At 40.8% G+C, this 208,327-nt stretch overlaps 5 protein-coding genes and 2 long non-coding RNA genes across 21 annotated transcripts; 3 read left to right on the top strand and 4 right to left on the bottom strand.

Annotated features, from left to right (window-relative positions):
* Nucleotides 1–18,244: 18,244 nt before the first annotated feature.
* LOC126051242 (serine/threonine-protein phosphatase 4 regulatory subunit 1-like) lies at nt 18,245–53,050 on the top strand. 10 transcript variants are annotated; one of them, XR_007509755.1, is made up of 5 exons: nt 18,245–18,339; nt 19,304–19,348; nt 31,515–31,599; nt 41,333–41,508; nt 52,359–53,050. XR_007509755.1 is itself a non-coding variant. In XM_049830266.1 (4 exons), exons 1-4 carry the CDS (start codon nt 19,065–19,067, stop codon nt 52,380–52,382), a joined length of 252 nt encoding a protein of 83 aa, XP_049686223.1. In that variant the 5' UTR covers nt 18,262–19,064; the 3' UTR covers nt 52,383–53,050. The 10 variants fall into 10 exon arrangements, 4 of the variants coding, with proteins under 4 accessions (XP_049686223.1, XP_049686224.1, XP_049686225.1 ...); XR_007509752.1 differs by having other exon boundaries at nt 31,464–31,599; XR_007509754.1 differs by having other exon boundaries at nt 18,264–19,071.
* LOC126051249 (uncharacterized) lies at nt 32,908–36,615 on the bottom strand. Its single transcript, XR_007509761.1, has 3 exons — nt 36,338–36,615; nt 33,824–36,101; nt 32,908–33,408 (listed from the first exon to the last, which is right to left on the bottom strand). It is a non-coding gene; the product is annotated as an uncharacterized LOC126051249 (long non-coding RNA).
* Nucleotides 53,051–82,678: 29,628 nt separating the features above from the next.
* On the bottom strand, nt 82,679–113,061 carry TWSG1 (twisted gastrulation BMP signaling modulator 1). Of its 3 annotated transcripts, none has more exons than XM_049830264.1 (5): nt 112,955–113,061; nt 109,223–109,347; nt 101,733–101,832; nt 96,321–96,587; nt 82,679–86,138 (listed from the first exon to the last, which is right to left on the bottom strand). In XM_049830264.1, the coding sequence occupies exons 2-5, from the start codon at nt 109,340–109,342 to the stop codon at nt 85,957–85,959; spliced, it is 669 nt and encodes a 222-aa protein (XP_049686221.1). In that variant the 5' UTR covers nt 109,343–109,347; nt 112,955–113,061; the 3' UTR covers nt 82,679–85,956. The 3 variants fall into 3 exon arrangements, with proteins under 3 accessions (XP_049686221.1, XP_049686220.1, XP_049686218.1); XM_049830263.1 differs by lacking the exon at nt 112,955–113,061 and adding an exon at nt 110,671–110,935; XM_049830261.1 differs by lacking the exon at nt 112,955–113,061 and adding an exon at nt 111,019–111,343 and having other exon boundaries at nt 82,680–86,138.
* A 607-nt stretch (nt 113,062–113,668) lies between these two features.
* On the bottom strand, nt 113,669–182,342 carry ANKRD12 (ankyrin repeat domain 12). Of its 4 annotated transcripts, XM_049830219.1 has the most exons (14): nt 182,152–182,342; nt 181,230–181,400; nt 176,596–176,715; nt 162,770–162,907; nt 154,535–154,682; nt 144,692–144,838; nt 142,743–142,943; nt 138,368–138,510; nt 136,606–136,753; nt 128,250–132,943; nt 120,106–120,204; nt 118,331–118,474; nt 115,359–115,454; nt 113,669–115,031 (listed from the first exon to the last, which is right to left on the bottom strand). In XM_049830219.1, the coding sequence occupies exons 4-14, from the start codon at nt 162,854–162,856 to the stop codon at nt 114,846–114,848; spliced, it is 6,093 nt and encodes a 2,030-aa protein (XP_049686176.1). In that variant the 5' UTR covers nt 162,857–162,907; nt 176,596–176,715; nt 181,230–181,400; nt 182,152–182,342; the 3' UTR covers nt 113,669–114,845. The 4 variants fall into 4 exon arrangements, with proteins under 4 accessions (XP_049686176.1, XP_049686174.1, XP_049686175.1 ...); XM_049830217.1 differs by lacking the exon at nt 176,596–176,715; XM_049830218.1 differs by lacking the exons at nt 176,596–176,715; nt 181,230–181,400.
* On the top strand, nt 181,616–204,672 carry LOC126051201 (proline-rich protein 2-like). Its single transcript, XM_049830135.1, has 3 exons — nt 181,616–181,815; nt 182,043–183,246; nt 204,185–204,672. The coding sequence occupies exons 1-3, from the start codon at nt 181,616–181,618 to the stop codon at nt 204,212–204,214; spliced, it is 1,434 nt and encodes a 477-aa protein (XP_049686092.1). The 3' UTR covers nt 204,215–204,672.
* Nucleotides 186,460–202,727, bottom strand: NDUFV2 (NADH:ubiquinone oxidoreductase core subunit V2). The gene is made up of 8 exons (XM_049830260.1): nt 202,589–202,727; nt 200,838–200,903; nt 194,300–194,362; nt 194,092–194,208; nt 192,368–192,536; nt 190,827–190,936; nt 189,909–189,985; nt 186,460–188,434 (listed from the first exon to the last, which is right to left on the bottom strand). The coding sequence occupies exons 1-8, from the start codon at nt 202,628–202,630 to the stop codon at nt 188,341–188,343; spliced, it is 738 nt and encodes a 245-aa protein (XP_049686217.1). The 5' UTR covers nt 202,631–202,727; the 3' UTR covers nt 186,460–188,340.
* Nucleotides 194,312–196,200, top strand: LOC126051248 (uncharacterized). Its single transcript, XR_007509760.1, has 2 exons — nt 194,312–194,387; nt 194,910–196,200. It is a non-coding gene; the product is annotated as an uncharacterized LOC126051248 (long non-coding RNA).
* Nucleotides 204,673–208,327: the final 3,655 nt, after the last annotated feature.

Genomic DNA, 208,327 nt, shown 5'->3' with positions numbered 1-208,327 from the left:
AGGAGCGGCCCGCCGAAATCGGGGCGGGTCTCGTAACCGCTCCTCTCTGCCCTCGGCAGGCAAAGTCTGACGGAGAAGAGCCGCACGCTGTAGCCCCGGGAAAGCAGGCGAGCGTCCTCTCTCAGGTATTTTACGTCATAGCCCCCGTCCTGCTTACAGTTTTATTTTCATCTTTTTTCACTAATTTATGAGGTAGAATTGCTAAAGGGAAGTGAAGAAAATCTTGATTAGTCATTGTGAGGTTACTGCCACGTCATTAGGAGCCTCCTGGCAGTAATCGGTTGCGGCGCTCATTACGTCAGTGATGAGTTCCAGATGGGGTCCCACACGCGCACCGATAGGCTGGAAGGAGATGCTTGCACTCTTCCAGAGCTCCCGAATCCTAGGCCAAGGAGATGCTTGGAGCAGAGCTGTTGTCATCGTGGAGTATCACAGCCTGTCAGGAAGAGAGGGTAATCGAAAGAGAGAGATCCATGGAGAGGCTCATCAGAGAGGTGCTTGTGACTTAATTAAGCTTTTCTTTTTTTAGGAGAATTTAGCGAAGAGGAAAAAAAACACAGCAGGTTTTCAGACAACCAGTACAGAATATTGCTAGGGTTCTGTCAGCTCATTGCTTTTCCACAAGAATGCATTATACAATAAAGTCTTTCAGTAAGCAAGTAGGATACACACACTAACATAGAACAATTACGGTTTACACTTGCAGCACAACTAATTTAAAGCAGGTCGACATTTCAGCCGGTAATTCATTCTACAAATTGACAGGAGATAATGAATTTTTAAGGTTTTGCACCATCCCACTCCATCCTTTCTTTCAGTTTTACGTCTGAGTTAAATGTTGCTCCTCCAACTTTGATTCAGACTTTTCCGCTGTTGAGGGACTGAAATTCACGGTGTTATGGCTCAGGGTCACCTTTCCATAAATTCTTCTCTTTTTTTGCCATGTCTTTAAACATTTCCATGTCTTTCATGTATCCCATTAGTCATCTATCCCTTGTCTTTGATCCAGATTTTGTAATCCTTGAAGTTTGGGAACTTTTGCTTATTGCACAGGTAAAACATAATACCAGATGAATTAATATCAGCAAGAAACACTTGAATTACATTCGATTCTAATCTACTCTACATTAGATTGTGGATTACAGAAAGAGAATGATAAGTGGCGCGCTATGTTCAAAGCTGTTTGGTGTCAGAAGCAGAGCTTGAGGGCTTGTCCATAGGTGTGCTCGGATTAAGCTACAACGATGTAATGGTAATGAGAGCATTCATAGAACAGATTAATGCACTTTACAGTACGTGCATTGACTCTGCAGCTTTAACCGAGGTGCCTTAACTTTCTAAAGCCTCTCAATGCAGGCATGCACTGGAGTACAATTAATAAAGTTCCAGTTTGGGAGAGCACTTGCTTAAGCCTGTCCATTTTTGGGACAGTAATACATCCCACCGACTGCAAAGGCATGTAAGTACATGCTGAATTGCTGCCTTGGCTCGGTACCACTGTAATACAAAACAGTGCCTGAGAAATTTGCCCAGGAAAGCAAGTCAGATTCCCATCTTTCTTCTTATCTGGGGAAACTTTCTCTCAAATACGTATTGGTGAAACACAAGCCCTCCCTAAGAAAGGTTAAAGCCCAGACCTCAAAAGCTTACTTCTAAAGATAGCAAATAACTAATTAGCTACTTATGAACAAGCAAATTGTTTAAAACACTAGCACCAAGATGACCCAGTGGAAGCTGTTTAGGCTGAAACAGCAGCAGAGAGGGTGTTAAGGAAGGGCAGTTTTACTTGCACAGGCAAAAAGTCTGAAGAGCCAAAAAAAAAAGAACGATGAGAGGAAAAAAATAACGTATTGTACTCATTTAAACAAAAGAGTCTAGGAACCAAAGGAAAAAAAAAAGGAAAAAACATCCCCCCAAATTAGGGAGATAAGAAGAGAGAAAAACAATACAGACATGTGCTTCAGTATGAAAAAAAGCTAATGACGTTCGTTCTTCCAGGAACTGGCATAATCTTTGTGTTTGTCTGCATGCAAGATGCTGTGGTCAGGAAAGCATTTTTGAGGAATTGGTCATGTTGCAGTGTTTTCAAATGGCTGGTTAAAAGCAAAGGAAAACAAGTCTTTGCATCCTAAAGGTTTTCTTTTTTTTCCCTTCTGTAGCATCTTATTCAATGAATGATTTTAAGTTTTGAAGCAATGATTTACCTCACTTCTTCCTACCCAACTGTGTTTTGCTTTTGGGAAATAGAAGCAAAGAGGTTTTGTTTTTCAGCAGCCTTCCCTTAGAGTTTCAAGTAATCTGTTCTCTCCTCAGAAATAATTTCCTTCAGTTTCCAGAAACTGGAGGAGCCAGACCATCCTTTAGCTTATTCCAATTTTGTAACAGTGCAATTGCACTGATCTCAAATTAATTACTCCTTAGTGTGAGAGATTTAGGTCGTCAGAGCTGGGCTTAAGCCAGCAAGATGTGATCTGGCTGAAGGTGTTTCTGAGTGTGACAATTAGAAAGTTTGTTCAGGCCTGTCTCCATCTGGAAATTCAAGGTAGTACTAGTTGCCTTGGGAGGGTAGGCTTGATTCATCCTTCACTTTGGCTTTTTTTTTGCTTAGACAGCTAAAGCAGGACTATCCTGTCACTCACCCTAGTTTTTTCAGTGTAACACCACTGCTTTCATGTAATAGAGGAAGGAAGACAGCCTCCTGCTTAGAGGCATAAGACCAGGAGTACAGAAGACTGGGTTATTCTCCTGCCTGCAGCATTGCCTTGCTGTGAGACCTGGGGCTGGCTACCTAACAGCGCTCTGTCCCACAGTGTGGTCCTCCAGCCGCCTGGGGCATCGGTAGCTGGGGCTGCTGCTGCCCTCCTTTTTGCCCTTACTCGCGTGTTCCTGCCCCTCTGTGGCTCATGCTGGTAGAAGACTAGACCTATGTTTAAAAGTTCTCCACAACCTCAGTCTCTTCCTCTCTAGAGACAGTGTAGTGGTATTCATCTAGCCTGTGTTGGTAGGAAACTGGATGCTTGTGAGGTGCTGGCAAAGTTCCCAGGCTTATGAAGGCATCTACCTTCCTCCTCCGGCTTTCTGTCTTGTAGAAAAAGATCCATCCAAGACCCTGATGTGCACCCAGCTCCTGAAACTGCTGTTGTCTGTCCTGAGCACCTGATGAGTTACTTCCTTTCTCCCACTGTTGCTTTCCCTCTTGATTTCTTGGCAAGCATCTTCCTTGCACAAAAATGTTATTCCTCCTCTTCACTGGCGAGTTCAATCCAAGCCCTCCTACTATGGGCTGCCATCCCAGCTCTTATTCCCAAGGCACAGAGCAGGAGGCAAATTAACTCCATGCTGCCCGGGGAGAAATGCTTCTGCATCCTGTGGATGACACAAATGTGCAGTATGGTAATGACTGTCACCACAGAAATTTCACCAGCGCCTGCCCAAGGAACTGCCAAAAATCTCTTAAAAGGAAAGCAGCTGCTGCTGAGCAAGCAATTCTTCAAGCAGGAGGAGCAGCTTGCAGCTCAGACCCTAGATCCCATGCAAAATCCAGTGGTTATGAAATGGCTACAGTTCTGGAGGATGCTACTTTTTGTTCATTTGTTTACTTAATCACCATGAAGGTTAGAAAACAGCTGCTCTGGAAAGGCATCATGAGACTCCTGAGACATGAAAACCAGAGAAGTACAGGAATGACCTGGTGGAAATTGAGGGCCTGATTCCGATTTCAGTCACATAGGTCTTAAGCCACTGCAAATTTTTTTAACTTGAGTAGGGTTATTCCACTTCATTTCACATGCAAAAAGTGAATTAGATCCTTCTTGGCCACTGGTTCCAGCATTAATGCCAGGAGAATCTGCAGCTGCCTGTTACTTCATTTTATTGTAGTATTGCTTCATGTTTTAACTTCTCTTGTTTGTGGCATTTATATGGTCCAGTCACTCCCTCTTAAAGAGAAAATCTGCTGGAAAAGGTTAGAGGGGAGTAAACCTCTACGGGATTCTACTTGCAGCTTCACTGCCAAGTACTTTGAAAAGCAGCATTATTGCTGTTGAAAAAAACCTGGGGGTTGTTTGTATAAAGCTTACCGGCATGCTTCTTGATAGACCTTGTAACAGATGCACTGTTCCTAAAGTGCTTGGGAAAGATTTTTGGCAGGATAGATGTATGGTTATCAAGAGGGTCAAATTTATTCTAATGGTTCGCTGTTAATCCCCAGGGCAATCTCCTATCACAGGAGAATGGTAGTGAAAAGTAATGCAAGTTTTCCCATTATTTGCAAGTGATGTGCCATAGCCCCAAGCTGGTGATAGCGCTACATTTATCCACTGAGACTGTTAGATGGGGAAAGAATCAAAAAAAGCTTTTTTCTTAGACCTGAAAAACAGAAGCCGAGGTACAACTTGAGAACACTATGAATACTATTGGCAATTAAGCACCAGGAAAGGACAAGAACTAGCTAAAGCAAAATATCGGCTCAGTTAAAAAATAGACACAAATTGGCTTTAGATGGATTTAGTCTGGAATTTAGGAGCAGAGCTTTCCAAGGCTTTGGAAAATTTTTCTAATAATAGCTGTCAGAGCAACAAAGGAGAAGCAAACTAATTTAAAGGTAGAGCTTTATATATGTAAAAAGAAATTTCTGAGATTACCTGAAATAACACAAGTCAAGATGCAGTGATCCAGTAGATTATTTGTCCATATCGCTAAGTAAATTTGCCAGTCAACACCAGCTGTTGAGGTTGGACATCAGGCATGATGTGTCACAAATGAATCAAGTTAGAGCCCTTTCTGCTGAGGTTGAAATCACTGATGTATTTCATTTAGTCCAGCAAAAGCGATCTAGCTGCTTCAGCCTGTATATTACTGTCAGCCTGTATATCACTTATACAGGATGAATTCATACAGTCAGTTCCTGATGAAAGCTCCATATCTTATTATCAATCTCCTTTTCCATATGAACCTTATGAAAATACTAATGTGGGCCCACGATGCTGGATGAGTCCTTTCTCATGTTACATTTCATACAAAAATATGCCTGAGCATGCATGTGTGTGCAATGTAAACACCGATCCAAACAAAAGGTTGTTGTGATTTCACGTACCAAGGCGCAGTTCAAAACAGGGGGCTCACTGACTGTGGGCATTCAAGGTTGCAATTCAGTAGTGTCTGTAGCTATTGTAACATGTTTTGTTTTGCAGGTCCTCTCCTTGGGCTGCCAATTGTGAGCACAGTTTGAAAAGACAGCGTGATGATTATTACAAGTGAGTCCATGGAGGTGACGTGAACTGTCTCCGTTTCTTTTCAGTGGTGCTGACACTGGTTTACTCTATTCTTTTTGTTCTTCTGGTATAGCTGATACCTGTTAGTTGCTGCTTGAAGAGGGAATGTAAAGATCAGCTTCACCCAACTAAATGTTGTCTGATTAGAACGATAATTGGAGAGAGTTCTGTTCTTCAGCATTCAGGGAGACTTTGCAGCAGGACAGCAATACCTTCCTGCCTTCCAGCTCACTGTAGGAGCAGCCCAGTGAGGGTCTCATTATAAATTACAACTGGACTTACTGAATAGTAATGCTGTTTCCTTCTAGCAGTACATTCCACAGTACACTATTCTCCTACAGAATAGCATAGTATCTAGTGGTTAACTTTGCCCAGTTTACCACCATGTATGGGGTGAAGGAGCCAGTGTTTACTACCAAATGAAAGGAGGGCATCCACAATTCTCCCTTTAATTAAGCTTAGCCTTGTAAACTATGAAGAGAGTATTATATTAAGGCCAATGCTTTATTTTAAAGCAAGCAGGTCCTCTTGTGCATATTGCCAAGGAGAGATAACAGGGCTCTTATCCTGTCAGAAATTTGTCCTGCCAAGTGGGCATCAGGTTTGTCTAAAACATGCCCAGTGTGTGTGTGCTGCCAGCCAGAGAAGGTTTGAACTGCACATTGATTTTCCTCATTAAATCCTCAGGCAGTGAATGCACGTTGATAGGTGCTTCCTCTGGTTACAGAAGACCCAAACAGGGATCTTCCAATCCAGTTTCAAATTAAAATTTTCAAATGAAAATGCATCTATCCATCCTGGCCTTACCCTTACAGTAACTGAGGTGGTAGGTAGGGTGTCTGTAGCCAGCCTGTGGTGTCATTCCCATCTTTTTGTCTGCATCATTGGAACTGGGTGTTCATTATAAGCAATCATGAGGCAACTGAAAAGGAGAAATTAAAATTCAATTGTAAGCCAGGTGGTGACTGAGGAGACTTATCTTATGGACTAAAGTTGATTCTTTTGTTTAGACTTAGCAGTGGGAGGGTTCTTTGCAGTCCAAACAGTAAATAGGAAAACTATCTGGGAAAGAAATCTCAGAGGGAGAAAAATCCTATCAAGAAATTTGCATCAATCCAAAAAATCTCCTACAGCATGAAAGATAGAGTTCTAACTTTTTTTGTTTTGTTTTATTTCTGTTATGAATAAAATTTTAGTGTGTTTGAATGAGTTTAAGTCTGACTTTGGGAGTGCGACCTCTCCTCTTCCCACAGCCAGTCTAAACAGTCCTGAAATGCAGAGGATGTTTGATGTAAACGCCAAATCCCCTTTTGGGTCTATGTCCTTTACGAGGAAAATTTAACCCTTAAAGAAACCTGCAGTTTTGCAAAGTTTTGACCACACAAATTATAATTATTGCTGTTATGATGTCTGTATTTTTCTTTTCAGGACAAGTCTTTGTTTAACATTTATTCTAATTTCCGTGTACATCAGTGGTAGTACTGCCTGTCCATGGACTAAATAATTTGCCTACAACACAAATAATCTGAGTTCATTCAAACCTAAAAATAAAGGAGAAGTCTGTATGTTTTGTTTTGTAAGCTTTTGAATATTTAGTATATAAACTATTTTACAAGGGGGAAAAGAATGCACTACTCGATCAAAAGCTTTGTTTTTCTAGTGAGGAGTAATAATATAGTAATGTCTTCAAATAAGCAACAACTTGTCAGGGCCTTGAGTGCACCAACAGATGCTGATTACCCTGACATAACTGATAGCTAAGAGACTATCTTGAAGAGCAGAAATTGGAAATATGCACAATGCAGCGTATTTTATCAGTCCAGACTTTTTACTCTCCCCTTCAATCATCTGTTGTAGTTTCTTTAAAGATGATTGAACAGTGATGGGTGCATAAGGTCCAAAGATCCTGCAGTACACAAAGAAGCTCTAAGTGTTATTATTTAGGGCAGTTAAATGCCAAGCAAAGTTCTATACTAAGCCTGCATTCTAAGGGTACGCAGACATACCTTCACCAAGTAGCAGGTAGATCAGGAAATCACAGCTCTCACCTTGACAGTTAGAAAAGTTTTAAGAAGTGATGAAAATAAAAATAATAGAGCAATAATTGGAAAGGTCAGTTGTGAAGGTATAATTTAAAGAGAACTGGCACTAGTTATGTGCAGTAATGGAGCCAGCAAAGTGAAGATCTATCTGCAGGACAACCTTAGAGAGAAGGTACCACAATCATTAATCTTTCTAATGATATCAGGAGGGATAAAATGGATTAGAAAATAATTAAACCTGACACTGACAGAGACAAAATATCATTCAGTCCAAACCCAAAAAGAGTCAAAAGTCTCATTTTGGTGTTAGGACATATTAAAATAAAATCTCTTAGTTGACCTCTTCAGCTCTTGGTTGAAGTCTGAGTTCGAGATGGTCCTGCTGAAGCCAAATAAATCCTTTCAGTAAGGCAGGTGACTGGAATGGAGATGTGGTCCCCAGCCCCCTGGTCCAGGTGTTCATGCATCAGCATGAACAAGTCATCAGCAAGGGAGGAGCTTAGCCCGTGAAGAATTTGGACTTTATTTGAGCTACTTTCATTCACTGAACTTCTGGGCACGTGTCTTGACTGTAATCCCTCTTCCAAAAAAACTCTGAACTGCACCCTGATGGGAATATCCCCTTTGGCTCCTACACAGAGAATAGGAGCACTCAGGCATCACGGTGACCTGGGTTGTAGCACTTGCTTGTGGCTGCCGAACAAACAGCAACCTGGAAAGGAAGGAAATCAGACCTCTGGAAATAACAGAGGATTTGGGGAGCTGGGTCCCAAATGATTTGCACAGAGAATGGGGAAAAATGGAACTCCCGGCAGGCTTTATCCTGCAGGCAGTGTAGGTAAACAACGCTGTGTGAGTTCAAAGACTTCTACCCAAATGCAGAGCCGCTGGGGTGTGTTACCCCATAGCAATAGCAAGTTCCTAACACCTTATTTGTTCCAACACAGGACTGAGGACATAAGCATCCCTTTGAGGGGACACCTATTCTTGGACCAGTCACCCAAAACATAAGATCAAACTGAGGGCTGGTTGGTTTGCTTATCTAGCCCAAGGGAAGAAGTAAAATAGATAAGTAATCAGGCTCGATGTACGTATCCTATGTTCATGGCATCTAAGGAGCCAAAAGTGGAAGAAAAAAGGATGCAGAGATTTTTGAGGATAAGAACACATAAAGCCTATCTTAAAGCAAGACATACTGCTCCCAGCTCTATCTTCATGAAAGCTCGATCTCTGGATTGACGAAACAGAATCGCTTAGTTTTTTTCAAGAAAAGCCAAATTTTCACTGTCTCTCCTCTAACTTGCACTGGCATGCTGTACACTGGATGCTTTTCTGTTTGCTTACCAAAAGGTATCATGAGGTTATCAATGCATATAAACTAGAGCTTTTTAAGAGAAAGAACTTCTCCTTTATTCTCAAGTTCCTGATCTGCTGAAGTTTTATTCCCTGACAATTTTGAGAACTGTACAGATTAACTTTTAATGGGTTGCTGTAGGACACCACAGCAAGCACAGCCTTCTATTTCATCCATTTCTCGCTGAGGAAAATTACAAATTAAAATCTTCCCTGTATATTTAATCTAATTTAAATCTTAAAGTACATTTGAGTGAAAGGATGTACTGTATTATTGAAAGCTGATCCATTAACTTGTGGGTTAATAGCATTCATACCCTTAAAAAAACCACAGCTGATGGGAAATTTTGAGAACTAAATAGCATTTGTGGAATATTAATTCTGTATGCATAGCAGACTGCCTTTCACATGTACAATCATGACAAACCCAGCTCAGCATGGGCTTATGAATGCTCAATTAATAGCAAAATTGTATTTAAGTAAAAATTTTGCAGCCACCCTATTAAAGAACAGACAGAATTTTCTTCACTATTGGAGCTGCAGACAGTGTCCCTTTAAAGCAATGTTATTTTTATGAATTTTATTCGTTTTCCTACCCTTTACTCCCAACAAGTCTGACCGTAGTCTCACTGCTAATGGAATATCTGAGGGTGAATGATGCAGCTTTCTCGTTTTACTTTGATATTTTCACTGGGGTTCATTGGAATAACTGACATTTGGAAATATACTGAAGTTCTCATGGGCTAAATCCATCTTTATTCAGAAAGAAGATTTCCTGTATGTGGTACTTGACAAACATATTCCACTAAATCATTACTTTGATCCCACCCACATTCCAATACCACTGTGCATACTTTGTCTGACTTTCTTTATGAATCACCCAATAAAACACACCCAGTTCAAGATATTATTGGCAATGCTATAGTCTACGTACATTAAATCTCATTTTAAACAAAAGCCTTTGAACCTGAAATGTTGCCAGTGCTCCAATCCAAGAAGTCAAAATGCAGTAACGTAAATCTTCTTAATATACCTGACACCCTTGAACTGTTACCACAGTTAAAAAATATTACAGTTTACATTTGTACCACAACTAGGCACCCAGTGCTTCGAGCCCTATATGATGGTAAAAAAAAAAAAAAAAAAAAAAAGGAAATGGTCATTTATATACCAAGTGCACAAAGCTGATTTGGAAATTATTGAGACAATGAGCCTAGCCAGGAGTCGCTTTAGGACTGTAATTGCCCTTTCACATCTTAGGTAATTTAATTAAGCAAAGGAACTATTTTTGGACCAGACAGCTCTTTAAACTTTTGAATACTTGCTATTACAAACCACCTGGCCCTGTATATTGTCAGACTTCATAACTCGTACTGTAACACCACCTTCCTCAGAGATTATACATAGGTTTTTGTGTTTATTTGTATACTGTCTAGTTTTGTGTACATTTATTTCAGATAAAACACTTCGTTCTTTGGATTTCTTCGCAGTTCAATAGCTGAAAAGTTCTGTGTAGAAACTGGCACATGTCAAGAACCATCATTCAGTTGTCCTCCTTAATTTTGGTAGCTTTTGGGGATTGTTTTCTCTGTTATACAATCCTTCCTCATAGTCTGTAGATTCTACACATTTTCTAACACTAAATAATGTGTGTCTAAATAATACACACATTGAGTCTTTTAGAATATTCTCTGCCTCCACTTCTAGGGGAACAACAATTTCGATTTCAATTATTTCTTCAGTGAATTGACCTCTGCTATACTTTGCTTATATTTGACTGGTTTCCAAATGTCATGCCACTGTCTGTCCATATGTCTGTCTGGGCTCAGTGCTACATGAACTGTAATTATACAGTTGCTGATTGAGTTGGAGCACAAGCACAATGACTTCACATCTGCCCTCGAAAGGCTGTACAAGTACACACATCTAAAGACTGACTCCTCCGAAGGTCTAAAGTACACATGTGTAACTGACCCTGAAATTCAGTGTGCTTCCTAGGAGAGCCAGGGTTATCTAAACAAAGAGTTCTTAGGATGTAACCCCCATAATTTCTCCACCCCTTGCATTTTTTTAGGATTGACAGGTGCTAGCAATCACACAGACTGGGATAACAAGCCATGTCCCAAAGCAATCATTCTCCTGACATGCATCCCACTGGCACCTACTACTCTTCAGATCAGCAAAAAAAAGTTCTTAGCTGCCTGCATAGGCATGTACCCAATTCTCCCTGGCTAAATGGATTACACTGTTGTTGGCTGAATAGGGTAGCCAAGAAGACTTCCAGCCAGTTAGTATTCACGTGGATTGTGAAACAGTGTTACTCTTGAATCTGACCTGAGCCCAACTCAAATCTGCAAAAGGTCTGCAGACAGGTTGCCAGACTCCACTTCTGCCAGAATTTGGGGTTTGTTTCTATTTTACTTTGGAAAAATGCAATGTGAGCATAAGAAAACAGTAAGGAGGTTCAAAAACTGTCAACGAAAACAGAAAAGTGCTGTACGCAGCAGCTTGCTGAGAGGAGTTTGGGATGGAGGAGCAAGAGGGTGGGGAGAGCTGGTGCTGTAGTAAGAAGAGAAAGGATCATAGGAACGGAGTAGTTGGAAGGATGTGAAACCTATGTTGGAGGACAGCTGCCGAAAGAAAAAGAATGTTGTGATGGGTTAACCCTGGCTGAACACCAGGTGCCCACCAAAGCCGTTCTATCACTCCCCCATCCTCAGCTGGACAGGGGAGAGAAAATATAACAAAAGGCTTGCGGGTCGAGATAAGGATAGGAGAGATCATTCACTATTACCGTCACGGGCAAAACAGACTCAGTTTGGGCAAATTAACTCAATTTATTACAAATCAACCAGAGCAAGGTAATGAGAAATAAAATGAAATCTCAGAACACCTTCCTACCACCCCTCCCTTCTTCCCGGGCACAACATCACTCCCGGATTTCACCACCAAGCCCCCCCAGCGGCACAGGGGGACAGGGATGGGGTTTATGGTCATCACACGTTATTTTCTGCCGCTTCACCTCCTCAGGACGAGGGCTGATCACACTCTTCCCCTGCTCCAGCGTGGGGTCCCATGCACGGGAGACAGTCCTCCACGAACTCCTCCAACGTGGGCCATTCCCACGGGCTGCAGTTCTTCACGAACTGCTCCAGCATGGGTCCATTCCACGGTGTGCAGTCCTTCAGGAGCACACTGCTCCAGCGTGGGTCCCCCACGGGGTCACAAGTCCTGCCAGAAAACCTGCTCTGTGGGCTCCTCTCTCCACAGATCTGCAGGTCCTGCCAGGAACCTGCTCCAGCGCAGGGTTCCCACGGGGTCACAGCCTCCTTCGGGAACCCACCTGCTCCGGCGTGGGGTCCTCCACGGGCTACAGGTGGATATCTGCTCCACAGTGGACCTCCCTGGACTGCAGGGGGACAGCCTGCCTCACCAGGGTCTTCACCACGGGCTGCAGGGGAATCTTCGCTCTGGCACCTGGAGCATCTCCTCCCCCTCCTTCTTCACTGACCTTGGTGTCCGCAGGCTTGTTTCTCTTACATGTTCTCACTCCTCACTCCGGCGGCAGTTTCTCCCCCGTCCCAACTTTTTTTTCCTTCTTGAGTATGTTATCACAGAGGCGTTACCACTATCACTGATGGGCTCGGCCTTGGCCAGCGGCGGGTCCGTCTTAGAGCCGGCTGGTATGGGCTCGCTCTCTCTCGAACACAGGGGAAGCTTCCAGCAGCTTCTTACAGAAGCCAGCCCTGTAACCGACCCCCCCGCTACCAAAACCTTGCCAGACAAAACCAATACAAATGTTTGGTGGTAGTGGTAGTTCAGTCCCATTTGTCCCTCTGAGATGTGTTCTGGGATCTGAATATCTCTGATTCAGAAGAAGACGAGTGTGAGCTGATTGTATGTGCAGACCTAGAGGGATACAAATTTAAACTCAGTAGACCAGGAAATGAAGGAGTGAATAAATGCAAATATATTAATCTCAAAATCAGGTTAGGTATTGCCAGGTAGGGAGGGACTGGTTGGGCAGGGAAGGGAGACTGCGTGGGCTGAGGAAAGGCTGGGAGGCCTGGCTGACTCAAGGGCAAGTCTAACAGGGAGGCAGGGTCTGGCCTGGCATACAACTCGGAGCTGGCACATTGGGAACCATGCATTAGATTGCTACCTGTCATGTATGTAATGGCATCAAATAGCCAAAAATAGCACAGAAGATTTTTTGGGGGTGTGTTTTATTTTATTCACTACTTTCCATCTCCGGTCTCAAGCAGTATAAGCCACATCACTTTGCTTCTTTTGTTCTCTGTTTCTTTACTTGTAAGATGAGAATAATGGCATTTATTTCCTTTCAAAATGATTTGGAGATCTAGGATGAAGGGTTAGGGGATATCGGTATCTACTACAATAGTACCCCAGCTGCACATCAAGGTGGTTGCTGTAATTTCTTGAAATAGCCAAAATACAGATTTTTTTTCTCTCTGAAAAAAAAAAAAAAACCACCAAAATTCAACAGGCAATTCAGTGAGGAAAAGATTCCGTTTCTGGTTGCCCAGTCTTGTTTTCTTCCAGTATGTCAGTGTGACACAAACCTCTGAGAACCAGGAAATCCAGAGCTAAGGTACATTGGTACAACATGAACTCTGCCTTGTTTGATCAGTGATTCAGTCTTCCTGTAGCATACATATGCATGACACATGATTCCTGAAGCAGAGCATCTCAGAGCTGTAGCACATTTCTCTTAAAGGAAAACCTGTGTCCTGGTGCTACTAAAAGAGGAATCCTGTACATACGCTGCACTCAAGCACTGAGACCCAGCTCCATGAAACAGCCTCTGATATATTAATTCTTTGTCCTCTTTCACAATGAGGCATCAAGACTTGTCTCCTGATTTACATGCCTCTCTTCCTTTTGCCCACACAACTACCATCTTCATGCCATCGGTGCAGTAGATTTGCTTGGGAATTAATGCCAGGAGTCACTGCATGCTCCAGGTGCAGCCTTAATGTTGCACCAGGATGTACCTCAGGTGGGTATTTCCTAGTTTTCAGAGATTTGAGCATCACTTGGACTTGCCACTGAATTTGTTGCTGTCCCGGAATGACAGCAGGAACCCAAGGCAAACTTAACTTTGTATTAACCAAGCACTTTGTCAGCAAATTTAGGTGCTAATGGTTGGCATACTAATGTGTTTATAGTCCTTCTGTGAGGCCTTCACTGGGAGCAGTGGCAGCTGGACTCTGATGTTAAGGTTCACGGGTAGGCACCAGCTCAAGCTGTTGCCCAGGAACCAGGGAAAATTAAATAAAACTGAGTGGTGCACAGTCAAAAACTTTCACAACCACAAGGGATGTATCAAAAAACCCCTTTAATTGGAGGGAGATAATAAGAACAGGAATAGGGAAGGGAGGGAGAGGAAGGAAGGAAAAGGGGAAGGAGAAGAAAGGAGAAGCTTCATGATGAACACCTCTTTTTAGCAGAAATGCTTCAATACGAGATACATTTTCAAATGCAAATCAGCTGTGTCCCAGGCTTCAGCCATCAGGTTTTCATGCGTATCCATTTGTATTACATGTGCTTCCGTGTGTATATGTATCTTAATCTGTGTGCTTAGTCATGGGCCAGTATTGGTAAAGAACAAAAAGATGGTCTATAAAGTAAAGGGGGTGTGTTTTAACCATAAAGACAGAATCCTGCAGGTGGACAAGAAAACTATGAGTCATTATTACTCAAGAGGATAAGCAGTTGCCTTGGTGCACCAGCAATCTAACCCAAATGCATTTTTTTGTAGGCTTTACAGGAAAAGAGAATTTTGGGGAGGAATCCGAAGGAGGATAGCGAGATGGCTATGCAGGTGCTTATGGGAAGCTCTTCCCACACACAAAGGGTAGCCTGGGAGAAATGCAAAACTAGTTAATACACGGACATTGAAAGCTGGCATTGTTGTCTGATCAGACTTGCTTTTTAGATCAAATGAGAGAAAATAGATAAAAATATGCTAGCTAATAATATAATGAGATGAGTAAGTCCTTGGGGCTGCAGGGTTTTTGAGCCTGAGGTCCTTATACCTGGAGCGGTTTTGACTAAAGAAATGTTGCTAATACAACTACAGAATAACATGCTGCAAATACATCTAGATGGACGTTGGGTATCTTGTGCTTAACTTGGTCACTTGTGTAGGTTTGAAAGGATTTATGTAGTACTTTACGTAAATGCTATAATGTCTTGCTGATTGCTGTGGACTTTTTTGAGATACGTCATGTAGATAGCAATACGGGTGTCTTTTATGACATGCAACTAATCTTGCCAAAGAGTCTTCTATTTGTATCGTTCCATCCATAGCCTTGGCTTCCACCCTTTGTAGTATGTTTTTCCATGAGATAGAGTGTGTGAAGGCGGGTTTATCTCTTAAGTTTTTTGCTTCCCAGCACCTGTAAGGGTACTCAAACTGACGATGAGAACTCCAGCACAAAATCTGCTAGAACATTTTGGCAGGTGCTATGTTACTTGCTCCTTAACACGTCTCATCTAATAAAACAAGTCTGTTATGAAAATTTTCTTTCATAATTAGGTATGTTATTTTAGAATGGCAATTCATCATGCTGTCTGAAAGAGCCAGCGTCTGTCCTACACTTACAGGGTCTCTGTCTGCCTTGCTTGTGACCAGGGAATCTTACCATCAACTTGAACTTTGGATCAGGCCCTTAAGGAGTACCTGGGGATTTATTGAGGCCAAGAAATTTAGAAATTTCTGGTTACTTATTCATTAAGTGGGATTTTGCACTGTGTGTTTGGCATGAAGCCAAATAACTTTTTTTTATTTTTTTTTTTCCCTCCGTGTGTGTGTCACTGTACGAGTCAAAGGTCTTGCCACAGAGTTTCTACTCACAAGAGGAAGTGACCTTTCCTGATGGCTGCTAGTGATGGCGTTGGGACCAGCTGTTGCTGAGGAACACAGTCTGATGCTGTACAGGTAACACGTAGCAAACCCCCCTGCAATTCCTGAACAATTATAATTTGTCTTGCAAGGCGAAATCACACTGATCCTTGTTGTCTGTGCTATTTAAATACCACACAGTCCTGCCTACAGAGAAAGAACTAACCACTGCTTCAGAAGATCATATGCACATAGAAAGGTCCAAAATTCATTTATATTAATTTGTTAAGTATGATCTTGTGGTGGGTTAACCCTGGCTGGAGGCCAGGTGCCCACCAAAGCTGTTCTATCACTCCCCCCCACCCCCCGGCTGGACAGGGGAGAGAAAAATATATCAAAGGACTTGTGGGTCAAGATAAGGACAAGGAGAGATCACTCAACCAATTACTGTCACGGGCAGAACAGAATCAACTTGGGGAAAATTAACTTAATTTATTGCCAGTCAACCAGAGTAGGGTAATAAGAAATAACACCAAATCTCAGAACACCTTCCCTCCACCCCTCCCTTCTTCCCAGGCACAACTTCACTCCCAGATTCTCTACCTACCCCCACCAGCGGTGCAGGGTGATGAGGAATGGGGGTTGGGGTCAGTTCATCACATGTTGTCTCTGCTGCTTCACCCTCTTCAGGGGCAGGACTCATCACACTTCTCCTGCTCCATCATGGGGTCCCTCCCACAGGAGACAGTCCTCCACAAACTTCTCCAACGTGGGTCCTTCCCACGGGCTGCAGTTCTTCATGAACTGCTGCAGTGTGGGTCCCTTCCATGGGGTGCAGTCCTTCAGGAGCACACTGCTCCAGCACGAGTCCCCCAGGGGGTCACAAGTCCTGCCAGAAAACCTGCTCCAGTGTGGGGTCCTCTCTCCACGGGACCACCGGCCCTGCCAGAAGCCTGCTCCAGTGCGGGCTTCCCACAGTGTCACAGCCTCCTTTGGGCATCCACCTGCTCCAGTGTGGGGTCCTCCCCAGGCTGCAGGTGGAGATCTGCTCCACAGTGGACCTCCCTGGGCTGCAGGGGGACAGCCTGCCTCACCAGGGTTTTCACCACGGGCTGCAGGGGAATCTTCGCTCCGGCGCCTGGAGCATCTCCTCCCCCTCCTTCTTCACCGACCTTGGTGTCCGCAGGCTTGTTTCTTTTACATGTTCTCACTCCTCTCTACTGCTGCAGTTGCTGTGCCCCCTGCAACTTTTTTTCCTTCTTGAGTATGTTATCACAGAGGTGCTACCACTATTGCTGATGGGCTTGGCCTTGGCTGGCTGTGGGTCCATCTGAGAGGCGGCTGGTATTGGCTCTGTTGGACATAGGGGAAGCTTCCAGCAGCTTCTCACAGAAGCCACACCTCTAACCCCCCCCCCCCCCCCGCTACCAAAACCTTGCCACACAAACCCAGTACAGATCTCTTGCAATTATCATTTTACCTTGATTTATTGCATAAATTGTTCTTCTTCTCTTTAAACAAGTATCCACATAGAAATAAAAAAATCCTAAATATGCTAGAGACCATTACATATGGGGCAATAATCAATTGACAACAATTAACACTATTAATACACTTTTAAGAACAATAATTCTGTTGCATTCCAAATTATAAACCTAGTTGGCGTAGATGTATCTCATTAAGTTTCATTTCTCATTCTGGTGATAATAATAATAATGGTCAAGGTAGCTTTGATGCCCTCAGACCACAGTAATCTATGGTTAATGTGTGTTAGTCCCTCTTTGTAAAGAGTTGGAAAAAGGAAACAAACCCACACATCACATTTTAGGCTGTTGCTACTAAATTCAGAGGAAGCAAAACTGAGCCTTGACTGTAGTGAAGGATGCAGAGTGGAGAGGAGAGAAAACTTCCTGGAAATAACTTGTGGTAATAGAGATAATAAAAACATGCCCTTCAAGTAAGCTTGGTTTTTCTGCTCTAGGTCTATTGGTATTACACCCAGCATTGCCAGCTATTTGTGATGTCAAGTATTTCCCCTGAATCTCCTCTTAAATTACACTGGCAGAGAATAGCATGGTTCATATAACCTAGTCACAGTCAATTTCCTTGATTTACTCAGATTTGGGGGTTATGTATCTGAATAAAAGCAAGTGTTGGATAATCAGTATCCAGTAGGCCCTAGTGACTCAACTGAAGATTAAGCGGGTGTGAAACAGGGCAGAGCTCGCTCTGTAGGATTGTAAGGGAAGGTATGTATGCATTTTAAAAGAAGATTACACATTTTCAGCCACTATGGCCAAGAGAATGAAAGACTGTAAGAGGTTTAATCCTTGACCAACTTACCAAATAAACACAGCCACGTGAGGTTAAAAAGCAGCTTACAAGTCACGCTGTCAAACGTACAATTAAAAACAGGGCTACTGAAACTGCATCCGTTGTAGAAAAACTGGGCAAAAAGAACTTATTTCGCTTTTCTGTGTGTTAATAACTTCCCTCAGTTATTGCCGAGACAAAACTAAGACTGTGGAAGGGTCAGATAAGACGCCCAGGTAGCATCGGTGACGGTCCTATGCTTTACCAAGTGCTCCGGCTATCAACTGATCAGAGCACTCGTTTTATCCAACATCTTTCATCTTCCAGTTTACAGCGGAAGATCCATCGAAACAGTTAAAATGGCAACAACCACCAGCACTGTCGACGAGGCACAGCCGACAACCGCGGAAAACGAAGGGTACCTTGGCGGATGCGTACAACGAAACCCTTTATTTTCACGCCCCAAGTTAAAAGGCAGAGCAGCGATGCGGTGAGCACCCCGCATTGTTAAGCCGCGGGTTCCCAGGGACCGACCCTCGGCAGCGCACAGGCGGAGGGTGCTGGTGGGCGCCGTGGCGGTACCACCACAGCCGCCGCCTTCCCCCGCTCGGGTGCCCTGCAGCGCCCAGGGCCGCTCCTGCCGACCCGTCGAGACCCCTTTCCCGGGGAAGCGGCCCCGTGCAGCCCGAGGCGAAGAGGGCCTCCGTGGCGGGGCCGCCCCGCCGGGTGACCCCACAACGCCCAAAACGCGGCCTCCCAGGGCGGGAGCGGGAGCGCGGTGGGGCCTTGCCTCAGCCCCCCGGCGGGCGGCGGGAGGAGCCCCCGCCCCGACATGGCGGCGGGGCGAGGAGCAGCGAGGCCAGGTGAGCGGGCCGGGCTGAGCGGCCGCGTCCCGGCGGTCGCCCACCTCGCCGCCCGCGGGCCGGGCGTGAGTCAGAGCGAGGGGCGGGGAGGCGCGGCCGCCTCAGCGAGCGAGCGAGCGAGCGCGGCTCCGCCGGGCGGAGGCGGGGGCAGCGTGTCCGGCCCAGACCCCTCCTCCCGCCTTCCTCTGCCCGCCCTCCCTGCGCGACTCTCCCGGGGACGCGGGGAGACGCCGCCGGGCCCGGGGCCTGGACCGCGCGGGGCCTGCCCCCTCCCGCCTCCCGCACCGCCGCCCCCTTCGTCGCCCAGCCGCGGGTTAAATGTAGCCCGGCGCCCCGCGGGGGCTGCAGCAAGATGGCGGGTAGGTAGCGCCCCCCTCCCCGGTGAGGCGCCAGCCCTCCTCTTCCCCCCCTCCCCCCCGGCTTCGGAAGCGCTTCCCGCCGCTGCCCGGCCCGGAGCGCGGCGGGCTGCGGGGTGGGGCGGGGGTGGTGGGGCGGCGGGCGGCGGCCCGGCGGGCCGAGCCGGGTCACGCTTGGCGGGGGCTGGCGGGGGCGGCGGGCCGGGCGCGTTGGCAGACGGTGTGTCTCCCGCAGATCTGTCGCTGCTCCAGGAGGACCTGCAGGAGGAGATCGACGGATGTGAGTGGAGCCGGGGGGCGGCGGCGCGGGGCGGCTTTCGGGCGAGGAAGTGGCTTCAGAGGGGAGCGCCCACGGTGCATTGTGGGAGGCGGGGCGGCGGGGGAAGGAGGAGGAGGAGGAGGAAGAGGAGGAGGCGGCCGCCGCCGCCGCCGTGCTCCGCGCTTCCCTGTGTGCATGACCCGCACGCGGGCGTGCGTGGGGCAGGCCGGGCTCCGCCGGGCTTTCCGGCGGGGGAGCGGCGGCGGCGCGCAGCGGGGTGCGTTGGCCGGCGGGAAGCGCGCGCGGGGCGGGGGCTCCGTTAACGGCCGCCGAGGGCGGGAGGGAGGCCGCCCCGCCGGGAGGTGTGGCAGCCCGCGGGCCGCCGAGGGGCGTCGTCCCCTCATGGCCTGGGCGCGGGGGGATGCCTCCGGGGAGGAGAAACCTGCCTGGTCGGAGGCCGCAGCGTGTGGGTTGCTCGTTCCTTTTATGTTTCTTTTGTCGCCCCCCCCCCCCCGCCTCAGGCCCCCTGTTCCTGACCCCGCTGGAGAGGTGTGTGGAAAAGAGTTAATGTCAGGGTGCAAATTGCAGAGTGTGGCTCTGGTGCAAAACTATTAACTGAGCGGTGTGAAGCCTGGCTGGGCAGACCGTAAAATGTTACTCAGGTGAGAAGGCGTCTGTTGGTAATGTCAATGCCGAGGGCGCTTTTTGGAAGCGGAGGAGGCTCAATTTGGGGCAGAAAGTGAAAATGGAGGCGGCGGCTCTTTTCAAGGCGGCTGGTAACGCAAGCGTCTGCCTCTCAGCCTGTCGTGGGCGCATGGACCCTTGTCGTTCTCTGAAGGTATTTTGTCTGCTGCGCAGTCGGTCCGCTCAGTGATCCGGGTGGATTGCAGGAGAAAAACCTTTCGGGTTACAGCTTACGTTTTTAGAGGAGAGTTATTTTAACTTGTCAGAATTTAACTGTTACATTTTCGGTTTTGTCATCTGACATTTAAAAGGCTCTTATTGTGCGTCGCCTTGCAGAAAGAGGGAGCCTTTCTGTAAGGCTTTTTTTAATTTATTTTAGTTTTTCAATTCTGATGGCTTGAAATCGCATTGATAGTGTAGCTGTTTGAAAACTGTGCGATTACAGGACTTTTTCAGAAGAGACACACTTAAAAAAAACAACCCCACCAGAAACCAGCCCAAAACAAAGCACGTTCTTAACTTTCCGCTTAGATGATGATTTTTGTTGACTGTAGGACAGGAGTTGAAGTAAGAACTCCGTGTAATCATTGGAGAGGTGATTCTGAACCTGTGGGTTCCTGGTGGTGGTTTGAATGTTATGGTCTTGTCGTTAAACATGAAAAAGTAATATACATGTGGAGATATGACTCAGTCTAGATGAGAGCATCCTGAAAGCAGGAGCCATAGAAATCTAAAAATGTGAAACCTCATTAAAGCTTACTGAGGTTTTGATGGAAGTAGATAAAAGTGAATAGCTCAATGCTTACGCGTATCATTTTTAAGAGAAAAAAACCAGGAATCCGTACGAATCAATGTGTGCTGTCTGGACATAGTTCAGTCACACGATGTCTTTTACGGTTGTAAATTTAATGTGGTTTTGTTCTTGTGAGGTGGGTTTGAGCTAAAGAAAGACAATACAGACCAGGGAGACTGCACATATTTAGTCAAAATCACTGTTTCTTGTGCAGTGGTATTTCTTTGCAATAACCATGTTTTGTACCCACATACAACAGGTCTTACGCAGTTTATGAAAGTGTTCCCAGTTGATGCGTTATTTGGGATTACATTTTATGGTTGCATGTGTGAAATGGACAATTTTAAAAAAAAAAAGAAAAAGACAAAACCCAGCAATTTTTGCCTGCCTATGCCAAGCCCCCACCCTGTGGTACCTCTCTATTGTAAATATTTCAGATATTTACAGCTCTTTCGAGCAGTAGAGTGAGATGCTGGTTTAGAGTTGTATTCGTGAAGTAGTAGAACACAATTGTGAGAAAACTGGAAGTGCCGGCAGCTTTGGTCTTGCTATTAAATGTGCTAAGCTATAGTTAAGGACAAACAAGGAGAAAGTCGTGCAGGCATACCTGTAGCCCTGGTGGTGTAATTTAGGAGGAGAAATTAGGTAAATGTAAAATAATATGAATTGTAGGAGAAGACTGAGATGGGATGAATTGAAAAGTGAACTATGTAGTTTTCAATAAATCTTCAAGATTTTAACTGATCTGGTATCAAGCAATAGCAAAGCATCTATGAGGTATGCTGGAAAAACCAGGAGTGATTAAGACTAGATGCATGGGTAAAGATCTGGATTGGACATCTGAAGTTGGATCTGTGGTTAGGCATATGGCTTAAAATATTTTACTAGATTAGGCGTCCCTTGTAGCTCATCACTGAGTCTAGGTTTGATTCTGAATCACAAAGTTGGGTTTTGGGGGGGGTTTGGTTTTTTGCTAATGAGAATCTACAGTGTGATTCACCGTTTTCTAATACAGTAAAAGTACAAAAGAAAATGAAAGAATCATCAAAGTGACTAATACATAGTTTTTTATTGGTCATGTTCTAAAGTGGTAAGAGGAAGTCCTGGAGTCGAGCAAACAGCAATGCACAGTTGCTGCTAAAAGTAACGAACCAAGCATCTGTGTATCTTTTTAGATATGCGGAGTTAAGAACAGCTGTTTTATGATAGTCATCTTTAAGGTCTCTGGAATTAAGTGTCTTACTGGCAAGTTGAAGTTTAGTCAACAACTTGTACAACTGTACAATTTGTGCCTCCCCTGATTTATTGTGCTGACTCATTGGATGCTAATTAGCCTGAAATATAAAATAGTAAATTATTATATCTTTGGAGTACTGTTTTAATAGTTGCTTGTAAAAGAAAGTTTACCTTTTTCCAAAGAGAACTTGATAAATGTTTACGTTAAATGAAACATTCTTAGATTTCAACAGAGGGTAGTAAATCTGCTTATGGAGTAGTGGGAGACCTTCAGAATATATGCTGTTCTGGAAGGCATCTGTTTAAAAATTGCCTTTTGTTTATTTGTTTAAGAGGGCAGAGATTAGACAGGAGCTTGTATAAGAAAGGCCTTTAAAGAGTGTTTGATACACCAGCTGGATTGACTTTTAAATAATTAATTTCAGCTTTGGTTTGCACTTCTATTTTGAAGGCTTCATATTATATTCTGTTCTTGGTTGCTTGGTAACAACTCGAAAGCTTGATTTTTATTTTTTTTTTTACAGGTGAATGCATACTTTACACCTGATGGTACATTACACAGATGATTGCTTTATGTAGTTACATAGCTTGGCATGTGGTATTTCAGTACTTTAATTTTAGGTAATATTTTGCTTCTGTAGAGGTAGCTCCTGATGTCAAAGGCTATGAAAATAATTAAAGAAAATCTGGTTCTCCCATATTCAGCCAGTGTTTTTTCCTTGTTTGGTAGTTTGAAGCAAATAAATAAAAATTCAGTTAATACATCCTGGCTGAACGTACAGAAGGTTATAAAAGAAATTCAATTCCTAAATGTAAGTTCTTTTTGGGAAAGGCAACTTTGTTATTGACTCTATCCCTCCAAATAAGTAATATATCATTGCATTTCATTTGTATGAAGGTGAACCTAACAAGAATCCTTGCATGATATCCATTAAGGCAAAAACCCACCCACCCTAAAGGCACTAGGGTGAAAATTCAAAGTGGAAGCCTGCAGAAGACACCTCATCCCATCTGGCCTCTATAAGGTGTCAAAATTAAGGTAGCAGTTCAGTGTCAGCTGGACAGTTGCCTGTAACACTACTTGGACTGTTGGCTTGCTTGATCTTTTGTCTAAAATCTTGCACAGTATAGGAAAAGAAGTCAGTGAAAATTTGGCTTTTTTTCAGATCTTTGTTTTGTGCATACAAAATCAAAATAGAATAACATAACTGTATAAGCTAAGCATGGAATAGAAAAGAAAATAAGCAACAAAAATGGTTGAAAAGCAAACATGGGGATTGTAGAATTATATATTTCTGATGATAAATAAAATGTTCTTTATGACTCTTCGTAGGTGATTTGTGTTCCACACCCCCTTTCCCCCGTATGTTTCTGAAGATTGAACTGATCAGTACAGATAGATGCAATCAAACCTACCATGATGCTGACTTCTTTCAGTCTGTCCGCTGATGTGTGCAGGATGTGTATTCTGAAGAATAGGCCCATCTGTAATTAGAATTCAGATTGTGAAGGAGGATAGCTTTATTTAACTCAGGTTTTTAATGGTGATTTAAATCAGGAGAGAAAATAAATTTTGATCTAATAACTGGTTTTAATGCTGTTTTGCATTTGTGTTTTTTGAAAAAATGTTTATCATTGGTAACTGGCAGCTGCATTTACATAAAACTTTTGGACTTTTGATGGTTGCAAGTGATATATATATATATATGCTTTGGGGGTTATATAGCTTAACATTCAGATTCTGAAGCTTTACCTTTTATCATGTTGAAAAATGGTGAGTGATAGTTGCCTTTTTCTGTACACTTAGTGTTCAGATATTTTAACTAAAAAGGCAGAAAATTATATTAAAATATCTAAGCATAGGTTAGACAGTTCTAGTTTAGAACTGTTAAATGAGTTTTTATATATATACACCTGTGTGTAAACTTGTTTTCCTTAGCATGAGAGTTTAACAGCAAGGTAGATTTAAAATTTAACAACAAGATAGTTTTTACAATTAGAAGATCTAGTGTTACTGGTTGGATTTTACTCAGGGATTAAACAGTTCTCAAGAATAATAATAAAAATACAGTAGCTATAATCTGCTACATCTCTGGTTTTAGTATTGAGTTCTCTTTCACTGATTGGAAAGGGAGGACAGGTCTTCCTAGCCTCTCCTCCCAGCAGGCTTCTCAGCTGTGAGTGAACCAGTTATTTAGCTGAGCTGAAGAAAATACTCTGTGCATTTGCAGGTGTCAAAAGCTGGTTTATGTCTGATGATATGTTCTTGTTCCAGGTGATCAGCAAATCATCTGACATTAGCAGTGAGCTTGTATTGGTTGAATGCTTTTAATTAAATTATTCTATTAGACTTTGTGTAGCACACAAGTCTTTTCCCAAATAGAAGCTAATTTCAATTTAATTTTTTTAAAGTTTTTTTTTCTTTTTTCATAAGACTTAAAGTCAAAAGGGGTTTTGGTTGGGGGGGAGTGTTTTGTTGTTGGTTGGGGTTTTTTTTGGTAAATAAAATCAGTCTGTATTTCCACGTGCTGTCAAATCACAATCACAACCCGATGCTGTGTTGCAGCTCGTATTCCCTTGCAGTGAATTATGCTGGGATAAATGCATTCAGTATGTTAAAATTCACCTTTCTTTTCCAACAGCTGTACATAGCAATATCAGAAGCTTTTGTATTGTGGCTCCTTTGTTCCTTTACCACAGAACAAGAATTAGCAAATTTTGTTATGCTGTTAGTTGTTATGTATAGACTGCAAGTCAGGTCACTTCTTAGACTTAATTCCAGCTTTGAGTATAGCTAAATTTCCAACATAACGTTCAAATGCCATGTCACAGTACTGACCTTTTGGTCCCATCAGAGACTTAGCTCTGGTAAAAGAGATAGTTTGAGTTACTGGGTTGGCATTTCGGTAGTCTGCAGTCTTTAATGTCCGTGTTGCAAAAAAACAATAGCAGAAAGTAATGGCAGACTTTTTGTTTCGGTTCTCTGGTGTGACTGAGATTCTGTTCTGTTGGGAATCTAATAACTGTTTTTTAATGTTAATGAAGCATACTTGTTAAGTCTTTTTTTTCCCCTGGAGATCAAGCTTTAATTCTCCTGACTCTTCAGTTCATTTCTTTGTCTTTTAATGTGGTGATTGACCCTCATAGAAACTGGGAGACTCAGGTGGATGGATGTGTCTCCACGGAATTCTGGTGTTAGCAGTCTCAGGTTAGTAGTGGGTTAGTCTCTTTTTCTTGAGCAACCTCTTAGGATCTGAGAGAGATGATGATGATGTGAGGAAGGGGTTGTGCTTGATTTGATATAGGCTAACGAACCTTTCTCATGCAGCTGCACATATTTTCTCTATTACAGCTAGTGGACGGTTGAAGAAGAGGTAATTTTCTAGGCTTTCAGCTTCCCAAGGCCAGTAGCATCACTTCTGACGTGGAAATGTGCTTTTCGCCAGCCACTTTTTATGTTCCTGTCTCTGGCAGGAATCGTCAATTAAGGTTGTCAGCTCCTCTATTTTTTTTTTTTATTATTTTTTTTTTTTTTTTTGTAAAGTTTGTCTTTGTCCTGATTTATCTCCTAGGCCTTTCAGGTATTCTCCTCCTTCTCCCTTTCTCTCCCACTTGGGGGGGGGGGGGGGGGGAGGGGGAAGCAAAAAGGGGAAAGAGTCAATGAGTCAGGGAAGAGATGGACATTTTCAAAATCTTAAGCTTGAGTGAAACCTTGGTGTTTGTGCAGTTGTTTCTGACTGCTGACCTATTGTGGAGGTGGCAGACCGCAGCATGTTGAAGATAAAAAATGCCTCTCTTTCCTGCGTGTGTCTTTTGCTGCTAAGGCTTTCCCTCTGTGTGGGCAGGAAGTTTTCATTGTAAGAAGAGTAGCTGCAAGAGATGACTTGTAACAGTAGCAGAATGGGATGAAAGGATAGCTTCTTCTTTGAGAGCTGGAGTAACAATTCCATCTTTGGAAGAGCTAGGCAGGAACAGCTGCCCCTGAAGGAACTCTGATCATCAGGGCTTCTCTGTCTGCTTTAGAAGGTATAGCATAAGAAAAATTAATGTAGCTTTTTCTTGGTTTGGGTGGGATGTATAGGTTGAATGAAGTGTCAGAATATGTTTGGGAAGGGTGTTCATTCACAACCGCAGAACAACTGCACTGAGAGTTGAGAGTGCTGGTTTGGTTTTTTGGGGTTTTGGGGGGGGGGGGGGGGTTTAACTATTTTTAAGGGAAAGAAAAATGAAAGGCAAATAGTGCATAAATATGCATTCTGAAATACAATTTGCGTAAAAGCTAAATATATTGGTGTACAAAAGTGACATTCTATATGATCACTAATGCAGACTGTTAGAGCGTTTTTCTCTGATAAACAGGTCTGCCTAGGTATTTTTTTTGTCTTGTTTCCATAGTGCCTGAACAGTTCCCAAATATCTGAATGGAGGAAAGGCCACCTTTTCCTTCCTTTCTAGCCTGCAGGAAGAATAGTTTGATTAGTCTGTAGGGATACTTGCTTGTGGAAGTTTGCTTGTATGTATGTTTTATCAGAGGAAACTCTGTTTTAAATAATATTGAAATCAACACCCATGGCTGCTCGTAGTTTTTCTAAGAGTGAATCTGCTGCATTCTGTGCTGCTCAATCTTCTCCCGTAGACCAGTTTCCTACTTTATACTGAGCACAGAGAGGAAAAGTATGAAGAGTTGCAGAAAGAATTTTGGCCCCTGAATGCTGAGAAAACATGAAGGCTTATCCCACCAAGAGTTTTGAATGCTGTCAAACAACATCTCAAGCATTGTCTGGGGTTTAAGTGGACAGAGGAGAAGTACAGTTGGGAAGCTCAAAGTGATTTGTGTTGCAAAACCATGTTTTATAGATTGTGGTTGTGCTAGTCATGGAACTTCCCTTCTCTGCAACGTTTAGCCCACGTAAGTGTATTTCAGTTACTGCGACTGAACCAGTCAAAGTAACTGCAGAGCAGAGCAACGCTTGTTTCAAATGCAGTGGTTGGGTTAGTAGCTGATGTGTTAACTTCTGGTGTCACATCAGCATCGCAAAGCTAGCACGAGCCTTTGGAGCATTTGAGCTTCAACTGCTTGCTTCATAATGCTCTCCCTTCCAGTTAGTCCAAGGTTAAAGCATATGCCATTTGAACTCAATATTTCTGTGTTTACCAGATACCCAGTTAGGGGCAGAACTTGAACATGGCCCCAGGCACAGTGAATGCATGTGTCCTGTCGTGGTAGGACCAGGGAGAACATCTTGATTGAAGACAGGCGTGGGATTCTCTTTGTAGTGCTACAAAGTTCTCAGTCATGGAGGCAATCAAAAACCCTGCAAGCAGCAGTGCTCTACAGAGAGACGGTGGACACCTTTCTTTGACTGCAAGGAACTTGTAGAGGATAAAAAAGTACCTTAGAGGAACTTTGCACTCACGCTAGCTGACTTGCACTTCATTCCAGCCTCATTCCATGATTCTTAATTGTATGCAGTTGTTTGGAAGGGGTAAAAGATAGGGACTTAAATAGCAGGGGACTTGAGTACCATGGTGATGGGCATGACACGCTCCCAACAGGAAATTGGTGGCCAAAATATAAACTGTTGATTGTTTTAACTTGTAGCTTGGATATCCTTTATATTTCAGTTTCCCCTGGCCCAGCTTTTATTGCAGGTCAAACTGTTAACCAGTAGAAGATGCATTCTGCTGTTGTGCAAATAAATGACAAGTGAGCAATATGAGATAGAACTATGCCTTTGTTTCACCGCAGATCAGGATTTTCAGTGCTGCTTGTGTATGCCTTGAAGAGACAAACTTGTCTTTAGCTGCGCTTCGCCTCCTTGCTTAAAGAATTTTGTATCGCCTCTTGTTTCGTCTGATGCTTGGTGAGAAATACAACTCCTTTGGCATGCTTGATAACTATCTTTTTTTGAAAGCCTTTGCTAAATGAAAATACCCTTTTAGTCTGATATGTTTTAGTCTAGTGGGTCTTTTAAATTTGCTGTGCCGTCCTTGCACAAGTTCTGTGTGTAAACAAATGCTGATTTTGATTTCTGCATCTTTCTTTCATCTGCTAAATGCTACCCCCACCAAGCCTGTACCAAAGCTTTATTTTAAAGGGTTTGCTCTGTCTGTGCTTCAAGCTGTTAGCAAGCTCTGCTATGAAAGTACTACATAGGGGCTAAGGCGGTACGCCTTGCTGTTAGCACAGCAGCTTTGCATTTCCCCCTTCTTATCTTCTTCCTCCCCCACCCACAAACCCAATCCCAACAAATTTGGGAGTGCAGACAGCAGTCTCTGCATTCAGGTGTGGTGACCTCACCACATTCATAAGAGGCTCAAGGCAGATAGTGCTGCATATTTGAAGGGGAAATTTAGGGGAGAGATGGAGAAAAGGAGGTGTGCTTCTTTTGCTAATATGGTGGATGGACTGGAATCTAAGATTATTACTTGCAGATCCCTCTTACACTTTTGTTCACTTTTCTTGTAATTTTGACGAGTAAAATCACACACTGTTCAAAGTTATGTTTTTCTCTGAAAACCCTTGCAACATCAGGGTAAACTTGTGGCATCTCATTTGTGTTTTCAGTCTTAGACTACAGCAGGAAAACGGAGATGATGTATTTTAAGCGTCTCTTGGAAAAAACAGCTCCCACTTTCTGACAGTGGCATCTATGATCACCCGTGAGTGCTACCTGGATCAGGCAGGCAGGGTGGTGTGACTCAGCATGACAAACACATTTTGTAATATTTGTGTAACTGTCATCGCAGTAGCTCTTGGTTAACGTTACTGAAGCAGTGCAGTAAATTTGTGGTAGCAAATGAAACTGAAATAGCACAACTGACACTTTGGTCTGTGATGTCACTGGAGCTGGAATACAGTGCAGTGTGAAAGGGTAAGAGCGAGTTCCTAAGCATGGACAAATACAGATGTTTAGCTTCCATGCTTACGTTGAGTCGGATTTCTCTTTGCAGAATGTCAAGATGCAAAACAATATTTCTTACAGAAAATGAGATGGAAGGGAATGAATTTACAACATTGAAGGGCTGAGAATACTACTTGTGTTCTGCTGAAATCTGAAAGTGAGGTGCATTTATTCTGTCATAGCATAGAGAACAGTGACTTGGAACAAAACTTGCTGTTCTTATTTTGTGATTATGATATCAAAGGTTTGGGCTTGTAGGACTACTATTTTTGCTTTACAATTAAACAGAAAAATTACTTGCTTGAACAGCAGAACAGAACTAAGTCCTTTCTGCATATAAGTGCTGTATTAACCTGAACACCCTTATGGTAATACTTGATGCAGAGCATAGCAAATAGCCTGTACTACAGTTGAATAAAAATTAATCCATTTTACTAGATAGATCCATACCAACTGCCATAGAGACTTCTTAATAGATCTTTGGAACGCTTTGGGAATGCAGAAGATAAAATGAGGGAACTGTCACATTAGTTGGAAATCTTGAATCTTTAAAATTGTTTGTTGCTCAGCTTTGGGAAGTGAAAATTGCTCATTGTTACTGAGTTTCCATGCCAAAATGAGGCAGGATATGGTTCTGTCATGGAGCCCATAGCAGATACAGAAGAACAAAAAGAATACATGTAGACCTTGCTACTGAGCAGTCTATGGCAAAGAGTCATTAATGCATTATTAAATAAAAGAAAATAGTAATTATTTTTCCAAACATTATCTTGTGCACCTGTCTGTAAAAGACACAGCGTGATCAAGATCTTTGTGGAAGATATGCACTTTTACCTTCCCCTACCTTTCCTCTGAAAATGAAACTGGTTCTTGAAAAAAAACCCAGAACAAACCAAAAAAACCCCTCAATCAAACCCACAAACCCAAACCAAACACTGGTTCAAACAGTTGTGTAAACCTGGGATCGCTAAGTGCTTTCCCTTTGTGCTGCAATAGCTTTCTGCAGCTGAGCTTTCTTTGAGCCTTCCCCTCCTCCCCCTGTGGTTTGTTATCCTCTACCTTAGGCATATCCAAGAACACTAGTTCCCCATCTACTTTGTCTAGCAGCTCCTAGCGCACTTTCTTCCTTGCCCCTATCTCCCAGATTCTGGTTATGCCCTTGCTCTTTTCCTGTCCCTTCATTTGATTTCTGGCAAGGATTTCATGTCCCATCAGGAACTGCAGAATTTGGACCCTCATCCAGGGATGGGATTTATTGATGGCCAATTAAACCATGTCCATTGATTCTCTACCTAGAAAATGGAAGAAGTAGTTTGTTGGTAAAGGAGTGCTATTAACTCAGTTTAGGTCTAAAAATATTACTCTTATGGAGAGCTTGGTGTTAAATCTTTTTGACATTTGAAGTATGTTAAGGAAGACATTCAGAAAATGGTTGCTGCTTACGTATTCTGAATGTTGAAGGTAACGTCTGAAAACCAATTTATGTAGTGTAGTATAATTGCATAGAAGGTAAGAGGACAATAACTTTTTTCTTTCCTCTATAGAGTTCACTTTTTAAAAAATCACTGTTGGACTTCCAGGTCTGTCTTTGTCTTCTAACCATCCCTATTTGCCAGTTTTCAAGAGGCTTCTCAGAGAAACTTGGCTAGACTGAAGAATAGTTGTAGTGTCCTGTTGTGTTGTATTTTGAGGAACAAAGCAGGTGACCTGGGATAGTTCTCGCAAATGGGTGAATGCATTTGCAATGCTAGCAAATAAGTGGTTGCATTTGCAGGCTAAGGTGTTTGTTATGGAACTGAGTTTTTGAGCATATCGAGGGCATATGGAAGGCAGAAAAGGTGGTAGTTCAAATCCTAATTCTTCAAGCAGCTCTGCAGAGCAGGGATGGACCCCTTTTCCATTTAATTGTGGTTCCATGTTGATAAAGATGTCTCTTTATATAAAGTTCCCTCTTGCTGCGCTGGTTAATAATTATGTAATAGGTCGGTTGTGTCTATTGTAATTGGTAGTTGGATATAGCAACACACATCGAACTTTTTAACATGCTTAATTTAGTTTTTTTCTTCTTTTTTAAAAAAGTTTTTTGTTCTGTTGGATGATGTTGTATTAACTCTATCTCCGGGCTAATTGCCACTATGATTTTAGTCTATGCATCTTCAAAAAGCTGACTTCAGAATTAGCTAAAAGTCATTTGCCTAATAAAAATATAAGGTATAAAAATACTGTTTGTCAGCTAAAAATATCATGAAGTTTAGATGTTTAGTGAAACTTCATACTTAGGAATTTAGAGAAAATTAATCAAAATCCATTTAGTCCAGTTTATACGTAATCAATCAGTCTGGTATAGAAAAGCCTTTGTGGGGGTTGGGGAAAGCTAGGGAGAACGATGTAGTGCAGTTAGTAAATATGTTGCCAGTGGAGCCTTGCCTAGACCTCTGTATTTCAGACCAACAACAGGCATATCATTTTAGTGTTAAACTACTGTGATTATAAGGAATATTTCTGATGTCTCTGATAGTTGGTGTGGATGACTACAGCTCAGAGTCTGATGTGATTATTATACCTTCAGCCCTGGACTTTGTCTCACAAGATGAGATGTTGACGCCTTTGGGAAGACTGGACAAGTACGCTGCAAGTGAGAACATATTTAACAGGTACGCTTTATAAATGCCCTGTCTGGCTAATGGTATGCAAAGTATTAATCTGATTCAAATCTGACTGAAGTTAATTTGCATGAAGTACAAATAATGAAAAAAAACCCCCAAGCTTTACAAAATTCTTCAGTTTCCATTCCTCCTCTTGTTTGCTGACACTCCTTCTGCTTGCAGAGAGCAAAATATTAATGATAAGAGAAAAACGTTTGCTTACCTTTTAAGCAACTGTAGTTCAGGACTTCTTGAACTTTGTCATTAATTGGACCACATCCCTTTAGGGTTTTTTGTGGATGCTAACATTCCTGTTGACACAGGACTAGAATATAATAGTAAACTGTATCCGTAACTCTGTGGAAAGTGGCTTTAAGCAAGTACTTCATGAAAGGTGAGGAGCAGATAATGAACAGCACTGTAGATTGATGGAGGAACCCAAAAAGTGTTCTGCAGGATCATCCTCATCCTTAGTTTACAGTTTGGGTATTGTTGCTTCCGGTTATTGCAAATGAAAAACTGCTGCAAAAAGCCTTACCTTGCCCAGTTCATACTGTGGTCTACATTTTGCCATTTTCCTTTCTGTAATACCCCTGAGCTAGTTGTTTCATTTAAAAGCACAGGTATTGTACCATACTTCAGACAGACACACACCCTCCCTCCCATCCCCTGCGGACAGACACTTTGCAATGGAATGGAGAAATTCCAAAGCAGCATTTATTTTAATTCGAACTGTAAACAGTTAGAAGATCACAGAAATGTATAAAATATGTTAGGGATGAGGGTTTTTTAATGTAGTTTAGTTTGAGCTCCAAGTAAATCTTTTTATTATTTGCTTTTGTGTTGAAATCTTAACTCAGTAGTATGCAGAAGTATGATAATCCACCCTGTAGGTTAGCCCCTATTCGGTTGGTTGTGGCCCGAGTTCTGTAAGGGGTTAGCCTTGTGCTTAACTTTAGTTATGTGAAGTGTACTTAAAATTCCATAGTCCATTGTGTGAACATACCTCCATTTTGAAGGTTTTCATTCTGATTGAACTGAAGCTAACAATTACAGAATGGTTTCTCTTATTATAACCTGCATAAACCTGTATGAATGTATGAATAAATCAGTTCTGAAATACCCGATTTTAAAATTTTCTGTTTTCCTGAAATCTGAAGTTTGTGGTGTATTTACAGTTTGAGATGAAATCATCAATCTACCAACCGGGAGAGAGTTTTTGTGTGTTTGACTTTTCATGGGGAGGGAGGGAAGAGGAGCCTTTAGGGCTATCGGTGACACTTACGTAATAAAAGCCAGTAGGGAGGAGAACAAATCCCGAAACTCAAGTTGTGACTTGAATTTTCAACAAGAAGAGTGGTCCCAATATTTTACTTGCCTGTTGAAGAAAGAACTGTCTCTCTGAGTCTCTCAGCCTGGATTGCATGGGGTGTGGGGCGTGCATGGGCTTGAAATCTTTTTGATGACTCTGTCCAGCTGTGTGCATCCTGTGCTTGCCTGTGCTTTTCTGCAGGGGAAGGTGGGTGGAGTAGCTATAATTTTCCCTGGGAGTTTTGTGGTTGCTTGTTTGGGTTTTTTTTTTTGCTGTATAAACATGTTGTTTAATCCTAGCTTCCTTTGTAGACCTAGTATGTTATATAGCATAAGAAAATATAGGAAGTAGCATCTTATAGCCATTAGTGATATAACTGTGAATAGCAGCTATATCACCAGAAGTGATAGCGAGTAACTATTGCGGGCAGTTTATGATGACTCGGCATTAGTCAGTCTCAGGAATAATTGGAGAATTGTTGCTGGACAGATGAACTGGAGCATTTCCTAGGGAAAAGATAAGAATAAAGAACTTAAATGTAATTTAATTTATGTCTCTCAGTAGGGTATAATCACATCCAGTTACTTATGTGTAGTTTAACATTTTATATTATGATGGAGTTAATAATGTTTCGATTGTTTCTGTGACCTTGAACCTGCTATTGTGTGAAAGCTTCAAATTATAGATGCCCAAACACTTGAAACATAATCATTGAGCCTGGGTAAATTAGGGTAAGATTCTTTCTTTCCTGTTTCTTTCTTTCTTTCCTGTTTCTTTCTTTCTTTCCTGTTTCTTTCTTTCTTTCCTGTTTCTTTCTTTCTTTCCTGTGTTTCCAGTTTGTTTTTCGTTTCTGGGTTTAATTCTGGAAAATTAAATTAATTAAATTAATTATTCCGGCAATATGGTTTAATTCCTGCTTACTTTGGGGTTGTTTCCTGTTTTACTTAGGGGTTGTTTCCTATCTGCTTCCGGGTTGCTTCCTGTTTACTTCTGGTTGCTGACAGGTTCCTGTTTCTTTCCTGTGTTTCCGGTGTCTCCGGTTTGTTTCCGGTTTCCGGGTTGTTTCCTGTATACTTCCGGGTACTTCCTTGTTGTTTCGTGGTTACTTCCGGGTAATTTCCTGGTTACTTCCCAGTTACCTCCCGGTTGGTTCAGTTTTCGGGGTGTTTCCTGCTCACTTCCGGGTTTTCGGTTTGCTTCCGGCTTACTTCCGCATCACTTCCGGGTTGTTTCTGATTTACTTCCGTGTTAAATAGTTAGTTCCGGGTTACTACCGTGTTTTTCTCTTTACTTCCGGGTTCTATCATTTTGTTTTAGGATGTTTTTCTGACTACTTCCGGGTTGTTTCTGGTTACTTCCGGGTACTTCCGTGTTATTTCCTGTTTACTTCTGGGCTGTTTACTTTCACATTCTTTGCTGTTTAGTTCTTGGGTGTTTTTTTTTTCTTTTCGTGTTTCTGGGTTACAGGTTGTATCATTTTTCTTTGTGGGATGCTTACTGCTTCTTTCCGCGTTACTTCCAGGTTGTTTTGTTTCTCTTCTGTTTAGTTCTTTTTTTCTTTTCATGTTGTTTCCTCTTTACTTTTGGGTTGTTGCCCGTTTAATTCGGGATACTTCCGGGTTGCACCCCCTCTTTTCGGGGTGTTTCCGGGTTACTTCCGGGTTATTTCCGGTTCGCACCCGTTTTCTTTTCACACTTTTGTGTTACTTCCGGGTTGCACCCTTGTGTTTTCTGGCTGCTTTCGTGTTACTTCCGGGTTATTTCCGGGTCGCACATTTCCTGGCTGTTTTTGGGTTACTTCCGGGTTGGACCCTTTTTTCTTTTCAGGGTGTTTTCGTGTTACTTCCGTGTTACTTCCGGCTTGCACCTTTTTTCTTTTAGGGCTCTTTTTGGGTTACTTCCGGGTTGCACCTTTTTTCTTTTTTGGACTGTTTTCACGTTACTTCCGGGTTGCACCCTTTTTTCCTTTTGGGCTGTTTTCGGGTTACTTCTGGGTTACTTCTGGATTGCACCCTTTTATCAGGCTGTTTTCTTCTTTCTTCCTGTTTACTTCCGGGTTGCATTTTTCTTTTCGGGCTGTTTCCATCTTCTGGGTTACTTCCGGTTACTTCCAAGTCACATACTTTTCCTTTTCACGCTACTTCCGGGTTACTTCCGGGTCGTTTCCTGTTTACTTCCGGTTTACTTTGTTTTCTGTTTCTTTTCAGGTTATTTCCGTGTTTTTGGATTCTTTTCGGGTTGTTTCTTGTTGCTGTGTTGTCTTGTGATGTTTCCTTGTTATTTCCGGTTGTTCCCTCTTGTTTCCTCTGTTTTCTTCTTTGTTTCTTGTCATTTCCTTTTTGTTTAATATCGTTTCTTTCTTCTTTCCCCTCTTTTCCTCTTTGTTTCCTCTCATTTCCTTTTTCTTTAGTATTGTTCCTTTCTTGTTTCCGCTCATTTCCTCTTTGTTTCCGCTCGTTTCCTCTCGTTTTCTTTTTTTTTTTTACAAGTGGTAGATATCCAGACTTTACACTCTGAGTAGCTGACGTAATGCCTGTGTTTTGGACCTTACATTCCATAAATTGTGACGAGGGAGGTAGACTCCCTTTGGGGGTGGTCCAGAAGATCGGAGCCCTGACTGCCTCTTTGCTCATGGCAATACCAGGAATAATGCTTCCATCTTTACCATCTAAAACTGTTGTTGCAAACTCATGGTATAAATATTCAGTCCAAAGGTTGTCTTAATTTGTTATTTTCATAGGAATTTTATGAAACTTCTTAATTTCACAGATAATTTTGTCTGCAGTATATGTGGCTTACTAGTGTGTGCCAAACAGCCCTGGTCCCAGGCGGTGCTTAGGGTCTTTCCCTTGCAAGACTAGCCATTTTGGTTTTGAGTCTTGTACTGTGAGTGGGCTGGTTCTTGACAGCAAAGACTGAGCAAGCTAGGCATTTTTTTTCTCTCTCTCTTTCTCTCTCTCTTTCTTTTTAAATCCCTGTGACCTTTTTCTTGCATGTGTTTTCTTCACTGGTTTGCTGTCACCCAAGTCCTGGATTCCTTCTTCCATGCTGTGCTCCTGTCTTTATTGCTGCATTCCCAGCGAAGGGGTGGGAGCAGAAGATGCTGTGTTCTTTGTGGTGGGTAAGCAGAGGCCTGTCATACTGGAGAGCTCCCATAGGTACACATCTTCTGGTTTCTATAGCAAATGGGACAAGCATCCTAGAGACATCACAAGATGAAGTGGGGATGAGTTAGCAAAAGTGTAGTTTGGGAATGAGACTGTAGTGTATGATGTTAGGTGTGTGTCAATAAGGTTAAGTTGTTCAGATGACCTTAACTCTGGCTGTACCTAGCCTCTCACTGCTTGACTGTGCAACTTCAGCATCCTTTACTTAATATGGGGGGGGGGGGGTGTGAGAATATTTTCTAAACTTAAAAAAAAAGAAAATTAATACCTGTTGCGTGGAATCATGTTGGCCAAGGTCATTGGCACAGGGTTTTTGAAGGTTCTTAAGATGACACTGAATTTTTATCATTTGATTCTGCAGAATAACTGATGATGGTCATAAGGCGATGTCCTTCATGGTACGATCAGCAGAGGTTGACTATTTCCATTTTGCTAGTTGGTTTCAGAGCCAGTCCCTGACAGCTGAGGCAAGTGTGAAGATTTTGTACTGGAGTTCAACCAGCAGTGATTCTTTCTGAGTCGGAGTACAGTTTTTTCCTTCCTGTGCCCCCCTTCCTACCCCCCCCCCTCCCCCCGCTTTGCTTGTACCCCTATCCTTTCCCTCTGTATGTATTTACCCTCTTATTTCCTGTTTTTGTTTTCATTTTTCTTCCTTTCTGGATTCTACATACCTCTACTTCATGTGTCTCGCCTCACCCTTCTGTGTTGTGCGAGGTGCTTCTTCCCTCACCTGCTTGTATCCTTATACCAGAAATATTGAGAACAGAATAACTCAATTTTTATCTAAGGGGTTCCTCAGCATACCACAACAAGGGGAAGAATCACTTGAAAGGAGAGGCATTGCCAGGTTGTGCAGCCCAGAGTACAGTATGTTCAGTGCATACCCCAATCTTCCAGATGTCTTGGCTGCCGAGCACTAGTGGGTTGCTGTTTACATACACAGAATGAACTGTGGTGGCTTTGTTGGGGGTGGGGTGGGGGTGGGGGTGTTAGGTTTGTAACTTGTCTGTGTTTTCTGTGTTTCTGTAGTGCACCTCCCTATCATCAGGGCATTTTGCGTTTCAAACTTCAAATCCTTTCTCCAAGGCATGGAGACTGATGAGGTCTCTAGCAAATACAATTTTTTTAAGTGACCATCAGCTGCCATAGAACATATTTTTTTTTTCTGTAATCTCGTTCTCAGAAACAGGTGAACTGCTTTATCTGACTCTCACTCTCAAAAATCTTTACCTTGAGGCTTTCTTTCCAGAACTAGCTTGTTGCCAAAGTGAGAAATCTGAGTAATAGATTGAAAGTTGAGCAGTCAGCAACCAAGATAAAGACAGCCTGTCTTCTCACAGACAAACTCTACTGGCTAGCAGAGCTATGCAAAAGTTAAGCAGTGGTATGTAATCCCTGTTAATAGGACCTTTCCAATCCACTGGCCAGGCATCCTGAGGGTCTCAAACTGGGAGATGGAAACCTATACATTCTTCTGAAGTATGCCATCTTTTAAGATTATCACAGAGTCTTTATTCACGTCACCTTTCTCCAGCTTCCTGAGGCTGCTGCTGTCTTCACTTACTTCAGAGGTTGCTTTTCTTTCTCCAGATGTTTTTATTTCTTCATTTTTCTTTCCAGGGACACTTTTTTCAACTTTATTTATCTCCTTATGTTCTGCATAGAAAGTGCTAAATCATGTAATCTCAGCTTTGCTTAATATTATTTGGGGGAAGAGAGAAAACCTGACTTGCAGGTTACTGGGGCTAACTGTGGATTATGCCAGTTACAGGCTGCTTTGCCAAATGGAGACCTAATAGGGATAAACCAGCACAAATGTGGGGTCAATTGATCCCATTCGCTTATAAAAACTATGTTTGTAAGTTAGGCTACTAGCACTGCCTGCAGTAAAAGTCTAAAATATGTTGTGTGAGGAGGAAGTGGAAAAGAAACTCCTCTTATTTTTTTGTTTTAATTACTTCCATCTCTGTACCCATTAATGCAGCCCATAGCTTTTACCTCTGAGAAGAGGTAAAGAAGTGAGGCTTAAGGAAGGCAGATTCTTCAGAAAAAAGAAAGGAGTGTGCCACTTAGAAATATCAGTGTCCTCTAGTGAAACATCAGGAGAAACAGAAAACAACAATAAAGCATGTTGAAGGGACAGAAATTCCTGAGGACCGGGAAATTTAATAAGGCTAGGTGAAATGTCATTTTGAATTTAAAGGTTGTGCCAGTTATTTTAGGGTGTGGGTACAGTAGCCAAGAGTAAATAATTCCTTTCTGAAAAATACTTCTCACCTGAAGCAAAAGTCAAAGGACGAAAGGGTTAATTAGAAGGTGGTTTACGATCCAGTGAACATGGACTTTATCTTACCAATGCAATATGTGAGTTCTGTGTTATGTACAAAACTGACCTTTACATTACAATTTTTACTGCAGGTCGTTGTGAAAGCTAGTTAGCCAGCAGATTTCCTTCCAGTGTTCCTCCCCAAACCTTGCTTCCCAAGAGCTCTGAGGCATTTTTCTGTCATGTGTGAGAGGGGAGCCTTATCCTTTGGTTGTACTTACAATGCTTTTCTGGAAAATATTGCCTGTCCTATGGCTGTAGGAAAGATCTTTGTGGGAGGTGGGAGGAGCAGCAGCCATCTGAGTCACAGGAGGGTGTCAGCACAGATCTTGGACTGTGTCACTGTGTAATGGCATTATGAGGGGATGTGCCCTGGCACCTGAGCCTGGGGTGGTGAAGACAGCTCATTAGGATGCTGTCTCAAGTTTTGATATTTTCAAGGCAGCCACCTAGAGCTGTGCACACATACGCACCTACTCGCATATGCACTCTTTTTCTCTTCTTTCTATACTTGGCACTCTGCCATTCTGGAGCCTTCTGTAGTGACTGTGCTTGGCTCTTGTTTTGGCTAGGACCTTAAGATGATTACGGACTTCAGGTCACTCACCTTTCAGTGAATGACAGTATTGGAGACACCCTTGGTGACAGGACCTATGGATAAGCACTTGAAGAAAGAAGGCACTTGCCAGTCAATGAAATCCTTGGGAGTTTGGCCTCTCCTGTCCTTCATCCCCACATTTTGGGATTGTAGCATTGACAAGAAGCTGAGGAGATGCATGTTTGTGTCATATCTCCTCTAGGGCAGGCAGAGGAAATCAGGATATGTGTGGTCTCCACCCCATTAAGCCCCTAAGTGAGGGTGGTCTAGGCGTGCAGGCTGACAGTGTGGCATGGGTGGGGAATAGGTCTTGGAAAATTCCCAGTTACTGCTGTAGATGCCTTCACTCTTGTTACTAGAAGTAGTCTTTGAAGCTCTGTGTGGATTTTTCAGTAAACACGTATTCAGTGTTGAAGCAGTATGTGTTACATAGTCAGGGTAAGCTTTCTTGACTTTTAAGCAAAAATGAGAGGAGTGTATGTTTTTCATGAAGTTCTCCTTCATGAAAGAAGTCTTCATGAAAAACGTCTCCTTGGTGTGCAGCAGAATATAGTTCTTTTTAATGTTCTTGTTTGATTTCTCTAAATGAGAATGAACTGGAAATCAGACAGGCATTTCTTGCCCTAACAAGTGCTCTGAAATGACCACCTATTTTTGCTTGATTTTGGGGTGATTTATTTAACTGTTAAGTTTTGGAGGAATTTGCTAACTTTGATGTTGTTTATTCTCATGGGCCTTAAAGTACAGAAGGTTATTGTCAGTGAAGTAACACTTGAAGAGTGAAGTCATAGCAAGCTTTTTACAATTACCAATTTTAATATATTTATATATAAATTATATATATTCAAACTATATTTTCTAACATAATGTGTCTTATAGTGGAAGTATTAGTATAATGTTGGTTTTGTTTTTAAGTTTCTAACTTGCTGTGATTTTTCCTGTTGAGGTGAATTGCAGTAATACAGCAAGAATATCTTTTGGTTATTCTGTCAGAAATTTGATGCAGTTACGGAGCTAGCATTGCATACTGTAAAGAATTATCTTTACTCCTGCTCATCAGACTCCACCTAGAAACCAGTGAACCCATAGTGTTTTCCAATTTTTGCTAGCTAAGATTGTGCTAAGTTACAATTTTGCTTCTTATAACAGATGTATTGCATATCTCTTTCTTCTGTCTACAAATGAGTCCAACTTTCTTTGTTTAATTGTTGTTAATAACTCTATCAAAAAGAGCTAGAGGGAGAAATTTAGATTCTGTAACTTAGTATGGCAAAATGAGATTAAAAACAAGCATATGGTTTGTCATTTAATTTCACAATGAGCATTTAAGAAAGCTTGGAAGGTATAAGTCTATGAGGAACAGAGCTTCTGGATGGCTGGGTGAATTTAATGGGTCAGGAGATTGTTCCTCCTTACCTTCTTGGAAAGAAGGGGGAAGGAGAGAAGCAGGGTAGATCAGTCTGCAGTGAACTCTGTGTTGCTTGCAGCTAAGATTGCCTCTGATACCTGATCTGCTTAGGTCAGGCTTTATCCAAGGAACATTGCTCAACAAAGCTTTTTTTTAATTAGCAGTAAGCAGAGGGATGGAAAGCAGAGCAGTCTCAGAACTGCTGGATCTTTTTCAAAAGAGTGGATAGCAGAGTGTGAAGTCCTAGTGCTTTCTTTTGATGAATAAGAGGACATCAAACAATGCAATCTTCATTATTTGTTTGGAGGATGCAAGGAGGCTGAAGTATCCTGTCGAGAAAAGAATTACTGGGGTCTAGCATCTTCCTAGATCTTGCTTTAAAGTTGCTATAAAAACATAAGAATTTAATGACTGTATATAGCAAGGGACACAGCCTCTCAGAAATGAAATCCTTTCTGTATGAATAAACCTGTTCTCAAACCTTTCTTTGAATTACTTTTCCCTTCTCTCTCTTATTCCCACCTCCCACAAAAGACCCAGTCAGTAAGTTAGTATTCATGTGCTGTTCTGCCCCAATGACTCTTTGCACCATTAGTATGTACCAAGATTCTTAAAGAACTGATCATGCCATAACAGCAGTCTCTTACTCCTGGGGTTTGTTGGTTTGTTTGTTTTGCTTTAAAGATAAATTTCAGTGAGCTGTGGTGTGGTTGAGCACCCTAGGAAAAGTGGCTTGTTAACCTGCCTTGCATTTTACGCTAATTGTCCCCAGTTTGGGATTTACTAACAGTCAATAATCTTAAATTTATACCTCCCCCATAGCAGTTGTGCCATCTTTCAGTTAATTAGTCAGTATGTAAAAGTTGATCTGTGGACTTGCTAAAAGTTTATTGCAGTTCAGTCTCATGTATTTCTCTTTCATATGCTGCAGCACAAGTGGAGGTGTTGTCTGCTGCACTCAGAGCATCCAGTTTGGATCCTCAAGAAGAGACAATGGCCAGTGTCAGGAAGGGAACAGAGTCACAGACGGAACTAACTATCAGTGACCAACAAAATTTTAAACCTATACTGGGCGATATTGTGCCTTTAATTGGTGACACTGTTGAGGTAAGAAATTAGTTTTATACTCTATTATTTTTTTCCCATTAGGATTTCCAGGGCTCCAGTAATAGAGCTGTATTTTGCATTTGTTTGGTAATTGCAGCCAAATGGTTCCTACTTTCGGCTAGAGTGGCGTTTGGTTTTGTTGGCTGGTATTGAAGCGCTAGCTAATAGAGGGTAACATGGTCAGTGATTATGAGAAATAGTGCCAGTCCCTTCCCAAAGGAAGATAATCAGTTCTTATTGCTTCCATTCATTCCTTCCTTACATTATCTCCTACAGTTGTAGAGAAGGCAGAATCAAATCAACTTGAAACAGGTGAGCTTGTCCTCTTTTGCATCTATTCACATTGGTCTTAAAAGCAGCTGTCCCTCTGATATCCAGCAAAACATCTGTGAAAAGTTCTACAAAACCTAAGAGATGCCAAAAATGCATACAAACAGCAGCTTGTTCCTGTGTGTTTGCATCATCTCATTTTTAAATTCTCTGTGCCCAAAGGCATGTGTGTATTCTACCCATTGGAAACAATCTGATAAATTGGTGACACATTTCACCTGAAATCATCTTTACTGAAGTAAAATTGAAGACACAAAGCAGCCAGAGAATGCATACAGCTGCATGTATTACATAAACAATCAGATTTCTGGAAGAACTGTGAAAACATATCACATGCAAGATAGTCTGCTCTCTATTTTTCCACCAAAATCTCTTTAGCTGGACATCACTGGACGACTTCAAAACCAAAAAAAGCTGGGGGATGCAGAAAGAATAATGGCATGAAAAAAATAATTCTCAAAACTATTCATAATTATGGGGAGAAAAAAGTCATTGTGTCCCTCCCACCCCCCCCCCCCCCCCAAAAAAACCCAAACAAAAAAACCCCAAGAGACATTATCTAATGGACAATAAGGACCATGCAAACACCAGAACATTTTGTGTACAGAAGAGTTGTACTGGCTGAACAGGAGCAAGAAACAGATAATCAGCAATCTGTAAACAACAGGTAGTGTTTGAGAATAACATGGTGGGAAGATCACAGTTGCTCTGTGAGGAACCTCAGTATTCTCACAACATTTTTGGGGTGCAGGTTTTTCTTCGTGTCCCCAAGTTAACCTGCCTCTAGTGGAATAGCATTTAAAAGCTTGCTGCCATGGCAAATACTACCAAAAGCAGGAGGAAGGTTGGTTATGGATTCATTTGTAATTGGTGCCATTTGTCACAATCTCCAACTTAGTACCCTTGATTTAATCAGGCAGTTGTATTGCTGGGAACACTTAAGCAATAAATTTAAAGTGACTCTCAGAGCAACTGAAAACTCCAGTTTGTGCTAAGTGGGTTTTTTGTTTTACTTTTATAATCATCCTTTCTTCTTTTTTTTCTACTTCATATTTGGAAACATTTAGTTTTGTCTTATAGGACTTAGTTTCACCATGTTGACAAGGTATATCACATCATCACATAGGACATGCCAATATACTGTCTGTGTCCCTGATTCTTAGCCCAACAGAAACCAGGAGTCTTCTAGCATCAGGGCTTGTTCAGGTCTTACAGGAAGCAGTGACTCACAGTTTTGTGTTGGTTCGTGGCTGACTCACACACACACACAAAAAAAACCCCCAAAACCACACAGGTCCAATCCTTGTATATGCCTTGATGCAATAAAGCACTGCATCACTTACTTGAAGTTACGCATGTGCTTCAGGGCTCTGGTGAACCTGGGCCAAAGTAATGATTATAAAACAACAGGGGCATATCTTTAAACAACCATGAGAGCCTATGAGGTTCTAAGAGGAAAGCATCAAATACAGCCATTGAGTCTGTACTCCTAGTTGAAGAAATAACAGTCATGGACTGACACAAAGGATCGCTACTGTACAGCAAAATGCGCTTCCAGTTGCAGAACAGATAAGTGCAAAGCCAAAAGAGAGCTAACAAGCAGAAAAGTGACTCTAGCTTCACTCTCATCTCAAATAGCATCATCTTGGCTCTTCTGCAGGAGGGCAGATTCAACCCTCTCTTCCTATACCCAGGAGGTTCTTTGCTTCATGCAGGTGATGCAAGTTTTAATTGAGGTTATGCTCTTAAAACACCAAATATACACTTTCTACACCCAGTATTACGGAACAGTTTCAGTTGTTGCAAAGCACAAGTTCTCAAAGCTTCTCTACGAATAACATTATTCTACCTCGGGCCCATCCTTCTAGCTTTCCATTGCTGGTCTTGCTCATCGGTTTAATACATTCTGCACCTTTTAACATGAATGGAAGGAAAACAAAGAGTATACTTTTCCATTCCCAATGATTCAGCAGCTAAAGGGTGTAGATTGTACAAATACACAGGAAGGGCAGTACAAGAGAGGTTAAAAAAAAGTACATAATTCAAGTTGTGCTGCTCCTGGTGAGGTTGTACATTGGTAGAACCACTGGTGTTAGGAAAGACTCAATACAGCTGACCAAAACTAAATACTATTATAACAACCAAACAAATCGGTTACCTGAAAGAAGGAAACACTATAGTTAGTGCAATCAAAGCAACAATGAAAATGGACATACTACCTGATATCAGAAAGATCACATTTGTTTCCAGCAATGGCCATCACAATGTTTTCAGGACCATGTTCTTTTAGTTCTTTCACCCATTTCTTCAAAGTATGAAATGAATCCTAAGTCAGAGAAATAACAAATATACTAACACCCTAGCCTCTGTTGATGTATTTGCTTATTTTTTGCAGTTAGAGGAACACAGCTTTGACAGTATTAATGCAATAATAATTTTATAGATCATAAGACCAAAAGAAGATTACTGTATCTGTGTAATCTGCTTTTCAAACTTCAGGTCAGAAGACTTCCTCAGATTAATTCTTGAACTTGGACACTTCCCCTTTGGCCTTCCTCCAAAGCAGCACTGAATGTTTTTTTTAAATTCTCAGAGATGAAGAAACAACCACAGCTCTTTTAAGCTTGGCTAGTAGCTAAGTTCCTTCACTTTCAATGTGAGCTTCATTTGTCCAATTTCAACTTCTGCCCAGTGGATTACCATCTCAACCACTGTCATATTTTTGGTAACATCCAGGGCAGCTTTCACTGTGACCCCCTCCCACCAGCATTTCTGAATCTGTGATCTGGTAAACTGCGATTTAGTCATTATGAAACCAGAGACAGGTGACAATTCACTTGGCTTTTTCCTTCCAAATACAAAATTCAAACCCTTTTTGATGCTACTTACCTTTTAATAGTAAATTTTTTATTTCTTTACATTAATGAACTAATAGCATTAGAATCACTTTTGTTCCATTATAATGTATGATTGAAATCATTACTGAAACTCAAAGTGAGCTCCCAAATACATTATAAATCATTTTTTCCCCCCTTCAGAAATGCACGTAGGAGTTGTGTCTAAATCAGCAATGGCTGTATCAGTATCACTGAAGGGAGAGCACTATCTGTCATTTGGGAAAAAAACATCCATTCTGCTTTAATGATCAACACTGAATATTAAGCATCAGAAAGTGAAATACACATTCCTCTGCTATTTTCCCCTCTTTATTCTGAGAGGTGTTCCACATAAGCTTGAAGAAAGGTTGGCAAAACAAAATTCTACTCTTACAACGCATTACAAGATCAACCGTAAGATACTTAAATTAAAAATAAGTATCAACCCACTCTTTCTCATCTTTTTTTGGCAAACTAGCAAAGGAGAACAGTACCACTGTGCAACAGTGGCCACCATCACCAGCCACAGATCATTACACTAATGCACTGGAGAACCAACCCAGCGCTCTCAACCTAGTAGTAAATAATTCAGTTGGCAGGAAAGGAATAAAATGCTAGTGAACTGTCATGACCGTCCATCCATTAACACCTCTTCTAACTCAGCTTTATCAGCAGGGATTTCTTTCAAAAGCAGTGGAAGAGGCATTCAGCTAGAACGTCCTAGCCACCTCTGCCTGAGCAATGAGCAAGAGCAGTTTAGGATCTGAACAAACAATTTTGATTCCAAATGAAGAATGTTGAGGCAAAGGTCAGAGACTTATTATTTCATCACTGGTTTCAAAGTTAAGACGTGAGTCCTGCAATGCAAACATGAGATGATATGCTTCGTTAAAAATAATAAGTTTTAAAATCAGTAATATGCGAACAACTGCATTTCTGTTCAGTTGATAAAGCAGCCAGCTGCTTTTTGCAGTAACAGTTCAATTATGTACAGAGAACATAGGTGGTAGTGGTGGTGGGAGAGGATACTGCAGGATATTATCCCATCTACTTAGCCAGAGGAAATGCAAAGAAACTTTGGCAAAATGTAGCCTCCAACCTTTTGTCTAGATGACACTGAAATAACACAGAAGCAGGACTTTAATTTTTTAAGGCAGTTGGATGCCTCCATCCAAATCTACACAAACTACTGAAGCATATAAACCCCACTGATGTGAACAGGGACTAACATACAAATACTCCTGGGGTTTTAACTCCACCTCTGGCCCCAGCAGAGGATTTAACACAGACAAAAAGGGTACAGAAGGTCTTACCTGTTTGGTGATATCATAAACTATCACGGCTGCTGCTGAACCTCGGTAGTACATTGGAGCCAAGGAATGAAACTGTTAAAACATAATCCCCACAACAAAAAATATCATTAATAAATCAGAATTATCACACACTTTGTCAGGTCACAAAGACTTGCCATGGCAGGACCTCTGACTTTCTTTCATGCCATACAGAACAGACCTCTTCAGTGGTCACCCACCTCATATTTTCCTTAAATGACAAGGAGGCAGAGCTCCCTTATCTCCTGCTGTTCTTCATCCCACTGGATTTACATAATCAGCACTTACTGGTTCAATGTGTCTTTTCCATTGCAGGACATGGACTCTTAGGACAAGTTTGGACATGAAGATGCCCGACACTTGGAGGCCTAACCTGATAGCATATAGACCCCTTCCCCTGGCAAACTGCAACATTTTGCTTTGTAGTTTTAAAAGACTGGATTCAGCTTGAGTTTTAGAAAACATTGCAAATTACTTGGATAAAATTAACTTGTCAGAAAACTCTAAACACCCATCATGTTTACTTATCCTATACTATGACAGAAATTTTGAAAAACATGGGTTCTTGCAGTTTAAGTTACTCTGCAGCTTTTTGTTTCAAAGGAAACATCCTTTAAGAAAAAAAACCCCAAGCAATAAATACGTTTATTATAACAACAGCTTGCCAATGAACAGCATAATTTTCATAATTTACCATCACTAAGCAGCCGATTTAGAATTTCAGCTTATAATTACACAGAGAAAGGAAGTCAAAAAGCCCTTCTGCTGATTCAACTAAACCTAGTCTTAAGCAAACAAAATAATAATCTTTCTTGGAAAATACATTTAGTCTCACTGCACTTGTGCAGCCATTTTACAAATTTGCATTTGCAAAGTGATCTGCAAAAGCTTCATCTAAAGCTGCAGCTAATAACTGAGGTCAGCTCGTAAATCAAATGCATTATTAGGGCAGGGTATGAATCCCACCGCCCAGTGAACATGCACGGATCCATGTGTTATGTTGCAAACCTCTGCAGATTTACTGGACACATCTTTTTCTCAGAACTGTACTTACTGACTGAGCATTTAGACCTAGCAGCCTCCACATTTCTTGCTGTTTCACATACAATGTATAAATCAAGTTATTTTTAATATTGGTTCATTTGCCAGTTTGTAAGCTATTTATCACAGATCACACACTCCAGCTCAAGGTCAATACTTTCTCTTATGACAGTAAGGATGCACAGCAGCAGTGACAGATGGTCAAGTGCTGAAGTGTTTTGGAGAGCAAGGCAGGTGGGAGAGCTCATTAATAGGAGAAAACAGCAGGAAGGAGGATGAGAAAAGAAAGAAGATTCAGTCAAGAAGCATGGTCTGAAGAAAAGGGATCAGCTAACATCCTCAGGGAGTTGGGTAGAAGAGTTCTTTCCAGGCTTTTAGCGTGTGGCTTTATTACTTGCAATAAATGCTTTCCAGAATTTGTAAGGCTTCCAGATCATGAAATTTCCAGTGTTTTAGAATAGAATAGACTATTTCAGTTGGAAGGGACCTACGACAATCATCTAGTCCAATTGCCTGACCATTTCGGGGGTGACCAAAAGTTAAAGCATGTTGTTAAGGTATCCTGGTTTCAGCTGGGATAGAGTTAATTGCCTTCCTAGTAGCTGGTACAGTGCTATGTTTTGGGTTCAGCATGAGAAGAATGTTGATAACACACTGATGTTTTCAGTTGCTGCTAAGTAGTGTTTATACTAAGTCAAGAATTTTTCAGCTTCTCACACCCAAGCCAGCAAGAGGGCTGGCGGGGCATAAGAAGTTGGGAAGGGACACAGCCAGGGCAGCTGACCCAAACTGGCCAAAGGGGTATGCCATACCCTGTGACATCATGCCCAGTATACAAACTAGGGGGAGTTGGCCTGGGGGGATCGCCGCTCAGGAACTAACTGGGCATCAGTTGGCAAGTGGTGAGCAATTGCATTGTGCATCACTTGTTTTGTATATTCCAATTATTTTTATTCTTATTGTCATTTTAATATTGTTATTATTATCATTATTATTTTCTTCCTTTCTGTTCTATTAAACTGTTCTTATCTCAACCCATGAGTTTTACTTCTCCCCCTCCCCCACCTCACCCCCCTAATTCTCTCCCCCATCCCACTGCAGGGGCAGGCAAGGAGTAAGCAGCTGCAGAGTGCTTAGTTACTGGCTGGGGTTAAACTACGACATAAGGGTATTGTCCAAATGGCTCTTAAACACTGACAGGCTTGGGGCATCAACCACCTCTCTAGGAAGCCCGTTCCAGGGTTTGACCACCCTCTCGTAAAGAAATGCTTCCAGACATCCAATCTCAACCTCTCCTGGTGCAGCACTGAACCATTCCCACGCATCCTGTCCCTGGATCCCAGGGACAAGAGCTCAGCACCTCCCTCCCCACATCCCCTCCTCAGGAAGCTGCAGAGAGCAATGAAGTCTCCCCTCAGCCTCCTTCTCTCCAGATGAGACGAACCCAAAGTCCTCAGCTGCTCCTCGGAGGACATGCCTTCCAGCCCGCTCACCGGCTTGGTTGTCCTCCTCTGGACGTGCTCAAGGACCTTCACATCCTTCTTAAATGGTGGGGCCCAGCACTGCACACAGTGCTCAAGATGAGGCCGCACCAATGCTGAATACAGCAGGATGATCCCCTCTTTTGACCGGCTGGTCATGCTGTGTTTGATGCACCCCAGGGTGCAGTTTGCCCTCTTGGCTGTCAGGGCTCACTGCTCCCAACCAGCACCCCCAGATCCCTTTCTGCAGGGCTGTTCTCCACCCACTGCTCTCTCAGTTTATACTTGCGCCTGGCATTAATCCATCCTAGTTGCAGAATCCAGCACTTCCTCGTTAAATTTCATCCCATTAATCACTGCCCAATGCTCCAATCTATCTAGATCCCTCTGCAAGGCATCTTGTCCCTCAAGAGAGTCAACAGCACCTCCCAGTTTGGTATCACCAGCAAACTTGCTAATGGTCCGTTCAACTCCTGCATCCAGATCATTGATAAATATCCTGAACAAGACTGGCCCTAGAATTGAGCCCTGAGGCGCGCTGCTGGTGACAGTCACCAGCCAGATGCAGCCCCATTCACTACAAACAACCCTTTGAGCTCTGCCCTTCAGCCAGCTCTTCACCCAGCGCACCGTAAACCCACTCATCCCACAGTTGGTCAACTTCTCCAGAAGGATGCTGTGACGGACAGTTATCAAAAGCCTTACTAACATCCAGAAAAACTACATCCACCTCCTCCCTTTCATCCACTAGGCAGGCGACCTTATCATAGAAGGGTATCAAATTAGTTAAACAGGGCTTTCCCCTTGCAAACCCACATTGACTGTGCCTGATGATTGCATAAATGCCTTTCAACAGTACCCAGTATAATCTTTATAATTTTTCCAGAAACTGAGGTTAGACTCACAGGTCTATAGTTCCCTGGGTCTTCCCTCACACCCTTCTTGTAAATTGGAATAACACTGGCCAGCTTCCAGTCAGCAGGGACCTCCCCAGACTCCCAAGACCTCTGCTAGATGACAAAGAGGGGTCCTGCCATAACATCTGCTAGCTCCCTCAGAAGTCTGGGATGAAACCCATCAGGCCCCATGGGCTCGCAAACATTCAACTGATACAGCTGGTCCCTTATAATTTCGGTGTCCACAAATGGAAAGTCACTGTTCCCACACTCATGGTCCTCCAACTCAGGGGACTGGGCAGCCCAAGGTCTATCAGTATCACTAAAGACTAAGGCAAAAACCGCACTGAATACCTCCACTTTTTCTTCATCCCTATTAGTCAGATGACTATCTTCAACAAGTATCAGACCAATGGTTTTTTTAGACCTCCTCTTGCTATTAACATACTTTAAAAAGTCCTTCTTGTTACCTGAAACAACACTGTCCAGTTTCAACCCTAATTGAGCTTTGGCCTTTTGTGCCTTCTCCCTGCATAAACAAACCACAGCTTTGTACTCTTCCTGCAAAGCCTGACCTCACTTCCAGAGATCATACAGTTCCTTTTTCCTCTTGAGGTCCACGAGGAGTTCCCTGTTCAGCCAAGGTGGTCTTCTGCCCTTCTTGCTTGACTTAGACACAGTGGAATTGCCTGCTCCTGTGCTTAAAAGGTGGTTCTTAAAGACTGACCAGCACTTGTGGACTTCTAAGCCCTCAAAAACAGATTCCCAAGGCACTCTGCTAAATAGCTCCCTGAATAGGTTCAAGTTTGCTCTCCTGAAGTCCAGGGTAGCAACTCTGCTGTCCTTTTTTCTCATTACTCTCAACTATTTCATGATCGCTGTGGCCAAGGCAGCCACTTACCATCACATCCCCCACGAGTCCTTCTCTATTCACAAATCGCAAGTCTAGGAGGGCATCTTTCCTAGTTGGCTCACTGAGTACCTGTGACAAGAAGTTCTCTCCTACAAACTTCAAGAATTTCCAAGACCTGCTCATCAACACGTGTGTTGTGTTAGAGTAGCCTGAAAATCAGGGATCTTAATTGTGGAGGGCAGATCTGACCCTTCATGGTGTACGCACACTCCCCCCAGTCTGTAAACTCCTGGAAAAAAACCCACAACGTACCCTACACACACACGACGGTTTGGTTTTAATCTAGATTACATGGTATTCATGAATTTACAAAGAGCTCTCAAATAACAGTAATCACACTTCACAGGAGCCATGCAGTTAAACTCCCATGCTTCAAATTCCTTCAATACTGGCCCAGAAAGCACACTGAGAACCTGTACATCATCTTGGGAATTTCTCTCCCTTTTCTTTTGACCAGGTGACAAGAACACTTTCCATAATAGCTGTTTCCTGAAGAGTATTGCCAGTGTTAGGGCATGAACGTAAAAATAAAAATATTAATAATTTAAAACAAACAAAAAAGCAGACCTCTCTCACTGGATCCTGGACAAGTAGAACCAGATGCAAACTAGAACCAGGATGCAAACTACCATTTTTGGGGTAGGATTAATTTTTAGCTGGATTCCCAAACCAGCTTGTTGTGCATCAGAGAAGCCCCAGGTTCAGCTGAAAGGAAGGGGTGGGAAAGCATGGCTGAGAGGAAGGAAGGACAGGACCACTAGAAGCCAGATTCACATCAATTTAGACCACATTCAAATAGCTCTGCACTTGCAGAACTACTTTGTGCACATCTCTGCTGGTACGGTCTACTGCCACTGGCAGGTTTACTTTTTTTTTTTCCCTATAATGGAAGCAACAATCATTTAAAATCAGTGCAGGTAATATGCAGAAACAAAGAAAACTTCTTTTGAAACATTTTTGGAGATTAATTAATCACTTCAACAGCATGTTGCCTTTCAGTAACAGAAATGCCAAATGACGTCAAACTATGACTTGCTCCTTGTGTCAAGAAACATAAAAAGTGGCGATCAGAGGCGCAGCATGTGGGAGGAATGCAGTTCCTCTGCTATGTAAAACAAAATAATCTACTTAAATATTCCAACTCCTCACAAGCTTGGAAAGAGGGAGGGCAAGAACACAGCAAGCTAGGCTCAGAAAGGCAACTGCCTTTGAAAGGCACTCGGGTTTAGTAGTTGTTGTTAACAAGTAAGTATGACCTCCCTACTCTACTATACTGAAAATCTATTTACTTGCTCAGCTGACAGGACAGTTATTTCTTCTTTCATGATTCTATAGTAATATTTTAGCTCTAAGGCCTTTTAAGAGGAGAGGACGTTTTGTCCATGTTTGGGCATGGAGCTTCAGGATTTGGGTTTTTTTAATATCAAGTGATAGATTTCATCTGGCATGTAAGTTTCTATTCCTATTTCAATAAACCTGACACTCGAAATTTCATATTTCACATTGGACAAGGTGAAGGACAAGGGATTACAATGCATCTCAATGCAATTTCCTGCAGTCTGTGAGGGAAAAGAAGTACCCTGAAATTGTTTAATAACACTGAAAGCACAGTAGTAACAACTATTATCAGTTATCGCAGTACAAAATACCAAATAAAACCAAAATTAAATCCCCATTGTCAATTTTTTTTACAGTCTAATAAACAAACATGATGACACACTACGTCCTAGTCATAAGAAAAGACTGTTGTCCACAAGAAAACAGGAAAAGACTCTTTGCAACACTGAATGAATCAAGAGGGGTTGAAAAAACTGTAACTCTGAGGAAGTTTAATGATCCAATAATAGAATATTAACAAATGTGTTTTATGAGCATGGATTTTTCCAATATCACAAGCATACTGTAAAAATATTATGCAAATAATTATGTTTATTTGATCCTTTTTTTTTTTCTTCTTCTTTTTTTTTTTTCTTTTAAATCAGTGCCCAAAAGCAAAGTCTTCTTGAACCTTTTCCTGGCCTAATTACCTGGAAAAAGAGTCACGCAAAATTAATTAAATGGATACGAAATACCAAGGCGCACATTTTTCACCTGCCAAGGACCAAATGTGGGACAGATGCCCAAAACAAGTGACACACAAAAAAAATCAGCTCGCAAAATTACATCTCACGGGAGTACGTTCTGTATTATAAATTGCAGTGTCTATAAACTTGATTTTATAGCTCAGTATTTCTGTATCCAGTAATTTCCAAGAAAATTAGGAGAACCAGGAACAGTTTGGGATCTGGCAGGAGAACAACTCTGCTTCTTGAGAAGGGTCACCTAAAACGCTCAGGCAGGCACCCCCAGCTCCTCTACACAGACACCCAGGTCGCAATCCCAACTTGCTGGGGAGTCAGCCCCTCTGTAACCTGCAGCTGAGAGCAGCGCTCTGGCAGACATCACCCCTACCTGCAGCCAGCAGCAGCTCACATCCCGTTGGGCTAACAGGGAAACACAAACCTGAAACAGTTCCTCTGTCAACTCCCACCATCACAAATAACCACACTCCTAACCCGTTTCAAAAGCCGATCAAGGTCCAGCCTAAAATCATTCGGGTTTTTTTTCCATGATACTTCTACAGGCATCATATTGTTTTGATGATGAATAAAATTCTGAATTCCCGATTATTAAATTACTTGTAATTTAGTTGCACCTTGACTTACTAAAATTCAAGCATGAATATAGAGCAGTCTGCAGTCTTAACTGTGCCAGTCTGCTAAACCAGGCTCTTCCAGTCTGAAGGTAAGGTAATGGGGAGAAAGCAGGGTCTAAGCACATTTGTCTGCACCTTGTACAGCTTCAGTTCATCTGTCCGGGCTGCTGGTGACTAGGTTTGTATGCAGCACTCTAGACAAAACAGCCTTAACTCCACTTCCCCTAACATGTGACACCTTTTTCACGGCTGCATCATACACACATGATCATCCTTTAACCAGTAAATACACTCACAGGTGGCTTTCTTCCTCTGTTTCCAAATAAATCACCTACAACTTTACAGCATACATTTTTGTTGGGAGTCAAAAGGTACAGGGACTTGCTATTTATACTACTGAATTTCATCCCCACCGTTTCCCTCCATTTTCCACCATGTCCTTCTAGGCACTGAGAATACCTCCCATCTTTGTATAATGATTAAACCATCCTTAGCAGCTTACCTACTGTGGAAGTTTACAAGTTCTGTGCATCATATTCAGCATCCCCAAAAAGTTTGCCTGTTTGCAAATACTGACCCACGTCATCACTCATTAGGCCTGTTCTGCTTTTGTAGGGATTGATAACAACTTGTAAGGCTGCGGTCACTAAACCATGCAATGCAACAGTTAAGTTGTAAGGGTACATTCTCCAACTCAACAGCTACATCCAGGCCGAAAGGGCCATTCGAAACACAAGTAAGAAACTTATCTTACCAAAGACATGCCAAAAACCAAAATGACTTGTGTAGCTTCATGCAGACTTTTAAGACTCTCTTCCTTAGAACACACCACACAGCATGCTACATACCTACAGAGTCGCCTAAGTACTGGTGCAATGCTACGTGGGTTCAGAGCACCTTCGTACTCGTGCTCCTTCACCAACACACCCACTTCGTACTTGCAGTTCATCATCTCCGCCATTAAGGAAGAAGTGAGGCCACAAGTGAATTATGAAATTTCCTCTGAAAGCAGGTCCCCTTTTTCTCTCAGGATCCGACTAGAAGCTGCCCAACCTTTACAGCTGTACAGCCCTGCAGCACGGAGGAGAAATTCAGTCTTAGGTGGTGCAAATGCAAGTTCAGCCTAACTAGAGTTGCTCTTGCTGATTCCAGAAGTATTTTGAGACTCTGCAACCCCTCATCTGGCCATCTCTCTGAAGTCAACAGAAGCTTTGCCCTTGCAAAGGGCAGAAGAATGGAACCAACCAGCCATTAAGGAATTTACCACCTATTTAGCAGCTCTGTAGTATTTGGCTTTCTGCTTCCTGTGAACGTCATCATGGAGGGGTATATTTGGTCGTAGGTGATGCTTTTCATATCTCCTCTGTACTAACAGTACAGAATGAGGAAGAAGAAAAACCCACAGAGTAGCCATATCGCAACACTTAGAATAGAAAAACAAATTCAAGGGAACACAAGACAAATCACACCCGAGCTGTGGTAGTGAAAGTCTCATAACCATGTCTTACATAATGTTGGTGTAGAAAGCAAAAGAGAGGCCAATTAAATACAGAAATAAAAAACTACCACTCCTGCCTATTTATATAGAGGCTGACAAATGCTACTGAAGACAGTCTGGATTCATTCAATCTGCCAGGCACACCAGGGAACACTAGTTCATGTCAGCAGCTCTTTGCACCATCCTGTAGTGCTACACCCCAGCACTGGCTTATTGCCACAGCCGGGCCGTCTCTTCCAAACTCCACAGGCAAGTGGAAAAAAAACCCCAAAACCAACAACAAAAAAACCCCCACAACTCCTCTATTGGGTTGCTTTTACTATCCTAGACTGTAAAGAACATCACTTGTTCTTGCAGCAGCAGGATTATAATTCTGCCTATAAGCGTGGCTGGAAAGGGTAAGGATGCACAGAGTAAGCAGAATCAGACCAGTGCTCAGCAAGTGTTGCGCGCCTTCTCGCATTAAGGGCTGAATTCAGCCAAGATTTTTCCACGTGGTGCCTTTTCAAGCACCTTCAGGTGCATGGCAGCACAAGATTTGCTTCCCGACAGCTGTAATCATTTGACTAGATTTCATTCCCCTTCTTGAGAAGCTGCTCTCTGCCTACGTACGTTGCATCTGAGTGGCCAAGACCAAACCACTTGGCTCCTCTCAAGGTCAGAGATCCCTACCCCTGTCCTTATCTGGGTGCCATTAATGGTAAGGACAGCCACAGCTTCTGGCTCTCTGCTGACTGCTTACATGTGTGGGCAGTGACGGAGCTCTGCAACTTCCTCCCCCTTCCTATTACACACGCTCACCTTTCTAGACTAGGACCTTCCTGCACCTCGGTCCCCTCACTCAGCAGTCCACGCCCAGCCCTTCTGCAGGTGATTCTGGGTGTCCTGGTTCTCCTGTCCTTGGCCCTTCCTGCCACACCTGATAGTTGGTGTTAACTCCTCTCAGAACAGTCTGGTTTCAGAGGAAGCACGCCACAAGCAAACCCCCTCAGTCCTGTTCCCAAACCCACCTGAAGCACATTCCTCCTCATGCTTTGGCCCCCATACCTACAACCTGAACCACTGAGGTGTTCGTGGTGAAGAGCATGGTAGACCAGTGCCAGAAACATGTTACTACCAGCCTGTTGCGGAGAGCTGCCTTAACTGCTTCCGTGGATCAGGTAAGCACCCACAGGGGAAGAACCAGAGGTTGCCACCGCTGCATCTGCACTGCAGGAGCTCATTGAAGCGGTCTGTGCACCACGAACAGTACCTATTCCACAGCTTGGGAGCCTCTGCTTGCCCAAATCTGGGCATTTACATGCCCCATTGCTGTCACCTTTGAGGCAGCAGCTGCCAACAAACAGAAAATTGGGGTGCAGAAAGAAGCAAAGGCAAAAACCAGAAGCATCAAACAGATTATCCTGACACATAAGCTTCTCGTACAAGCAGCAGCACAGGGAGGGATACAAAATACCTGACATTCTCAGCTGGCAAAGAGCAAATGGAAAAACATTATCCACAAAAGCCACTATCAGATACCATTTAGCATTTTATAACCTCGAGTAGTTTTCCCTATATGATTGAAGGCTGAGATTCCAGTTCTCAGGATTTGCAAGCTGAATAAATCAGGAAAGATCTGTCTGTCTCCGAACCACAAGTATTATTTTGCAAGTTAAATTGAAGAAGATCGATATCCAAGAATGAGCATTTTTCTCAAATATCTAAGAATTCTTAAAGAGGGAAAAATTCCAACATTTTAGGATAATCTTTTGAAGTTATTTTAAATAAGCAGAAAACAAACTTTTGCAACATCACATAAGTGACCTGTGCTTAGCGCTTCTAAAGTTGACAGTCATTAAACAAAGGATGCAGAAGACCCTACACCTAAACCGTGGCCCACTGTCAAGCTACACATGCTGCAAGGTTTGGTTTTTTTAAGCTTCCGCACACATCCACGTGCATCTCTTAAATGACTTACCACGCTTTACACTCACTAAAAAGAACATATTCACTTACTAGCTCTAATGGCACTTGTGCTCTCACAAACACACATACTACCAAATCACTTGCAGACCATTGCAGCATGCAAGCAGCAGCTCACTGCAGGGACGTCCTTACACCACATACAAGGAACCACCTCCACACTGACTGAGCTGTGGGCTACCATCACAGTCACCTATATAAAACTGTAGAGCAAAATTCAGGCCACGTCTTGACTACAGAAGTAATTCAAGTCACTGATAGTTGGTGTTAACTCCTCTCAGAATAGTCTGGTTTCAGAGGAAGCACCCATAAGCTCCGTGATTAAGTTGCTCAGCTTAGGGGGAAACGTCCCAGTTAAGACTGCAGCAAGGACAAGTCCTCCTCTCAAGGAGCATTTTCACCCCCTACCTTGTGACACTGTCTCTGAATCACCAGGACAACAGTGTCACTCAGAAAAGAGGGGGCTATAAAGCACTGCAGATATCTCATCAGTCAGCCTTTTCCTGGAAATGGAGCAGTTGTTAGAAAAAAAAAAAAAGCCCACAGCTCAGGGTAATTCCTATCAAGGTTTAAATTGGGCTCAAGTAATTGAGGGTCCTTCTATTAAACAAAATTTAAAATCCCAGAGTTCAACACAGTAAATTTTAAAAGGACAGATAAATTTTCCTGGCCTAGAAACATGGCCCTCAGGCTTCTTAACTATGTGCTACAATACTCCCCAGCTAGCGAAATGGAAAGCTGGCAGACACCCAAGGTATTCACACAAAGCATTGTAATTAGAAGCTACTTAGGGCACCATGAACAAAAATATATGCTAATAAAAACATCATTAACTAACTTGTGAAGAGACTCTTCTTAGGGGAGGGAATCCTTGCTAGCAATAACATAATTGTCATGCATTTAAGTCCTGAAGTCCACAGCAACAATTTAAAGCTGATGGGCAAAACCTGAGATAGGGAAAAAAAAGCACCATTTGGAAAATAGTGGGGTGGAGGGAAAGTGACTCTGAGAAACAGAATGAAGCGAGGTTGTCTGATAGCACACCAACACAAAGCAACTGGGTCTGCAGAGACCAGTACTTAGGCACAGAAAAGTCAGGGGAGTTTGTTAAGTCTGCTGCCAGTTTAAGGTTCTCCCTACTCCAAAAAAAGGGAAAAGAAAAAACAAGGAGAAGGATGAAGAAGCTCTCTCCTTTTGTAATCAAGTACAGTGCAAATTTTCCACAGTGAGAGCTGCTGGAGAGCCACGTACCCGTCTCCAGTGTCACCTCCAGGAAGCATGCTGAGCATTCGCTCCCACCAAGGCTACGATAGAAATGCTTTTGATTTCCATTTTCTGCTGCATTATGGTCATTCTGCAGAAGTGATCTTTGCTCAGTATTTCCCACAAAATGGCAATTCTGGTCCCTTCTCTACTCTGCCTATAATTCCAAGTTTCCTGGCACAAAAGAAATAAAATATCTATTATCCATCTGAATCAGAAGAACTCAGGTGTTCCTACAAGCTTTTAAACCCAACAACAACTAGCATTTCAGAAGGCTTACACTGTTACAAGTGGCTATCTGAAAGCTGATTTAAGGCCTCAAGGGGGTGCTGAGTGCTTCCAGCTGGCTTCTCACAGCACCCAGGACACAGCTCCTTTTCAGGAGCAGCCACCTGACTTTCCAGTTTCTCCCAGCTGACTGAAGGCAGCCAGGAGGCATGCTGGTTCTCACGGAGCATTGATTAAATAGGGGCTTGGGACTAAGATATTTAAGAGTGGTTTCTCTACACTCTCCATGCTGGCAGTTTCCCAGTTTGTTGCCCAGAGAAACTCATGAACACAGAGCACAGAAGTGCTGCTGCTGTTGTTTCTGCCTGCCTGCTCTACCATGGTTAAGGTTTGAGCTTAACTTTCATGGCATAAGTAAGGCTTCAGTTAAATCTCACCTGGGGCTCTTCTGCTGTGAAGGCTCCACATCAGCACGCAGACACAGCAACAGCTGGCACACCTGGGGAAGCACTGAGTGCCCCCACTCCAGAATAAGCATATGCAAGTCCTACACTTTGCCTTGTGTTTAGGAGAACGAAGCCAAACGAAGGCAATGTTGAAAGAGCAGGAAGTCCTAAACACTGTTATCAGCAGTATAGACAGTAGGGGCATTGATGAATCCTCCAGATTTCAGCAGTGGAACATAGAGCCCCAACAAAAAAACAAAACAAAAAAAAAAATCACAAAGAACAAGGGAAGGACAACAGCTCTCAAAGCAGAAACACCACTCGGAAGACATTTACTAGTACACTATGAAAAACGGCAATAGACCCAGAGGCTGAGGTAGGCTGGAAGCTTTGGGTCATCACTGTTGTTCAGCGGATAACAAGAAAGAAATTAACAGGGGGAGACATTTGTTCTTGAATAGCAGATCAGAAGGAGCAACACAAGACAAAGTAACCAAAATCCTAGATAGAAATTAAAGGGAATAAGCTATTGAGAAGCATCAGGTGTTTAGCTGTAAAATGGGGATGTTCTAGCACAGAGAACAACCTGGAACACTATGGACCTCACCTTGGGAAACTTGCATGCCTCTGTAGCTAGCACTCAACACCCATCAACTTTGGTTACTGTATCACCCCAGTTTCCTAGAGTCCTAGTGAAGGATCAGGAATACATTGTGCAAACACAGAAGAAGAAAAAGATGGTCCCTGGCCTAAAGAGGTTATAATTCATGATTACACATGAAAAACTGTAACATACTTACGCGTCATAGATTCTGAGCAATTTAACAAGGTTTGTGGCAGTCACTGCTCATCATTGTTGGACACAAGAAAAAGGAAAGCAGATGTTTGAAAAATGACAAGCTTAAAAAAAATGAGAGGAAACATAAGGCACTAGATGGGAAGGATGGATTTTGTGTCCAAGAGTCAGAGCTCAGTCACAGACTTCCTGCCTCAAATGAGGCATCATTTAGTTCAGTAAATATGACATTATTAATATTCACCTACTTTAAAAAAAAAAAAAAAAAAAAGCTTTGCAAGTCTTAAGACTATGTGGGAAAATAGATTAATACTTACATCTAAATGTCAAGAACTGAGTTTTGTGTGCTAAAAAGCTAAAAGAAAAAAACCAAACAACAAAACAGAGCAGGGCAGCGGAGGGTAGAGAGAGAGAATAAGCAAGGAAACTCAAACCATGGGAAAGAACATGGAACCTTTGCTACCTCTTGCAATAATAGCCAGTTATCAGCTCCAGACCATGCAGAAACGGAACAAACAAGATTCAAGGGAAGGAATTATGCTACATTTCAAATATGTTTTTTAAGATCCATTTTCCCATCATAAATAACATGCTGAATTGCTAAGAGTCAACAGATTTCATCAGGGCCACTTTACATCATGCTGTGCATTGTAAATAAAAGCACAAGCATTTCCTGCACTTAAGAGCAAAAATATTCATTGTCTGCAATTCACATAAAAGGTATGGAGAATACAGTGGGATGTATCAGGATTGATGTTACAGCCTATATGAGCATCTCATTTTACCCCAACCTAACGTGAGCATAGCTACATTTTTCTATGAACAGGAACAGTGACATTTCACAAGAAAGACTGAAGATATTTTAAAATAATGTGTGCATGGGCTTTTCAATTTCTTTCAAACTTCAAGATAAATGTGGGCATATATTAAGAGAACTCTACCGTTCTACAGCCTATTACTGCATACCACTGCCATTGAGGCTTTTAAAAGAAACAAGTGACCAACCAGGCTTACATACAGTCAACGTGAACTAATGCCCACAAACTCCATCATGGCTTTACTGAAAAGCCAAAGGAAAAGCTACTTAACTTGAACAATTCACTTCACACACTTGAAAAATCAAGACGAAAACCCTAAGTGGTTCAGGTTGCCAGTGCTAATTTTCAAAATAATAGCAGACACAACCCATGCCCATATACAATGTCCCAACGCAGAACAATCCCAGAGTCACCACCTAAGCTCAGACCACTCACCAGCCCACACACTGGAAGTCAAGTGCTTTCCAACGCTGTCACATGTAAATCTGATGAAACCAGAGGGGAGCTGGAGACTGCTTGGGCACTACTCGAGGAAAGTGGCTGCCAATCCACACTAGGCTTTTTTTTTTTTTTTTTTTTTTTTTTTGGTAAGTGGCATGGTCAGCCTGCCTGTGTATTTTCCCCACCTGTGAAATTGGAACCTATATAGTTGGTGACTGTTGACCATCTGCTTCGCAGAGCCTTGCAAAGATTCAGTAGGTTTATACCTACAAAGTCTTCTGAAGATGAAAGGTTTAGAAAAATATGCATTAAGACACAACACATTAAAAGAGACTGGGATAACAAAGACATATTGCAAAGTAATACTCACTCGCTCCTGACCAGCTGTGTCCCAGATCAGAAATTTGTGAAGCTCATTCCCACAAGGCACGGTTTTAGTCATGAAGGATGCTCTGAAAAGAAGGAAGCCACAGAAATTTGTGACATGACCGACACTCTGAATACACAACCTATAGAGCTTAGCCAATTCTGCTGGGCTAGGCTGCATGTGGGGAAACTCCAAAACCTTGATAAAATGCCTAGAGAAGTGAAAGTCTCCCTTTTCTCAGATAAAATATATGATGCCTATATATGTATTCTAAAAGAAGGGAAAAGCCTCTGATGTTCAGGAACACAGATGCTTCTGCTGCTAGCATCAGAAGAAACTTTTCTTTTTTTTTTTTTGTGAATAGTCCTTGCTCAAGACTGGGCAGGAATTAAAAAAAAACGTGAGATATTGTTCTAAGTTACTTGATCCAGTAAGTAGAGAATGGCCTACGTGTCTCCAAGCTTTGGTCACTACAGCGTTATTAATGGAGAAAGTGAGAAAGATTACCTTTAGTACCCCTTTAAAGGTGTATACTCCACATAATGTCAGAAGTGCTAACAACAGAAAGTGGAAAAATGGCTAACAGATAGCTGGATCCTAAAATATGAAGCAATATTGATTGACTCCCCTAATTTAGAACTGAGGCTAACCTCTGCTCAGAGTCCAACACATTTTGTTTGGAAAACCATCAGAGAAATTGCAACATAACTGCTTAGAGGTAACTGAGACCCAAACTAAAGTGAGACAATAATTAATAAAGACCTAAAACCTGTGGAATCAGGACCTCTATGCCCATCATAGTCAGCTCAGGCTTGTGAGCTGTATGCCCTATAAAGGGCCCTATAATTAATTAAAAAAAAAAAAAGGGACTATATTTACAAATTACAAAAATACATATAGAGTAGTTCACACTTTCGGAAAAATTTGGAAAGAAAAAGGTTTAATTAATACTCAAGGGAGGAATCTTATACATCAGGAATTAATAGCAAAAATGTTACGAGCATTAAGAAAACCAAAGGAGATAACAATAGTACACGAGAGGACATCAAAAGAAATTAGATTACCGAATCAGAGGGAATAATTTGTCAGATAAAGAGGCCCAGGAAGCAGCCCTGAGGACTCAGATCACCAAAAGTAACATAGTAATTTTCTTTGTGTTCCTGTATAATGGTTCTAAGGGTAAAATATGTTGCTCTGTTGTAAAGCCTCTGTGCCAAGGAATTGTGTTTTGCCTCTGAATATTTAAGGTTGCCAATAAACTATTCTTGTTGGCAGGTTAATAAGAATATAAACACTATACAGTCCTGTGTTAATACCTAATTGTGTTTATAGGCAAAATTAAAATACTTTACTAGCTATCTGAAAAGTAATACTCATTTCAAGTTGTTAAAAATGTTAACTATTTCAAACTAGTTACTTGCTTCTTACTTGATTTGGAAAAGGACTGTAAGCAATTAGAGTAAAAACCAATTCGTATAGCTGTTATATGTTGTCTCACAGGTATTTATAACAGCATCTTTTTCAAATACTTTGGTAGTTGTTGTAATACATATTTTAAAAATATTTCATTAAATTTATTAACTTAAGAAAGACAAACTAAAACTTATATATACACAAGGCTGCTTAACTTGTCAATAATGAATGTGAAACAGTGTCTATTGAAGAGTTACTTATGGAATATGACATATAGACTGCTAATATGCAGAGATATACTGAACCCTAGTAACATTCATAACATTTTGAAAATCAATTGACAAGCAGCCACAGGAAAGAGAAGAACGACTTATAGACCTTTTGAGAAAATACAAGTTGATTTCACTGAATTACCCAAGTGTCCTGGTTTCAGCTGGGGTAGAGTTAACTGTCTTCCTAGGAGCTGATACAGTGCTATGTTTTGAGTTCAGTATGCGAAGAATGTTGATGGCGCTGATGTTTTCAGTTGTTGCTCGGTGGTGTTTGGACTGTAGTCGGGGATTTTTCAGCTTCTCATGCCTGGCCAGCAAGAGGGCTGGAGGGGTGCGGGGGGTTGGTGTGGGACGTGGCCGGGCGGGTGGCCCGGACTGGCTGACGAGGACGTCCCACCTAGTATAGGAACTGGGAAGTGGGGGGGGGAATCGCCGCTCGGGGACTGGCTGGGTGTCGGTTGGTGGGTGGTGAGCAATTGCCCTGCGCATCATTTGTGCGTGCCAATCCTTTCATTACTACTGTTGTAATTTTATTAGTGTTATCATCATCATTATTAGTTTCTTCTTTTCTAGTCTATTAAACCGTTCTTATCTCAACCCATGAGTTTTACTTCTTTTTCCCGATTTTCTCCCCCCTTCCACTGGATGGGGGGGGAGTGAGTGAGCAGCTGCGTAGTGCTTACTTACTGGCTGGGGTTAAACCACAACAGTCCATTTTGACACACAACGTGAGGCACGAAGGGTTGAGATAACAACAAACCTGACCAAAACTTGTTAAAACAAATTTGTTACCAATCCAACACCCCAAGGTTGAAGATGCATCTATCCATGCCTACATAACTACCTTAGCAAAGGTCATGAGAAACAACTACCAAAAAGGAATAATAGAGCAAACACTCCCCTTGGGATTTCCTGTTCATAAAATTAAGCCTAAGGACCACGTGCTGATAAAAACATTAAAAAAAAAAAACCCAAAAACAAAAACCCACAAACCCACCAAACCAAAAAAAAAAACAACAAACCAAAACAAAAAACCACCATCTCTAAGCCCCCGCTGGGAAGGTCCGTTTCTTGTTCTTTTGAGTACAGATACAGCCATCCGGACGATGGAAAAGGGGATAGACCCATGCTACTCAAGTTAAGAGACTAATCCACACTTCTCATTGGGAAATAGCTAATAACTCGGAAGACTTGAAGGTTACTTTAAAGAGAAAGAACCAATAAGTAAACCTGTGATCATCAACTGTGTAAATCTAGATTGTAATTGCTATCCATTTGTATGTTGTAAGTGTATAGTGTGTCAGGGAAAGTGGTGGAGCCATTGCCGTTACAGGTATTGCCCCAGAGAGGCTTGTCAGGAGTGTCACGATGGGAAAGACAATTGACTGACAAGGCCTTACGCCTAGGGGTTTTAATAGGAAAAATTGAGAAGGATTCCACTGAATGGTGGGAAATATTTGTAAAAGGAATAAATCCCGAATCTTATTGTTATCATTCAACGAACCTTGCCCTAACGTAACAATAATAACTGACATAAATTGTAGAAAAACGGTCGTGAGAGTGAGTTGCTACTTGTGGGAGGTGAAAAGATAAAAATTAGAGCGCTTACAAAATAAAACAGGCCAAACAGCCTAACAAGTGCTCCCCTGAAGAATACATTTGCTGCCGAGAAGATGGTAGACCCCACTGCTCGAAGCAACCGAGTAGATGGAGAGGCAGAAATGTGCTGCTGTGGGGACTGTTGATGACGAGCTGCCTTAAATATAAAGCTACAGACCCATATAGTAAGCGCTACCAAGTTAAAAACACCCTAACGTTTCCCACTGACCCAACCTCACTCCACAATAACCTAAAGGATTTAAAAATTAAAGACATAAAAAGACAAGGATCTTGGGGTATAAAGGAGACACCTTACAATGATATATTAAGTTGAGAAAATAATACCCACAATGGTCCATGGATACCACCACTGTTCTCTAGATGTTGGGATCAAGCTCTAATGTCTTTGCTTTATGTAATTATAGGCCTTAGAAATGTAAAATTATTAGTTTTGGTATGGATGGGCTCAGTACAGGGGAAAAATCTCCATCAGCCATACGAATGGACTCTGTCAAGATGGGAAGATTCCACAATCACCCCTAATAGTCTTACTGCTAACCTTAACTTTTGGTCCATGTATTTAAATAAAGTTATAGCCCTTGTTCAAAACAGGATAAAATCAATCCAGTTAATAGTATTGAGGCAACAATATAATAACTTAGATGAAGTAAAAAAAAAATTGAATCAGAAATTACTCCAATTAAAAAGACTCTTATTAGATTGGAAACACGAATTAATGCTGGTACCTAAAAGAAAAACAGGGGACTGTAATCGACAGGGGACCAAATTGTTCCCTGACATTGTGTAATTCGTGTTGAATTAAAAGAAGACAATAAGGCTTACATACCAATTGGGAAAAGGAAAGGGTATAAGAAATGTCCCAAAAGACAAACGACACCTATATAGCACAACTTGCAAATCAGGAGAAATAACAGCTGAGTGGTTAATTCCTGCAGATAATACTAAGCGGATTTGTTCCCAAACTGGGGTTACACCTTGTATATCCCTAAAGGTCTTTGACTGGACAACTGAATATTGTATACAAGTAGCTGTGATACCTAGGCTTATTTACCATCCTGAAGATTTCGTTTATGACTATCAAACTACTCAGGCCCATCACATACAAAAACGTGAGCCCTTTACAGCCCTCACGGTGGCAACCCTCATGGCAGTTGGAGCTGCTGGAGCTGGTACAGGAATAACCTCCCTCGTACAACAAAATCAAAAATTTCAATCCTTAAGGGTAGCGATCGACGAGGATATGGCTAGGATAGAAGAGGCTATGACAGCACTAGAACAGTCTGTTAAGTCTTTATCAGAAGTAGTATTACAAAACAGATGGGACTTAGACTTAATGTCCATGCAGCGGGGGGGGTTATGTACAGCCCTATGGGAGGAGTGTTGTGTATATGTTGACCATACTGGAGTAGTTAGAGATACAATGGCCAAGCTACAGGAGGGGTTAGAAAAACGAAAAAAAGACTGGGAAGTACAACAGAGCTGGTATGAGTCCATGTTTAATTATTCACCCTGGTTAACCACCCTATTATCAACTATTGCAGGACCTCTTATTTTGTTGATCTTATTTTTGACTTTTGGGCCATGCAGTTTTAATAAGTTGACACTATTGTTAAAGAACGCTTGGAAGCTGCACATTTAATGCTGCTACAAAAGCAATATGAACAAATAGGGGATGGAAGAATTACGCCTATCCTTGGGCGGGCAAAAGAAGCATTGGATTGATTTAATGAACAAAATCAGGATCAAATAGAAAAGGGGGGATTGTAATGAACGGGTTAACTTTGTTCATGAAATCAGGAAGGGGGAAGAGACATATTGAGAGGTAGCAGATGCCTTGTGTAAATAACAAGGCTTGCTTAAATGGTGCGTAAAAGTCAGGGGAAGAGGGCAACGGCTATAACTTACTAGCTAAGGAGGGAAAACAACAACAGCTATAACTTACTAGCTAAGGAGGGAAAAGAACAACAGCTATAATTTACCAGATAAAGGGATTAACTCTGCCAAAACTGCACTTCTCCACGTCAAAAGACATTCTACATCAAAAGACACTCATCCTTGAGAAGATTGACCGAATCCACCTAGTAACAGACCTGCACGAATGAAGAAAGAAGCAGCAGGACAAGGCGGAGACTTGCAAGAAAGGGGTACATGAAACACGTGTAAGGAATGTACCTATAACCTAAAGTTGCGAGCTTTTGGCGGACCACTGTCTCCCCGGCCGCCCAGCGCTGTTTTGCTCTCTTATCGCTTGCTAATAAATTCGACCTTTTTTTATTCACTACAAATTGGCTCCTCCAATTTGTCACGAGCGTCTATAACACCCTCCCCGGCCAACTCCCCCCAGTTTATATACTAGGTATGATGTCACATGGTATGGAACACCCCATCGGCCAGTTTGGGCCAGCTGTCCCAGCTGTGTCCCCTCCCAACTTCTTGTGCCCCTCCAGCTTTCTTCCTGGTGAGGCATGAGAAACTGAAAGATCCTTGACTTAGTCTAAACATTACTTAGCAACAACTGAAAACATCAGCGTGTTATCAACATTCTTCTCATACTAAACCCAAAACATAACAGTATACCAGCTACTAGAAAGAAAACTAACTCTACCCCAGCCCAAACCAGGACAGACGCCCACCTAAAATTTAATTAGGAAGATACCAAACCAGCCAAGAGTTTTGTACAGACACATCAAGAGACGTATACTTTAGTTGATGTCATTGTATTAATGCTGTGAAATTGAAACCAGCAGGCCTTTTGAGAGGCCCCCTGTCAGGTTGGATTCACAAAATAAATTTCACTGATAAGAAGGAGACACAGGAAAAAAATAACATCAAGATTGTTCATCAAATCATTGCAGAATGTTTACAGTTTGTGTACCTATCAATCTCATAAGAAAATAATATCTTGAGATGGTACCAAGAAACCATTGCTCATAGTTTAATGGGTAAATGACCATTCCACAAAGATCCTTCCCTATTTTAAAAAGTATTTTGATTATAACAATTGTATTTATAAATAATAAATATTATAAAATTGTAGCTTTGGTTAAAGCAAAAATAAAAAAGCTTAACTTATGAGCAACTAGTAAGGCACAAACATGTCTACACTACCACTTTGGAGTGGATGAGAAGATGCAGAAATGGTGTATTGAAATGACAGAAGCAGACAAGCCTTTACATGAGGGACTAGAAGAGCTTAACTCACAGAGCTTAGAAAAACTGGGAAAATAGGAACCTGTTGCTGTTCTCCCTCCTCCAGTGTCTTTTTCCCTGTCAGAGAAGGGAGAGAACACCCACACAAAACACAGGGCATCAACTGAGCATCAGTACAGTTAGTGCTGGAGGGCAGGAGGCAATTCCTGACCTCAGAACAGACATGACCTGAAAGACATGACAACCTACCTTCCTTTACATTAGACATGATCATCTTATAAAGAGACTGAAGTATCACCTCAAGTATCCACAAAGAACTGTCTCCAATAAGCTGGGTATGGCATGCACTCCTGTTTCCTCATTTGAATAAGGCTATGGCAAGGACGACCCTACACTGAAGAGAATAGGACCATACCACAGAACCAAGATGATCTGAGGCACCCGCAGAACCATCAAGAGATGTTTTAGTTTACTCAGTACTAGAAAACTGAACCTGAAGCCTCATCAACTTCAGCATAACAGTGAGCAATCTGCAGATTTAGAAAAAAACCTGTGTGGGGGCTTTGCTTTTTTCCTCACAATCCCAAAAGGTAGGTTCTTCCTCTCACTAGAGGAGATAGGCACACTATGCCTTGCTTTCTACAGCAGATAATGGTTCTGAACTAGGGAAGTAACCTACTATATTATTCCTCACCCCTATGACTGAATATGACAACAGTGCAGTTTAGTATTACATTACAAAAAACACCGCAAGGACAAAAGGGATGGGGAAAAAAGGAGAGAGGTTTTGGGTTTGGAGGGGGTTTTTTCCACTTTTCAAGGATCCCAAGATCAAATAGAAAAAACAAACTCTAGGGCCTCTTTCTAAATGTATACCCTCCACAACTGCAGGGGCTGAGAATACTTTATGCCATTGGCAAGAATCACACACGCGCAAGACCACGCCACTCCACTGCTCACTGAAAGACAGTAAAGCAAAGATAAGCTAGCCAGAACCAAGCAAAAAGCAGGATAACAGAAAGCATATTCACATCATGACGGAACAGAAGAAGCAATGGACTGCACTGAAAAGGAGCATTTTGACACTAATCATCTTCATGATTTCAGAGAAGACCCAGCCAGCCAGAGAAGCTGAGAGCTGGTACAACGCTCAAGATGCATTCCTTTCATGGAAGCTAGAAGGATTTTAAATGGCAGCAGAGGGAGACTTCCAGCAACCCCAGAGGATGAAACTTTCAATACATTTAAAACAAGAGACAGAACTAGAACACATCCTCCTTAAGCAGAGGCAGCACTCACTTGCAAATATCTGGGCACTCTGAATACTACCTTTTAGTAGTAATGCTGTTGTTAAGACTATCATCTAATCCTGCAGTAAGAGCTTGTGTGCCTCTTTCTTACCCTCCACAAAGAGCTCTTTTTGCAAATAAGAGAGTGATAAAAACACTGGGCCATGCATGTTTACTACTGATCCCAAGGGAACTCAAACCTAAAATTGTCCCTGTGCAGTACCTGTCAATATACTTTACAGTTAGAAACCTCCATACAGCATCCAACCCCATCAAGCAGGTGCTGCATCGTTTCCTCAAGATGACAATTCAAAAAGGAGTTTATGTTTTAGAGACAAAATTAATACTCAGTTATGATGACATTAACCAAGCAAAAATGTGGATTACCGCCACTTCCCTCTCCACAGAGCAGATACAGCCTTCAAATGTTTGGTTCTCCACAATTAATTTATTCAGTACCCAAAGAACGAGCTGTAAGAGGTTTAAAGCACAGATTCTGGCCTGATATTTTACTTCTATTCTAAGAATGTGAGCTCAGCATGTGGCAGGAGGAAGCAATTTAAAAAAAGAAGAAAACCCCAAAGAAATGCAAACTTACCAACACAGTCACAGCACTCATCCCAAAGTGTGCCCAGGCAGAGCATGCACTCCTTACAGCAGGAACAGTTCCCTTCCCCAGGGCGGCACTGACACAGCTCCTGAAAACAACAGAAACTCATTACACTGCAGCAATCCCAGATGTAAAACGCTAACAGAGCAGAACAATTCTTCCTCAAGCTGCAACTCAAGTTATGACATTAAAAAAAGCTTAGTACACTCATATAGCAAGTAAACAGTAAAATAGTTCCAGCCAAAGAACCAATCTTAGTTTACAGAAGGATCTTTTGCAAGGGTTTTTTTTTTCTAAAGGTGAAATTCTAAAGACAAATCTGAAGTCAAGAAGCATTTAAAAAGAGAAAAAATGTTATTTATGGGAAAGGTGTGTGCTTTTCTATGTATGCCTGAATCTACAAGTTCTTTGAATGTTTTTCCCATCACAACAGGACGTTTCTTTATATATAAATAGTGCACATATGTTGTAATTTAGCTAAAAAAAGGAAGTTACTATAAGCAGCATATGCATACTCAAGAAGATACACATCATCTATAATCACACCTATTCGGGGATTCTAAAAGGAACTTATTTGGTTAAGTCATCTGACCACAGAACTTTGTGCATCTCTGAATGCTTGTTACACATTGCGCTCCACCTGCAGTATTAGTGAGCAGATTATGCCCCCCCGCCCCCCCAGGTCCAGCTGATTCATTTTTGCTACTACGAAAACAACTCTCCACCTTCTTCCCCCCCCAAATCAGCACGTTGGGATACTTTCAAGATTTCTGGAGCCTCTAGAAAGTGAAATGGTATACACATGCATTTTTCTTTAACCATTATTAAGCTAAAAAGATGGAAAAGGCATGGAAGCAAGAAGACAAACCTCTCTCTTCGTATTACCTAAACCTGAAGGCGCTGGTTTAGCAGTCCAGCTGGAGACATACGCTTGTGGACCTCGCAGCACAGAAACAGACTACATGGATGAAGGAAATCTAAAGACCAGGCGGTCTCTTTCCCTCTAGCTCAAATCCATACTATTAATTCCAGTTTGACTGAAAGACTGTGGCTACATGACAATAATATATGGGCTTGAATCATGCTGTACCGTAAAACGTGGACAGTCATGAAGTCGCATGGGTTGTCCTGTCTAAGAATTTGGTTTTGATGATGTCTGTCTAACTATCACGTTATGCTCAACTGGTGAGAAAACAAAATCCTGTTACTGGAGACACTGACCACGGGATCCTACCCGCCCCCAGCTTTACTGGAAGAACCATCGGCAAATCTCTGCTATGCCCCAGACCAGGAAGAGGACACCCATCCCCGCTCCTTGATCCCATTCTCCACGGACAGGGGAGAGACATACTGCAGCGGGGGCAGGAGACACACACAGACAGGAGAGAAGGGCAGGAAGATGGTTTGGCATGAAATTCTCCTAACCTGGAGTCACTACCTGAGGCTCCAACTCAGCTAACCACAGCTGGGTCAGGGACACCACACCTCACAGGCACACACAAACATCACCCAAAGAGTCTTTCTGTAGCGCCTTAGCAAAAAGCCAAGGGGGCAAACCTCTACTTTTTAAGTAAATCTTTGCCTGATTTCGTTAAACATCAGGTAGAGAAGAAAGGAGGTGTTTTTACAGCAAACATCAGGAGCGTACTTGCTAGGCAAGGCAAGGCACAGAGATGCACCTGATGGTGTATGACCCCCCATTCTATCTTTATTTTGCAATACTGGCAACTGCAAATGCCTGCAGCCTGTTGAGTTGCACAGGGATCACCTCTCTCTTGCACCAACTCACGCGGGCCCACGGAAGACTGAAGAGTGCATTTCAGAGCGTGAGGCCAAGGTGAGGTCTGGCTGGGAACAGGGCTGAAGAATACAGCAAATGAAGCTTCAGGGCTTCCAGTTCTGGACTAAAACTGAACCAACCCCCAAACCTGCTGCGGACATGCTACAATGTATTAATGAAGTGTAAATTAATTAATCTGTTATTTTTCCATTCACTTCATCCCAGATCACAAATCTTCTTGAAGCCAGCAAAGAAACCAAATTCACAAACTATTGCATGTTCTACCTAATACTGAGAAATGCCCCTGCTGAGTGAGTGATCAAGTGAGAACTCCTGCTCCACATGCATTTCTGCAGTATGCAGTCTTAGTAAGTCTTGATTTTTTTATTTACGGAGTGGAAAATTACCAAGATCTTTGACTTTTTCATCCTCAGAGTTTAATAACGTCACCTATTATTATGCTGTTTCCAAGTGAAAGATGAAAAACAGGCTCATTAATGAAATATACAATTTTTTCCGCAAGAGGAGACACCACAAACTTAGGAAGATTACTTATGTGAATGAATGACGCATTTCTAAAATATTTAGCTCAGCATTTGATAAACAGATTGTGTCAGCCTTGAGAATAAAAAGCCCGAATAAAACAACTTTAAAACCAACCATAAGTACTGCTACCTTGGCCAGAGAATAGTAGTAATACATACTAGCATTAAAATAATAATAATAGTAATACATACTAGCTTCAACAGCAAAACTGGGCAAATAACTTCATACTTATTAAAGACATTGCAACAGCAACAAGCCAGTATATGGGAGGAGGCGATTCTCCATAAACTATGAAATGTAATGTATGACTCAAAGCCAGAAAATTCAAGAAATTTAAGTTGTTTCAGTTTTATAGATTGCACTGTGTGAATCTAAGAGAAGAGTATTCTCACCGAATTAAATGTAAATTATACATTTGCAACATAATAAAATAAATGCTGCTTAGCACCGATAGATGTGAGCATTAGCTTGGGATAGCATTGCTATACCTACCACTCTTTCAACAAGGGCTTATGAGCAGTGTAATTTTTTATTTTATTATCTAGTTTTATTTTTTACTTACTTTTTTTGGTTTGTTTTACTTGGAGGGGGACGAGGGAAGAAAGAGCAACCTAATTAGTCTTCTGCACAGTTCTCCAGCTCTCTCCTTCTCACAGTTCGACTGTCTCTTCAGGGCAATAACTGTATGTTTTTCCATATGCGTGTTTGCACGTACATGGTTTCCTTAACTACTCTTGAGTCCATCTGCCCGACTCATCCACACTGGATACTTGCACAGGATACATCTTTTTAAAAGAATGCTTACATGAGACATGGGTGAAGCAAGGCAGAATGAGAAATGTTCCTTGTTGATAGCTGGGGGTGGTGAGGCGTCAGTGGAAGAAAATATTACTCATAAGTCAAGTTGGCAGCTTCCCAAGCTGAACTACTGAAGGTGCATCGGAGAATGTATTTTGCTAGGCAAGAAATAAGCCTCGCAGTCTAAAAATACAGCATTAAATAGGAAGCAGGCATGTTTGTACAATAAAGATACTTCTGCTCCAGAAAGCAAATAAAGATTTTTACAAGGTATTTAACATCTGCATTTTTTCAACGCTTTCTTGAAATGACAGAGACTATTTTCTCAGTGCAGCAAGAAACAGGACCTGAAGGCATTGGCAACATCTTTGTGAACCGGAAGGGGGAGTGAAAGAAAAAGAGCTAACGTTTTTTTCCTAGAACAGTTTAATAACAGAAAATCTCCTGGAAGCAAACCAGCCAGAACGGTTTTGTTAACCCAGCTGCGTTATGTACTACAGCTAAAACATACACACTAAAAGTAATTTTTGAATGCCTAAGCCCTGAAGTTAAGGAGTGGTGCTCATTTCATACGACAGGGCTAAAAAGTCTTGGAAATCCTTTCAAGCTGACCAGTTTATACACAAGATTAACGGGAGGCAAAGGCAAAGATGAAGAGAGATTTTACTTGGAACAATACTGCACCAGCTGAGGTAACTGCAGGCATGCAGCGTTCTGGACAGAAAACACTGTATTCTCTGCAAAACAGCCCCTCTTTAGAAGGGTCTGAAACCCATGCCTGAACTATAGCACCATTTGTTTCCTACACACAGCAGCAGTTTAAAGAGCTGTTGCAGATGAGACAGCAAAGCTCGGCTTCAGCACAGCACAGACATACCACTGAAGCCTGACTACTGCAGGTAGCTCTGCACCACAGGAGCCAGCCTGGGACTCACCTCAAACCTCTTTGCTATCAACAACTGTGGGAACGTCCTATCCTAGAAGTTTCTGCCTTTAAGGATTTCCTCCATGTTGCAAGGACACAACATAGTCCTCCACTCTGCCCAGCAGGCCTAACTGGCCTTCTTTCTCATCTCCTCCACACACGGAAACATCACAACAGCCCACGCGCCCAAGTCAACAACAGATGTGCTAGAATACACACATCACGTGCAACCAGGGCTCAGTGGCCTAACTGAAAAGCAAAGTAACAGTCAGTTACTGACTTCAGCGCCCCAGTCCCAGAGACATGGGAAGGAGCTACATCCAAAGCCTTCGAGGAAGCTAATTTTGTGGTCCCAGTCTGCCTACATTCCCAAGTCTTATCCACAACTCCTTCAACAACTATAGGAAGCCACAAAGTTTTTTTGTGAAGGCTAAGCTTATGCAGAGAGATGCCTCAAGCTATTTTCTTACAGGTCTCTGCTTACAGAAAGACAAGAAGTAGACTACAAGAGCACCAATGAAGAAGCTAGAGCCTCAAGATGTGCAAGGAAAGCTGAATGCATGCGAGTTGTTGATATCATGCTCTGTTCTGGATCTAACAAAATAAATATTTATGTAGGGACCACCCTCAAGCAAAGCAGCTCCTAAGGAGTGGCAGTAATGACTGTACTGACTTCTAGCCACACTTGGCAAAAATATTTATGTTAACCGTATGCTTTTTGAGAGAGCAGGTCTTTTGTCTCATTATGTCTCTAAGACAGGCAGCCTCACTTTCTGCACGCAAATGCAGGTGACAAACATTCCCATTCTGTTTGCTCCCCCAGTTGGCTCCAGGTGACATGATCTTGGTTTCAAGCCATGGGTTTTGCTGAACTAGAACAGTTTTAAAAATAGGTTAGGGAAAAAAATACCAGTCATGCGATAGTCAAGCAAACTCACTCACCACAGTATTTTATTTTTAAGTTCAGATTTCTCCAGAAGAGTTTAGAGGGGAAAAAAACCCCATGGATATATTCTACTTGTATACCTACCCAAGAAATAACATGCACTTCACATACCAGTGCAGCGCTTCTGCCACAACAGTCCTCAAGTTGTTTGGGTTTTGTTTTGTTGGTTGGGTTTTTTTTTATTATTATTTTAAAAAAAAAGCCAAGAAGAAAGATGACAATTGCTTCAAGGCAAAGCTTTAGGAGTCTTCATATCCACAGTCAGAGTAGGCTGACCTGATCTGTTCTTCTACAAAGAATGAATACTGACTGGTATGTCAGGCCTGTTTGCAGGAACAGAGCAGCCAGACGGTGAAAAGGAACAACGGCATTCCCCTGTAACTGTACACAATTCACGTGGCCTGGGTTACTTTAGGGTCTTGGAGAATTGCATACAATTCTGATTTTAGGGAAAAGGGATTCCACGTCACCTGTACAAAGTAAGAGAGAACACACCTACAACAAGTAAAGCACTACAGGGGTCTGTGCATGCACAGGGCTGTGTCGCTACAGAGATGCCAACATTATCCAAGTAAAGCACAGTTGTGCGAGGCACCTCCATGCAGTGATGAACCTCAGCCATCTTATTCCCAGCCGAGGAAGGACTCCAGTAGCATTAGCTCCACTTCTCCTGGGCTGTACTCTACTCATACTAGCTCATAAAAATAAAGTTTAAATACTAGGCGTCTCAAGCTTGACTCAATAAAAGGTAGGTGATTACTTGAGAAGGAGATGTCTGTGCTTTCACGGATGGTGGACTCCATCAGTGACACAGGAAAAGGAGACAATACATCTTCCCTGTTTTCCCCTTCCTCTGGACCAACCGCTTTCCCCTGAATTAACAAATTAGTACCATTGCACTCGCTAATTAAGTGCCTCGTACATCCAATGCCACAATAGCATCTTACTTTTTAAAGGTGTCAAGCCTAGAGAGGTGATTTGAAAAAATGCAACAGAAAGAACTCATAAGTGCATCAGTTTGTCACAGTGCACAACGCCCAACGTACCAGCAAAAACACTGGCATTGTCGTTGAAAAGGTAAAAGTCAAAAGCCTCTTTTTCTTGCTCCCATATTTAACAACTCCACAGACCATGGTGGGGCTAGGAGAACCAGCAATTGTTGGGTTTTTTTAAAGCAATGGCAATGCAGAAACCAGAAAGAAGACAGTTCAGCCTACAGTCAGTCTTCCTTCCACAGGATGGATTTGTGAATCTGACAAGTATTTTTATTTGTAAACCAGACAAATTTTATACGGAAACAAATGAAATGAGGTAAGTGTGGAAATGCTTCATGCCACTTCTGTATCACTTTTTAGACTGTGATCATACATTTATAGTAAGCATACTAGCACATTACCAGCATATGATGTTACTGCTCTTTACTACTGCATTTCCAATCTACAAAGAGGCAGCAAGAAACAGTTTCTTTTAAAGAAGCTGCAACTGACCACATGAAAGCTCCTTTTTTCAATATGGAGTCAAGAAGCATGTTCAATACACCATTAGTAAATCAATACTTGGTAGTTACCAGACTGCTTGCAGTTTTGCTAGAAAAGGCACTTGCGTTCTGCTGCACACCGTACCTCCTGCTATAAGACAAGCAACCTGGTCTCAGTCCGATTCTTTCGCTACAGACAAGACGTACAGTGGGTCAAAAGCAGCATCTGGATTTGAGTTTAACACCCATTTCCTGCCAATTCAACTTATAACTATTTGGTTTGGGGTTTTTTTTAGGTAGGCCCGCATGCTTTCAGAGCTTGCTCATTACCATTAGTAGCCATAGGTCCCTCCTGATCACAAAACTTTTCCAAACGCACCTCATGACTCTAAGAGAAGTTAGGTCCCTACTCATGTTAGTTCTCTCACATGGGTTTTTAGGCATCTTTTAATCGACTGTACAAACTTGATATTATGGAGAGCTTCAGGCATCAACTACTGACCCTCTGCCTGGGCCAGGGGATTTAAGAAAGTGGACAGATTGCAAGTTAAGGGGAACAGATAAGGGGAACATCTCAGGCAGATATGGAAACATTGTAAGCACATTTGAACTTCTGGTATTGCAGATGTCTTCAAAAAAAACCAATCGTTGCCCACAGAAACCTTTCTAATAAAATGTCTGTGTTAAATTGCTGCTTGTTCACAATATCACCAATAAAGAAGAGACTGAAAATTAACAGTGTGACTGGTAGTGGCTTCTAACAATAACCCAGCAATCAGAATCCTCGACTTGAAAATGCTTCCATCAAAAAAAGAAACATGCCCACATACGCATGCACTTAATATTATCTATAAAATGGTTGTTAATCTGCATTTATACCTGCCGGAGACCAAATTAACTTCTTTAAAAAGATACTATTTAACATAAAATAACAGCTGTTTGTATCCATGGATCCTTCCAAGACACAGCTTCAGAACTGTTTCTTAAACTCTTAAAAGCAAATAAAGGAAACACAACTCATACCTGTATCAGGCATTTACTGACATCACTAGCACAGAGAGCCTTATTGCAGCCTGTTGACGACTGGATCCACAGCAGGAACAGAAGGACAGTGACTGTGGGCGCTGTGATGTACTGCCTCATGTTTCCTGCAGGTGAGCAATTTTCACAAGTACTTAGATGTTACACAGTCTTTCAATTCAATCACAAAGTTGTTGGCTTCTTTTTTAAAAAAACACAGTGACCAACATTAAAAAAAAAAAAAAAAAAAGTACCGGAGACTTTGAACGACATGACTTTCAAGAGCCATGCAAGTGACTGAAGTCAACCAGAGATGAGCATCTGCTACTTCAGACAGACAGAAGAACTGAGTTTGTTCAAAGCATTCCACCTTTCTCCCTTTGTGAAAACAGAGCTTCTCTGCAGGTGGTATTTGTTACAAATATAGCATGATGAGCAGCGTGCCAGTGAGTTCTTACTTGTGCTTAGCATGCAAACCCAGTCAAAAGAGGACCCTCTTGCCCTAGGCACTGTACCAATATATAATAAAAGGCAGCCCATGTTTGGGCAAGCTCGCAGTGAGCCTGTATTATTCTCATAAGAGAAAAAAAAATGCTAATGGGGTGCTGGGTTTCTTTCTTTCTGTATCTAAAAGTGTTCTTCTGCTTTATGAACTCAACCCCCCCCTCAATTAGCAGTACCTTAACATAAAAAAGTAGAAAATCAAGCCAACATGTAAACAAGGCATGACCTGGACGTCTAAAGTTTATGTGTCTCAAAGGGATGGAAAAGGTGATGATGATTGGCCAGGATGTAACTGAAGGTATGGGAGCTGAGCATGACGTCAATGGTATAGACTAAGGGGTGGATAGTGTCCTGGTTTCAGCTGGAATAGAGTCAATTGTCTTCCTAGCAGCGGGTGCAGTGTTACGTTCCGAGTTCAGTACGAGAAGAACGCTGGTAACACACTGATGTTTTCAGGTGTTGCTAAGCAGGGTTTAGACTAAAGTCAAGGATTTTTCAGCTTCTCATGCCCAGCCAGCGAGAAAGCTGGAGGGGCACGAGAAGCTGGCACAGGACGCAGCCAGGGCACCTGACCCAAAGTGGCCAGCGGGGTATTCCATACATGGGATGTCACATCTAGTATAGGAACTGGGGGGAGTGGGGGCAGAGGATCACCGCTGGGGGACTAACTGGGTGTCGGTCAGCGGGTGGTGAGCGATTGCCCTGCGCATCATTCGTACATTCCAATCCTTTTACTATTACTGTTGTCGTTTTATTAGCGTTACCGTTATTAGTTCCTTCTTTTCCGTTCTGTTAAACCGTTCCTATCCCAGCCCACGAGTTTTACCTCTTTTCCCGATTTTCTCCCCCATCCCACCGGGTGGGAAGGGAGGGGAGGGGAGGGGAGGGGAGGGGAGGGGAGGGGAGCGAGCGAGCGGCTGCGTGGTGCTTAGTTGCTGGCTGGGGTTAAACCACGACAGCTGCCTACTTACCGTTGCTGCTGCGGGTCTCGTTGACGGTTACGCCGCATTTAAATCTCCCGCGGTTGCCCCGGTAATGCCCACGCCGCGTCGTACGCTCTCGCGAGAGCTGCCAGCTCTGGGCGGGTCTCTCTGCCGCTCCTCCGAGTTCCGGGGCTTCGGGAACCTCCTTGTCCGCCTCCATCTGGCGCTTCGCTGCCGAATTACCGTTGTCGCTGCGGGTCTCGATGCCGACTGATGGCTGCTGACGGTTACGTTGCCTTTAAATCTCCCGCGGTTGCCCCTGGTAATGCCGAAGCCGCGTCAGGCTCTCTCGCGAGAGCTGTCGGCTCCGGATGGTCGGTCGGCTCTTCCTCTCCCAGGCTTCCCAGGCTTCGGGAAACTCCTTGTCCGCCTCAGCCTGGCGCTTAGCCGCCGACGTGGTGTTGCTGCAGCGGGCCTCGCAGCCGACTGCTCGCTGGTGGCGGTTAAGCTGCGTTGAAATCTTCAGCGGTTGCCCCTGGTAAGGCCCGTGACGCGTCAGCCTCGAGAGAGCGAGAGCTGCCGGCTCCGGACGGAGCAATCTGCTCGCTCTCGGGGCTCCTGGGACTCGGGAACCTCCCTCTCTGACTGAACCTAGCGCTAAGCTGGCCTCACCCCCGACTGACGGCTGCCGACAGTTACACCGCCGCTAAATCTCCCGCCGTTGCCCCTGGTACCGCACACGCCGCGTCAGCCTCTCTCGCGAGAGCTGACGGCTCTCGCTGCTCTTCCTCGGGGCTCCTGCGCCTCGGGAACCTCCCTGCCCGCCTCGGTCTGGCGCTTCGCCGCCGACCTACCGTCGCCGCTGCGGGGCTCATCGCCATCTGATGGCTGCTGACGGCTACGCCGCACTTGAATGTCCCGCGGTTGCCCCTGGTGACGCCCACGCCGCGCCAGCCTCTCCCGCGAGAGCTGCCGGCTCCGGACGGGTCTCTCTGCTCTTCCCCGGGGCTCCGGGGCCTCGGGAACGCCCCTGTCCGCCTCAGCCCAGCGCTTCGCCGCCGACTCGCCCTTGCTGCCGACTGGCTGCTGCTGACCGTTACGCTGTGTTTCAATCTCCCGCGGCTGCGCCAGGTAACGCACGTGCCGCATCAGCCTCTCTCGCGAGAGTTGCAGGCTCTGGGCCGCTCCCGCGTCTTTCTCGGGGATCCCGACCTTCGGGAACCTCCTTTTCCGACTCGGCCTAGCACTTAGCCGCCGACTTGCCATTGTAGCTGTGGGGCTCGTCACCGCCGGCTGGCTGCTGGCAGTTACGCCGGATTTGAATGTCCCGCCGTTGCCCCTGTGACCGCCCGCGCCGCGTCAGCCTCTCTCGCGAGAGCTGCCGCCGGCCGCGGGTGGGTCTCTCTGCTCTTTCTTGGGGTTCGTGGGCTTCAGGGGCATCCTCGTCCACCGGAATCTTGCGTTTAGCTGCTGACGGGTCTCTCTGCTCTTCTTCAGGGTTCCTGGGATTCCTGAACCTCCCTGTCCGCCTCAGTCTAGCGCCTAGCTGCCGACTTACCCTCCCGCTGCTGGCCTCAGCACCGACGGATTCGTGCTGACGGCTGTGCCACAGTTAGATCTCCCGCGGTTGACACTAGCAACGGCCACGCCGCGTCGGCCTCTCCCGCGAGAGCGGCCGGCTCTGGACGGGTCTCTCTGCTCTTCCTCAGGGCTCCTGGGCCTTGGGAACCCCTCGCTGTCCACCTCGGTCTAGTGCTTAGCTGCTGACTTACCATTGCTGCCGCTGTTGGCCTCGCCAGGGACTGATTGCTGCTGACGGTTACACCTCTGTTCAATATCCCACCCTTGCCCCTGATAACGCCCATGCCATGTCAGCCTCTCTCAGGAGACCGGCCGGCTATGGATGGGCCTCTGCTCTTCCTCAAGGGTCCTGGGCCTCGGGAACCTCCCTGTCCGCCTCAGTCTAGTGCCTAGCTGCCGACTTACCCTCCCGCTGCTGGCCTCAACCCCGACGGATTCGTGCTGATGGTTATGCCGCAGTTAGATCTCCCACAGTTGCCCCTACCAATGCCCACGCCACTACAGCCTCTCTCACGATAGCTGCCGGCTCTGGATGGGTCTTTCTCCTCTTCCTCGGGGTTCCTGGGCCTCGGGAGCTTCCCTGTCCAACTCAGCCTAACGCTTAGCCACCAACTTGCCCTTCCACTGCTGCCTCGACACTGATGGATTGCAGCTGACGGTTATGCCGCCGTTAAATCTCCTGCGGTTGGACCTGGTAACGCCCACGTCGCGTCAGCCTCTCTCGTGAGAGCTGCTGGCTCTGGGCCCCTCCTGCTCCTCTTCCTCAGGGATCCTGGGCCTTCGGGAACCTCCTTGTCCACCTCAGCCTAGCGCTTAGCGGCTGACTTACCCTTGCCGCTGCTGTCCTCGCTGCCAACTAATTGCTGCTGGTGGTTACGCTGCGTTTAAATCTCCCATCGTTGCCTCTGGTATGCCCACAACGTGTCAGCCTCTTCTGCGAGAGCAGCCGGCTCTGGACGGGTCTCTCTGCTCTTCCTCGGGCCTCGTGCGCCTCGGGAATCTCCCTGTCCAACTCAATCTAGCGCTTAGCCGCTGACTTACCCTTGCTGCTGCTGGCCTTGCACTGGCTGATAACTTAATAGAGAAATTAGGATAACTTAATAGAGAAATTAATGAACTCTGGGTCTGTGTTCTGTGAAGAATACACCCTCTGATTCTCATGGAATGGTAGACAACTTAAAATCGAAAACTTTTTGGATGTAGGTCTAAAAACACTAAGCCTACATCTGACAGCCATAGTTCTATCGCTGATCGGTTTGAATTCCTTTCTGGACATGAATGCCTCTCACTGTGAGTTTGAGTTAAACTAGCCCAGTGACCCAAGCAGTTAATGTAATACATTTATTTAAACCAAGTTTATAGTATTTGATCTAATACAGATGGGGTTTTATTTCTTGAAAAGTTATTTTTCTCTTTGTTTACTAGCATGTGTTTAAACACAGATCACATGTTCATAAAGAAAGTTAACATTCTTTTAAGCTCGTGTGTTCCCTGGCATTTCTGTATTACATTTCTAAGTGACATCTTACCGTAAGTTAATATAGATGGCTCAAAAAATAAAATAAAATACCCCCCCCACCACCCCCAACCCTGGAGTGGGAGGGAAGATGGGAAGACTTAATGTTAGTCAGAACTACTTAAAGTAAATGAAAGATGAAGCAAAACATTCCCTTCCTGTTTGCTCTGACTGTACCCGATTTGGGTTGTGGGTAGCCATATGGAGGGTGGAAGCCTTGCATCTCTCTCTACAAGTCCTCTCTCTTTCACTGTTAAAAGCACTGCAGCCTCAGCTGCTTCTAGTGTTGGAGACACAATTAGCTTTATTCTTAAAGCTAACTCAGGTCTTGGTCTAAAGTGTGGGGTTTCCGTTTTGTTTTGTTTTTTTAAATACACATACTTCTGTATGTATTTCAAAGCAGAACTTGGATCTTAGTGTGGTAGGAATAAATCACTGGAAAGCTTGCCAATTATTGTTGAACAGTAAAGCAGCAAAATTAAAATTCGTTAAGATTTTTTTTAAAAGGATACACAAAAGCTTATACTTTGAATATTTCTTCATTGTCTTGCTCTTATGTTAGCTGTCATTCTACACTTCCAAATTTGTGCTGCTGTCCTACTGCTACTACAGCCAAAGCAAGAACATGGATCATTTTTAGTACTACTATATCAGCAACTGCAAGGATCTCTAGTTGGTATTTGTCCTTGGAGGCTGCAGAAATGCAGAGACCCATGCCCATTGTTTTAGTGCCATCAAGCACAACTGTGATCCTTCCTGGGTGACTTTTTAGTTTAGCCAAGCAATCAGGTTTTAAGAAACCACTGTAATTTAAATGTAGCACTCTGGCAGTGAGATTAGCCTTTTCCTCCTGTTTTCTGTCCCCCTTCCCACTTGCTTTGTGTTGGTTTCTGTTGAGTCTTCTGTTTAAATGGGAGTTAATACATTGACTGTTGAGTCTGTTGTTTGTTGATTTTTTTTCCCCAGATCTTCTGCAGTATTATCTTAGGATTGTATACAAGTTTCATGGAGATGTTTCTACTTGACTGATTGGAGGGACTGGCAGGAAATACTTCAGTAGAAATTGAAAGGAAAAAAGAAAGACACAAGAATATAGGATCATTGGAAGATGGACATTGGACAAAGGTACTAAACAGTACATTAATTATCTATTTGCTGATTTTGGTAACTGGTAGAAAGGAGTGCTATCACCTCCTTTAAGAAACTAGACTGCTGCCTACAGAACATATAATACCTGCTTCCTAAGGGGGGGGGGGGGGGGGGGGGAGAGAGAACTAATTAATAGTTTATTAACTGTTATGTTTCAGTTACTGGTCAATACTACACTGTTTAATGCTAGACTTTCCTAATTTCTTGTTTCCTTCTGAAAACCCACAAAATGGTAGTGGTGTGCCTGCCATGAGAGAACATGTGTGTGTGCGTGTTGTGTGGCTCTGGGTGTCAATGTGCAATCACCAGCAAACATCAACCCAGACCAGCCAACCACCAGGATGGGAGTCTTGGGAGCCAGGTATCAAAAGCAGCCATAATTTTGGAATGAATACCAGAAAGAACATAGATATTTTATTAGAGATACAAGCAGGTGTTCTTATATTTATTTTTTAAGTACTAGATGTGAAATCCATTAAAAGTACTAAAAGCAAGCCAGGAACCCTAAGAAATGACAGGAAAGCAATGTTACATTATGGCCATTGTACTCACACTCTCTGCACAGCACCAGTGCTTCTGAAATTTAGGAGCAATAAGTGCCTGTAGGGAAAAACAAGCAAAAAACCAAAACCCAAACAAAACAAAACCCAAAGCAACTAAACAAGAACTTTCTCTGCTTTTAGAGAAATAATAACAAAAGGCCTTCAACCCCTTCTCTGTCAGAACATCAACAGACTAGGGATTTGTATAATTTCTTATTAGACAAATTCCCTTTTTTGCTTCTCTTCAAGTTCAGTGATTTACAGTTCTGTCGCAAAGGACAGCGATAAAACTGGCTGATGCTTTACTTGGAGAATATCCCTAACAGACAAGTTTTAAAAACATGTTTGGAAGTATTTTAGAGCACTTATGTGGGTGATGGTTTGCTGGTATCCAGACGTAGGCGAAATAAGAGCCCCCCAGATAAATGATGAGTTTTCTTGCAAAATGAGTAAGACTGAATAAACAACTTGCCAAAATGGCTATATTTGTCAGAAAGAACATTTTGATTATTAATAAAACCCTATTTATTCATTCATGTAAAGAAACCCCCCCTCAAAACTACCATTTTAATTTTGGAAAAAAACCTGCTGAAGAGTTAATTCTCTGTATTATTCCATTCATCCAGATCAGTAACTTTTATAATACAGTTCCTGGTAACATTTGCCCTGAGAAAATCTTGAGAAAGAAAACACATGAACCAGTAATGTCTTTTTATTAAATACCTCTTAAAACACTCATTGTAATAAAATACACTGGATGTGAGTATGATATTTGCATACACGCAATGCTTACAGCAAACTCTAGACAGCATCAGGAATTACAAAAAATAAGGCAAGCCCCAGAAAGTGTGCATCCTCACTACCTACTCTCAGGCCATTACAGCGACAACTGTGTTTACATTTTTAGGCTATTCCCCACAGTGTTGCCTGGACACCTGTTAGGCCAGTCCCCCGTCTCTCCCACTCCCCACCCTTGCTGTTCCCTTGACTTGACCTCACAGTGAAATTCTGATGATGTAAATGGAGACAGTGTCACAGATCCATGGGGCAGCGGTTTTCCCCCCAAGAAGATTCTGAGCTACTATAACGTTTCCAATAATTTAACGTTGCAAGAATCCAAAGCATGCTAATGACCTGTAGCAATGCTTACCATGTCTTCTATCTTGGTCAAGAACGATGACGCATCACCCTCCAGCTAAAAAGTCACAGCTACTTAACATATTCTTTCTCCCCATTCATTTTAAGAAACTCAGGCAAAAGAAAAGATAACATGAATTGTCAAACACAGGAAGAACAACTCCATCATGATAAGCTAAGTTTTTCTATTCATGTCTATGATTCTTTTTATCACTTAAATGCAAGTTTAAAGTGTGAAGGTATTCCATCATTCACTAGTTCAAAACAGTAAACCTTCATCTTTCAAGTACTTCTTTATAGCTGAAAAAGAGACTGAAGAAAGCAATGTTATTTCACAAAAGCAGATTTTTTATTATTATTATTTCATCTTACTGAAAGAACTGTATCATGAGAAAAAAAATGAAAAAAAACATTCAGGCAAACTTTTCAACAAAATAAGATTTTAAATGACTGTTTTCATTTGTACATGGTACAGATAGACAGGTGTGACTACACAATAGTTTAATCTCTCTAGACTGAGGTTAGTGAGAGAAATATGAATAGTCAAATTCTTTTTTGTGTGTGCATATGCATATACGCATTAAAAAATATATTCAAAGAGTTAAAACCCACATCGTTATAAATACCAAAAGCTGATCATTAACTACTCTTACTCATACACTTTATTCTTGTACTTAGTACCGTTACCAATGGAGCCCTAACTGGGTCATAGTAACTGCTACGTAACTGTCAACACATTAGAACTCTTACTTAGAAAAATGGACCATGTTCTGAATTCAGAACATCCTAGTTTTGCCTTTGTGGTCACATCTTCCCTTCTTCAGTGACATTTCATGGTGGGGGTGGGAATAGAAGTTCTAAGAATTATGTTTTGGAATAAATATTCGCAGCAAACTGCTAAATGGGAACATGGCTGCTGCCAACTGCTCAACTGGTAGCCCTGTTCCACTTGCTAGTTCGTGTCATTTCATTCTTCTTTATTCATTTAGACATTAAATCCATAATAACCTTTCATGTTTCCTTTACTGGACTGAACGTTCAGGAAGTAAGTAACCCTAGAGAACAGTGCAAAAGGAGGGACATACAACTGCATTTAACAGCTTTATTTTGGTATCTAAGAGAAGACTGAAGAGATTATATTTTTTTTAATATATAAATTATGCAACATAGGCCCCAATGTACTTACAAGAGCAGGGCAATGAAACTTAGAAGAGAAGTGTCCCATACATACTGTTTTGTTGGGCAGCCCTTCTAAGAAGTTAGGATTTCATCCATGGCAGCCCATGCACTGAAGAGAGAGCATGAGGGGGGGGTGTTTTCCCCAAATACCATTTTTACAATAGAAGGCTAAGCTCAAAAACTAGAAGGTAATAAAGTTAAAAAACAAAACCAGAAACTAAACCAAAAAACCCAGCACCTAAAGAACAACTACGCCCCTGCAACCTAGCAGCCATTTAATTATTTGTTGAACTTAGATGAAGAAAATCCCATTACCATATCCTTAAGGTTTCCCTAGTCTAAACTACAAGATACAGTACTACATTCTGAAAACCAGTATAGTCAATACTTTCAAATCAAAGGAAAACAGTCAGAACAGCAACGATGAGCATGGCTGTACCATTCAAGCAGAAATAAAGAAAAATAAACTTAAAACATAGTGTTGAAACGTCTACTAGTTAGCCTTGCTTACATGAATTTAAAAAAAAAAAAGAAAAGGTTTCAGATTTTATACATCTTTTTTCAGCCAGGTACATTTACTTGCAACCAGTAGGCACTCCACCAAAACGCAGTATTTGCAATCCCAATCTCTTCAACTGAGAGAGATTACTTTGGCCTCAGTATTGCTATATTACAATTTTCCTGCTTCAAAACATGCAGTTCATACATTTTACAGTTTTACTGCCATAGTCGATGCATTCTGGCCCAATACACTCACAGCAGGCGTTGTGAAACCATCGGTATTTGGAAGCTCCCATGGACTCGCAAGAGATCTTGCACTGATGTATTGACATGCAGTCATCAAAATACACCACAGTACACATGTGTTCTAAACCAAGAGGGGGGAAAAAATTTGGTTTAAAAGGTCTTAAAATATTTTTAAAGGTTAGTTAAAAATCAATTAAATGTGCAGTTTTTGAAGTAGGATTGCAAATCATCATGACTATGAGGCATAAGGAGAAAAAAAAGGTGATAGTGAAAGTAGAGAGAAGAGGCAGAGAGCCAAGGTACAATCTATCAACTTCAAGTTTTCAGTGTCTACAACTCAACCCGTTGTCTGCTCTCCTTCTGGATTAATTTATTTCTATATTCATGGGCAAGAATGTTTTTGGGTTTTGTCCCCCAGTTATGAAGGATACCTTCTAAAGTGTAAGGATGGGCTATGCCAAAATAACAAGCGGGCATGTGGCCGCTGAAGGTAATATCAAGATACCACTTTCACAGTTGCCAGCAGTTACTACACGCTATCATGAAAAACTTCAGGTTTAGAGAAGTTTTTTAACTAACACCAAACCCCACTTATTTAAGCGTAAATATTTCCACCTTCGCCCCTGTTATAGGTTTGTGTGGCGCGTTTTGTTTTGGTAGCAGGGGAGGGGGCCACAGGGGTGCCTCCTGTGAGAAGCTGCTCGAAGCTTCCCCGGCTCCAAGTCAGACCCGCCGCTGGCCAAGGCCGAACCCGTCAGTGACGGTGGTAGCGCCTCTGGGAGAACAGATTTCAGAAGGGGAACCCGCAGTGAGTGGGGGAGTGGGATGTGAGAGGAACCCCTCTGCAGACACCGAGGTCAGTGAGGAGGAAGGAGGGGAGGAGGGGTGCCTGAGGCGGTGGATGCCCCTGCAGCCCCGATGGTGAACGGTGGAGCAGATGTCCACCTGCAGCCCATGGAGGAGCCCGCGCTGGACCAGGTGGGTGCCCCCAAAGATGGCCGTGACTCCATGGGAAAGCCCGCGGTGGAGCGGTCTGTGACTGAAGGGCTGCAGCCCGTGGAAAGGACCCACGCCAGGGAAGTTCGTGGAGGACCGTCTCCCATGGGAGGGAGCCCCCGGTGGAGCAGGGGATGAGTGCGGAGTCCTCCTCCCCCTGAGGAGGAAGGAGCGGCAGAGACCAGGTGTGGGGAGCTGACCCCAACCCCCATCCCCTGTTCCCCTGCGCCGCCGGGGGGAGGAGGTGGAGAGAACCGGGAGTGGGGTTGAGGGCTGGGGGGAAGGTGTTCTAAGGTTTGGGTTTACTTCTCAGTGTCCTTGTTTTGTTTTGATTGGTAGTCAATGAAATTGATTTTGTTTCTTCCCCAAGTTGTTCCTGTCTTTTGCCCGTGACCATCAGTGGTGAGTGATCCCTCCCTGTTCTTATTGCGACCCACGAGCCTGCCTTTGTATTTTCTTCTCATCCCACCGTGGCCGGGGTGAGCGAGCGAGTGGCTGCATGATGCTCTGTTACCGGCTGGGCTTAAACCATGACAGTCCTTTGTGGCACCAAACATGGGGCAAGAAGGGGGTTGAGGTAACTACAGTCATTTTTGGCAAGCCAGACAGGAGACAGAGATATAAGGATAATAATTGGGAGAGGTAACAGGCAAAACACGGACTGAGCAATGTTAGTGAAATACCCCTGGGAATTTTGGTTTTTGCAATTGTGGTGGAGGAGCGATTGTGTGTATATTGTCCACTTTTGTCTGGTATTGTGATGGTGATTATGTTAATTTTGTTATGGGGAAGGTTTTTTTTGTGATGTGAGTGAATTTTGTGATTTTAGTGATAATTCTTAAATACGTGATCTGCAGAGGTGAGGAGTGGAAACAAAGGACTGGTTTCAGCCCATCCAGTAACAAAGCACCACACAGCTGCTTGCTCACTTCCCCCGCCCCCAGCGGGATGAGGAGAAAATATAAAGGCAGGCTGCTGGGTTGAGATAAGGGCTGGGAGGGATCACTCACCACTGATGGTCACGGGCAGAAGACAGGCTCAACTTGGGGAAGAAACAAAATCAATTTCATTGACTACCAATCAAAACAAAACAAGGACACTGAGAAGTAAACCCAAACCTTAGAACACCTTCCCCCCAGCCCTCAACCCCACTCCTGGTTCTCTCCACCTCCTCCCCCCGGCGGCGCAGGGGAACAGGGGATGGGGGTTGGAGTCAGCTCCCCACACTTGGTCTCTGCCGCTCCTTCCTCCTCAGGGGGAGGAGGACTCCGCACTCAGCCCCTGCTCCACCAGGGGGTCCCTCCCACAGGAGACAGTCCTCCACAAACCTCTCCAACATGAGTCATTTCCACCGGCTTCAGCTCTTCCCGAACTTTCCTGGCGTGGGTCCTTTCCGCGGGCTGCAGCCCTTCAGTCACAGACTGCTCCAGCACGGGCTTTCCCATGAAGTCATGGCCATCTTGGGGGGCCTCCACTCCCCTGCTCCCCTCCATGGGCTGGGGGGACGACGACAGCCTGCCGCCTCACCATGGGCTGCAGGGGCATCCCCTCCTCCCCACTGACCTTGGTGTCTGCAGAGGAGTTCCTCTCACATCCCACTCCCCCCACTCACTGCAGGGTCCCCTTCTTAAATCTGTTCTCCCAGAGGCGCTACCACCGTCGCTGATGGGCTTGGCCTGGGCCAGCGGCAGGTCCGACTTGGAGCTGGGAAAGCTTCGAGCAGCTTCTCACAGGAGCCACCCCTGCAGCCCCCTCCCCCCCTACCAAAAAAAACCACGCCACACAAACCCATAACACGCCCCCAACCCCACAATATTCTTCAGCCACATTAAATGACAGAGCTAGAGTATCACATTTTCCTCAACTTGAAACTGCACAGGTTTTTTCTTCTTTTTTTAGCAATACGACCAGCTTTACTATTGATTAAGAAACCCCTTCTGCCTAAGTGTTGACTTTATTCTTCTAACATCCATGCAATTATGTGGAATGCCATGAAGTTTGGCATTGCAGCCTCAAACTGGAGCCGAGGCATTCACCACAACTATAAAACAAAAACATCCCTCCCTAATCTACTTCCAGTTCTCTAAGCTGACAGATTCTACCAATTTTTTTCTGCGTTGACTGGGTGATTACGCTGTAACTTCATTCATCCTCCAAAGGACCTCGATCGCATCACATTTACCCCCAGTGTAGCTTGGCACACTTTGGCGTAAAGCACAACTAAAAGCTGTCTGCAAACATGAATGTCTCACACACATCAGACAGATTTGTGAGCGGGAGATGTCAAAGGGCTTTCTAGCCTATTACTACTTACGGTGCATGGCTACCAGAGAAACATACTGACCTACATTCCAACACAGATTACAAAAATGTAATCCAAACATAAATGGTAAATCAAGACAGTGGGGGGCTTTTTAATTGGAGATAGGGAGAAGGGCAAGTAACCAGAGGACTCTCAGAGCAGTGTAGTTGTTAACCATAGCATTTATTCAGTCTCTTAACTGCGAGCAAGTCTTGAGAGGCTGAAGTGCACCAGAACCTCCTGTTCAAAATACTGGTGCCCCATAGTTTAGCAGCCTCAGTAGTATGCAGATCTCATGGCAAGCTCTTAAGGTGAGGTCCAAAGGTGAGCTGAGGCCAGCAAGGGTCTCTATCACCTTACAAGTCATCAGATCTATGCAGTCAGTTTCCCCAGTAGATGACTTCTGTGGTGCCCGTGCTTTTGGGCACGTGCCAAGGGACAACAGAACATACAGGAGAGCACAATGTACCCAACAGCTTTTCTGTGGACCCCTCCTCCTCCTCCTCCTTGACATCTGGAAACCCTGCCTACCCTTTTAAGAATTATCATTTGTTAAAACATGTTTGAGGGAACCCTGACCACTGTCAAACTATTTTACTACTACCTAAACAGCTGCAAGAGGGTGACAAGACATGCTGCCAGCCCACTGAAAGCAAGTGAGTATTTATTCACTGCCTTGTTTAGGCTCTGAACTGATGTACACATCTTGCAGACATCACATACAGTGCAACAGGCAATAAGGATCTTGGGGAGGAAGTGCAGACCCATAGCTGAAGCAGTTTTCTGCTCCCAGAAAAGCTGTGCTGCGTTTAATAAAGCTGTAGTTGTCCAAGAAATTGGAGTACCTGAAGTACTGCTGGGAATGTCAACAAAGTACACTGAGGCTGTGTAAGTCCTGTCCCATTCTTGGCACCTCTATTTCTATGACCCCTTATAATAAAGCCTGAGGCACGGCAACCAGAGGAAGAGAGTTCTCAGAGAACAAAACCTCTGCCTAAAACCAACCAACATATCTACAGCTTCAGTAAGGGCACTTTATTCACAGAAGGGAGGAGGAAAGAGCAAAACAGAAGTGTATGCTATGGTGCCATGTGCAAAGAGTGACTGGCCAGGTATACACCTGAAGTGCTCAGCCAAAGGTGAAAAGTGGTAGGGAGATGCAGCCACCACATCCTCAAAGGCAAGAATCCACCCGTCTGCTTATGGAGAATGTAGGAGGACTTGGCAACATTACATCACCAGCCACAAAATTGACAGGGTCCCAAGAAGGAGCACACACCATCCATTCCCAGCAGGCCCAGACATTCCCAGGTATCTGTCCCCCTCACAGGAAGTTTTCAGTGGAAGGGCAGGGTGTGAGAAAGTAGAGGTTAGTGTCCAGGCAGCATTCCTCATGAAATCTAAGCACCAGTGAGTGTCTAGTCAGTCATCCAGTTCAGTGCTGGCAGGCAAGCACAGGAACCTTACAGAAGCCTCTCTAAGACATTCATACTTTTTGTACCCTCTTGCTTAATCCTAGTTCACTCCTTTGACACCTTTTGAGTAGTTTTCTTCTCAAGTCTGACCTTAAATGCAATAGGTAGGGTCAGTCTTCGAAGGTGTCAGCTGGAGGCACAGAGCCTCTGCCTCAAAACAGGCAATCCTGGCTAATCCAGAAAGATTTATTTCTTGCTGCAAAATTGGCTTTTGAGATGTCATCTCCACCTGACTGACCTAGTCTCTGGATCAGCTTGAGAAATCAAAATGACTCATGGCTCTCTCTAGATAGTAGTGGAACAACTCTGTAAAGAAACTAGAGTCCTCTCCAAAGGGTTGCCAGAAGTGCTCACTGCTATCATGTTGATCACTTGTAACACGCAAAGGAAAGCCTACAGTAGGTCAGGAAAGCTTGTCAGAGAAGTTGTGCGCACTCTTGAGGTGGGCTAGCTGCTCCCAGCAGTTGCACGCTGTCTTCATGCCAGAGGATGACCAGTCCCCTCTGTGTGAGGAGACATGTGTGCTCACCTTCATGCTAACCTCATCTGTGACAGCCTCATCTGTGTTAGTACAAGGTCAGAAGTCCTGGAGAAGCCCAGTTCATCAGCTAATGCCTGCTGAAACTGGAAATAAACCTCTTGTGGAAGAAGAGCCTGTGATTTCTAGAACATAAAGATCAACAACACTGAACTGAGAGACTAAAGACATCTCTTGTGGGGAAGGAGGCCAGAAGATGAGCAGCACCAGGCCCATAACCCTGGCAAAACCAGATGACAGCAGCCAGGTCCTGTGAGACTGGAGTGACTGGTCTCCTCAACCACTCTCCCAGGACTAAAATGGGAACCAAAGCCAGACCTCAACCTTATTAAGGTGGCAGTAACAACAACCAAGGACATTAATCTTGATTGACTGGAGAGTGGAGAAGAAAGTTTATTTCCACCTGCACACAAGCCAAAAGGATTAGGTCCTAGAGGACAAGTCCAGAAATGCTGGTCTGGGGAGAGGACAGACTGTACACGGCAGGCCAGCGCCAGCAGTAGATCTGGCTGATTTCCAGTAGCTCTTGTAAGCAGCTGGAGGACATGCTCCATGTATGTGCTACCGAACTGTTTCTGAAGTCTTGCTCACTCAGAGACTTGCCAGATCTGAATGAGTCAGATTGGCCAGGGTGTACTTTGTTCATCACAGGACACTCCTGGTCGCCGCCTCAGCAGTGTCTGCATGCCCATGTAGAGGCTGAATTACTGAAAGCAGCAGAGTTCCTCGCCTCAAGCATTAAATCCCTCTTTATAGGCTGCAAAACCAAGAGTTACGCGGGGGAAAAAAATACATACCTACAGACTCAGTTGGGATCCAGGGATCCGGGAGAGCACTTAAATTGTTTCACATACCTGATTATATAGTCATCACTTGGCTCCCTCAGTATAGATAAAAAGGATGTTACTTAGTGCAGTAACAGCTCTTTCATTTGCATTTTGCCAATTTTCACACAGTAAGGACTACAGACTACAGGTGCGGGGAGGGAGAAGGATGCAGCAGCGTTCTTTTTTTTGCAGAACATGAGTTTCTCACCTTTCCCCCCCTCCAATTCATCTCCACAAAGGTTGTGTAGGAGAAACAACAATCAAGTCTAAATTCAAAATGACCAGAAGAAATGGACTCATGTTTCTATCAGGCCTTGCTATGATACTGTCTGTGCTGCAAGTCAGATCTGTATTGGTGCACTACGAAGGAATTTAGCGACTTCGAGATGATAGAACAATTCAGTTCTTGTAAGTTAAGGAAAAATACCTATCTACAAGATGAACAAACTTTGCCAGTTGATGACAATTCTCTGTATGCCACCTTTGAAGTCAAACGTGCTATTTAAGTTCAGTTGTTTGCTGGTCTGTTTATCGATAGCTCTAAAATACTTTAAAAAAGGTAACTGTCCATCCAGCAGCCATACCATTTTATGCCAATCAGAACTTATAAAAAGAAACATTTTTTTAAAAAAATATATTCCTAGAGAACCTACACAGGTAGATGCCACTTTACTAGATTTCTAGCTGTCCTCTACCTGGCTGACACTGGAGGGGAGTGGAAATGCAGAGTGGATGCCATCCCCTGTGTCACCTAGCAGTTTAAGTCAGAAACCCTTAACTACAAAACAGATTTTGTTCCATTGGTTGCCAGAAGATTATCTAGTTCCCCTCTCTCTCTCTCTCACACCAAGGTCCTGTCATCATCTGAAACAACTAAGCTTAAACATCTGAACTAGCAGTTCAGAGCTCTGAGGGTATCAGCTAAAAGTAAAGCAAAAAGAATAAAGTATAAACGCAGCTCTAGATTAATAATCATCGCAATTCCCTCCGAAGTAGCTGCTCAAATGCCAGAAACTCATGACACAAAGAACTACAGCAGCTCCAGCAGCGCACACATACTTTGGCAGCTAAAACGTTAAAAAGTCAATTCACAGGAGGAAAGGGAAGACACTCATTAAGATAATAACTGGGAAGTTCAAGGTCTGGCGCCTGGGGTCCCAGTAGGCTGGGGCAAGAAAGGAATGCTTTATATCCCACCGAACCACACCTCCTCCCAGATCTACAGCCACCCTCCCCCAGCTGATGGCTTCACGCCACTCAAGCACAAATCTTGTGGATTCCCGTGGCTGGTGCTGCTTTACCTGGCACTCACCCAGAACTGCACTGAGCAAGCCTGGCACCCTGGACCAGCTTAATGGCGATCCCTGCATGAACATGCATTGAAATGAAAATCAGAACTGTGTTACATGACGTGACAAGGGGTACTTGTAGGCAGAGCCTTTCCAAATTTTGGGAGGTAGTCCAGAAGACAGCACAGAGACTACTGTGCCCTTACCAAAATCTACCTCTCATTAGCCCCTCTCCTTTTACAGGCAACACAATAGGCTGCTCCCAGCATACCGTGTTGGAGTGAAGCATGCAAGAAGCCACAGAAAAACCACAAATTGGATGAGGCACAGCACTGTAAAGAAAACATAAAGCATCTGTGTTCCTGCTCACAGGAATATTCTTTCAAATCCCTGAATGTCATGCCCTTGAAGACAACTGCTTAGCAAGTCACCTTAAGGATGTCTCCATTTGCAATATCTGCCCTAGTAGCACATCTGGGGAGAAGGAAAGGGTAAAGAGATGGTCTTCAGTTTCTTCCACTGCAGGCTGTGCTTGCATTTACCGCAACTGAGCACACGCACATACACACACAGACCCACCTTCTCCTTCAGTGGTTCTTCCAACACATGCCAGCTTGTTAAACCACACCAACTTGATTGTGTGGCTGAACTCTGAATGGGCAGAAGCCATCAGACTCCAGCTACTTCCTGGGCTCCCTCTCTGTGCCCATGCTCACAAGGCTCTTTAGCCCTTGATCTACTACCCCTCCACCTTTTGGTTACTGCTTCCCCAATGAACTCATAAAAAACACCATTAAAAACAATGCCACCCCATGGCTCACACACCATCCAACACAAGAGGTACAATTCCCCAGTTGTCCTTGCTTCCACCATAATAAACATCAACTGACCAAGGCCAGCAGCCAACTTTTCTTTCCACCTTTTTCTCTTCTCAATTCTTGAATCATCCCCGTTTTTTGTAAGCAAACTTTAATATCACTTCTGAAAAAGCAGAAGACTACAAAGTTATCTACATTGTGACCAAGAAAAGAGAGACTCCTCAACAGGCTTACATATTCAGATACTTAAAGGATAGGATGTTGAAAGTCATTTTCTACGTTTTCCAATTCTTCACTGATCACTAAGATGGAAGAGGCATAGCCAATGATTATGAGACCAGCTCTGACATTTATTTCTGTTCTGTCTACTGAAGCCTGAAAACCAGTGGCATTTGGTAACTACTTCCAAATACAACTGTTGGTTTTGTATTGTCATCATTCCAGTGAAAGCTCTCTCAACCTAATCTCTAATACATTCTTAGTAAATGAAATCAAGGAGACTTTTGACTAAGAAAAAATTGCAGTGTTATGTACTTGTCTGTGTTGTTAAACTCAAAACTCCTCCACACCCTTGAGATGCAATTCAAATTCCAAGTTTAATCCAAAACTATCATTAGCCCATCCTGTTGGTATGGTAGTAAAGGACTGTAGTAAAGGGCTGCAGTACCTAAGTACAATGGGATATATTCAACATTGTTCTAAGCATAATTTTTTTTTTTTCCAAGTATAATTTACATCTTTAAATATTGTAGCATTTGCATACAGGGCTTTTTGTGGCTTGCCATGTAACATGGCTTTCTGCATAATTCTCATAATGGTGAGCAAGCGTTTTAATAATGTCAAAGACATATGAATGAGATGCTTTCTGACCATCTGGTTTCCCAGTTCTGGAATTAATTTATTTTTGTCACGTGAAAAGGAAATTACAAAAGTTGCCATTACGGTCCCATTTAATCAACAGCTGTCCTACTCAGAAACGTAACTAGGTCAAAGGCTCACAACAGCATGGAAAAGCAGCATGTCCATCAATTAGGGTATCTTTCAATGATAAGATAAAAGAGCTATCACAACAGCAACATATGGGGTTACGAATAGTTCAAGTGTGTGTTGGGAAGGAAGTAAAGCATTAATTACACTAATAAAACAAATCAGATGCTCTTTTCTCCCTGTTCAGCAGCAATTTCACTATGAACTTTTTATGAGATTCTTTTAAGTCTGATGTAATGATTTACAGGGAAAAGTATTTCAGAGTTAGTATGGAAACCAAGAAGCAGAGAGTATTTTTCTTATGCCACTAATGTCACTACCTCAAACTTCTCAACTCCCTGCCCATGCCCAGCAAACAATATTCTGAAGTCTGTCCTCTAAACTGAAGGTAAGAATATAAAAACTTGATATAAATTAAGAGGAACAAGTCCATAAGTTGAACCTCTGCCCACAAATTGCTTATTTTTAAGATTGTCCGTCACATATCCCTCCTCAACATAAAGAACGGTCTTGCTAATCTTACTCAGGTTTACTATTATTTGTGAATTTCCTACAAACCATCCTTCTAAAGAGTTCAAGTTATGCCAGCTCAGATGGAAGAAACAAACATCTACTCCACATAAAAAACGGTTTACGGCATGTGGCTTTCTCAAACCTCTGAAGCCATGCGTTTCAGTTGCCTACCTCTGCACTGATACATGATTTGGATTCAGTTTTTTGGTCTGTCCTGTCTCCTAAGCTACAGGTAACCGCTTCAAAGTCAAAGAAAATACCGTGCCAGTGTGCATGAAATAATGTGAGCAAACTGCCTCATGCCACAGAAGGAATTAGAGATAACAAACGTATGTGGTTCAGCATCTGCTAAGATCATCAGACACTTTAACACCATATTTCATGTTCCTCAATATTTTTGCCTCACTCTTTTTGTGTAATGCTCAAAATTAGACTGAACTTTTCACACTTTTTTATGGGAAAAGCAGCAGCGAGCACAGACAACACTGAAGGTGCACCAAGGAGGCTCCTGGAAGAGACAAGAGGAAACACTAGGAATTTAGACACTATACTCATTACCTTTGTCACTAGAGTAAGGTGCGTGGACATTGTTGCTTGGAACAGAGACGTTCTGATGCTGTGGCTGGTTCACGGTTTCTAAAAAGGAAACAAGGTTCTCATGGTGCGACAGTTCTTCTGCCACAGGGAAAGAAACGATATTCCAGTTCAGCTGAGTATCCCCTTCTGTCAGTGCCCGGAAAAGGGAAGGAATTGGTTCATGCAACTCCTCGACAGTACTCTTGGATGTTGGAGGTGTGTCACTGTAATTGCGAGGATTGCACATACCTGCAGAGGAATGAAACAGTAAGTTACACAAAACTCTCTAAACTCTTCCCCTTGAAACAGGCAGGAATATTTAGAAAATTAAAATTGCCTTTTTTTTTTTTTTTTTTGCTAAGCAGAACAGAGCCCTTTTATGTATATATCTCACTCTTTGCTCAATAGCAGAAGTGCTACCAAATACAGCAGGATAAGCTTTCCATAACAGCAGCTTTCAGATCACTGCAGACTTCCACAAAACACACCTGCAACTTTTGAGAACCAAGTGAAAAGAAAAGCCTCATCTACATGGCACTTTCCTTCCCTTTTTATGCTACCATTACAGTTGAGAATATGAAGAGTTCAACAAAAGGTTTGTTTTCCCTGGGAAAAAGAGACAAAGCACAGCATAACCGATACTAGCATAAATCTGGAATGAAAGCTTATGACTGAAGGAAGACGGTATCTTGACAAGTCCTAAGGTACATGAAACTTTTGATCACAATTCAAGTATTCGATCTCACCCGATGCAGCAGTGGACTAGATCTTTTGTCATCTGCCAGGGGTGCAAAGATCAGTATCAGGAGGGAGAAAGAGTCTGAATTACTTTACCTGCTTACAGGCAGCTCAGATGAACCTCATTTTGCTACTTAGTTGGAGGGGTCACTACAGGCAAAATGCTCATTTCCAGGTTACCTCTTCTTTATTTTTCAATGTCTTTTGTGGTATCTTTTTTGAAGCCTTGTAATCCTCTTGGCCACTTCCTACAAAATGCTTTTGTGATGTGCAATGCAGGTGCCAGTTTGTCATTAACCACTAACATTTATTACCAGCAATGAAACTGAAGGGTACCTTGATTTAATCCAAACATTGAAACAACCAAGATTAAAAAGAAAAGTTGTACCTGCATAGGTATTTAAACTCCAGAGGCCATAAAACACTATTATTAATCACCTGGCAAGAGACAGACAAATCCGTTTTCCTCATGTATATCTGGATATCATTTTGGGTAGTTTCACAGATACAGTTTGAGACAGCTACAGCTGCAAAGCACACCAGTCCTTAAAGTCTCTTGTATCAAAGCAGTACCAAACATAAATGTTCGAAGTCTACCTGCCCTACACAACTAGAGAAGCATCTCCTGCCCTGCAGATACATTAGGACGCCAGCATCAGAAACTGTGTTTAACTAGAACCCTATACAAAATGACAATCTTTTCAATCTAGGTAGATGGATTTCCACAATGAACAAACCAGAGCAAAGTTCGCCCATGATGATCAGCATGTGATCTGGCAGATCTTAAGCAAGTGGTTAGCATTACCAGCATTTAATAATAAAAATAATACAAGATAGTCTGCTCCTATAAAAAGGTGAGCCAAATGTTGAATAGAAAAAAAAATAAGCCACTCCTCCAAACATCAGGTCATGCTAAAAAGTAATGCCATTTATGCAAACTTTCTACTGTAAACAATTGTTTTCCTACTCCTCTCAGCTAGGTTTGTTCTTCACAGATGTCCCTGGACTCCTTTAATCAAAAAATTCTGTCCTTGCATTATCACCTTTTAGTAAGCACTTTGAATATTCACTCTACAATTGTAATACAAGATGCTGACGTGGTTTAAACACAGCCAGCAACTAAGCACCACACAGTTGTTCACTCACTTTCCCCCCACCCAGTGGGGTGGGGGAGAAAATTGGGGAAAAAAAAGTAAAACTTGTGGGTTGAGATAAGAAGAGTGTAGGAGAACAGAAAGGAAGAAAATAATAACAACAAAATTACAATAATAATAATAAAAATATTGGAATATACAAAACAAGTGATGCACGATGCAATTGCTCACCGCTCGCTGACCGATGCCCAGTTAGTTCCCGAGCAGCGATCCACCTCCCCACCCTTGTAATGAACGGGTTAACTTTGTTCATGAAATCAGGAAGGGGGAAGAGACATATTGAGAGGTAGCAGATGCCTTGTGTAAAATAACAAGGCTTGCTTAAATGGTGCGTAAAAGTCAGGGGAAGAGGGCAACGGCTATAACTTACTAGCTAAGGAGGGAAAACAACAACAGCTATAACTTACTAGCTAAGGAGGGAAAAGAACAACAGCTATAATTTACCAGATAAGGGGATTAACTCTGCCAAAACTGCACTTCTCCACATCAAAGACATTCTACATCAAAAGACACTCATCCTTGAGAAGATTGACCGAATCCACCTAGTAACAGACCTGCACGAATGAAGAAAGAAGCAGCAGGACAAGGCGGAGACTTGCAAGAAAGGGGTACATGAAACACGTGTAAGGAATGTACCTATAACCTAAAGTTGCGAGCTTTTGGCGGACCACTGTCTCCCCGGCCGCCCAGCGCTGTTTTGCTCTCTTATCGCTTGCTAATAAATTCGACCTTTTTTTATTCACTACAAATTGGCTCCTCCAATTTGTCACGAGCGTCTATAACACCCTCCCCGGCCAACTCCCCCCAGTTTATATACTAGGTATGATGTCACATGGTATGGAACACCCCATCGGCCAGTTTGGGCCAGCTGTCCCAGCTGTGTCCCCTCCCAACTTCTTGTGCCCCTCCAGCTTTCTTCCTGGTGAGGCATGAGAAACTGAAAGATCCTTGACTTAGTCTAAACATTACTTAGCAACAACTGAAAACATCAGCGTGTTATCAACATTCTTCTCATACTAAACCCAAAACATAACAGTATACCAGCTACTAGAAAGAAAACTAACTCTACCCCAGCCAAAAAGCAGGACAGACGCCCACCTAAAATTTAATTAGGAAGATACCAAACCAGCCAAGAGTTTTGTACAGACACATCAAGAGACGTATTCTTTAGTTGATGTCATTGTATTAATGCTGTGAAATTGAAACCAGCAGGCCTTTTGAGAGGCCCCCTGTCAGGTTGGATTCACAAAATAAATTTCACTGATAAGAAGGACACACAGGAAAAAAATAACATCAAGATTGTTCATCAAATCATTGCAGAATGTTTACAGTTTGTGTACCTATCAATCTCATAAGAAAATAATATCTTGAGATGGTACCAAGAAACCATTGCTCATAGTTTAATGGGTAAATGACCATTCCACAAAGATCCTTCCCTATTTTAAAAAGTATTTTGATTATAACAATTGTATTTATAAATAATAAATATTATAAAATTGTAGCTTTGGTTAAAGCAAAAATAAAAAAGCTTAACTTATGAGCAACTAGTAAGGCACAAACATGTCTACACTACCACTTTGGAGTGGATGAGAAGATGCAGAAATGGTGTATTGAAATGACAGAAGCAGACAAGCCTTTACATGAGGGACTAGAAGAGCTTAACTCACAGAGCTTAGAAAAACTGGGAAAATAGGAACCTGTTGCTGTTCTCCCTCCTCCAGTGTCTTTTTCCCTGTCAGAGAAGGGAGAGAACACCCACACAAAACACAGGGCATCAACTGAGCATCAGTACAGTTAGTGCTGGAGGGCAGGAGGCAATTCCTGACCTCAGAACAGACATGACCTGAAAGACATGACAACCTACCTTCCTTTACATTAGACATGAGCATCTTATAAAGAGACTGAAGTATCACCTCAAGTATCCACAAAGAACTGTCTCCAATAAGCTGGGTATGGCATGCACTCCTGTTTCCTCATTTGAATAAGGCTATGGCAAGGACGACCCTACACTGAAGAGAATAGGACCATACCACAGAACCAAGATGATCTGAGGCACCCGCAGAACCATCAAGAGATGTTTTAGTTTACTCAGTACTAGAAAACTGAACCTGAAGCCTCATCAACTTCAGCATAACAGTGAGCAATCTGCAGATTTAGAAAAAAACCTGTGTGGGGGCTTTGCTTTTTTCCTCACAATCCCAAAAGGTAGGTTCTTCCTCTCACTAGAGGAGATAGGTACACTATGCCTTGCTTTCTACAGCAGATAATGGTTCTGAACTAGGGAAGTAACCTACTATATTATTCCTCACCCCTATGACTGAATATGACAACAGTGCAGTTTAGTATTACATTACAAAAAACACCGCAAGGACAAAAGGGATGGGGAAAAAAGGAGAGAGGTTTTGGGTTTGGAGGGGTTTTTTTCCACTTTTCAAGGATCCCAAGATCAAATAGAAAAAACAAACTCTAGGGCCTCTTTCTAAATGTATACCCTCCACAACTGCAGGGGCTGAGAATACTTTATGCCATTGGCAAGAATCACACACGCGCAAGACCACGCCACTCCACTGCTCACTGAAAGACAGTAAAGCAAAGATAAGCTAGCCAGAACCAAGCAAAAAGCAGGATAACAGAAAGCATATTCACATCATGACGGAACAGAAGAAGCAATGGACTGCACTGAAAAGGAGCATTTTGACACTAATCATCTTCATGATTTCAGAGAAGACCCAGCCAGCCAGAGAAGCTGAGAGCTGGTACAACGCTCAAGATGCATTCCTTTCATGGAAGCTAGAAGGATTTTAAATGGCAGCAGAGGGAGACTTCCAGCAACCCCAGAGGATGAAACTTTCAATACATTTAAAACAAGAGACAGAACTAGAACACATCCTCCTTAAGCAGAGGCAGCACTCACTTGCAAATATCTGGGCACTCTGAATACTACCTTTTAGTAGTAATGCTGTTGTTAAGACTATCATCTAATCCTGCAGTAAGAGCTTGTGTGCCTCTTTCTTACCCTCCACAAAGAGCTCTTTTTGCAAATAAGAGAGTGATAAAAACACTGGGCCATGCATGTTTACTACTGATCCCAAGGGAACTCAAACCTAAAATTGTCCCTGTGCAGTACCTGTCAATATACTTTACAGTTAGAAACCTCCATACAGCATCCAACCCCATCAAGCAGGTGCTGCATCGTTTCCTCAAGATGACAATTCAAAAAGGAGTTTATGTTTTAGAGACAAAATTAATACTCAGTTATGATGACATTAACCAAGCAAAAATGTGGATTACCGCCACTTCCCTCTCCACAGAGCAGATACAGCCTTCAAATGTTTGGTTCTCCACAATTAATTTATTCAGTACCCAAAGAACGAGCTGTAAGAGGTTTAAAGCACAGATTCTGGCCTGATATTTTACTTCTATTCTAAGAATGTGAGCTCAGCATGTGGCAGGAGGAAGCAATTTAAAAAAAGAAGAAAACCCCAAAGAAATGCAAACTTACCAACACAGTCACAGCACTCATCCCAAAGTGTGCCCAGGCAGAGCATGCACTCCTTACAGCAGGAACAGTTCCCTTCCCCAGGGCGGCACTGACACAGCTCCTGAAAACAACAGAAACTCATTACACTGCAGCAATCCCAGATGTAAAACGCTAACAGAGCAGAACAATTCTTCCTCAAGCTGCAACTCAAGTTATGACATTAAAAAAAGCTTAGTACACTCATATAGCAAGTAAACAGTAAAATAGTTCCAGCCAAAGAACCAATCTTAGTTTACAGAAGGATCTTTTGCAAGGGTTTTTTTTTTCTAAAGGTGAAATTCTAAAGACAAATCTGAAGTCAAGAAGCATTTAAAAAGAGAAAAAATGTTATTTATGGGAAAGGTGTGTGCTTTTCTATGTATGCCTGAATCTACAAGTTCTTTGAATGTTTTTCCCATCACAACAGGACGTTTCTTTATATATAAATAGTGCACATATGTTGTAATTTAGCTAAAAAAAGGAAGTTACTATAAGCAGCATATGCATACTCAAGAAGATACACATCATCTATAATCACACCTATTCGGGGATTCTAAAAGGAACTTATTTGGTTAAGTCATCTGACCACAGAACTTTGTGCATCTCTGAATGCTTGTTACACATTGCGCTCCACCTGCAGTATTAGTGAGCAGATTATGCCCCCCCGCCCCCCCAGGTCCAGCTGATTCATTTTTGCTACTACGAAAACAACTCTCCACCTTCTTCCCCCCCCCCAAATCAGCACGTTGGGATACTTTCAAGATTTCTGGAGCCTCTAGAAAGTGAAATGGTATACACATGCCTTTTTCTTTAACCATTATTAAGCTAAAAAGATGGAAAAGGCATGGAAGCAAGAAGACAAACCTCTCTCTTCGTATTACCTAAACCTGAAGGCGCTGGTTTAGCAGTCCAGCTGGAGACATACGCTTGTGGACCTCGCAGCACAGAAACAGACTACATGGATGAAGGAAATCTAAAGACCAGGCGGTCTCTTTCCCTCTAGCTCAAATCCATACTATTAATTCCAGTTTGACTGAAAGACTGTGGCTACATGACAATAATATATGGGCTTGAATCATGCTGTACCGTAAAACGTGGACAGTCATGAAGTCGCATGGGTTGTCCTGTCTAAGAATTTGGTTTTGATGATGTCTGTCTAACTATCACGTTATGCTCAACTGGTGAGAAAACAAAATCCTGTTACTGGAGACACTGACCACGGGATCCTACCCGCCCCCAGCTTTACTGGAAGAACCATCGGCAAATCTCTGCTATGCCCCAGACCAGGAAGAGGACACCCATCCCCGCTCCTTGATCCCATTCTCCACGGACAGGGGAGAGACATACTGCAGCGGGGGCAGGAGACACACACAGACAGGAGAGAAGGGCAGGAAGATGGTTTGGCATGAAATTCTCCTAACCTGGAGTCACTACCTGAGGCTCCAACTCAGCTAACCACAGCTGGGTCAGGGACACCACACCTCACAGGCACACACAAACATCACCCAAAGAGTCTTTCTGTAGCGCCTTAGCAAAAAGCCAAGGGGGCAAACCTCTACTTTTTAAGTAAATCTTTGCCTGATTTCGTTAAACATCAGGTAGAGAAGAAAGGAGGTGTTTTTACAGCAAACATCAGGAGCGTACTTGCTAGGCAAGGCAAGGCACAGAGATGCACCTGATGGCGTATGACCCCCCATTCTATCTTTATTTTGCAATACTGGCAACTGCAAATGCCTGCAGCCTGTTGAGTTGCACAGGGATCACCTCTCTCTTGCACCAACTCACGCGGGCCCACGGAAGACTGAAGAGTGCATTTCAGAGCGTGAGGCCAAGGTGAGGTCTGGCTGGGAACAGGGCTGAAGAATACAGCAAATGAAGCTTCAGGGCTTCCAGTTCTGGACTAAAACTGAACCAACCCCCAAACCTGCTGCGGACATGCTACAATGTATTAATGAAGTGTAAATTAATTAATCTGTTATTTTTCCATTCACTTCATCCCAGATCACAAATCTTCTTGAAGCCAGCAAAGAAACCAAATTCACAAACTATTGCATGTTCTACCTAATACTGAGAAATGCCCCTGCTGAGTGAGTGATCAAGTGAGAACTCCTGCTCCACATGCATTTCTGCAGTATGCAGTCTTAGTAAGTCTTGATTTTTTTATTTACGGAGTGGAAAATTACCAAGATCTTTGACTTTTTCATCCTCAGAGTTTAATAACGTCACCTATTATTATGCTGTTTCCAAGTGAAAGATGAAAAACAGGCTCATTAATGAAATATACAATTTTTTCCACAAGAGGAGACACCACAAACTTAGGAAGATTACTTATGTGAATGAATGACGCATTTCTAAAATATTTAGCTCAGCATTTGATAAACAGATTGTGTCAGCCTTGAGAATAAAAAGCCCGAATAAAACAACTTTAAAACCAACCATAAGTACTGTTACCTTGGCCAGAGAATAGTAGTAATACATACTAGCATTAAAAATATCCTATATATTTTTTCTTCAACAGCAAAACTGGGCAAATAACTTCATACTTATTAAAGACATTGCAACAGCAACAAGCCAGTATATGGGAGGAGGCGATTCTCCATAAACTATGAAATGTAATGTATGACTCAAAGCCAGAAAATTCAAGAAATTTAAGTTGTTTCAGTTTTATAGATTGCACTGTGTGAATCTAAGAGAAGAGTATTCTCACCGAATTAAATGTAAATTATACATTTGCAACATAATAAAATAAATGCTGCTTAGCGCTGATAGATGTGAGCACAAGCTTGGGATAGCATCGCTATACCTACCACTCTTTCAACCAGGGCTTATGAGCAGTGTAATTTTTTATTTTATTATCTAGTTTTATTTTTTACTTACTTTTTTTGGTTTGTTTTACTTGGAGGGGGACGAGGGAAGAAAGAGCAACCTAATTAGTCTTCTGCACAGTTCTCCAGCTCTCTCCTTCTCACAGTTCGACTGTCTCTTCAGGGCAATAACTGTATGTTTTTCCATATGCGTGTTTGCACGTACATGGTTTCCTTAACTACTCTTGAGTCCTTCCGCCCGACTCATCCACACTGGATACTTGCACAGGATACATCTTTTTAAAAGAGTGCTTACATGAGACATGGGTGAAGCAAGGCAGAATGAGAAATGTTCCTTGTTGATAGCTGGGGGTGGTGAGGCGTCAGTGGAAGAAAATATTACTCATAAGTCAAGTTGGCAGCTTCCCAAGCTGAACTACTGAAGGTGCATCGGAGAATGTATTTTGCTAGGCAAGAAATAAGCCTCGCAGTCTAAAAATACAGCATTAAATAGGAAGCAGGCATGTTTGTACAATAAAGATACTTCTGCTCCAGAAAGCAAATAAAGATTTTTACAAGGTATTTAACATCTGCATTTTTTCAACGCTTTCTTGAAATGACAGAGACTATTTTCTCAGTGCAGCAAGAAACAGGACCTGAAGGCATTGGCAACATCTTTGTGAACCGGAAGGGGGAGTGAAAGAAAAAGAGCTAACGTTTTTTTCCTAGAACAGTTTAATAACAGAAAATCTCCTGGAAGCAAACCAGCCAGAACGGTTTTGTTAACCCAGCTGCGTTATGTACTACAGCTAAAACATACACACTAAAAGTAATTTTTGAATGCCTAAGCCCTGAAGTTAAGGAGTGGTGCTCATTTCATACAACAGGGCTAAAAAGTCTTGGAAATCCTTTCAAGCTGACCAGTTTATACACAAGATTAACGGGAGGCAAAGGCAAAGATGAAGAGAGATTTTACTTGGAACAATACTGCACCAGCTGAGGTAACTGCAGGCATGCAGCGTTCTGGACAGAAAACACTGTATTCTCTGCAAAACAGCCCCTCTTTAGAAGGGTCTGAAACCCATGCCTGAACTATAGCACCATTTGTTTCCTACACACAGCAGCAGTTTAAAGAGCTGTTGCAGATGAGACAGCAAAGCTCGGCTTCAGCACAACACAGACATACCACTGAAGCCTGACTACTGCAGGTAGCTCTGCACCACAGGAGCCAGCCTGGGACTCACCTCAAACCTCTTTGCTATCAACAACTGTGGGAACGTCCTATCCTAGAAGTTTCTGCCTTTAAGGATTTCCTCCATGTTGCAAGGACACAACATAGTCCTCCACTCTGCCCAGCAGGCCTAACTGGCCTTCTTTCTCATCTCCTCCACACACGGAAACATCACAACAGCCCACGCGCCCAAGTCAACAACAGATGTGCTAGAATACACTCATCACGTGCAACCAGGGCTCAGTGGCCTAACTGAAAAGCAAAGTAACAGTCAGTTACTGACTTCAGCGCCCCAGTCCCAGAGACATGGGAAGGAGCTACATCCAAAGCCTTCGAGGAAGCTAATTTTGTGGTCCCAGTCTGCCTACATTCCCAAGTCTTATCCACAGCTCCTTCAACAACTATAGGAAGCCACAAAGTTTTTTTGTGAAGGCTAAGCTTATGCAGAGAGATGCCTCAAGCTATTTTCTTACAGGTCTCTGCTTACAGAAAGACAAGAAGTAGACTACAAGAGCACCAATGAAGAAGCTAGAGCCTCAAGATGTGCAAGGAAAGCTGAACGCATGCGAGTTGTTGATATCATGCTCTGTTCTGGATCTAACAAAATAAATATTTATGTAGGGACCACCCTCAAGCAAAGCAGCTCCTAAGGAGTGGCAGTAATGACTGTACTGACTTCTAGCCACACTTGGCAAAAATATTTATGTTAACCGTATGCTTTTTGAGAGAGCAGGTCTTTTGTCTCATTATGTCTCTAAGACAGGCAGCCTCACTTTCTGCACGCAAATGCAGATGACAAACATTCCCATTCTGTTTGCTCCCCCAGTTGGCTCCAGGTGACATTATCTTGGTTTCAAGCCATGGGTTTTGCTGAACTAGAACAGTTTTAAAAATAGGTTAGGGAAAAAAATACCAGTCATGCGATAGTCAAGCAAACTCACTCACCACAGTATTTTATTTTTAAGTTCAGATTTCTCCAGAAGAGTTTAGAGGGGAAAAAAACCCCATGGATATATTCTACTTGTATACCTACCCAAGAAATAACATGCACTTCACATACCAGTGCAGCGCTTCTGCCACAACAGTCCTCAAGTTGTTTGGGTTTTGTTTTGTAGGGGTTTTTTTTAATTATTATTTTTAAAAAAAAGCCAAGAAGAAAGATGACAATTGCTTCAAGGCAAAGCTTTAGGAGTCTTCATATCCACAGTCAGAGTAGGCTGACCTGATCTGTTCTTCTACAAAGAATGAATACTGACTGGTATGTCAGGCCTGTTTGCAGGAACAGAGCAGCCAGACGGTGAAAAGGAACAACGGCATTCCCCTGTAACTGTACGCAATTCACGTGGCCTGGGTTACTTTAGGGTCTCGGAGAATTGCATACAATTCTGATTTTAGGGAAAAGGGATTCCACGTCACCTGTACAAAGTAAGAGAGAACACACCTACAACAAGTAAAGCACTACAGGGGTCTGTGCATGCACAGGGCTGTGTCGCTACAGAGATGCCAACATTATCCAAGTAAAGCACAGTTGTGCGAGGCACCTCCATGCAGTGATGAACCTCAGCCATCTTATTCCCAGCCGAGGAAGGACTCCAGTAGCATTAGCTCCACTTCTCCTGGGCTGTACTCTACTCATACTAGCTCATAAAAATAAAGTTTAAATACTAGGCGTCTCAAGCTTGACTCAATAAAAGGTAGGTGATTACTTGAGAAGGAGATGTCTGGGCTTTCACGGATGGTGGACTCCATCAGTGACACAGGAAAAGGAGACAATACATCTTCCCTGTTTTCCCCTTCCTCTGGACCAACCGCTTTCCCCTGAATTAACAAATTAGTACCATTGCACTCGCTAATTAAGTGCCTCGTACATCCAATGCCACAATAGCATCTTACTTTTTAAAGGTGTCAAGCCTAGAGAGGTGATTTGAAAAAATGCAACAGAAAGAACTCATAAGTGCATCAGTTTGTCACAGTGCACAACGCCAGCAAAAACACTGGCATTGTCGTTGAAAAGGTAAAAGTCAAAAGCCTCTTTTTCTTGCTCCCATATTTAACAACTCCACAGACCATGGTGGGGCTAGGAGAACCAGCAATTGTTGGGTTTTTTTAAAGCAATGGCAATGCAGAAACCAGAAAGAAGACAGTTCAGCCTACAGTCAGTCTTCCTTCCACAGGATGGATTTGTGAATCTGACAAGTATTTTTATTTGTAAACCAGACAAATTTTATACGGAAACAAATGAAATGAGGTAAGTGTGGAAATGCTTCATGCCACTTCTGTATCACTTTTTAGACTGTGATCATACATTTATAGTAAGCATACTAGCACATTACCAGCATATGATGTTACTGCTCTTTACTACTGCATTTCCAATCTACAAAGAGGCAGCAAGAAACAGTTTCTTTTAAAGAAGCTGCAACTGACCACATGAAAGCTCCTTTTTTCAATATGGAGTCAAGAAGCATGTTCAATACACCATTAGTAAATCAATACTTGGTAGTTACCAGACTGCTTGCAGTTTTGCTAGAAAAGGCACTTGCGTTCTGCTGCACACCGTACCTCCTGCTATAAGACAAGCAACCTGGTCTCAGTCCGATTCTTTCGCTACAGACAAGACGTACAGTGGGTCAAAAGCAGCATCTGGATTTGAGTTTAACACCCATTTCCTGCCAATTCAACTTATAACTATTTGGTTTGGGGTTTTTTTTAGGTAGGCCCGCATGCTTTCAGAGCTTGCTCATTACCATTAGTAGCCATAGGTCCCTCCTGATCACAAAACTTTTCCAAACGCACCTCATGACTCTAAGAGAAGTTAGGTCCCTACTCATGTTAGTTCTCTCACATGGGTTTTTAGGCATCTTTTAATCGACTGTACAAACTTGATATTATGGAGAGCTTCAGGCATCAACTACTGACCCTCTGCCTGGGCCAGGGGATTTAAGAAAGTGGACAGATTGCAAGTTAAGGGGAACAGATAAGGGGAACATCTCAGGCAGATATGGAAACATTGTAAGCACATTTGAACTTCTGGTATTGCAGATGTCTTCAAAAAAAACCAATCGTTGCCCACAGAAACCTTTCTAATAAAATGTCTGTGTTAAATTGCTGCTTGTTCACAATATCACCAATAAAGAAGAGACTGAAAATTAACAGTGTGACTGGTAGTGGCTTCTAACAATAACCCAGCAATCAGAATCCTCGACTTGAAAATGCTTCCATCAAAAAAAGAAACATGCCCACATACACATGCACTTAATATTATCTATAAAATGGTTGTTAATCTGCATTTATACCTGCCGGAGACCAAATTAACTTCTTTAAAAAGATACTATTTAACATAAAATAACAGCTGTTTGTATCCATGGATCTTTCCAAGACACAGCTTCAGAACTGTTTCTTAAACTCTTAAAAGCAAATAAAGGAAACCCAACTCATACCTGTATCAGGCATTTACTGACATCACTAGCACAGAGAGCCTTATTGCAGCCTGTTGACGACTGGATCCACAGCAGGAACAGAAGGACAGTGACTGTGGGCGCTGTGATGTACTGCCTCATGTTTCCTGCAGGTGAGCAATTTTCACAAGTACTTAGATGTTACACAGTCTTTCAATTCAATCACAAAGTTGTTGGCTTCTTTTTTAAAAAAACACAGTGACCAACATTAAAAAAAAAAAAAAAAGTACCGGAGACTTTGAACGACATGACTTTCAAGAGCCATGCAAGTGACTGAAGTCAACCAGAGATGAGCATCTGCTACTTCAGACAGACAGAAGAACTGAGTTTGTTCAAAGCATTCCACCTTTCTCCCTTTGTGAAAACAGAGCTTCTCTGCAGGTGGTATTTGTTACAAATATAGCATGATGAGCAGCGTGCCAGTGAGTTCTTACTTGTGCTTAGCATGCAAACCCAGTCAAAAGAGGACCCTCTTGCCCTAGGCACTGTACCAATATATAATAAAAGGCAGCCCATGTTTGGGCAAGCTCGCAGTGAGCCTGTATTGTTCTCATAAGAGAAAAAAAAAATGCTAATGGGGTGCTGGGTTTCTTTCTTTCTGTATCTAAAAGTGTTCTTCTGCTTTACGAACTGAACCCCCCCCCCCCCCTCAATTAGCAGTATCTCAACATAAAAAAGTAGAAAAACAAGCCAACATGTAAACAAGGCATGACCTGGACGTCTAAAGCCCGTGTCAGATAACCCTTTCTTACTACGGTTATTAAATGCTTCTTGCTGCCTTGGGCACAGCACCATCTGTACTTACGGAGGATTGGGAGGGACGACTCCCCCCCCCCAGCAAGACCCGGGGGCACGCATGGAGAACACGGGATCTTTCCCCTCAGGAAAGGGTCACCGCTTACTCCCCTCGCTGCACAGAGCAAAGAAAGTTTCCCTTCAACTAGAGACGGTCCAAACCCACCGGGTGTTGCATTCCGGTAGGCCAGGCGCAGAAGCCAAGGCAAGCAAGATGCTCGTTTGGATGAGCGATCCAGGCGCCTTTTAGCACCGCGCCGTTTCGACAGCGGGCCGTGCTCGTCTCTTACATAAAAGGCTCCTGAGTAGCCGAGCCGGAGCGATGCCATTTCCACCAGCACCCCGCTCAGATGCGCTGGCGCCCGGGCTGACCGCGCACGTCCCCCTTCCCCCGGTTCTTTCCCCCCCCCCCCCCACCACCGCCGTACTTTCGTTTCACCGACCGCCGCTTTCCCAGACTTTTTATTCGGCGTCCCCAGGACCACGACCCCTGCCCGCCGCCCCTCCGCTCCCGCAGCCCGCCCCGGCGGCACCGGCTCCCACCAACCCCGCCTCGGCACCGCTCTCCCTCCCCGCCGAGCTCGCAGCCCGGGGCGGAAGAGACCCAAGAACCCCCTCCGGCCGATCGAACTCACGCTCGGGTGCCCCTCCCCGCCGAGGCTCCCCGCCGCCTCCCAGGAGGCCCCAGCCCCAAAGATGGCACTGCCAGGGGCCCGGGAGGCCGGTGACAAGGGAGCGCACCCCCCCTCCCGAAGCGGCCCGGGGCAGGCGGGGCGCCGCCGAAAGCCGCCCCTCCTGGCAGCGGCGGGCCCGGCCTTCACCTCCTCCGGGCCGGCAGGCAGGCAAGCGGGGCGGCTGCGCCGAGCCGCACCGAAACTTTCCTTCCACAAAGAAGCAGCCGCCTCCCCCCCGGCCGCTGGCTCCATCCCGCCGGCGCCGCCGCCCACGCCTCTCCCTCCGCGCCCCGCCGGCGGCTGGCTCACCGGACGGCGCCGCGGCCGGGCAACCCCCCCCCCCGCTCCGCCGGCGGCTCTCGGTGCTCCGGAGGCGGCGGAGAAGGCGGCAGCAGCAGCAACCGCGCGCCTCGGCCCGCTGCTCCCCCCTCGGCCGCAGGCAGCGCGGAGGCGGCGGCGGCGGCGCGGCCTCGCATCGCCCCGCCTCGGGGCACCGTCAGGCACCAGGACCCTCCCCTCGCCGCCGGCAGCGCGCCCCGGGACCCTCCGCCCCGGCGGGCGGCGGCTGCGCGGAGCGGGGCGGGGGGCAGGGGCCGCCGGCCGGGTGCTTCGCGCTCGACGCTGACTAGCGGGACGGCAGCGGAGGGGCGAGGCGGCGGAGCCTGCTTCTGGAGGGGCTTGCGCGCCGGGGGAAGGGCGCTTCCTGCGGCGTGCGGGGCTGAGCATCCCCTCTCCAACGCGAGTGCGAGCAGGGGAAAGCGCGGAGGTCTTGTGGGGCGGAATGCCAGCCCAGGGGAAGCTGGGGAGGGAGGAGTAGGGCGCAGGGGTTTCGCCGAGTGGCTGCTGAGGGAAGGGCAGGACGCCTGGGGAAGCACCCCCGCACGTAGAGGGCTACGGGCAAGGCCTGTGAAAGGAGAAAGAGAACTGGGAGGGAACCGCCGCCAGAAGCAAGCGGGCTCTGCCGCTAGAGGCAGCCTGCTGAAGCGCTGAAGGGGAGCTCGAGCTGTGCGATAAATGGGCAGAAGCTGTCCTGACAAAGAGCCGGCGGGGGCGGAGGGGCTGCGTCCCGCAGCCGCTGCTGGCTGGGGGAGGGCAGGGGCAGCCTTTGGTGAAGAAAGGACCCTGGGGCTCTCGGACAGCCTCGTTCAGGATCTCAGAAACACCGCTGCGTGGGTAGTTTATCCTCTTACGTGTTAGTCCCCAAGGGACAAAGGTAACAAGTTGGTCCCTAGAAGAAAAACGCCGTAGGAACCTGACTGGGTACCCAGAAACCCGCAGAGCCCTCGGGCTTCCCAGAAGACGGCTAGACTCCCGCGAGGGAAATACAGCCTTCTCCCCAACAAGTTATTAGTGTATTTCATCTCCTCCCTCCTTCTCTCCTCCCAACTCACACCGCTTTGTTAAGGGAAATCCACAGCAGGGTGTCCTTTAACAATACACTAGGTGTCATCTCAGAGAGTAAACTTTAAAAAAAAAAAACAAAAAAAAAAAACCACACACGACTGCAACAAACCCTGACTTCAAATCGGACAAGCCAGGAGATCATTGTCTAACGGCCCAAAATATTTGGACGGTCCCCTTTCTTTGAGCAACTCAATTTTTACTAAGCAGTTGCAATTGAAAACAACAGAAATCTGTTTCACAGACCCTGGTAATAGGAAATCGTCTCTCCTTGTAAAAAAGACACAGGCTAACCCTAAGAAACATCTGTCTTCAGCCCTCCTTGTAAGATAGAATACTGCCAAAGTATTTTTAAATTGTCACAAAAAAATGTTTCTGCTGATAATTCCAGAGGATGAACTTTTTCAGTAAACACACTTCAACCCCCACCCTCTTCCCACCCCTGCGAGACTCATGGGGCTGTTCCTGCTGCCATGCAGGGCGCAGAACTGCCATGGCACCCCACCGCCATCCTGCTCCCTGGTTGGTGTTACTGCTGTTGCCCCAGTAGACTGGGATGCCCTTGCCCTTTCTGAGCATGCACTGAGGTACCACTGTACAACTGCACCAAGTAACAGCTATAAATCCACTCCGTTGTCTCCTCCATCCCAAGTATTTTTGTCACCTGCTTCTTTTCTAACACACCCAACACTCCTGCAACCCAGTTTATATTTTCTGTTCTTTATGAAATACTCTTTAATTATTCCTATCTCCTACTTCAAAAAGTCCGTATTAGGTTCTCCCACTTCCAAATACGTATGCTACTTTTTACCACTCTAAGTATCTGATGGAAGTAAACTCATACCCACTTACTAGTTGTTAACATCTTGCAGCTTTATCCATTTTTAACTCGTCTTTTCAGGCAGACAACACATATTTCTGTATTATTTTAAAATTTTACAGCTACTTTCAGAAGAATATTTTACTTTCAGAAGAATATCACATTTGCATTTTCCTCAGTACATCTTCAATTCTGAGTAATGTCAAGAAGATATTCCTATATAAGAGCAGGAACAACTTCTCCTTCCACAGGTACCTAACAAATTAAGAGTGGAAAAAAAGTTACAGGGCAGGAATACATACTAATTGGTTTACTATGCTTGAGTTTCTGTTACTTTATTCTTGACTGGAACTAGAAGTGATGCACACATGGGAAGGAGCCTGCTGGCCATACAGTCTCTTGTTCAATGCCTGTTCGCTCTTTATCACAAGGCACGCTGAGCATTCATACAAGCACAAGGAGTAAGTACTCTGCAAAAGTTCACCTAGTAATTAAAAATCAGTTCAAAACATGTACTTTAAATCTCTTTTCCAGGTAACCAGGTCTCTTGCCTAAGCCCCATTTCTTTCAGAAGTAATTTCACAGACATCAGATCCCAAGTACTCTTGAATAATTTATGGACCAGAGGGTAACTTTCATGAGTATCTGTAGCCTCTTACTAATAAATAGTTAACTGTCTGCTCATTAACAGTACTAAATAAAAAAGCATTCCATTTCACAACCTGGGAATTTTTTTAGTTTGTCATTGAGCTGCCTTACATATTTCAGGAATGCTAAGATTTCATATATCAAGTGTTACAATATTAAGAAATTCCAACTAATAACATGACCAATAAAATTTATTAAACATTATATTTACAACTATTTACATATCCTTCCATAGATTACTATTAAAATAGACAATATACAATTTAAGAATTTTAATTCAAAGGCATTTTGTTGGAAAAAAATAGGCTCTGTTATGAGACCGCCATATAAGAGCAAAAGGGTTTTTTTTGTTTTCCACAAAAATATTTTCAGTATAGTAAGTCATAGGTATGGCATTACAACAGCAGACTAATATGAAATATGATTTTGTAAATATTACAATTGTTTAGGTATCAGTTATTGAAGTAAAGAAGTTAAGAGTTCTGTGAAGCATGCAATACATTTCAGTTTCAATTCTTTTACAGTTATGGTGATGAAGCAAGCAGCTAAATCAAACACATGCCGTACAAAAAAGAACTGCCAACCGGGAACACACTACACTTAATAAAAACTACAACTTTGGTCCAATAAAACATTAGACAAAAACAGTTTTACAGTTAAAATATCTACTTTATACAGGTTTGAACATTAATTACAAGATTATTTACATTTGCACAATACGTATAAAATAATTTATTTAAAAATGAAGATGATATTACATCTTTTTCCAAAAAGAAAACTATACATTAATTTACAAAATATAAGATTAATATACTATTTTCCTCCAAGTCTTACATTTTCTTCCACAGGCTTTTTCATCATTTTTCTGCAGGAGTTCAACTATTACTGAAGTTTCATAATACAAAGCTTTATAGCAGATTTTAAGTATCTTTTTTTTTTTGGTGGCTGTTTTCGTTATTAACAGCTTCCAGCGCTGTTAACTCCCCATGTTTCATCATCTTTTTCAGCAATAAGCTCTAAAGCTACAGGCAACTTTAAAATACAGATAATGGCAGTTACTGGGACACTGACTTTAAAATCAGCATCAATCTTCTGTGTTTGAACAAGAGCCTGTGCCACACTTCTGTGAAGGAATACCTGAATTTTTGAGAAAGGTAGTATTCCACAGAATTAAGTGCTCTGTCTTAAAAGAAAAATACTTTTCTATATCACTGCACCTCAATCTCTAGTTGTCCAAGGGAAAGGGTGAGCCAGAAGATGCTAGTTGTCATATTGGTGTCAATTCAAAGTCATCATTAACATCAACAAGAGGAACATAAAACTCCTGGATTTCATAAATGCTGATAGATTTGTATGTAGCGGGATCAAGTTCTTGTAGTTTAAGCTGCCACTCCAGTCTCTGTACCGCATTTAAAGCTGCTGCTTCATGCTGCTGCCTCATCAAAAGGCATGTCTATTTTAAAATTGAGAAAGAAGTTATTTCAGTATTTGAAAAAAATATTGCAACAAGTTTGAAAACAGAAAAAATATCTAGGAGCCTCTCTGGTGGTAGTAATTTCTCCACTATGTATTTAGAAATTTGCTGATTCTTCCATTACACTACATAGCAACAAAGGTTAGGTTTTTATACTGCTAGACCCTCCTTTATGTTGCCCTTAAAACCTCTACAATAGCATACGATACTCCATACAAAACTACTATTTATTCATCTATTTATTCATCTCATCTTCATAGTGACATTAGAGTTTGGGTTTTTTTAAAGTGGAAAGACAAAGTGTACCTTTAATTTATCAAACTTATCATCAACATCCTGTAACCACGACATAAACTGTCTTGCATTAAATCGATCCCTCACTGATGTTTTGCTGTCATCCACCTGCAAAAAAAAAAAAATTATTCAAATTTTAAGTTATGTGATGATTCAGCCTTAAACATACTTTAAAAGATAAAATCTACTTTGTGGGACCTTCATAAGCAATGCTTCAGATAGAAAAAGAGAGTCAAAGTATCACAGTATATATAAGTGTTGACCACCACTTTCACTGTGAGCCAGCTGCTCACTAAAAATGGATATTTTCAGATTCCCTCAAGCTATTCACTGTACTCTATTTCTGAAGTTTAGAGTAGGAGGCTTAAAGATTTATGCCTTAAAAATCTTAATCAGTACAATGCAGATCCTTCCACAAAATTGTTCTCTCTCTTCTCTTTAAAATTCAGTAACAAATTAAATGAATATTCCCTCATGGAAAAGCAAACACATTAATAAAGGAAAACTTAAGCAGCCTGAATTAACTGGCTACACAAGTATTCAAAAGCAAGAATAAAAAATATTTTTACCATCAAAATCCCCAAAAGGAGATTTAAAAAAGTGAAGAGATATGTCTTATGTCCTGCTCAATGAAATAACTATTTTTTTGTTTTAAAAACTATTTAATAAGAATCTATGAGAAACTAGATATTCTATAGATAAGTCTGAAAGCCAGACTATGCCAATTTAACATTTAAATAATAACCACTAAATAGAACAAGCTGCTGTTACTTTTTTAGGGAAAGAAAGAAAAAGACACTGCAGGAATTTGTGCACTGTAGCAATGGGCAAGAACAGGAAAAAAAAAAACCAAACCCTGCGAAGACTGAAATCTCTACAAACCAGCTGAGATTTCAGATATCAAGGACAGCTGAAAAGGTTGGTTCTAGAAAGAGCCCTCAACAACACTGTCTTGTAACCCTGAACTGTAGGCATTTAGGTGAGCTGTGACCAGCTAACAGTCTGTTCACCAGAAACTTGGGCCACTTTCCTCCCCCATCTGTGGTTTGACCCATATGACTGCAAAGTACAGTTCTCAAGGTCTGCCCAACATGTGCAGCATAAAGGCAAGCCTTCAAAGACCCAGAATTCCCATAAAAACAGTTCTGAGGTGGTCATTTTCCTGCAAAATAAACCAGATCTTTGCTTACAAATCTTTCCCAGCTATTTGCTCAAATACAAGAAAAGTTTCGTCAGAAATATGTCTTTATTGGAAAACAAAATTAAGAGTTGCTAGTGGGTTAACAGGAAAGTGGAAGAATGCATTGCAAGAGAATGGTTTCCTATGTGTCTACATTCTTCTCACGAAGCAAATTTAAATAAAAGCATCAAGTTGGTAATTTAAAACATTTCAATTATAATAAAAAAAATATTTAATACTTTGCTGAACATTATGTGCAGTATTATCTTTTCTAAGAAAAATTACCACAGACTGAAACACAAAACTGTTGAGGTAGCAAGGGTGAAGGAGAGGCATTTTACTACTATTATTATATAGGCAGTCAAAAAAGCTGCAATACTTGGGGGGGGGGGGGGGGAGGGGGGGGGGGGTGTTAGGGGGTGGGCTGGCGGGGACCACAAGAACTTCTCCCCCAATAAAGATTCCTTTTGCTTCACAGAATTCAAATATAGAAATCAACTGTAAAATATTAACTATAAAAATGCAGTTATATGCGTAACTCAGATGCATCTCAAATTTCTAAAAAGCTCAGGGCCTCTAAATGGGGGCAGAAAAAAAGCAAAGCACATTCTGAACTTCAGAACTAACAATGATGATATTTGGACTGTTAACAGAAGAGAAAAAAATCTCATCTTTGCCCTATCAGTTAGATTTACTAAGGAAATGATAAGTTAAAAAATTGTCAGTATAAAGCTTAAAATGGGAGAACAAGAGAATCTCCATAAACTGCTATCTCCTGCTGAACTACCTTGTTTTGCATAGCCTTAGTTCTTTAAAGACGGGCAAAAAAAATGTAGTAACAGACTGAGGAAACACTGGAAGCTGTAATAATTCTCTAAGGGGCTCCAGGACTAAAGTAGAATTCCACATATGTTGGAAACGTAAGTGTTTCATTTTAAAATGCCCAACATCCAATGCATCAACACTTTTATTACATCCAAAACATCACATTTCTTCCTTGCATTATGTGCTGCTCACAGTCACTGAAACAGGTTCTGAATGCTGTTTCTGTTAGTTAGCAGACCTGTTCACAAAATACCAACACCATGAAATTATATTCTTTTAGAGATACAGTTGCAGCAAACCTCTGAGTGGTAGTCCATAAAAGGTATACTGCTCATTTGTTTTAATCAGGACTAAATACCACCACTGAACATGTAAATAACATGGTGCATATAAATAATATAGACTTTGAAAAAAATAACTTCATCTGGTAGCATTCAACATTTCACTGTTGGTCATCTGTTTTTTTACGGAACAGTTCTAGTGACCGCCTTAGAGAGAGGAGTAAAGTTTAATGTGAATATCTCCACAAAACATTTCCAAATTTCACAAACCGATCTGATCACTTCACACGCTACTGCATTCCAATCCTCTGGACTACCTACAAAAATGATCTTAAATTCTGATAATTTTTTTTGTTGTTTAAGCTGTATTTGTAAGCTTCTAAAATACATTCTGTTTATGACTGAAATTTGGTCTCACAAAAATCAGCAGAGTAATCTTCTCATTTTATCCTTCTCATAATTTCTGGAGGTGAAAGAAAACCAGACATGGCACAAACCAGAAAATCAGTGTGTATATACCCATATCCTCTTGTTATTGTATACCCAAATGAGGCCTAATCAAAGTAATGATCTATAATAAGCAAAATCTTAATTCTAAACAAATCAATGACAATTTCAGTATCGGAACAGAATTCACTCCAAACGCTCCTTTTGAGTCAGGCTAGACAGACATTTTTGTCTGAAAAACATCTCTTTACCTGAGCATCCAGAGGCACATTATAAACCTCAGCATCCAGCAGAACAGTGCAGGCACTGAATGGTAGCGTTTGATTAGCTAGTGTTCTTGCTGCTCGATAATGAACACGTAGAACTTCTTGTTCGTTAGAAACAATAAGCTTTTCCTAATTGAATGAGATATCAACATATAAGTATACATTTGATAAATTAAGCACTTCAGTTTGATTCATAAAAATGTCCATTCATTTAAACATTTCTTTTTAAGGCCTACACTTTTGAGCAGTGTGAGAAATGGCCTGGTGCAGGGAGGAGCGGTTGTTAATCTAAGCAAATCCAAAATTCAATTTAATGATGCAAAGAGTGTTCCCTGAAAGTCAGAACTGAAAACACCTTCTCCCCCAGCACCATTGGCTGAATGTCATGCCCAGATTTTCAACTTAGTGCTACTGGGGCAACTTCTAGATAATCAAGAAGGTGAAAGATGAAAGGTATGAGGAGCATAGGGCTGGAATATAGGTTTGTGAGTCTCAAATGTACAAAGATTTTTGTCACATGCTTGTCATGCCAGGCACAATGGCCAAGCAAACTGAAGCAGAAATATAATTTGCAGGATAAAATTTTATTTTATTTTCATTTTTTTTAAAACAATATGCAGAAACTCCATAAATTTGTAGCTAGACAAAGATTCTTCCCTGAACTAAGACAAGAAAATATAGCTCACTTGCCCACACTTGACTTATAGTTGGAAAAAGTGGATTTGATTTGAAGAACAGTCTATTTGAGCAAAATGACTAAAAATATGCAGAATTTTATATGACCTAAAAGAATGTATCTGTGCATTTACTGCTCTGCAACACAATGGCTCTAATTTTTATCAAAAGAAAATAAGGTGGATTATAAAAAGCTCTGAAAACAGAAAAGCAGCATCTTTCCTTTGGTTACAACTAATTTCTTTTCAGTGAGAACTTGAACCATGTTTACATTCTTTGTGCTTGTTATTTTATACCTAGCTTTAAACTGAAATGCTGAATTCAAGTGAAACCCTTCCCTCATCTGGTTTGTTAAGCCACATTGAAATAAACTTAATCAAAAAACTACCACACTGGGTTTTAATGAGCCTGCGGCTTGTATAACTGTGTGGAAACCCTTAAAGATACATTCTACGTGAGAAAGGGGTCCTGTCTGTGTCCACAAGCAATCTGGCTCACAATACTGACATCTAAAGCTAGGCTGCCAAAGGAAAAGTTTTGGGCAACGTAAAAATAAAGAATACTCTTAAACCAGGAATATTTTCTCAATTTCTGTATTCAAATTCAGTGAAGCCTACAGATGTAGTTCTAACATAATTTTAGGCAGTTTTTCCAAGCAGAATATATTGCAAATAATGTTTTAGTCTTAGAGCCACGTGTCTTCTACCAATACATAATTTACTCTTGCTTCAATTCTTTTAACTCAGTCAATTTGGTTCTGAAGTCTACAACCATTATTAACTTTCAAAACTAGACTCTGCAGCTTTCTTCCCACTCCCCACTGCCCTTGGGAAAAATCTGGGCCACATCTTAGAGCAATTAACAGGAAAAAGCTGCTATCTTACTGACTTAAGTATTCTCCTAACAGTTGTCCAAACCATTTTTTTATTATTATTTACAAGTTTCTCCAATTCATTAATTTGGATAGAAGGCAGATTTCTTCTCAGGCATTGTTCAATTGAGCAAAATACAGTCTGTCCACTGAAAAAGAAAAAACCCTAAAGCTTAAAGTTGGGAAATAAAAAAATAAATTACGTTAATCTTACCCTTTCAATACTGTGCTGTAAACGTAGTTTCATCCTTACAACCTCCTGTTGTTTAAATAGTTCCTTAAGTGGGTCCGACAGTGAGGGAGGTGGTGTAATCTGTGCAGAAAGTTTTATAAATAGTATAGTGAATATGTATTTAATGTATGTTTAACATTGCCTATATGATTTCAGCATTTATTTAAAAAAAAAAATGAGGTATTTTTTAGGGAAAATACGAGTGTTTTGTACATTCCATTAATTATGTGACTTCAATCCATTTGCAATGAAAGGTTTTGAGGATTCTTTACCATAAAGTTAATAAAACCAACTGAAATAGCATTTCAAACTGTTTAGTACTTTTAACCAGTCACTGTCAGCATGCCATAGCTATTCTTTAAAAGGGCTATACATTATAAGACAGTAAAAATACAACTTGCTTTCAATTTTAAAGACTCTTTAAAGGCACAACTGTTTATTTTGAGAAGTTAAAAACCAACTACACAAATACAAAGTAAGATAAAGAAAAATACTGCTAAAAAAATAAGTCACTGGATATATCTATACAGTGTCACTGGCATTTTATATGGCACAAAAGATAACTGACCATATTCTTAATCTTACAATCATGCAGAACACAAGCAAGCACAGAAAGTACACTACAGCCCCAGGCAGTGGCTTCCCACAGTGTTTCCTCCTGTCAGTTATTCAAATAATTTTTTTAAAAAGCTTATGCCTGAAAAAAATAATAATTAAAAAAAAAATCAAACAGACTTGAATGAGCTATCAACACTGTTACTGATTGGCTATACTCTAAAAATTTTGCATTTTTAGTCAATTACTGTAAATTACTGTCCTGACTGAGCTATATGAAAAACACCAAAAAGGCACCTGGAGCTCTCATTGCAACTACAGAAATCAGATGTTTCTTGAGAAGTAACTAATTAACATCTTGGGAGTTTTAAAGCTCCACCCAAGGTTTACTTTTCCCTATGCAAGTTCTGTTGAATGGTTCAGCATGGTTTTTAACAACTGCTAGATGCAAGATTATTGATACTGCTTTATCAAAACTAAATGAAATACTGCTTACTACCACTGATACTCAGAAACCACAGCTGAAATACATACCTACAGGTATTATACACTACCTTGTACTTAAAAAACACATAGACATATATAATTCTATTCAGTAATATGGATCCAGCAACTGTCAAGAAATAATAAATCCATTATGAAAATACGGACACACTGCATTACTACTATCAATCCTGCACCTATACACTCCAGTAACAAAGTGATTTATCTACCAAAAGTTATTAAATTATTGTTATCTTTGAAAATTATTTCAGAACAATTTTTTCCCCAACTGGAAGTTAGCCAATGGCTTTGAAATTAAAGAACATATTGAATAATGAATTGCGGTTCATTCCTTAAGTTATTACTTGGTATAAAATTACATTGAACTCCTTCATGTTTCAAACTACTGTGCAAGATACACTTCACTTCTCTGAATGAAAACGGTTTGGCTCCCAAACCAGTGAGTAATATTTATGGCATATGACATTTTGTATAAGTCATCAGTAATTAAAAACAAACACACACACACACACAAACCACAAACATCTACTGGAATAATCTGTCTCCATCATAATGGATAGTGTGTTTTAAGTTTAGCCCGAGATATACCGCAGTCACGTTTTGCCTGGAAACTTTGCATTCATGCCACAGTACAACAGCGTTGTCATAGTCTTTCAAATAAGAGAAGATGCTTGTAGCAACACCAAGCTTTTATTTAATTAATTTTACTCACCCCCAAAAGATCTCTCAAAAATCTCAGTGCTTTTTCTGACAGAGAAGCACACAGCATAAGAAACAAGATAAACAATCTGTCTATAAATATTCTTTCAGTTTATGCAGCTAAGTTACTGTCATGGTTTAAACCCAGGCAGCAACGAAGCACCATGCAGCTGCTTGCTTGCTCTTTCCCCCCATTGGAATGGGGAGGAGAAAATGTAACGAAAAGGTCAAAAAGCTAGTGTGTCGAGACAAGGACAGGGAGGGATCACTCGCCAGTTATGGTCAGGGGCAAAACCTTTTGACTCAGGGAAGAAAACCAAAATCAATTTAACTTGTTACCAATCAAATCAAAACAGGTTATTGAGAAGTAAACCCAAACCTTAGAACATCTTCCCCCCACCCCTCCCTCCTTCCCAGGCACAACTCCACTCCCAATTTTCTCCACCTCCTCCCCGCCAGCAGCACAGGGGGACCAGGAATGGGGGTTGTGGTCAGTTCATCACACACCGTCTCTGCTGCTCCTTCCTCTTGGGGGGAGGACTCCTCACTTGTCCCCTGCTCCAGCGTGGGGTCCCTCCCATGGGAGACAGTCCTCCACAAACTTCTCTAATGTGGGTCCTTCCCACGGGCTGCAGTTCTTCATGACCTGCTCCAGCATGGGTCCTTTCCAGGGGCTGCAGCCCTTCAGTCACAGACTGCTCCAGCGCGGGCTTCTCCATGGTCTGCAGGTGGGCATCTGCTCCCCCGCTCCCCTCCACGGGCTGGGGGGGACAGCCTGCCGTCCCACCATGGGCTGCAGGGGCATCCACTGCCTCAGGCGCCCCTCCTTCCTCCTCACTGACCTCGGTCTCTGCAGAGGGGCTTGTTCCTCTCACATCCCACTCCCCCCACTCACTGCAGGTTCCCCTTCTTAAATCTGTTCTCCCAGAGGCGCTACCACCGTCGCTGATGGGCTCGGCCTTGGCCAGCGGCGGGTCCGACTTGGAGCTGGGGAAGCTTCGAGCAGCTTCTCACAGGAGCCACCCCTGCAGCCCCCTCTGCCGCTACCAAAACCCCACCGCACAAACCCAGAATGAAACCCGTTTATCCAGAAATAAAAATTTCTGAGTTGGCAAGCATCCACATCACCTGAAAGATTTCAAATATTATAAAATGTTATTCCCTTATAGGCCGTTTAATTTTGCAAAAAAAAATAAGAATCAACACTGCAGGGAATAACTGGAGAGGACTTGATTATCTAGACAGCAAACTGGTGTGGACTTTTATTTAAACGCATAAGAGAACCCTACCTCTGTGAAGGTGCCACGACATCCCAGCAGACTCTGTTCAGATCCCAGAACTGCTTTATGAGATTACTGCTTTTGCCGATCGGCCACACCCCGATTTTTGTACGCGACAGCTAACCACCGTTTCAGCCTCCCTGGCAGCCCGCGCGGCGGACGCCGGCCGGCCAGCGGCGTCCCAAGCAGCAGGCGGCGCCCTAGCGCTGCGGACGGGGCGGCGGGCAGGCCCCGCGGGCCGGAGACAGCCCCGCGGGCCGGGGACAGAGGGGCTCTCGGCAGCACCGACTGCGGCCTTCCGACCGGCCGGCCGGCCGAGGCGCGACCCCCCACTGGCCTCGCAGCCATTCTGCACGAGCACTAAGCGCTACCAACACGAAAGGCTGCCTGTGCGGCAGCTACCGGTTTTTATGATCCCAGAGATCGCTACTGCCTCTGCATACGCTTAAAAAAACTTGGGTCAGCCCTATACTGTCTTCCGAAACATAAAGCTAAATACAGGACTGAGCTTGCTGACGGTAATTTCTGAAACTATTAATTTCTTCCTCTCTTCTGGGAAACACGGGGATAAAGAGCCTCAGATCCTTAAGGTCTGCAAACAGGATTTGAGTAGTCTCACACCACCTGCTGGAAATCCCAGTTTGTGAACCAGCACTGGATTTGGACAAAATAAACAAACTTTCTACTCTCAAAGGAAAGTGAAGATAAAGGTTTCAAGGCAACAGCAGCCAGATCTTCTAGTCAAAGAGACTGTTAGTAAAGAAGCTGCAAAAAGTTGTAGGGAAAATATGGACGTGTATATTGGACTTGCAAGAACAGAGCATGAAACTGAATGCCACGAGGAAAAGCTGACCTCAGTTTTCTGTATAACCAAACTAAGTTATCAAACTAGTTTCTTAAGGGCCCAGACTCCATACAGAAGAGAGAGAAAACAAAGGGGCCCTGCCTTCTTGAATGTTTTCTAATCCCAGTCTGAGAAACTACCCAGAAAAGCTGGGCAGAACTCAGCCTTTCACCTCTCTCCTCCACTTGACTAGAAGGCAGTCATCGAAGCAGGTTTGTTCAGTAATAGCTAAGGTTCAAGGCATACCCTCACCATCTCAAACCCATGAAAATCAATTAAGAAAGTTTCTTGCATGCCTTGCATCCTTCATAACAACTACACCAAGAACAGCAACTCTTCACTCCATAAACCTTCAAGCCTCCTTTGTGCCTGTTACAAAAAAGAGAGCAACTCTGAAGCTAACTCAGATTCACACATACACAAATTTCCTGCAATTATTTTCACACACCCCTATCTCCCCTCACCCATGCCACCCAAATCAACTAGCCTGCTCTATTGCTATAGTATTTCACGCATTTAGGAAGCAAGTTTCTGGTAACACCACTAAAATAAGCTTTTGCCACTTAAGTTTCTACAGCAATGCCAGAGAGACTGGACAGAATCCGTTTTACTGGAAACATATCTAGAAAGTTTCTTTTACTAGAAACAAACCAAGATAGCCATTAGAAGCTGGAAATGAATCATCTTGGTACCTCTTCTTAGGAGGCAGTACAGATAAAGATGACTGAACCCCACCGAACGTACTGATGTAGCAATCTGAAAGGCAACATAGCTAAGTACAATTTCAATTTACTATGTTAGAAGATTCAGATTTGTTTCCTTCTGGTTTGAACTGACCAGATGTCTCTTATCTTACGTTTTGTATTTGCACTGGTGAGAGGGAAGCCACAATTCATAAGTGACTATCCTTACAGCCTTAGGTGATAAGGGTTATAAATTACAGTATATAAACAAGGCTGTAGAAATCAAACTTAAGTGCACCATCTCCTGGTTCCCACCTACAGGATGTTTGAAGTTCATCAGATACACTATAATGCATCAACAAAACTCCAACACAGAGAACAGTATGTTACACAAACTACTCTGAGTCTCAGAGTGTCAGAGCTAAATATATTGTCTTCACGTAGACCTTCACACAGTGATATCTAAGATACAGGAATAATTTAAGAAATAGTATCTACTTTCCCATAGCCGATGTAAATTAATGAGGCAAAAATCAGTTTAACAGAGAATCATTAAAGAACCATCAAAGGAAAAATTTAAAAAACAATCCCAACAGAAACGTCATTTTATAGTTGCATATTAAATTACACGTTATATGTATAACAACACATACATGTTATTAATATTCCACAATTGTAGAGAGACTAGGCATAGCCGTTATTTTCATATTGTTCGACAATGTGTAGAATATAGAAACATTCACTTCTGAGCATGAAATGCTCTCTGGTTTAGCTATATTCCTTTTTATGGTATTTGTAATAGGAACTATTATGATCGTGATTTTAAATGGTGACAAACTTAAATTATTAAATTGTATACACAAGCAAGCTCTGCAAAGAAGTTAAATCTGAACTACTAATAATTTTTTAAATTGTACCTTTTTTCTGGAAAGAAACATGAAAAATGTTATCAAAATAGTGTGTTTACACAAGTGACAGTAATTAAACAAAGCATTTAGCTGCAGTGTAGATGATTTTTCAGAAAAAACTAAAATGCTTAAAATATCTCCCTCTTTAGATTAAAACTCCTGCTGCTTTTTTACACGTTACTCCTAATGGAAATAAACGCCAATTTCCTGATAATTTATTTTGGCTTCTCAGAATTTTTTTTCTTCTCTTTTGCTCCTAACAGCCTGGAATAAAAAACTCCACTTGTTCTTTCTGCAACTGTAGAAGATTAACAGTACCATGAAAGCATATACGAAACAAGTAACAGTTTAAATCATCAGTATCACCAGAACACGTATGTGTAGGGAAGCAACTCAGAAATCTAAATGAGATAAAAATCAATAACTGTAATCCTTCAAGTACATATTCACATTTTTATCAACTTTTTTTAGAGGTTTTTCTTCTCAACAAGTAATTAAAAGCCATTGAGAATGGGGAGCATGCATTCATCTGTGATATTTTTTGAACCTAAGTTACCCAAGAGTTTGTACTACCCCACTATCTAAATTTATTTTCATGAACTGCAGAGTCCCTGTTATAAACAGCATGAAAGACAGGAAGGAAGCATGAGGCAGGCTTTAATATCAAGTCAATAACCTTCCATTTCTTATAGTGCCTACACACATTGCCATTTATGACAGGGAAATGAATTCTATTGCCCAGGTAGAGGATGGGCCAGGGAAAAATAGATGCCGTGATTCTCCACTTCTTGCTTATCCCAAATTAAGCACCAAAGTGTGATGCCAAAGCAGTTAATCGTAGCTTGGAAACAGTATATTCTTTACTAGCAGATGATATTAAAAAAAATAAAATAACTCTGCTTCCAATGATAAAAGATTTATTATAGAAGCTGCAACAGCCACTGAGAAAGATTTGTAGACTGAGGAAGGCTAACAGCCTGGTACGTTGTAGCAAAGCTTACTATACATCTCAGTTCACTTACAAACCAAGTAAAAGGGTCATCTTAGCCACATCTTTCCTCAGTAACTGATCTACTAATTTAAAAGAACTGTGGTCACCATCAAATAAGAGAGAACTCGCCTAACGTTAAGAGGATACACGTATTAATCCCCTTAGGAAGACACAGGGCGCATAGTGGAAAAATGAGAAGAAACAGCTATATACGAGGGATTATGACTACCTCCAGAATGACGAAAACTTATTTTTAAATTTACTTTCATACATTAAATTTGTGTTCATTGCTTAATCAAAAGAATCTTCAACTCTATTGGAAAAAGTCAAGGCCACATCTCAAGTAGGGGCAAGTTATCTTAAAAGAGTCAACATAACTAGTCTATTCAGAAGTACAGACGCTGAAGACTGGATGCTTGGTCTGTGCGTATGAGATTTCATATATACAAACAGTTCAGTTTAGTAGGCATTTTTGCTAGTCAAGGATTAAGATATTCTCCCCATTCCTCCTAAACTCAGACTTTTCCTAACTTGACACATCTTAAGTAATGGGCATACAATCAAATACTACTAAATTCTGGCAGTACCAAGCTACCATATGTCAGCCAAACAACTGCTTTAGGAAAACAAATGCATCATCTCAGCGTATTTCAGCTGTGTTAACTTCAACCATTCAAACAGCTTTAAGCTAATAGTTTAAGTGGATCAGATGATAGGTAGAAAAATAGAAAATCTCCTACTCCTGGGAGTAATAGTACATCAGAAAAACCCCAAATGCACAAGGTTTCAGGTCTTCCCTGTACCCCCAGGTAGAACAATAAACACAGAATCAATTGTGCTGAGGAGCAAAGGAAGTACTTCATGCTGACTTCAAAACAGAGACCGGCAGCGACCATGTGTAATCGTGAGACACCTTGAGGGGCACCTCCATAGCAAATAGTAACATTAACTGCCCTTGAGCCAATTATGTTCTGCATTGCACAAACCTCCTTCACAGCTGTCATCAGGAATATGCCCATGTCAGAACTACGGAGAGCTTAGAACTAAACAAGTGTCCCTGTACTATGGATGTTCTTCAGTGTAAAGGAAAAGAACTTCACATTATCAAATAAAGTTCAGAACACCTTAGACTGATAGATTACAAAAGCCAGGACACAGCAGATTACATCTGCTGCTCTTGAGAGTATTAAGGAGAAACTGAGATAGTTAGCAGGCATTCTTTTACTTAAAACTTTTGGAGATGGACTTCATATTTTGAAGCACTGCACATCCACCCCCTCTCCAAATGAAACAACTTTGAATAATTAGTTATAACCAAATTATCACCAGCAGAAATTCAGAGAAGCTCTCAACAACTGACTTCACTTTTGAAAGGGTAGGCTTTACAGTAGTAAATACTTTGAAATGTAACATTTGTCTGTGTGCCTTTTACAGTTGTCATACATGATGGTGTGTCTTGTAACGACTGTGAAGCCACTGTTTATATTTCCACTGAATGGGTCTTTTAAATATGACATTACTGGTCAATATTAATTTGACATATGTCAATTACTATTTTCAGCACAATATTCAGAAGCAAGTTAGGAAGAATATGAAAGTTAGAAAAATAAAACCAAAACATGCCTTTCATTGTACTGTATATTTAAAGACCATGTTACTTACAGTTGGGATGCATATTTTGCTCAAGGGATTGCCATCCAGAAGGTATGAGCCATTGAAGGTCACATATTCATCATAATATTGAGGTGCCTGAGGAATAACACTGCATAGTAATTTACGCTTCTCTTCTATTTTTTTTCTTATGTGCAAGTATTCAAAATACGGGTTTGCTCTCTCAGAACTGTATGGCTGAATCTCTTCAAGTTTCAAAGAATCAACAACAGCTGCCAGTGACTGCTGGGTTTTCTCCTTAGCTTGCATTAAAGAAGGGTTCACTTGCACAGGCTGAGGCACACGCGACACCTTTCTTTTACGTGGATGATGTACCTGAGCATCATCCTCTTCTGTTAATCTAATCCTTGCTTTCATAGACGCTGACAATTCAGACTCTTTTTCTGATGTCTGCGTGCAGCCAAGTGGATTCTGCTTACCCTGGTTAGCAAGCATATTTGCTCTGTTCCTCGTAATTCTTTGAGGTACTTCTTGTTGTTCCACCTTTGGATCCTCAGCAATTTCTTCTTCTAGTTTAACTATTTGGCTGTATTTATACACCTCTTCCTGTGTAATCTGTTGTGAACTATTTTCCGAATTACGTAAAGAGGAGTACTGTGGTGGATCATCTGTCAACACATTTTCTTTGTCTGCAGTGCAGGGCTTTTTATTAGCCAATTCATTCATAATTCCCTTCGACATTCTTGAATTTAGTTCACAGAGATCATTGGCTTTATTATCAACATGCACTGAAACCAACTTTTCTTGTTGGCCTGTTTCATTTCTCATGTCTGAAGTATCTCTTGTGTTACTATCCACTTCACTTGCATTCTTACAAACAACTTTACTGAATGTGTACGAATTTACATTTAATTGTGAACTGCTATCGCTTTCAGGAATATCTTTTTCTAATGGTACTGTAGGTAAATCATTCGTCCTTTCATAGCTCTGTGAAATATCCTTCACAGAGCTCTCAGAGTATACAGCAATGGGTGCATCCGCCTTCTTAATATTTGAAGGGAAGGAAGTGTTTTCCAGCTCTTTGGTACTAGTAGCATCTGTATCCAAAGTAGAAGTTGTAGTTTGAACTAGATTTTGTTGTTGTACAAATGATGAATCTTGACTGCTAATGTCTGGTAAAGAAACATGTTTAGACACATCTGGGAGTGGCTGGATAGGTAAAGAACAAGGTGACTGTGAAGGCAAAAAGGATGCAGATTTTTGAGAACTGGAACTTCCCTTAATTTCAGCATGCTGAGGGAAAATTTCAGATACTTGTTGCTCTCTTAATATCCTGCTTTCAGAATTATGCATTGCTATAACACTATTAGTATCTTGTTCTAATGCATCATAACCTGAGCTGTTAAACTCATTGTTTAATGAATTAAGTCTGTCAAAAGGCAAGTCCCACGGTTTAGTTTGCTGAGTCACACCACTTTGACTACATGGCTCTAAATGCATATTATAGTCTTCTGAAGGGCTCAGCTGAGAAATATTTTTAATGGTACTTGTACCCATTGGTGCCTGCTTGTTGCTAACAGCTCCAGTTGGACATGATGTAAAGTTTGACTGCAAACCAGACATACTACTTTGAAAATCCCTTTCAAGCATGCTACACAGTAGTTCTGGTTTAGGAGAAATGCTAGCGTAAGTCTGAACTGACAGCAGAGCCTTCTGATTATTTTCTTCTGATATTTGAGGCTGTTTGCTGTGTTCAGAAACAGCAGCAGGCATGCTGCATCTTCGAACCTCCGTAACAGGTCTACACTCATTTAAAACCAGTTTCACATCTTCAACAGATGCTGATCTAATGTACATTAGTGGAAGCCTGTTTGCAAAAGGTGGCTTAATGTGATCTGGCAACTCGGCGAGACCATCAGTCTCTTTTTCAAGAAGGGCTGGTGATTTAGCACTTGCCAAAAATGGTGATTGTGAGAAAGGCATTTGGGAATCAGAACCTTCTAGCATAAAGTCTGAGTCATATTCAATTACAGGCCTTGGAGTAGTTACTGTCGTATGGCAAGAATCCTCAGAGCTTGCAACTGAAACCATGGACACCGATCTGGAGCTCAGACCTGTCTTTTCACTTTCTGATTTGGGGGATCTATTTAAATTATCTAAAACCAATGAAGGCTTTGTAACATTTACATTTCTCATATCTACCGATTGTGATCTATTATTTGTAGCATCCTTCTGCTGTTTTTCCTTCATACAAACATCTGGCAACTCTGAGCTTTTTGAACGAATCAGTTCTTTGCTTTTTACTTCAGCTAATGACTGTTTTGGTTTTTCTTTCATCTTGTTAAGTTCTAAACAACTGCGGTTTCTTAAACGTTCCTTCTCTTTCTGTTTTATTTTTTCTTTATGTTTTCTATGCCACTGCTCTATTTCCAGATCTTTAAGACTAAGCATTCTTTCAAAACTAGTCTGCATTAAATCATCATTGACTAATCTTTTTTCTTTAGGTCGAGCGTCCTTTGGTGCAGGAGCTGGTTTAGGCTTAAGTTTCTCATGTTCGAGTTTTAGTTTAAGTAAACTACTTTGATGCAGTTTATCTTTATGCTTTTCTCTCTCTTTGTACCTGTCTATATCTTTATCTTTTTTATCTTTCTCTCTACCATCTGCAGTTTTCAATAAATCATCTTTTGTTTTTTCTTTCAAAGATGACAGTTTGTCATGCAGTGTTTTGTTACTTTCTGTAATACTGCATCTCCTTTCCTCTTGCATGTGTTTTGAGTTTGCTGCTGTTGAAGTCTCCTTGTCTTTGGATTTGTCTTTTTTTTCAAGCTCTTTTTCTTTGTCTTTAGTTCTATTTTTTTCTGGTTTAGTATATTCAGATTCTTTTTCAGACTGTTTGACTTTTCTTTCAGTACAGTGTTTTTCTTTGCTTTCAGCCCAATGTCTGTCTTTATCAGCCTTTTCTTTGTCATGCTTCTTATCAGTTTTTTCTTTACTTCTTTCTTTGTCATCAAGTTTTTTAGAAGTACCCATGTTTTTTATTTTATCATTTTCCTTATGGCATCTTTCTGCTTGCTGGAAATTCAGCTTCTCCTTTACTTTCTCTATATTTTCATTTACTTCTCCTTTTTCTTTCTCTAGCTTGTGTTCGTGTTTTACCTTTTTCTCTTTTTCTCCATTTTTTCTTTCTATCTTTTCAACATCTTTTTCTCTGGCTGAGGTTCGCTTTTCAGTCTTTTCTTTATTTTCCTTTAAATTCTTTTCCTGCTTTTCAGTATCTGTTTCTTTTTCTATTAAATGCGTGCTGGCTGCCTCATCTTTAACACCAAAGCAGAACAATTCAATTTCTTTATCTGCAAGCATAATTTCTTTTTCTTCCTTTGTATCTTTTATTTTTTCATCCTTGAGAAACTTCTCATTCTCCTTTTTGTTCTTCTCTTTCTCTCTCTCCTCTTTAGCATTTCTCTCTTTCTGGAACTGTCTCTCCTTAACTAACTTATCTTCTTTTGCCACAGCTTTTTCCAGCTTTGATTTTCTGTCTGAAGAAAGAGACTCATGTTCTATATTTAACAACATATCTTCATTTTCATCACTTCTGAAAAAGTTCTCTTTCCAAAATTCTCTGTCAAACTCAATACTTCTTTGAACCTCTTTAACATTATCTTTATGTTTATGTTTTTCCTTCTCCCCATCCTGTTCCTTTTTGTGCTTGTCTTTTTCTCTTTCTTTGTGCCTTAATTTATGCTTTTTAAGTGTTTTACCTTCCTTGTCAGTCTTTCTCAGAGTATACTCTGAATTCTCAAATGTTGAGCTATTATCTTCCTCTTTAAATTTAGGACTAGATTTTTCACCAAATTCTAAGTTAAAATCTTTCTGATGATGCCTGCTTTTTTCTTTGTGCTTGCAAGATTTGCCACTAGAACTTTCTACTAGATATTCAGAATCAGTGTTGTGATCATAGCGAACTAATTCAGATTGCAATGTTATTTCAGAACCTCCTGGTGATAAACAAGTTTTGGTGTTTTCTTGCTTTAATGGTGTTGACTGCTTTTCACTTAATCCACAGGGATGCTTCGGAGATTTGCCAGCAGTGATATGAAATAAATGTAAAGAAGAATCGTCTTTTGGGGTGAAAGACTTCTTAAAGGTTTCTTCCTCTCTAGTTTTATCTAAAGAATCTAACCCAGAAGTAGCTATATTTGTTACTCTAGCATTTTCTTTTTCTTGCTTTAGTTCTTGATTCTCTTTATTTTTGCTCTGATTTTTTACTTTCCTTTTAACTTTGCCTTTTTGCTTGTGTTCATTTGTAACTATATATTCTTTCTTCACTCTTACATCAGAATTTGATGTCTCTGAAATAGAGCAAGGAGAGACTGTCTTCTTGTCCTGAAGTATTTCTTCATCTGAACTTTCAGAACTTGAATACAGAACTCTAGATGGTTTCTGCTTTTTGCTTTTAAATGATTTTGAAAAGACAACTTTTTCTTGTTTCACAAATATGCTGTTCTTTTCAATTTCAGTCTCATCCTCTTTCCTTAGGTCTTTCCTAAGAATATGTTTATCATCGATCATTTTTTTCATTTCATCTTCATCATCATCTTTAAACTCATACTCATCAAGAGCAGATGGAAGTGGTGCCTTACTAGGCACCATTTGTTTGCTGTCATTGGCTACAGAGTCCTTTTCTGCTTCTGAATCCACGTTCCCCTCTACACTGGAAGGATTTACAGATGGAGCTTCTTCAGAATCTAGAATAAGAAAACCAAAAATGAACTGAATATTGATGGGACATTCTTCACACTTTAGTTCAGGACAAAACAGTTCAGCAGTCACACTGCTATAGAAATGAAAAAAGAAAAAAACACTCAAAGCACAGAATAAACCTTTTCACTAGAATTAAGCTTTTTAAGAGAAAACAAAAGGTCATGAAACCAAAGTGCTTCCCACACTTTACAGCTCTCACTCAGGTATGTAAAAATAGTAATTGGCATTTATATCCCAATCTAATCAAAGCAATACACTTTAAATATTGTAAACTTCACCTATTGTGCATAATTCCTGCATAACCCGACTCTTTCTCAAGGACATCTTACTATGATGTCTTATTCCTCTAGGAATTCATCAACTCTTATGCTCTCTAACTACTAAACTAAACTATGTTCTTCTACATGAACTATTTAGTTATGTTTCAACAGCAGATAAGCTTTTATTCTTGAAAGACAAAGAGCTGCTCATGTAAAGAAATTCCCTTATGAATCTTTATGCACCTGATATGGACAGCCTAAACTCGACTATGCTATAATTCACTGCATCTGGTCTCTGCTATACGAGTGCATAGCATGGAGCAAGTATGTTGTACTGGATGTCTTGGACTTGCAAGTCCAAAATGTAAACCTCTCAACTGTTCCTAAAATTAAATCTTAGGAAACATACGGAGTGTTATCACCACCTGATCATACAAAAATCTAGAACTCAAAAAATCTTTAAAAAGACTTTCTGGATATATTGTTTCCTCCAAATAAGGTTCTAAGTCAAGCCTCTTCAGCTGAATCTATCAGTTTGCTTTCTAAAAAGAATTGAGTATTGTAATATTCAGTACCATGACCTAGAGATTTGACATACTGAATAAAAAGTAACAGAAGAGTTTGAAATAATAGTGTAAGAAAAGTTATGAGATAGTTTCAATACATTAAAAGTTTGAATGAGGGGGGAAAAAAAACCCTGTTCTGCTGCAAGATTCCTCCTCATTTCCAATAAGATCCTCCATGGACCAACTGACAGTACACAATGGTTAAGACACATACCTTGCCAGCAGGCTTCTCAGCTACTTTGTATTCAACAACACACTATCAGTAAAATAGATCCCAGAAGTCCCTATTACTTTCTACATTATCTGTAGCACCCAAAACATATTAGTAGTTCTGTGCTACCAGCTTTTTATATATTCCCTCCCTTGCCCATATGTACAGGCCATCATCTTCCTTCCTTAACTCTAACCACTCCTTGTAGCTTCTGTGCGCCTTCCCTTCACCATTTTCCTACCAGATAGTTGCTGCTTCTCTCTTCCATGTCCCTATTTGCTTTGCTCTTACCAGTCTTTCCCCATTCCAAACACATCAGAGAGCTTACTCCTTAATGACTAAAGGTAAACCAATGAAAGTGCAGGAGACAGATCACCTATTCTCTAATCCTGACTCCTTGAGAAACTGCAGAGAACTTTCTGCTCCTCTTGGAAACCAGCCCATGGAAACTAAGCAATACCCTGCACAGACAGACAACTGTTGAGGAATCAATTGCTAAATAGTTACAAGTTTCTATTATGCATATGTAAAAACATTTTTCTTAAGATTAATGATTTACCTAAGCTTAAGTAGATTCTGTGGAGCAATGCCATAACTGTCCCTTAAAACAGAATGACTATGCACTCCATTTCAGACTATTCTTCTAATGCCAAAAAAGTTAACACTACATCAGAACATTTATTAGCTCTACATAGGGCAATATGACTTTTTTTTGCTTTTGCTTGAACTACAGTGAAACCTTGAATAGAAAACATTCTTAGGGGTTTGGTTTGGGGTTTTTTTTGTTTACTTAGCTGGTTTGGTTTGGGTTTTGGTTTTTTTATTGTCAGGGAAAAAGAAACTGACTTTCACAATCATGTGACACAATGCTCTCCCTCATGTAATTTTCACAAAAATCACAGAATGGTTGAGGTTGGAAGGGACCTCTGGAGGTCGTCTCATCCACCCCCCCTGCTCAAGCAGGGCCACCCAGAGCCAGTTGCCCAGGACCATGCCCAGATGGCTTTTGAATATCTCCAAGGATGGAGACTCCACAGCTTCCCTGGGCAACCTGTGCCAGTGCTCAGTCACCCTCACAGTGAAAAAATGCTTCCTGCTCTTCAGGGTGAGCCTCCTGTGTTTCAGTGTGTGCCCACTGCCTCTGGTCCTGTCACTGGGCACCACTGCAAAAAGCCTGGTTGTGTCCTCTTTCCACCCTCCCTTTAGGTATCTGTACATGTTGGTAAGATCTCTCTGAGCCTTCTCTTCTCCAGGCTGAACAGCCCCAGGTCTCTCAGCCTTTCCTCATAGGGGAGAAGCTCCAGTGTCTTCATCATCTTCCTGGCCCTTCATTGGACCCTCTCCAGTATGTCCATGTCTCTCTTACAATGGGGAGCCCACAACTGGACCCAGCACTCCAGCTGTGGCCTCACCAGTGCTGAGTAGAGGAGAAGGATCACCTCCCTCGACCTACTGGCAACACTCCTCCTAACGCAGCCCAGGATACCACTGGTCTTCTTTGAGGTAAGGGCACATTGCTGACTCATGTTCAACCTGGTGTCCACCAGGACCCCCAGGGCCTTTTCTGCAAAGCTGATCTCCAGCTGGTCAGACCCTACCCTGTACTGGTGCCTGTGGTTGTTTCTCTGCAGGTGCAGGACTTCACATTTCCCCTTGTTGAACTACATGAGGTTCCTGCCAGCCCATTTATCCAACTTGTTGAGGTCCCTCTGGATGTCAGCACAACCTCTGGTACATCAGCCACTCCTCCTAACCTTGTGTCATCAGCAAGCTTCCTGAAGGTACACTCTACCCCAAGCATTAATGAAGATGTTAAACAGGACTGGACCCAGTATTGATCCCAAGGTACACTGCTAGTTACTGGTCTCCAACTAAACTTCATGCTAATGATCACCACTCTCTGGACCCGGCCATTCAGCCAGTTTTCAATACACCTCATTTCTTTTATTCAAAAGAAACCGCATTCCTCAAGATTCTGCGAAAGTAGAAAGAAAAGTTCCTGCCTGGCACTCAAGCAAGTTAACTCATGGTCAAGAATCTTTTGCTTCCAAGGAGACAATAGTTCTTTCTGTGCCCCAAGAGGTGATACCTGCTCCTTAACCTGCAGAAATACAGTAGGGGCCAAGAATTACTGCCTCCATGTAAGCATGCTACTATCTGGTCACCTTCACGAACCAGTCCCCCATGGGCAGGGACTTTACTGAGTAAGTGTAACTAATAAGTTATACCCATGTGAGACATTAGCTCCCAATTCATCTACTAAGGATGTGAAATAAGTGACTTAGGGGATATTTTCTCCCAAGAAGACCTCATATCATAATAAATATGGTATTTTTCTCTGTATCTTCCTCTGGTAAAACCACCATTCTGAGATAGGGTTGATTTGGAGAGTGGCAAGGGCTTATTAGAGAGAGAGAAGGAAAAAAAAAGTCTGAATAAACATTTCAGATAATTCAATTGAAAGTTTTGAAAACTACCTGTAAAGCTAAAAGTGGAAAACAACCTTAGCAATAGCAATTGCTACCTGCAGCAACACTGTGCAAAAGATTAAAACCACCTGACTTCAGACAAATTGACACACCTGAAGTACGCAATTAAATGGGTTTTACCTGAGCAACTGTCCTCATCATCAGAGATGGGCACCTCCCTTTTCAATAGCATTTCCAACTCTTCTGTTTCAGCAACATCAACAGGTCTCTCCCCATGCTTATTAGCTTGAAATGGATTTCCACCATGTCGAAGCAAGAGCTTCACAATCTGCAGCATTAAATAAATGAAGTTTTAGGTTTTCCACAGCATATTACTTGACCAGCATAAAAATCTTTCATTGCACACAAAATGTGGATAATGTGATATGCAATCCTGAACTCCTACCTGTGAGACAGACTGGAAAGCAAGACTTCAGCAACTAGATTGCAAAGTCCAGGTGTATGTAATCTGCTCATCAGAAGAGGCAATGAAGAAGACTAAAAAAAGTTGTCCTCTTGTTACACAGACATAGCATCATCTTAAAGAAAAGCAACACTGGCCTTTTGTTTGTGCTGTTATAGTATTTCCTCACACAATTCATCTGGCTTCTCACCTACTAAGCTCTCTACTCTACAGTAGATTCACCTCCTTGCTTTTAATTTTATAGCACGTAACACTCGAGAACAGGAAAAGTTTTTCAAGTAGCAGTACTATTGGTTTCCACAGCATTTCAGAAAAGCCCTAACAGAGATCCAAGTCTTATTGGAGGAATAAACTACCACCATCCCCAACTGAATACAATAAAGCAAAATCATCAATTTCTCTAGCATCAAGGGCAATGAATTATTAAAGTTACAATGATTCCAAGGCCTCTGCATTTTCAGCACAGTAAACACTATGAGTTACTTTTTTTTTTTGTCCTACATGCTAGGAACGGGGAAATTCAGCAAACAATGATATGTTAACATGAAACTTCAGAATTTTTCCAATACATAGTGTCAGTGAGATTGTCCCAGATGCTAAGACCAGACAAGCAAGAGGTCCAGTTCTCCAAAACTCTACAATTTTATGCAAGTTTAATCTAAAGACCCACTTTTGTTTAGACACCCATAAGAAAGAGTTACTAAACAGTTAATAAAAATTTCACAATCAGATTACCATAATTCATTTCTCTAGCCTTTCCAGAAGATCCTTTCAAACTGAGTATCTTGTTTGGAAGGTATACTTGATCTAAGGATATTTTCTATTTTTTGCTTTATACAGCTGATCGCACAGATAGTAATGAAATAAAAAAGATATAAAGGGAGAGCAGAGTAATTTCTGCATCTAGTTTGCAGAAAACAAGAACAAATCCAGAAATTTATGTAAAATACCTACAGTGCTCCATTTTCTTCTCCGCTAAGTCATTATTGCTAAATTTTTTAAAAAATTATTAAGACTATATATACATCACTGCTCTATTTCAAAGTCCATAAACAAATATGTAAAAATAAATGTAAGATATATACCTTTAAATATTTTTATATATATATGTATATATATACACATACAGAGAAACCCACAGTATACTGTTTGGAGACATGTTTCTTTTGAGAATTCTATACAGTAGAAGTCTCTCTCTCAAAAAAAAAAGTCACCAAAATGTTTATTTATTAAAAAAGTAAAAGTGAAACTGTTAAATATTTAAGAAAACAGATACTGGCAGAAAATATCTCGTAACAGAAGTATAATGAAAAGCAAGATGAATCAAAGAAAACCAAAACAACTTTAAGATGCCCCCAAAACAGCAGAAGCAGAATTATAAAACCATATTACAGCAATCAGGACAGTTCAGATTTGTTCCAAAGACTGAGCATTTCAAACTACTTATTTATTCCCCTCCCACTCTCCCAGTACACTCACGTTTCTATGCCCACTACTAGCAGAATCATGAAGTGGCGTATCATCATCCAAGCCCTGTGTGTTCACATCAGCTCCTGCTGCTATCAGGACTTTAGCAACATCATAGTAACCGACATTACAAGCTTCATGCAGTGGTGTCCAACCTATAGTGAAAAGGGGTAAGTGTAAGTTTGAAAGGTCAAAGATTTAAGTTTGTTTTTTCCTCCTGTGCTATAGATCTCTATTGCCTTGAAACATTTCAAATTACACACAGTAGTTGGCAGGAAGATAATGCCATCCATCTGATGAATAACATGCTTTATCAACTTCAAACCTCATGCCAAATTCCAAATTTTACTGTGATTTTACTGTCATTAAATTGAACACAGAAAAAATCTGGCACAAAATTCCCAGGCTAAACACATTAGAAATTCTTTGACTAGTGAGCATTTGAACACAGTGTTAGGTATATATAAATAACATTATTCTATATAGAAACAATTTGAAAACCACACTATTTGAAAGACTAAGTATAGCAAATTATCATAACCGGTGCTCCTTTAGAGCCACTGAACATGTAGCAGGAATCACTAATAACATTCAGCAGCTATTAGACTAGATACCAAGCTATTAATAAATATTGGTGGAGAACTTATTATTGATATTTCCAAGAATATTAGTAATTTTTAGCAATTTTTATTTCCACATTGATAATCTGAAGTTCAGTGATCATTTTTTGTAGCAGAGCCTCAACTGAAGATGATGGTCAACCCACACACACTATATTGCTTACCTCTGTTTCTTCTCCTCAACTTGATGTCTTCTACTTCATAGCTGCCCTGAACTTCTAAGCCTGCTGTTGATGCCTTCTCAAAGCCCAGTTTTGGCAAGGCATTCAACTTTTGTTTCCAATATAAAACCAGTGCAAGTCTGGAAGAGTTTATTCACTTGAACTCTGTGACTAATCAGTAATGGTCTTGTATGTCCATGAAGAGGAGGTACAAGAAACCCCTAACTTAGCTAATCCCCCAGTAAGGTGATTTCTCACCTTCATCTCTCATTCAAGTTCTCACCTGCTACTCATTTAAATTAAAAAAAGAAAAAAAGAAAAAAAAAAGAAAAAGAAAAAAAAAAAGGCAGCTTCTACTTTATTCTACAGCAAAACACTTCTTCCTGATCTTCATATACTAGATTTCCTCTGCAGTTATCACTTCGGTCACTCACTTCCAACACTGCCTGGCTACCACCTCCTTCTCTCCACTTTCTTGTCATTTGACCTTTTCCCACTCACCCACAATCATGACACCCTTCTGCTCTCAGCCCTCTGATCCCTGTCTTCTTTCCCCTTATTAATTCTCCCCAAAATTCATTCTTCTCCATGTTTTACTGCTTTGCCTTTCTATCCTATCACAATGTCTGGCGTGTCAACTCTAGTCCTGACTTGTTCTCAACATCTGTTTCTTTACGCTTGTTCTCACATGGCAGTATCATTCTAGCAGATATCCCATGAGCAGGATTACCTCCTCCATTACTAATTCATTTTCTGCTCCTTTAGTTCTGTCAAATTCTTAGCTAAACAACTCTAACTTCACTGCATCCTAAATTCTTAATTTTTTCCACTCATGAATCACTGCTCAAATCCTCCCCCTCTTCTTGACTACTTCTTCTGTGCAGGATTTTGAAGTTCAGTGACCTCTGCTTCTCACTTTGGATTACCAATGGAAAAGTATCTCACTCGATCCCAAACACCTCCTCCAGAGTTCTGAATGAAGTCTACAACTACTTGCTCCCAACTGATTCTCAGAACCAGCTCTCAGCCATTCCTCTCATACACTCATCTGCCTTTAAAATTAGTTAAGTATCTGTACTAGGTCAGGCTGGGATGAAGTTACAAAGTTAACTTCCTTCATAGCAGCCCATACAGTGCTGTGCATTGCATTTGGGGCTATAACAATGTTCATGACTCACCAGTGTTTTGGATACTGCTGAACAGTGCTTGTACAGTGTCAAGGCTTTCTCTCTCCTTCCCCCCCACAAGAGGTTAGGAGGGGACACAGCCAGGGCAGCTGACCAAACTGACCAAAGGTATATTCCATACCATACAATGTCATGGTCAGCAACGAAAGCTCAGGGAAAGGAGAAGGAAGGGGGAGGGGGGATGTTTGTAGTTATGGCATTTGTCTTCCCAAACAACCATTACACCTGCTGAGGCCCTGCTTCCCAGGAATTGGCTGGATATTTGCCTGCCAATGGGAAGTAGTGAATTAATTCCTCTTTTTCCTTTGCTTGCATGTGCAGCTTTTGCTTTTCTTATCAAACAGTCTTTAACTCAACCCATGAGGGCTTTTTTCCATCTTATTTTCTCCTCCTTCCTATTGAGGAGGGGGAGTGAGAGAGCAGCTAAGTGGGTGTCTGGCAGCTGTCAAGGTTAACCCAAAACAACATCTCTTCTTGAAGTGTTTCTATACTCACTGTGATTTCTATGGGTCCGTCTTCCCCTGAACTTCCCCTGCTGCTTCTAAAATTGCTCTTTCAACAAGTTCTTCCCATCTCCCCTCTCAAGTTCTCTGAAGATCTCACCGGGTTCTACTTCTGCTTCCTTTCTCTTCTTCCTCTACAAATGAGTCCTGGGCAGCCTCATCTTCAAACACAAACTCATCTACCCCACCAAGAAATCACTGATCTGTTTCTTACCTAAAATCAAGATTTTAGTCCACCTCATTAATATCTTCTCCTGACATCAAGTTTGAGCTGACAACTAATTGTACCATATTTCTCTCACTGGGGCCTGCTACCTCAGCTCATCTCACTACTCCCATTGAGAATATAATTCTCCTTATTATCATTCAGACCCATAAATTGAGCACCTTTAGCAGGCTTCACTGTAGGTCTAGTCAAAACTCTCATTCAGACCTTCATTATGGTTTTGCTTCTATTATGCAATGACTATAAAAACTTGAAACTGCTAGTGCTGCCAGTTAATTATACCAATGAGTGTTCTCAACATTCTCTTTATTCCCTTGAGATGCCAGCAACTCCTCACAAATTTTGTCACTTTTTCTTGAGCATTACCTTTTGCATTGGGAGCACAGTCTTTCTGAACATAACCAAAAGCAACATGGCTCTTTCTTATATTTATTTCCTCACTTTGCTATGATCCACTTGTACTGTGGATGCAAAAAAGCCAGTGTATAATGGCTAATGTTGAGAGGTAGAAGGTTAGAAACAGCTTGTTATGCTGTTGATATAATGTGCACATGATACTTGTATTATTTTTTTTAGAGTTGTCCTTGTATTTAAGAGAGAAACATCTACTGAACTCTATCTTTTTATAGATGTCTCTTAGCCTCCAACTCCACAACAACCTTTATCCTCTGATTTAGACTTCCTTTCACTCTGTTCCATCCCTCCTTGTTACCCAAACCCCCTTCTGTGCCCTAAATGTCTACCCAATACTCCAGCTCCTAAGTCTCATGCCCGTTTACACTGATTGAGGAAAAACCAGAAGGTACTTTGGCTTATCTCAGTATGCAAATGTCTTTAATTCGGTGCCTAGCCAATCAACAGCTGGCACCTACTGAACTCAAAACTGCAGGTTCTGTCTTCTGTGGAAGCATTACTTTGGGGATCTCATATTTACTCTCCTGGAGATTTTTTACTAAAACATGTAGAAACTTAACTACTATGAGAGTATCAAAAGCAAAATAGGCAAAAGTTTGCCAGCAGGTTCCAAAAAATTATTTAGGAGGTCTTGCTGACAAATAGACAGGCAGCACAGATGTTTCCTTATAGAAAAGTTAATAAACAGATACTAAAAAAAGTAAAGAAAGATACCAAATAAAGTATACTAAAAATATGGTACAAGTTACAACTTTAACCTTAAAGTTTATCAATTGGTGCTGAAATCACAGCAGAGAATGACATACCAAAACTAGTATTAATCTAGCAAGATTAGAGGACAAGTGCAAGCTATACCACACCCATCTGCTTTGATGCATATTAGCTGTCACAGTAAACGACAGTGTACATTACAGTGCTACCACCTTCACTGTTACTAAACTTTGCATCTCCTCACATAGCCTACAATCCCATTATCAGTTACTGACTTGGCCTAGTATAATTCTATTAAGTTCAGCAAGCAAGCACATGTATTTTTATATATGCCTAGTGTGCAAAGGCCATGGCCACAACCGAAACGTCCAGGTATTACTATACCATTCTAATATACTATGGACTACAGTGTCCCAGTACTAGCACTGCCATCAGAAATCAAAATTTCCCATCAATTTTGTTACATTTTTCATTTGCATATAGCATTAACTGAAATTAAACCTCTGACAACAACTTCAGCAGTAATATTTAATTCATACAGTTAAGAGAACACATATCAACTTACCTGCAAAATCTTTTACGTTCACATTTGCACCTAAACTGATTAGCTCCTTAACCTGTTTAACATCCCCTCGAATTGCTGCCATATGCAGAGGAGTTTCCCCTCGTTCATTTCTCTTGTTAACTTTGTCTTTTTGTCTTGAAGAGGAGCTTGGAGTTTTCTTTTGTGTTGGTGTTGTTTGTAAGGGATGATTTAAGGCAGAATCTACAAAGTAAGTTTTTAAATGGTAACTAAGTCATTTAACACTATATTTACTTCATCTAACAATTGTATTCAAAGACTACTATTACCAGTGAATAATTATGTTTAAATAAGGGATGTATTTGACATTTCACATGTATCAATACAATGTCTCTTTCGCAATGCGCAAAAGGGTGTTTTGCAAAGTCTCACTATTTTTAAAGTAGGTTTCAAGGACAGACGAAGTCTATACAAAATACAAGGTTCACATACTCTGGTATAAATTCTGCTGAAACAAGACAAAGCATCACCATGCAGATCAGTACCTACCCTGCTAACCCTTCCTCCAGCATACTTCCACTGTATTTTTATGTAGTGGTATGCCAGTTTACGGATATTGGTTGTGCATTGTACTCCCTGCACTTTCTCAGTTGTGCCACTACAAATGTTTTTGGGCAGACTAGACAGTAAACTACTATTACTGAAGTTTTTCAAAATACTCTCAAAAATAAGGGAAGCCACAAAGGCAGATTTACACAAAAGGAGAAACTGCAGTAAGACAGCCTGTACTATATTATTCTGGTAGCCTTTGGTTACAGGGTGTCAGTTCAAATATCTTCTGTAATTAAAGTTATTAATATATTTGGCAGAATATAAGCTTTTGACAACAAAGTGCTTTAAGAATATAAATACATACTGAAATCATAGAATTCTAGCTAAAATATTTCCCTTCAAATATTATTCTATTGAAGAGTGCCTATTAATTAAAAGTGGAATCCCTAACCAAGGCAGTCTGGTTCTATTTCAGTAACAGTTTAAATAATAGTAAGCAAAACTTCAGGCAATGTTTCTAGTGGTTTTATGGAAAGAAGAGAGCCTGGAAGCCCCAAATTCTTCTGCCACTTTTATGATGCACAACAGGGAGCTAGAGTGTACCAGTCCGGCTGTTTCCATTGTCATGATTCCCTGAGTTTAATCTCTCAAGCAACTGAGAGCATATCCATGATCCAGGGACTCAAGCGTTTTCATATATGGGGTAGACTTCCCCACCAAGAGAGACTAAAGAATATTTTTTATTTCACCCATAAAGTATTCCAAAATCTGAGGAGCTTTTTAAAGATACCTCCTCCTGCCATGAAATTGTCTTGTGTTTCTCTACACAGATTTTGTTTTTAATATAGCAGGATAGTAAAAGATTAGGTAACTGACACCAAATTCTTAAGGAAAACCCAGCCATTCACTTTTAAATGCCAAATTTGTAAAAACATTACATGGGTAAAACATATACATACATGAAGATTTTTTTAAATACAACTGGATCAAGGAAAGCTTGAAATTCTGAATTAAAAAACAAGGTGTCTCTCCTCTCCCATTAAATCCCACGGAGACAATCCAGTTTTCTTCTAATTACAATTCTACTCCAAATGGAGGCAATGAGACAGTAGTTAAACTTCACAAAAAAACAGAGTATTTCAGTTTTTAATTAATGTATATGGAACGGTGTTTGAGAGGCAAAAATAATCAAAAGAAGAAAAGAGATTTTCAGGTTTTACAGCTACCATGATGCAAATCTTTGTGCATAAACAGAGAAGGTCAAGAATTTTTCATCAAATTACCTGTCAATGCACAATAGTTTTACCAGAATTACAAATAATTTAAAAAATTTTCAATAAAAACCAGGGATTGTTGAAAACCAGCAGGGTTCAGAATATTCTGATTGAGGTAGAATTAAACAGGCAGAAGGAAGAAAGCTGTTAACTTTGTAAGATCACCTGGACTGTTGTCTCTTGCTGTCATCTGCATGAGAAGTGCCATCTGTTTGCGCTCTGACAGAGGATAACCAAAAAGAATACTAACTGGTGTTGATTTCTTATTTCCAGCATCCTTCTTCATTTTCTTTTTCTCCGGACCTTCCTTCTCTGGAAATATTAACATTTAAAAACTGAAACTGCTGTTCTATTAGAGCATTTTTCTAGAAATAAAACATCGTTTTAAGGTATGTGAACTGGTGATTGGTGGCAGGTGATGAAAAACAGAAATTGCATCTCTAATTTGCTGCATTTGCATCAGTTTTGATTACCTGTTCTAATCATATCAGGATAATAAGCTACTGAGTTAAAGCACGTAAGTTAGCTGTAAGGAGGATTACTAAAAAATTCTAAAAGATGAAAAACCTGTTTTACAGCTGGAAGACTGTGTATGTCACAACTTTAATTTTCAGAGAATCAAGTCAGGCGCTTGAAAAAATTCTGTAAGATCAGCTAGTCAACTTTCAGCCCTGAATACTGACTCAAGATTGTGCTCTATTCTACTTCTCTCAAGACACCACGTTAAAAATTAGGAAAAGACTTTTTAATACCGGTATTTGTTAGGTAATTGGATAAATGATTGTTTATCTCAAACTCATCCTGTTACTTCACCTTAAAGCAATTTCTTCTCCAAAATTCATATCCTTCAAAAATATACAGCTATTTTATATACATAACTTCTTTCCTTTTATGCATATTTACTGTAGTTTAGTATTTCATGTCCAAGATTTAAACCAGGAGCTAAAATTACACACCTGAATAAACAGGTAATTTCTAAAGCTATTCAGTACCTACAAACTCCCACAGATCTTCAGATTAGTTAAATGTGCTCTGAAATGAGATAACTTTTTAATATCTAACAAATTTAAAAACTAGAATTTTATTTGTGTAATTTGGAAACTTTGGTCTATGTCTTCCATCCTTTTCAAAAGTTCTTCCTTCATTTTTCTGTATAAAGGTCTCCTAAACCAAACACAGACATTTAGAGTAATGTATTATAGAAAACAACTGATTTGTGATTAAGCAACTTCGACTAAATCACTTTTAACTGGAACAGTATTTAACGACCGTAACATTAAACAAGTACAAACTCTCAATGCATCAAATTTCCTTTGGCACAACTGTTTTCCATAGATCTCCCTACCTGGTCATTATTGTTTAACTGTATTTTCTAGAGACATATTAGTTTTCATTTATGTGTAGTGAAGACCATTCCTTTTCTGTAATTATCTCGTCTTTCCAGGCAACTGCTCTTTTTGTCTTAGCAAGTTCTTATCAAATTCAACATTTTATATTTTGTAAGCAGCTTACATTACTTACATGTTAGATCTAATGTTTACCTTTTTCTTCAAAGCCCCCAAGATTACTACTTGAATATGAATGCACTGGATGTAAAAGATGGCTTAAGAAACCTTAGTCACGTATTTGGTGACTTGGAATTAAAATTTTTGAAAGAGTTAAAAAAAATTTCTAACTGCCAGTGTCAAGAAGGAATGGTCTGAAGAGTACTCTAACAGATTTCTCTAACAGATTCAACCAACAAAAACAACATCTCCAAACTCTGAGCAAATAATTCCCTTGGCTGTCTCCTTAAAAGCCCAGGTTCAGTATTCGCTTTTCCAGAGATCCTGCTCACTCTACCACACTTTCTCCTTTTGGAAGCTTCCCTACCAACCACCTTTCCCAAAAGGCCTTTAAGCAGCCAAACAGGACTCTGAACCCTACAGTCATGAGTAAACCCAACTCGCCCTCCAGGCTGGACTACCAACCACAAAGATAGGGACAGAATTCAGTAAGGATGTCTACTGCTTGCTTTCTCCTCTGTGGCTGGCTGATGTGCTAACCCCCATAAAGCAAGCAAGAACATGAAACAAAGCTGAGATCTAAAAAATACAATGGGGAATATGTAATAAATGAAAGGGAGGCAGAGCCAGCGGAAGATGTTGGACTGACTAATCAGACTCAGCCATACTAGAATTTGGCTGGGAATTGGTTGAGGCTTGGTTGGGGGTTGTTACTATTGGTTAAATAAGCCTGGCTGCCACACTGATCTTTTCAGCTCTTTGTGTAGTAAGTTATTTCATCTTATTCTCACTGTGGCTGATTACCACCTGATGAGGCACTGTTCATCTGGTTTTAGTTAATCTTAGTATTTTGGGCCATACTAAAAAAAAAGTGGAAATGCAATTAAGCTACAGTCAAGGTTGAGGGAGGATTTTATTTTTTATTACTATCCCTATGATTATAGTGGTCTGCCAGTTTCCTGTCCTAGATCTCAACCTTAAACACCTGTATAAAAACTTCATTTTAAAAACAAAAAAATCTGTCATCTGCAAAGCAGAAAATCTTAAAACAGAAGACTCCACTGAGGCAAACCTTACTAACCTATTGCAGAGCACCAACAATTAATAAAAATTACAAACTAGAAGCTTAAGTCCTTTTGAGGTTCCTAACCATGTACCATTCCCTGTTTCATTAAGCCCCAAACTGACCCTTTTTTATCTTTTGATTTTTTCCACTTCTGCCTTAGGCCCTCTCTGTGGCCTTCCTTGTGTCATTCATTTCTTCTCATTTGCTGCCTTCCTAGCCTTCTCTAGATCTCATCTTCTAAGCTTGATTGCATACACAGGCTCTAGTAATGCAATGCTCTTGAGGCAGAGGAAGGCACGTAAATAGTGCACATCGTGGATTCCAAAGTGACCAAATAAGAAATACATGATTTTACAGACTAGGCAATTATGAGCAAGACTATTTAAAGAATGGAAAGCTACAGACCTAGGTAAATATTAGAAAAACCCTGCAAATTTATCCATCATGTTTAAAAAGGAAACAAGATCTGTTACAGAAGTAATTGATGAGATTTTTCTAAACTGCACACACCTCATACTCCTGAATATCTAAAAATACATTCAATATCCAAATCAACACTACTGCCCTGTCGGTAGAACATCTGCATAGGAAAATTTAAAGAAAACCTACAATGAAACTGTACTTTCAACTTTTCACTGCAAATATCCTCTCCAAGGATAATGTACAGTATACCCTTCATTGACTAATTTCATACTTCCATCAAAACAACACATTTCAGTTTGTCTGCCATGATCTGCTGTTTCTTAGCTTATGCTATTTACTGCTCATGCTTCTTTTCTTGAAAAACACATTCATTTCCATTAAGAATTATTTCTTACAATTTTATAGCTATACTCAGCTTGAGAAAATAATACATCAAAATAAATGAAATACATCTTTTGATGATCTAGCTTTTACTTTTTTACAATACAGTGTACTTTTCCAGGTACTTTTATCTGTTGGGTTTTGGGGTTTGGTTTAGTTTCTTTTAATCATTTTGTTAGAAAAGCCTACTAAAGTAAATGAGTGCAACTTAATCATCATTAAACATCTCATGTTTAGTGTTGTCAAACATGAAGATCCTCCCCTACATATTCCAATGCATTTCAGTGGTGGGGCAAATTATTCTTGTATTACTCTTTATTAACACAGTGTTTGCAAAGCATTTCTGAGACCTTACCAATTAAAAGTACCAAATAAGAATACAACTGCTCTCACCAAGTTATACTGTAATTATGCCCTTAACACTTAAAATTATACCTTTAAAAAAAGAAACAATTTTATTAATATTTATGTGAGACTTCATATGTGTTTTCAGTAAATCTAAACAGTTTAATAAAGAAAACTAATATGATCAACGACAAACTTAAAAAAAAAAAGTCTCAGGACTACAGCAGATGCACCTGATCATCCACTTACTGGAGTATGTCCTGTAAGAGACTACTGCTTTTCCCCCCCTGAGATCTTATGTTTATGCATGTCCTAAACATAGGAAAAAAGGGTGGAAGGAAGCAAATGGAAAGGAGTAGGGCATATAAAAGTGAAATTTTTAGACAGCAATAAATCAATCAATAAATAAAATAGGTAGTCAAAAACTATGTTTTGGGGTTTTTTTAAATCCAAGGAAAACAACCATGCAACTGTTGATAAAGCAGCTACACAACTTCACAGAAAAATTCTTATAAATTATTGGGAATCCCCATTATGATTATTGCAGAATATATTATAAGATTTTTTCTTCACTGCTCCAAGAATATCATCATGCAATACACTACATTTAGCAGGAGAAGACCAATTTAATGTTCAGGAACTTTGACTTTTCAGATATTCTTTATCTTGTGGTAACAGAAAACTTTTCACAGCTGTGTACTTGATGTTTATACGATTTGAACAGTAATAACTCCCTAATAGAGGAATAATATCAGTTTAAGAAATTAAGTTTAGGTGGAATTTCATGTAAAAAAATTGACTGTTAAATTCAATGAGTTTGTGGCGGTTTTTTAGATTTTGAGCATTTTGTTTTCAAAGCCTATGGAATACAAATATCTTCTTTTACATTCACTTTCTTGTCACTTTTTGGTGTTCTTCAGCAGTTAGAAACAGAACATCAGGGAATTTCTTCTTACTAAAAAAATAAAACTCTTCAAGCGGCTTCATGTTCAATTACTTTTATTAAATAACCTTCATAATATGCAGCCAAATCTACCTGGACAACATTCCTGTTAAGATTTTCCTTTTGCAATGTAAGTTTTTTAACCCAAGACTTTTTTTAAAAGGATTTAAAAATAGCCAAGTTGTGCTTAAATGCACCTAAATCACTGTTTCGCATTTATTTGTAGCAAAGCTTCATGAAATTCACTCATAGTACTTAAATGTACTGGCACAGGAAACATCAGAATCACCAGTGATTATTTTAGGGGAACTTACACATGACAGATTATGTCCCAAGGCAACCAATAATTTATATGGCGTTTTTTTATTATTATTTAGGATAAATTAGAAATTACTTGACTGAGAATTTGTAAATGTTTTAGGAAAATAAATTATTAAATAATGTAACATGGATTTCTCAAAATACATCATGCCAAACTAACAGAATATTCCATTTGGTAAAATAACCACCTTAGTGGATAAAGGAAATAAAAGCAAAAAGACCAAATTCAAACTTCACAGCTCATGATATTCTGGTTTCATGTAAAACTCCTATCACAATGCAAATTATAAGGAATAACAGGATTAAGAAATAGGACCATATGAAGCTAAAATATGAACTGCTTGAAATAAATGCTTCTAAAGAAGTTATAAGATTGAGTGATATACAACAAAAGACTAATATGCTTATTACCAACAACTGTAGAAGACAGGTCAAGATGATCAATTCTGCAGATGACAAAGTTAAAACAGACAGAGTTACTGAGATCTGTGGGATTGCAGTAATCTGACTGAAGTTATTTTAAAGAGAAAAACATCATGATTGACTGCTGCTTCCCAGCCTTAGTGAAAGAAAGATTAGAATGCGATGAAGAGACCTCACAGTATACTGTACGCTGCAGAGATATCAAGGTACTATTCTGATACCTAATTAATCAAGTTTATGGCATATTTATTTAACCAAACCAACACACACATACACACACACAAAACCACCTCCACTCTCCTGCCTCTAGCCCAAAAAACAGTTAAGGAAACTTGTACTAGGTGAACAGCAAGTCCAAATCCAACAACTAGTAACAGTGTGTACACAGTCCTTTTAACAGCCCCACTAGCCTCTCTAACTATGGAAAGCACAAGTATAGAAATTGTGTAACTATAATGTACACGTGGAATATAAAGAGGTCAGTTGTTTTGCTCTTCTGGATGTCAATTAAATGCTAAAAGAAATATGACTGTTCCTCTTTGGACTACTTTAAAGAAAGAAATTGAAGGGGTCAGAAAACAAAACTGAGGTGATACTATGAACAGAAAATCCAGAGAACATAATTTCCAAGGAAAGATCAACAAGTTAGCACACTCAGTGTAATTGTAACTCTTGCAGTTCTTCCTGAATAATAAACTATGCAACAAGACTAAAAAAAAAACCACCAAAAAACAGAACAAACAAAAAGCCTATGCTTATCTTCACGATAAAAAGATTCTTCTGATCTGCAGTTATGTTTTATTATTATCAAAAATTCAAATTTATCTCTTCACACTAATAAGGTAGAGAAGGCAAACAAACTTGTCCTTTGCAAAAGCAGCACTTGCCTGTTGTTCTTTTTTCGATAGCCACATCAGAGGTTATTTAAAAATAACCAGATTAATTAAATAAATTAACAACATTTAAATAATGCTAGTTAAGTAGTCTAAATAAGGGATGGCCTTTCAATCAAATCATGTTTTTGGATTGGGGGACTTCAAATCAGAGAACTTATTAAAAAAGGTATGAAAAATGCTTCTTCCACCATCCATTCCACCAGTCTTAATCAAAGCTTGTGTATAGTAGAATCCTTCATAAGATTAACTTAAATAAGGGTTAAAGCTATACCATGAAATTTGCAGTATAAACAAATTTGACTTGAGTATGCATATTAGTTTTTTGTGGTTGCTCTGGTCAAAGAATGGGGATGTAATGACAGAGCCCTCAGTTTAGGATAACCATCCAAACCAGGACAGTGTAACAGACACAACCCTGCACAACAAAAGAAACTAAGAATAGGATGCTGTTGATTATATAGAGGTTACTCAGTGTCATTTCAGGTGCTGTTGCTGTCCCACTGGCCTCTTCAGAAGGCCACAGGTCTCCTGTGACTCACATTATCTTTCAGCTCTCTGCAGACTCCTTAGCTACTGCAGGCATCTCAACTGGCATTGCATGACTACATTTAGGCAACTGGACTCGGTCCTAACCGGCATGAAATTATTAAGAAAGTAACCTAAAGGCTAAATCTGAAATTATTTAATACTAATTTACTGCAGCAGTTTCTTAGGCAAAAACATTGATTTAAATCTAAATTTAGATAAACGGGAGGGCTAGAATTGTTCTAGACTCTTATGGGACACTACAAATGCTGCTTGATTTCAATCTTGCAAAACTAGGTGTAAAATTCACTTTATATATAGTTTTGTAGGAATCAAATTTAAAAAAATATTTCCAAATTAAGTTAACATTCAGTTTGGCTGTCCATGTTCATTATTACTTACAGTTTCTAGACAATACCTGAACCCAAAAAAAACCACCACAAAAAGGAGCAAGAGATGGAATTGCAGTGGGCAATTTTTACAAAAATAAAGCAAAAAAGACAAAATCTTAGTTTATGAATGAATACTCTGGAGACAGAACTGAGACAGCTCTAATGATGTAAAGCTCTAAAAATTAGGTATTCCCATTCTTTGAGTGATTTACCTGCCTAAACAGGACAAAACCCAATTATCATGGAGTTTCTACAATTGCTAGCAACCCTATCATGTATTTTGGAAATAAACCATTTATTAAATTAAGCTATTAATTAAATGGAATTTTTTATCCTAGAGCTACTTTTTATGGCATTTCTTGATTTTGTTCACTCAGACACAGTTTTAAAAGACCCTAAATCTTTAAAAACATTTGAAAATCAAACTCAATGGTCTTATCTGTTACAGGGAAACTATTTAGCAAAGCAGTAAGAACATTTTGCTATTCTGAACTCTGAAAAAAACAAATTGGAACGCTATTAAAAATAAAACTGTCAGGAAAGGATAAAATACATCCTGGAACTGTAATCAACAGTGGGAAGAATGGAGTAGTACCACATATTTTTTCAGAATCTCTTCAATTATGAATTATATACACAACCTTTGACCATTTCCCTAGAATACCACTACAGATTTTCACAAAGTATCAGAAGAAAACTGAGATTTTATTTATTGGGGTTTTGAGGTGTTGGTTTTTTTTTTTAAACACTAGCACTACTAGCTGATGAGAAGCTTTTCATCACCTCTTCTTTTTCCCTCTGTCTCCAGTTACACTTTCACCTCCAAAAACTTACCTTCTTCCTTCTCAAACAACATTTGCCATTCTCTGTACATAGTTAGCAGGGAGACACTTTTGTCAGAGGTAAGTTTAGTCCAGTGATGGCAGACCTTTTCAATGTATAATGCCAAGTTTGTGTCAGAAGCAGCACTGCATTTCATGATCACTGTTGTCAGTCCTAATCCACCCCAGTGACAAACTTCGCACCAATCTAAGTGGTTAATTCCCACTGGTCTACTCTAGTTGGTGAGGTACAGAATCAGCATTACAAGTAGTGTTTTTTCATCCTAGTAAAGCTACTGCCTCTAAAGTTTCTGGAAAGCTTATGTATCAAGTTCCTCATTTGTGAAATGGGGTAGTTGCTCTTACCTTCTTACCTACTTAACCCAGCAGTAATGAAATGGACAAACTGTGATGTTTGCCACACAAGTAGCTAAAAAGTTATGTGCCTTCTATTGTTATATTAAGTATTTATTGCCCCTCCTTGAACTGTTTATTTCATCTCCCTACCACAACTTGTAATAAAAAGATTATGTAGTGTGTGCATTGTCTTTTTATGCATGTGTAAGTGCCTAGAATAATCCATCTTGTTTGGGGCAACTGCGACAATAGATGCTATAGCAAGAGAAACAAAAAATTACATTCCCTTACAAGATGCTATGACAATGAATTATTTAAAGTCGATGGTGGTAATGAGAGATGACAAAAGTTTTTCAACACAGAAAACATTAGATAAGTGCTAAATATTACTTCTAAACATATTAATTTCCATTACAAAAATAGTTAGGGTCTAATAAATTTTAAAAGGCAGATTCTGGGAGCATACTTCTAATTTATACACGGTCCTTTCAGAATCAAGTGGTATCGTGAACAGTGCAAGACTCTAGAATTCTGTAAAACCACTGAAAACAGAGATCTAAAGCCAAGAATATTGTTTTGTAATGTGACTATTTCAAATTTGGATTTCATATGGTACTCTCTTTACAGTAACAAAAATGTGTGTGTAATATCCAGGAGCCAAATATTCTGCACAAAATCAATCCTGGACAAAAATTAAACATGTACTGAGGTATATACTTCTATCTTGCATTTAAATCTAAGTGTATTAAGGGAATTACCTGTTTATGAAAATATTCAAATGTACAACGAGCACTGTATAAGAAACTGTAGCACTGAGCCTCTGAGAAACTTGGGGAACATGCCTTCTGGTGGCCTTCCAGAGGGCACAGATACTGTTTTGCTACCAGCAGAACTATTACTGAACTATGACATAGATAACTAATTGCCTAGACTCAGGGATAACTGTACTCTTGGAATACATCCAGATCAGATCCCTCCATCCTGATTTGAAAAGAGCCATGTTAAGAATGGTATTTTGAAATCTTGAAATCAGTTTCAATAGAATATGCGTAAGTTAGGAAGAACTACCAGCCTGTCCAGAAAAGGTAACCTGAACAGATCATAGGAACTTAGACTGAAAGAAAAGTTCACTCTCCATGGCTAGTTTAGTTAGTTCCATAACCTTAGCAACCTTTTCTTCTATATGGAGGACAGTACATCTACCAATCTTTCCCACTCCCCCTCCCCAAAAAAGGCTATGAAAGGCTGATAGCTGTGTCTCAAATCAAGGCACTTACATGTTTTTTCATCAGTTAACTTATTTAAACAAATGGACCTCTAGAGATGACAATGAAAAGAAAGATTTATTACTAAAATAGAAGCAAAAGAATGAGGTTAAGAACAACTGGAAAATGTAGATAAACTATGCTGGCAAGCTAGCTCTTGCTAATGATAGGATGAAAGCCTGTCAGACTGAGATGCAACAATCAGAAGCAAGCAAACCAATTTTTTACTTAGTATCCTTTTTTATAGGGAAAAAAATAATCAATATACATACATAATATACAATTAATTAAGTTAGGAAGTATTTTACCAACAAATAATTAGTTAAGGAAATAAAAAGGTTCTACCTGTGTCTGAATTGCGATCTTCATTTCTGGATGGACTAATAGTAAAAGGAAGTTTACGTTTCATGGAAGACTTTTCTTTCATCTCCTTCCCCACATCACTCCTATCCACTTTTGGAGTTTTGCTGTAGGATGCAATCTTGTCCTTGCTCTAATATAAATAAAAAGTATACTAAGTAATTTTTGCATAAAGCAGAATAGTCTTATAATATATACAGATGGAAAAGACTGCTATGCAAGAATGTATGTTCATGTGTGTAAATATGTGTATTACATAGTTTATTCAAAAACTTTTAAAGTAACCTTACTAAAAATAATCAATGGCATTTCTTTCTTTTTAAAAGCAGTTATCTCTGTGTTATTTCTACTTCCAGATACATCACTGTAGAACTGCTGTTCACTATTAGAACCTTGATTAATAAGCAAAGGAACAACATAAACTGGACAAGAATTTGCAACCACCCCAATTTCCTTCCCTCACCATAACATAATAATCACATTAAAAGCACATTAAAAGCCCACACTGCAATTCAGACTGTTAATAGTAACACAGTAACAGTCAAAAAAATGCTAACAATCCTCCCCTACCTCCACCCCCACCCTGTAATCCATCCATAAACAACTCCCTTTCTATTTCAACAAGAATAATAGTGTAGTGTTTCATTTTCTAAAGCAAAATTTACAAATAACTTAGAAATCTACAAAGAAACTTTTTAAACTGGTATAAAATTTAGAAAAAATAGGTACAAGCTATTTGGAATTTTTAGTTGCATAAATCTGGGATTTTTAGCGTATAAAAACTTATTTTAACAAATGGACCTCTAGAGATGACAATGAAAAGATTACTAAAATAGAAGCAAAAGAATGAGGTTAGGAAATTACTATTATTATATTTTAAGATAAACAGAAAAACCTGGATGGGCACAATATTAACTTATGTTTGATTACTTTGATAATATAGAAGGTCAAAGGATGTAAAAGATACCAGGTTAGTGAGAAGACTGCTTGAGAGAACTCTGCAAACCCCAATATTTTGGCCTAGCAATCAAGATGCAATGTAAAGACATAATGTTTTCTGCTCATTACATGCTGCAGAAACACATTATCCAGCTACATCAGCTATCACAACTCCCCAGCTTTATATCATTCTTAACATATCATCAGATGAAACCACTAATAGAATCATTTTCTAGAAGTAAACAAGGCACATAGACTGACTTGCCACTTAGTAAAAAACAAAAGGCTGCTCCTTGGTATTTTTGAAGCAAGAAGTTAAAAGATTTATTCTGACTAGAGGAAAACTAGAAAATAACTCCAAGTAAAGGTACTATTCTGAAGAGTGCCTTTCCTTTTTTAAAAAACAAACACAGGTTTGATTGTATCATCTGATACTCTGAGTTTAAACTGTTGCCAAAAGTGTAGGCAGAAGCGAATACAAAAAACCTGCAAACAAACTCTACAATCTTCAGCAAACAAATGTGTGTACCAGGGAAATCACAAAGAAGGGATCAGTCTACTTCAGGAGAATTCCTAAAGTAAAAGGCTGATGCCCACAGAGAAAACCTATCTTCACTCTGAGTTTGGAAACCTGAAAAAAACCCCAACAAACCCAGAACAACCAAACACCAAAACCCCAAACCAAAATGAAGACTAAAACCCACATACCAAAAGCAACCATCTTCCAAATATACAGACACACACACACCACCTTTTTCTTACATGTTAGAACAAGAAAATCTAAAAATCTAAAACACTTAAGACCCCCTAAGCCCTTGAGAGATAGTGTCTGTGCTATTACTTTTGAAAGAAGCTATCATTTGCAAATGCATCTGTAAGCTGACAAGAGCAGATCCAAACTCCATTAAGCCCATTCTGATCTCTTCCACTACACATGCAAGTTTCTTACTTCAGCCCAATCTCACCAAGAGCTCTCTCATCCCTTGAAGTGACCCAATTATTTCTCATATGTATGTATGTTAGGTACTATGCAATAGAAAGGATCAATTAAAAAGTAATTTAAAATTCCGAAGCAGGAAACATTGGTTTCAACTTGTTCTGTAGAAAAAAGAATCACTTTTTTTGGTACTAATCAGTAAAATACATTGGTACATGCTCACAAAGAGACACAAGCTGCTTAAATAATTTGATAGCTTTATCTTTATTCTTATTCTTAAATTGTATACATGCATTATGTTAAATATTACGACGATGCACTACTTTTTTTGGTGATCACTGAATATTAATTTTGTCATGATCTAATTAGGAGGAGAGACAGTTCAAAATGCTTACTTTCAGATAACTAAAGATGCATTGAAAATGAAAGAACGGGCAATACACAGAAACTGAAAACTGAGAAGTCTACAAAGTCAATACTATTTAGTATTTTCAGTGACAATGCTGAAATAGAGATGCAATTAGATAAGCAGATACAATCACAAATGGGAGAGAGGGAGAAGCAAACAGCACTGGCAAAGGGAAAGTAAAATGACTAGTGAATTTGAAAAACAGTCTAAATGCAAAACAAAACTGGAAAAGCCAGGATAAAACCAAGGTTCTACAAACTGATAAAAATAATTAACTGTACAATCACAAGACCTCATATGAAAAGCCAGAAAACTCTTAACAGCCTCCTGGATTCAATTTCAAGTAAAGGCAGGCAAGAGGAAGTAGCAAGCCCTGCAAGTAGAACAGGTATTTCGATTTAAAGAGTGAGTATTCCCTGTTCCAACTACTGGTCACTGAAACACCATGTACATCTCTTTTTCAGAATCCAACACCAGGTTCAAAATTCAGCATGAATAAGGTCTATGTATTAGTTTAGCGTGATCCACAGAAGCATCCTAAACCAAAGTTGACATCTTTTATAAAGCAACCTGTAACTTAGAATATCTGTGGACTTTCTGAAGAGGTTCATTAGTCTAAAGTCAAAATTGTTAATCAAATAAAACGCCGAAGACATGATAACGTTCAAATACATAAACTATTGCTGCATAGAAAAAGGCATTACAGACTCTCCATGTCCACTACAGTAAGAGAACATTTAATGGCTTTAGACTGCAACAGGAGATAAGTAAAGGTTACAGGAGACAAGTAAAGGTTATTTATCCTTCTATTAACTATATAACCCTATGCCAGTCAATGTAATTAAATATCAGAATAAACTGCCCAAGAAGACTGGAATTTCATCAGGCAAGGCATTCAAGAAAAGGTCTGGCAAACATCTGTCAAGAACAGAGTACAGCTTATTCTACTCTGGGGCAAATGGATGAACTGGATCTGCACTTCTCAACATTTAATGCATGCCTCACTGGAGGATGTAGTACCAAGGAAGAATCTTCTCTATCAACAAAACCATACTAGTGTGCTATGACAAGGAACACATTTTTAATCTGTTCAACAGAAACTGTCTCAGAAGGTTAACGAACAGTAGTCTGGAAAATTTCTTGATATCCCATTACAGCTCTGTTGTCTGGTACCACTACAATCAATGACAATACACAAAAGGAGACAACAGTGCCATATAATCTAGCAGATGTACTAAACCCTGGGAGAATAAGCATTCTTTTTCTGCCTATCAAAGATAATTACATACTGAAGCATGTTCTGCACAGTATTAAAATGGCTTAAGATGAGAGTTAATTCTTACAAACCCCAAATGTGTTTCTCCTTTGGACCACATAGCTATCATTTACCTCCTCAGTTTTGGCCATGTAAGTTCTAAAGTATAAATTCAGATAAATTAAAATTTCATTATGTTCTTAAGTTTATAAAATATCTCATGCAAACACTAAATGGTCTATCCGCTGTACATACTCTTACAATATTTTTATTTATTTTATGCTCCCAAGATGAGCAACTGAAATAAAAATACATGTACCCTAAAGCATATATGATACAAACTCAGCTTATTAACAGGAATGTTATTCCTAATGATTTTTTTAAGCTCTCAGAAGACCTGAACACATAGCTGATTCACATAGCTGTTTACTGGTTGCTAGAACAGCATAGTAAGCATTAACTTCCACTGGACAAATACAAGAGATTAAGTCTCATCAGTAACTTTACAACATTCCTCAGACAACAGCTAAGAGTGCACAATCAGTAAGAGCTAAACATTGTATCAACTACAAACAGAAACCCAAATCCTGCAAGTGTTTTTCCTTTTATCTTAATATATTAACCACTGGAATAGTCTTACACCATGTATTTAGGCCATTACAGTTTTTATTTTGAAAAGAACAATGAGGATTTTTTAGGGAGCAGTGTCCTTCAACATTACTGTTCATTCGTAAGATGCACTGTTTTGTATGAACATTATTTCACGTTAGGCCTCCTCTGCCTACAATGCATCTATGAACACACAAGGGAACACCAATAATTAAATTACTCGTCTTCTGTTCATTTACAGTCATACAGATTAAGCTCCACCAGTAGTTCAAATACAAAGTGGACACAGTAGCAATTAAGAGCAAGTTTACGAAGCAAAGTACAGAAGTGGTTTGACTGTACTACTATACAGAGAAGAAAAAAGCCAAAGCTACAGGAAAAACACAGTTAGAATGCATTTTTTGTACTATGGACCACTGCAGTTATCTGAATGTAGAACACCCCCGGGTCTTTTCTTGCTACTGAAACACACAAGCATCTCTGATGGCACAGTGAATGGTCGGTCACTCATTGGTCGTACAATACTGAGAAAAGTGTGGGAACAAGAGGTATTTTCCAGATTAATCACGACACTTCCCTATCAAAATGCCACTAAAGCAAAAGTTTTACTTTAGTATCCCTTTCAGCTGTAGCATCAGTACTTCCTTACATCAATTACATAAGGTTAACAAATCCATAACTTTTTCATAAGAAACTTCAATGCTTCAAAGACTATTGTTTTTCAATTCACAGTTGCAAATATTTACATATTGAGAAAAATCCTTATTTGCTTTAGAGAAATTTCCACTACTTCCTAAAGATATTTCATTTAAAATTATCACTGTTGATTTGGCCCAGTCAATCTTTACTTCACAGTTTTATGTTTGTGTACGTAATACAGATTTGCCTTCATGATTTTCTGTTGTTCAAACTCAACTTTTACCCTATTGGCTGTTGAATTTTAAATAATTTTCTAGGCTGAATCCAAATGATTGCATTTTGGCAGTATTTTGTCTATTTTTTCTAATACAAGGGGAAAGGTTGCAGATCATTCAAGGGACAGCTAAACACTTCTGACAATTACATGTCCATGTATTAGAGAACAGATCGTGTGACTGTTTAAGTGACTATTTAACATCTTAACCATGTATTCAGTTTTTCTCAAAATCTGACAAAAACAACTAAACTGTATTTATTATGCTAAAAAACTGAATACAGGAATATTCACTGCAACACTTAAATAATTCTGCAACTGTACTTAGGAGCTCCCATTTTCAATATTATATATCAATTTACATCATACAATCCCCAAACTAAACCCTACATCATTCTGGTCTCACATTATACATTGTGCCAAGTAGTTAGTGAGCAAGACTGAACGTAACAGTGCAAGCAGTTTATCAGCTTACTTTTTAGTATCAATGTAATTAGTCCACCATTGTGATTCCATACCTACATCCTTGGTCAAACTTCCATCTTTTTCTAGACTTTAATTTTCACAGTAATCCTGCTTTCACTGGCATCTTAATCTCAAATACCAGGCATGGTAGAACCTGACATTTGTCCATATTTCTAATTCCTGTACTGGTGATCAGTCTCAACAACAAACATTTCCTTGTTAGAGCAACCAGCTAAGGACAAACCTTCACTTGAACCAATATGAAAGTGAAAGGGTTTTACGTGACCATTAAAAAGAAAATATTGATTTACTACTTTCTGTATCAAATGAAAATTTGCTGTATTTCCTGGTGGTTAAATAAATGATACCATGTTCACTCCGTTCCCTGGAAAGAGTTATTCATATCTTCATATGAATTCATATGAATTCTTCTTTAATGTTCTGGCAAAAAAGCTATACAACTCTGTTTCAGAAGATTACCTAACTTTGCAGCGATCGCAGGGTATGGGGGTTACATGGCTTAGCAGATGTAACTGCTACTGTTGCTAGCAGAGCAGGAACAGTTTATGGAGATCAGAGGCAGGAGATTACCAGAGAGGAAGGTCTCAAGACAACCCACAAATACTGAACTGGGCATGAGGGTCACTGCTAAGGCAGTTCCTTTGGCCGTGGTTGCAGATTCAACAGCCACTCTGGAAACTAGTACCATTTTTCTACAAAGGCAGCAAGCAACAGGGAGAAGAGGTGAGAGGGAGTCAGAGGTGGAGAATGGAGGAGGAAAAGGGGCCTCACAAGTAATCTCTTTATTTTGATTGATTTTATATTTTTTTTTAAAAACTCACGACTGCAGAGCAATTTTTATGTAAAATTCAAAGCCTAGGAAGGAAGGAAGTAATCTGCACTATAAAAATCTGATAATCTATTTCTATATGTTCAAACCTCCAAACAAATGCATTCCAAGCATTTCTAGCCATACCTTTAGCAAAGAAACAGGGCAAAGGAAAACTTAAATTGGCACATTCCAGGAAACCCACTATTTTTGCTTTGATGAAAGTGAACAAAAGATGAAAATTCATTTTAACCTCTGTGTTATAGATTTTTAACTTTTTTTTAAAATTATAAACACAAATAAAGCTTGAAAAACTTGACGTAAGTCAGTTTTCCTAGCATGAGCAGCTGTTGACTGTGTGTTTGAGATTTTCCCATGTCAAAAGTTTTTTTCAGAAATACTGAAGTGTCAAGATAATATGCATTTATAAAGCCAGAAAATATTTTTTGGTTAAATAAATAACCTAAAATCTTTACAAAATGTAACCTATTTACAAGTGTACAAATAAAAAGGCAGTATTTAATACCACTAAATTTCACTGCAATAGCCTTCCTGTTCTGGCTGCTTGTAGGCCCCAGACATTCCCCCCTTTCCCAGTATTGAATGAGACTTCAATTAATTTGACCATATCCCATACAAGGACCAGAACAAAAAAAAGAAAACCCAACATTTTTTCATCCCTTTACTAGTAAGCTGATTTCCTTTCCCCATTTTACTCCGCTATATTCCTCTTATCTAAGTAGTTCATCACAGCTGGCAAAAACAACTACCTTTGCCTCACTTTACTGGGACCCATAAAGCAAACTAGGAAGAGACTAAAATGTCTAAAGTTTTCTATAAATGTTTTTGGAAGATAAACAGTTTGAAGTAGATGCTGGATCTTCTAATCTTTTCCTATTTTCTAATCTCTTCCTGTCTTATGTTCATTCATTAAGTGGTCTTACAGAGAATACAGACTTCAACAAAATACTAACAGTAAGCACGACCACATGCACACACACACACACACTCCTTTTCCAGAGAAGAGAGTTTCAAACATCATTTGGGAGATAAATGGATTCTCTCTCCTTAGGGCAATATACAACTCATCATTCACAATGCAGAATGTTATTCTACCTTCTGTTATTCATTAGTACTAGAGATAAACTTGTTGTCTACTGTACAAGTGTACTAGGCAGACAAAACTGAGAATGGGTTATTTGCAACTTGGCTACAGAAGTTTGAAAATGATGGGATACTTCGCATTTATAAACAACAAACCGCCCTTCAGTATTACGGGAGCTCCCATATTCCTTCATTCTTGAACACTCAAAAATGGATTGTACAATTTTTAAAGTGGACTTCCTTGTACAGGAGTTACTCTTAACCCTTCTGCAGCATTTGGCTTTCAAGTCCTCCTAACAGAGGGAATAAGTCCCTGTGTTACAAAGGAATATAAGAAAATTGTGTTTGTTCGTTCATCTGGGCTCTGTCACAGGCCTTCAGAAATGTTTCATGTGTTTGTTACAGAGAGTAAGACACTGTAAAATTAAATGAAACATGAATCGTTGTTCTTGTGAGTGTATAGAGACTTCATATGATGTAAGATATGGAAACTATCCACTAATTTAATTTACATCAAATAAACCAAATGCATCCAGCTTCCTTTTGAATTAAGTTGCAAGTTACAATAAAAGGCATAAATTCTGTTCCCTAGTTTAATTTACAGTTAAAGCCATGTAAAAACTTACACTTTTTTCCTGCACTTAAGATGTCAGAATACAGATTCATATTTATTTCCTCCCATTACAGCAACAAAAATCATGATAGAACACATGCTCTTCATTTCACTGAAATTAAATGGACGTGAATGTAATTTTGTTACCTTTCTTGCAGTTGGTTTTTCCACCATGGTGCTATCACTGTCAGAATTTTCAACCTGAACTGCTTTTGTAGACCCAAATTTGGGCATTTTATAGCTGTTTAGCTAGCTGTATCTTCTATCAGTCGGTTCATGGTGTGTCTGAAAAACAAACAAACAACATTACATAAATATATACACTGCAGTGTCATTTCAGGACAAACGTTGTTACTGCAGATAGTAGCAGAGCTGAATAGTACCCCAAAATACAACCCCCAAAAAGATGATGACCAATGACACCTAACTTCCAAGCATCCCACACATCTGCAGCTCAAACCTTGGGGTGAAAACCCAAAAGGTCTAACATTGCTACTACCAGGGACAGTGCCATCAGAAAACCAAGTCAGTTGCTGAACTGTCTCATCCTTCTAACTTGCCTCTTTGGCAGACTTAACACTTTCAGGTATTTGATGGCTCATTGGTTCAGTATCTCGCTTCATTGTTTAGGTAATAAGACTGGGAAGATGCACAAGATCATTTCTAGCAACATTATGAAGAGAAATTAAGCTTTCTAGCCTGGGAAACTGAAATATTGTCTACCCAAAATATGATGAAAAGAAAGTCAAATCTTGATGATTTGCTACCCTTTCTTTCTGTTGGAACAAGAGATACATATTAGAAGAAAAATCTTCTAAAGCTTAGACCAGGAACTAGAAACCTTAATTTCCAATGTCTAGCAAATTAATTACATAAGTCATCGCTCTATATATATGTATATAAAGCTCTAAGAGCTCTGTGGTGTTTCATCTCCAGGGTACACCATATAAGTGTCATTACAGACTCACATAATGGAAGAGGTCTGACTTGCCTCTTCCACAGAATGAGAGCCACTCTTCTTTTAAGAGTGCCTGAGAAGAAAGATCAAGTGAAAAGTAAAACTACATTTGACATCACTTCAAAGCTGGTGACGGTTTTATGGGTCTTTTTGAATTCATGTCTAATATTACAAATATTTATGTGATCACAGTAATTGCAGTAATCTTATGCCTCAGCTAGATGTCGTTTCAGGTGTGACATTTCTATTGTTGCTTTACAGTTAAGATTTTGGGATCATCACATAGCAAACTCGCTGCTGTTATAGGACCAGGGCCACTGTTTTGGTTTGGCACAGGTAACTGACAACAGAGACTGGTATTTTTAATTTGGCAGATGACTGAGAAAAAACTGTTTTGCAGACTAGAGCTGACACATAAAACTTGCATATTCAAGCAAATTTCTACACACCACCCACCCATCCATCCATCCCCCACAAGACCTGAACTATGGGAAATTCCCTTAGAGAATACTTGGCTAAGATTAATACAAAAATAAGATTGCATACAACAAAGTAACATCTTACTTTCTTATTCTTCCAGAACAGGAGGGGAAGAACAAAAGGGGAAGAAAAGTTCAAAATGCTCAATCCTGAAGTCAGAAAATTAGGAAATGCTGCACTAAGGTCGGCTCTTTTTCTCCCTTTCCCCCACACCTGAGGTTTGGGTTTGGGGGTTTTTTTGGTTTTGTTTCTTTTTTTTTTAACATTAACCACAAGCTTATGAAAAGAGGAAGAGCTTAATTCTAAACTGTCTCACATACAATAACTTCAATCTTGTCTCCACTATGATACAAGATACAATATTGTGAAATTCCTACTGTTCTACTCTTACCCAAGACAAAAGAAACATTAGCATATTCCCTTCATTTATGTAGTGTCAATAGGATGTATGCAGCCCTACTGATACAGAAAGTAATTGTTGATTTTTAATGGACATCAAAGCACATGGTTATTTGCCTTTTTATTTCCTTTTTGTAACAGTTGCAGGAACAAAAAAGGTTATTGGTGCAATGGAGAGTACTCCAGAATGAGTTTCCTGTCGTTTACAAAAACATTTCTTAATCCTAAAAGAAGCAACAAGTTAGTATCTTCACAGATGACTACTGTGCCGATTACACCAGAGTATTACCACAGCAGCAAGCATCTCTGTCATAAAACTGCTTTTGATTAGTTAGCCTCTCAAATCCTAAGTTTCATTTGTAACAATCGTCATTGTATATATCATCAAGATCAACATGTGAAAGTTATCTTTATTATTTTAATCAAAGTATTTCTCACTGCACATGCTGCTGTTTTCTTTCTTTTTTTCTGCTATTTGACTCCCTAAAACTACCTCCATTCCTGCTTTGCTTCTCTTCCTTTCCTGGTTTGCCATGCCATTCCCTATACCTTTCTGGTACTGACAGTAAGGAGCCCAACTTCATGAGCTTAGTGAAATTTATTAGCTTAGGCTTGCTCCATTCTTCTTATTTGCCTCACCAGTAAGGGCTAAACCACAATAACTGAACAAGAGTTCCTCCTTCACAAAAGGCCCAGCCTCCCTGCATGTCCTTTCAAGTCTTACTGAAGAGAAATAGTTTATTTTTAAAAATGGTAGACCAAAAAAAAATTTCAAGTTACAGGTATTGTATAGGGGTAAGAGGATGATGAAAACATTTTCAAAATAAATTTAAATTAAAGGTATTTTTAAATAATATAGTTAGCACAAATCTAAGTAAATACATCAATGTAAGTAAATGAAATGACAACAGCATAGGATGTTTCCATTTTCTTACACACATGATCAAAATTAAATGCGAATTCATTCAATTGTTGACCCCAAGTCAATTATGTTTGAAGAGAAAACTGCTTGTAAGTACACTAAAATTGAGTATCACATACTGGATTATTAAATACTTCAAATATTTGAGAAAAAAAAATTCATAAAGGGTAGATTTTTTTATTTCATAAGATACCACTTACGGTCCAGAAATGTAAGCAAACTGTTCAACCCATGATCACATAATATATATTACAATAAAATTCTGAAGAAGTGATTTTACCGACATTTTAACTTTATTTCTGTTTGCCTGCAGTTAAGTGCCATTTCAACTCATGCTCTGAATACAGTCAACAAACATTTGTGTTCAAAGTGAAAATGTAGAACATTATTAGCAGGTTCTTCCAGGGAAACCTAGATCTGTCTGCTTTGAGTTTCATTCAGGGTTGTTTCTAATGCAATTACTGGTTTATTAGGCAGTCTTGATGGCATATTTCAAATCACCAGAACCCTAAATTAAAAGTTACAACTCTTTACATTCAAATTATTCTCCTCTGTCACAACAAGCAGCACCATCACTTTTCATCTGACAAACAGGCACAGCTCTGTTTTTTTCTTTACCAAACTCATCTACTTCATGCTTTCAATAAAACAAACAATCTGCTTCCTACTAAAGAACTTCTCTGCATGTAACAAAATCAGATATTCTGATTTTATGTTTGGACGTCTTTCCTGTACATTCATTATCAGTTATCAATGTCCTATTATTTGAAATACTGTTAAACTTTTCTCTCATTTTTTATCTAAAGGAACTAAAAATCTCTATTTTCTCCTTAAAGTAACAAAGGTATGCATTTTGACAGTTCTACACGCAGTGATATAAAAAGCTAGGATTATTTCATTAAAAAACCCACCCCAAAAACCAAACAAAAAACCCCAAACAACCACCAAAATTTCAGATATAGCTAGTTACAGAAAATTAGGCATATAATAAATCTCTAATACAAACAAGTTACTGTATTAATTTGTATAAGCTTGCATTTAGCACTAATGAAAGGGCATGCCTTCACCTATGTAAAAAAAACCAGAATTCATGCAGTACTCGAACAGTGCTGCTGCCACTGTTATTCAATCCCTTTATATGAGTTTTTGTTTTCAGCCCAGTCCCCTGGGAAACTGAGGCCCATGTGTTTGTTACATGCATATGTATGATTCACCAATGACTTTCAAGCCTTTCAAATTTTCTTTAAATTTGACAGCAGAGAAAAGTTTTCATATATATTAAGCACTCACAAATTTCATGGAAGAAAGTGGCTGGTGGATAATAATGATGATAATGATAACAATAACAACAATAATAGTAATAGTCATTGTTTTCCCCAAGGGAGTTTGAATATGAGCTTCATGCCATATTGCATGTAAGAAAACTCCACCCAAGATGGCCGTTACAAACCACTTTCCTTCTTTTCCCATAGTCAACAGGTGAAGTTTCTGTTGAGACCTGCAACGTTACCACAGTCAATCAACCATGAGACATAAAACTGTAAGAAATTAAGCATCACTAGCTCTGGCGCTCAGAGAACGACTTGCTTCCTTTCTGGTTTACAATGCATGCTTACCTTCTTATTCCTGCATGTCTTCCCCATAACACATGCAGCAAAACATTACACAATGCTTAGGGAAGGTTTTCTTTGGTAGCCCTGTTGTACAGTCCATCTTGAAGGTTAGCTGACTGCTATTATAGCAAATCAATGGGGCACAAGACTGAACTTTTATGAGAATATTAGTAGTCAATGGGTTAATTCCAAAGATATTGCATTTATCCTTGAGCTCTAGAATGTGTTTGCATTTTAAAAGCAGAGGATCTAGCATAAGGCAACCTTCTCAACTACCTCTGTTCTTCTATATTTCCCATATCTTATTTCATCTGCGGAGAAAAAAAAAAAGGAACACCCCCCCCCAAAAAAAAAAAAAAAAACATGAAGAAAAATATCCCTCTCTTCCAACAGGGATTTACTCCAGACAGGGAAACAGTGAATCGACTGTACAAAATTTCTGCTATAAATATTTGACAGGAGTACTTCAGAATGTTTTGCTAAAATTAAACTTATGAAAATGACAGCTAAGACTCCATCTACTTTAGCAGGAAGTACAGAATTATCAAGAGCAGATCTGTAGAGTGGAACAGCTGGTAACAAAAACTCAGAATTTACCCTAGTCATATTTAGCAGTTTTGCTCTGGACTATTTCTAGTGCCATCCCATGTACTAAACACACATTAAAGGTTGGAGAACATTCAGCACATTCCTGAACACATCTCTCAGATTAAAACAGGAGGAATCAAGCTCTGGAGCCACTGCATAGAGCAAGCTGAAATACAGTGAGGAGAAATAAGGATAGTCACTCTAAAGGTATGTTCCTGATTCAAACTAAGACACTGACATTGCTTTCCTCATCGTGACCTCCTCCCTCCTACGCCCAAGACTTCGTCTCCTCCAATTTTATTTAGAAATTACTGGTATGCTCTAGCTCTCAAAACTATTAAGGGTCTATTATGGAAAGGAAAAAAGAAGTTGGTGGATGAGTATGAGAGACGTCTAAGAACAGCTGAACTGAGGGAAAGGCAGGCAAAAGCCAACATTACATATTCTGTTCAGAGAAAGCCAGCTGGCCAACCCGTATGTACATATTGGCTAATTAAGAAATATGTAGGTAGCTCACGCCTAGCCATGCCAAATGTTATCTGTATTCTGGTGGGAGTGTCAAAGGCAGCTGAGGTTAATGCACTGACAGAAAGTGAATGGGTATAGTACAAAGGACCAAAATCCACAGAAAACTGGGCTTTTTAAATACTGTAAGGAGCACAGTTTAAGCAAAAAGATGTTCATTTAACTAAGTTTAACACTCTGGGTTCTTTTTTCTTCTTATCAGAAAAGTGCAAATTACTTCAGTATTTTATTTCACAATAAAAGCACCCTTCAGCAAACAAATTAGAGAAGTGATTTCTTTCCACAAGAAAGGATAACAAACTGTAGCATTATTAGTGCAAAATGAAATGTTGTGATGGGAGATGTAGCGGCATTGTCAATTTTTTTTTTTCTTCTTTCAGAAGTCAGTGCTTCTATACAGGTAGTTACTCAAGCATAACCTACTGCTATACATGTTCAGACTGCAACATGTGTTACCAGATCAGCATCTACCTTTTCACCTACAGTGTTCAGTAAGAAAAAAGGGCTCAAGATGGAACAAAAGGTTATTTGGGATATTTTGGCTACAGGCTGGGGACACACTAAGAGGCATAAGACCAGGAATTTGGGACTGTAGGGAAAGAGACCATTCACGTACAACACGCAGTAGGAGGGTAGCAAAGTCCAGTAGTACAGAGCTAGGCTTTTCTGGCTTGGGAATTTAAACACCATATGTATAAAAGGAACATCTACATTTTTACCTGGTATTTCCCACACAGAAGTATGCCTGTGAGGAGTAAAGCTTCAGATTAGCTAAACGAGAGAATGTGACTGTGATGAGGAAGCAGCAGAGAGAGAAACTTGAATGGACAGGTAAGAATGGATTGTGCTATGGACAAAAGCACAAGAGACTCCATGATCAACACACAAGAACTTTTGCCCCAGAACATGGGGCACAAACCAAAATTCTTTAGTTCTGCCATTTCTGTGGCCCATCCTTTTAGTTTTAATGGAGAATGACAAGCTTACTACTGCAGTCAGTTTTCCATTAGCTCCTTGTACAGACATACTTACAGAAATGAAGTCTTAAACACTGCTGCTGTCTCAGAATAAAAATGATGGTAAAGGATGGGACATTACCCAGGGCATGCACTTAAAAATCTCATTAGAACATTATACAAAATACTGTTCTGAAATGTCAAAATTTTGGAGTTACTGTAGCCACAAAAATACTACTCCTTGTACCAAGGTCTTCACTGCAGAGGACTGTATAAACAGAGATACTCTATAACAATTGCAGCAGTTTATTTGATCTTTACAAGGAAGACAATGAAAGGGCTATTAAAGGCTTCATTTGAGCAAAAATAGTTTTAGTTTTCTTGTGCAGAGTCTTATGAAAACAGCATTACATGAATCCCCCAAAAAAACTTCCTCCCAATCATTTAGCAACCAGGGGTACTGCTGGAGTCCAGCATGCATGTTATTGCTAAGTAGGATTACTGAACAACTTAACTTCCAGGGTACTAAAGTCAAAGTAGAATGGGTAGGAGATCTATATAAAAAGCCTTTTTTTTCCAAAAACTGATAATACATTAGACATATGCAGCTATAATGGACTAAATATAAACTGCAGCACATCCCTACTGGCAAGCCTGCTTCCTGCTGCAGGCTAGAAGCGTATTGTCCTTTACAAGTTTAAAGGAAAACACATTTTGCATAAGAAAACATGAAATAGGAGGCTATTTCTGTATGTTATCCTATTTAGACTAGATTTTTACCATCACTACTTCCTTGACGTGGTGTACACTAAAATACCATCAAATACAATGAACAGAACAATTTACCAGGCACTTTTTGCCCTGCACTCCATGGTGTCTCATTGTACTTGCAATTCAATTCTCTAGCAGTAACCAGCAAACAAATTAGTAAATACTACTGGCTTTAGGTAGCACACCAATTTAGTATGCTGGAGAGAACAGTGTCTGAATGATACATGCAGTGGCTTTTACAGATGAAAGGTGACAAGAACATTTTTATATGGAAAATATTCACAAGCTCTTTTCACACGATTGCAACAGTTCAGTTCATGCAGATTCCAGTGTCAGAGTTATGATGAAAGAACTGAGCTCCAACACAGTCTCAAACTAACAGCGCCTGAGGTAACAGCCTGTTGCGGTATTAAGTGCAAATGCAGTACCCAGCATGGACATGAGTCACAAATTTGGCAGATTTTGCAGCATTTGACGATTAAAATATGACACAACACTTTTGGTCCAGAAGTGAGGAATTCTTTTTTATTATAATTTTCCTTTAAGATCTGCACAATACTTGAGATGACTTTGTGGCTAGAACATGTAACACTAAGATCTACTCCTTTCTTCACTATACCTATCGTGCAACCTCAGAAAAAGTGCCTTACCTCTCCCCTGAAGCAATTCCCCCTACCAGATTTTAGAAGAAAACGAAACAACAGCCTAACATAAACACACCTTTCAGAAATATATGCCATGAGATAACTTGCGTATGTGTATTTCATAGCCTCCTCAGATCCTAGCTAATGTATGGAATGGACTACTAGACTTGCTGTCCTATCAGAGAGTATTTCTACATTTTAATTTTAAATGTTTAGATACTTGAGATACAAACATATAAGGATCACACAGATTCTTCTGTAATAAGAAAAATAAAATCTTTGAACCCCATTTTATAAAGGTGTCCTTGAACAGTGAAATAGGAATGGGCAGTGACTACTCATAATCTCCAGAACAGCTTTTAATATACTCTGAAGTACCTACTCATCACATGCCAGACTACACTACACAGGACTAGGATGAAGTCCCTAAAAAACAGCTGACACTCAGGCAGCAAGAAAGATTTTCCAATACTTCAGCTGGAACTCACCACTACTTGCTACCAAAATAAAGGACGTATCTCATAGTCTAGGAATTTCTACTAGGAAGAGCAAAAAAATCAGAAGACTTACAACTCTTTCCTATGCAGAAAACAAACAAGACTCTGTGGGGATTTTGTTGCACTTGCCTATATAGGACTTTGGGCTCCTACCCAGAACACCTTCAAACCACTGTTTTAAGGGCCCGAGTTTACCGGTGCTTGGTTTCAAGTGCCAAGTTCCATATATTTCACAATACTCTTCAATTTATTTTCCATGCTAATAGTAGCACCTAGATTTGTCAATCTCTTTCTAACAAATACGCTCTATTAAAGAGCATGACTGAATCTGTAGTTTTCTGACTGAATTTTAGTAAGGTGCTTTTTTACACACACACACACGCTTACCAACGAGCACAAGGACTTCATTGCTCATAGAATTAAAGAATAGTTGAGGTTAAGGGACATCTGGAGGTCATCTAAGTCCCTCAGTTATCTAGTCAGTCAGACATTTTCAGCTGTCGTTGTACCTTACATAGACCAGGTGGAGTTTGTTACTTGATAAGGAAAAAAAAACAGTACAGAAACCATGGAAAATACAAACCTTCCTATTCTTGACTAACTGTAGGCACCTATAAATCATGCAGCAGTGTTTTACAAGCAGCACACTGTGGAATAAGACAAAAACTTCGGCCCAAAATTTCATTTACAAAATCTTACTTACTGATTGAAAATAACACACACCAATATGCCTCTAAGATGTGTTGCATGGATTGACTTGAATTTTAAAGGTACTACTGGTTTATAAATTACAGATAGATCATGCTTCAATAACAGCTGTATCTGAGCAAGAGATGGCTCCTCTTCCATGTCACAGCTCATCATCAGAAATACACCTGCACTTCTTTCTGTAATGTTTTCTCACAACTACACTTAAAATAAATGTCAAACAACTAAGGACTGAAACTCTTATTGGAGTAGCGTTGGACATTTCTCACCTCACACACTTTCAACTATATCTGCAAAATCTACCTGTCAGAATGAAATCAACACACTGGCACTGATTTGCTTCTTAAAGTAAAAACAAAACAAGACAAAACAAATAAGATTTTTAGGGTATCTTACAACTCTGATTTTATTTATACTTCCTTGATCATGATCAAGCAATATATTCATTTGCTGAACATTCCTTTCAAGCTAGTTTAGTCCTTAATGCTCCTGCTGAAATGTTCAAGTAGCACTAAAGGCAAAAAGTGGACTTCAACTTTCTGAGATCGTTCTTGCTACTGGCAAGAGCAAATTCTCATAGCAAGTGAAGAAACTTGCTTCTGTCGCTGTGTGAAAATTTTTTGACAACGTGGTGAAGTTCTGAGGAATCACTGACCAGAAACGTACGCAGCAAGTGGCTTCACTTGCTTCCAAAGAATTTATTTGTCACTCATACCACAATTCCCTGCTATTTCAGCTTGCCTTGATTTCTACCTTCTTAAAGAGAAGGGAATGTCTACGACACTTTTTTTTTTTTTTTTAATTTTACAAAACATCCTAAATAAAAAGGAGGACCTATCCTGGACAACACCACACAACTTACTATTCATAAATCAAAACTGGGAATAATAAGGCTTAGATGACTCCTCCCTTCACAGACATTACTGTGAATACAATACTGCTGGAAGATGAGAATGCATTATTTCTTTCATTTTACAGATGGCAACTTAAGTTCACAGAAATAATGAAGTCAGGAGTTTGACCAATTTGCCATATCTATAACACATTATGGACTTTATTTTTCAGATTATTTCACATTATACAGTACCTTACACTTGGTTAGAGCATAGCTACTAGAGACTTCAGTTTCCACTTCTGCAAGCAACAATTCTTCCCTACACTGCTGAAGGAAAAATGTGAAACAGTCTCAAAGCAGTTATCCGCAAGCAAGGAAAACAGTTGGCAAATGCTCATAAAAAGCCTGTATCTTACGCAAATTCCAAAACAGACTGAAATTTGGTAATTTTCAGGGTCAGTATTCATCTTTCTTCAACATGGGACCCTCTTTTCTCTTCCCGCAACCTCCTCCTTAGAGAACTTATACCAACTCCTGCAATAAGACTCCTCTTGGAGCAGTATCCTGGACTACACAATTGTAATTTATCCCCAGAGATCCATCCTGCTCATTACTTAAAGTGAAGTCCCAATCAAAACCCATCAACTCGTGATCCCACCCTGCTATCTGCAGAAAGGCAAATGAGCAGTGCTACTCTAATATATGGCAGATGGCATTTCTGATGCAGCAGAATATAAAGGTTAGTGACACTGTAGTATACAGCAAGAAGGCATGCAAATACAGACAAGAAGCACTCGTTTCACTTCTTTTGCAACACATTCCCATTCCCTTCCTTTACTTTCTCTAAAGTTTCCAGTCTCAAACAGATTCTGAGATCCTCCCACTGCAAATGTCATTCCACACATCAAGATTATGAAGTCAAAGCAGTTTGTTGGTATCAGACTTCTAAACTCACATGGAATTAATTACTGTTTATCTTGCCAAGGCACTGAAAAAAAAAAAAAATCATAAAAACTAACATTTTGTCAAAGTATCCTTACAGGTGCTATGCCAAACAATCAAGTCTTGCTTGGCATATAAGAGCTAAAAATTATTAACAGAACATGACAGAGGAAAAGAAACAAAAGGATCCCAGCTATCTATAAGTGACCTTTAATGTTCTTCCACATAGATAACTGAACATGGAAAAACTGAAGAAAATGAGTGTGCTAGGCTCTACTTCTACTTTAACACCTCACAGTAGTATACTAAAGTCCAAGTATCTAAAAAGGTGTCACTTTCAGAGGACAGGACACTCTCAAAGAATCAATTAGATTAATGGACCCAAAACCTGGGTAAACCTATCTGTATCAAGCCCCATGCAAAAGACCACACCAAAAGACTGACTCCAAAAGACCCTGTAAGGTGCTGAGAAAAGGTATGAAACAAAATAAGTAGGGAGGGCATGAATTCTTTCCCAGTTGACTAGAACATCTCCCAGGACACTGAACTCCTTCCTTTTTTTTTTTTTAAAGTGACTTTTTTTTTTTTTTTTTAAGATGCTATGGGAATCAATTTGTTTACATAATGTGGTTTAGGGTGAAAAACAATGTTGACAAACATGGCCTAAACTGACAGGGTGCCACAACCCTGAAAACAGGCGAGTAGGGAAGATGGCACTTGGCAACCTGGGATCCTCAAATAAGATTTGATATAAACAGACAGCTGCAACGGGGAAACATTGAATGAGAAGGTACCTGAAGGAACAAAAAGTAAGATCAAATACTATGATCTCTTCACTTTTCTTTTTGAACAGAAATAGTTTCACAAGTCTGAAATCCTAAATGTTGGTTGTTTAATAAAATAAACACACAGGGACAAGAACTGTCTTTACAACAGGTACTCTCTGATTTACACCTCAATCATACAGATGTTTGCATTTAGAATAAACTTTCAGAACAGAAGTCCTACCAGCTTAAGATTACGGAATTATCCATTATTTCAGAGAAGTCTTTGGAGGGCTGTGGGCTTGCTTAATAGTGAAGCATGTGGACTGGATACATACATTATAAACGAACTTGCAAAAACATAGCCTTAATTAATAATTTTCACAACGGGATTGGAAAAATGATAGTTTTTCTGGAAAAGCATAAAACAGTAGGACATTTGATATCACAATGGCATCCCAGATTGTACAAGAATGGCAGAATCTTCATCAATAAGCCAGTATTATCTTGCAAAAAAGGAAGATCATTCTATTACCACTATCTATTTTCTCATATAATTTCCTCTTAATACCCAAGAAAAGTGCTGCATTCCAAGCATTTAAATTAATATTTTATGACAAAACTAATTTTACATTAAACGGCTTAAATTACCAAAGCTGAAAGTTTGTGGCACTTGCATTACATAAACCAGATGGCATTTTTATCAGAGAATGGTTAGGAATTATTTAAAAGCAGAAAATCCTCCCTGATTCCAAGAGACTTGTGTTGAAGCTTCTTTTTATGCATATAGGTACACATCCCCTGCCCCAAATTGGGAGGGACAAGACATAAGAAACAAACGTTTAAATATAGGGTTATCTCCTGGCATTAGCAACAAACAGAAACAAACAAACAAAAGCATTGCCTTTCCCCAAAATAGTGATAAACCTGCCTTCCAGAACTCAGACATCGACACCTATTTCAGTGTGGCAGGAATGGCTCCCACAAAGGTGACAAGGGGCATCATTCCTTCTGAAACACATATACTATTTCTACAGCATTCCTCCATATGGGCTATTAAGGAACAGCAACCAGTACCAGAATACAGTATGAATCTGAAGGATGTTTGTCAGTATTGTCTTATCTCAAGTGCATTTCTCTACTCTCAGATTAACCCTTTGTCTTTTCATGGAAGATAATAGAATTATTGTTTTTACATATGGCTGGCTGTTCTACAAGGAAGCACTGGAAAGAAACAAACAGAATGATGAGGGTACAAATACAACTGGTTGAATAAATAATTGTTTTTCTCCTTGAAAGGAATTCTGCAATATCAAAAATATTATTAAGTTTCTTTTCAGACATTATTAATGTTCAAATGATAATTTCTGAAGAAATACTCTTATTAATATTTATGCTTCAGCTACTTTTCATATTTCTCCTTTGGCAGTAGAAAATAAGGTTGTTTCACTTTCAGTTTCTCACTCACAAGCTTACTCTGAGTTGCAGGCACTGGAAGAGACCTTAAGTTCTAGCACAAACAACGTAGAGAAGACATAGATGTACTTGTCTTTCTAAAAAAAAAATATGATAAACTGCAGTTTTAATAAGCAAATGAAGCACAAAGAAGTCTTACTTATGCAACTAGTGTCATTTAAATTAAAAAAAAAAAAGACTTAAGAACCTGTATAGCAGAACTTAGAACGCACTACAGCTTTACAAGACTACCACACACAGGCAGTACAAGAAGAATGCATCCTTTGACTATTAAAAATAAAATTAGTCAGGAAAAACACATTACCTACAACACTTGGAAAAAAGTTCTATTCCACATTTGAAAGAAAAAAACAGTTTTACAATTTACCATGCCTTCAGCAACAGGTTAAGCAAGGAATCCCAACAGACTAACTAAAATTAGAACTTAACATTTTGCTCACACTACCGGGGTGAATTCCAGGTTCAACTGGTCTTGACTATAAGCAATCTGCTCTAGCTGACCCTGCTCTAAGCAGGGGGTGGACTAGATGACCTCCAGAGGTGCCTTCTGATCTCAACTAGTCTATGATTCTATTCCATGAATTAGAAATGCAGATGTTCTTTACCTCAGCAGCAGCATGTCTACTGGCAGTTCTCTCCTCTTGCTGATACGTTCACCATATGAAAAGGTTTAAGTCTTCTATATTCTTCAGCAACTCATGCTATGTAGTCAGGACAGCATTTATTCTAACAAAGACTTAAACAGGTGGCTAGAAGAACCTGTGTAGCTTGTAAGTACTGATGTCACACTCAAATCATATCATTAAGACAGCTGCATAGAATACAAACATCATATTCCTACTTAGGGACATACCTAGCTGTTGAAACAAACATTTACATGGAAAAACAACCTCACCTCTTTACTCTGAGGATAAGACATACATAAGCTTCCAGAGTGCCTGAAGGGATGCCCCTTTATTCTGGATATCCTCTCAAAATAAAGGAGGTTCTTGGTCCTATAAAGAGGAAAGCTATTCTGGGAAAGAAAAGAAAGTGTCATGCTTGCCCAAGAACTCTGGCTCTTAGGAGCCAAAGACTCTTACTGCAAATTCCATTAGTCCTCCCTTTTAATCTACATGTCTAAAAACTTTTATGTTCACACGTGCTTCCTCTTGAGTCTTTTTTAGGATGAGCTACGGGTTCAAAGGAAGCACCTGCACAGATGTTTAGCATAACATGATACTTTAAGCTAAATGGAGAAGTGGAATTGTAAACTTCAGTTTTGATCTACTGGTTATTCCTTAAAGATGTAACTAAGTAGATCTTTGTCAACTAAGAAAGACTATTCCATTAGCAGAGTGCCTACCAAAGACAAACTTAAAAGCCTTTCTATCGGTACTTTGCCAAACTTAAGACAAGCAAGCCTATTGCCAATTAAGATGAAATTCCTTCTACAGGAATCTACATCCCCCCTGGAAACCTTCTAAAGATCTGCAAGACAAGAGATTTCAAATCTACTCTATACACTATTACTAGAACCTCAGTAATTTCTATGTAAATCTTCATAAGCTAATGATAATTTGCCAACCTGAAAACAAGAAAACCCACAACTTATCTGCAGCACTGCAGAAGGAACATAACCTAAAAACATGCAAACGCTCTTCACAGGATAAAAGCAGATGAACTGCCAACACCTACTCACAGTCCTTCAACTTTAGCAGGATTCACTGTGGGTAAAAGAGTGTGCTTGAGTGCTACCGTTCATGAGTAAGACCTAAAGTAGCAGATGCTGGGAAAAAAGCAAGCTTCTGAGTAGGCTTACTTACAGGTCTCCAACTGGTTCAGAGGGTTTTGTCCTGGCTAAATTGTGAAGACATGCAAAATATTCAACTGCCTTTGTTGCCACCTCTTGGCCATCACCACATATCACAAAAGTAGCAGAAAAAAATCATATGCCAGTTCCTTTATGGAAATAACTTCTCTTTGGGGGAAAAGAGATAGTGAGGGAACACATGAAGTGGAAGCAGAGAACAGAGAATAACCAGAATAGTTTGCATACAAGTATAACTATTTAGAGCTGTAAAACTAGTGAGTACTGCAATTAACCTTCATTAATGTTTTACTACCTCATCTGGAGAATCGAAGGGACTAGAAAGCAAAGAACCAGTTATTTTCAAGACAAAAGACTATATGTTTATTATATTTAAAAAGGGTAATAGTTGTCAAGACACCTGTCCCTCCTTGAAGTCAGAAAACGAATGGATTACCATTATCCACACTGGAAAGAGAATATCACTAAATGAACTTTCCATTTTCCCTTTACCATTGAACCGTAGTAAGAACCCCAATTAGTAGGTTGCTGAACAGTGCAGAGCACCACAGAAAGTTGATTTCTCTCAGTTAAGAGTTCTTTGTTGCACACAATCTTGAAGCAAACATAAACAAGAGGAAAATATTTCCATGAACTGGCTAAGGAAGCTATCTATCTATCAGAGCTTGAAAAGTTTCAAAAGCCAGACACCTATTAAGTAGGACTAATACAAAAGGCTTTGAAAGAGAGAGGAAACTATAGGAAATGTCTTCACATAATTAAGCTCATTTCTGCTGTCATCAAGCAATGGAACCTTCTAAGATTTCTACTGCAACAGTACTCCTGGAAATGCAAAGTGTTATTTGGTTTGTGTTGCATTTAATACCTTCTGAAGCTCAGAGAGGAGGAAAAAGTGCTTTCTACCTCTGGTGGTTTTTCCACCTCATGAATGCAAGACACAGGACAAGAATAAAGTCATTCCAATATTCTCCATCTCTACCAGGCTACTGGCAAGTAGAAAGCACATGACAAGAGCAGGGAAGTCTTCCTCCTCTGCTTGCATTTTTACTTTTTGCCTCTAATACAGCTCATAATTCTGTCTCTAACATTGCTAATGGCTCTTCATAGCCTAAACTAGTGTAAAACCAATCCTCTTGTGATACTATCATTACCTAGTGCACTCCGAGTAGCAGACATGAAACCGAAGAGTTTATTCATTTGTTGCTTGCTAAAGATAAAAGCAGTTGCAGCAATATAAGGATGCTTTGTCAGATCCAGGGAGATAACCCAAAGTAAGCCAAGGCAAAGTCACACTCTCAAGGCTTCAAGTCTCTATTTAAATGAATATTTAGGTTTTATGCAAGGTGGCAATAAAGGTCCTCAACTACATAGTAAAGATACAAAGTATGGCTTCCCATGCTTATGGAGGAACTTCCTAAGACTTCTCTAGGTTCTGCAATAATAATGAACTGGTAAGAAAAAACCTAAAGTTAGCAGGGCTCTGACTTGTTATTCTGCTAATAAAACTATTCAGTGTCATAACAAAAAATGCAAGACAGAGTTTGTGCTAATATTTATTTCATACCATCTGTCGTTGGAGCCTAAGTAGAGTCTAATGATGTAGTTAAAAAAATATAGTCTGATTTGGAGACTAAATGACCAATCAACATTTATACTACTCCATCTGCAATAGAACATGGAGAAGAAGAAACAACAGTCACGCCCAGCCCACCTCTTCATAGGATAAGATCCAAAAAATGTCAGAATTAAGTTGTTCTGAGTGTGTATATTAACAGCGTGGTAGCAGGTTAATCAGTACATATTTTGTGACCAATAGTTTTTTCCAATTTTAAAGAGGACCAACTATGCTAGTCTTCCAGATAATTTCATCAGCCTAAGATCATCTAAATCAGTTCAACAAATAGAATTTGTTTTCATATATCTGTATGCCCAATACTGAAGAAGTTGTTCTAGCTCAGCCGTTTCTAGGTGACCGTATTTTCACCAAAAGGATACCCAGGACTTTTCCATCTAGTTAAGTTAAAGCTGCAACGGTTCATGGGGTTTGTAGCAATTTAAACAGACACCTAATGGTGCAAAGAAGCTGCTCTTTGAGACTATGTTTGATTGCCTCTAATTTAATAAACACAGGTATTCAATTTTCAGTATATGCTTTTAATCCTAAAGTAAGTGGTAACACAGTAGTACCACCTGCAACTAATACCAAACAAACATTGAAGCTTCATACAAGCACTCATTCAGCCTGCTTATTAAAAGACCTTTTCCTCAGAGAAGTTACCTGTTGTGCAAGCCTGCTAGAAGAAACCATAAATGAACTTAAGTTTGTTGCACAGAGCTTGCCTTCTTACACAACATCTGTCCTAAGCTTTGCCATCTGCAGTATTCAGAGTTCACAAATAATTTTGAATAATCCTCTGCGTGGGAGAAGAACAGACAAAGAGATGGCAACAGAAAGGCAGAAATCCTTATATCTGAAAGACTGAGCTGTCATCTTTGCAGAAGAACCAAAGACTCTCTGATCAACTGTCTGCACTCGGTGATTACTAGAGAAAAGCCAGGAAATTAAAAAAGGGACTCGCATACTGTACACCAAAAAACTGACATCACCGCAAGAATGCCACCACAGTCTTCTGGGTGCCGAGAAAAACATTGGCACTCCTTGATATTTTAGCTTACAAGACAAATACAGGAAAGTCGAAGTATTAAGAAGACGGGGGTGGGGGAAGACACAGATAGTCAATGGGTTTATCATTACCTTCCCAACGAAGTATTCTGCTATACCTCAAACCCTGAAATTTTATTTCAACAGTTTCTCAGGCTTGCACAGAAACCTACTGATTTCACACAAGGTGAGATTAAGGTCCCCAGCTGATCAAGTCACAAGGTTAGCCAAGAGTCTGAGTTTCCATCTGAAGATTGAAGAAAAGCATGTGACACCCAACATCTGCACAAGCCTCAAACAATAAGAACAGGTGAAATGCCCTGACATCTCACATCGTTTTGAAGATCTATTAATCTAGGGACAATTACCCACTGAACTATAGCAGAGAATTACAGTGGAAGAAGGAAAGAAACCACAGGATGCTTAGCTCTGCAGCTGCACAGCACCTGTGAGTACCTCACCATATGCCTACCTAGAGTAACTAAGATATGACAACCAAACTGCCATCAACTTGCATACTGAAAAACAGCAAAACCCTTGCTGCTTCAAAACTAGAGTAGAAGTGCCCCCACCTCCAAATCACAAAATGTCAATAACAGTGAATTATTTTAATAAAAGTTAAAGATTTCTTATAGACATTATGATCTCACCCTTTTCTAGCATTCCAAGATTGAACAGTTTTTTCCTGGAACTTAAGTACATTTGGACTGTTCCACATCTGTCTGATAGCTTTTCGTTCCTGTAAACATCACAACTTACTCACTTGTCTTCATTAAAGAGCTGCTTTATTCCATAAACTACCTTATAATTCAGAGGTATAAAATTCAGATTTTCCTCCACATTACATGGCCCGCAGAAGAAAGGCATAGAACACAGTGACAGTGTCCAGGCAATTTCCACAAGACGTCTAGCTGGTAATACTGATATTAAACGACTCATTTTGTTGGGGAATTTAAATTAAAAAAAAAAAAAAATTAACAATCCTTTCATTTCTTATCAGCTACACAGTCCTTAAAAAAAAAAAAAAAAAAAAAAGACTGAATAGTAGCAAAGGTACCTGGAGCGTCTGGCTAGAACTAGCATGAAGAACTGTGCAACTGAGCCTGGCATTCTCTCATTTCTTGTCCTTCCTTTGTTGCCTAGTGTCACCTGTGCTGTGCGAGTCACTGTGCTCCACCTCAGCAGCGGTTGCCTTGTACTGGCAGACCAAGCAGCTGAACGAATTATTCTGCAAAACAACCGGGCACCCTTCAGCATTTAACAGAAGACGCCAGAAACGCCTCACCCGCTCGCCCCAGGTCTCGGTTTGACGCGGGCAAGCTACCCCGGCGGGACGGCACGGCCGAAATCGGCGGAGCAACTCCCGAGGCTGCAGGGAGCTGCCGAAATTCCCGAAACGGAGGCGGGGAGGCGGGGCGTGAGTGCATGTGTGTGTACACCGCCATGCCGCGCTCCGCACCCGCGCCCCGGCTGCCCGTGCAGCCCCCGCCACCGCCCCCTCCCTCCCCACAGCCCCGGCCCTGCCTCCCGCCGGAACCACCGCCCCGGCCCCCCGCCACCGCCTCCCGGCCACAAGCGGGCCCCCCGCCGGACGGCGGGGCAGGGGCTGGGCAACGGCGGGCGAGAGGCGCGGCCGCCAGACGGTGACAGCGGCGGCCATGGCTCCCGCCGCGGCGCTGACAGGCTGACAGCGGAGAGCCGCTGCCCGCCGCCGCCGTGCCCCCCGCGCAGGACAGTGCGGCGACGGGCCCGCCGCCTCGCCGGGCTGGGCGGGGCAGGCGCGGTGCCCGCTGCTCGGGAGGGCAGGGCAGCGGTTACACCCCCCCCTCCGAGGCGGGCGTGAGGGCTTCCCCGGACGCCCGGCTGCCAGCCGCTCGGAGACAGGGGGGCGGCACGCCGCGGGCGCCGCGGTGGTGGGTGGGATCGGGGCTCCCCGCCGCGCACCGGGAGAGGGTGGGGAGGTGCGCTCCGGTCCTTACCTTCTCCCGAGAGCCAGCGGCGGGACGCGTCCTCCTCCTCCTTCTCCGGCCGCTTCCCCCTGCCTCTCTCCCGTGGCGGCGCGGCCGCGGGGATCCGACAGGGGAGCCGGTGCTACCCGCCGCCACCGGCGGTGCCCAGGGGCTCCGGCTCAGCCCCCGCTCCGGCCGCTGTGGCTGTCGGGTTTGAAAACACCCCTTCCCCGCCCGCTCTCTCCCCCCCAACCCTCCCTCCCTCTCACCCTGCGCTGCCGTTGTCGCTCCCCTCCCCCTTCCCAACGTCGCCGCTGGAGTAGAGCTCCGCGGAGCTCCCATTGGCCGCGCCCCGCCCACGTGGCCCTCACACAGGGCACGGGATGTGAGCGGGCAGGCGTTGCTGCGATCGTTACACCGTTCGGGAGGCGGCTGGGAAGGTGTGGGGGGAGGGGGGGGACAACGTCACTACACCGCTCCGCTCCCCGTCCCGAGGGAGAAGGGCAGGGACGCGCCCCCTCCGCCGGGCTCCTCGCTGCTGGGCGGGCAGAGCGGCTCGTCCCCCTGCGCGCGCCAACGACAGGGAATAACGGGCTCGCAGGGTGCCAGAGGACGGGGGGGGGGGCCGTGAGGGAAGAGGGTGGCGACGGGAGAACACGAGCAGTGCGCCGGCGCTGCCGCGCCCTTCTTGGCCTCGGCCGCTGGAACTTTCTGGAAGTAGTGGCGGCGGCTAGGCTGCAGCGCACCCGGTCGCGGGGTAGGGACGGGAGCCGACCTAGAGGCACCGGCACGATCCCACACCCACCCACCCCCCCCCTCCTCCGCCCCGGCCGCTGCACCTGTGGCGGCCGCTCCCTCCCCCGGGAGGGGTTTTCCGGCGGCGATGGCGCAGTGAGTTTTAACAGGCGGCGCAGTGCGCGTGCGCGATGGCGGCAGCGCCTCCAAGGGAGGCGGGTGCGGTGGGGCGCGAGCAGTAGCGGTCAAGGAAGGCTCGCTGCCCCCGCCGGGCGAGCGTCGTCTTTGCCGCCGAGCGTACGCGGTCACACAAGGGCTGAGAGGAGCGCTGCGTGCCTGCAGGCTGCAGTTAGAGGGCCCGCGGCTTTTGGGAGAGGCCCCTGGAGCCAGGTGGGTGTGGCGCGGTGCTGGAGAGCCCGGGGGGGGGGGGGGGAAGCCGTTCGCCTTCGGGGCACCCGCGTAGAGCGGCTGTGGGAGGAGGAGCCCGCCGCGTCTGGTGGCGCGCGCGGTCAGCGGTTCCGCGCCTCGCTTAGGCGGAGTCCTAGTCCGCAGCCGTCCCAGCGCTTCTTATCCCGGCGAGTGAAGGCAAAGAGCTGCAGGACCTTCTGCGGGAAGCATGCGACCCTTAGCCCTGCAGGCCGGCACCGCCTGCCGTTTGATGCTTGGGCCCGCTTCCAGGTTTCAAAACAAAACCCTGGGTTTTTAGGGTGTCTCGTTTGCACCAGTAAGCCAGACGTCATGTAAAGGCATCAAAAGGGGTTACAGAAGTAGACTGATGGTAGTCCTAGTTGCAACCTTAAAAATGGGTCATTCATCTGCATTTGTGAAAGGTTTTGCATCTGCTTATTAAAATAATATTACGTGGTAAGGCTTAAAGAATCTGTGTGGTTCTGTGTGTGTGTATTCTTGAATAATATTCTCCAGGTGCTAAAGATAGGTGGGCTGTCAGGTGCATTTTGAGGAGGCAGCTAAACAAAGCCCTTCCGTTTGATGTAGTCTTAATTGCCATGCTCAGCCTGCTACTGGATTACTTTGTTACTGCATAGAAAGCAAGAACTCCTTAATATTTACTACGCAAGTCAGAAAGGTGAATTTTTCAGAATTAAAAGATTAATTTGATTAAGACCATCCAATAGTGTGGACTTCCCCCATATTCTGATCTCCACCCATCATAAATCTTGAATACTTCCATGCTACACAACATCCTATTGTTTGGGCAAATTTCTCTCTCTTGCTTTCAGAAATCTTACCGTACAAATGCTGGTACAGATCATTTGTGTTGTAAAGCAACTGCCTGCCTTTTCATTTGATTCTGTTAGTGTACTGTGAGTACTGTCAGCTGACCAGGAGCAAGTATGCCAGCACCCGTCACCACTTAACAAAGGGAGTTGCATTCACTTCATATTCTTTCATGTCAGGTTGATTACAAAGGTCATCACTTGTGGTGGTGAGCAGATTGCAAACTATAGACCATCAGTATAAGTGAAGTAAGAACTGTTTCCCAAGGTAGAATATTTTTCCTTCACACAGTACTATATAGGGATGATACTGATAATTCACCCTCTAAAACATAACAGGCTACAGGTGTAGTACAGTGGTGTAATACTGCATTCTGGTTCTTGTGCATCAGCACGAGTAGTGTGCAGTTCCGAGATTTCATTGTGTGTTGGTAGGTGCTCACAGCCAGGAGCTGAGGTAACAGGGAAGGAGTCTCATGAGCAACACCTTCTGAAGTAGATACTAAGATTTGGTAATATCTAATAGTAACTAAAAAATAGGGTTCCTTAAGCCTTTTATAAGAACTACTGTTTGGACTAACAAAAATCAAGTGTCAGTTAATTGTTCATTGCTAACCCTACATTAACTTCTTCCCCTTGTCTCCAGAAGCCCCTCCCTTTTATATACAGTACAGCTGCAAAATGCTTTTGTAGCTGCTCTGTGTTGGTATGCGTAGTACTTCCCTTGATCTGCCCTCCCTAGTGAAACGTCAGCTGTGCGAACTACTGGTCTTAAGAAATGTGCATAGCATCTGGGTGAACTGTCTCATTGCTGAGTTCAATCTAGTAATTGAATAACTGAGAATTTCAAGACTGCAATACAAAAATAGTAAGAACTTTACCCTAAGAACTTGGAAAACATCATATTGGTGAAAGCATATGCACTAGCCTGTGGCAGGTCAGCTGCTGAGCCTGGCTACTGTACTGCACAGGTGGAACTGAACTTCATTGCTGCTTTCTATTTAATGACAGAACGTGGTTCCAGATAACATTTTTATAGTGGTGTGTGGAAGTCATAGAAATCCTTTCCATTATGCAACATTGAACACATCATTGGCTATCTAGTGGAGTTTCTCATTACTCTAGACTTTCTTCCATCTTTACCAAAGAACAACCACCACCCACACACTCAGTCCAGTGGATTCTTTGTGTGTCTTCAGCTTCCATGTTGTAAATCTCACTTCCTTTCCCAAGACTTTAGCTATTTTTCTTAAAATCTTCTCTAGGTAGTCTTATATTCCTCCCCAGTTAAAGGGTGTTCTTTTACTTATTTTTCTTCTGCTTTTACATTTGGAGAATTAATATAACACATGAATTCTTTCATTTTTCTCTCATTCAGGGAGAGGGGCAAACAAGACCACCAAAACCACAGCATGGGTTCTGTTACTGCTGCCTTTAAGGAATGTGTTGACTGTTGCTGTAGTTAACTCATTTTTCATTTAACTTGCCACCTGGCATTCTTACAATCCAAGATACTAACCAGTAGATTGAAACTGCAGAATTTTAAGTGTTTAATTATTTGACAGGTTAGTGTCAGCTGCCCAGAATTACTATTAGTAACCCTCTGCTATTGAGGATTGAGAATAATGGAAATTATGTCCTGTTAATATTTGTTGTCTAAAATATTCAATACTACCAGTAAAAGCAAGCACAGGGTAGTATCTGCAGCTATTCAAGAACAGAAAAGAGAACTTGGATATATTAATTCTTACACTATTCTGGAACTCTTCCATAATGATCACCTTGTTAAGCAGGACTGTAATGAGGATTATCATTGTGAAAGTAACTTTGTATATAGTAAACAACTACATGTAACAAATAGTGCAGAATCTGTATTTCTAGTTGAGACATTTGAAGTTTGAAATGTTCAAATTTGCACAAAACCTGAAGTAACAGAAGATGTGAATTTTTTCATTAATGATTTATCCTAATAAAATGATTGCCAAACTTTTTTGATGTAAAACCCAGGACCATAAAGCCTCATATAATTGATGAATGAAGTGGGTAAGATGAGAGAGAAAAGTAATGGTTCGTTGCTTATTTCTCTTCAAATATTTCAGTTCTATAGCTGCCTACAATATTCAACTTAACAATGGTGTATCAGATTTGTACCATGCAATAACGATAACGTCAGTTACCCTTTTCTAGTCAAGTGATTGGCAGACTGTTACATGTTGCATCAAAATGACTGACATAAGTCTGTGGAACATCACTAACCATCTTCAACAAATGGGAAACTGTTGAGATCCATGTTCTGCTCCTAAGACAGCAAGATTTTCACATACAGATGGAATGAACAGGGAGAAAAGCAGGACAAGGCAACAAATCCTCCTGTCCAGCTTTATTAATGGGAGGAGTCTGGCATTCTAGAGCTTTGTTTTTGTATGCCTCAGTTTCAAACATGGCAGGTCTAAAATCATGTTTCCCTTCAAGACAATTATGCAATCCTATCAGAGTTACATAAAAAAGTGAATAATTGTAGCACATGACAGTTCCACAATGCATGCAAAATCCTCATTTATATTCAATGTATAATTTAAAAATAGTTGCCTGCTTTCATACTAGGTTAGAATGAGGTAATCCTGTACAAACTAGAGTACGGCTTTGTTATAATTAAGCAAACAGCTTAGTTACAGACTGGTATATTAAAATGAGTCTCTCTGCATCAAAATGTAATATGCTATCTCATGTCTCTAGAGAAGTGCCACATAGTGCCAGATGCCTGGCCTGCTACAAGGTGTGTGGCTATTAGAAATACTGGAGTGACCTTTCAGAAGAGCATTCAGCAACTTTCAGTTACAGATATTTCAATCCATGTACTATTTTCTCATATGCATAGTGTTCCATAGCACTTATATAGAAGATTTTTTTTTTCATGCTTATTGGGTGACTGCTTCACTCATGACTTGTATTTATTTATCAATTTTCTTTTCCATTTGTATGCAATTCAGTGATTTCATTTTATAAATTTAGTAATGTAGAAGGGATAGCAAGTTTTACATACAAATGATATACGTATTTATCTTGCTCTTAGAACTACCAACAGTAACACTACTTGTTTAACAATACATCAAGGAACTTCAGAGAGCCTACTGAAATAAAGGTGGGGCACAGACAAACTCTATGAGATAATCATGGAGGAAAATCTGTAGATACAAAATTTGACTCAGAAGAGGGAGGTTAGTTTAAGGAAGTACTGTTAATCAGAATATCAAAACAAACTAAATATAGAATACAATATAAATAATATAATTAAGCTTCATCTATCACATTAATTGTGGTAAGAATGTAAGTTCCACAGCAGATTTTCGAAGAGGCAGACACAATATGGTCTCAGGTGACTGACATGTTCACATTTCCTAGTTTACATTGAAATGCATGTATATGTATATACATAAAGCATTTGCCATATTTTGCGAGCATATGTATTAAGTGACAATATGCAGTCATTTTTTTTAACTATCTTCATCTTTTTTCTATTAGGAGAAATACCTCAATTTCAGACAGATTATAAAAGTAGCCGATACACTGCAGTAAGGTCAAAGAAAGATGTGTCAATCAAATAACTAGTTTCACATATTACACTTAGCCATGTATTAAACTCTTGTGGTATATTCTGTCTTCCCCCAACTGCATACCTTGGCTGTATTGCATAAATTTGTACAGGAAGTGGTTTCTTGTTGCTGTTCACTTTTAGTGCAGTACTCCCACCATTTGGGTCAGGCTTGGGTTTTTTTGTAACATGATAAAAAGATACTTTTCACATTTTTCCTGGTCACTGAATGGGAATAAAGAGAGTTAGACTCAAGAAGAACCATTTACTGAACCTACCACATTTTTTACACAACACAGCTTGGATCACCTTTTGTGTTTGTTTGTTTGTTTGTTGTTTAATTGCAGTTAAAAGTAACATGCAATAAAGTTTTGTCAGATAATCTCCTTTCAGTTTGTTTCCTTGTGCATTTGCCAGACTTGTAATTCAGTCAGTTTTGTTGCTTCTCCAGTGAGTCACTTTACAGTCTACAGAATTACTTTTCTTAAGATCTAGAGTTATGCTTTGCAGTAGTTAAAACAGTGGTTAAGTTAGAATATCTAACTGCTGTTGCTTCCTTCGTTTTTTAGAAAAGTATTAGAATGTTCATCCCTTTACTGAGATTAAAGTTACTTTATTATTTTTCAGACAATTCATACTATATTACAAAAATCCTTAGAGGTCAGCTCGAACTCCAAAACCTGGTCCTTTGGGTGGTTCAGTCAGAGAAGTAAGGCCACCAGCCGGCTCACAAGAAAAACGTCCACTCCTGAAAAATGAAAGCATTTTTATTCATTGCTGGTATTGTTATAACCTCAGATACTGTTTAATCACTGGATAGAAGACAGTTACAAATCTAACTTAAGGCTTTTTTTTCTTTCATTCTTCACATTCATCCTTCAGAAATATGTGGTGCTACTCTAAAATCAAAAGGATTCCAAATTCAAGTAGTAACAAATAGTTTCATAACTGAAATGCAAGATAGGACCACTAGTTTTCTCTTTATTTAAAAGTTATGTTGATCCCAGTAATACCAAAAGCAGTATCTAATTTTTAGACTTACACTTTTGTTAAAGATGCTTCCCTGTGTTTGGAAACTATAATTGTTTTAAAGATTATTGTTCTTGTATTCAAAAAAATCATTATAGAAACTATATAGGAAGAGGTAACTGTTGTGGTTTAACCCCAGCTGGTAACTAAGCACCACACAGCCACTTACTCATTTTCCCCCCCCACCCCCTGGAGTGGGATGGGGGAGAGAAATGGGGGGGGGGAAGGTAAAACTTGTGGGTTGAGACAAGAACAGTTTAGTAGAACAGAAAGGAAGAAGCTAATAATGATGATAATAAAATTACAATAATAATAAAAGGACTGGAATATACAAAACAAGTGATGTGTAATGCAATTGCTCACCACTTGCTGACTGATGCCCAGTTAGTTCCTGAGCCACTCCCCCCCAGTTTATACACTGGGCATGATGTCACATGGTATAGAACATCCCTTTGGCCAGCTTGGGTCAGCTGCCCTGGCTGTGTCCCCTCCCAACTTCTTGTGCCCCTCCAGCCTTCTTGCTGGCTGGGCATGAGAAGCTGAAAAATCCTTGACTTAGGATAAACGCTGCTTAATAACGACTGAAAACATCAGTGTGTTATTAACATTATTCTCATACTGAACCCAAAACAACACTGTATCAGCTACTAGAAAGAAAATTAACTCTATCCCAGCTGAAACCAGGACAGTAACACACCCAAGTCAAATTAATTCCTCCATTCACACCAACATAGGTGTAGTTGCACTAACAAAGAACAGTGGGAAATAACAGGCAATAAGAGTTCAGAAATAACCCTTTCACAAACTTGTCATCTTCCTGGGTTTCATCAGAAATCAGAAAAAAAAAAATCAAACAGGCATTTGTTGATTTACATGATCTAGACAAAAAATGCCAACAGGTGATATCATTCACCTATTAAGTACTAAGCCAAATCAGAATTGACTTTTTCACATTTCATGCACATCCTCTCTAGTCAGTCATCAAGAAAATGACAATTCTTTTCTCAGTACTTTCAAGTTCTTTTTGGCTTTGAATATACAGAAAGGCACTGAATGCATGCCATTGTGTTCAGTAAACTAATGAATGCTTTTTAGCTGTAGGTTGTGAACTCCAAATCACTCGAACAGGAATAGAGTTTCTCAAAAGGATCAGCCTTCAAGTAGTTGGCCAGTATTATATCAATATAGCACACCTTGGGCCAGGTTTGGGAACTTTGCCAGCCTTTAGCTCATCAATTATGTCTTCAATATCTTTGGGTGTCAGATCTTCCTGTAAAAAAAAAAAAAAACAAACCAAAAACATGGACAAAACAGAAAAAGAAACAAAATTCTGCTAATTGCAGGATTCAAAATTCATCACATTAGTGGCTCTCTTGGGTGTGATCCTAGCATAGATAATTTTGATCCTTTCCATAAACACACATACTGGTTTAACAAATTAGGACACTTAAAAAGCCTACTGTCATTTTAATGTTAAAATTTTTGTTTTACATATGTGTTTTCAGCTTCCTTGATACATTAGTGGGCTGATCTCTGCTGACCCACTATACACATGCCACTGCACATACTGCAAAATGGTGTCAGCTGTGACAAAAAAAATTGTGAGTACAGTTCAAGACAACAGTTCTCAAAAAATTAATCAGACTGTGATAAAATATTTTAAAAATAAGTTTTTTTAAAAAAGCTGGATTCAGTCAATACATTAATTCCTTTGGTCTATGGCATCCCAAGTGAACTGTAATTCAGAAGTCTAAAAGTTCAAAAATAGTGTTAAACCAGTCCAGGCTTTCCAACAGACTTCTTTAAAGTGCTTTTAAAAGCCTATCAAATACCTTTTTACAAATCCCAGAGTTATGGACAGACCACTGTCACAAAAATGCATCACCCCACTTGTATAAATCAAAACAGTATCTGAAAGGAAAAATACACTGATATGATGTGATACAGATGGCAGCAAGAGGCCAAGAAACTAAAAGATGCTCTACATTGCAAGTTGTCTCTGCCAATAAGAATTTAAAGTAACTGACCAAAACTTCAGAATCTAAAACAAGTGAAAATACAAGTAACCCAGCAAAGAAGTTTATTCTTTTAAAAGGGAATGTAATACTTACATAGTAATTGTCATTTATTTGTACCATCGGTGCATTTACACAAGCACCTAAACATTCCACTTCAGTCAGTGTGAAGAGTTTATCAGGTGTTGTTCCCCCAACTTTTATACCTAAACCAATAAAGAATACTAGGTTTAGCAATGGTTATTGTACATGATTAATAAAGCATGAGTCTAATTACTCCACAGTCTTCTCATTACTTGTATTTTGGCCTTAAAAACATTTGCATAGTTAAATCCTCTTAAATGAGTCCAAAATGTTTCCATTAAACAAAAGATTCTAATGAACTGTGAAGTCAGTCTTCAGATAGATTTTTGAGACCTCATTTACAGATATGATTTATTAACAAATAATCATGAAATGACAATTCCAAGAAATGTAACAGCTCTAAGGAACATTTTTAGTTATCAATACAATAGAATGGAAAAACAGGGAAAAACATAGCTTTCTTGTGCTGATACAAAATGTGTTAATATACAGTGGTGAATACTGAATTCCCAAATTAATCAAGATCCAAGCATTAACATTTAGCTACAAATTCATAAACGACTTCCAAGTTTATACATAAAGCCTTATTTCCGGAACAACTCTGTACACATACTTAGCTCCTATGCCACATTATTGTTCTAGTGATAGATACAGACCTTCCCCAGAGGGCACGTTAGCCAAAATAACATCTTGGAGTCTGATCCTCAACAAAATTCTCCTTGGAAGGAAGAATGCTGAAAAGCAGTTCTCCTCCATAGTTATTAGAAGGGGGGGGGGGGGGGGAACTAATAAAGTCTAAGTAAGGCCCGTGTCTCAGTAAGAGCTACACAATCATCCTTAATGCTTTTATTTCTCAAGCTAAGAGTTTCAGTTAAATTAAGCTATCTTTGCAGTAACACATGAAGACAAATTTCATCTAAAGAAATTCTTCACTGTGAGGGTGGTGAGATACTGGCACAGGTTACCCAGAGAAGTTGTGGATGCCCCATCCCTGGAAGCTTTCAAGGCCAGGCTGGATGGGGCTTTGAGCAACCTGGTCTAGTGGAAGGTGTCCCTGCCCATGGCAGGGGGATTGGAACTGGATGATCTTTAAGGTCCCTTCCAGCCCAAACCATTCTATGATTCTATCACCTTACTTAAAAAAAAGAAAAAGCCTCACAAACAAGCTTCATATAGCATATACCTTAAAAATCTTACTTTGCTTACAAAAAAGTGCCATAGCATTCAGAGTCCTCTCATATATATGGGATAGGGCTTAATTTCTCAGTCCAAGAGTCATATTAGAATAATGCATTTCCTGGCAAATTACCTTTAAAACCACTTTTAAGACCACTAAACAGCACTCCAGCCAATGGCCTTTTCTGCTCTACTGTACTGAAATCCTTAAAGAATAGAAAATCTGAAATTTGAAGTGCTTAGTACCTATTCACCAATGATTTCACACCATATTTTCAATACTATTGCTCTGTCCCCATCATACAAAAAATTTTACTTCAGTATCATTAAACAGAGGTAAAAAAATGTAAAAAGTATATTACAAATTTGTATCCTACCAAGTTTCTTCTTAATGGCTTCTAAAATACTATCAGAGTCTCGCAGCATGCAAGGTGTGGTAGTGCAGACCTGAATATGGTATTTCCCAACAGGTTTGCGATTATACATTGTATAGAAGGTTGCTACTTCATACACTCTCATGGAAGGCATTTCTAAAATTTCAGCAACCTGGAACAAGGGGAAAGCAAACACTATATTGAATTCTTACAGGGCATCAGTAAAGCCATTTAACAAACCATTTCAGTAAATAACAGGGAGGGGATGGGTATCAAAGCACAGCTGTTTTCAAATGTCAAGAAAAGACACCCGAGTTACTCATATTGGAGTCACCCTTCTTGAGCACAAACTCCAGTAAGCCATGGATTAGCACAGCAAGGAGTTCAAGTCAATTCCCTTCCAGCATCTAGCATCACACACAAGCTAGATGCAAGAAGTCAGCCGGGTTCCAGCTTTCATTGTCATTTCCAACTCATATTGCTCTTCTGCTGTATGAATGAATGAACTTTTACACATCTGCCCATACTAATCCACATAAGCTTTTCGGTAAGAAAATACTTATAGGCTGGTACTATGCTCACCTAATTCAGATAAAGCAGGTCTGTCTCAGGTTCTGTGACATACCAGGGCTGGCCTTAGAAATGCCACAGCTACATGTGCAGATTGATGTCACAGCTAGTAAATAGGGAGTGAAGCATGATCTCCATGGAGCCAGTTCCAGTGCAAATATCCCTGACCTCATTAACCTAGAACCCTGGCAAACTGCTCAGGTTGAGAACTGGCTCCATTTTCAAAAGGGAACTGTTTTACATTCCAGTCTCTTGCAGGCAAATAACAAACCATGGAAAATATATCTTAAGATTTTTAAATGAACAAAATTTTAAACACAGTATGAATCTGAAACTTAAAGTAACCAAAAATACTTTTCTCATTCAGTATTAATGGAGATTTGAGGCTTTATGCTACACTGTACAAACAAAGTTAAGTTGCCTTTCTTTAAATGCGCACTTAAATCCTTCAGTAATTTCTGTAACACTCACAATCCTCACTTAGCATATCTTGATTGAATTCAAAACTTTTCACTTTAAAATTGGTGATATGACAGATTATAACACAAAATATGTTAGATTTATTCATATGAATATAAACCAGAATTTTTTATTTCTTGGTATTTGATTACTGTCATGCAACCTATCACTTTGGAGCAGCGTAGTTGCTTACTTGCTTGTTTTGAAACAATTTTAATAAATAACTTGATAAGTCTACCGAGCATTTGCTGTGAGGCATTAACACTGCTCTGCAGAAGTCTTTACAGGCCTAAAGATTAGGTACAACACTGGGAATATGTATAGTACCACTAATCCGGGAGGAGAAAAACCCCACCGTTGTCATGTTTTTTCTTTCCCCAAATTCAGCAGTGAACAAAATCTTTCAAGTTTCTGTTCCTATTTCCAGGATGATTCTGGAAAAAGAGCCTATCTAAATAAGGCTCATATAATTTTTGGTTTTTTCTGTCTGTAAATGGGCTAACATTATGTAGATAGTGGAGCCCTGAGTTTTCTGCATTAGTTTTCCCTTTCATTTTTTAAAATGTAGTCTCAAAGGGAATTCTCACAATTCTGTGCCACATGTAAATTCCCACATTAGTACACTTTGATAAATAAATGCTAATATTCTAGTAAGATATTTAAAGAAAACCATAATAAAATAAATAAGTACTAAATACCTTGTTCATAGCTGATATGGGCAACCATCCATGCTGTCTTTGGGCCAAATCTAGTACTGCCATGACAGCTGCAGACTTGTGTCCCCCTGGGTAGTTGTTTATGATTGCTTCTATTCGCTTTTTAAAGGGAAAAGGGGGAGGGGGGGGAAAGTATCAGTATTGATCTAAAAACAAAATCTGTGTATTTAACTTTTTTTTGTCCGCATACCTTTTGGTTTTCAGGTGTGAACTCAAATGGAGTATCTGGATTATTTTCAGGACTATCTCTGTGCTTCAGGAAAAGAAAAAGAAAACATGTAAAAATAGGGCTGTCGGGAGATTATTCAGGACAGATTTACTGTTATAAAACATCTTCTCATTAGACAGTAACAGTTGAGTTGTTTGAATAAAACTGATATATTCCAGATAAAAATTTCATAGTAGTCAAATGATTAAATATGTCTGGGAATGTTATAAAAAATATTGATAATTATTTCATCACTCTTAAAAATAATGACTTATTCCTGTTATTTCCTATTAAAACCATTTCTTGAGGAATATGGTGTTAGCAAAATATACTTTTTTTTTTTAACACTGTTAATACAGTTTAGCAATTATGTTCAAACTCATCACAGTCCTCTGGTTAATACCTTAATAAACAACATGGGACTTAAATAGCAGCCCATTTTTTTCTTTCACCATGAGGCATTAACTGTAAAAACCTCAAAATTCATCAAGAAGCTTGCTATACAACTAAAACATTTGCACATTCAAACACACGTTAATCCACTTTAATATATTCTTTTGATTTGTAATGGATTTCAACATTTTCATTTTAGATACAACTCTGAATCAGAATGGAAGAAGCAGAATTTTGAATTAATTTTTCCAAAATAAGGTATTCTATTATAGTATTTTTAAGGTGGTCTTCTAGGGAAACATCGAATTGAAATTAGTTCTTCTCTTTTCAGAAAATATAAGTTTGGAAGTCTTGAAGAAAGTGACATTTTCCTATAATAAAATCTTTAGTTCTGATGAAAATCCTTATCCACCAGAAAAACTTCCTGCCCAAAATTTTCAGTTACCTCTAAGCAGCTCATTATGGTATCCTTGAAACACTCATAGCTAAGTTTCATTCCCAACTTTATACAGTTTTCAAATTGAGAAAGTTTCAAATTAAATGGAAAGTTTTGGGGAAAATGCAAGCTATACTTGAGGCTTGATGTTAAAAGTAATCTACAACCAGCTAATGATAAAAGGTTTAAAAATATATTAGGAGAAAGAAATCCACTCCATTAGCTTTCACTTTGATCATTTTTTCAAGTAATCTAGGGTGATTTTGTAGTTTCCACGCTGTGTTCATGTTAAGCAGTGAAGGATTTAAAGAAAAATCTTAACATTGCAAGATACTTGCATACTGAAAGACTTGTCATCAGTGCAGAACATAAAATATGTATGGTTGATAGCTATTCCTGGGTTTAGAAATTAATATGGAAATACTGAAAGGCCAAAAACTTAAATTATATCTGTTAGTCTAATGAGAGATTCCCTTTGCTTATCCTAACTATATCCTAGAGCAGACAGTACTACTGCTCCCATCAATTTGAGAGCTTGTACCCCTACCACAGTTCCAAGTCAAATATAAAACTACAGTCAATATATACTTCTCCACTAAGGACAACTTTCCTCTAATAAAAGGCATTGCAGAAAGATAATCAATATCCTTAGAACACAAAAATATTTTATTACGTATGAATTTATTGCTTATTGTGTGGTCTACAAGGTAACATGTTGAGGATTTCTTGGCTGGGCAACGGCATGTGAGCAATCCAGCCGTTAGGTGGGAATGAAGCATAAGTTTACAAAGTGCTGGAGCAGACAAGGATGCTGTGCCCTTGTACGCTGGGAAAAAGGAAGATAAGAAGAGCCTGACAAGCAACTCCTAGATGCCGAAGAATGAGATAAGTAACTGCTGGACACCTCGTGAAGAAGCTTGCACAGCCAATAGAGGATAAGATAGTGTCGCATGAACCGGGGTATTGTACCAATTAGAGTATTGTATAAGGCGCGTGCACAAGCACATAAGGTATATAACTGTGCTAAAAGTTGTAGTAAATGGACTTCACTTGATCACATTGGTCTGTGCGTGATTTCCCCTGTGGATCCTCCGCAACAGTAACATAAAACAGTTTTTAGGAACACAATTGCCACTATTTTAGACTGACCCTTCCAGATACAGGATTTGACTCCTCATATGTAGTGTTGCTGAGGGTTTTCTACCAATTTTAAGGAAAGTTCTCAAAAAGAGGCTGATGGAGGAAAAACTAATTGGGAATACTGTGCAACTTCTAATATTTTTTCCCTTACAGACCTGTTCTATGTCTTAGCTGCACAGATCAAATCCATGATAAGTACTTCCATAACTTAACTTTTCCTTCTCAAATTTGCATACCCATTTTATTTCAGTCTGTTATTTTGCCTTCCATAGCTATTTGATAGTTACAGTTGAACTTCATCTCAATTTCTTTTGCAAGTAAGTATATTTGATTTATTAAAATCTTCTTCTTTGTCTACAACAGCTCTTTTCAGTTTATCATCTCTAAACTGGTATCCTTAAATACCCTACATGTGAGGAAGAATAATAAAGACTTTATATCTGAAACTAGTTTGCCACATAGTCAGTTCTGTGCAGCAAGGCCCCAAAATACGTTTTAAAGGCTACAGCACAGGTGAATACTAAATAAGATCATGTCACCTTTTTTTGTTTTCCATATTCCTAAATGGGCTTCATCTCATTCTGTGCTGTGGAGAGTTTGATAGTTTTCATCAGTAGCTAATAGAGTTCTAGGTCTACTGAGCTGTTAGGAATTTGTCAGTCACATGTTCCTTAGCATTTCATTTGTCTGATGACGTACCATTTATCTGAGAGCTGATTTGCTCCTAAATGATATCAGTGTATTTCTGCCTTTTCTTAGGACACAGATTCTGGAGAACAAGATCAGAACTAAGGACACAGTATTGGAAGGAATACTATGTTAAATCACAGAGTGGTTGAGGTTGGAAGGGATCTCTGGAGGGTGTCTGACCCAAACCCCCCTGCTCAAGGACCCCCCAGGACCATGTCCAGACAGCTTCTTCTGAATAACTCCAAGGTGGGAGACTCTACAATCTCCCTGGGCAACCTGTGCCAGTGCTTGGTCACACTCACAGTAAAAAAAAGTGTTGCCTGATGTTCTCCAAGGCCATTGTCCCTGGTTCTGTCACTGGGCACCACTAAAAAGAGCCTGGCTCCATCTTCTTTGCAACCTCCCTTCAGGTATTTATAGGCATTGGTAAGATCCCTCCTCCCCCAGTCTTCGCTAACAGTCCCAGCTCTCTCAACCCTTCCTCATATAACAGAAGCTCATAAAAAGAAACTGATACATTAAGGCTTCCTCTATACACAAACTAAGTACAATTATGTCTGTACCAACTACAGCAATTTGTAGAAAAGCAAGGTCAAATTCTAGCCATGCTTTTTTTCCCCCAATTCCCTTCTTGTGATCCCCAATTTCCTGAAGCCTTACACAGTATGTTTTCATTCTACACATAGCTTGACTGTATTGCATTTCTATTGCAGCATTCAGCCTAACCTACTTAAAGTGTGAACAACTGCACTGTGAAGGCCTACCAAAGCCACACTGCCCCCACAGATGATGGTGCTCTCTCATGGAAGGTACTAAGGCTGCTGAATGTTCATCTCATTCTTTTTGCTACATCAACCTGGGCCATTTTATTATTCTTTTTCCGTGATTTAATCATCTGTCTTTCTTGACAGAGAGAATTATTAAAGAGCACTGAAGAATTACAGTAGAATAACTAGAATAATTGAGCTTTTATGTATACTGCGAAAAAGTCGGCCTGAAACTTGACCTATGCCTGTTTACCTGTGGTAAACATTAGTCCAAAACACTGTAAACCAAAATGAGAGAACTGTATGGTATGCAGGGGAATAGATGTTTAGGCCAACAACCTGTTAAAAGTCCCAATCAAATCAGCAACTGAAAGAAATTTATTATGTTCCCTCCAAGGGTAAAGTACCCTACATTCACTATTCCAGCAAAACTCAAGATATAAACCTTCTTAAGTTAAGAATGGTAGAAGTGCTCTCAGACCCAAGTATTTCACTGACCATCTTCACAAGTAACTAAAACTATAATATAGCAATATCTAACCTTCTGTACTGAATCCTGTGCAGCCTTATGACAAAGCCCACATCAGGGCAGTCGATGTGTTAAGGAAACTCAGTCCCTGTGTTGAAAACCACAAAGTAGAACAGTTAAGTTTTAGCTGTTAAGGAGGCTAAAGACAGATAAAAGTTAAAAATAGAGAAGGCATGTTTAAAAAAATAAAGGTAACTATTGTAAATAAAAGTATCTTTGAAATCAGGCCTTCCCTAGCCATCAGAAACATGATATATTTGGAACAGCTCTCTTAGGTTACAATGGGTAAACAATCTACCTAGTTTTAAACTTGATACACTCTTCTAGGAGTGTGATCTAGCTGCCTGTGATGGCACCAGACTGAGTTTAATTGTTGGGAAAGTCTCTTCTTGGCTGTTTCAGAATAAAAAGGAGTTTCAGTAGAAGTTCTTTTATTTCTGTATGTTTCTGGTAACATGTAAAGAAAAAACTTGCATGAAAAAAGTTTGCAAAGGGATACAAGGGCGTGCAAATCAGCACTGCCTTTTAATACTAGATTTTAAGACGACCAGGTCCTCTGCCAGTGTGTCCCCTGCTGTTACAAAACAAATATGCTGTATGCATTTCTATTCCTCACCTATAGATTTCCTATATGGAATGTGTAACAAGAAGCATCAATATGCTTTGCAAAACAAAACCAAGACACTCATGTAAATTGACATACAAAGAGGACTACCACAACAGGTTAGAGTTACTCCTGGGTAAGCCTACTACTCCTCCACAAGCAGTTTTAAACAACCTTTGACACTTCATCTGCTTGTAATATTCCAGAAAACTAAAACTTTTTCTAATGTGTTTTCCCTACAGAAATCTGGGGAAAAAAGTGCCCCATTTTTTGACTGTATACAAACACTTTGTGTTGGTTACAATAATGCCTTCAGCTCAACTCAGCAGGAAGAGTTTCCCCTGAAATTTGCTGTGTTAAATAACATCTGAAATTTGCTCTGAAGTTTTTTACTTATATTTAGGGCAAACAATTACACGCGCACACAGTGACATCCAACTATCTTCTTCCCATAGCCTTTTACTTCACAGAAGAATATTACCCTATTAAAAAAAACCAAACCATAAAACAAACTCCCACACAAACAGTTTCCTATGCTCTACTAGCAAAAATTCTGTTGTGGAATAAAAATAAGAGGAGTGAATGATGCTATTAAATAAGAGAGCTGAATATCACAAATAGCTAACTAGAACACACACTTTCTTTTCTACTTCCCTTTCTCTATTTTCAGGCTCCTCCCTCCAGCAAATAATTTAAGCAGTTACATAAATCTTGAAAAATGCCTGGAGAATTTAGAAGGCTATCTAGCTTCATATGCCAGACACCAATATCCATTAGGGTGCCAACACCACCTTTTGCCTGTCTTCATCAACCTCAAACTACACTTGAAGTTTCCTAAGTTGTTGGCCTACACCGTTCCCTCTATTCGTTGAATACTAGCTCTCACTCCATAAATCATCAATGCCTGTTCAGTTTTCTGGAAAGTATACAAAGCATGTACTGTAATCCCATTAACTTCATCTTATGAGAAAAGCTGTAGACAGCTGCAGAAAGGCAACAACAGCAACACAAAAAAATCTGTCTAAAAATGCTGAGCACCTGCTTCCAATGCAGTGGTCAATTCTCTAGTGAAGTGCTGATTTCTACTACATGCTGGAAAAATGCAAAATTATTCAGTTGTTGAATTGCAGACTAGATAAAGCTCTGAATGGAGCAGAATGGGACAGAATATACCTCTGAGATGCTTCAGGTTCTCTTTAGAGGCAGACAGAAAACATCTGCTCTATTAAACCATTCTTATCTCAACCCAGAAGTTTTACCTTTTTTCCCGATTTCCTCCCCCATCCCACTGGATGGGGGAAGTGAGTGAGCGGCTGCGTGGTACATAGTTGCTGGCTGGAGTTAAACCACGACATTTACACATCTAAATTTGAGGGTTGGGGTTTGGGGTTTTTTTGCACTCACTATTGCTATTTATACATACTATGATAACGCTTAATGGCCTCAATTATAAATCACTATGCATCATGCTATATGACATATAATATGAACAAGCACTACACTTTTCATATGCTAGTGAACAGGGCTAGACCTGGACGTAAGGGTAATTCTGTGGCTAATTTTAGAAATCAAGAAATTGCACCTGCAAAAAGTTTCATGGGCTAAAATTACAAACTCAATTAACTTCAATAAAAAAAGAAAACAAGAACTGTTTTATAATTAAATAAGTTTAAACAAAGTCTCATCTTCAATCACACACAAATGCTACTAATATCACCATTACTATTAATAAACAAGAGTCTTCACTGTGTAAGAAACACAAGGCCAAAAAACTAAAATAAAACCTTCTGATACTCTATCGCGGCTCTAATAAGACGTTCCACTGAAAAAATGCTTTTTTGTAAATTCCAGCAGGCTTCTAGAGCAAGCTCTGCCCATCAGAATCTTTTAGGCAGATTAAAAAAGTGTATGCCAAACTCTTGTAACACATCCCCCTTCCAGTAAGGTAGAAAATTACTTACCACAAATAAGGTTCCTCCACTGGTATTGCACACTGCTGTTCTATGTAAGTATCGAATTTGTCTTATCTACAAACAAAAAGTAGATAGTGTTAATAATTTACATAACTGCTAGAGACTGCTTTCAGAACCAGCTTGATTTCTACTCTAATTGTAAGCCATTAATTCTAATGTCATCGCTAATAATTTGAATTAAGTCAAGAGAAGAATATTAAGGGCTCTCCTGTACTAGTACAAGAGGACATCTCTTAACTCATCTTGACCTTTTCAGACAGTGTAGAAGTTAAAGGAGTTAACTTCAAAGAGATAATACTCTGCCACAGTTTAATCTAACTGCCTTGGATACAAATTCTCATCAGATATTTAATGAAGAATTTTCCAATTTGTTACTTTATAGCACATCCTTTAAAAAGTCTGCAGAATGTACCATTATTGAGGTTCTTCTCTAGTAAGCATTTACAAGCTTCTTCAGATTTTATCTAACTGAACAGTGAGATCAGGCATAAGAGAAAACAGGCATGAGGTCAGATCTGAAATCGAAGCCCAGGTACCAGTGAACTACAGCAACTTAATCAGCTCACTCTTTTCAGCAGCAGATCACGTAGCTTCACCTGCAGCGTAGTTTCACATGATGGCTGCGGTCTTTCCCTGTGATATGATCAGCCCTTCCAGGAAGCACTGGATTTTCTATGCAGTTACGTGTATTATGTTGTATGCACCTACTTCCTCTTTGCTCTCCACTTGTGGCTCATCTGAAAGCAGCAGCCAGGAAAGCAATTTATCTCCTGCCATTCTTTGTCAGATGCCACAATGAACTGTGGGATACATGAACGACTCTGTGGATTGCAGATCATTCCTGTGTGCCACCCCTTCCAGGAGACCCTTGGCCTGTTGTCCTTATCAACTAACATGAAGCACATCAAATTAACTGCACCAGCATGCCAATTTGAATGTCCTCTGTGAACCAGACAACATGTAAAATTCAGACAAAAGACTAAAAAGTGTAAGTAGAGCATGCAAATACAGCTGAAATTCTGTAGACAATGCTGAAAGGGGCATATAAATGAGAATTTGATGCTCTGGTACAAGACCTACTAAATGCTAAGTAAACAGAACACATGCAGTTTTGGCTGTGAAGGGACCACCACCACATTGTAAGCCTCAGGTTTGCAGCTGTAAGAGGCAGTCTCCTACCAAGAGCAGCACTTCAGATGAAAATGCTTTATTCTATCGAAAGATGCTGTACTGTTTCCAAGAACCAGAATCTGTAATTTCAGACTTCGAGAACTAGGACAAGACCCCATTTTTTGCACTGGCCTAAAGGATTTCAATTGGTGTGAAAAACAATCGGATTGAAAAAACAAACTTACGGGTTTTCCTTCCAATGGTTAATCTTACATTCATGAGCAAGACATAAACGCTATTTCCATTTGTGAAGCTTCCCAATAACCCGCAGTAAGCGCCAAGCAGTTACTGCTAGAGCCTTTTTCACTTGAGGCAAGCAGTGCAACTCTACAGCCGGTCAGGCAAGTCCAGCAGGCCCCGGGGCCGCGAGGGAGACACCCGGCAGCGGCGCCCGTTCACCGGCCGCGCCGGGCTTGAAACCGGGCCCCGCCACGGGGCCCCGCTGGCCACCCACCCCCCCCCCGCCGCGGGCTCCCTTTTCTCCCGCGGCCTCCTCCAGCCGAGCGGGCGCCCCGCCCCGATCGGCGAGGACAGACGCGTCGCCGCCGCCGCAGCAGCCTCCCCCTTACCGATCGCGCGGCCGCGGCCCGCAGGGGAGCACGCAGGAACATGGCGGCGACGGAAACAAGCGCCGACCCTCGGCCCAACCCTCCCTTCCTTCTCCTTGAGGCCTACGCTCGCCCTCCGCGCAGCAGCAAGGAGACCCGCCCCGCGCATGCGCCGGCGACGCTCGGCTGCGCGGGCTCGGCTGCGCGGGGGGGGGGGGGGAGGGGGCGCGCCCGCGCGCCCGCCGGGCGGTCGCCTGGGCGGGAGCGCGCTGGCTGAGCGCGGGCGCGCGGGGGCCGTTGGCGGTTCGTGGCTTCCCTTGTGAAGGCTGGTCGTCCGGAACGAGGGGGTCGCCGCACGCTTTACTCCGCTGTCAGGTATCACGACTGCCTGCTCTGGGAGGAGACGTTATCCGGACTGTCCCTCCTGCAGGTGTGGGATTCCTGTCCTCTCAGACGTACAAGGTTTGCGTCGAGTAACGGCACACGTTTATAAAGAAGGAGCATGACGCTGCCATAGGTAACTGCCCATACCCTCTGTGCTCGCGGAAGCTGGTATAGCTCCACTGAAGGAGAGAGAACTGATCAGATTTTCCTCATCTGAGGACCAGGCCCACTGGTTTGTGAGATAGGAGCTTTCACAACCCACTGGACACAACAGATATATTTCAGTTCTTTTGTTGATGATCGGTTTGCTTCCATGGCTTGAGTACTAGAGATGATAAATTTGCATCTCTGTTCTACAGTTTGCTTGAAGCCAGTGGTAGCAGTACCAGTAAATGATGGAGAATGACAATGAAAATAGGCTCAAGCCGTATATGCAGATAAAATGCTTGTAACCTCAGCATCCTTAATACAATACCCACTGAATGAATAAGAGGAAGTTTTGCATTAGCTGTGGGGACATGAACTCAGTAAAATATTGATAAATGGTTTAGCCAGTTATTTTGTTTTCTATCATGAAGTTTGATATATATTTAAATATAAAAGTAATCTGTGCTTAACTTCAAAGATGAATTGTTGGCATTTGTTCATGATATAGTCTGTACTGTATACAGATGGCATTACAGATTAGCAACACATGATAAGTTTTTTCTTTACCATGTACTTCTTTTATGACACACTGCACTTTATTCAACATGCCTACACATTGTGTGTGTTCCTAGATGTTGCTTTAGTGTTACTGAGGTCTAACGACCAAGCTTATACATTAATATGAAACATTTTTCCACTGATAGAATAAGGGATGATGAAAAACATGTTAATGCTGTTTAATATTTGCACAAAGGCATTGTACAATTTTATAAGTCCCTTGATTAGATTTGTACTTTCTACAAATGCAGTTGTTTCAATATGCTGCAGCAGTTTAAATTTCACCTTTATGTGGAAGTACATTTCACATTATGTATGAAAGTGGAAATGCAATGCACTTAAAGTTTAGGAAGAATCTTAATTTAAACTGTCCTTTATTTCTACTACTCACATTAAAATGTACCCATACAGATAGATATTTGTGCCAGGAATGACATAATTGTAGTTAGTATATAGTTAAGACTTTGTTCTCCAAAGATGAAGACCTCTTTTAGAATGTGATTAGGAATTACTATATTTATTTTACAGATAGGAAGATGTGAGGCAAATGTGTACTGATCCCTGGTTAGTCACAAGAAGTCACCAAGAGCTGGAAAAGAACACAAGTCCACCGACCTATAACCTGGCATCTTATTCTGTGGACCATGTTTTTCCCACTAGTCTGAGAGAAATTCAGTTCCCAGTGATCAAGCATTCATAATCCCTGGTTTGCAGCATGGGAAGGAAACTAGGAACAAATGCTTCTCACTTAAACTATTAGTAGAGAGAGATGAGGAGGTAAATGCATTCACACACTTAGCATTGGACACTTAAATACTGAGGCTAGGAACTTGCACTCCTTCTGTAGTTAACTGACTCTCTCCTGCCTATGTACAGAGCCTGAAGAGCTACTTTCCTAAGTTAGTCTCTCAAGTCAGGTACCAAAAACTGTAAGGAAGAGGAGCTTCCCAATAGTCTACACAATTTAATTTTAATTCTTTACATTGCTTCTGTATTCAGGCTAAATATTAATTTAAGTTTACTGTTGGAGCGGCGGAGGAATGCACATAAGTCGACCCAATATGAGTGATAGAAGTGATTCAACTTTATTTGCACGGATAGCTCATATTTATACAGTTTGCGATAATTATGCCTACTAGTCCTAATATGATTGGTACATTGCTAATGTTTATTCATTACTAAAACACACCCACTTGTGATTTGCAGCTATGCGTGTTCCGTAACTTTCTCATGGGAACTTCTTCAAAAGTTACTTGTGAAGTTATGCCAAGGTCACACCGTCCCTGTCTTTCTCCTGATAACAGCGAGACCAGCTGTTGTTTTTCTCCCAATATCAGTAAAGCCAGCTATTTTCAGCCAAGGCCTAGTCTTGTTGCTCAAACTGACATCCTTTCACACAGAACTCTGCTCGCACAACTTTTCCACAGGCCCATGTCCTTTTTCAGCAAGCCACTTCCCAACAATTCCCCCTTTTTCTTTTTGTGCGAGCAGAGCTTGGTGTGTCAGCTTTGAGACTCCTTTTATCATGCACCCATAAGCAATTTTAACTATTACACAGATTAATATCAATATACCCAACCATCGTAAGGCTTCCTTAATCAATGACATTAGCCGTGGTGTTATCCCGCCAAATATTGACTCTAACACCCCATCAAACCAACTAGTTTCTTGCTGGATCTTTGTGTATGTTTCTCCAGCCAATCTATTTGTTTGTGTATAGATTGAGGTAAAATTTTAACACCTGCTGTATTGCCCTTTGCAAAGATCTGTGAACACAACTAATTAAGCACAGTAAAAACAACATTATACGTAAGAATAAAATACATATAAGAATAAAAGACTGTTCAGGTAATGCCAATGACACACAAAAAGAGATTTGATTAATAGCTTTAGCTAGTGACACCCAAACATTCTTACTGTCCCATGGCGTTAACCGATGTGGATCAATCACCGGTGTCACTGTCATGCTGCTTACTACAGTCAGTGTGTTCCATATCAATCTCAGCATAAGGTTTCAATTTTATGGGTAAATCAGGAACGTATCTGCCAGACATGGAGGATGTGATTTTTTGTCCAATTGCTGTCAAGGCTTGCCGTCCCGGTGCACTTAGTTGTCTTGTAGAAGTTAAGCTATCGCTGCCCCTCAATAAATCCAGCAGCAGCTGTAAGTCTGTATTTGTAATACCAAAACAAGGTCGAATCCACTGTAGGTCTCCGTTTAAATCTTTCTCCCTCTTTTTATTTTTGAGCAATCCAGGCTTGCTTAATCCAGTGTCTTTGCCTTTCTTCTGCAGCAGCTATTACAAGCGACTCCGCATCTATCACGGGTGCGGTTGGTTTCCCCGTCTCTTTTCCGCATTTCCTTTAACAATTCTAACATTGTCTCTTTTTGTTCTATTATTAGAGTAGCCAAGTCCTTGTTTGCATTATTTGAATCAGGGTATATGCTAGGTATAATTTGTTCATGTTGAACGGTGGTATCTGAGGGCTGTGTTTTCGTAGGCAGATTTTTACTCACTCCCTGATTCTGTAGGGTTTCCTTTAATCGTACGGTTAGGGAGGCTTGGGAACTGTCGGATGGCTGATTAATATCGGCAGTCCCAGGGAGTGGAGCAGAAGTCAAGGGCACGAGAGCAGGCGAACAAGCTCCAAAAAGTCTCTCTCGCTGCATTATGTTTTTCTCCCCGCTTTTCCCTTTCGCTTGCGGTTGGAGAGAGAGAGCAGCAAAAGCAGACGCAGACGCTTTACGATCTGCTTTCATTTTTTACAGAGTTGTCTTAATCAATTTCCATAAAGTTGCAAGATCTTTAACTTCTTCAGACCCGTCACTGATTTCATCCCATAGGGAGGTTCCGATAGCATTCCAGGTACTAAGCTCAAAAGCTGTACCCACACTAATTGAAAGGTTTCTGTCCTTGCTTCATTAGTTTTTTAGCTGATTTATCATCGTCAGTTACCATATCCCATAATACATCTCCTAATCTACGCCATTCACTCTCCTCAAATAATAAATCCGGATTCTTAAAGCATCCCTTAATGCGACCCAGCGCGACTAACCCCGAAATTTGCTTAATGCAATTCACTCCCCGCTTTTCTAAAAAGCACTGTAATAATTTTAGGGCTACCTCTTGATCCATTGCCGGCCGGCTTCTTGATACTCCTGGGTGCTACCTTGATTAAGGCACCTCGGTTAAAAAGTCTTTGCAGCCTTTTTCCAGTAGCCCTTACTGACGGCGAACCCCTTTTGGACGGTCCAGGCATGAGAGTTAACACACCAACCAAGACGATCAGCGTTCGGTTAATCTTTTGCCCCCCGGTCGCTGCTACCGGTGCTTCTCAGTGTCCGTCGCTCCAATTCCCCTTTCTTCGGTCCCCGTTCGGGCGCCATTTGTTGGAGCGGCGGAAGAATGCACATAAGTCGACCCAATATGAGTAATAGAAGTGATTCAACTTTATTTGCACGGATAGCTCATATTTATACAGTTTGCGATAATTATGCCTACTAGTCCTAATATGATTGGTACATTGCTAATGTTTATTCATTACTAAAACACACCCACTTGTGATTTGCAGCTATGCGTGTTCCGTAACTTTCTCATGGGAACTTCTTCAAAAGTTACCTATGAAGTTATGCCAAGGTCACACCGTCCCTGTCTTTCTCCTGATAACAGCGAGACCAGCTGTTGTTTTTCTCCCAATATCAGTAAAGCCAGCTATTTTCGGCCAAGGCCTAGTCTTGTTGCTCAAACTGACATTCTTTCAGACAGAACTCTGCTCGCACAACTTTTCCACAGGCCCATGTCCTTTTTCAGCAAGCCACTTCCCAACAGTTTACGATTGTTTTGATGTGCAAATAAACTGCTGTAGGAGACGCTGCTTCTCTCTTCAACAAGGCTTTGAAAAGCTGGTGTGACTTCCATTGGCATCTCCTGACTTTCTCGTGTTAATCATCCGTGAAGTTCAAACACCATTAAAAAAAGGGATCAGCACCTTTTTGCAGCAGCTTTGAACTTTCTTTATTCAAAAGGGCAGCTAGAACTATAATTAGGTACAACTAGTCTTCATTATTTAGCTCATTTATTTGTTATGTCTTCCTCCCACAGTGCCTGTGAACCTCAGATCTTGTGCTGGCAGAGATGGGAGTCTGAATGTTGCTTTACTTGCTTTAACAAGCTCCAAGTAACACAGCAGTCCCTGTGGCATGGCCCACCCTTGAAGCTGGGCTTCAGGGTGCTGACCAAATGCAACCAGTGATATTGCAGCCTCTAGCATCCCAAGTCAAAAATGTATCAATGCATTCTCTCTACCTTTCAGGCAAGCAATCAGAGACAAACCACCCTGTACAGTTACTACTTGCATGTATCTTAGTTCTTGTCACTCCCCCACTGCAGTCTCTCCCCACCTCATGCTGGGTACATTTTTAATTTTTTTTTTACATTTTGTGGGTTATTTTATTACCAAGTTCTGCGGGTCTGGGGGGTGGGAGGAGAGGTAACTGTAACTTTAAATGGAGATAAATGCAGGAAGAACATCATGGGATGGAATTTTAGTCTGTTTTCTTTTAAGCTCCTGACAGTCAGTGTGTTACTGTCATTTTACAAAGATCATGCTTGACCAGAATGGTGACAACTTTAGTAACAAGTTGCATTGCCTTGTCATACTCTTTAGGAA

This window comes from Accipiter gentilis, chromosome 27 (genome assembly GCF_929443795.1).
Source record: "Accipiter gentilis chromosome 27, bAccGen1.1, whole genome shotgun sequence".
NCBI lineage: Eukaryota > Metazoa > Chordata > Aves > Accipitriformes > Accipitridae > Astur > Astur gentilis.
This window is presented reverse-complemented; position numbering and strand designations above follow the sequence as displayed.

Bases quoted from the DNA above. Each gene is read 5' to 3' on its own strand.
- LOC126051242 (XM_049830266.1), top strand. The intron at 19,349-41,332 runs GTGAGTGGAGCC...CATATGCTGCAG, and splicing joins GCAGGAGGAGATCGACGGAT to CACAAGTGGAGGTGTTGTCT. The intron at 41,509-52,358 runs GTAAGAAATTAG...CTTTTAAATCAG, and splicing joins TAATTGGTGACACTGTTGAG to TGCCCAAAAGCAAAGTCTTC.
- TWSG1 (XM_049830264.1), bottom strand. From the start codon at position 109,342: ATGAGGCAGTACATCACAGCGCCCACAGTCACTGTCCTTCTGTTCCTG. The intron at 101,833-109,222 runs GTATGAGTTGGG...TGTTGTTTTCAG, and splicing joins TCAGTAAATGCCTGATACAG to GAGCTGTGTCAGTGCCGCCC. The intron at 96,588-101,732 runs GTAAGTTTGCAT...ATTCCTCTGCAG, and splicing joins TGAGTGCTGTGACTGTGTTG to GTATGTGCAATCCTCGCAAT.
- ANKRD12 (XM_049830219.1), bottom strand. From the start codon at position 162,856: ATGCCCAAATTTGGGTCTACAAAAGCAGTTCAGGTTGAAAATTCTGAC. The intron at 142,944-144,691 runs GTGATCTTACAA...CTTACTTTGTAG, and splicing joins AGCAAGAGACAACAGTCCAG to ATTCTGCCTTAAATCATCCC. The intron at 136,754-138,367 runs GTGAGTGTACTG...TTAATGCTGCAG, and splicing joins CTAGTAGTGGGCATAGAAAC to ATTGTGAAGCTCTTGCTTCG.
- LOC126051201 (XM_049830135.1), top strand. From the start codon at position 181,616: ATGCCGCGCTCCGCACCCGCGCCCCGGCTGCCCGTGCAGCCCCCGCCA. The intron at 181,816-182,042 runs GTGACAGCGGCG...CCCGGCTGCCAG, and splicing joins AGAGGCGCGGCCGCCAGACG to CCGCTCGGAGACAGGGGGGC. The intron at 183,247-204,184 runs GTGGGTGTGGCG...TTTATTTTACAG, and splicing joins GGAGAGGCCCCTGGAGCCAG to ATAGGAAGATGTGAGGCAAA.
- NDUFV2 (XM_049830260.1), bottom strand. From the start codon at position 202,630: ATGTTCCTGCGTGCTCCCCTGCGGGCCGCGGCCGCGCGATCG. The intron at 194,209-194,299 runs GTATGCGGACAA...CCCTTTAAAAAG, and splicing joins TCACACCTGAAAACCAAAAG to CGAATAGAAGCAATCATAAA. The intron at 192,537-194,091 runs GTATTTAGTACT...CCCTTGTTCCAG, and splicing joins CCATATCAGCTATGAACAAG to GTTGCTGAAATTTTAGAAAT.